The 282341-nt window shown below is 51.5% G+C and overlaps 5 protein-coding genes and 2 long non-coding RNA genes across 25 annotated transcripts in view; 4 read left to right on the forward strand and 3 right to left on the reverse strand.

Moving 5' to 3' along the window:
• Positions 1 to 25414: 25414 nt before the first annotated feature.
• GNA12 (G protein subunit alpha 12) lies at positions 25415 to 133013 on the forward strand. Of its 3 annotated transcripts, XM_049111189.1 has the most exons (5): positions 25704 to 25837; positions 32007 to 32171; positions 71043 to 71258; positions 128840 to 128890; positions 130192 to 133013. In XM_049111189.1, exons 2-5 carry the CDS (start codon positions 32157 to 32159, stop codon positions 130759 to 130761), a joined length of 852 nt encoding a protein of 283 aa, XP_048967146.1. In that variant the 5' UTR covers positions 25704 to 25837; positions 32007 to 32156; the 3' UTR covers positions 130762 to 133013. The 3 variants fall into 3 exon arrangements, with proteins under 3 accessions (XP_025271908.3, XP_025271910.1, XP_048967146.1); XM_025416123.3 differs by lacking the exon at positions 32007 to 32171 and having other exon boundaries at positions 25415 to 25909; XM_025416125.3 differs by lacking the exon at positions 32007 to 32171 and having other exon boundaries at positions 25417 to 25837.
• On the reverse strand, positions 119022 to 131995 carry LOC112640212 (uncharacterized). Its single transcript, XR_003123902.3, has 3 exons — positions 131856 to 131995; positions 121450 to 121669; positions 119022 to 119243 (listed from the first exon to the last, which is right to left on the reverse strand). It is a non-coding gene; the product is annotated as an uncharacterized LOC112640212 (long non-coding RNA).
• A 9505-nt stretch (positions 133014 to 142518) lies between the features above and the next one.
• AMZ1 (archaelysin family metallopeptidase 1) lies at positions 142519 to 166298 on the reverse strand. The gene is made up of 7 exons (XM_025416122.3): positions 165905 to 166298; positions 149830 to 150350; positions 148388 to 148555; positions 146060 to 146188; positions 145573 to 145742; positions 144966 to 145142; positions 142519 to 143098 (listed from the first exon to the last, which is right to left on the reverse strand). The coding sequence occupies exons 2-7, from the start codon at positions 150131 to 150133 to the stop codon at positions 142538 to 142540; spliced, it is 1509 nt and encodes a 502-aa protein (XP_025271907.1). The 5' UTR covers positions 150134 to 150350; positions 165905 to 166298; the 3' UTR covers positions 142519 to 142537.
• A 1694-nt stretch (positions 166299 to 167992) lies between these two features.
• Positions 167993 to 171611, forward strand: LOC112640208 (uncharacterized). The gene is made up of 3 exons (XR_003123901.3): positions 167993 to 168370; positions 169491 to 169590; positions 171507 to 171611. It is a non-coding gene; the product is annotated as an uncharacterized LOC112640208 (long non-coding RNA).
• A 625-nt stretch (positions 171612 to 172236) lies between these two features.
• On the reverse strand, positions 172237 to 186427 carry BRAT1 (BRCA1 associated ATM activator 1). 6 transcript variants are annotated; one of them, XM_049111190.1, is made up of 14 exons: positions 186280 to 186427; positions 185513 to 185656; positions 181215 to 181369; positions 178699 to 178846; positions 177845 to 178217; positions 177439 to 177558; positions 176365 to 176456; positions 175534 to 175652; positions 175273 to 175459; positions 174993 to 175066; positions 174016 to 174118; positions 173811 to 173909; positions 173477 to 173652; positions 172237 to 173150 (listed from the first exon to the last, which is right to left on the reverse strand). In XM_049111190.1, exons 2-14 carry the CDS (start codon positions 185637 to 185639, stop codon positions 172452 to 172454), a joined length of 2472 nt encoding a protein of 823 aa, XP_048967147.1. In that variant the 5' UTR covers positions 185640 to 185656; positions 186280 to 186427; the 3' UTR covers positions 172237 to 172451. The 6 variants fall into 6 exon arrangements, with proteins under 6 accessions (XP_048967147.1, XP_025271903.1, XP_025271902.1 ...); XM_025416118.3 differs by having other exon boundaries at positions 172237 to 173153; positions 186280 to 186426; XM_025416117.3 differs by lacking the exon at positions 186280 to 186427 and adding an exon at positions 185965 to 186223 and having other exon boundaries at positions 172237 to 173153.
• Positions 186428 to 190858: 4431 nt separating this feature from the next.
• Positions 190859 to 237126, forward strand: IQCE (IQ motif containing E). Of its 11 annotated transcripts, none has more exons than XM_025416104.3 (24): positions 190860 to 191002; positions 196723 to 196770; positions 198134 to 198179; positions 201435 to 201563; positions 202089 to 202223; positions 203716 to 203786; positions 208184 to 208297; positions 208428 to 208478; positions 211393 to 211463; positions 212466 to 212538; positions 212770 to 212819; positions 214123 to 214286; positions 215755 to 215810; positions 216975 to 217174; positions 219598 to 219702; positions 220439 to 220495; positions 220903 to 220993; positions 225100 to 225270; positions 229464 to 229487; positions 231570 to 231680; positions 232190 to 232314; positions 233233 to 233333; positions 234308 to 234421; positions 235234 to 237126. In XM_025416104.3, exons 1-24 carry the CDS (start codon positions 190967 to 190969, stop codon positions 235371 to 235373), a joined length of 2283 nt encoding a protein of 760 aa, XP_025271889.1. In that variant the 5' UTR covers positions 190860 to 190966; the 3' UTR covers positions 235374 to 237126. The 11 variants fall into 11 exon arrangements, with proteins under 11 accessions (XP_025271894.1, XP_025271889.1, XP_025271891.1 ...); XM_025416106.3 differs by having other exon boundaries at positions 232193 to 232314; XM_025416112.3 differs by lacking the exon at positions 190860 to 191002 and adding an exon at positions 191296 to 191339.
• Positions 237127 to 253302: 16176 nt separating this feature from the next.
• TTYH3 (tweety family member 3) overlaps positions 253303 to 282341 on the forward strand; it is a 30225-nt gene continuing 1186 nt past the window's right edge. Inside the window, exons 1-15 of one of the 2 annotated variants that reach the window (XM_049111193.1) lie at positions 253303 to 253633; positions 267136 to 267305; positions 267426 to 267537; positions 267663 to 267883; positions 268082 to 268177; positions 269079 to 269151; positions 269432 to 269507; positions 271734 to 271789; positions 272423 to 272515; positions 274749 to 274841; positions 275266 to 275402; positions 277314 to 277487; positions 278058 to 278133; positions 278843 to 278943; positions 280452 to 282341. The exon at positions 280452 to 282341 is cut by the window's right edge and continues 1186 nt beyond it. In XM_049111193.1, the coding sequence (XP_048967150.1) occupies positions 253511 to 253633; positions 267136 to 267305; positions 267426 to 267537; positions 267663 to 267883; positions 268082 to 268177; positions 269079 to 269151; positions 269432 to 269507; positions 271734 to 271789; positions 272423 to 272515; positions 274749 to 274841; positions 275266 to 275402; positions 277314 to 277487; positions 278058 to 278133; positions 278843 to 278911 (1569 nt within the window). In that variant the 5' untranslated portion in view covers positions 253303 to 253510 and the 3' untranslated portion in view covers positions 278912 to 278943; positions 280452 to 282341. The remainder of the gene's footprint in view (positions 253634 to 267135; positions 267306 to 267425; positions 267538 to 267662; positions 267884 to 268081; positions 268178 to 269078; positions 269152 to 269431; positions 269508 to 271733; positions 271790 to 272422; positions 272516 to 274748; positions 274842 to 275265; positions 275403 to 277313; positions 277488 to 278057; positions 278134 to 278842; positions 278944 to 280451) is intronic. The other variant, XM_025416103.3, reaches the window with a different exon arrangement.

The following is a 282341-nucleotide window of genomic DNA, read 5'->3' on the forward strand; positions in this document are numbered from 1 at the left end:
CCAGTATGCAATATGCAAGTGACATTGGGAACTATACAGACTTTTAAAAAATAATATATAATGATGTGTATGTGATATACATAAATAATATATATGTAATATATTAAAATACATATATCATATAATATACAGTATAATGTGAGCATACAGGACACATTGGAGACATTTATTTTTGTGCTGTGGTTTCAGAGAGCAATGCTGGCTTCTCATAAACATTCTTTATAGAAGAAAGTTCAGTTTATGCTGAAGAACAAGTGACTTCGTCTACAGACGCTGAGGTGGGCATGTCTGCACTGAGGTGGGGGTCTGAGTGGGGCACAAGTCCTGCCTCCTCCTGCTTACCATAGGATGGGCAGCTTTTTTTTTTTACTATACAAAGGGACCATCCACTCACCAAAAAATTATAAGGATTAACTTGTTAGTCTGAAAGACAATGGGATGGTACCACACTTGGCTTCCTTTCTATCTGAGGACCCAGGAACAACCCACACCTTTTGCACCCGCTCATTCGAGGGGGCGGGGGTGTGGGCCTAATGACATCTCGCCTGGGCCCATGCCAGGGTGACCCAAGGTGGTCCCAACTCTCCTGCTCACCTGCTAACCTGCTTGGCTGCCTCAGGCAAGTGTCTGTCCCTCTCTGGGCCTGAGTGTCTCCATCTGTATAATCAAGGCGCCCTCAGCACAGACAGTCTGGGGTTCCCTCTCCACCCGACTCCTCTGTCACACACACAGCCTGTATCCAAACTGGTGGCTTCACTCATCAGCTGCTGCCTCATTGGCAGGTCCTAGCTTACTGATGGAGGCAGCACTGCCTGCTGGGTCCCTCACCAGCCTGCTGGTGTTTGTAGACTGGAACCAGGACTGGCCCAGAGGCCTTACAGGTACCTTAGTGGGAGACGGGCAGGGTCTGAGCTGGGGAGGGGTCCAGACACCCAGGAGCTAGGCCATCCCCCTGCCTCACTAGCGGGAAGGTTGCACCTGAGGCATCCTGCCCAGCGTCACACAGGAAGCCCCGAGCAGGGCCCACATGGGTGTCCAGGTGCCCTGATGGGGACCACTGCATGGGAAAGGCAGGGAAGTCTGGTGCTGCTCCCAGCCTTTCAGGCAGGTCAGGCTTAGCCTCTCCTGCCCCTGCTTCCAGCCCTTTGGGCTCCCCCCAGGCAGGTTTGACTCTCACGGCGGGACCCCTGCTCCCGGGACACCTGCACATCTCCGGCCCTCTGTGAAGCCCCCTACACCCTGGGCCTCATTCTCCCTTGGCCACAGGGCTGAGTCCTGGTGATGTTTGCCCCTGCAGTCCCCACCCACACTGCCCATGACATCTGGGCCACACCTGGGGAAGCTCATTGGGAATTGTGGCTCCTGCCAATCTCCCCTCCGCCATGGGCCAGACACACCACCTCTTGAGGCCTAAAAACACCCCAGGAGGTAGGTGCTCCCACCATCTCCAGCTTAGGAGGGGAAACAGGCCCAGAGAGGGCAAGTGGTGTATTGAGGCCAGGAAACATGTAGCTGGAATTCAAGCCAGTGTCACCCTGAAATGTTGACTCTGTGATGAGCCCTCCTCACCCACCCAGAGCATGTGGTGACGTGGACAAACGTGCCCACAGGGATAGCGCCCCACAACTAGCAGGCCCTCGAAATTACTTTAACTTGGCACTGAGCAGCAGCAGGCTTTAATGTGTCATTTTTGGACAGCTGGGAGGGGTGAGTGGGGGACTCCCACAGAGCCCCAAGAATCATTAACCTCCCTGGGACATCTCCACTCCTGGTCCTAGCACCTGGCAGGGCTCCCAGCCCCCATGCAGGGAGGGGACAGGGACCCTCCCTTCATCCAGCTTGTTGTGGGTTTATACCTGAGCCAGGCAGGTTTGCTCAGATGAGGGATGAGGCTCCAGCAGATGACATGACTTTCCCAAAGCCCCCCTGACCGGCAGAAGCTTGGAGCTTTGGGGAGCATGTGCCACCCCGGGGAGCCCGTTGCTCTCTCCTGTAGGATTTGGCTGCAGCGCTGTGGCCCCCGCCCCCGCAGAAGAAGCCCCCTGAGGCTGAGCCCACCTCTGCGGAGACATGCACCCCCCAACCCCATTGTGGGCTGAGATATAAATTAAAATTCAATTTCATTAAGCCAGTGAGCAATCAATCCCTGGCTCGGGCTAACAATGCCGGGCAGGGGGCCGCTTCCTCCGTGGCTGTAATTCACCGGCCTCCCCCGCTCTTGTTCACAAACTGCTAGAGCAGCACTTCCCGCCCAAATTTATGGCGCTGGCAGCGTCTGGGGCCTGAGTTACAGCTGCAGGTTTGATCGGGGACTGCATTATTCTGTATGTAATCCTCACGCCCTGACAGGCGGGGAAGGGCCTGTTGTTCTCCCAGAGCTGGGCATTGTTCTACTGTCAGCCAGGCTCCCCTGGAGCCTGGGATCCTGGGCCCTGGGCCCCAAGCCATCCAATCCCAGGCGGAGACCCACAATCAGAGAGCTCGACCCCCCGTGGCGCTAATGCCGGGCTGAACATCCACCCAGGAGGAGGGCGTGCTGGAATCCCATTTCACAGATCGGCAAACTGAGGCACAGAGTTTGCTCGGGCGAGCCAGGCCTCAGCCCCAGGCCAACTAAGAGCAGAGTTCACTGCTGAAACATTCCTCCAAGCGCCCACCGATTGTGTCCATGGGTGCCCACTGCAGCATTGCTTGTAATAGACCCAAATCAGAGCAAAAGAAAGTATTTGGTAGTTCACAGAGCACCTAAATCACGGACCCATGGAATTCTAGGAAGAGCGAGGCTGTTCTGGGTGTCCTGACATCCAAAGAAGTCCAAGATGTACCGGCCCGTGGAAGAAGAAAACTAAACCTTATATGCAATACGTGCACAAAGCACATGTAGACATAACAATGTGTATCCATATGCAGGCTTGTGAATGTGAACTGTCAGCACAGCTCACCTCTGGGCGGCAGAATTGGAGGGAGGAGGGGAGGGTCTGCTTCCCACCTTGTAAAGATCTGAATGTTGCAATGAGCACATAATACTTCTGTAATGATACAAACCATAAAGCTTTTTTCAAGACCCATATGCTCCCCCGCAGAGCATCTGGCTTCATCTAGAAGTTTCCATATCCCCATCTGGACGTCAGATGTTCACACCGGTGCCCAGAGTTCAGCCATCTGTGCGCCCCCCGCCCCCCACCCCCGCTGTTTCCTGCACCCACCTTGCTGGAACTCTGGGCACCTCCTGCAAGGACTGGGGCATCTCTGACCTTTTGGGGTGGCCCTGGAAAGGGGGATGATGACTCAGGGGCTGCAGAGCTGCAGGACATGGGGGTTGGCCAGAGCTGGAAGCAGAAGGTAGGGAAGAAAGAGGATGAGGCCCAGAAAAGCAGAGGCCTTGCCCAGAGTGTAGCCCTAAGGTGATGTCTCCTGACCTCTTTCAAAGATGCTGTGGGTCTGAGTCAGTTTTCTGCTCTGATAGCTCCTGCTGTGTTAGGGAATTCCCAGGATCCTGGAGCAATGTTGCCCCAATGTGGGGGACCAGAAAGGTGGGCCCCTCCCCATTTCACATTTTTCTTTTTTGAGAACCAATATTTATTAAATCCTCTTTTACATCCCCAAGGGCTACAATTTCCAGACACGATCTGTGCCCTCCATGGACTCACAGGCTTCGAAGCAACGTGCATGAAGTCAGCCTGGACAGTCGTCCAGCACGAGAGCCTACAGGACAGGCATGCTCAGGGGGAGGTGCCATGCCCAGTCCCTCACTCCATCATCAGCCCTAACCCAAGTGCAAGCTACCCTCACCTCCCACTGGACACAGCAAGGGTCTCCCACAACCACTCACGCTCCCTCTGCCTGTTTGACCCTCTGCTTCCAGAGGAATCTTTCTAGATGCAAAGACAGCCTGGTCCCTACAGCTCAAGGCCCTCCAGGGCTCCCCATTGCCCTCGGGACAGAATCTGCCCTCCTGTCTAGTTTCCAAAGCCTGCACGATCTGGTCTCTGCTTCCTGTCCCGACTCTATCACCTTACCCCTTACACACACACATACGTGCATACACACTCACACCCACACATGCACACAAGGACACACACAACATACACTCATGCACATAGGTACATATAGTCATGTATACAGGTACACATATATACACACCCCCACTAACAACATGTGCACACATGCACACACTTGCACATACGTGTACACACAGAGAAGCCATTTCTGTGCGTGTGTACATATACACCCACACATGTGCACCCTCAACCACGCATGCACAAAGTCACACATGCATACACACATATACTTACAGGTGAACATGTGTGTATGTATTCACAGACAGACGCTCGTGCATATACCCTCACACCCACCCATGCACACAACTCACACTCCAGCTGTGGAGAACCCTGTGCTCTCCCCCTTCTCTCCCGTTGCTGTCCCTCCCCATTCTGGCTACTTCCTACTCTTAGGAGTCAGCAGGGGGTGGAGAGGCTCCGGTGCACCTACACTATCACTGTGTTCCCCCACCTTCAGGATCCATGGCTAATTTCCTACTTCCCACCCCCTCAGATCGGGCCACACCACATGACCAGTCATGGCCAGTGAGTTGTGTTGTTCCTTAGAGCACTGAATTAACCATGGGAAACTCTCCTGATCCTTTCCCTTCACAGACCCGCACATGTTGGGGGCTCAGGGAAGAGGGATCCCAAAGGTCAAAGCTGCCTGGTCACTACCAGAAGGACAGCTGCCTGTGCGCGAGATGCATGGACTCACAGCCAACAGCATATGACCAATACAGGAAGCCTTATCATTCTAAGTGACAAGGTTGGGGATATTTGTTACAGCGCTGTATCTACAGCCCAAACTGACTGTCACGTACATCAAGCGAAGCTTCCCTCTAGAATTCCCTGATCACCAATTCCTCCTCTCCCACCACAAGGTGAGGCTAGCTGCCCTTCTTCTGGTGCCCACAGCCCCTGAGCTGCCCCCAGTACACCTCCAAACACTGTATCGGCACTGCCTGCCCAAGGCTCTGTATGCTGCAGTGACACGGCTCCAAGGATCCTAGATCCTACTTCAGGACGCCCAGCACAGAGGAGGGGTCCAGTACATGATTGATGAGCTAATGCCCAATTGGAAATCAGCTGGGCTTTGAATGGGGCACATCCCAGGTAGGGGAGTACTGCATAAGCCATGGCATAGAAGCAGAAACAGCCCAATGGAGGGGATGCTGGAAGAAGGGGGGCGGGGGGCAGGCACTGGCTGGTGGGACAGCAGCAACGGCAGTGCGGGGGATTCAGGGCAAACTGCCTCCATAAGCATTACTGAGCATCCTTCACCAGGAAGATGGGGACCCAGCCCAGAAACCTGGTCCTCAGCCTAGAAGTCAAGACCCCACGAATCCCACAGGCGGGGCACCAGCCATACCAGCTGCACAGGGTGGGCGCAGCAACTAGGGCTGCCAGCAGTCTCACCCTCTCCCACCTGGGTGCTAGCACTTCCCGGAGCCCCATGTGTCCTTCAGTGGGAAGGGTGGACAGCAACGTCTCCCCAAGAGCAACAACCCCTTGTGGGGCCAAGCTGGTCTTTGCTGCTCACTCGGCTTCTTTGTGAGTTGAAATGTATTTTTTTTTTCCTGTTCCTAATTAACTCCCTGCCACCCTGCTTGCAGTAAAGCCTGATTTATCTCTGCCTTTCTGCATGCAGGGGACGGGCTATTTAATCTTTGCTGCGTGGACTCCAGCACACCGTCTCAATGAAATGCACATCCCTCATCCTGTTAGTATCCTGCCAGCCCTCTTCCATCTCCCTGCTGTCCGCGAGCCCGGCTGTCCCGGACCGCTGCTGCTGTAAATCACAGTCTCTCCTCTATAATAACACCCTCTGCCCTTTGGCCTCACCTGTCAGCATGGCTCGGACTGTGCCAAGTGGCAGTTAGTTGCTCACTCCCGTTGGCAAACCTGGCAAGCCAGAAGCCGGACCCAGGTGTCCCCCAGCCCGGCCTCCTGTGGCCAGTGCTCTGCGCACTCCGTCAAGCCAGAAGTCCCCTTTGGGCAGTTCCCACGCATGCCTCCTCCCGGGGGGAACTTGGGCCAGGGGAGCATGCTCTGCCCACTTGCAAGGCAGACCAGGCTGTCAGGACTTAACATGCCAGGAGCCACCCCAACCACAGAGGGGCAGGAGCAGTATATGGTGAGCTGGTGACTGGAAGGGAAAGCAAGTCCCGATGGGTAACGTTCACCGGTTCTATGTCATCCACGGCTCACATCAACCAGCCACATGCTGCTGCTGCCACCGCCGCTGGAAGCAAAGTTAGGGAAAGACGGGTACCCTGGGTCTTCCCCACTGGTCCCAGCTGCCTCTGCACACCCTGGCTGGGAAGGGGTGGACTCAAACCCCAGCCCCTCACCCTCAGGGGCGCAGGGCCAAGGAATGTTCCACACAAGCATAAGCAGGAAGGAGGGGACTCCAGGGCAGGTGCCCAAGGACAAGTGGGCGGAGCAAGGAACACAGCCTGAAGCCTGGGCAACTTTCCTGGCACCTTGTTTGTTTGGCTGTTTCAGAAACTGTCTGCAGAGCAGGTGGGTCTTGGCCAGAGTCGTCCCATGGCTCCCAAAACTGTGCCCGGCATGGCACCAACCCCATCCTCTGAATGCTGATGAACGGATTTCTTTTCCAGAAGAATGAGCCTGTGAATTCTATTTCATGCCAACCACCCAGGCATTTCTCCCCAAATCACAAGTTGGGTCCCTGAGGCATTTTTTACTGACGGCATCAACTATGTTCTTCACAGCCTACGGGGCTGGTGTGCTGTCTGGCCCCACGTGGCCTCGGCCTAGCTGCAGCACCTAGAGCAAGGCTCGGGCGTAGTCCACCCACGTGTATAGCGTGGAGCTGGCCCTAGCCCTGGGCATCCCCCAGCCGGAATGCGCACAAGATCGTCGGCTAAGCTTATGGAAGGCCGATTCCCGGATGCCATCTCCGGGCTGGGGGTCTGAGAATCAGCTCTGGGTGGGGCCTGAGAATCAGCATTCCTCATGAGCTCTCAGGCGATGCTGCTGCTGCTGGACCACGTGGCCCACTTTGAGCCTCTCTGGAGCCCAACTCTACCACCCATCCCCACCCCCAGGCCAAAAAGCTGGTTCTCAAATTTGCCTGAGAGCATCAGGCCACATATCAGGCCGGAGTGCCCAGAATGCCAGAGGGACTTGGCAGCAATCTGACACCGGTTGGTGGGCCCCAGGCCAGGCCAGCAGGGAGATTTGGTCTGAGCTGGACTGGCCATTAGAATCAAAGGGAGTTGGTAGCCAGGATTGAAATCCTACATGTTGCCCACAGGCCCTGCAAGACTGGCCCTTGCCACCTTCACAGCCTCATGTGGGATACAATTCCTACCCCTATGTGCTCCCACAATGCTGTTTGTAGTCCATCCCTTGGCGATGTTCTGGTCCCTTGTTCTCTGACACCACTGGCCCCTGGTTGACATACCGCCTGGGTCAGGACCCTGACACATCAGCCTGGCTGGCAGCCTCATGGCAGTAATGCTACAGCCCCGGGGCAGCCAAGGGAGCCCAATGAGCTGCCCGGCCCAGGTGGAGGCAGCCCGTTCCTGCCCTACCGACTACTTCCAGTGAGCCCCCGCTGGCCTGGCTGAGATTGTTGGGAGCTGCCCTGCTATTCAAGGCTCTCCCTACACACCCTCCTTCCTTCTGCGCATCAGACCTGCATCATAGTCTCAAGCTGAGTCTTCTCACGTGCTGGTCTGCCAACCAAATACTACTTTGGTGAAGTGTCCATTCAAACCTTTTGTGCATTTTTTGTTAGGTTGTTTCTTTGCTCTTCTTTTTTTTTTTTTTTTTTAAGATTTTCTTTCTTTACTCATGAGAGACAGAGAGAGGCAGAGACACAGGCAGAGGGAGAAGCAGGCTCCCTGTGGGGAGCTTGATACAAGACTTGATTCCAGGACTCCAGGATCATGACCTCAGGCAAAGGCAGATGCTCAATCACTGAGCCCCCCAGGTGCCCCTTTTTGCTCTTGAGTCTTGTGAGCTCTTTATATATTCTGGATATGGGTCCTTTGTCAGATATGGGCTTTATTGCAGCCTCATTTTAACACCAAGGCCCAACCCCAAGGGTGGATCTCTGTGCATCTCAAGGTCAGCCATTTATTTGTAAGACAAATCTGTAGCAGGACCCACTCAGGGACCAGGTGCCAGGCCATCCTGGAAGGCTGGGGGAGAGCAGGAGCTGACGGGCCAAGAGGGGCTAGCCAGATAAAGGCAGAGAATGTGAGTTGAGAGGAAGAGGAGAGAACATTCTAGACTGCTCTGTTCAGTTGAGTAGCCACTGGCCACATGCGGCTATGGAACATCTTAAATGTGGCTCGTGAGACTGAGGAATCAAATTTTTTATTTTAATTTGAAAACTGACACTGAATTCAGTCATTGGGAAACTTTTAAGTACGTTTGGTACACCTGGGGTAGGCGAATCTCTTTTCCAGTTGTAGGTTTTGTGAAATCTAAATGCAGGTCAAGTATTTCTCATTAAAATGAGAGCTGTTGAGATGTGTTCCATGTGTAAAACACATACCGGACTTTGGACACTGAATCTACATCATCAATAACTTTTATATTGATTACCGTTGTTATTTTGCACATATTAAGTAAAGTGTGGGTTTTTTAAAAAAAGATTTATCTAGTTGAGAAAGAGACAGAAATAATGAGAGCACGAGCAGGGAGGAGGGGGAGAAGCAGGCTGCCCACGGAGCAGGACCCTGGGATCATGACCTGAGCCAAAGGCAGACGCTTCCCCCACTGAGCTACCAAGGCACCTGGTAAAACATGTTCTTCAAATGTATTCTAGTTGTTTCTTCTTCCTTTTGTAATGAGACTACTAGATAATTCCGGGTACCTACGCGGCTCGTGTTTGCAGCCTGCATGCTATTTGCAAGGTCAGCGGCTCTGCTCTGACTGTGGGAGGAGAAGCCCAGGTCGCTGTTAGCACCTGCTCACCGCCCGGCACACACCTGCACACACCTGCCCCAGCTCACGGCAGGCAGCCTCCTGAGGCCAGAGCATTCTCCGTGGATCCTAGGAACAATGGCACGCCCCTGCCACGTGGAACAGGTGTGTTTGTTTTAGAGAGACCAGTGGTAGTCCTGGGGGCATTACCTTCCCTGAAACATGCAGGGGGTGCACATATACACACTCCTTTCAACCCCACGTCCCTCCCTGGTGGGCGGGCAGCCGTCCCCTCGGGGGAGAGCGCTTAGAATGCCAAATCTTGACCATTAGAACACAAAATGTGGCTTATTTTCTCTGGGAAGAAAATAAGATCTGGAGAATAGATTGTCCCCATTCCTAAACTAGATGGAGCCCCTTCCAGCCGGGGGAGGAAAGAGGAGAGATAGAGGGGGAGCACGGGGGTCAGACGTTACAGGGGATCCGAGAGGGGGTCCTGCAGCCTCCCGCTCTGGGGAGAGGCATGGGAAGCCCCCAGAGCTTGGACATCTGGGGACACACAGAACCCAGGGAAATCTGGTAAGTGGAGGGCACTCGGGGCAGGGGCAGGGAGCACAAGCAGCATGGAAGTCAGTAGGGGCAGCGAGCAGGCTACCAAGGAGGAAACTCTCTGAGGCCTGAGTTTAAATGACCAAGTTTACTCAGAACTGGCCAAGATGGCTTTTTCTGCCATGGGTCAAAATAGGAGCTCAAGACAGGAAAACACAGTCCTGGTTTTTGCTTCACCTGAGTGCCTGGAGTGAGAAATGCATCCTCAGCACCACTCCCTTCCCAGGGTGGTCCCAGAAGCTTCCAGAACTCAGCTGTGTGGCTGAAGGCAGGTGTGGCCAGACCCCCAGGGCTGGAAGCACCCACCTCGAGCTAAGACCCTGGCCAAGGGACCAGGGCATATTCCCTTGGAGCCGTGTCAGGAGGCTGACCTTGCTGCCCTGGGTCTGCTGAGCATCCGGATAGGGGCCAGCAGCCTGGGAAGGGGAGATGTGGGCTGAGAATGGCCTCACTCATTCCAGCGGCCAAGCCCAAGGCTGGTGGGCAGGCATAGCAGGCAGTGGTAGGGCTACTGGCTGGACGAGAGTGACAGTCACAGGCATCCCAGGTCTAGACACCAGCGACCCTCTCCCCATGCCATCCTGCTTTCTCACCTACAGCGGCCTGTAGCTGGGAAGGGGGACACAGGCCCTGGGCCCACGACGCTGGTCACCCCAGTCTGGTCCCGGGGAAGGAAATCCAGGCACTAATGAAAACAAATGGCAGCCTGGAAAACTCATTTGTGGCTCCCAGATGAGCTTCCCCCCACGCACCTGCCCTCCCCCTGCTCGCGCAACCCAGCAGAACCCACTCTGCGTTTCCTTGTGTGGCATGAGCACCACCTGGTGGTGGCAGGTGGGAATTTCAAGTCAGGTTCTTCAGGATGCTAGGGACACCCCCAGCCGGACGGTCTCTGGGGCCAGGGTGGAACTACCACAGAGCCTAGCTGCGGCTCAGCAGGAACCTGAGGACCTCAAGACAGTGGCAGGAAGGTATAGCTGTGGGGACCACACTTCCCAGCCCACCTGGACTTCATGCATTCATTCCCCCAAACATGTATTGAGAGCCCACTTCACGCCCGCTGTTGGGGATCTACAGATCACGGAGTGTCCACCCTAATGGGGGAGGTGGAGAATGAGCGTGTAAGTAATGAGGTAATCTTAAATCTTTTTTTTTTTTTTAAGATTTTATTTACTTATTCATGATAGACATAGAGGCGGGGGCAGAGACACAGACAGAGGGAGAAGCAGGCTCCACGCAGGGAGCCCGATGCAGGACTCGATCCTGGGACTCCAGGATCATGCCCTGGACCAAAGGCAAGCACTAAACCGCTGAGCCACCCAGGGATCCCCGGTAATTTTATAATGGGTTCAGTGTTGTGAGAATTCTCAAAGTCCAGGAATAGAGTCCAGAATGCTTCTCAGGGTTTCCGTGGGGCTCACCTCAGCCTCATCCCCCAGCACTTACCTTGACACAGGACCTGGGCCCCATCCTCCCAGAGCTCCCTGCAAGTCCTTATCTGCTGTACGGTCCAGGCCTCAGAGCCCTTGCACATGTCATTCCCTCCAGCTGCTGTGCCCTTCCCGCCCCACCCCTGGCAAATGTCACTTGCCCTTTACAACTAAACCCAAAGGTCACCTCTTCCATGAAGTCTTCCCTGATTCTCCACAGGCAGAATCAGCCCCCACCACCATCACCACCATAGTATTCATGCACCTTATATGGTGCCTTCCACAAGGTCAGAGAGTAGAGTCACTCTGAGCACAGGGTATGGAGCTAGGGAGAGCTTGCATCCAGCCCTGACTTGGCCACTGCAGGGTTCTGAGGCCATGGGCACGGTTCCTAACCTTTCCTAGCCTGAATTTTCTCAACAACGGAAAATGGGATTTAAAATAGCACATACCACCTAGTTGAGAAAATTTAATGCTTTAATGTCGGGAAAGTGCTCAGCACATCTCCTGGCGCATAGAAAACATGTTAGGTAAATACAAGCTGCAATCGTATGATATTATTATTGTGCCAAGGCCAGACAAGCAGCTGTTTGTTGTCTGGCTTTCCCTGAAGAGCTCTGAGTGTCTCTGTGTCTTGCCTTATGAAGAGGGCCCTTTCCCGTTGTCCCAGAGCTGTGATCTGGCCTCCAAGCTGGAGGGAGAGAACGATCAGGTGCCCCCAGGCAGCAGTGACACAGGTAAGATGTCTTCTCAGGGCTGAAGTGGCCCAAATGCTAGCTCCCCGTCTCCCCATCCCTTCATGCCAGCCACACAAGCAGACAGCAGCTGAGGAGGCTGGGGGAGAAATCGGGGGTCCTGCGGGGGGCGTGTCACTGTCAAGTTAAGAAAGAGACCCTAGATTTGTTTTCCCTCCTCTCCCTCCCCGCCACAGCTCAGGCTAAGCAGAGAGGGAGGAAGAGGAAGGAGAGGCAGTCGGTTCCCCCTCCCTGCCTCCCTCCTGGGGCTCTCAGGTCAAGGCCTGGCTGCTCTGCAGGAGGGGACAAGATGAGCGTGAAATTGGATTTGAGATGGAAGTTTTAGATTCAACCAAACAGGCCTTTTTATTACCCAAAAGTGCCCGGGAAATGACAGCATCTGTCCAAGCCCTCGCAAAGGGACAGGAAGCAGAGAACGAGAGAGCAAGGCTGAGGGAGTGAATCACTAGTGGGGAAAACCAAACCATTTCCTGTGCATTCCCGACATAGGCCATAAACAGCTCCGCTCCGCCCCAGAGCCCGGTGCGAGCTGCTGTCCAACCCAACATCGCAGGAGGACGGGTTATGCTCCCCACCCAGGAGTTCCGTGCCACAGATGTGCTCCCTGTGAGGATCTTCACCCTAGATGCCTCCCCCTCCTACACCCCTGCCCCCACTCCCCCACCCCCGGGCCCATGCTCTCAGCGGACTCAGAGCCGCACACCTGGTTCGATGCTCTTCTGCCATGAAATGGCCAACACCTTTTGAACAGGGAACCCCACATGTTCATTTTGTATCAGGCCCTGTAAAGTATATAGTCCGTCGTAGGACAGCTCCTTGCTTCCCAAGGAAGCTCCTCAGGCTCCAGGGCTCTTGTGCATACTGCTCCCCATAGGCACCTTCTGAGGGGTCTCTGAGCCTGGGCAGCCCCCCTGTTCTTCTCCTTCCCCGGGAAGCAGGCTCTGAGCCCACCACCCATTACACCTCTGTGCTCTGGGAGCCTTGGTCTGTGCAGACTACCAGAAGGGGGGCCCAGGGAGCCAGTGAAGGCCACCATGGGACTCTGCTCTTGCCTAGTATTTGCAGGGCAGGATGGCGGATGGAGAGGACAATGCTCCCAGGCCTATAGGGTGCAGAGCCTTCAGGAATTTAGGCAGCATTTCCAGACAGCTGCAATGGGATGAGAAGGCCAAGTGCAAGGAAGGAGGCGGGGCAATAACAGGAATAAAGTAACTTCCCACGTGCCAGACTAAATTCCTCCTGGCTGTTGATCCACTTCATCTTTCCAACCATTCAGGTTCAACTAGTTCCTGTCTATTTTACAGAATAGTAAACTGAGACACAGGGAGGTGAGTAACTGGTCCAAGAGTCAGCACAGCTAGCAAATGCCATAGCCTAGTATACGCAGGATATATTTTGCGCCCTAAGAGTTTTTCCATATATTATCTCTAACCTTTGCAATAATTCCATAGGAGCTATTACTACTACTATCCGAAGATTTTGGTATGTGGTTAAGATGGTACTTCCTGGTCCCTCCGTTGAGGAAGACACAAGTAGCTGTGGATAAGTTTGGGGTTTCCCCAGAGAACTAGAACCAACAGGGTACTATATACACATAATGTTATGTATATAATATATATAATATATGCACACTCACAATGATATATATAATATGTTACATATATTAGATATAATAGATGTGTGTATAGTGTAGCATATACATATATCAAGAGGCTTGTATTTATATACATCAAGAGATTTGCTTTTAAAAAATGGCTCACAGGATATAAGGTTGACAGATCTGAACTCTGTAGGGTAGGTCGGCAGACTGGAGACCCAGGATTTGTTACTTCAGTCTTGAAGCAGAATTCCTCAGCTTTGGGAAACCTGTTTTTATTCTTAATGCTTTCAACTGATTGAATGAGGCCCACTCACATTATTGGGGGTAATCTCCTTACTTAAAGCCAATTGATTGTAGATGTCAACCACGCCTACAGAACACTGTCACAGCAATGTCCGGGAGTAGTGTTTGATTAAATCACTGGGCACAATGACCTCCCCAAACTGATACCTAAAACTCACCATCCCAAGTTCTGGCCAATCTGCTGTGTGCAGAAGCAACATTGTCACTTTTGGGTTGTGCATTTCATTGTTGGTGCAAAACCCTCCAGAGTTCTTTCTTTCCCTCTGCTGGGTGACAAGCGGTCTTCGAGATGGTAGCTGCCGGGCCAGCCTGGGTCCTGGAATGAATTGACATAAAGGAGATCTCAGGGGCACCTGGGATGCTCAGTTGGTTGAGCATCCAACTCTTGATTTCAGCTCTGGTCATGATCTCAGGGTACTGAAATCGAGCCCTGCTTTGGGCTCCACCCTCAGTGCAGAGTCTGCTTGGGATTCTCTCTCCCCCTCTGCCCCATCTCTCTCTCGCGCTTTCAAATAAAATAAACAAATAAAATCTCAAAGGGAGCCCCCCACCCAACCTTTAATGGACTTGAAGTGGCAGCCAGAAATGATAAGTCTTAGATTTAGGGTAATTTCATGAGGCTACCCTAAGTCTAAAGAACATGTGTCCTTCTGCTTGACCTTGCATTTGTGCAGCCCTTGTGAGCTGGCTCGCTGTTTCTTGAGCATTTCCCCAAAACATCCCAAATCCTAGCCAGATCCTAGCCTGCTCCTCAAAGGTGATGAGAAAGTCTCCATGTGTGTTGCTACCAAGGATGAAATGATAACCCATACCAACCTGTAATGTTTGAACCTTGACAAGCACCTGAGACAAAAAGTCACCCTACTGTTCAGACTGTTGACTTGGCTCTTAAAATTGCTGACTCTTAGCTCCCATAAATGTTCTCCTGGCACTTGGGGTCAAATTAAGTAGAACCTAGGTTCAAATAGGGAAGTGCCTCAGCCTTGAGTCCTGGGTCCCACGACTAATTCTTCCTTAAAAACATGCTGACTCTGGGTGAAATAATCAGCTAGCAAGACAACTCTCTTACAAACCATGGCAGGCAGCCTCCTGAAGAATTCCCTTGTCCACTTCCAAGAGAAATGACAAGGCCTGTCCTAAAAAGAGGGTCCTCCGTGATGCCCTCAAGGCTCTTGGAGACTATGCCTGCCATTCAACCATCCAAATACCCATCCACTCATCCCTCTACCCATCCATCCATCCCTCTACCCATCCATCCATCCATCCATCCATCCATCCATCCATCCATCCATCCTTTGTTCCCTCCTTCTTTCCTTCCACCTATCTACTCATCAAGCAGTGACTGAGTTCCTACTATGTGCAGCTGCAGGGCTCCAGCCATACATAAATAGACTGCCTCATTGATGCAGTTGGGGAGATATTCAACATATAACGACACAAATAGTTTTAAGTGTGATAAATGTTGGAAATGGAAAGCGTGGGGTACTAGGAGAATAGATAATGAGAACTGGGCCTACTTTGGTAGGGTGTAGGGGGAAGTTTGGGATCAGAAAAGGCTTCCCAAAAAAGTATGGTTTGAGCTTAGCCCAAAAGGGCTGGGAGACAATTGAGAGCAGGACAGTTATGGGAGCTGAGGGAGTACCTATGTCCTGAGGCAGGAACAATCTTTCTCCAGAATATGAGCGAAAGATGCAAAATTCTCCAGAATTTAGCTTGTGGGGGGCAAGGGGAGGAAGGAATAGTGACTCTATTCCTGGACCCACAGAGGGGGAGACACATAATGCCATAAAGGGAGAATAGGGTGCCAATGGAGGCAGAAACACAGGGGTGAAATTTTGGCTTTGTCGCTTCCTTGGTATGCGATTTTGGGCAAGAGACTTTACATTGCCAAGTGTTAGTGTCATTGTATAGAATATGAAGGTAGTAATAGTAATAATTAACGTTTACAGAGATCCTACTTTTTGCACATCTTTCTTCTTAGGACTTTACAGATCTCATTTAACCTTCAATAATTTCAGTTCTGGGGGATCCCTGGGTGGCGCAGCGGTTTAGCGCCTGCCTTTGGCCGAGGGCGCGATCCTGGAGACCCGGGATCGAACCCACGTCGGGCTCCCGGTGCATGGAGCCTGCTTCTCCCTCTGCCTGTGTCTCTGCCTCTCTCTCTCTCTCTGTGCGACTATCATAAATAAAATAAATAAATAAATAAATAAATAAATAAATAAATAAATAAATAAATTTAAAAAAAATAATTTCAGTTCTGCTGTGGTACTATCATAGCATTATTGTTTGCACTTTGCAGATGAGAAGCGGGGCACAGTGAGATTAAGCAATTTGCTCAAAGCCATACAACGAGTAGAGGATGGAACCAGGATCAGAATGGACTATTTATTAGACCACATCCCACATGGCGGTTGCAGCAGTAAGGATACGCCAGGTTAGCAGGCAATAACAATCCCAATGATTTTTTTTCCTTTGATACCATAACAAACAAGTTTAACAAGCTGGACTCGGGGATCCCTGGGTGGTTCAGTGGTTTAGCGCCTGCCTTCGGCCCAGGGCGTGATCCTGGAGACCTGGGATCCTGGAGACCTGGGATCGGTTCCCGTGTCGGGCTCCCTGCATGGAGCCTGCTTCTGTCTCTGCCTCTCTCTGTGTGTCTCTCATGGATAAATGAATAAAAATCTTAAAAAAAAAAAAAAAAAGAAAAAAAAAACCAAAAACAAGCTGGGCTGTTTGCTTGGATGGTCTATTTCTAATTTCTAAAACTTTAGAGTTTTCAGAAGACATATTAATGTTAATAGCATCAAATTTAACTTGATGCATTTTTTAAATAATTATGATAACAATATCAAATTCAATTGCAACATGTTGCAACATGGTCAGAGAATGAGATCTGGATGATACCAATCCTTGATAATGTGTTGAAACTTGTCTTCTAACATCCTTTGTGGTCAATTTTGGAAATGTTCCTTGTATTTGTTTTTGGTTTTGTTTTTTTTAAGATTTTATTTATTTATTTATTCATAGAGACACAGAGAGAGATACAGAGAGAGAAACAGAGACACAGGCAGAGGGAGAAGCAGGCCCATGCAGGGAGCCCGACATGGGACTCGATCCCAGGTCTCCAGGATCACGCCCCGGGCCAAAGGCGGTGCTAAACCACTGAGCCACCCGGGCGGCCTTTTCCTTGTATTTGAACAGAATCTGTGTTCTGTAATCATTGGCCTCACTGTTAAACCTATCTGTAGTAGGTCAAACTTGTTCATTGTTGCTTGAGTTATCTACTGGTGCATAGCAAGTCAGTCCATAGCAAATCTTAGTGACTTAGCACATGTCATGTGGTCGTGATTCTGCAACCTGGACTCAGCCAGGCAGCTGTTGCTGGTCCTTCCCTTGGTGCGGTTTGGCTATGGGTTGCTTGAGGGCGTTGCTCAGCTGGGACACTGCGGGGCAGCTGGAGCAATCTCCCTTTGCAGGTAGTTCCAGGGTCATCACCTTTTCCCACAGTCTCTCCAGCGCAGCAGCTGAACCTGTCAAGGCATCACAGGGCTCTGAGAGCATGGAAAACAGAAGTTATCAGGCTTCCTTAAGGCTCAAAACTTAAACTGGCAGGGTATCACCTTGGCCACACTCTATTTGTCAATCCAGATTGACACAACCAATCCAGATTCATGCCAGGAGAAGTGGTTCTTTGGGGGGCCACCGAGGTAAAAGAGTCCCACATTCATATTTTTTTATTTCTTGAACTATTAATTATTAGCAGAGGTGTGTTTAAAAATAATAAAAATAAATAAAAAATAAAAAACAAACAAAAAAAGAGGTGTGTTTAATCCACACCCACACCCCAGCAGTGATGGTGGATTCCTCTGATTCTCCTTGAGATTGTGTCCATTCTTTCCTTTCAATGTTTGAGGCTGTTTTTAAGTGCGTACAAGTTTAGAATTGTTATATATTACCAGTGCCATAAACTTTTTTATTGTATAAAATGACTCTTCACCACTAGCAATGCTTTCAGACTTAACATCTACTTTGTCTCCTATTAATATAGATATGTCGACTTCTTTCGTTGAGTATTTGCCTTGCAAATCTTCCTTCATTCTTTTACTTTGATCTTTTCTGGGTCATAGGTATGAGCAGGTAGCTGGCTGGACCTTGTTTTTATTTTATCCAGTCTGACTCTTGCTGTCTTTGAGCTATTTTAGTGTGTTCACACTTATTTTAATGAGCCGTATATTTGGATGTATTTACACCTCATTCTGCCCCATTCATCCTGCTTTTTATTCCTGTGTTTCTAGCTCCTTCGTTCCTCACATTCTTCTGTCTTGGTTGACTTTTGCTTCCTCATTCCATTTTTCCCATCTGCCGATGTGGAATTTGCACACTCTATTTCTCTTCATTTTATGTTTACCCTAAACATTTCAGCATGAATATTTAACTCGACAAAGTTTAACATTAATCAACATGTTTATTCTCCTCTCAAATAATTCAAAGATCTTAGGGTACTTTATGATCATCCCCTCCTCATATATATACATATAGCTTTGGTGTCCAGTGTTCAAGTTCTATTTTTCCTTAACTCCACAAGTTAAATTTATTATTTAATATATAGTCAATGATAAGAATTACCTATATATTCACAAACTGTCCTCTCTTTCTTTCTGTAGGACAGAGCTTCCTTCTGAGATTATTTTTCATCTTCTTAACACACATCATAGTAGATTGCCAAAACTGCCATAGCAAAAATACTATAGACTAGGTGGATTTGCAACAGAAATTGAATTTCTCACATTTGTGGAGGCTAGAAGTCCAAAATCAAGGTGTTGGCAGGTTTGGTTTCTTCTATGGCTCCTCTCCTTGGCTTATAACTGGCCATCTTGGGCAGCCCAGGTGGCTCAGTGGTTTAGCGCTGCCTTCAGCCCAGGGTGTGATTCTGGAGACGCAGGATCAAGTCCCACGTCAGGCTCCCTGCATGGAGCCTGCTTCTCCCTCTGCCTGTGTCTCTGTCTCTCTCTGTCTCTCTGTCTCTGCCTTTCATGAATAAATTAAATATATATATATATATATATGTCAAAAAATACAAATGAAAATTATAATTGAAATAGAAACATAATGGTATGTTAAATTGCAGACTAAGACACAGATGAAGAGAGTAGGCAGGAATACAGACCTGAAAATATTACCTTGAATCCAACACAAAAATATGGAGAATAAGAGACAGGAAAGATCTACTGAACATATTAGCTAACCAGAGTTCCAGAGGGGCTAGAGAGAAGAAGAGGCAATATCTGAAGAAATCATAGCTTAGACTTTTAAGCTGATGAATGCTCAGCTTGATAAATGAAATCTAGATGGAGATATACTATTGTGACTTTGAAGGACATTAAAGACAAAGAGAAGACCTTAAAAGCAGCCAGAGAGAAAGCAACTATAGCTAGTGTTTATATGATAGTCACTAGGGGCCAGGAACTGTTCTAAGCCTTTGCATGGATTAGCTTTTGTAACACCAGAAGAAACAACAGAAAGCGAGAGCCAATCGGGCTGCCCAGTTTTCATTTTTAGATGTATTATTTGGTTCTTGTTCACATATTCCCAGACTTTTTAAAAATATTCTCTTATCCCTTATTCATACTTTAAATACCCTCATTTATTTCTCTTTTTTAAGATTTATTTATTTATTTTAGAGAGAGCATGCATACACACATGTGCATGCAGGAGTGACGGAGAGGGGCAGAGAAAGAGGGAGAGACAAACGAATCCTAAGCAGACTCTTGGTTGAGCATGGAATCCGACATGGGGCTTGATCCCAAGACACTGAGCTCATGACCTGAGCTGAAACCAAGAATCCAAAGCTCAGCCACCCAGGCACCTCTCCTTCTCTTATTTCGTTAGAGATATTAAGCATATTGATTCTATCATCTGTATTTGACAAGTCTAGTATCCCACATTTTTGAGTGTGATTTTGCTGTCTGTAGTTTGGACTGGCTTTCATTCATGATGCCTTATTTTATTCTGTGTTCACTGGTTGTTAGAGAAATGTACGCTCACTTCCCTTGGAACTTAATCTGTTGATAAATGATTGACATCCATATGTTGATTTTACCAGCTCTTTCACTGAGCTTGTAGTCCTTTTTGGGCCTGGATTTACACAGGTATCTTCTATCAGACTCTCTACCTTTAATGATTTTTAGGCTTTATCTCCCGCAGCCAGGAAAATAGAAAGTCTGATCTTCAGGGGTTCAGCAGATGTTGTTAGGGCAGCTGGTGGCTTTACCACTAATCCACTTAACTCTGAATTTTTGTTTCCGCTTTGACTTTGGCCCTTGAGCCTTCCTTACTCAGCTCAGTGACTCTTTAAAAAAGTTTTGAATAGTTTACAAGGCATTTTTAATTGTTGCAGAAGGGTTGGTCTGAGTATTTGGTCTACAATCCTGTCAGAAAAAGAAGTCTCTTTATTACTTCTCTTTTCCATCTCTTTCCCCCCATCCTTCTAGAACTCTTAGCATTCCCATGTAACTCTCCCACCCTTCCTCTCATGATTTCCATCTCTTTATAGTTGTCCTTTAGGTTTTGAGATACTTCTTCCATTTTATCTTTCCATTCTCTCATCTTGTTTCGATATTTCTCAATAGTTACCATCATCATTTATTGTTGTTGCACAATGCCATTTTATTTATTTTATTTTTTAAAAAAAGATTTATTTATTTGGAAGGGGGAGAGGGGTAAAGAGAGAGAGAGAGAGACTCTGCATTGAGCACAGAGCCTGATGCAAGGCTTGATCTCATGACACTAGGATCATGACCTGAGCTAAAACCAAGAGTCAGATGCTCAACCAACTAACTGTGCCACCCACTTGCCTGTACAATGCCATTTTATACCATGAGCAACTCTTCAAAGATGGAATGACAATAATGGTGATGGGATGATGATAATAATGATGGTGATGATGGTGGTGGTGGTGATGATGGTGATGAAGATAATGATGTGAAGCATTCATCTATTTACCTTTAGTTGAGATGTTCTGTTTCTTCTCTCTGGCACCTGGGTCCCCTTAAGCCTATTCAGACTTTCTTTTTCCTACTCAGAGCTCTTTGGCTTTCAGGGAAAACTCTTAGGGTCCTTTTTAGTGAGAAAATATGATGCAACAGGCAAGATGTTGCTACTCTGATGAGCACATAAAGGAAGCTCCATGTTTTAGCAGTTGTAGCTGTTGCCAAGCTCTCATTCTCAGAGACGAAAAATCTTTCAGTACCTTTGCCCATGCAGCTCTCCCACATTCTACCCAGGCCAAAGAAGACCTCACATGGACCTACATTCATAGGATGCAAGGGGATTTATTCTTTTTGGGAACTCCAGAGTCCTGGGCCTTATCCCAGGCCTTGGAGCTGCTGACCCCCTCACTCCCACCCAGCTGGAGAGTGAGAGTCCTGTGGCTGTTCTCTTTTCTAGAGATTCCAGAGAAGCTCACTATTCTACCACATATGCATTCCAGGCCCTGCCATTGGACCCTCCCTCCTGGCTGCCCCTTAGCTCAGGAGGTGGAATTGAACACAAGTTGGGAGGAGCATTCAGGCCACCCCTCCCACCCCTCTACCAATCTTTAAACACATGGTGGCCATCTGTTTACAAATTTTGATCTTGCTTATTTTTAGGAACTATATGTTATTTCGTCTATATGGCTGTACCTTAATTTATTTAACCTGACCTTTTCCCGGGTTTTAGATTGTTATACAGTGTATTGTCTTTATGAATTCTTCATCATCATGCCAGTGTTATTATTCTAAACTTCTAGCAATGGGTCCCCAAAGCTCCATGATAATGATAATAATGTTAGAAATTATTGAATGTCTATGATATGTTAGGGCCTCCCTTATATGTGTTAGCTTATTCAACATTTATCACAGCCCTATTTTTTTCATGATTTTATTTTATTTTATTTTTTAAGATTTACTTATTTGAGAGAGAGAAACCAAGAGACAGAGCACAGGTGGGGGCAGGAGAGGGGCAGATGGAGAAGCAGACTCCCGGCTGAGCAGGGAGCCTGACCCGGGGCTTGATCCCAGGACCCTGGGATCATGACCTGAGCTGAAGGCAGATGCTTAACTGACTGAGCCACCCAGGCACCCCCCTGATTTTACATATAAAGAAACTAAGTCTCAGAGGGGTTAAGTGAGTTGTTCTAGGTCACATAGCTAGTAGGAGATAGAGCCAAGTTTCAAAGTTCTCATGCTTTCATCCGTTTCATACTGCACATGTGGAATACACTGGGTCAGGTTTCCAATCCAGCTTCTGCAATTTACTCGCTGTACTTCCCCTGACATGTGACATTAACTTCCTGGGACCCAGAATCTTCTATTACAATAATCTCTGCCGTGCCTCCCTCCCAGGAGGTTTCAGAGGATAAATGAGTTCATGTATGTGGAAGCACTTCAAAAACTATAAGGTGTCATACAAATGTAAGGGATAATTAAGAGATTATTAAGTACACAGATAAACTTGTTTACTTCAAGCACCTGAGCCCTTTGACAAATATAAAGTATGTCCAGAGACCTTATCAAATCCCCAAATTGGACTCGGCATAATAATTGCATAAACACAGACACAAAGTTATTTATAAAGATACAGAGCTATTTGTAAATGTCGTCCAGAGCACTTACTTGTTCAGAGGATTTTGTGAATCACCTTTTCATAATTTCTTTTGACTGAATGAAGAGCTAATTCTGGTCCACTGCTGAATTCTACATTTTCCTCTTTATTTGTTCCTTAAACAGAAAAATTCCTATTTCCTGTTTAAGAAACACGGCTTTCTGAAGCCTCTGCAAATCCTTTTCACTTCTGTCATAAAATTTGTGTTTTGTCTTCTTGCAGAAAAAGACATTTTCATAAAGAAGACGTTCTTTTTCATCAACTATTGCAGGATGACGGAGTACTAAGTAATATGTTGACTCACAGGTGCTAAGATTCATGCCTCTGTAAATGACATGCTGCATATCATTAGCACTCAGGAACCTCAGGGAGTTGAGGTCGTTGCATACCCTGGTTCCTGGGCAGAAACTAGGGATTCTGAAAGTCTCCACTGTGCTTGGTGACTTGAGCATCCTGGCTCCCTAACTTCCCTAATGTGGAAGTTTCTTGACACAAAGAATGCATCTTTTCCACCTTTGGCTTCCTCTTCCAAAGTCCCGGGTATCTGGCATTTTCATGAGTATGCAGAGGTTATTTGCAGAACGGGAGGACATAACATCGCAGATCACTATTTCTTTTTTTTTTTGTATACTTTTTTACTTGGAGTTCGATTTGCCAACATATAGCATAACACCCAGTGCTCATCCTGTCAAGTGCCCCACTCAGTGCCCGTCACCCAGTCCCCCCGTCCCCCCGCCCACCTCCCCTTCCACTACCCCTTGTTCATTTCCCAGAGTTAGGAGTCCCTCATGTCCTGTCACCCTCTCTGATATTTCCCACTCATTTTCTCTCCTCTTCCCTTTAATCCCCTTCACTATTTTTTATATTCCTCATATGAATGAAACCATATAATGTTTGTCCTTCTCCGATTGACTTACTTCACTCAGAATAATACCCTCCAGTTCCATCCACGTTGAGGCACATGGTGGGTATTCATCGTTTCTAATGGCTGAGGAATATTCCATTGTATATATACACCACATCTTCTTTATCCACTCATCTTTCGATGGACACCGGGGCTCTTCCACAGTTTGGCTATTGTGGACATTGCTGCTATAAACATTCAGATAAAGGGCTAGTATCCACGATCTATAAAGAACTTATTAAACTCAACAGCAAAGAAACAAACAATCCAATCATGAAATGGGCAAAAGACATGAACAGAAACTTCACCAAAGAAGACCTACACATGGCCAACAAGCACATGAGAAAATGCTCTGCATCGCTTGCCATCAGGGAAATACAAATCAAAACCACAATTAGATACCACTGCACACCAGTGAAAATGGTGAAAATTAACAAGACAGGAAACAACAAATGTTAGAGAGGATGTGGAGAAGGGGGAACCCTCTTGCGCAGTTGGTGGGAATGTGAACTGGTGCAGCCACTCTGGAAAACTGTGTGGAGGTTCCTCAAAGAGTTAAAAATGGAGCTACCCTACAACCCAGCATTTGCACTGGTGGGGATTTACCCCAAAGATGCAGATGCAGGGAAAAGCTGAGACACCTACACCCCAATGTTTATAGCAGCAATGTCCACAAGAGCCAAACAAATCACTGTTTCTATCACTCACCCCTCTCTAATCAGAGACAGACATCCAGCGAAAGAGAGAGCAGGGCTCCAGTCGGCCCTGTGTGGAACCTCGCTACTTGAGTCAGTCGTTTGCAAGCTGATTTTTACTTTTTCCACCTGGTGAGGACAGTTTGGGGACAGGATCATCTTTAAGACTTGCTAAAATAATCCAACAAGGAGGCCATTAGACTTAAGTGACTTAGGAAAGCAAACCAAAATAGAAGCCTGTAAATGCTTCAAGGTTACAAAATCAAAATGCTAAAAAGACAGCCAATCACAAACAGCCAGCTAGCCTGTATAAGCTATAGCCAATCAATTTCTTTTCTTTGCTTGGGGCACTTTCTCTATATAGGTCTTTTCCTTGGCCCACTCCGAGGAGCATTCTTAACCACTTCTTGTTTGACACTTCCCAATTTGAATCCATTTTTGCGCAAATACTGCAAACTCTTACAATTTTTAATATGCCTCAGTTTATCTTTTCATGAAGATAAACCTGAGCTCCTTCCAGGAAGTTCTGACTCACACTTCATCTGGGACAGGTATGAATCTGTAATAAGGTCAGCTAACTCCTAGCAAGAACTTTCTTGGGTCTCAGCAGTGTGCCAAGTGTTTTATGAGTTCATGTTTTCGGTTTACGCCTTCATAACCATAGGAGGCAGATGCTATCAACGCCCTCATTTAGCAGAGATTAAAGCTAAAAACAGGGGATGTTAGGAGGATGGGTGGGAGTTGCTTATAAACTTCTGCAACCAGTAAGGGATTGAAGGGAGATTTCAGCTCAGACCCAGCAACTGCAGACCCCTATCACTGTGCTACATAAGATTTTTTTTTTTGGCGGGAGGGGGGTGGGGGGGCGGGGGGGGGTAGTTAGTTTCTGGTGATTTGGATGCTTAGCCAGCTTTTAGAGAAGACAGAAGCCCAAAGGCCATGCCACTCTCAAAGGGTGTATGTGTCTGAAAATGTGTGTCCCCTTCCCCCGCGTTTCTGGAAGGAAAATGGTTTAGGAACAGCATTCTCTGTAAACCTAAGGCGAGCAGCTGCACCTCCTATTGGCATTTTCGGGCTACACAAAGTTCACTGGGCTGGTCTCCGGCTCTCGCAGGTTGACCCAATCTGGGAGCCCAGGGAGCATCTTTCTGTACACCTGGCACTTCTGGTCCCTCCCCGTTTCGCCAAGCCCCCAATCCCAAACCCGTTCGCCGTGATTGACGTGAGCCCGGAGCAATTATAACCGGTCATGGCGGACGGCCGCCCCGCCTCCCCAGCGGCCCCGCCTCCCTTTCATTCTGAAAGAAAGAACCTCATCCCCGGCGCCCAATGAGAAGCGCCCCCACCCCACAGGTCCCGCCTCTTTCGGCGCCGATCCCGCCCCGAGGGCGGGGGGACGCCCGCCTCCCGGCGCGGCGCGGCCCAATCGGAGGGCGCGTTCCCCCGGATGGACGGCGGCCGGCCCAATCGGCGGGCTCCGGCGGCGCGCGCCCCGCCCCTCCGCCGGGGCCGAGCGGCGGGCGAGAGCGGGCCTCGGGGCGGCGGCGGCGGCGGACGGGCGGACGGACGCGGCCTGAGGGAGCGGCCGGCTGCCGCGCGGGGCTCGCCTCGCCCGCGGCGGGGTCCATGGCCTGAGCGGCCATGTCCGGCGTGGTGCGGACCCTCAGCCGCTGCCTGCTGCCGGCCGAGGCCGGCGGGGCCCGCGAGCGCAGGGCGGGCGGCGGCGGGGCCCGCGACGCGGAGCGCGAGGCGCGGCGGCGCAGCCGGGACATCGACGCGGGGCTGGCCCGGGAGCGGCGTGCCGTGCGGCGCCTGGTCAAGATCCTGCTGCTGGGCGCGGGCGAGAGCGGCAAGTCCACCTTCCTCAAGCAGATGCGCATCATCCACGGCCGCGAGTTCGACCAGAAGGCGCTGCTCGAGTTCCGCGACACCATCTTCGACAACATCCTCAAGGTGCGCGCGCCTCCGCGGCCCCGCCCGCGCACCTGCGGCCCGGTGTGCCCAGGTGTGCCCAGGTGCGCGCAGGTGCGGGCCCGGGTCTGGCCGCAGCTCCCGGCGGCCGAGTGCCCCCGGCTTTGGGGTGGGGGTGAGGGGAGTCTGGGGGGGACCTGGCTTGGCTTGGTGGGGGTTGGCCTGGGGAAGCTCTGACCTGGGGGAGCACTGCCGTGGGGGGGCGCTGACCTGGGGGAGCACTGCCGGGGGGGGCGCTGACCTGGCGGAGCATTGCCGGGCGGGGCGCTGACCTGGGGGAGCACTGCCGGGGGGGGGGGCGCTGACCTGGGGGAGCACTGCCGGGGGGGCGCTGACCTGGGGGAGCACTGCCTGGGGGGGGCGCTGACCTGGGGGAGCACTGCCGGGGGGGGCGCTGACCTGGGGGAGCACTGCCGGGGGGTGCTGACCTGGGGGAGCACTGCTGGGGGGGGCGCTGACCTGGGAGAGCACTGCCGGGGGGGGGCGCTGACCTGGGGGAGCACTGCCGGGGGGGGGCGCTGACCTGGGAGAGCACTGCCGGGGGGGGGCGCTGACCTGGGGGAGCACTGCCGGGGGGGGCTGACCTGGGGGAGCACTGCCGGGGGGGGGGCGCTGACCTGGGGGAGCACTGCTGGGGGGGGCGCTGACCTGGGGGAGCACTGCCTGGGGGGGCGCTGACCTGGGGGAGCACTGCGGGGGGGGCGCTGACCTGGGGGAGCACTGGCCTGGGGAGGCACTGCCCTGGGGTGGGGGTGCTGACCTGGGGGGGTGCTGGCCTGGGGGCGGCGCTGACCTGGGTGGGGGGCCTGACCTGGGGGGGCGCTTGCCTGGGGAGGCATTGCCCTGGGGGCTTGGTGCTGGCCTGGGGAGGCCCTGACCTGGAGGGAGCGCGCTGGCCTGGGGGCGGCGCTGACCTGGGGGCGCTGTCTTGGGGGGGACCTGTCTTGGGGGGGACCTGGCTTGGCTTGTGGGGGTTGGCCTGGGGAAGCACTGCCCTGGGGGGGTGCTGGCCTGGGGAGGCCCTGACCTGGGGGCGGGGGGTGGGGGTGGGTGCTCACCCCGTCTCCGCGGCAGGCGGACCCTGGCATCCGCCTGTCCCTTCTCGAGGGCTGGGGGCACGCAGAGGCGGAAAAGCCGGCCGGCTTGGGCGGATTGGGAGGGCCGGGTCCTGGACACCGTCGCGGACGCGCCCTTGCAGGATGGCTTCTGCGCGCTTCCCACACTGCCCGCCCCCTGGGGTCCGGGAGCCTTTCTTTTCCTTGCCCTCCCACGAGCGGTGTAGACCCGAGGGCAGACCCGCCGCAAGTCTCTCCTGTGTGGAACTGCCTGTTAGGAGAATTTCAGACCGACACAAAGTAGCGACTAGAACAAGCCGTGCGTACCCACGCCCCCTCCCCCAACTCCGGCGCTGGTCTGCTCCTGGACGCTGCTTTCACCTAGACCCCTGCCCCGTGGCTTGAAGCAAATCGCAGACCTCGTATAACTTCGTTAGAAAGTATTTTAAGCGTATGCCGCCAGCAGATAAGGCCTCATTTTAAAAACAACCACGGTACCCTTATCAGACCTAAGAATTAGTTCCCCCTTACTTAAATATCCTCAGATACGCAGCCAGTGTTCACATTTCCTCCGCGGCCCTGTAATTGTTTTGTTGGTCTGCATCAGGATACAAATTAACTCCTTGCTTTGCAACTTTCAGTGTATCTCGTAAGTGGTGTGTAATCGATCGCCTGGCTCTCTTATTCCTTGTTCCTCTTATTCTTGGAGGGGGAAAAGGGGGAGGGGCACAAAACCTGTAGAGTTGACAAAGTTTGGGTTCTAGTCTCTTTCTACTGTGAGTCTGTGCCAAGGGGCCCCAAAGAAAGGAAATCTGGAGAAAATTGATCACGAGCAGCAGAAAGTAAATTCTCTCCTGCACCTAAGGTCATTTCGGGGGTTTTCTGGTTGTGTTTTTTAGTTTCTCCCTACTCCTTGCCCTGCCCTCTCACCTACTCTTTTCCCAGGCCCATTTTGGGGAAAGCAAATTACAGGTATGTCTCAAAGCAGAGGTAGAGGAGAGTTTGTCATACCAGACAGCTGTCTGGAGAGTACATTTTATGGTGCCCCAAGGGACTTTAAATTTAGCAGAGGGCTGTAGAAACCCATCTAGTACATTTCTTTCACTTCACCCATGAGAAAGACGCTCCAGGCCTCGCAGGAAAGTGGCTCCTCGTTGGGATCTGAGCACTGGAACCCTGGGTCTGAACTCCCAGGCCTTCCTCCTTCCAGGCTTGCACTGGCATTCCCACTTTCTGTATTTGTTATTAAAATAATTTATTTTAATAGAAATAGCTCTTTTAGAATCTTGCCGGGAATGAAAGGAAGAGAATCATTTGAATGATAAAACCCTCCTTTCCTTTTCACCTCTTTCAAAAGCCTCTCTGTGAGTCAGCTCTGGCCAGTACTTCATCAACTTTAAGGCTAGGAGCCCAGTGTGATTCAAGGGATCCACTGTGTGCTTAAAATTCCCCTCATCTTCTGGGGTAAAGTGCATGTCATTGTCTTTATCACAGAGCCAGATTGTATTTTTGCTGCTTTTCTGAACCTCCAAACCAAGCAGGTATAAAAATATGAGGATTTGGCTGACTCCTTCCCACTTTCTTTTAACTCTGGAGGTGGAGAAAATGTTTAGAAACATAGACTCTCAAATCTAAGTCGTTGTGTTGAGTGCATTTTAGAAAACTCAGTCTTAACCTTTTCCCGTTGCGCAGAAACATTAACTTGTACTGCCTTCCCAATCAAAAGAAATAAAATTTGTTAGCATCCTATTTTCCTTCCCAACCTTTTACTAACTGTAGTTCTATTTTAAGTTCACTTTACCTGTTGTGACTATTTCAATAACTAGTTGGAAATTCATCTTCCAATTTTTAAAACCAAAAATTCTTCTTTTTGCCACACCATTTTTAGACCAATCGATTTGGGAATAGACCTTTTAAATTAATTGCTTTGTAATGGCTTTAGTAATGGACATTTGAATGATACCGTTTAGCGTGATATCTATGTCTTCACATAGATTTGGTGTTAAGAGGCTGTTTTTGAAGTACTATGTGTCATGCACGTTGCCCTGTCCTTCGTGAGTGACATTTAGTTTTTATCATGCTTTAGATGGTATTGTCCCATTTAGCCAATGAGAGAATTGAAGATAGTTTAAAATCTACTCAAGGTCAGCTACCTAATTTAGTAGATGGCAGAGTGGGGAGCAAAACCTAGTCTTAAAAAAAAATTTTTTTTTTACTTTAATTGTGGGATAATTGTGGAGTTCCATCCAGTTGTAAGAAATAACACAGAGAGCCCATGTACCCTTTACCCAGTTACCTTCCATGGTAATACCTTGCAAAACGGTGATACAGTTTCACAACCACAATATTGACAATGCAGAATCAAGATACAGAATATTCCCATCACCATTAAGGATCCCTTATGTTGCCTTTTATAGCCACTCCTTTCTGCCCTTCCCTGACTCTGGTGATAACTGATTAGTTCTCCAATTCTATAATTTTTATTCATTCCAGGTAATTATGTAAATGAAGCCATGCAGAATGTCACCTCTTTTATCATTCTGCAAAATTCCCTGGAGAATCACACATTATTGTATGTGTATTGAAAATCAGTAATTTGTGCCTTGTGTTTGCTGAGTGGCATCCATGGTAAGGATTTACCACAGCCCACCATGTAACCATTCACCCATTAAAAGGCTTCTGGGTTGTCCCAGTTCTCTGCCTGTTATGAATAAATTTGCTATGAACATTCACGTACATGTATTTGCACATACACACATTTTCCTCTATCTGGAATAAGTGCCCAGGAGTGCAGTTGCTCAGTTGTATGACACTTACATGGTTAATGTTACAAGAAACTGCCAAACTTTTTAGAGTGCCTGTGCAGTTTTACATTCCCACCAGCAACGTCTGAGTGATCCAGTTCCCCCACATCCTCGCCAGCATTTTGATGTCCCTTTTTTATTTCAGCCATTCTAATAGGTGTGCAAGAGTTAGCTCATCACTGTTTTAATTTTCATTTCCCTAACAGCTAATGATGGAAAGTATCTTTTCTTGTGCTGATTTGCCATCCATATATCCTCTTTGGTGCAATGACTCTTCATGTTTTTTATCTATTTTCTACCTAGGTTCCTTGTTTTTTATTGCTTGTTGTTCATTGTGTTTTATTGTTGGTGAATGTTTTGAGAGGGTTTTATTTATACATTTTAGATTCTGGTCTTTTGTCACATATTATGTTTTACAAGTATTTTCTCCCAGTTTGTAGCTTTCCTTTTCATCCAGAGCAAAACTTTTTTTGATGAAGACAGTTTATCAGCTTTTTTCCTTTATAAACAATGCTTTCGATATCAAGACTAGGAACTCTTTGCCTATCCCTAGGTCCCAATATTTATTTTTTTCTCCTAAAAGTTTGGTAGTTTGGGGCACCTGGGTGGCTCAGGGTTGAGTGTCTGCCTTTGGCTCAGGTTGTGATCCTGGGGTCCCTCAAGGAGCCCGCTTCCCCCTCTGCCTGTGTCTCTGCCTTTCTCTGTGTTTCTCATGAATAAATAAATAAAATATTTTTAAAAAATAAAAATAAAAGCTTAGTTTTACATTATACATTTAAGTTCCTAATCCATTTTGAATTAATTATCCCATGAAAATGTGTGATGTTTACTTGGAAGTTTATAGTTTTTGCTTTTGTTTTTGCCTTGAATTTTCAGTTGTTCCAACACCATGTGGTGAAAAGCCTGTGCTGCTTCCATTGAATTGCTTTTGCACCTTTGTCAAAAATCACTTGGCATATTTGTATGTGCCTATTTCTAGGTTCCACTGATCTGTATATCTCTCCTGCCATTATCACATTCCATTGATTGTAGCTATTCAGTAGGCCTTAATATTAGATAGAGTGCTTTCTCCCACTTCATTTTCCTTTTTCAAGATGGGCTTGGCTATTCTAGGACCCGTGTCTTTCCCTGTATATCTTAGAATAAGCTTGTCTGTGTCTATAAAAAAATCTGGGTCGCCTGGGTGACTTAGTTGTTGAGCATCTGCCTTCAGCTCAGGGCGTGATCCCAGGGTCCAGGATAGAGTCCTGCATCGGGCTCCTTGCGGGCAGCCTGCTTCTTCCTCTGCCTATGTCTCTGCCTCTCTCTGTGTGTCTCTCATGAATAAATAAAATCTTTAAAAAATCTTCCTGGAATTTTGATAGCAATTGCATTAAACCTATAGATCATTTTGGGGGAGAAATGACCTCTCTACTTTGTCGAGTCTTCCAGTCCATGAACATGGTATGTCTTTATTTCTGTCTTCTTTGATTTCTTTATCAGCATTTTGCAATTCTCAGACTCTATGTGTTTCAAGTGTATACTAAGTATCTTACTTTCCTTAGAGCAGTTGTAAATGATACTATGCTCTTATTCTCAGTTTCCGCATGCACCTTGTTCATATACAGTGATGCAATTGATATTTTGGTCTTGATTTTGTGTCCTGTAAACTTGCCGAATAAACTTAATGGTTCTAAGGGCTTTCCTATAGACTCCTTGGGATTTTCTACACAGATTATCATGTTCTCTGCAAATAGGGACAGTTTTATTTCTTCTTTCCCAATACGCATTGTTTTTATTTCTTTTTCTTTCCTTAATGCAATGGCTAGAACTTCTGGTAATATGTTGTATGAGAATGGTGAGAGGCATATTTTCTGTTTCTTTCCTGGAGTTGATGATTTGTATCTTTTATTTTTACAGTCTTCTTAGAGGTTTATCACTTTTATTTATTTATTTTTTGCCCATGAAGAACCAGCTTTTGTTTCAATAACTTTATGGCTTTCTTCTTTTCAATATCACATATTTCTGTTCTTATTTCCTTCTACTTCCTTTGGGTTTATTTTGCCCTTTCCCCCTAGTTTCTTGAGGTAAAGATTTGGATTATTTATTTGAGACCTTTCCTCTTTTCTAATTTAAGCATTTTAAGTGCTATAAATTTCCCACATGGCACTGTTTTAGCTGTGTCCAACATATTCTGATATGTTGTACTTTAGCTTTTATTCAGTGTCATGTGTATTCTTATTTCTTTTCAGATATTTCCTTTGACCCATGGATTATTTTTTTTAATATTTATTTATTTATTATTTATGATAGACATAGAGAGAGAGAGACGCAGAGACACAGGAGGGAGAAGCAGGCTCCATGCCAGGAGCCTGACGCAGGACTCGAACCCGGGACTCCAGGATCGCGCCCTGGGCCAAAGGCAGGCGCTAAACCACTGAGCCACCCAGGGATCCCCGACCCATGGATTATTTTGAGGTGTGTTATAGTTTCCAAGAATTTAGAGACTTTCCTCTTATCCTTCTGTTATTGATGTCTATGACTTAATTAAGGTCAGAGAACATACCTTGGATGATTTCAGTTCTTTTAAATACTTTAGATTTGTCTTTTGGCCCAGAATATGGCCCATCATAGTATATATTCTGTGGGCCTTTGTTGGTGAATATTCATGGGCACTTGAACAAAACATGTATTTGTTGTTTGATGGAGTTTTCTACACATGTCAGGTATTACTGTTGATGGTGGTATTGAGTTTTGTATCCTTGCTGATTTTTTTTGTTTAGTCATTAGCTAAGAATAAGATGTAGAAGTCTCCCAGCTATAATTGTGGATTTGTCTCTTTCTCTTTTTGCTTTGTGCATTTTGAGACTCTGTTGTGTGGTATATAAACATTTAGGATTATTAGGACTTTCAGATGGATTGATCCTTTTGTCATTGTATAATATCCTTTTTTGCCTCTAGTAATTTCTTTGCTCTGAAGCCTACTTTATCAGATATTTTATTTTATTTAAGATTTTATTTATTTATTCATAGAGACAGAGAGAGAGAGGCAGAGACACAGGAAGAGGGAAAAGCAGGCACCATACAGAGAGCCTGACATGGGACTCGATCCAGGGTCTCCAGGATTACACCCTGGGCTGCAGGCGGTGCTAAACCACTGCGCCACCGGGGCTGCCCCAGATATTTTAATATAGCCACTTTTAAAAAATGATGTTTTCATGTTGTGTATTTCCCCATCCCTTAAACCTATCCACATTGTTGCTTTGAGATGAGCTTCTTACAGATAGCACATTGTTATGTCGTATTTTATTTTTTATTTTTATTTTTTATTTATGACAGTCACACACACACACACAGAGAGAGAGAGAGAGAGAGAGAGGCAGAGACACAGGCAGAGGGAGAAGCAGGCTCCATGCACCGGGAGCCCGACGTGGGATTCGATCCCGGGTCTCCAGGATCACGCCCTGGGCCAAAGGCAGGCGCCAAACCAGGGATCCCTATGTCGTATTTTTTTAAGTTCTGTCAGTCTTTGTTAATTAATGTGTGTATTTAGGCCATTTACATTTAAGGTAAGGTAATTAATATGCTGGGCATAAGTTTCCCATTTTGTTATTTTTCTGTTTGTTTTTTTGTTTTGTTTTGTTTTTACTTTCCTGTGAGTTAAACATATTTTAGGATTCCATCTTCATCAATTGGTGATTGATTTTTTTAGTATGTCAATTAAAGCTTTGTTTACTTTTCTTGATTGCTCTAGGTTTACAGTATACATGCATAGCTTATCCCAGTGCACTGGCATTAGTGTTTTACAACTATGAGTGAAACGTGGGAACTTCCATTTAGATCCCTTTACCCTCCCCACTTCTTCTTTTTTTTTTTTTTTAATTTTTATTTATTTATGATAGTCACAGAGAGAGAGAGAGAGGCAGAGACATAGGCAGAGGGAGAAGCAGGCTCCATGCACCGGGAGCCCGACATGGGATTCGATCCCGGGTCTCCAGGATCACGCCCTGAGCCAAAGGCAGGTGCCAAACCGCTGCACCACCCAGGGATCCCCCCACTTCTTAAATATATGTATATGTTTTTAAGTATTTGTTATTATACATTGAGTACCACATCAGATGGTTTTATGTCAGTCATCAAATATGATTTAAGAAATCTGTGAGAGGGGATCCCTGGGTGGCTCAGCGGTTCTGCGCCAGCCTTTGGCCCAGGGCACGATGTTGGAGTCCCGGGATTGAGTTCCGCGTCGGGCTCCTGGCATGGAGCTTGCTTCTCCCTCCTCCTGTGTCTCTGCCTCTCTCTCTCTCTATCATAAATGAATAAATTAAAAAAATCTTAAAAAAAAAAAGAAATCTGTGAGAAGTAAGATAGTTATATCTGCCTGTGTTTTTACCTGCTCTGATGGTCTTTCCTCCTGAGGCGCTGAGCCTTCCGTTACCTTTTCTTTTCTGTTTGGAGAACTTCATTTAACCATTCTTAAGGGTGGCCTTGCCACAACAAATTCAGCTTTTCTATATCCAAGGATGTAGCCCCCTTCATCCTTGAGATCTCTTTGCCAGTTATAGAATTCACAGTTGACACATCCTTTTAGTACTTGTAAAATGTGCTTTATTCTTGCCTTCATTTCAGATGAGAAATTCACTGTCATTTGAATTGCTCTTTCTATGTAAGTAAATGTGTCCTGTCTCTCTAGTTGCTTTTAAGATTGCACATTGGTCCTTTAATTCCCAGAGTTTAACTATGATTTGTCTGGACATAGGTTTCTTTCAGTTTATTGTGTTTAGGGTTTGTTCAGCTTCTCGAAAATGTACATTTGTGCCTTTTGTCAAACCTGGGAAGTTTCAGGCCATTATTTCTTCAAATATTTTTTTCAGCCCCACTCTTTGTCCCCTCCCTCTGAGACTCTGGTGATAGGAGGGTCAGTGGCTCTTCTTACTGACCTCCCAGTCCTTGAGTCCTTGAGTCCTTGAGTCCTTGAGTCCTGTTGAGTGGGATGTGACATCAACTCTTCCCGGCCTGGTTGATCCCAGGGAGTATCAGGAACAGCAGAATGGCAACCAGCCCAGCCTCCCACCCCCTTCTCCTGCCTCTGGGACTGGATCGGGGTGAAGGCCCTGCTTCCCACTAACACCAACCTGGTTGGGGAATTGGAGCACCTCCTGCACTTCCAGACTTAAGAGAGGAGATCCTGGCTTGGCCCTGCCAACATTACCTGGGCCACTTAGAGGATGCTTCCTGGTTCTTCAGGGCAGGAAGGGGAAGCGGAAGATCAGCTTTTCTTTCTACCCTGCCAAAACCTCGGTGGCTGATGTATGCAACTTTTCTGTTAATATTTGGCTAGAATAGGATAGGTGTTGCCAAAGTGGTTTTCTGTTGTAAGACCACCTTTTCCCCAGTCCTTCTGCTAGGGAGAACAAGCTTTTCTCTAGCTCTTTCCCTCTGTGCCTTTGGGCTGTTCTAGCTCGGAGACTGTGCAGCGCCTTGTCCTGGACAGGTAAGCAGTAAGGCTACCTGGGAACTCCCCACCACATGGTTCCTCAGGTCCTGAAGTCCCAGCAGCCTGCCTTCTTGTCTCTACCATCTTTCCTATGAGCATCTCTAGTGGTAAGGGAGAGGACTCAGGAGGCATGGGGCTACTCCATCTTGGCAGAACCAGAAGTTTCCATCATCCTGGTCTTCTTATTCCAGGTCCAGGACTCCTTCAGGCTATCATTTTTAACTTTATCACCTCACACTACCCTCTGCAGGGATTATTTGACTCTACTCATTGCTTTGACCACCCACAAATATTCCCAGTAAGACTTCTTATTCATTCTTTTCCTTTTTATAATCTTGAAGATGCTGGTCTTTCCCTCCCTGTGTGGGCTATCCCTAAAGTTTGTGTGTATGAACTTGCTTGGTAATACTCTGGTGATGGCAGGTACCTCGGCATTTGTGGGCAGGCTTCAGACCGGCTTGGCTTTATTTCCCAGGGCCTCCACCTTCCTCACCTGTACTTTCAGGAGCCATTTGTGAGGAACAAATCCCACATCCAGCTGGAATTAAATACAAGATAAGCCATTTGAAAGGTTAGCATTTGTTTCATGGACAGAAAATCTCACTACCTTACACAGAGTTGTGTGAGTGTATCATTTAACCACCCAGAGATGGGACCTCCTAGTGTATGCTTATGTGGGTGATATAGAAACCTTGTGAAGAATGAGATTATTAGAGTTAGTGGTCTCTTGTTGACACTGAAACAAAAACCAACAAATACTTTCTGATCATATACCCAAGGTGATGTGCTCGCCACTGTGGGGTAGGGGTTAGTTAATGGGGCATCCTGCCCAGCATCGACCCTTCAAGTGCTGTAACTAGCTGGGGAGATGGTTGTACTCTTTAACATAGAGTCTGAATGTATGGCATGTTAATGTCCTTGTAAAAGGAGACTGGTGGTTCAGTGAGAATGGGGAAGATTAATTCTGGCTGAGCTACCTGGAAAAGCCTGTGAAGGAAGTATGATTTAAGCTGGCCTCTGAAGTCTCCATGGAGTTTTAGCAGGTGGAGAGAAACATCCAAATGAAACCATCTGGGATCCCTGGGTGGCTCAGCGGTTTGGCGCCTGCCTTCAGCTCAGGGCGTGGTCCTGGAGTCATGGGATCGAGTCCCATGTTGGGCTCCCTGCATGGAGCCTGCTTCTCCGCCTCTCTCTCTCTCTCTCTCTATCTCTCTATCTCTCCATCTTTCATGAATAAGTAAGTGGAATCTTTAAAAAAAAAAAATCTAAATCTAAAAAAAAAAAAAAAGAGAGAGAGAGAGAGAGAGAGACCATCTCCATGCCATGCGTTTCTACCAGTTAGGACAGAGAATTCTAATAGTATGGATCATTAAGGAGTGCAGGAGCTAGAGAGAACTTTCTAGTGCAGAGGACTAGTCATAATGCAGTGGTTGGCTAGAGACCTTGGTCAGGATGCTCTCTATCTGAAAGTTGTGGCACTAGAAAGTGTCCTGCATGTGTCCTGTTCAACACATGCACATAGTTTAAAGGGGTCCCTTGCCATCCTAAGCCTCAAAGTGGGCCTACTTATGCTGTGTGGACTGCAGGTTAAGCAATTTTGTGGTAAAATATCTGAGATTATGTTAAATTTCTGTAAATTGAGATCTTTTGTAGGATTATTTCCTGTGTCATTAGTTTTTGCGAAGGTGAATAGGACTTCGAAGAAGCTTCCACCGCTGTTCTGTATTTTTAAGCGCTTTGAAACTTCTGGCCTGCAGAGTCTTTGTTTCTTGGGTTCAGAATCACTTTGCACCTGCTGCTACGGTGGGTTTGTGTGAGAGCAGAAGCGTAAATGCACTTCCAGGGTCTGGAAAAACAGCTGGGGTTTTACTACCTTGTTGGCTAATTGCCTTTAAGTAAGCAAATTTACTTTTACACCTGGACACACATGGTTGGTCCTTTGATAATGCCAAGAAACAAAAATGTCTTTTTCTATCGGTCAAAAAAATCCAGAGGCCTGTCTGGTCCTTATTGGGGATTCTTAGCACATGGACAACTGGTCTTCCCCTCCAGCTTTCAGGCTGACATGTTGGTTATTTTAACCAAACCAATTTTAAGGGAGCAGTTTTGACCTTCCAGTCATCTGTCACATGAGATTTGGAACATAGCTGTGCTTGATGTTAGATAGTGTTCTGTTGATAGCTCATGATTATTTTCTGTTATTACAGAGTTAAGAGTGAGGCCATGGATCCTATCGGTTGTAAATGGAACTGAAAATCTATACTTAAGGCTTATCTAGAGATGTAATTACAGGGTGATCTTCAAACCAAAGAAGCTAATGTGTGCTGGACCTGGCGCTTCACTTGCGTCACAACGAACAGTGTCCTCCCTCCAGACACACGGCTTTACTTCCTGTTCTAACTGCTGTAGTTTGTATTTCAGCAAAAGCCATGGTCCTCTTTGCCTCTTCTGTCCAGTGGGCTGGACACAGCAGCTGCTCGGTTTCACCTGATTGCCCTTTGAGTGAGCAGAATATGAAGAATAGCTGCTGGCCACATGGTTAGATATTTTGAATGATTCTTTTGTGCAATAAGAAGTTTGTCTGGGTCCTGTTAGGGTGCATGTTCAGGTAGGCCCAGGCACATTGGTGTATGGAAAGGAAAACTGCATTCTGCAGTAGTGGGTCAGGAAGCTGACACTTCATTGGTTCGGTGGTCTGCGTCCATCTGGAACATGAGCTCTGGAAGTGCCACATCTGTAGAACAGAAAAGGAACAGTTGTAAAGCTCAGGAGTATTTGCAAGTGGATAGAAAAGAGCTGGAGAGCAGCCCTGCCATTGTCCTGGATGACAAGAAAATGTTCCCCGTCCCTGCTTTCTTAAGCAGAAGCCAAGTAGACTCTCTCAACTTGGGCAGGCACCTGTTTTACTGCCTAAAACCATGGCACCAACTTTGATGGCTCTGTTACATACATCAAGACTCAGGAGTGAAGACTGATCTTAATGAAAATTGACTGGTGTTAGCCAGTGAACCCAGGCCTGAGGGAGTCAGATTCTGAAACTGAGTTGAGCAGAAACTAAGCCACCGGAACACTCAGATTCAGAACCCATGTCCTGTGCAGGGTTAAAATTGTCATTGCCTTGAATGTTCTGATGATTGTGCATGGTGTTGGTTCCATCCAGCCCTTGAGTGCCTGTCTGGGACAGTCAAAGGGAGGTTCCCTGCTGGCCCCAGAAAAGGCCAGGATCGATGTTGGGGCCACAGATAGACCTGCTCCCGACCTTCAGAGCCAGGCCTTTTGCTGTGCTGTGTGTACGGCAGCGAGTCCTTTGGCACTGCATACCTACCTAGCTGGCTTGTGTGGGGATAGGAAACACATAGCAGGGCGTGCAGGAGAGGGGACATCACTGGTCAAGTCACTGGCTGGGTGGGAGCCCCAGCCTTGCTGAAGGAGGCTATCACAATTGTCTGTCTGCAGGCTGTATGATGAGATTCATGTCTGGGACAAGTCAGTGACCCAACTGCTGAGATAAGCTGTAGCAGGGGGTTCAGTGCACCACAGCTGCTGACTGAGCACCATGGGTGGCAGGGTGCTGGCTTTTTCAGGGTAAAATGGTGCTCCTCTTTGAGGACAAGTTATACAGCATGCTGGGTGAAAGACTTGACATTTAGCAAGTTGGGAAAGGGATTGATTATTTAAATTCTCCCTTTGCTGCTGGTTTCCAATATAGGTGAAAGGGAGTAGCTGCTTCAGAAGTTTGTTTTTGTAATTTTTACAACCTGGGATGTTTAATCTGTGTCTTCCCCTGATACCAGTTCTATATCTGACATTGTTGGCACACCTAGGATGACCCCAAACTGTGTATTTGTGGCCATGTACATGTTTTCTCAAGAAAATGAAGCTCTGTAAGTCTTGTTTTAGGATGGGAAGGGAAAGATTTTCCCCTGGACTCTGATGACTTGATCAGAAACCTGTAGGTTGAAAAGTCCAAGTGTGGAGCAATGTGGGAAAGGAGACCCTCCCTGAGAGGTTAGCTGGTCAGGATTGAGAGATGGAAGACTGGCCTTCACCTCCTTATCAGTACATATTGATACGATTGGGGGTTTTTTTGTGTGTGTTTTTTGTTTTGTTTTGTTTTTTTGCGATTGGGTTTTTAAACAAACATGCCAGCACTCCTAGAACATCCTGCTTAAAGCAGATGTCTCATTAAAAGTAATCATCTTGGGAAGCCACGCCAACATATACTGATGAAGTGTGTGTTTGTGTGCAAGATGCTGCAGAAGCCAGGAGGACGTGCCTGCCCAGAAGGAAGAATACCTTTTCTTGTATCAGGAGCTTTGGTTTTTGTGTTTGAGGCCCCTTCTCTGTTACCTCCTTTGGTCCTCAGTAACCCCGTAAAATCAGATTGGGGGCTTTACTCTGATGAAGGGGAGATTACAGCCCCAGTACTTTCTTGCCTTCCTCCCCTTCCCCCTGTGCTAATGGGAGGAGGAGTGAGCTGCTGGACCAGTGAGTTTTGGAGAAGGATGTACACTCTGGTCTGTCACCTTCGAGGCTCCCTCCTCTGGAGCCACCCCGCCCTGCCCACCAGGAGCCACTGTTCCTGTTTTGGAGGCTTCACTGTAGGGCGGTCCCACCTGTGTCTGTCCAGCCATGCCAGAGAATGCTAACTGCTCGCTGGTTTGCAGAAACATTAGGGGCTTGACCGAACCTCAGAGTCCCTGAGTTTCTGCCCTCCCCACAGCGTTCCTCACCGGGGCCATCACTCACCTGTCTGGACCTGCTTCTTGACACTGAGTTGTTTCGGGTGGCCCTGAAACACTCGAATCCATTTGACATCGTGTTCTGTGGAGCGGCACAAGATACAAACCCTCCTTCTGTGTGATAGCTTTCGACTTCTTTTATTTATTCAACAGATTCCCTACATACTGCAGCTATAACAAGGAACAAAACCAAGTTTTCCTTCCCTCTATGGGTAGAGCTTCCATTAGCCCCACACTGTGTCCTCATAATCCACGGACTTTGAGTTGGGTATTCTGTGACTTGAGGCTGAAAGCACAGGAATCCTGGGGAGGCACCAGGTCTGGGGTGAGCTGGAAGAAAAGAATTCAGGCAGAGGAATTAAGAAAGAGCACAGGAGCAGATGCCCTGAAGCAGTAGGCAGGAAAGAAGCAGGCTTTTAAGGAATTGAAAGAACGTTCTGTGGAAATGCTGGATGGCAAGGTGGTAGAGAGAACCTGGTCAGGACCTGGCAGGGCCCCCTTGGCCAAGGTAACTGGTGACAGTGGGCAGCGAATGCAGAATTTTGAGTGGAGGATTGCCTTGATTCACTTTTTAAATGCTCCATCCAGAGCAGTGTGTTAGCATGGGGCAGGTTCACAGAACCTGTGATGGCAGTTTCATATGGTCCAACATAACATTTCGAAAGCACTGCAACCCAAAGCAGAAAGGCGATTCTGGGGCCGTGAGTCTCTGCCCCACCCCCAACAGTAACGTTGAAGAACGAAGGCAGGTCCGTGCACCCTGAATGCTCTCACTAGTCTTCTGCTTCTCCAGAAGCAGACCCGCGTCTGGAATGGAGCCCTGGGAAAGGTTAGGGAAAGCGCTCAAAAGCAAAGGGACCTTGGCAAAAGCAGAATCTGCACTAAGCCAAAGCTCATGAGACGGGAGTGAGTTTGAAGTGCTGGACATTTTGTAGGATTTCAGAAGAAAGCCCACTGTGCCCCAGACAGGGTCCACTTTCCTTCCCCTGCCCCACCCTCAGACGCCGATCGAAAGCAACATCCATCTGTCAGACTTCAGCTCTGGCCTGGAAAGACTGCTAGAGATGCCATCAGGGAAGCTGCCCCAGAGCCCTGCTGCCAACAACAGGTTGGTGGAGAGAGGCAGCCTGCCCACCCTCTGCCCTGGATCCAGAGGAGCGTGGGGGTGGCACGTGAGAGGGAGATGAAAACCCGAGTCTGGAAAAGATGGTTGGCTGTGAAAGCATGTGTTATATAAGACCAGAGTCCGGGGGTCCGATACAGCAGTAACAAGAAGAAAGGACACATGTAAAGGTTAGCGAGACACCGAAAGGCCACACACACGGTTATGTGTCTTGAAAGTCAGACACAGTGGTGGCGGGGCGGGGGGGGAGGGGGGGGGCCGGTGCATGGAAACTTTGTCAGGGTGTGGGGATGGGTCTGGTTCTGCCTGCCACCCATCTCCCCCAGTTGGGGAAGTGGGGCGCTGGGCCCAGCACTGCAGGCTGCAGGCGTCTGCGCCGAGATGCGAGATGCGCACCTAGACCAACCCCCCTTCCCTGGGCCAGGGAAGCCTTCCTTTTCTCTTCCCTGCGTGAGGCCTGCAAGCCAACTCTTGTGGTCTTACCCATCTCTGTGTCCCGCTGTGGCACTGGTCACTAAAGAAGGATCCGTCTGAGCATAGAGAAACTTAATTCTTTGGGCACCTGCTGAGCTGAGGGCCTCAAAAGAGCAGGAACAGCCACGTGGGTTTTGCTTTCCTGGCATTTAACCCACTGTGCACGCTTAATGAAAGCAAGTGGGCTCCGAGGCAGGAGGGTCTGGGAGTGGGGGCAGGAGGACCCAGGGGCAGGCACCTACAACATGTGGTAACAGCTCTGGCCTTCCTGCTGCCTTCCCTGGTGCCATGTAACAGTGCTGACTACTTCTGCATGTTTGTGGCTCTACGGTTTTCAGATCTCTCATGTAATTATCCTGTTTGTTAACTGTGGCAGCTTCCTAATCAGGTGAAGAGCAGGTTGGGAGCTCCATTTCAGGTGAGAGACTGACGATCAGTGCTCTGTAACACACAGAGGCATTAGCAAGAGGGATGATGTTGACTTACTTAGGCTCCTCTTTTTAAAAAATGGATGTATTGCTTGAGTAGTGCTAAGCTTCCCAGCAGTGGTGTATGGTTTCCTGTGCTACAACAGCAGCAATAGGTCTGGAAACTCTAGCACAGTGTGACAGCTGTCTCAGGTGAGCCCAAGCACCACCCAGTCTCACCTAGGGCACTGCACAAAACTCTGAAACACACACCTGCCACAGCAGTTCATGCTCTATGATCTGTTGTAAAAATATATGTAACCATGCTAGGAAAAAATACCAGAAGAGTAACAAAATACCACATGTTTATTTCTGTGAAGCAATTATGAATTTATTTTTTAAAATGTGTTTTCTACAGTAAGCATTATTTTAAAGAGTGTCTTGATAGTAATAATTTTATAGTGTGAATATTCAGGAATATGTTCTATATTATTCACATAATTAATATAACTATAATAAATATACCTGATATAGTAAAACAGTCCAGTAGTGATTACCTAAAGCCTTTCCCCCCCTATGTTAACTCTCTACAGCTACAAGGATATTTTCATTTTTAATCGTAGGTGTTTAACTTAATTTGTGGTTTGAATCTTCCTTTAGAATTTTTGTAATCTTGAATATTTTCAGAATGTGTAAATATTTACCAAGGAGACCACAGCATCTTTAGCATTTTTTTCAACATTTTTTTTCTAATTGGGAACTTGTCTTGTTTCCTAATTCTCAGTAACTTCAGGAAAAGAGCCACCACGTTGCCTGAGCTCTCTTTCCTATATCTGGTATAAAATAAAACTCTTCTGACAATGTAAATGCCTTTTTCTAGTCTCTTGTTAATTTTTAAAATCACTAACATTCTTAAAGGATTGAGTATGAGTTTTAAATGTAGGTGTTTTTGAAGTAGATTAAAAGACAAGTCTTAAGCCTTCTTATGTCCACCAGTTTTATAGGTAATTGGTGATATCTGTGAATAGTTTCTTTTGTATTGTTTTTATAATTAATTAATATTCAAATGATTGTTTCGTCAATTATGACTTTTTCCCCAAATAGTTTTGACATTGATCTCCTCATCTAACCTATTTTATGTAAACAACATGATCCAAGAGACCATGAAGTACGCAGTAGATAGAATCACAGATATGTTACAATTAGGCTGTAGGGGTGTTGTCTGGAGGAAAGGTTCTCCCTGCATAAAACATTCTTATTTCAGGCTGGAACAAGTCAGGGATGCCAGGTGCTCATCTAATTCAGTGATGTTGTTGAGTTTCTGGTCAGTTAAATAAAAGAAAAAAAGAAATTACGCCTATCTACTAGAAAGGAAGAAACAAAATTAGCATTGTAAGTGGTAAGTATCACCCCGAATGTTGTTTGGATTAAACAGGGTTCCAGAAGTTTCTGGATACAAAATAAATGTTTGTGTTTGAACATGTGAGTGCATGTACTATCCTATAATAGAAAAGTATCCTGGGGTAGGGAGGGAAAAATAAAATAAGATGAAATCAGAGAGGGAGACAAACCATAAGAATCTTAACTATAGGAAACAAACTGAGGGTCACGGGAGGGAAAAAGGGTGGGGGATGAGGTAACTGGGTGATGGGCATGAAAGAGGGCATGTTATGTAATGAGCACTGGGTATTGTATGCAACTGATGAATCACTGAACTCTACCTCTGAAACTAATAATACATATATATTAATTGAATTTAAATAAAAATTTAAAAATATATTCTGTTCATAACAGCAACCTAGGATAAACTTATAGGGATAAGCAAGAAGTGAGTAAAACCTATAAGATTAGAGCCGTAAAACTTCACTGAAGAACATAAAAGGTCTAGGAAAAATTATTTTTTGTGAATGGAAATTCTTGATACTGTAATAACGCCAGTTTATGAATGGAACCCAATACCAGTCAAATCCCAGTTTATTTTACTTAGAATTTGACAGAATGATTCTGAGGTTTGCATGATGGATAAATGTGTGGTCTTAACTAATAAAATTCTGGGGGGAAATGCAGTGTGTTTGGGGCAGTCATCATGAGAAATGTTGAAGTGTGGTAAAGCCACCATGATTAAAGCAGAGTTGTACTCAGGAATAAGCATGGACTGTGAAGTAGATGCGAATCCCAGACTGACCCACCTGTACCAGGGCCTTTAGAATATCATGAATATCATATTTCAGAACAGTGGGGAGCAAGTGATGGTTGAATAAAATGATGCTGTGAAAATGGCTAATCATTTAGGAAAACAAAGATCCCCTTCTAAGACTCTAATTCTATAGGATTAAGGGCAAAAATATTAAAATTAAAATACTAGAATAAAATGTGGATGGATACTTCTGAGATCTCAGGCCTTTTCAGATTGTGACACCAAAGACAGGATAAAAGGGATATGGGATGGATCTTTTTGACTCCATAACAGTTTCTGAAATTCTGCTTGGCGAAAGAGAGCGTAGAGTTGAGCAAACTGGGAAGTAGTATTTACAAGATATGATAAAAACTTATGTCCTCAGTCCTCTGATATTCTTCCATCTACTGGTAATTTCCAAATTTACCCATTTATTTTTTTTAAAGATTTATTCATGAGAGACACACAGAGAGAGGCAGAGACACAGGCAGAGGGAGAAGTAGGCTCCATGCAGGAGGCCCGATGTGGGACTCGATCCTGAATCCTGGGATCATGCCCTGAGCCCAAGGCAGATGCTCAATCACTGAGCCACCCGGGTGTCCCACCAAATTTACACATCTAGCCCTGTCCCTTTGGGACTCTTATACCACTGTCTCCTTGCCACCTCCACCTGAGGGTCCCATGGGCATCTCAAACGTGATATGCAGAACCTAACTGCTGACCTTGCGTCCTGCTGTCCTCTGTCTGGTCCTGCAGTCTCTCCCCAGGTGGCCTCTGATGGAGTCTGTCTGCTGGCTCTTCTCTCAGTTTAGGTGTTTAAAATCAGGACAACAGTGTTTGAATTTTGATCAGACATCAAAAACTTGACCAGCAAAGTTGCTTTGATATGACCTTCTTATTTTTGCTCTTTGTTCATAATCGAGGTCACATAACAAAATTAGCCATTTTAAAGTGAACAGTGACATTTAGTACATTCACTGTGCTGTGCAACCATCCCCTCTGTCTAGTTCCAGACACTTTCACCACCCCAAAGGGAAGCCTGGACTCCTTAAGCAGTGGCTCCCAGTTACCCCTTACCCCAGCATCTGCTGATCTGTGCTGATCTATACATTTACCTGTTCTGGGTATTTCATATAAATATGTAGCCTTTTATGTCTAGCTTTTTTTTAAGTTAATGAGCCTTGTTTTTTAAGAATAGTTTCAGGTTTACAAAAAAATGAGTGGAAGGTACAGACTTCCCACCCACCCCACCCCTCCCCTCCTCAGAGTATCCCTACTGTTAACATCTTACATCAATATGGTACATTGTTGTTATTGATGAACCACCACTGATACATTATTATTAACTAAAGTCCATAGTTATATTCGGCTCACTCCTGGTGGCTATAGTTTTGTATTTTGACAAGTGTATCCATTATTGCAGCATCACACAGGATAGTTTGGCTACCCTAAAACCCCCCTGCCTTCTACCTATTCATGCTGCCCTCCTTTCCCCCTAACCCCTGGTGACCACTGATCTTTCACCATAGTTTTGCCTTTTCTAGAATGTCATATAGTATGAAGCCTTTTCATTTTTTAAATATTTATTTATTTATTCATTCATTCATTCATTCATTCATTCATGAGAGACAGAGAGAGAGGCAGAGACACAGGCAGAGGGAGGAGCAGGCTCCATGCAGGGAGCCTGATGCGGGACTCTGTCCTAGAGCTCCGGAATCATGCCCTGAGCCAAAGGCAGATGCTCAACCACGAGCCATCAAGGAGTCCCATATGAAGTCTTTTCAGGTTGGCTTCTACCATTTAGCAATATACATTTAACCTTCCTCCGTGTCTTTTCATGGCTTAATAGTTCATTTCTTCTTAGTGCTGAATAATACTCCACTGTCTGGGTAGACCACAATTTATTTACCCATTTACCTGTTTGAAGGATATCTTAACTGCTCCCAAGTTTGGAAATCCTGAAGAAAGCTGCTATAAAAACACTTGTGTTTAGGTAAAAACTTTCAGTTCATTTGCATAAATGCCAAGGTATGTAATTGCTGGTCTAAGTTTAATTTTGTAAAAACCCACCCAACTGTCTTCTACAGGGATTGCACCATTATATATTCCCAGCAGCTTTGATTGAAAGTTCCTCTTGCTCCATGCCCTTACCAGCACTTGGTGTTGTCAGTGTTCTGGATTTTAGGCATTCTAGTAGGTGCCAAGTGGCATCTTGTTGTTTTAATTTACAATTCCCTAATGACATAGGATGGGGAATATTTGTCATGTGCTTATTTACAATCTATTTGGTGAAGCTCAGACCCTTTGCCCATTTTTTTGGGTTGTCCTTATTCTGGAATTTTAAGAGTTTGTTGTATATTTTGAATACCAGTCCATTATCAGATGTGCGTTGTGATGATTTTCTCCCAGTCTGTGACTCATTTTCTCATTCCTGTCAGCATAATGTTGCAGGGCCCATCTACACTGTAGCATGCCCTGGCACTGCCTTCCTTTTTATGGCTGGGTAGCATTCTACTGTGTGAATGGACTATAATCTGCTTATCCAGTCCTCTGTGGGTGGACATTTGGATCATTTCCTCCTTTTGACTCTTGTGAATAATGCTGTGTGAACATTCATGTGTGGGCCTATGCCTTGTGTGGACAAATTTTTATTTCTCTTGAGTTGTATACCTAGGAGTGGAATTGCTGGAACACCTACGTTTAGTTGTTTGAGGAACTGCCAGAGTGTTTTCCAATTGGCTACACCATTTTACATTCCCTCCAGCAGTGCACAGGGGGTTCGTTTCTCCACCTCCTCGCTAACACTTGCTGTTGGCTGCCTTTTTTATGATAGCATGTGTTATATTGATTTGCATTTCTCAGTGGCACTGAGGATCTTTTCACGAGTCTATTTGTTTTGCTCTGCTTTTAAGACTCTTTAACTTCTTGACTTTCACTTCCTATTTAACCAAACCTGTGTAAGGACTCATCATATTTTTATAATGATCATCATATATATATTTGAGAACTACTGACCATTTTTACCAACCAGATGCCAAAGAATTAGAAATACGAAGAGATTTTAAAGAGTTTTTTTAAAAATTATTTTAAAGAGAATGTTGAGAATGTAAAACTGGGATGAAAATACATCAAAGGAAAGTGTGTCAAAGGCATGTTCTTCTCCACTGTCTTGATTGCTGTGTGCCTGCATTTCTCCAACAGCCGTTTTGCTGGTTTGTCTGCTTTGTATCCTTCACTCGACTGTTAGCATGAGCCTTCTCATGCAGTTTGCAGAAGGCTGTGTTTCTGCTTCAGAAATTATGGTAGTCCTTAATCTCTACATGATCCCATAACTTCTGAACCAGAACTGACTGTGGTAGCTGTATGTGGGCACAGGTGTGCTCCCTGTCCTTGCTAGGATGGCTCCCTCCCTTCCAGGGCCTTCTTTTTTACTTGACACTTTCCTTACTATGTGGCTTCTGTGTATTACCATCTAGAATGAGGACACAGCCATTCTGGGAGGAGGGAAAGTCTTCCTCCTGAACTGCAGGTCGGGGAGTCTACCCTTTCAGCTCAGCTCTCACCTTGTAATTCATCCCTAGTATGAGTGTGCTGTTTGTTTCCCATGGATAGCTCGGATTGATTTAGGGCGTTACACTGGTATCACCTCTCTTTTGAGGGCAAGCCCATGATTAAGATGGTCACCAGGGCTTGTGTGCCACCCAGGGCCAGGCTGTCACTCTCTGTGACCTGAGAGGAGGCTCCCTCAGGGGTATACTCTGGGTCTTTCCATGTATATACAACCACCTGGCAGTCTTGTGAGGATGCAGAGTCCCATTCAGCAGGCCTGGGAGAGAGTGGACCTGGGACTTGGCATTTCTGGTAAGCTCCCAGGTGAGGTCTGGGCTGCTGCTGGTCCTCACCACTTTGAATAGCAAGGGTCTGCACTGCCGTGTAATTCATAATGCTAACAACCCACAACACCTGACTGCCAGCAGTATGGGGTACTTGGTTAGATTATAGTGTATAATGGGTACCACACAGCCATTGAGAAGTCATGTAACTAAGATTTATTGAATGCCCCTATGTGTTAGGTGCTTAGGATGAATCAGTGGGAGGAAAAAGTCCCTGTCCTCTAGAGCTTATACTCTAGTGCAGGGAAATAAGTGGCCAGCATAATCAATGTTAACTTTTCTAGAGTGATGGAAGGCATGAGGTGCCATGGGAAAAAGAAGAGCAGAGGGAGGGAGGAGGAGGGGAGTGGATGAGAGCCTGCTGTCAGAGGTGACCTTTGAACAGGGGGAGGAGGCTGGAAGCTAGCAGGGGGGACATGGGGAAAGTGCTTCTCACAGAGAAGATGCCAAGAGGCTGGAGGCTGGAGCCTGGAGACTGGGTAGTGGCTTGGAACCAGGAGGAATCCCCTCCCCCCTGCGAAAGGGGAAGGGAGCCAAGAACGGGTGCAGGTCCAGTGGGGCCATGCACTCTGGCTTTATGTCTCAGGGACACAGGCTCCATGTGATGGTTTTCCCCAGAGGAGTGACCCCACTGATGGTAGTTGGACGTTCATGGGTTAGTGGTTGCTGTCATTCCAGAGGGAGAGGCCTGGGTGCGAGGAGTAGAGATGGTGAGAGATGACCAGGTTCTGGGAATGTTTTGAAGGCACTGATATTGAAAGTAATATATTTGAGATGTGGAAATGTGGTTGTGATATGTTTAACTAGAAAGGGAGTGAGCTATTATTCTTTAAGGTCCAAAGTTTGAGTGTAAATAAATAAATTCTCGGGGGGGGGGGCATGATTATATTCACCAAAATGTTATGAGTAGTTATCTTTAATTAAAGGGGATTTATTCTTATTTTGCTTACTTATGTAAGCACAGGTATTACTTTTATCAAAAACAAAAACTCTAAATAACTGTCTTTCTGTATAGTTTTACTGCAAGTTCTTTATTCTATCAAGATCGTTCATTTACATTGCACTTTCTAGATATTAACTGTATTTTGCACTTTATTGTGCCAACATGATTTTTAACTTTTTGTCGTTGTTGTTAACTTTGTATGTCTGTCCAACTAGAATTCAAGATCATTTGAGGTTCAGGATGTCGTTTTGGTTTTCTCTGTACTCCACCTTGTAGCAGATTCTTCAAAGTGCTTATTGGATGAACTGTTCCAGTTCTTTTGAGGAAGGACTGGGCCCTTTCCAAAATGATTTTCTTTTTCTAAATCTGCAGAAGTTTGTTATCCGTGTGATTGAAAGACCAAGAATGGCTAATTCTTTCTGGCTCTCATCTCCTCATCACATTCTCCATTCCTGTTACCTTCCTGGGGATACAGTTTGCCCTTCCTGCTATCAATTCTTCAGTTACATCAGTAGCCTGTTCTATAAATAGCCTTGTCCCTGCACGGAAATACAGGCCCCTTGGGTTTCACAGTGGGCGTGGTGTATGTGGTGGGGAGGAGGACCCATCATCCGTGCTCGGGGACTGGCTCTGGACTGTATATAGTCCAGCAAGTGTGGAAGAGACCATCCAGCAAAGCCCGCCACAGATGCCTGAGACCTGACTTTTTATTGTTCCAAATAATGTAAGAGTAGTCACGAAGAATTAAAATTACTTATTTGGAGGCGTAGTAGTGGTTAGTAACTGTAGTGTTCCTGAAAGGCTTATTGTTGCTAATCTCTTAAACCATATTGAATTCTGGTAAGTGTGAGGTCAGGGAACGGGCATGAGGAACTCTGATGATAAATCCAGTGCTTTTAGGAGTGGTTTTAGCAGAGCATCTTGGGGGGGTTAGAGGGGTGTTGAGGATGTTAATTTCGTTCAGCTTCTTTGCAAGTCACTGTCTTTAGAGCTCAACAAAGGGACTCCCTTAAGATAGATCTTAGGTTTGGGAAGTTAAGAATCCCCAGATCTGAGGTCTCTATTATTCACAATTAACCATTCCTAGTTATTGGACATATCACAGATGTTGGTTCAGATGGGAAGATTGTCTTTGAATTATGAGGATATTGTCCCAGTGGCATGTGGGAGGTGAAGAAAGAAATAAACCTGCAAAGTAGAACATCTCAAAGAAAAAAGTAAGTCCAGCAGCAGCTTCAGGATTTGCAAATTTAGGTAAAAAGTTATAAAAACAGAACATAGGAAAGCCGAGTAGTAACATTCTAACGTTTTAAAGCTAGATTTAAGAAATTGTCATGTCAATCTGAATCTTGGCAGTTTGTGTGCCTATATAACATTTTTGCATGGTTCTCAGTCAGTGCATCCTAGAATGCCAGTCCTGGGGGGCCGTGCAGGGACCTGACCTAACACACCTCGTATCCCTAAGGCCTGGCACGGTATGGGTGTGTAGGCATTTATGTATTTGTTGGATGTGCAAATAAATATTTTTAGAGGAAAGAAGTCTGAAAGAACTTGAAAATCAAATTTTAATTTTGATGATCTCATAAAATATTTTTCATGTTGTAATGAAGGTCAGGACCATCCATGTATTTCCTGGCAACCAGCCCTGTGCTGGTAGATTTGCCAAGGGAAGAAAAATCGCCTCCTGGTCTTGTGTAGGGAGGTTTCTTTCTAAGGCAAGGTGGAAGTGGAACACAGGGTGCAGAGGGTAGGATGGCCAGAGGAGCCACCGTTACCCACTGGGGAATGTTCAGCCTGAGTTGCTTTGTCCACCCAGTGAGTTAGCAGGGAGTTACAGCCTTGTTTCCTTATATAGAGTCATGCATACTGATTGGGAGTTTCATGAGTAGCCAGTAAAGGTGATTATTCATTTTTCTATAAAACTGGAAACACTTGGGTCTGGTGTCTCTCTGCCCTCAGTTGGGGTCTGACATCCATTTTCTCACAGTTGTATTTACTATTGAAAGGAATGCTGGTGGGTTAGTTCATTCACGTGATCTTTCTGCAGGAGGGCGGTGTAGGGGGAGGGGAAAGCCTTTGGGCACCTGACCCCTGGAAGCAGCAGGTTTCTCACTGTTGAAGAGAGTCTCCCGAAATAAAACGAGAGTGACCCAACTGCTTTTATTTCTCAGCCTGTCTTTGTAGAACGTCAATAATCTAAAAATCTTCAGAATAACTTTTAAGCCTGCAATAAGCAGAACATTAATCAGAAAATCATTGATTTGTATCTTTCACTTAAATCTTTGTAGAATGTGTGATTTCCGTGGGGTTTTGTCTTTGTTAATTAAGATGTGGCTGCAGTTGCATCTTTATAAAGTTGTAAGGTTAAAACTTTACATGGTAGTCAGGTAGCCAGGTGAGCATAACTGATTTGTGGGAGCAGGTCTGGGAGTCACACAGCTGGCAAAGACTCACAGAGGAAGCCAGCCCCACTGACAGCGGCAGAGAGAGTGCTGCAGGGAGGGGGAACAGTGCTTGCAGAAGCCCGGAGGCTGGGTGTGCCCGAGGATTGGAGAGACAGAGAAAGGTCAGTGTGGGTGCAGTGTGGTCAGCAATGGCAGGGATGGGGAAGATCACACACGGGCTTGTAGGCCGCGCATTTAAAACCAAGTGTGGTGGGAAGCCACTGGAAAGTTTTCAGTGGAGAACTGAAATGATCCGACTTGGTGTTTATATATAAAAGGATCACTCTGTGTACCAAGTGGGAAATGGGAGTGCGGGCCAGAGTACAGGCAGGGACATCACTTGGAGAACCTGAGGAGTCCCTGCGCGTTACACTGGTAGTAGTTCAGTTAGGTGGGGAGCAGGGGATGTGGATTTTTTGTTATCTTGCAAGCTTTGACTCCCCACCTATGAAATGGGGATGATAATTGTAGCTGTCTCCTGGTTGCCCTAAGAGTCAAGTGAGTAAATGCCTGCCAGCCTGGCTCCCTGGACATAGGGTTCAGCGAATGCTGGCTTCATTCTTAGCATTGCGATTGTCTGCTCTTACCACCTTCTACTCAGGGCAGCCACAAGCATGAATTTGATTGTATTCAGTCTGTGTTTTGATACTTTTAGTACCTGTGTGTATATCCATAATCAGTATACATATTTCATGTGTTTTTAAGAATTTAAGGGACACCTAGGTGGCTCATTCAATTAAGGGATTCTTGATTTTGGCTCAGGTTACAATCTCAGGGTCCTGGGATCAAGCCCAATGTTGGGTTCTGTGTTCAGCAGAGAGTCCACTTGAATCCTCTCTCTCGGCCTCTGCCCTTCCCCTACCACGTTCACACGTGGGTGTATTTGCACACCATACTTAAAATAAATATTAAAAGAATTTACATAAATTGTATTTTGAATATATTATTTTAAAAACTGGTTTGCTCAACAATATGTCTGCAGTGTGTCCGCATTGGTACATACAGATCAATATGTATGTATGTATTATGTAACTAGCATAATTACATAATTTGTAATCTGTTCCCTACTAACACATAGCAAGGTGGTTTTCTGTTTTCCCTGCAACCAACAAGGCGGCACTGTATCCTCTTCACGTGTGCAGTGCACTATGGCTGGTCTCTTCAGAGCAGGTACTTAGACGTGGACTTGCAAGGTAAGTTCTGTGTCCTCCAGCTTTGCACGGAGTGTTGTCAAATACTGCTTCTTGTGGAAAGTCTTAGTGAAGCTGTTAAATGAACTGGAAAATCGTATTCCTTATATCAGATAAGTGAAAAATTTCCTGTGTATGTGTTTGAGTACACAGAGTGTTGGGACGTGTCAAGTACATGAGCTAGAGGAGCCACAGAAAATACACCCAGGATTTGTTCTTTTTTTAAGATTTTATATATTTATTCATGAGAGACAGAGAGAGAGAGGCAGAAGCCTAGGCAGAGGAAGAAGCAGGCTCCATGCAGGGAGCCTGATGTGGGACTTGATCCCAGAACCGGGATCATGCCCTGAGCCAAAGGCAGATGCTCAACCACTGAGTCACCCAGGTGTCCCCACCCAGGATTTGTTCTAATCAGGAGTAGTTAGGCATACAGACACGGAGATGTCGGTCATGAAGAAGTTTATACCGACAGATTTTCAGCAAAGGGGTGTGGCCCACTACCCAGGGCCACTCGGGAAGCACCAGGGCCAGTCAGGAGACAGAGGGAAAAGTAAAAGCATGGCCAGGGGCCTTTGTGGTACTTTCATGGGAAAGAGTGGGCTGAGCGGAGTGAGCAGTTGACAGGTGGTGGTGGCGTGGATAGTTGGGTGGGCTCCTGTCTATGGGGATGTCCCAGCTGGCCCTGGGTAATTAGGCCAGAGGGGTCCTGCTTCCTGGGCTCTGCATTGGGTGGTTTCATTGGCCAGTGAAAGGGAGTTAGCTAGCCGGGGAAGGGGCAGTCCCTCCAGGATTACAAGGCTGCAGAGACGTTAGAGCATCATAAACACAGAAAATAGAGAACATGAATACGAGGAGAAATAATTCAAAGATAGTTGCAACCTAGATTAGGAATGCCCAGAGACATGAAGTCACTCTTTTTTTTTTTTAAACTCCCCCCCCCCCCACAAGCCTGTTTCCCTCCAGTCTGCAGTGGTCACAGTGGTAGGGTCACTTGAGGCCCTTCTGGAAGTGCCCAGCTCAGGCTCCACCCTCAGGGAACTCTGATTCCATGGGTCTGGAGTGCAGCCTCGGCATCAGGATGTTTAAAACTCCCCAGTGACTCTCGCAGCAGCCAGGGCTTGAGAAGTAGTGGTCTGCAGAGAGAGGACCCTGATAACCCTTTCGTGGGGTTCGTAATGTCAGATACACTTGACTTGCAGGCAAGAAGGAAAAATCATAGGAGTCAGCAAATGTTCTTAGTAGAGAGAATAAATATTTTAGGCTTCACAGGCCAGGAGTCCATATCAAGTCTATTATGTAGATATCCACATAATAAGAAAGAAAATTAATTTCCACACACTTTATGATGAAATTCAAAATGTAACAATGAGAATTGTTATGTAGAATACAATTTTATGTAATACAGTATACTCTTGAGAATAGAATTCTTTTCTGGGGGGAATGACATTGCATTTAATTGGGGTTCAAAGTTAGTGTTACTACCACCAAATCAAATGCAAATATTTATTCCAATGAACCATTGGTAGCTCACAGGCCAGACAAAATCAGAAGACAGACTGGATTTGGCCTGCAACCCTCGGTCTGCAGACCCGCCCCACCCGACATGAGTGGGCTGAGAGTGTCATTCTGAATTAGGACTGGGAGTCCCTGCCACTCCCTATTTCTGCTTTGCAGGCAGGACAGCATTCCCTCTGCTCTGGGTGGTGCTCAGACCAGGGTGGCATAGGGAAGAACATTCTTTGGTATCATGATAGTACAATATAGACCATTCGTGGTATCTACATCTATAAAATCTAGAGGTTTGTATTTTTCTCCCTCAGATTCAGACTGAACTACAGGCTGCTTATCAAAGCTCAGCTCTAGACAATACGGGTCCTCAGAGTAAACGTGGTGCTGGTGCTTTCTGTTTGCCAACAAATAAGTGAAAAGTCTCTGCTCTACCCTGATCCACTGCCATGTGATGAAAGCATTTATAAGTAGAACCCTCTGTTCTGTTGTCTTGACAGATTGTGGGGAAATATTAAAGTACCTCTGTGCATGTAGATAAACTGATAACCCAAAGAGCCAGGCTCCCAAATGGGTTATTTCCAAATCCATATTGGCAAACTTTTAAGATTGTTTGGTGAAATGACACTAACATTACGTTTCTCCTAGCCTTAAGTTAGTTTGTAATATATTTTTTTAAGATTTTATTTATTTATTCATGAGAGACACACAGAGAGAGGCAGACACAGGCATTGGGAGAAGCAGGCTCCCTACAGGGAGCCCCATGTGGTACTCGATCCCGGACCCCGGAATCATGCCCTGAGCCAAAGGCAGATGCTCAACCACTGAGCCACCCAGGCATCCCATGTAATATTTTCAAACCATAGTCCAGGAAAGCTCCTGAGGCCCTGTACCTCGGCTGCCTGCAGAGCCTGCACCTAGCAGGCTCCACTATCATCTCCCACCCACTCCTCACCGGCCACACTCCAGCCCTTCAGGTGTTTGGTTTCAGTTTTTCAAAACTGCTAAGCTCAGTGCCTTGCTTCCCTTCCACTGGGAAAGCTCAGCCTGCTGCTTACCGCATGGCAGGCTCCTTCTCCTCCTCAAGGTCAGCTTATCACCTTAGCGACCTTCCCTGACAACCCTGCTGACAGTGACCTGCAGATCCATTACTGCCTCTAGAGCACAGGTCCTGTCCAGGGGCTGGGCTGTGGTGATTTCTTCTGTCTGTGACTCGTGATATCCCTCTTCCCTTCAGTCTGCATAAGCTTCAGGAGAGCAGTGGCCCATCTGTCTTGTCTCTGCTGTGCAATGTTGGCACCTGCTGGCTTTGACGATGACCTGGACTGGACAGAAGGGGCTGCCCACCATGGGTTAGAAACATAATCCTTATCCCCTGCACGGTCTATCGGGTGCCTACTGTGTGTTCGGCAGTAGAGAGAATGGTGGCTGCATCACAGGCACTGAGCTGCACAAGCATGTGGCCTCATGGGGACACACAAATCATTTCAGGGCACTGTGGTAAGGGAAGGGTGAGCTGAGGGCTCCGTGGAGGGGCAGGGGACAAGGGCACAGTACAGGAAGGTGCTTATGGGGTTGGCAGTATAACTCGGGAACCTTTTTTCTGTCAAACATAGGCTTGACGACCATTAATGGATAGAAAGATGATACAAGGAATTCCTGAATTCCTATCTAGAGGGTGATTTGATTTGAGATTCTTCTAACTTTAAAATTCTGTAAAATTCTGTGCCATGAAAAAAAGCAGGAAAAGGAAATCAGGAGTTTGTGGTGGGGGTTATAGTCTTAAATGGGACAGCAAGGTAGGGCCTCTATGAGGTGACTCTCAACTAAAGATTCTGTTGGCAGAAGAACTTCCCGAGAGTCTCAGTTTGGGACTCTGACTTGCTTTGTGAGCCAGAGTTGAGAGGGTCTTTATTCTGGCACCTTTCCTTGTCCTTCGTTCAGGTTATGGGATTCGCAGAGCCAGACGCTGACCTGCATGGAGCAGGTCAGCAGAGGGAAAGCCGCCATCCGCCCTGGGCCCAGCCTGCCCGCTGAGTGCCACTGCAGCCCGGGGCTGCAATCTGGGGCACCACACTGCCTCCTGAGCAGCCCCCGTCTTGCCCATGAGCCTGCAGGCCGGCAGACAACAGCCGCAGCCTCAGATCCCAGCCTTGTGACTAATCCCAGCCTCCCGATTTTCCAGTTCTGCTCTTACACTTCGCGCTGGTCAATTACTTGCGTTTCCGTCTGTTTTTTCCCTCACACACTCCTCTGCCCCACCTTTTAGGCCTGGTTAATTTTTCCCATCTGAGTGTTCTCCCTGGATGACTGTCATTTTGTCCCTGGCATCTTCCTCTCTTGGCACGAGGTGAGCTTTCCCTGCAGGGATAGCAAGTGTCCTTAGTGTCTGTAACCCCTGCAGCTAGTGTCACCCACCGGCCACTCTGTCCCCTCTGGGGGGCAGAGAGGGTAGGGGCTACCTGATGGACTTTGTACTGTGTCTGTCCTCATCTACTTGTTAAATAATTTAAAGTCAAAAACATCTTCCTGCTGAGAAGGAGCCTTCAGTTTCATCAAAGCTGATAAATATTTACAGTTTTGAAACTGTTTCATCTTCGAGCTAAAAAAACATAAGCTGTAACCTCTTCTGATTGGAGATGTAGTAATTACATTTTAAATGTCAGTTCGTCTGATTTTGTGTATGTGCAGTTGGCCCTTGAAAAACACAAGTTTAGACTACACTGGTCCACTTACACATGGTTTTGTGGGTTTTTTCTTTATAAATACAGCACCGTACATGATTTTCCCTTCTTTATGATTTTCTTTATATTTTCTCTTTTACAGCTCGCAGTGTTGTAAGAAACAGTATGGAGTATGTAGACCATGCCGAGTATGTGTTAACTATTGGTGTTCTCCCGAAGGCTTCTGGTCAGACAATAGGTTGTTAGTAGTCAAGTTTTGGGGGAGTCAAAAGTTGATACATGAATTTTCAACTGTGCAGAGGGACGGAGGCGGCACCCCTAACCCTTGCTTTGTATGGGAGCCAACTGTGTGCATCCTGCAATCTACCTACAAATGCTGAGTAACTGTCACTGTTCACCAGCTTTATCTTTAGTTTAAGGTACAGGTTTTGTGGTGGGTGCGTGTCTTTTCCTGTACTTACCCACCCCACCCAATTCTCCGCATGGTACCCACATGGACTTGGAAGTTCACCAGGAGTGTCTGTGCGTTCAGCAGCTTTGGCAGCGCAGTCAAGGAAATTCAGTGAGTCTGAGCAGGAGCCTGAACTCACCCGGTTTTAGTAAATTACAGAGGTCTAAAGACTGTGCTGGTGTCTTAGCAGCTTTAAAAGAAAAAGAAAGCTAAGGAAAACACTGCCCAAATGATTTATCATAATTTTGAGGAAAAGCAGATGTGTGTCCTTAAGGAGATATTCTTACTTACTTGAAAACTAAAAATAGGTTTTTTTCATGGAATTAGAAACATGAGGATTAACTTAGTCTGCAGGTTTCTGGTGAAGAACAGTCTGAAATGCTGGTTGTGTTTAACACTTGAAAGCCTTTGGACTACCTCTTCTGTGGTGGTAGTGTGGCATTACTAGGGAGACTTTTTGGGGGGTTCCCTACAACCTCTAGGTAACTAACACTTTCTGGGCTAAATGTCAGATTTCCTTTGGTTTTATATGCAAGAAATATGTGACTTTTTACCTGATTCTTTCTGGAGTGTTTTGTTTTGTTTTTAAGATTTATTTATTTATTTATTTATTTATTTATTTATTTATTTGAGAGAAAGAGAATGAGTGCAACCAGGGAGTGGGAGCAGAGGGAGAGGGAAACAGACCCTCTGAGTACAGAACCTGATGCAGGGATGGGGCTCAATCCCATGACCCTGAGATCACGACTGAGTCAGACACTCAACCAACTGAGCCCCCCCAGGCACCCCTGGAAGGTGCTTCTTAAGGAGTAGACATGGATGCTTGCTGTGTTGACATCATCTGCAGAACCTGTTTGGAGGGAGCTGCTGCTTCCCGTGTGTCCTGCAGGGACATCTGAAACCAGCACAACGTCGGTGCTGGCCCAGCAGGCCCTCCATTAGGGCTTCCTGATGGAATCGCATCAAGTGTTGCTCATGGGGACTCACTGTTCAGTAGAAATAATTCTCGTTTTACAGCCCTTCTTTACTGCTTTCCATCTTGTGAGCATAGGCAGTGTACATGTACATTGATTTCACTTTGAGGTTTCTTCTCTGAATTACTCTACTGGTCATTAATAAAATCGATCTGAGTAATAAGCAGCATGTGTATTCTCCAGTCCCTTTCAAAGATTCTGATGTTCTCTTCTGTCTTGGGGCTCCCTGGGCCACTGTAGATTGACCAGAGTTCTGGTGGCTTTGTTGATGTTTGTCTAACACGTGAGCAGGCCTGACACCTGCAGCTGCGCCTCCGAGCATAGTCACGGTGCTATGAGGCTGCTGTGATGGAGAGCACTGCTCTGCTGGGTGCAGAGCCAGGTCAGCAGCTGTGACAAATAGGAATAGGAATGGAGACTTCCTTTCTATGTCTGATATCACTGCCTGGCCCCCAGCCTGCCACATGCCCTGCTTGGGAATGTCAGGCTGGGGCTTCCACTAGCTCTGTGTTCTTGCCCATATTCTGAACTCTTCTTGCTGTTGGAAGAGGAAGCCTCCTCACCTGATTATGGGAAAGTCTTCATTGCTTCTGGTCCTCTGTGTGTCTTGTCTGAAAGGGCCGAGCTCTGGCCTCAGTATCTTCCCTGCAGCCCTACTTCCCTGTTTGCTCTTATCACTTTCCCAGGGCCTGCTGGGCCGGGTCTGCAGGTTGGGAGTAGGTCTAACATTAGAAGACTGCTCCAAGCATATTATGCTTTTAAATAATTATTTGTATCTTATTAATCATAAAAGCATTTGTATATTTTGGAAAGAAGCAATACACAGATGTGGGGCATTTCTTTGATTTAAACTTTGTCATGCTACAGTTTTAATTTACTTGGTACAAAAAAAAATTTACTTGGTACAGTAAATTAAACTATCTCTTTGGTTGAACTTTTCCTGTAAACTGGCTTTTTATCTTGGACGTATAGGAAGGAGATAGTTTTTAGAGGAGTTTCCAGACCCATTATACAACTAAATTACTCTCAAATGATATATGAGCCAATATTAATGTATTAATCTCAATAATGATTCCTCATGTGGGATAAGGTTTCCAGTGAGAAGTAAATTGAAATGATTGATGACATTTGTTTGTATGCTGTTTGATCAGTTTGGGTATAAAATTTAGTAGTTAGTATATAAATATGTTACTTGCAGTGTTCCTCACTATAGCCTCAGCAGTAGAAAGGGTGGTTATCCTTGATTAGCAGATAAGGAACCTGAAATCCAGGCATTTATCCTCTCAGTGAGTAGACCACCTACTGTGTGCCAGGCCCCAGGAATATGGGAGTGAACAAAACAGACCAAGGACACCCCCCAAAAAAAAACTCCACCAGGGGCCAACCAGTCCGGTAGAAGGAGAAAGATAATACACAAGATGCATGAGTAAACCATAGATCCATTAGCCAGCTTGTGGTAAGTGCTAAAGAGAGATATAAAGTGGAGAAGAGGTAGGACAAGTGGGCTTGGAGTGGCAGAAGGTCTCAGTCATGGATAAGGTGGCCAAGGAAGGCCTTGCTGATCTTTGAATAAAGAATCAAAGGAGCTGAGGGAGTGTGTTATCTAAAGCAATCTAGGGATATCTGGAGCCAAAGGGTCTCAAGCCTCAGGAACTGGAAGTACAAAGGCCCTGAGGCAGTAGCAGGGAGGCCATGTGACTATAGTGGAGCAGCCTACAGGAGACATGAAGGGGAAATGAAGTCAGAGAAACAACAAGGTCAGGTCATGTGAGACCTTCTGGGCCTTTTCAAGGACCTGGGCTCTTACTCTGATGAGACAGGGACTCTTAAAGAGATTGAGCAAGGAGTGCCGTGAACTGAATTTTGAAGATGGACTGGAGGGGACGCATGCAGACATGACCTGGAGAGGAACATTCCTGTAGGCATAACAGTGGCAGAAAGCTGCCAAACCTGCAGCTAAGCTGTGCCACTCTCTGTGCGGTATTAGAAATCACTGCATATTAGGTCTGCTTCTGTATTTAAAGAAGGAAGTGATGGTGTATGAGTCACAAGGAAACACATGCACAGATTCATGAAACACATAGTGAAAATCCTGGAGGCTCTCTGCTCTTTTATAAGTGCTAATTAAGCATAGATGGAGATTTTCATTCTCAAACATTGAAACTGTTACTGGTCAGGTCTGCAAAGCCAGCTACCCCAAGAGCAGGGCCTCCTTGTAGCAGTTTGGAGCTCCAGAATGCAGAAGAGGGCCCAGCTAATACTGGGGCTGGTAGGTGCTTTGACCTATGCAGCTCCTCAATGGAGCCAGGAAGCCAGTCTGCAATGTTCCAGGAGCTCCCTTGGATGCATAAGTAGCTGCCTCTCCTGTTGCTCCTCTGCCCAGGTGTGAGTACCCCCAAGACTTAATCCAAAAGGGTCTTAGCAGTTGAGTGGAGTCTGCCTCACACTGATGGTGGATGTATTGACATGGCCACGTGCTCTTTGGTGCTATTTATGTTCTGCCATAGTAACTTTACTGCCTTTTCACTTTTCTCCAGTTAGTCCTATAGTCAGCCTCAGACTTCCTAAAGGATAGCTTTGGAGAGAGGAATGAGAACCGTCAGGCTGGTGTGTTGTCCGGGCAATTTTTCTGCCTCTTACACTTTATCTTAATGCCTCACTATTTCAAGGATTTCTGTCTGTATAGATAAGAATTGGCATTCACTCTCCCATCAAATTCAAGGCTCTCCTGATTGGGAAACTTCTAAGAACTCAGGCTAAAGGTTTTACATCTTCTCTCTGCCTTCAAGTGAGGTGCTTCACTGGAAGTACTGGTGGCTGAGCTTCATTCTCTAATTGGAAGCGAGAGATTTTAGATATTCAAGCATTTTTATTAACAGTTACTTCATGATTTTATCTATTTTTAATTAACTCACTTTTATTCATTTATTTGGTTTATTATTAATAGGACTTAGAGGGGGAAAATGCTTCTATAAAAGCTTATTTGAAGTAGAGAAGCCAAATGCCTATTAATTTTCTATTTTTTCCTGACTTTGGGTTGTCAATATATGTGTGTGTGTATGTGTACACACTCTAAATTTGCTTCATTTTTTTCCTTTTTCTTTAAGATTTATGTTAGAGGACATGAGTGGGGGAGAGGGAGAGGGAAAAGGAGAGAGAGAATCCCAAGCAGACTCTGTGCCCAGCACAGAGCCCAACATGGGGCTTGATCTCACTACCCTGAGATCACAACCTGAGCCAAAATCAAGAGCCAGATCCTTAACCAACTGAGCCACTCAGGCACCCCATCAATTTGCTTCATCTTCAGTTGGTAATGATTGGGATTTCTGTTGGAGCTATGGTTTGAGGATGTGACTGGTTAAATATTATTGTAGGACAATTTTAGCAAAGCCAAACCAAATAAAAAACAATTTTAGGAAAATGAAAAGTTACCAGCTATAAATGTGTACATGGGTACAGTGTGTCTGGAGAGCATTTCAGTAATACTTATCAAAAGCCTCAAAAATGTGCACATACTTTTTGACCCAACAATTCCATCATGCAACTTTAAGGAATCTCTCACAGGGACAGTAGTCAGATATGTGCAGATAAGCCCATCCAGGGAGCTCCTGGCCTTGTTGTCCATACTTTCCATGCTTTGGAAACAGCTCAGACATTCAGCAGCAGGGGATCAGTTTAATTATAGCCCGCCCCATATGTGGGATTACTATGCAGCAGTTACAAATCCTGAAGTTTTGAAATAGTTAACGACATGGGGAAATGTTTATGATCTATTGCTAGAAATGTTTTTGAAGATTTAGAAGATGTTTATGCATACACAAAGAATTCTATAAAGAACAAGACCAATAACATTCTGCATTAACAAGTCATTTCTAAATAGTAATATTCATGAGGACTTAATTTTCTTCTTAATTTATTTCTATGTTTCCTCTGTTTTCTACGCTCAAAATATTTTTGCAATCAGGAAACAAATTCCATCTTAAGAAATGTTCCCATAGAGTGATTCAGTCCAACAGAAAATGTAATGTAAGCCACACACATACTTTAAATTAGCCACACTAAGAAAGGTAACAAAGAAAATTAATATATTTTGATAACCCAAAATATCAAAGCATTATCATTTCAACCTGTGATCAGTATTAAAAACTAAAGGATACTTGTTTTTATTTTTCATACTAAGTTTTTGAGATCTAGTATGTATTTATAACACATCTCAATTCAGACTGGCCACTCTTCCATTGCCCAGTAGCCATGCGTGGCTAAGGACCTCTCAGTTGGACAGAGCAGCCATCGAATGTTCTAATTCTGTGCAGCTAAGGTAGTTTACATGAGTAAATAATAAAGAAGTTTGAGGATAAATACTGAATATCATTCCAAAGGGGAAAAAAAAATCCCATAAACGCTACAAACAGGTAACAAAGCTTAATGTGCTAATTCAGTGTTTTCAAAAGTCAGGATCCTTTTTACTCTTTCTGTTTGGAGATTAAAGTATGATCTGAACTCACTAAATTTTCTCTAATTTAGCCAGGCATAAGCATATCCCATACTTGTAGATTTTAATTGCTATTTTAAAAAAAAATCTTCTAAAAAAAAAAATCTTCTAGAGAATACCAGAAATGTGAGGTCCTCAAAGGTTAACTCAGATCTGGCTGTAGTCTCAGGCCTGCTGTCAGTGGTTGAAAGACAGATGGCGGACAGACCACTTCTCCCCTTTCTTTGTACCTTTGCTTGCCTGATAAATCCACAGAGGTGGAGAATATAAATAAAAACACCAGCTTTAGAATCACAGAATTGCACTTAACTGGCTATGTGATTAAGCTTCAGTTTTTCCCATCTGTAAAATGGGCACAGGGCTGTTCACCTTGCAGTATTATAAAGCAGAAATGAGCTAATGGATGTTAAGCACTTACCACAGTACTGTTCACGTGGCAAGTACTGTTGTGTGAGCAATGGTAATGTGTTACTGTAGCATCCCTGACACAGCCTTTGGATTGCTGAAAGAGCATGAATTTTGTACATGTCTGCATCTGCTCATTGGACACCCTGATCAGAATTTGAAGGGTTTGTGGAAAGATAGCATATTTGTGACCTCTGTGCTGTTGTTTCCGACAATAAGCCAAGGCCCCAAGCTGGATCAGGCTGGAAGCAGTGGCAGTTATTCAGGGACTGGCTTCTGATGTGCATGTCACATATCTGACCTTTGGACAAGTCAAAAAGTGGTCTTTCCAAAGTGCATGTAACTGCTTGTCCTGATTAGTGTCTACAGGGTAGAAAATATCATGAGATGCATTGCCAGACCTTACCTTGCTGTCCAAGATGTCCCTGACAGATTGGCCAGGATTGTGTTCCCTCAAATGCAGTCTGGTGGCACTATTCCCAAAGGACAGGGATGTCACGATTTTCTCACACCACCTCCCTCAACCTCTTTCCACTCTTATCCGTCCTTCCCCAAACCCAGCTCATTACTGTTGGGAGTTCTGAGATCAGCTCAGTTCCCTAGATTTGAAGTGCTAGAGGCACAAGAGAGGGCCCACCCCAGAGCAGACCCTGAGAGAGTCTGTCCAGCGGCTCAGTACAGTGGCTCAGTACAGTGCTCAGTAGAAAATGCACTTTACCCAGTGTGGGTGTGGGTGTGGATGCCTGGACATATACAGACACATCCGTCTGTGTATATATCTCTCCCTGTGTATACAGATCTTGCTTTAAAACAGATTTTTTTTAAGTAGGCTCCACACCCAACATGGAGCCCCATGCCTGAACTTATGACCATGAGATCGAGACTTGAGCTGAGAGTCGGGTGCTCAACCCACTGAGCCACCCAAGTGCCCCAAAACAGAATTTCTATGAAACACTTGTGGTAACTATTTACAAGTCATTCAAATATTTACCATTACGTTCTGTTTCATTTTTTAAAAACTCAAAACATTATTTCACTGTGTGGATCCTGACTTGAATCTTGAAAACACTGAATGAGTGTATTAAAGCTGTGTTACCTATTTGTAGTGTTTATGGGATTTTCCCCCTGGGAATGATAGTATTTATTCTCAAATTTCTTTATTATTTACTGTACTTTGGCAGGAAGGCTTCATTCCGCCTTGTACCAGTATTTGTCTTTATAACCTTTAATGGATGTTTAGTCCAAGGAGATTCCGGGCCTTAGAGCCTGCCACTTGAAAGGGAATAGGAAAAGTTGCTCTCTGCGAGGCTCCGGGAGGTGACTCTAGAAGTCTGCAGTCTGCTGGCTCTTGAGTTCTGACATTCAGCATGGATTTTCACATTCCATTTGGGGAGATCTGAGGAATTCTGAACTCATGTGGAATTCCTTGTTTATTTATTTATATTTTAGCTTTTAGGAGCACCAGTCTTTCCAGGGTCCCCAGAAAAAGCTCATGACAACAGTTTGCTTCTCCCGCACACTTCCTAAACCCAGAGTTTTCCTTACAGTTCTGTTTCCTGGAAGCGTGGCCTTAGATGTCCTGCTGTCCCATGAAATTTAATTTGTCTTAAACTTATCCAAATCTCACCCCTCCAGAGCCAGACCGTCCTCTGGATCCACCTCACTCATTTCGGGAGAGCTGGCTGATGGTCTGGTCGTGCACTCTCTCCGCTGCCCCCTCACCTCCCACCCCTGATGACTTCTTTTTCTTGCTGTCAGCTCTCATCTCCTGTGGGGAGGCCTGCTGCCTGTTCCCTGCCACACCTGCATGGCTCCCTCCCACTGCTGATTGTGCAGGCAGCTGTTCCTTCCCAGACCCTGTGATCAATCATTGATTATTCGCTGCTCCTGCAGAGTAAACTCCCCACTTCTCTGCCCCCTGGCTTTGGCCTGCTCCTCCCACCGATGGTGCTGTTCCCAACCATCCCACCACTTTTCTCCTGCCTCTAATTGTGGCGTTCCTCTCTGGCCTGCGCATCCAGTGCTCTGTGCTGCTGCTGTGTCCTGGAAGCTCTCAGGGCAGGCAACGTGTTTACCATCTTTTTGCCCCCGACCCCCATCTTCCCTGGCACTTGTCCTTGCATGAGGGACGTCTCCATGTACAATTCCAGAACAGAGCAGTAGCCTGTCCTGTCAGTGTCTTTGTTCCCAGAAGCTGGGGGCAGGGGGAGGGGGGACAGGAGAGGGCAGGGGACCCGGCCAGAGGGCTGCTGCCTCTGTCCTGTAGTGGCACTCTGAGGATCAGACGGTCTGCTTGCTGTTTCCTTTTCTCACTTTTTCTCTGCCCTCTCAATTAGAAGCTCTCATCCACTTGAGCTTCAGAGACAAACGAACAGGAGCCATCTGCCTTTGCTTGCTGGACTCATTAACTTAAAGAAATGTATCCTGTTTACATTTCTGGCAGCATTTCTTTTATTTGGACGGTGGCCAGAGGCAAACAACTTGGCCCTAGTGGGTTTAAAAAAATAATAATAATATATTTTTGAAAAGAACTTTCCAAGTAGATATGCTATTATCTGATTGGGTGAACATTCTAGACCTTCACATGTTCTTCATGTCACTGTTTCATTCTGTAGAAAAAGCTAATTTGATCCACTAGCATTTTAGATCTATCTTGGCATTAGTATTTACTGTGGGAAGATTTTAGTAAGGAATGACTGAAAAGATTTGGTTTGATTAGGCGCTAAACTAACAACATTTATTTTGAAATGAGATAACAGGATTTGCAAGTTTTGGTCTCCGTCCAGTGAAACTGAAAACCCCCCAAATCTACATCCCCAGCAGACAGGGAATCTATTCTTTGACAAAAAGTTTAAAATGCTGGATTTATAAGTTGTCTTAAAAATGTACTCTTTGAACAGTTTCAAGTGTTACATAGTATCAAGATGAGGTCACCAAACTGCTTAAGACTTATCTGTTCACCTTTGGATAACTGAATAAAATGTATGGTTCTCAAAAAATTAATACTTCCATAACATTGTTACTGAAAGAACAGCTCTCCTTAAAGCTATCAATGAGACAAGCAAGTTGTCTTCTGCCTTAATTCTTTTCTTCTTTTTCTTCTGAGTGTATATGGATTTTCTGGGCTTTACATTTCAGGAAATAGGTCTTTTCTTACAAAAGAATGAGGCAAGGTGTTTTATTATTGTAGTGCATCCGCTGTACAGTAGTATCTTTCTTTCAAGACATTAGCAGCTCTATATAATGATGGTGACATAAGCAGCTCTATATAATGATAATGAGAGCCATCAGTTCTGCTAAAGTACAATAAATAGAAATTCTCCAAAGATTTTATGCTCTCTCGAAAAAGGAAGAAAAAGAAGGCTCCAATTTTAGGCAAATGTCCCAAAGTAGAAACCTCTCCTTTATCTCAGTTTTGGGTATTCAGAACAAAGTTGGCAGACAGTAGTTTTTCACTAGGATAAATTTTAAAAGGCAAGAGGGACCTCTTTTTTCTTGTTGCTTTTTCCCCTCTAAATGAAGAGACTAAGATATAGAAAACAGACCGTAGCTAACTGGCATAAAGTTCATCAGCAGTTTTGTCATTTCCCTGGGTTTTTAAAAAGAGAAATAAGGAGCCTTTTCTTGGTGTTTGTGTGAAGTTAATTTGGACCAGTTCCAGGCTTGCCTGGGTGGCAGTGTACAGTGGGAACACAGGCTGCTTTTGGATGGACCAGGGTTTTCTAAGCCAAACCTGTGTTCACCCCAATAATTAGGGAAGGCCTGGTTTGTGCCGTTTTGAAAGCAGTCTTGGAAACGATCACTCAGGCTTCTAAGTCCATTTTGATTCCCGGCCTTCATCTCAGGCATATAAAAATGAAACTCCCCAGGGAGCAGAGGTTCCGTTTCCCTTCTGAGTGAAGATGTGCTACTTGTGAAGCTGGACTGTTTTAATGTGTAAAAAGAGCACTGAAGTGATACCTGGTGTGTCAGACCGAATTTGCTGAGTGTGATTTGTGCGTGTTGGACCATCAGGAATGTAGGTGGGTTGGTTACCAGACTTGGGGCTGGGGCTGGGGTGGGGGTGGGCCGAGGTTCCGACCCAGCACTTTTGCCAGTTGAGGGGCCTCATGTGCCAGGATGGTGGGGAGCTATGTCTGATTTATATGAAGGTGCTGTGACCTGTAAGACAAGAATCTTACTGGAGAGATCTCTTCTACCTTCTCTGTATGCAGACATCTTTCTGTTGTGCAGAATGTGGAGAATATGAAACATCTTTGTTTTCTTGGGTTCTTGAAGCTTTTCAGTATTGTCCTTTTGGGCAGATGGGAGTTTGGTGTGACGTTGTCAGAAAAAGTAAGGAGATGGGAAGGACCCAGAGACAGGAATGGGGTGGTTGGGACCCAGAGGGAGGAGAGCTGAGGATTTATTCAAGTCCTCTTTCCCCACTGGGTGGGTTCTAATCCATTGTTGCCACTTGTTGATGTGAACCTGCTCTTCAAAAGCTCACTTTGAGACCCATGAAATCGGAACATTTATTGTCATGGCTGCTGGTTAACTTTTTTTTTTTTTTTTTTTTTTTACTTTTTATTTTGAAATGATTATAGGTTCTCAGGAACTTGCAGAGATAACAGGGAGGGCTATCACACAGTTTCCCCCAGTGGTTACATCTTATAGAACTGCAGTGCAAGTGTACCACCAGAAAATTGACACTGCTGGTGTCTGTGTGTGTGTGTGTGTGTGTGTGTGTGTGTGTGTGAGTGAGAGAGAGAGAGAGATTCTGTGACATGCTTTCTCCTGTGAGGGTCTGTGTAACCAGCCCATCTCAGCTCCCTCACCTCCAGGATCCTCCAGCTACCCTGGCACAAGTCACCCGCCCTCCTGCTTCCTCTACCATCCCCAGTCCCTAGCAGCTGCTCATTTGTGTTCTGTCTTTATAACTTTGTCACTTCAAGAATACTCTATAAACGGAATCACGTAATAAGTGACCTTTTGAGATTGCCTTTTCTTACTCTGCATAATTTTCTTTTTTTTTTTTTTTTATGGTGAAAAAATTTATATTTAGATTTATAGCCGGCTGGACTCAGTTTAGATGATCCCAATTTTGTTGGCAACATCCAAAGCATCATAGTCAGGAGCCAGTCGAACGTATGCTTTCTTCTCTCCGTCAGGCCTGATCAAGGTGTTGACCTTGGCCACATCAAGGTCATAGAGCTGCTTCACAGTCTGTTTGATCTGGTGCTTATTGGCCTTGACATCCACAATGAACACAAGTGTGTTGTTGTCTTCTATTTTCTTCATGGCTGACTCAGTAGTTAAGGGGAACTTGATGATGACATCGTCATCAAGCTTGTTTCTCCTGGGGGCGATCTTTCGAGGATATTTGGGCTGCCTTCGGAGACACAGGGTCTTGGGTCGTCGGAATGTAGGTGACATGTGGATCTTCTTTTTTTTGTGACTGTGCATGCCTTTCCGCACCGCTTTCTTAGCTTTCAAAGCCTTTGCTTTGGCTTCGGCTTTGGGAGGGGCAGGGGCTTCCTTCTTTGCCTTCGGCTCCATCTTCGTGAAAGGGCTCTGCATAATTTTCTTGTGATCCATCCAGGTTGTTGCATGAATCAAGTGTTCGTTTCCTCTTACTGCCAAGTCCCATTCCGTGGTGCAGGGGCTCTCACAGTGTGTGACCATTTCTCTTTTTAAGGACTTTATGTTCTCCAATAAAAAAATAAAAAATAAATTTAAAAAAAAGGACTTTAGGGTTGTTTCTAGTTCTGGGCTGTTAGGAATAAAGCTACTCTGGACATTCTTGCACAGGTTTTTGTGAGGGCATACATTTCCATTTCTCTGGGTTCATTTCCCAGGAGTGAGATGGCTGGAGTATGATAAGTATATGTTTAATTTTTTAAGAAACTGGAAAATGGGGATGCCTGGGTGGCTCAGCAGTTGAGCGCCTGCCTTCAGCTTAGAGTGTGATCCTGGGGTCCAGGATCAAGTCCCACATCAAGCTCCTTGCAGCGAGCTTGCTTCTCCCTCTGCCTGTGCCTCTGCCTCTCTCTCTCTGTGTCTCTCGTGAATAAATAAATAAAATCTTTAAAAAAAAAAAAAAGGAAATACTGGAAAATGCTTTTCCAGAGTGGCAGTGCCATCTCACACCCCCACCAGCAATCTCTGTGTCCTCACCACCATCTGGTGTCATCATTCATTTTGTTTGTGTTAGCTGTTATATAGTGTGTAACAGGGGTGTGGGGGTTGCATGAGTGGTTCGGTTGGTGAAGCATCTGCCTTGGGCTCAGGTCATGATCCCAGGGTCCTGGGATCCAGCCCCATGTCCAAGCCTACTTCTCCCTCTCCCCCTGCTCCTGCTCTGTCTTCTCTCTCTGAAATAAAATCTTTAAAAAAAAAAAAATGAAAATAGGCTCAGTTTTTTTTTTCTCTCTTTCTCTCTCATCTTTATACCTTATATTTCTTTTCCTTACCATACTGGCTAGCACTACCAGTACATATTGATTGGCACTGCTAAACGTGGGCATCCTTGTCTTGTTCCAGTTATAGAGGAAGGGAATCACACCTTCACCATCAGTTACAGCAGTAGCTGTAGGTTTTGTCAGTGTTCGTGAAGTTACGGAAGTTTCTCCTGCATTCTTAGTTCTTGAGCCTTCTTATCATGAATGGGTGTTAATTTTCTTAATTCATAGGTCTTTCTCTCCAGCTAGATTCCAGGTTTCTGGAGATCAGACTCTGCTTCATAAACGTGTTGTTATCCACCATGCCTAGCTAGGTGCTTTACCCCGAGTAAGCCTCGAACATGTATTTGTGGGTCAGTAGAAATGGGTCTGGATCCTGATGGCACACGAGTGTGGGCTATAAGGAGGGAACTCACAGGAACGCCTCTCACCAGCAGTCCTGGTCTGCTGGGAAAGATGGAAAAGGAAAGATGGCAGCTACTCTCCCTGGTCCCCATTACCATTCAGCACAGTGGTTCAAGGCAGAAATGGGAGGTGTAGGCACCAAACCACCGCTATAGCAGAGATACAAGGAAGGCAGAACTGATGAATCTGCCCTGACTCGAGTGTTGGAAGTGAAACTTTTTAGGGTAACTGCCAACTACAAACCACTGAGGTGTACACTTTAAATGGGGGAATTGTGTGTTATGTGACTTATATCCAATAAAGCAGTTATTTTTATTTTTTCAAAGCAAGTGCCAGGTGGGCAGTTAGGTCCTGTGTTCTCTGCACCAGGGTCTGAGTTACTGCTCCAATTGTGCTGGGCCTGCCACACCACCCTGAGTCCAAGAAGGCTTTAATGCACAGGCCAGGCCCCCTGCCGTTCTTTGCTGGGTGCAGTGTTCACTGGGTCCTCTCAGAAACTTGCTTAGATACAGTATTGCTAATTGGGAAACACTAACCTAAGAATGATGAACTGGACCTGCTTCCCGATGGGGCTGTTGTCCCCAAGACCATATCTCCTGCAGCCTAAACACCTCGGCTCCTATATTTGAGGCAGTTTCTCCATCCCTTTGGCCCATCTGTGAGATAAGAGAGGGGCCAGAAATACATTAACAGTGAGCAAGTAAGCAAAATAATGAAAACGGTTTCGCATCATCACCAGCAGTGGTGGTATTAAATCTAGGATGTACCCACCCCCAACCCCAAAGCCCTGTTTTGTGAGGGGAGGCTGCTTAGCTGGTGGTTCATTTTGGTTTTGTCCCATCTCCATATTGCTGGTCACCTGTCTGTGTCTCTCCACTTGCTTTTAGCTGGAACAGGCAGTTGTGTCCTCCTGATGTCAAGGAGCTGCCAGGTGTCAGCGAGTGAAGACCTGGGCACCTTGATGAAACGAACCAAAAGACAGGTTCTGGTTCCCAAGCTGGGAGTTTCCTGCTTGATGACAGTCGATGCCCGTGCTGAGATTCTCTGTTGTGAGGTCGTCTTGGAAGCACAATTAAGCCCTTTCTGTCTCTTTTATCTCATAGGGTTCAAGGGTTCTTGTCGATGCCCGAGACAAGCTTGGCATTCCATGGCAGTATTCAGAAAATGAGAAGCACGGCATGTTCCTCCTGGCCTTTGAGAACAAAGCGGGGCTGCCGGTGGAACCCGCCACCTTCCAGCTCTACGTCCCCGCTCTGAGCGCTCTCTGGAGGGACTCCGGCATCAGGGAGGCTTTCAGCCGGAGGAGTGAGTTCCAGCTGGTGAGTGAGCCATGCCTGGGCGGCACGAGTGTGTTCTATGTGGCTGATGCTAACCTTTAGCAGAAGTTCCTTGAAGACTGTCCGAGCACAGGCAAGCTGCAGATTGCTGTAAATCCTAATGTTCAACAAAAAACATGTAAGGGAGGCAAATCAAGCTATCTTTAAATGGTTCAAGAGGGGCAGCATGAATTCAGGCTGGCTGAGTCAATGTTTTGTTCAAGGAGTACAAAAGACTCTTAAAATACTAAAATGTGGTGTAGCTTACGAAGCTCAAAGTGTTTAAGGCTTGTTCATAGCAGGAAATTACTGTCTCCTTAGAACCACTTTCCAGCTTGTACTGTGTGGCTCCTTGGGAGCTAATCTCAACCTTCCCAGTTCTTTTCGGATTCTTTCCTTCCATTTTAAAGTTTGACAATATTGAAATGCCTGGTTGTCTCTGTCATTTAGATTCATAGAAGATATGCCTGTTTGCATTTTGTTTTTTTCCTAGCTATCCTTCATTCTCTGTAGACCAAGTATCTGTTTGCCCTATCACTGGCACAGCTGTGCCTGTCCCTGCCCATCCACACCCCCCACGCCCATCCCCGCCCACACCCCAGGGCTCCAAGCACCTGGGACTCTCACACCCTCTGCCCCTGGGAGCTGGGACCCCGAGTTTGGAGCCATCAGCCCCCTCCTTTCTTGAGAGTTTTGCCATAGTATGTACTTTAAAAGTTTTCTCTATTCTCAAACGTTATATAAATGGTTTCATACTGTATATATGCTTCTGCAACCCACAGTTCTGTGTTGCTGGCATGGCTGTGGTTGATTCATTTCCACTGCAGCCCTCCTTTCTACCATGGGAATAAATCAGGATCCATCCATTCTCTCCTAGGTGTGCGGTGGCCTTTGTTGTGTGTATGTCCTGAGACGCGTGTGCTGGGGTTTCTTTGGGACACGTCCCATATGAGCAGGATTGCCCGGTCATTGGGCACGTTGACCTCCAAATAGACAAGTTATGTCCGATCATTTTCCAGAGCGGCCATAGCAGTCTTGCCTCTCCCAGCAGCAGAAGAGATTCTCTGTTGCTCTCTCATCCTTGCTGATATTGAGTATTAGTTATCCAACTTTAGAAATTGTAATAGTATCTCCTTCGGTTTAATTGAAATTTTCCTGATAATGTTTTTTGGCTACATGTGTTTTCTGGGCCATGCCTATTCATGCTTTTGCCAGTTTTTTCTAACGAGTGATTTGTATTTGTCTCACTTTCTGGAGAGGTCATGCAGGCAGTCTGCGTGGTCATTTTTTCCATACAGTTCCCATATGCTCTTGACCCTGTCTCCCCTGAGGCTGTCAGTGCTGGGAGATAGGTGCTGTGCTGTACTGTGAATGGAGCTACAGACCTTACTCTAATTCCACCATCCTCCCACAGGGGACTTAGCTATGTGCCAGGCTCTGGCTCCGGTCCCCATGTTGCCTTAGTGGTCATGCTCCTTATTCTCTGGTCACTGACAGTCCCACGTCTTTTCCTGGTTTTTGTGACCTCAACACTTAAAGAGCACTGGTCACATATTTTGTGGAGTGTCACTATTTGGGTTTGTCTGGTATTTCCTCATCATTAGAATAAGATGATGCATTTTTTTGGCAAGAAAAACACAGAAGTGATGGTGTGCTTCATTTCAGAGGTTCAGTTCCTGGTGACATGAGCCTGCAGCACTCAGGGAAGGCTGTGCTTGCCAGGTTTCTCTGCTGTAAAGTTACTCTCCTTCTTGTTACTATTAAATGTTTGGGGGGATACTTTGAGACAATGCAGTTACCCTGTTTCCCCTCAAGCTTTGGCCCACTCCTATTAATGTCCATTGGTGGATCTTACAGGTGACATTTCATAACCCTTTCTCATTTTCACTTTCTTTTTCAAGTTAACTTTAAAAATGCAGGTAGAAGAGTCAAAAGAACTGGAGGGTGTTGTTGTCATGGGAAGGAAATCTTAATCTTCTAAGGGGCAGGAATATCAGAAATAACCAGGGAAGACAACCTCTAAGTGTGAATTAGGGATTCAGGTCTTTCTCCCTATAAACTGATATGTTTTGGGAAAGAAGGCAGAAATCGCTACAACCATTTAAGAGTTTACCAAAGGAGCAAGTATAAACATCCAGAGCGGATTATTTACAACTCCTGTTGAATAAGCGCTCCGTCTGGGGGGGTGTGGTAGGGCGGTTTTGCCAAACTTCTGTTTGCCGTGTTATGTTGCGTGCAGCATCCTCAAGCAGAAGGGGCCTCCCTGCTGAGTAAGTCAAGGCTATGTCTTCTGAGTGATCACCATGAGGTACTTGGGCCTCAGAAGTCATTCTGCTTGTTTCTCCATTCATTCACTCACACAGCATTTAATGGAGCACCTCCTGTATGCTGGATACTGTGTAATATGCTGAGGATACAGCAGTGATGAGACCAGCCATGTGCCTGTCCTCAAGAGCCTTTAATCTAGACCTCACTTCACATGGGGTTCAGCTAAGAGGCTGCCATAATATGAGTATTAGCCTGTTTCCGTCTTGTGCCCTCCACCAGCTGGGATCTCTGAAGACACGGTGCCTGGGGGGGTATACCGTTCCAGGAAGCTGTGTTTTTCAGGACTATCCTAACGGGCAGCGTTGACAGTGGGTTTGGTTCATCGAGTAGTAGGTATATGGGTGCTTATTGCCATACTTTGTACTTTTCTACGTTTTTGCTTTTATTTTAAAAAATTAGAGCATTTTCGTAAAATAGGCAGACAATAGGCCTTCACAGTCTTCACTGCCAAGGTGTATGGTCCAGCCCATGAGGAGTGTGAACATCGTCATGCAGCGTGATCAGCCCTCCCCTCCCCCGTCTGCAGCTCAACCCTGGTCTCTCTTCTCTGGATCTTTTTCTTCGTGTCAAAACCTTTCCAGGGTGATGCTTCACCAACTTGTTTTTAGTTTTTTCTCTCCTCCCTGGGTGACAAGCTGAGAGATCCAGCAGCTCTGAGAATTGCTGTCGGCCAGGTGTTGGATTTTTTCCTGTTCCCTCTGCCCTCTGGGTTTTACTTGCCATTCCAGGCAGAGGCAGAAACAAAAAGAAGAAGAAAGGCCGAGTCTGGTGACTGCCTTGTGAGGGCCCTTTCTCCTTGGTGGAGAGTTGAATGGGTATGTGGGGAGGGGATTCTCCTGCTCCAGAGGGGAGACAGTCTTGCCCTTATGTGCACGCCGATGTCGACTGCCATTTCATACACAGAGTTTGATACAACCTCTGCAGCTCAGGAAAAAGAAAGATAACCGTAGTATTTTAGACCTTATCTTTCAAAATGCATTTACGTAAGACCTAGCAAGACACTAAGCCTAGAGGTTTTTCTCATAGGTGTAACAAACACAATATTATCTACTTTTATAGCCTTTTTCTAATAAAAGAGAATTTTGGAGTTTTAAATGTTCCTGGCAAATTATGAACTAGTTAATGTGCTTGTAATACAGAATATGGATAATATTTCCACAATTTGCTTTCTGTTATACTTTTGAATTTACGGTCTTGTTCATCAGAAGGGTACTCCTACCCCGAAAGGGACTGTGGGTTTGCACATCAGAGCCCTCCTCGCTGGGCGTGGGCAGGTGGACTTTCACTGCCAGGCTCTGTGCAGAAGTCAAGTCCCATTTATTCTGAAAACTGGTAAGACAGACACTTTTGCAAACAAGTAGTAGCAGGAAAATGTGCCAAGAAATATAATTGGGGAATAGACAGACAGGCTACATAAGGCATAAAGGGAGAAAGTAGGCCATTCTGCCTAGGCAGGTAGGGGCCGGAGGAGACGTTTTGGAGGATATTTGTAAAGATTAGGTAAAATGAACTGTTGGGGACAGTCGGGAGTGAGGCAGCAGAGGGAACATAGCAGAAGTGGTGCGGGGCCTCGGGGACTCCAGGGACTGCCCTGTCCCTTCCCTGGCTCTGCCCCCATCTCTGTGCTCAGCCTGTGCAGCTCTGGCTTCTCCTGGGCTTGCGAGGTGGTGGCAGCAGAATGAGGTCTCACCAGCGTGGCCACTACAGGAGCCAGGAGGAGACTGGGCATGGTGGCCAGGGAAGAACCACACAAGGACTGGTTCAGCCTGTGTTCACTCAACCCTGTTCCTCATTGTGGACAAGGGGCAGGCCTCACAGCAGTGAGGATCACAGCTACAGCACGTTCACTGTGGCCACACAGGCCACGTGGAGCAGCGCAGAGTCACCTGTAGGCAGCAGAGCTATTGAGGTGTTCAAAGCAGATGACCGATCTGTTTGCATGGTGAGAGAGTGAGAACTTGAACCAGCACAGAGTGGGTGATACACAGCCTCACCACTTCCAATTTAGCGCTACGTGGGGGAGGGGGAGGGTGTCCTTTTGCACAACTCTTTGCTTTTTATATCATTAATTTTCATCTTCATCGTTGGACTCCCCCAACCCCCCAGACACGCAGGGTGAGCCGTGAGGAAAATCACTGGATGCTGAACTCTCTGGATAAATTAGACTGTTTTTGCTTTTCACCAAATGCTTTTGAGATTGTGGCTGGTCAGCTACATTGATGACTTGGTGCTACTCTAGGCCAGGTGAACCTTTTTCCTGCTGGGAGGACTGGACAGCAATCCTGGGGGTTTGGTGCCTCCTGTTGGTCTCCTCACATGACTTCCCACTGTCTGACTGTGGCCCAGCATTTGTGCAGATGCGCTGCACACACAGGACAGTTATCCTGGATTGTGAATCACTTTTTACATCCTTTCTGTTCTTATTTCCAAGTGGCAGGGCATTGTGCTTTCTTGAGGATGTCTTCTCTTGCTGTGGAAGATGGGACCAAAGGCTCAGTTCAGAGGAGCACATTTATGTTGACTGCACAGGATTTCTTGATTTCTGGAAATCAAACGGTTCTGCTTATTACACAGAATGATTTTTGTTTTCTGTCCCATTTGAAGGAATCAAGTCCCTGTAACATTACCAGAGGTTGCTGGGAAAGAGGCTGGGTGTTCAGGCTGAATTCTAGATGCAGAGGAAGGTCGTTCATCACAATTATGTATGTGGATGCTTCCTCCTTAGAATTCACGGAGTGTGACATTTTCAGAGGGAAATTACCCTGTGGCTTAGGGAGTAGCGTGCTGACTATAAAAAGAGTCACTGGAATTGCCAGCCTAGCCCCTGACATAAAATCCACATGTGTCAGACTCAGATTTTGTGGCGCCTGGGGCTTCAGAGTTACTCTGGGTTGATTGCATAGCTCTGCTAGGCAGGGTCTGTGTTGGCTTTGCTTGGTCGCCTACTCCTCCTGCCCCCCCATGCCAGTGGATGTGTGCTTTTTAAGGACTGTAGGATCATGGTTTACGGACTGTAGGATCATGGTTTACAAGTTCTCAGGCTTGGAATGCCTCTCTCTCTCTCTCTTTTTTAAGATTTTATTCATTTATTCATGAGAGAGAGAGGGGCAGGGACACAGGCAGAGGGTGAAGCAGGCTCCAAGCAAGGAGCCCGACGTGGGACTTGATCCTGGGTCTCCAGGATCATGCTCTGGGCTGAAGGCAGGCGCCAAACCGCTGAGCCACCCAGGGATCCCCTTGGAATGCCTCTTTATAAAGCTCCAGGATAAAGTAGTGCCCCAAATTCCCCTTAGCATTCCTGAAACAGACATCAGTTGGGCCGGTTGATAGTTCCATCATTTTAGTATAGAATGAACCAATCCCTTTTCTAAAAAGCTGGATGCTACAGGTTGGTGGACCTGGGCTCACTTAGTAAACCTTTGAGATGTTAGAGAGAGATGCTAAGCTGAAGATGAGGCAATTTGTAGCTACAGTAACTTTTTGTAGCTTTCTCTGAGGGTATGTGAAACAAAGGGACTGACACACCCAGCCCCATCCTTCTAGGAACAAGTGTATTCCATGATGGCTTGGCTGTTGCTTTCAGCCACATAGGAACAGTCCCCTGGTAGCTGGTGGATTAGAAATGAGACGGGAGGTAGCAGCATGCCTGGCAGGTTATGTCCACGTGCTGTGTGGGGAGAACATAGGCATTTCCACTGTGTCTTGAAGGCCCTGTGGCTGGTCTCAACAAGTTTCTGCCTGCCTGAGTTCTACCCAGGCCCCTTCCATTCACTGGATTTCTTAACTCTCTCCCCTTCTGTCTGCTATCAAGATACCCTACGGTCATGACTTATTTAAATGCTGTAATCAGAGGTTTTAAGCTAGAGGAAGACAGGAAACCCCAGCAGGTACAGTGAGTGCAGTTTCTTGTAGTGCAGTTTGGGGCATTTCAGAGAATCTTTCTGCTTTCCAACGGTACTGGTCTCCTGCTGTTTGTAGCAGCTGGTAAGTGTTCTACGTGTCTGCTACTGCTGCAATATTTGGTTGCACGTGGCAGAAAAAACAAAATGGGAGGGACCATATTTTTCTGGGACAGCCAGTCCGGTGATGGGAGGGTGGGCCTCCGTCCAGGTCCTTCCCAGTGTCCTTCTGTGGACCCCTTTCCTATACTCGTGCCCTCACCAGACAGCAGGAGGAGGGTGCAGAGGAGTGTCCCACCCTCTTCCTTTCAGGGCCACTTCCTGCAAGTCCCACATCCTTGGAGTCTGAGTCTCGTCACCACGCCTGTGGAGGAGGCTGCTGCCTGTGGGCCCTGCCGACTGGTGTTGCTGAGGCAGAGGCTCAGTGTGGCCCAGGGTGGCAGCCAGCAGCCTCTGCCAGAGTTCTTTTTGCCTCTAAGGTGATTGGGGGCAGGGTTAGTGCTTAGTGTGAGGTCTCCGAGTGATATTAACTCTCCTGTGTTGAGGACCAAGACAGTCATAATAGCACGTAATGTAATACCCTGAAGTACCATCTCTGGGCCAGTAGGGATGCCTCAAGACTGTGCTTTCTGTCTTCTGTGTCCTTTACATTCTATGGAGTTCATTCCTTCAGCAGATATTTGTGGCACAGCCTCCCTGCTTCCTGGGGAAATAGCAGCAAACAGCATATGGAGCTGACTGTCTGATAAGAGGAGACAGTCAATAAATTTGTAGGCACGTGTGTGTGTGCCCAAGTGCACGTATGGTGTCTATTAGAGGAAAACCCGAGGGAACTGAGGTCGTGTGTGGAGAGAGGGGCCTACTTGGGTAAATAGGGCATCACAGGGTGGGGGTTCTTTAGCATAGCTTCAGTTCTCCTGACATTTGTGTCTTCTTCTGCTATGGTAATCTAGAGTGTAGCCTTGGGACTCTGTTCTGAGTCTTGCTCTTAAAATTACTGGACACATCTGCCCCAGCCCATCCTGCTCCACATAGGCTAATCCTGACCTGTGTTGAGAACCTGGGCGGTCAGCACAAACCCACAAGTGGAAGTGACATACAGAGCATGGCACAGGCACCTGGGCCATATTGTTGCAGCCTCTGTATCTGTCCTGGGGCTCTCTGGGAGCCCAAACTCCTGTAGCTTCCCTGAGTGACATTCGAGAAAGCCCTGAGGGTGGGAGAGCAGGCCTCATAGGTGTCAAGGGGAAGAGGGAAGTGTCCTCGCTGGTAGAGTGACCAGTGCAAAGGCTATGGGTTGGGGTCAAGCTTGGTGTTCAGAGCCCAGTGAGCAGGTAGGGTAAGAGGGGATGAGTTCCCAGAGCAGAGGGACTTCTGGGGGGCTTTGAGGGGTTACTGGAAGGGCATGGGCTTTGGGCAGAGATGTGGTGTCGTTTGATTTACATTTTAACAGGGTTGTTTTGGCAGCTGTTTTGATAATAGAAGCAGGGAGGCCTGTTTGAAGACTTTTGCAATAATCTAGGTGACAGGATGGTGGCTCAGATCAGCACGATCATGGTGGAGGTGATGAGAAGTGGTTAGGTCTGTGTGTCTTAGAACTGGAGAGGAATTTGGAGGTCCTCTGGTCTCACTGCCCACCCAGCTTAGGGACCCCTCCACGTCAGCCCTGTGGCTGATACTGAGCCCAGTATTTTATTTTATATTCTAAATTGAGAACACTGTTGCAGAATCCATTTCTCTTTGCAAATGACTCCCGGGCCTCCTACCCCTGGAGCAGCCCCTGGAACCAATGGAAGTAAACCCCATGGTCATGGTATTGGTGTCCAAACGCGTCCCACCATCCGTGCTCTGCCAGGGTCACCATGTCAGACCTCATGTCCCCTCTCTGTGAAGGACAGTCACCCTTCATTTGCTTCAGGTTTCAAGACAAACCGTGCCAGGAAGGTGTTGAGCAGCTCAGACACCCACACACACCCAGGTAAAGTGTCAGCCCCCCCTCCCTCTGCTGCCAGGGAGCAGAGGGGGTTCCCAGATGTTGGGTTAGTGACCTGGGCTTTAATCAGTGAGCCCTGAGGTCAACAGGCAGTTCCTCCTCATACTCAACCATGTGCACCTTCTCAGGCCTCCCATCCCCTCGGCTGTCCTGTTTTTATTCTCCAGCCACACTGACTTTATTCTTCCTTATGTTTTACCAGCTGATAAGTGGAAAAGTTCCATGATTATTAGTTCTTTCCTTAAGTTTATTAGCCATTTATAGTTCTTCTTTTGGGAGTTGCCAGTGATACCCTTTACTTCCTTTTTTTTTTTTTTTTTTTTTCCAGGAACAAGTTTCTGTTGACATGCTAACCTATTACCAGGTGCTCATTGTTCCTAACACTTTTTTTTTTAACTTTGTATTTTGAAATAATCATAAATTCACAGGAAATTGCAAAGATAGCCCAGAGAGGTCCCTGCATCCTTTAGCCATTTCCCTCTATAGGTCAATCTCACATGACTCCAATATAATAAGAAAACCGAGAAATTGGGATCAGTGTTTGCATGTGTGTGTATGGTTCCAGGTCACGTGTGACCATCCCTGGAGTCAGGACTCCATCACTCCAGACCTACCGGTGCTGCTCCTTCATAGTTCACACCACCGTTCCTCCCAACCTTTGCTCCTGGCAACCACTGATTTGTTCTCCATCCCTAAAATTTATCAGATTGCATGAATGGAATCATATAATGTGTGACCTTCTGAGGCTGACATTTGTCTCCATGTATCAATAGCATGCCTGTTTCTGTCTAAGTAGTACTCCCTGGTATGGAGGTGCCATGGTTTGTCTGTCTCACTACATAGGTAGCTAAATATGCAGATACGATACAGATGTATATACATATATACAAAAAAAAGCATCAAGTTTTTTACCTTAAAAGAATAGCTCAGAAATGTTAGGAATTAGTGAATAATTTCTAGAGAAAATAGAGTTCTATTTCAGGACTACAAGACTAGAGATTACTTTTTTTAGTTTCAGTTTGATACCGTGTGTGTGTGTGTGTGTGTGTGTGTGTGTGTTTAACCTTTCAAGCGAAGTTAACTTTCACAATGTGATTTGTAGGGGAAAACTCAGCCTTCTTAAAACTAACTGTTCATATCAGAGGGACTTGAAATTCTCTAACTAAATCTTCCTGTTTGATACCAAGATGGTTTGAGGCCTGGCCTAGAAGTTGAAGAAATTTGCCTGCCACGACACAGCTAATGAACGGTCTGGCCAGGATTACGATTCAGGGAACCCCGAGTGGGCCAAGCCTTTGAAGGCTCGCCTGGGTGGGGGTGGGGAGCATGCTGAGCTGTCCTCTGGCTGGGGAGGCATGCTGAGCTCTCCGCTGGGTGGCTCTTGCTTCAGGACACAGAAGCAGGAAGCAGAGCTGTGCTATTCTTGGATCAGGGGCCGGTGAGAAACTTATGTGTTCCTGCTCATGATGTTGCCCTTTCCCCTGCATTTCATTAATCATGAATAGGATTATATACTTACAGACTTCTAAAATCTACTCCTGTAGGGGGAAAAATATGAAGTGTTAAGCATTTAAACATAGATCCCTGTGAATAACGTTATTTCAGGCTCTGCCTTCGGAGGTCTTGTAAGCTGGTGACATGATGATTCAGGTAGAAATGTTATATATGCAGGCATACCTCATTTCTCTGTGCTTCACAGATATCATTCTTCTTCCCACATTAAAGGATTGTGGAAATATTGAGAGCCCCAGAAATGGAGCCTGAATGTGGGACTGAATTGCAGCAAACTTGAATGGATGAGGAGTTGCTCCTTATGGATGTGCAAAGATGGTAGTTTCTCGAGATGGGATCCATACTTGGTGAAGATGCTGTGAGGATTGTTGAAGTGACAACAAAGGATTTAGAATATTGCATAAACTTAGTTGATAAAGCAGCAGCTGGGTTGGAGAGTTGAATTTTGAAAGTTCTCTGGTAAAATGCTATCAAGCAGCATCAAATGCTATAGAGAAACCTTTTGTGAAAGGAAGAGTCCATCAGTATAGCAAACTTCATGTTCTTATTTTAATAACTTGGCATGGCCACCCTAGCCTTCAACCACTACCCTGATCGATCAGCACCCATCAACTTCAAGGCGCAAGACCCTCCACCAGCAAATAGAGTACGACTCCTCGAAAGCTCAGATTAGCATTTCTTTGCCAAAAGCATTTTTTATACTTAAGGCACGTACCTTGTTTTCCTAGACATAATGCTACTGCACACTCAATAGACTACAGTATAGTTTAAACATAATTTCTGTGTGTAGTGGGAAACCAGAAAATTCATTTGATTGGCTTTATCTAATGTTCACTTTTTCACAGTGGTCCGGAACCCAACCTGCAATGTCTCTGACGCGTGACTATGGTGGAATTAATAATGGAATACGTTACATGATAACAAGACCAGAAACCTCAAGAGAAAGAATAACAGATTTGACTGAGTAAACATTTTTAATTTTTGTATGGCAAACATCAGCATAAAGAATGTTAAAAGAGAAATGACAAATTAGGAACAAAATTGCAACATATAACAAAGCTTTATATATATATATATATAGAGAGAGAGAGAGAGAGAATGTATAAAACAGCTGCAACATGAAGAGCTCTTATGAACAAGACCCTGTGAAAGAAGTAAAATTACCATCCTCACTATTATCCGTGGAAGTGCAAATTAAAGAAATGAGTGACTTTTTTTCAGATTATTTATTTTAGAGAGAGAGAGTGCGTGCAGGGGGAGGGGTAGAGGAAGAGGGAGAGAAAACCTCAAGCAGACTCCCTGCTGAGCATAGAGCCCAGAGCGGGGCTGGATCCCATGACCCTGAGATCATGACCTGAGCCAAAGCCAACATTGGACACTCAACTGATGGAGCCACTCAGGCAGTAATTTTTTATTGGTTAGATTGGTCATGATTATAAAGAACAGCTTGGGTTGATTGAGGTCCTAGGAATCTGGTACTGTCATCCATAGGTGGCAGGAGAGTAAAGTGATGTAGTTTCTCGGTGTGTGTCAAAACACAAAGTGTTACATCCTCTGGCAGTAATTCATCTTCCAAGGAATTTACTCTGAAGGAGTAACTGTAAGATTTCTGGCTTCTAATTACAGCAGCCTAGTAATCCAGAGACTTTTGCTGAAGATAACTAAAATGCTAGATAGAATGTTGAAAACATTTTATGAAAGTATCTAAGTGCCGAGAAAAGATGGTAAAGACTCACCAGGGCAACCCCTGAGAGCGTGAGACCTGCAGAGGTACACAGAGCCCTGGCAACTGTTCCCCAGAGATGTGCAGTCATGTAAACCACAATCCTGAACTACAGAGTTTCATAGACCTTTCAGGATCTATAAGATGCCAATGTTGAGGACTCTGATAGGAAAGTCCTGTGAAGAGCAGGGACCTCATGGGGGTGCGGGGATGAACCAAAAGTAAACCCATAAAGTGGGGAGAGTGGAGAGCATTGCCTGACTGCAGAGCCAGGGCAGGGAGGGGGAAGAGGCAAAAGGAAACCCACGTGGAGGTAGGCTCCCTGGAGGACTCAGTGCTGGGCCTCATAAGAGCAGTCAAAGAAAACGCAGTGCTATGCATTTAGTTTAAAGTGACACCAAACAGGTAGTGTGCCCAAGTACCTGGTAGAAGCAAATGGAAACCTCTCTGGGAAAGACATTTCAATTTAAACCTTGGAGATTCCCCAGAAATGTTTTTAAAGATGGGTTTCAGGGAAGCATTGTAAAGATAGCCAGAATCACAGGGAAACAGGGCACAATGTCTAGAACCAGAAGAAAGGACAGCAAAATCTGACCCATGATGTTTAGATACTGGACTTACCAGACTCAGACTTGAAAATAACTATGTTTGGGTCACCTGACTGGTTCAGTCCATGAAGCATCTGGCTTTTGATCTCAGCTCAGGTCTTGATCTCAGGGTCAGTGGTTCAAGGCCCATGTTGGTCTCCATGCAGGGTGTGGAGACTACTTAAAAAAAAAAAATTAGGTAAAACAACTATACTTAAGATGTTTAAGAAAATGAAAGTTAGAAAATATCTTCAGGGGAAAAAATGTGGAAACTATTTAAAATGACTTAACATATCTTCAAAGAATAAACTAGAACTTCTAGAATTAAAAAATACAAAAACCAAAACTAAAGCTCAGTGGATGTGTTAGTTTGAGCCCAATAAAAGAGAATATTAGTAAAGTTGAAGAAATGCAAGACTCAATTTCAAGAATGTGGAACAGAAAGAAACAGTGAAAATAAGAAAACTGAGAGGCGCAGAGCTTGATGGGAGAAGGTGTAATGTACACTTAAGCAAGAGTTACAGAACGAAGCCTGGAGCAGAGGTACTGTCAGAAGAGATAGTGGTAAATGGTAAAACATTAGGTCATGGTCAAGAATCCCAAAGAGTTCCAAACAAGATTAATTAAAAAAAAAAAAAAAGACATCTATAACTAGACCTATCACAATAAAACTGCAGAAGCCAAAGACAGAAAATTCTTAAAAGCAGCTTCAGAATATGATAGAGATGAACTTTCAAGGAGGGACAGTTTGGCAGTTTTCTTCCCAAAAGCTACAACAGAAACCATGAAGAGTGAATGATGCTTTGAGGTGGTGGTGTCTATGAAAGAGTATAACCACTAATCTAGAATTCTATAAAATCAAGGGCAGAACAGAGACCTTTGAGACACAGAAAGAGCTTATTATCTACAATACCAAAGACTCCACTTCAAGCAAAAATGCAAGTGATTCCAGATGGAGGGTTTGAAACAAGAAAGATTAAAGATTAATTTATCTATTATTTTTTTTCTTTTGTTGGACATGCTTTTAGTGTCAAATCTAAGAAGTCATTACCAAATCCAAGATTAGGAAGATTTACCTTACCCCTATGTTTTCTTTTTATATTTAGATGGTTCTCTTACATTTTGATTGTTGATCCATTTTTGAGTTAATTTTTATATATGGAGTGAGATAGGGGTCCAACTTCATTCTTTTGCCTGGACATCTAGTTGTTCTGACATCATTTGTTGAACATCTGTCCTTTCCCCATTTAGTGGTCTTGGCTCCCTGGATGAAAGTCAGTTGGTCATACGTGTTGGGTTTATTTACTATTCTGTTGGTCTATATGTTTATCCTATGCCTGTAACACACTATTTTGATTACCATAGCTTTGTAGTAAGTTTTGAAATTAGGAAGTGTACTTCTTCCAGCTTTCTTTTATTTTTCTCATTGTGGTTTTGATTTGGCATTCCCCTGAGGACTAATTATGTCAAGCTACTTTTGAAGAAAAACAAAAGTAGGAGGGACTTGGCCTTCATAAAGGTCAGCAAACTATGGCCTGCAGGCTAACTTTCATGTGGCTTGTGTTTGTTTGGACCCCCAGCTAAGAATGTTTTTTACATTTTTAAAAGCACAGAAAAGAAGAATATGCAAAAAAGATGACTATATGTGGTTCACAAAGCCTCAAATATTTACCATCTGGACCTTTACAGGAAAGAAGTTTGCTAACCCCTTCTCTAATAAATCTGACACTAAGATTTGTTTAAAAAAACAAAACCAAAAAACTTTAATAACCAATACACTGGGGAATGGGTGCAGCAGAAGAAGGTAAGTAATTGGTGGAACCATGTGGAGAACAATGAAATTGACCCTATAATATACACTCAATTTCAAATGCATAAGCAGCCTAAATATGAAAAGCAAAACTACATCATTTTTAGGAGGTAGTATAGAACAATCTGTATGATCTTGATATAGGGAAGAATTTAAGTGACTAAAAGTGCAAATGCAGGGGCGCCTGGGTGGTTCAGTTGGTTAAGTGTCTGACTCTCTTTTTTTTTTTTTTTTTTAAGATTTTATTTATTTATTCATAGACACAGAGAGAGAGAGAGGCAGAGACACAGGCAGAGGGAGAAGCAGGCTCCATGCAGGGAGCCTGATGTGGGACTCGATCCTGGGTCTCCAGGATCACACCCTAGGCTGCAGGCGGCGCCAAACCGCTGCGCAACCGGGGCTGCCCAAGTGTCTGACTTGATTTCGGCTCAGGTTATGATATCAGGGTCATGAGATTGAGCCCCACGTCAGGCTCTCTGCTGAACATGGAGCCTGCTTAAGATTCTCTCTCTCCCTCTCCCTCTGTCCCTTCACCCCCACTGCTCACACGCATGCTCTTTCAAAGGAAGGGAGGAAGGGAGGGAGGGAGGGAGGGAGGAGGAAGGAAGGAAGGAAGGAAGGAAGGAAGGAAGGAAGGAAGGAAGGAAGGAAGGAAGGAAAGGAAGGAAGGAAGGAAGGAAGGAAGGAAGGAAAAGAAATACAAATAAATGCAAAAGAAAAGATTAATTTGACTGCCATCAAATTAAGAACTCCTGTTTATCCAGAGACCCCACCAGCTGTGGGAATGGAGAACATGTTCATCATCTATAACTGACAAAGGAGAGGTGTCCAGAATGTTTTAAGAACTTCCAGAAATCCACAAGAAATAGGCAATTCAATAGAAAAATGGGTTAAAGTCTTAGCAGACATTTTTAAAACAATGAAATGATAGTATATGCTCACCAGATTTGCAAAATTAAAACATTTGACAATTCTGAGAATTGGCAAGGATAATAAGAGTAATAGGAATTCTCAGAAGCCCTGGTGCTGGTGAATGTATAAATTGTACACCCCGTGTAGAAAACAAATTGGTATTATTTGCTCAAGTTTAAGATCTGCATTCCCTGTGGCTCAGTGGTTCCAGTCCTGGGTATATAGAAAAGTGTGTGTGTAAATGTGCAGGGCAGCAGTACTTATAATTGGAAAAACTAACATGTTTCTCAGCAAATGGATAAGTAAAGTGTTTTTTATTCCTAAGTCCTTCATGGAAAATGGACAAAGGACAGCTCCTGTCAACAAGTATCCTGATGTTGAACCAAAGGCAGACATGAAAGCAGATGTACACACAATTACAGTAAAATGCAACAATGTTGCTGAGTACTTGCAAAGGTGATTAAACTACAGGGAAGAGTTAGGAAATGGGGGATCCCTGGGAGGCTCAGTGGTTTGGCACCGGCCTTCAGCCCAAGGCGTGGTCCTGGAGTCCTGGGATCGAGTCCCACATAGGGCTTCCTGCATGGAGCCTGCTTCTCCCTCTGCCTGTGTCTCTGCACGCCTCTCTCTCTCTCTCTCTGTGTGTCTCTCATAAATAAATAAATAAAATCTGTTTAAAAAAAGAGGAAATGTTACCACGAGCATCAGGGACAGTGGTTAATTTTACAAGTCAGGGTGGGCAGTATATGAGGGCACTTCTCAAGTGATCTGTGTGGTCCACTTGTTGACCTTGGTGGTTGCCGTTTCTACAGTTCAGCTGTACATTTATCTCTTGTGTGCTTGCCTTATGTCAAGCTATAACTTACAGTAATAATGATAGATATTTGAAAGGGAAAATACACTTAGATGAATATGCAAAGGTTATTTGTAAAGAATATCGATTGTATTGCTCATAAAAGCTAAAACAAAGAGGAGATACCCCAAATACTCTCCAGTAGGGATTGGCAGACCACAAATTAGGTTACTGACCATGGATCAGATGCTGTATAGCTATTAGAGAAGCTAAAAGGGAGCCATGTACACTGACGTAGAAAGAAGTCCCTGACCTATCAAGTGAAAACTGATCAAGCAGCAGTACGTATATATGAAAAATACACACACATATATATACATACTTATTACTATATATGCATATATACTAACATAGAGAATTAAAACCTGGAGTGAATATGTCCACTGAACTACTCCAATTACTTTTTATTTTATATATGTCTAAATTGCAAAAATGAGTATTTTAAAGATTATTTTGGGGGCACCTGGGTGAGTCAGTCAGTGAAGTGTCTGCCTTCAGCTCAGGTCATGATCCCACAGTCCTGGGATCGAACCCCAGGTCAGGCTCCCTGTTCAGCAGGGAGTCTTCTTCTCCCTCATCCTCTGCTCCCCGCCCTGCTTGTGTGCGCTCTCTCTCTCTCTCAAATCTTTTTTAAAAATTATTTTTAATAATGGTAGAATAAATTATTTTTATAATCAGAAAAAGCCATGAAAACATTTTAGTATGGTGTGTAAAAACATCTGCAGGAAACAATTTCATAAATCTTTTGCAATAAATAAATAAATAAATAAATAAATCTTTTGCATTGTTCCTGAAAGAAGACTGAAAGTCTGAGTAATTCTAATTAAGTTAAATGTGCTGTTAATCTGAAAGTTTCGAAGGATGGCTGTATCACCTCCCCTCCTTTGACCATATTTCAAGAATGCAGTCCACTCCAGCGAGTGCTGAGAGAGCCTTGACTCTCAGAGCCCCTTTTGCTGCTTGTCATGGGAGCCTCTATCCTCAGCTGTCCAAGGGTAGCACACCTCCTTTCAGATCGACTCAGAGCAGTGAAAACACCCAGCATCATGCTGGCATGTCTGCCCAGGAAACCAGTCTGCTGATTTAGAATTTCTCCTGTACTCAGCATTGGGCCATGGGCTGCAGACCCAGGCTTCTCTTCTTCCTTCCTCTGTGCACCAGGGTTCAGGTGCCGGCAGCAGGCACCTGCACCTGCCAGTGTGCAGAGAAGTCCACATAAACCTGACTCGGTCACGAAGACAGCCCTTCACCAAGATGGGCTTCTCATGAAAGTCATCATTCAAGGACATGGGACACAGGGGAATGGAGGCCACAGCTAGGTTGATAAGATTGATAAGTGGTCATCAGACTGAAAAACTGGGTCATATCTAGTGAAAGAGGCATCTAGAAAAGCAAGGGTTGCCCTATTCAGGCTGTCCTTAAGGGAACTTTTCTGAGAATTTTGCATTAGAACCAGATGAAATGGTGGATTTATGAACTTGTTATGCCTTTTTTCTTAATTGTGGTAAAACATGCCTTTTCTTTGTTAAGTCGCTAAGCATTTCTAGCAGGTCAGTATTAACAACTGAGCAAGTGTATCCCAGCGAGTCTTGGGAAAGTTTGTGTGCAAGCATTTCCTCAGGGATTCCTTGTGGGTATGGACAGCTGACCACCTAATAAATAGGTCAGGAGACTGGTTGGGACCCTCATCTTCTCATACTGGAAAACACCTTTGCTGGGATCACAGGAGCACCTCGTAAGTTCAAAGCTTAGAAATAAACGCAAGGCTTTATCTGTGTGCCTTCCAGAACTGTGCAGGCAGGTTCCACAGCCCTCTGAGCTCGATCGAGCTGCTGTAACAGAACATAGATGGGGCAGCACAAGTAGCAGGCATCTCTTCTCACAGGTCTGCAGTCTGGTGGTCCAAAATTAGGGTGCCTGCAGATTTGGCTCTTGGAGGCAGCCCCCTTCCTGGCTTGCCAGCAGCTGCCTTCTCTCTGGGCTCTCATGGCCTCATCTTGGCATGTGGGAGAGAGCAAGCTCTGGACTCTTTTCTCTTAGGAGGGAGAGTACTAATTCCACCATGGGGCTTTCTCCCTCAAGGCCTCCTGTAAATCCATTTACCTCCCCAAAGCCCCACCTCCCAGCCCCTCACATTGGGGCTGGGGCCTCAACGTAAGAAATGGGGCAGGCTGGGGGACACACAGACATTCAGCCCACGGCAGTGACCCTGCCCTCACTCTCTCTTCCCTCCTGCCTTTCCCAAAGGCAATTAATCAACCTCGTACTCGGCTCACTTCAGTTCTTTGTGTTTCTCCATTTCTTGAAGAAGACACGTTTTATGTGTTTGGCTACATAGCCAGATCTGTGTTGTTATTTTTACGCACTGGAAAAAGGATGCCTTTCTAATTAAAATAGGATTGTCCTCCTCCCTTTCCAAGAATTTTGAACCCAGAGTGTTAAATTGCATTAAAATATTTATTTTAAAGGAGACCCCAGCCCCCTGAATTTTGAGAAAAGCAGAATTCGGGGAGAGAAAGGAAAATACCTACTGCATAGCTGTTTTGCATCATTCTGGAGCATTTTAGCACATTCTCCAGAGCCCATTTCTGCGTTTGTATCTCCCAGGCAGTATGAAGGGACAAGTCATGTCTCACACCAGATGTGACCATCCTTGGAGTTCTGGTGGGAGTCATGGTTTTGCCTGAGTGCAGGAGGTCGGTGATTCCACAGTAGCCTATGTTCCTGAAGGGCCAACAACCCCATGGTCTCCCTTCTCCCACCTGGTTGTGCTCCTGATGTGAGTGTTGGGTACTGGTGTCTGACCCAGGCTCTGTTGTCAACTTGCTCATCGCCAGCAGCCTTTCTCTCCTCTCTCCTTTCATGCTGATTCTCAGATTTCAAGTATTTCCTTCTGCATTTCCCCTTGCACCTAGTCCATAGGTGACCTATCCCTTCCCTTTGCTGGTGTCATGGTCACTACAGAATTGCAGAATGATTCTGTAGCCAGAGAAAGGCTGACAGGTCACCAGCACTGCCACACGTGTTGTCTTGGGTAGGGGGAAGGTGGGCAGGGGGCAGCAAAGCCAGAGGCCTGGGCTTCTCTGCCACTAACTTTAGCCACTTGCAGACTGCCCTGCAGAGCCCTTGTTCCTCATCCATCTAGGAGGGTTTATACTACCTGTCTTGTAGGTGTGCTGTGTCAGGAGACCATGTCTGTGGACACGCCCTGAAAGCAGAAGGCCCACATAAAGGAAAGGCATATGGAGCTGTTGCCAAGATGCTGCTGCATTTAAACAGCGCTGCCAGCGATTGGCATGATTCTTCTTAAGTGAATTTTCTGCATTTTAGCACCAAAATCACTTATTCATGCCCCTCTTGATGGAACTTTTTCAAAATTTATCCCATACTTCCCTGTCCTTTAAATGTAGAATGTTCTTTTTTTTTTTTTAATTTTTATTTATTTATGATAGTCACACAGAGAGAGAGAGAGAGAGAGAGAGAGAGAGGCAGAGACACAGGCAGAGGGAGAAGCAGGCTCCATGCACGGAGAGCCCGACGTGGGAGTCGATCCAGGGTCTCCAGGATCACGCCCCGGGCCAAAGGCAGGCGCCAAACCGCTGCGCCACCCGGGGATCCCTAGAATGTTCATTTTTAAAAAGAATTTTAACAGCTTTGTTGAGGTGTAATTGACATAATAAACTACACATATGGAAATTGTGTGATTTGGTAAGTAAGTATGTATACACCACAAGACCCTGCCCACAATCAAGATAATGTAAGCATAGAGCAGGAATGTGTGGGTTTTATAATCTGTGTGTGTTTGTGCATGCGCCTGCTTTTTCTATGCTGTTTTGGAGTTTTGAAGCCACGTAAGCGATTTGGGGGTGTTACGATATTTACTCAGTTTCTTTAGGAGAGCTATCACTAATAAGAATCGCAGGGAAGGTGTGTGAATCAGTGACCTACAGGTGTTGTATTGTCCCAGAAAAGTGAGCAGCCATCAGGCTTCACTAACAGGACAGCTGGGGCCAGGCCTTCTTTGTGTGGGAAGCTTCTTACGTATTTTGACACACAGTCAGTGCCGCCTCACCTGAGGCCCCTTCCCCTCTGTTGTGATTTGAAAGCCTGGTACATTCTGTGTGATTCACAGGCAGGATTTGATGGTTGGAGTCCTTTGCTAAGATCCCTACTACTTGAGAGCAGGCTGTTTGATTAGAGACAGGTGTTCATTACTCAAGGTTGTTTTGCTTTTCTGCTGCATTTATTAATGGCACTGGTGGAGAGCTGTAGCTTGCAGCTCTTTCTGAGACATGGGGCATGGCAGTCCTCCTGAGTTCTGCTGACTACGATGAGGGGAGTGGGAATCAGGCTCCCTTTCCTGGTTATTTTTTCTTCTTTCACTATTCTTGACCTGCTCTTTTTCATCCAGAACTTCTTACTTAAATCCTAGTCTCCCAAGACCATTCTGGCTGGCTGATAGCTCATTCCAGCCAACTTATATCATGGTATTTAACCCAAAACAGGTTGTAAAATCAAGAAAAAGCAGTGTACCAACTCCAGAAGAGGGATAACTTGGTTAAGCCTAAGACCTTAGAAGCTGGGAGACTTATTTCTCTAGGGCTCCCCCCCACCACCGTCTTTTTCAAACTTTGTGAATTTTGTATTATATGTGTGTATTATCTATTCAGAAGCTTTAATTTTAAAATGTTAAGTAATTCATAATGTAGTGAAAAGCTCAAGTTCTATGAGGAAAGTTTGTTACCAGTAAACTTGAAAGAAAGATGTCAGTAAACTGAATTATACAATTCACACTTCTTAGAATATTATTGATTGTGATATTAATAGTGATTTGCATATATTGGGTGCTTAACTGTGCCGGCCACTATGCATGAACCATAAACCAAACCCCAAGTAAGAAAGTGGCTCTTCAAACACAGATTTTGCTTCATAAATATGTGCAACATTGTCTTTTTATTGTTGTTAAGGAACCAACTAATAGATAAGGCTTTATTCATATTTTTATTCTTATAGTTGTTTGGTTTTATTCATCTTTGAAAGTGGTTTGTATAAAAAGGGAGATAAATCCTAAGTCTGAAAGGAGTATTCAGTAACAGGTGTAGATTTATGTTCTTAAACTTTGTGCTTTAGCTGCACCTTATATAATTAAGATGTTTGATAAATTAATGATGTGTCCTGTTTCCTGACACTCCCACTATCTGCTCTTCCTCTCATTCATTCTGCTCCAAGCATATAGGCCTTCTTGCGATCCCTTCAACATTCTGACCACAGTCTCTGGCCTCAGGGCCTCTGCACTTGCTGTTCTCTCTGCCTGGCATACTCTTCCTTCCACATCTTAGAAAAGTTGATTCAAATATTACCTTCTTAGTGAAGTTTGCCCTGGCCTTCTTGATTGACATCACGACCCCACCCACTGCTACCTGTTACTTTTCCCTGTTTCATTCTTTTTTTTTTTTTTTTTTTTAAGATTTTATTTATTTATTCATGATAGTCACAGAGAGAGAGAGAGAGGCAGAGACACAGGCAGAGGGAGAAGCAGGCTCCATGCACCGGGAGCCCGACGTGGGATTCGATCCCGGGTCTCCAGGATCGCGCCCTGGGCCAAAGGCAGGCGCCAAACCGCTGCGCCACCCAGGGATCCCTCCCTGTTTCATTCTTAAAATACTTTTGTTGGAGAATTTGTTATACATGTATATATATGCATGTGCATATACACACATCTATGTATATACATTACATATAAAAAGAAGTATGTCTATATTAACTCTCTTTTCACAAACTGAACACATCCATTTAACCAGCACCCAACTCAGGATATGAAATCACCAGCACCTCCAGACCCCTTTTCTTGAATGACTCTCCCACTCTCCAGAAATAATCCTGACCTTTAACAGCATAGAGGAGTTTTGCCTGTTTTTGTACTTAATATACATGGCACCATACATATTTTACTCTTTTGTTATTAGTTTCTTTCCATTGGCATCATGTTTCCTGAGATTCATCCACATTGTGGCATGGGTTGTAAATCCTCCATTCTCATTGGTTTGCAGGATACTATTATATGAACATAACACTATTTAATATGCACTCTCCTGTTGGTTCTGGAAACTGGAAAATTCACAAATTCACAAATCTGTGGAAATGAAACAGCATCCTCTTAACCCAAAGAAGAAATCACATGGGAGACTAGAAAATACTTAGAAATGGATTAATAACAAAATCACAGCATACCAAGACTTACAGGGTGGAGTAAAAGCAGGGCTAAAGGGGAATTTATGACCATAAATGCTGACATTATAAAAACAAGAAAGATCTCAAATCAAGCTAATTCTACAACGAAAGGCACTAGAAAAAGAACAAATAAACCTGAAACTAGCAGAAGGGGAGAAATAAAAGATGAGAGCGAGAAAAATGAAATAGAGAACAGAAAACAATAAAGAAAATCAGTAAAAGCAAAAGTTGGTTCTTCAAAAAGAGCAATACAATCAACAAATGTTTAGCTACATAAACTAAGAGAAAAAGATTCAGGTTCTAAAATCAGAAATGAAAATGAGAACTAACTACTGATTATATAGAAATAGAAAGGATTGTAAGACAGAACTGTGAACAGCTGTATGTCTAATTCATCTAGGTTATCAAATTTGTTGGCAAATTCCTAGAAACACAGAACCTAAGACTAAATTAGGTAGAAATAGAAAAGCTGAATGGACCTGTGAGTGGTAAGGATATTGAATCAGTAATCAGAAATCTCCCAACAGAGAAAAGCCCTGGAACCAATGCCTTCACTGGGGAATTTTAACAAACATTTTAAAAAGAACTAATACCAATCTTTCTCAGACTTTTCCAAAAAAAAAAAAAAAAAAAAGAGAGAGAGAGAGAGAGAGAGAGAGAGAAGGGAACAGTTCCTAATTCATTCTGTGAAGCAATCATTATCCTGATAATAAAGCCAAAGAGTGTGAGAAAACTACAGACCATATCCCTTATATCCATAAATGCAGAAATCCTCAACAAAACACTAGCAAACTAAATTCTGTGGCATATTAAGAGGATCGTATACAGTGACCAAGTGCAATTTATTCTGGGAATGCAAGGGTGGTTCAACATATGAAAATCAGTCATTTTAATACCCCATGTTAACAGAATGAAGGATGAAAGAACACATGGTATTCTCAGTGCAGAAAAAAACTTTTGACAAAATTCAATACCCTTTGATAAACACAATCAACAAATTATTAATGAATGAAAATTACTTCCACACAATAAAAGCCATATGAAAAACCCAGTGCTAACATCACACTAAGTGATGAGAGACTTGAAAACCTCTCCTCTAAGATCAGGAACAAGACAAGCCTGCCTACTTTCACCACTTCTGTTCAACAAAGTACCAGAAGTTCTAGCCACAGCAGTAGGTAAGAAAAAGAAAAGGCATCCAAATTGGAAAAGAAGTAGTAAAATTACCTCTGTTCTGTTCATAGATGACATAATTACAATGTAAAAAGCCCAAAGATTCCACAAAAATCCTGTTGGAGCTAATTAATGAATTCAGCAAGGTAGCAAGATAAAAAGTGAACATGCAAATATCATTTGCATTTTTATACATTAACAGTGAACAATCTGAAAAGGAAATTATGAAAACAATTCTATTTACAGTAGCATTAAAAACAATACTTAGAATTAACCAAGAAAGTAAAAGACTTGTGAATGAAAATTACACATAATGCTGAAAGAAATTAAAGGAGACATAAATAAATGAAAACATGTTCATGGATTGGAAAATTTAATATTTTAAAATATCAATTCAGGGTTCCTGGGTGGCTCAGTCGGTTAAGCATCTGCCTTTGGCTCAGGTCATGATCCGGAGGTCCTGGAATGGAGTCCCACGGTGAGCTCCCTGCTCAGGAAGGAGTCTGCTTCTCTTTCTTCCTTTGCCCTTCCCCCCCATGCTTTTTTTTCTCTTTCTCTTTCTCTTTCTCTCTCTCTCTCTCAAACCAATACAATCTTTAAAAAATGAAGATGTTAATATTATCCACAGTGATCTACAATTTTAGTACAATCCCTTTCAAAACCTTAATGATTTTTTCCATTAATAATAAAAGACAGGGAACACCTAGCTGGCTCAGTTAGTAGAGCATGGGACTCAGTCTTGGGGTTATGAGTTCAAGCCCACCTCATGTTAGGCAGGGACTTAAATAATAATAATAATAAATACTCCTTGTGAAATTCACATGAGATCTCAAGGGACCCAAAATAGCTAAAATAATCTTAAAAAAAGAACAAAGTACAATACTCAGACGTCCTGATTTCAAAACTTGCAATAGGGATGCCTAGGTGGCTCAGTGGTTGAGCGTCTGCCTTTAGCTCAGGGCCTGATCCCAGGGTCCTGAGATCAAGTCCCATATCGGGCTCCCCACAGGGAGCCTGCTTCTCCATCTGCCTATGTCTCTGCCTCTCTCTCTGTGTATCTCATAAATAAATAATTAAAAATCTTATAAAAAGAAAAAAACTTGCTACAAAGTTCTAGTAATCAAAATTGTGTAGTACTTGCATAAAGACAGACTTATCAATCACTGGAATACAGTAGAAAACTCAGAGGTGAGTCCTTGTGCTATGTTCAAATGATTTTTGACAAGGGTACCAGTAACACTTATTGGGGAAAGAACAGTCTTTTCAATGAATGGTGCTGGAAAAACTGGAAACCCACATGTAAAAGAATGAGGTTGGAGCCTGTTCCCTCTGCCTGTGTCTCTGCCTCTCTCTCTCTCTCTCTCTCTCATGAATAAATAAATAAAAATCTTTTTTAAAAAAAACTGATAAAACTGCAAGGAGAATAGATGAGTCCATTATCATAGTTGGAAACTTCAATACTCCCTCTCAAAAATGGACAGATCCAGCTGGCATAAAATCAGTAAGGACACAGTTGAACTTAACACTGTCAGCTGGATATTATTGACATCAAAGACTACCTTATCCAACACCAGCAGAATTCACATTCTTCTCAAGCTCTCCTGGAACATTAACCAAGATAGACTGCATTCTGGACCATAAAGCCACCATTGCAAACTTAATAGAAATCATACAGTGTCTGCTCTCAGAGCACAATGAAATTAAACTAGAAGTCAATAACAGAAAAATTGTTAAGAAATCCCAAAATAGGGATGCCTGGGTGGCTCAGTGGTTGAGTGCCTTTAGCTCAGGTCATGATCCCAGGGTCCTGGGATTGAGTTCCACAGCAGGAGCCTACTTCTCCCTCTGCCTGTCTGTGTGTGTGTGTGTGTGTGTGTGTGTCTCTGAATAAATAAAATCTTAAAGAAATTCCAAAATATTTGGAGATTAAACAACACATTTCTAAACAACACATGAGTCAAAGAAGAAATTTCAAGAGAAATGTTTTTTAAATTTTGAACTAAATGAAAACACAACTTACCAAAATTTGTGAGATGCAGCAGCAAAAGCAGTGCTTATAGGGAAATTCATAGCATTGAATGCATATATTAGAAAAGAAAAAAGATCTAAAATCAGTAGTCTAAGTTTCTACCTTAAGAAACTAGAAAAAGGGCAGCCCTGGTGGATCAGCGGTTTAATGCCACCTACAGCTCAGGGCGTGATCCTGGAGACCCGGATGGAGTCTGCATGGAGCCTTTCTCCCTCTGCCTGTGTCTCTGCCTCTCTCTCTCTCTCTCTCTCTCTTCTCTCTGTGTATTCTCATGAATAAATAAATAAATAAATAAATAAATAAATAAATAAATCTTTTTTTTTTTTTTTTTTTTTTTTTTTTTTTTTTAAATAAATAAATCTTTTTAAAAAACAAACAAAAAAAGAAACTAGAAAAACTAAGTCCAGAGTAATCAGAAGAGAAGAATTACAGCAGACATTAATGAAATCAAAATAGGAAATCGATAGATAAAATCAACAAAACTAAAAACTGTCTCTTTGAAAAAGATCAGTAAAATTGATAATCCTTTAATCAGGCCATCTAAGAAAAAGAGAGTGGACACCAGTTACTAATGCCAGAAATGGAAGCAAGGATCAACAGATCCCATGGAAATTGAATGGATAATAAAGGAATTCTACAATCTGTTTCCACAGGTTTGATAACCTAGATGAGATGAACCAATTCCTTGAAAGACACAATCTGCCAAAACTCACACGTAAAGAAATGGGTGATCTGCATCAGCTTACATCTATTAAAGAAATTGAATCAGTAATTAATAACTTTTCCAAATAAAAAGCACCAGGCCCAGATGGCTCACTGGTGAATTCTACCAAACATTCAAGGAAAAAATTTACCAGTTCTCCACAATTCCTTTCAGAGAATAGAAGCAGAGGGAATAGGGCAGCCCTGATGGCTCAGCGGTTTGGCGCCACCTTCGGTCCAGGGCGTGATCCTGGAGACTCGGGATCTAGTCTCATGTCGGGCTTCCCCCCAAGGAGCCTGCTTCTCCCTCTGCCTCTCTCTCAATCTGTCTCAAGAATAAATAAATAAAATCCTTAAAAAAAAAAAAAAAAAAAAAGAATGTGGAGCAGCAGAAATTCTTAAACATTGCTATTGGGAATGCAAAATGGTACAGCTACTTTGGAAGACACCTTGGTGGTTTCTTATAAAATTAAACATACTCTTACCTGTGATTCAGCAGTCATGCTCTGAGGCGTTTACCCAAAGGAATTTAAAATGCACATCAACACAAAAACCTGCATGTGACTATTTGTGGCAGCTTTGTTTGGTAAGTGCCACAACTTGCAAACAACCAACATGTCCTTCAGTAGGTGAACTTATTCATAAACTCTAGTCCAGGGGATCCCTGGGTGGCTCAGCGGTTTGGCGCCTGCCTTTGGCCTAGGGCGCAATCCTGGAGTCCCGGGATCTAGTCCCGCATGGGGCTCCCAGCATGGAGCCTGCTTCTCCCTCTGCCTGTGTCTCTGCCTCTCTCTCTCTCTCTCTCTCATAAATAAATTAAAAAATCTTTAAAAATAAATAAATAAACAAACAAACAAACTCTAGTCCATCCAGATGGTGGAATGTTATGCAGCTCTAAAAAGAAATGAGCAGGGACACATGGGTGGCTCAGCGGTTGGGCGCCTACCTTCGGCTCGGGTCATGATCCCGGTGTCCGGGATCGAGTCCCACATCAGGCTCCCTACGAGGGGCCTGCTTCTCCCTCTGCCTGTGTCTCTGCCTCTCTCTCTCTCTCTCAGTCTGTGTCTCTCATGAATAAGTGGATAAATCTTTTAAAAAAGAAAAAGAAATGAGCTACCCAGCCTTCCAGGAGAGAGGGAGGAAGGAAAGGGGGAGAAAATACTCAGTGTCCAAGGAGAGCATGGCATTCCCCATGCCCACAGCTGGTGCAAAATATTTAAAAATAATAATAAAAGAAATAAAAAGAAATGAGCAATGAAGCCATGAAAAGACATGGAGGAACCTTAAATGCATACTACTAAGTGAAAAAAGCCAATCTGAAAAGGTTCCCAACTGTAGGATTCCATGTATATGACATTCTGGAGAAGGCAAAACTAGGAGACAGAGATCAGTGGTTGTAGCTGGCACAGGGCAGGAGATGATGAATACACAGGCCTGAGGGTTTTTTAAAACACTAGGAACATCTTATTATACCTGTGTCCAAACCCATATGATGTACACACTAGCAGTGAACCCCAAGGTAAACTATGGACTTCAGGTGATGATGATGTATCAGTGCAGGTTCATTTTTGGTTTAAAAAAAAAGGTCTGGTCAATGAGTGCTGTTTATCAGGGAGGTTGTGGGGGCGGGCAGGAGGTTTATGAGAAATCTCTGTACTTTATTCTCAATTTCAGTCTATTAAAAATAATTATATTTTTATGTATTAGCAATGAATAAAAGTAGCTTAAAGTAGCATTAAAAATACAACGTACTTTGCATTAAATTTAATAAAAGATGTACAAAATCTTGGAATATTCTGAAAAATTACAAAAACATATATCTGAGACCTAAATAAATGGATGTATAGGTAAATAATAATTAGAAGATCTAAACATGTAGGCTGATATACCATGTATAGGAGTCTGAAGACTCAATATATCAATATATCTACCTATAGGTTCAACAAAATTCCGTGGGCTTTTTGTAGAAATTAACAATTTGATTCTGACATTTATATGGAAATGCAAGGAACCTAGAGTAGCCACGACAACTCTGAAAAAGAATAACAAAGAATATCACACTACTTGATTCCAAGACTTACTGTAAATCTACAGCGTAGGATTAGCATCATGATAGGCAAATAGATCCATGGAATGAGATAGAGAATCCAAAATTTTAATTTTGTTTAATTTTTACCATAACATGTATAAAATCAAATCAAGGTCCAAAAATTAAAATCTGCATTTGAAAGACACTTTTAAGAGAATGAAAATTAATTATTTGCAGTTAGATATCTGATAAAGGATTCGTATCTAGAATATATAAAGAACTCCTTAAAACTCCGTAATAAGAAAACAAATTACCCAGAATTCTTTTAATGGACCAAAGATTTGAATGGTGATTAAAATGGTAAATTTAAACACGTGAGAAGATTGAGTCAGTATCTCGTCCGTGCACAAATGCAAGTGGAAACCACATGAGGTTCCCCTGCACCCTCTTAGAAGAGCTGACCACACAAGTGGTGATGTGGAGGGATTGGCGCTCTCAGAGGCTGCTAGCAGGAGTGTAAAATGGAGCTATTGCCTTGGAAAAGTGTGTAAAAAAAAAAAGTGTGTATATCAAAAGTTAAACATAGGGGACCATGGGTGGCTTGGTCTGTTAAACATCTGCCTTCGGCTCAGGTTATGATCTCAGGGTCCTGGGATCTAGTCCCGCGTCTGGCTCCCTGCTTAGCAAGGTATGCTGCTTCTCCCTCTGCTGTGCGCACGCTCCCTCTCTCTCTCTCACTCTCACTGTATCAAATAAATAAATAAAATCTTTTTAAAAAAAGTTAAGGAGCACCTAGGTGGCTCAATGGTTGAGCATTTGCCTTTGGGGTCCAGGGATCAAGTCCCACATCGGGCTCCCCACATGGAGCCTGCTTCTCCCTCTGCCTGTGTCTCTGCCTCTCTGTGTGTCTCTCATGAATAAATACATAAAATCTTTTTTAAAAAAATAAAGATAATGCTCTTTGTTCATCGGGTCAGGTTTTAAGTGGATTCTTTTCCTGTGCCTTCGAAAGTAACTCATTGAGCAGAGCCTTCTTTGAACATCACTGTCTTTGTTTACATAGTCAGCTCAGCAAGGCCTGGGATCTCTCTGCTTTGATGGGAGGGGAAGGAAAGGACCGCCTTTCTTACAGAGCTCCCAAGACGAGGCAGTCTTCCTTTGGTCTCTGCTGTCAGGCCAGAAGTTGCTACCTTCCCTTCACTGCAGGGTCAGAGTCATCTGAGGGCTCTCCTCTGTGGGTCCCCGAAGGTGGCTACATTGTACTGTGACTCACATAAAATATTTAAGTGTAATTGTTTGAAGACCGGGATTTACTTAGTACTTTCCGAGTTTGCATCTGTCATATGAAACATGCCAATGAGCGGAGTTTGCCAGATGTGTCTACCAAGCAAGCTGCCTTAACGCTTCTTCTCCTGGACCGATGTAACATCGTGATAACTGCCACAGGACTTGTGTCCTTCCAGTGGGAAGTGTGGTGCGGAAGTTGAAACTATTGGCACCCATTAGAAAAATTTAATTATCTGGACTTTTTTTTTTTCTCCTTTTATGGAAAAGAAAGACAAACTATGTCTTCCAAACATGGAAGGCAGAAATATTTTATTAGGAGAGATGACAGGATAAGGGAGGGACAGAAACAGTAGATTTAAAGCAGTATCCCTACCTTGTGCAGTTGAGTTTATCCATTGTCCATACATAATAAGTTTGGTTATTGTTTTGCAACTCTAGACACATGGGATGTTGTTTTTTCTTTGGAAAGCTGAATGAAACACTGTGCATGTTGAGGTTCCTGAACTCTGTATGCATTAGGCTCTTTTCTTTGATTGTAATAATTTCATTCGCTAATTGTATTCTTCCTGTGATTGCTGTACCAGGAAGTCATCAGAGCCTAATGCTCACAAGATCCATGTTCATACGATCTTAAAACACTGCCAGAATGCAACAGAACAGCTTGGCATTTAAGCAGGGAACAACCAAGGAACAAATGGGTGCTGTAATTCTGATCTGTAATGATCCTGCACGGGGAAACAAAGTCAGAGGCACACTTCCTATTAGCTTTCAGAAACCGTGAGGTCTTAAACTAACAAGAGATGCCAATTCCAGGGGAGCCACATTGCCCTATCACTAGCCTTGCTGCTGATGTCACCCCTGAACTCTCTGACCTGCTAGAGTTCTAGTGGCTACTGAGCCACCATGTATCTACATGTAAAATCGGTGTGAGCATGTAATTTGATAACACGAATCAGGGCATGTTGTTAGTGGGGGGAAAAAAACTCTGCTGATAATTTCACCAGGACCATAAGCTTGAAATAGGGTGCCCGAAGCAAACTGAGGCATATGGTTATCCTCTTTATAAATGGCAGTGAACTTGAGTAAAGTCATGCATTTTAGATGTATGCATGGCTATCTGTGCATCCTAACAATGTTGAGCACAGAGTCTATTTTCCTCATAATGCTAAGCCCATCTATAGTTGGAACTGAATCTTACCTTTACATGTTACTGTCATCTATTTTTATCATTATTATAAAGTTTTTGCTTTTTATAAGTACAAAAAAGTGCCTAATCCTCCCTCCTCCAGTGGTCAGGAAAGAGCCTAGACTTTTTTTTTTTTTTTTAAGATTTTATTTATTTATTCATCAGAGATCCAGAGAGAGAGAGAGGCAGAGACACAGGCAGAGGGAGAAGCAGCCTCCATGCAGGGAGCCCGACAGAGGACTCGATCCCAGGACTCCAGGGCCACACCCTGGGCTGAGGGTGGCACTAAACTGCTGAACCACCCGGGCTGCCCCGAAAGAGGCTAGACTTAAAAAGTAATGAAAGACCACTTTTCACCTATCAAATGGCAGGGGGAAGAGGATTAGATTGCTAATATCCGGCCCTGTGGTGAGGCCATGGTAAAATAGATCCTTCAGCCTTTGTTCTTTGGGATATAATTGGTAGAACCTTTTGGCGAGGCAATTTGCCAGAGTGATTACAAATGTAAATGTGGACAATCTTTGGGCCAGCAGTTCTGTTTGTAGGAACATAGCTTACGGACGTGCATGTCCCAGGAGTGGCATGTATGTATGAGGACAGTTACTATGGCATCGATGATGGTAGCAGAAATTGTAACTGTAGAAATGCCCACCAGTAATCCTACATAAGTACATCGCATGCGTCACCCTTCAGGATCCTGGATGGTGGTTAGAAGGAATGAAGATTCACATAACTCTAAGACATGGTAAAATCTAAGTTGAAAAATGATATGCAGCATGTGATCCCATTTATATAAGGCCAAACAAATACTAAAACTAGTAATTTCGGGATCCCTGGGTGGTGCAGCGGTTTAGCGCCTGCCTTTGGCCCAGGGCGCAATCCTGGAGACCCGGGATCGAATCCCACATCGGGCTCCCTGCATGGAGCCTGCTTCTCCCTCTGCCTGTGTCTCTGCCTCTCTCTCTCTCTCTTTCTCTCTCTCTCTCTGTGACTATCATGAATAAATAAAAATTTAAAAAAAATAAAATAAAATAAAACTAGTAATTTCTACAGCTACGTCTGTGCATGGAATTTAGAGACAGGTCTGGAAGAATGAGTACCAAATTGATAGTAGTGGCTAACTGTTGTGGGGGGAGTACGAATGCTTTTATCTCGGTTTTAAAATTTTTTTACCTGTATGTATTCATTGGTTACCTAGCTTTATAAATGAATGATTTTTTTTTTATGTCTATAGTTGCATTAAAACAATTTTGGAAGAGAAATGGTCACTATTAGCATTTGGCTTCATTCTAATCTTTTTTTCCCTGTGCCTTCTGTCCTTGATTTTTTAAGGGCAGATCTCAGAGGACTCTTGGATATTTCCATTCTGAGCAGTCCTCAACATAGCTAGTGTTTAACTGAGTTTCCTACACCAGAGAAAGAGTGGGGAAGCGTTGGTGTGGTAGGGCAGGACCTAGATCGGAAGGTTCCTCACCTTCATTAGGTTAAACTCGGTGATGGTGAAGCTGAAAGATACAGATTCAAATCAGCAGTTCCTCAACCCTTACACTTCTGTGAATTTTGTGTATGGATTTTGGTGATGGAAACTTGCTTATTTGGCAGCAAAACTCAATCTGACCTGACCAGCACTTGCTTGTTAGCAAAGCCTAACCTCACTTACCTTTGGGCATTTATAGTCTACCTCCCCACTGATTGTAAATACTCCTGTGTGTGTGTGTGTGTGACATATACATGTATATTACTACACAAGTATTAGCATAGGTTATAAGGTACTACCCTAGGTCCCAACTAGGGACATTTTGTAATGTATAGCATATGAACCATATTACTTCCCCAAATCTTAAAATTTCTGAATTCCAAAATATACCTACCTAGTCTAGAAGGTTTCAAGGTAAGGGATTGCAATACACATGAATCAGTAAAACGTGAAATTTGAAACAACCCGGCCAAAAGTTAATTTTAATTCCTAAAAAACGAGGAGATATTTGCTCTCATATGAGGGGCTTATGTAAAAGATATTTGTGTCATCACTGTTCACAATAGCAAAACACTGGAAATATGCCAAATGGCTATTGATAAGGTCAAACAAATTTTTATTACATCTATTCAGTTGAATGCTATATTTTAAAAAATATGGGCCCTTAAACCACATACAAAAATTAGCTCCAAATGGATTACAGACCTAACCCTAAGATTAGGACTATAAAACTCTTAGAAGAAAATTAGGGGGAAACCTTATGACACTGGCAGTGATTTCTTGAATAGTATACCTGCACTTGCAGCCAAAACAAGAATAGACCAAGAGAGCGACCTCAAACTTTAAAAACTTTGTGCATTGGAGGACACAATCAACAGAACGAAAAGGCAGCCTATGGAGTGGGAGAGTCACATATACATATCTCATGAGGAGTTAATATCCAGAATATATTTTTTAAAAACTCAACAACAAAAAATAGGGACACCTGGGTGGCTCAGCAGTTGCATGTCTGCCTTCAGCTCAGGGCGTGATTCCAGATCCAGGGATCGAGTCCTACATCAGACTCCCTGTGAGAAGCCTGCTTCTCCCCTCTGTCTCTGTGTTTCTCATGAATAAATAAAATCTTTTTTAAAAAAATGGACAAAAAAAAAAAAGGACAAAGGATTTGAATAGATCTTTCTCCAAAGATGATATACAAAAATGGCCAACACTGTACAAAAGGTGCTCAACATCAGCAATCAACAAAGAAATAATAAATCAAAACTATACTGAGATATCACCTCACACCCATCAAAATGGCTACTGTCAAAAAACTGGGAAATACCGACAACACCAGTGTTGGGGAGGATGTGGAGAAATTAGAACCCTTGTATGCAGTTGGTGAGATTGTAAAACAGTATGACTGCTATTTAAAAAGAGCATCAAAAAAAAGGCATCAAGGTTCATCAAAAAATTTAAAGTAGAACTACCACATGATCCAGCAATCCCACTTAACATACAAAAGAACAGGTGCGGGACGCTTGGGTGGCCCACCTTTGGCCCAGGGCGTGATCCCGGGATCCGGGGATTGAGTCCCTGCATGGAACCTGATTCTCCCTCTGCCTGTGTCTCTGCCTCTCTCTCTCTTTCTCTCTCTCTCTCTCTCTCTCTGTCTCTCATGAATAAATAAATAAAATCTAAAAAACAAAAAAAAAAGAACAGATGCTTGCACCCTCATGTTGGTAGCAACATGATTCATAGCAGCCAAGAAGGGGAAGGAACCCAAGTGTCCATCACAAATGGATGGATAAATAAAATGTGCTCTATCCATACAGTAGAATATGATTCAGCCTTAAAAAAGAAGGAAGTCCTGCCACATGCTACAGCATGGATGAACCTTAACAATATCTTGTTAAGTGAAATAAATCAGCTAGACACACAAAAAATAAATACTGTATGATTACACTAACATGAGGTATCTAAGGTAGATTCATAAAACCAGAAAGTGCAGAGTGGTCCCTAGAGGCCTGGGGAGTTGCAAGGGATGGAGATGTTGTTTAATAGTTAAAAGAATTTCAGGTTTTTCAAGATGAAGGAATTCTAGAGATCTGTTTTATGCCTATGTGAATATACTTAACACTCCTGAACTGTACATTTAAAAATGATTTAGATGGTATATTTTATGTGTCTTCACCACAATTCTAAGAAAAGTAGATGTCTGTGTGATAATGGGCAACATACTACAAGATATGCTGCTAGTGATAAACACCAGATGCAGATCTCCCTGCTTGTTAGTGGTGAATATATGAGTCACAAAATCCAGAAGTGAGTTCTGGAGTTTAAAGAGTCCCCACTATTCCCTGCCCATTCATTCATTGGACAAAATCTGCTTGCTTTGACTTTTGCCATCAGCCTGGCAAGATTAATGTTACTTTCCCCTTAATTTCAACAAAAATGATTATAAATCTCAAGGGCGAAAATTTTAGGAAAACTTAATAGGGATTCCAGGGGTTGTGCTTCTTTTCCCTTTATAAAGGATCCCCATTTTCTTCAGTACAGATTGTTACTTTGTCACCATACAAAATGCAGTAAGTAGACCTACCTCAACAGTCCTGCACTCAGCCTCAACAGAAGCATTTTAAATAATTAAGGCTTCCTTAAATCTCTGGGGCCTCCATTCACTAAACGGATTGGGCAGAGCAAGTCCAGCTGTAATTAATCTCTGCATTCCGGTCAGGATTCATTGGCACGTGCTGTGAGAAATGAGAGGTACTTCAGATGCTGCCTAGTACCCAGCTGGGGTGAAAACTGCTGGGGAGGGGTGGTATTCAGCTCCCCTCAGGCTTGCAGACAAGCCAAGAAATGCAGACACATTCATTTGTAGCTACAGCTCAGAGGACAGACCTTGGCTTTGATTAAATTAGCTGATAGGTTCTGGGTTAGAAATGTTTTTTGTTTCTTTCCCTCAACTAAGAGTATTAGAACCAAAGTCCTACAGAATTTGTGAATCTTTTTTTAAAGTTATGATTTTAGCAAAATATTTGAATGAAAGAAAATTCTTTAGCATTAAGTCAAGTAAAAGCATGATTCTGGATCCCTAAACTGTGGTAGAGAAAATAACTAATTGATATGTAGAAACAAAGTAAAACCTGATACCCAGATGCAGCAGAGAGAAGCCTGAAGTCTAAAAGTCCAGCTCCACCATGGTTTGGAGAATTCAGATAATTGAACAAATTAACTTGATACAGAATCTCAACTGTAATCTGGTCAGCAAAACCCCAGGAACATAAGATGCACATCTCAGTGAATAATAAACTGGTGAAGAGTCCAGGGCAACAGCCTTGGGAGACTTCCAGAAAAGGCACAGCAACCTTTGCAAGGGAGCTTTGGACTCCTTTTCCTGCAGTGTCTTTATATCAGACGATCTGTTTCACTTGTGAGTCCCTGAGGCAGCCCTTCTGCAGACAGGGCACCATCCCATCCTTTATCTCTATGAAAGAATTTCTTAAAACAAACTTTGAGTAGGCATTTACTTGGCTGGCTTTTTCAAGTATTGTTAACCATCTTCCTCCAATAGCATTGTTGCTTTTGTTCTCACAAAGACAAAAAGTCTCTGGTTATAATTTTTTAGCCTTTTTTTTTCCTTTTTTTTTTTTTTTTTTGAGATCATGTCGAACTTCTAGAAGTCGCAAGAGGCATTCTGAGAACCGCTGTGTGCCTCACTGGGTTGCGGACAGCTCCCTTCCTCCCTCCTCGCCCCCTCTCTCCCCCCCACCTTCTGTTTCAGTCTTTATCTTAGAATTTTTTTCTGAATGCTTTTTTTTTAATCCTTGCTATGTCTCTACCTGACATAGTTCCAATCAGGTACCAAAATTTTTTTAGTTAAATTATTAAGGTAATGATTTTGCCTTCCTTTTTTCATAAAGACACATTGTTGGTTTTTTTTTTTTAATATTATATTTATTTATTCATGAGAGACACAGAGAGGCAGAGACACAGGCAGAGAGAGAAGCAGGCTTCATGCGGGACTCAATCCCAGGACTCCAGGGTCACGCCCTGGGCCGAAGGCAGGCACTAAACTGCTGAGCCACCCAGGGATCCCCCATAAACATACATTGTAAAGAAGGTTCCCCCTCCCCCCTGATATTTAAAAGAGAGTAGACTTTTTAGCCTCACATGGAAAAGGAGTTTGGCAGTCGATAAATGTGAGGAGAATATGTAAAATGCAGCCTGACAGGCTTCTTGGGCCACATGTGTCAGTGCCTGTCCTGTGAAAGGAGGTGGAGGACCTGTGGTTGCTTCTACCCAGACCCCCAATGTGAGGCTGTCAGAGAAGATACACCCTGGGAGTGACTCCACAGACTGGCAGCTAGACCAAGCGAAAGCACTGGCTCCTGCCTTTCTTTTTTAGGGGCTTCTAAGAGGCCAAAGCTCTGTATCAGTGTAGGGAGACTTGGCAAAGTGTAGCAGAGCCCCTGTCACCTGCTGTCTCTGCACCCCACATACGGGGCCAGGGGTGGCTCTTTGAGGGGACCATGCAGGAGGCTGGTGCTCCTTGCACAGTTATCAACTTGAGGTCCTTTTCATTGATATTCAGGGTCTGTGTAACTTCCTGCTGCTGTTCTGTTAAATACCAGTGACTTAATAAAGATGAAAACAGCCCCATAACCGACTTTATAATTGGAGCTTTACCTGCCACAAAAATCCTGAGCCTCTGAAATAGTTCTCCAGCCCGAACTACTTAGAAGTTATTAAATGGAGATGATTAATTCTCAGTGTGAGCAAAACAGGAGCATTCTTGAGTAAATAACTTGGTTTTATGGAAACTTTTTTTTCTCTTTCAGCAGCTTTTTCTAAGTGTACCATTTGTTGACTCTGAGCGAATTGAACCGTCCTCATAAACGGCTCAATAAACGTAGGCCCCTCATGCCCATGTACACATAACCCCAGGCAGCCCCTCATCCCTTCTCTGCTCTTGGTTTTCCAGATGGTTTATGTGAATGGAGTCATGCAGTATTTGGCCTTTAGTGTCTGCCTGCCTTCCTTCTGCATGATGTGTCTGAGGTTGGTGCCTGCTGCAGCATGGGTCAGTGCTTTATTCCTTTTCATCCCTGACTAGTATTCCATTGTGTGGATAAGCCACGTTTGATCTATTCAGCTGTGTGCGATAGACATGTGAACTGCTGTCCATTCTCTGGCTAGGGACACGGCTTGATTTAAAGGTGCCTCCCAAGAGAGCTGAAGCTTTGCTCTTTGGGAGGTGATTTTTACAGTACGAATTCCAGATCTCTGAAGAAGGGTGAGTTTGATCCTTTTTGTGAAAGAAAGGAGTGAATTAGACTTCCTAGGTAAACTCAGTGGAGCATGGGGGTCAGGACCAGACCTTACCCCGTCATTAGTGCTCATTTCAGCTTCAGCCGAGCTGGTCACCAGGAACCGTGTTTCTGGCTGGGCTGAGGGGCAGGGGGAGGCACCGTTAATAAATCTAGTGCTTTGTCTTCTCAATGAATGTTCTGTTCTTAAAAGGAATTTCGTCTACCAGTTTCAGTGCAGAATATGATAAAATATGTGTCTTCTCTGAGCATTAAGAAGCAAGATTTTGTGAAATAACCCTACAATTCACTCCTTTATTGACTGAGTTTAAAAACATTTTTCGGAAATATCAAGCAAAATTCTCCGTTTGAGGTGGAAAACATGTTGCTTTGAGAAGCAATTTATTGACACCTTTCAAATGTCCCCTTTGTCCAGAAGGTTGCCGCTGCTCAGGCTGTGGGTGGCTTACCTTTCCTTTGGCTCTGTTCCTGGACAAATCCCTGATGTTGTTCTAAGGAGGTACCCCAAAAGCAGCCTGAATTGGGGTTTATGCACATTCGTGGGCGTTCCATGAAGAGCACACTCCTGTAGGTGGCACTTTGCTCCTGAGGTCCAAGTTCTAAGTTGGCTCTGTCTGGCGCTGATTCTTGATGGCAGAAAGGGGACTGGGTGTTTATTTCACATCTCATTTTCTACTGCAGAGAAGGAAAAAAAGACAGGGAATTGATCAGGACTTTTAGCTACTCACTGAGGTCTGATCTCCAAACTACTTAGCAAATCGGTTTCACAAAAGTTATTACATAAACTTTCATCTTTTGCCTTAACCTGAATGTTGCTTTTACAGGTGGTTTTGGACAGGCTCACCTTGGTGACAAAGCAGAACCTAAATAAAGATCATTTGCTCATTTTGTTTTGTAAGGTAATCTTTTTTTAAGGTAGAAGTTCACTAATGTGAATTTTTTTTTTTTTAGGCTAATTGAGAGCAGTTAGTGAAGGTTCCATATGTTTAAGTATGGTGGCACAATCCAGTAGTAAACACAACACAGTAACCAGTAGGTGCCTACTTTGAGACTCTTCTTTGCGATGCTTATCTGGAAAGTGTAAATCTTTGCATGGTTCTCTCCAGCTATTTTAGACCTTGAGATAGTTCTTTTTTGTTTTCAGCTAGCTTTAGATCATAGGACCATGTAGTCAAAAAAGGAGTCCATGCACACGTATCAGAGCCTCATCCCACTCAACAGAACTACACTGTTGCCGGGGTGAGGGAGTTCAGGGAGCTTTTTCAGACCAAGTATTTACTCAGACAGCTGGCGAGGCCAAAGGAAGAAATCCTTTATAGGCTACCTGTGCTGGAGCTCTGAGCATTCTCTGCCAGATGAAGCACATAAACTGTGCCAAGTGCATGCTGACATCCATACTGCAATAAAGTCATTCTGTCTGGATCTCTCTGAACTCACCTCACATGCTGTGGGGCATCATTTTCTCCTGGGAGTTACCTTTGGCATTTGTACCATTCTGTGCTTCCTTAGGCTTTTGTGGTGGGGGGTGGGGTCTCATGAAATCCTGCAAACGTTGTTAGCAGAGAAGTTTTCAGTGATTCTGGAAGAAGAGAGGACTCCAGAGGCAGTGGTCAGTCTCTTCAGAGTATTTGTGGAGGGGTGGGTGCTGAGTCAGTGGTCCTGTGGTCCAAGAGCACCGGAACCCTTAGCCTACAAGCCCTGGTGGCGAGGGCATAAAGCACAAGGGCTCTTTATGAGGAGCAGAGCCCTGGCTCACCAGCCGCAGCGTCTGGGGCATCCCTGCCTTTGGCTTCCTGCCCCTGGCCCTCTCCTCCCAGCCAGCCACAGCTCTGGTTGCTTCCACGAGCAGAGCTGGCCTTTTGCTCCAGAAAGCCAAGCTGAAGCATTGTGGATGAGTCAGTTTTTGGCAGAGAGAAGGCTGCTTTGAGTACTTCTCTTTCCCTTTTGTTCAGCCCGAGGTGGGGGGAGGATAAGGCTGGGTAAACATCCCACTGAAGAGCACCCTGACCCCTTGGCTTTGGCTCTCCTCCACCGTCGAGGGGGAAGCAGTTGGCTTCAAAGCTCTGCCCAGTCCAGATGATTTATCCTCTCATTGTCTTGCCTCTCTGAGTTCTGTTTCCCTGACAGGTCATATGACAAATAAGATTACTGTCCTCATTCCGATTTTTTAATTTAATTTTTCGGAAGCACATTTGGACTTAACTCTTATATAGAGAGCTTAGCGTGTGGTTCTTGGTGGTCAGTTACACTGCTTGCACGTTACACCCAGCTCTGCAAGTGGGCTGCTTAAGAGCTTGGCCTTTGGGGCTGAGCAGCTGTTTCGACCTGGGGCCAGTGAACCTCTAAGCTTCGGTTTCTTCAAGTAGGAAAATGGGAATAACTAGACTGTGTCTGGATTAAATGGATAATGCACATCAAGTGCATGGCACCGTGCCTGACACCGCAGAGCTAAGTGAGTGATGTTGTGACCCAACCACATACCCCACCTGCAATCTTTCATACATCGAGTATGTGCAGCATCTCCCAGCTGGGCACCTGCTAGACCCTTATAACTCCTCCTAGCAATGAAACCTGTGTCACCCTCCTCAACCCTAGAGTCAGAGCTTTTGGTGTTTTGAGTCAAGGTTTTTGACATATTTTGTCTCACAGATTTCTCTGCTGTCAGATTTTGTGTTAGGGGACTGACAGGAGAGGTGGCAGTTGTGGAGGAATGAGGATGAAGCTGTGGTGTTCGTGATGTATATGAAAGGGTCACGGGCAGGTTCTGGTCATGGCTCATCTGCTGGGCAGCTGGACAGCCTGAGTTGTTGTTAGGCTCTGATGTTTGTTGGTCTGACCGATGAGACAGCGTGGCTGGGAGCCGAATTCGAAGTAGTGATCTAAAAAGCTGTGTGGCGCTAACCACAACCAAAAGTATCAACACAATCTTTGTAGTTGCCGATCTTTTTTAGTGCAACACGGCCGGCCGATGTCTTTTGTTTCTCAGTAGCCTTTTCTGGCAACTATCCATGAGGTTGTTTTGTTTGCAAATTCAAGCATATATGAAAGAAGGACCAGTAGTTGCCAAATTGTACATCAAGTGAAAATATGTTTGAGTTTAGGATTGAGAGGCTGGTTTTGGAAACATGTACACTGTGAAGTAGGGGTTTTTTTTCTGTCCTTAGAGATTAAACAGATTAGCTAGCAGTGGTTCTGGAGGATGATACAGTCCATTCCAGTGGCTACAGAAGAGCTCTTTCAATCTCCTCTTTCTTGGGGGCCGCCCAGCAGATTCAGGACATGGAGCATGCAGTCCTTGGTCTTGGGGTTGTGAGTTCAAGCCCAATGTTAGACTGTAGAGATTGCTTAAAAATAAAATCTTTAAAAAAATATGTTTCCTGGCTTTTCCTTACTTTTATTTTCCCTCTATAGTTTCTCAAAATCTGTCTGCAAATCAGCCATCCTTGGAACCATGTGTGTGTCAGAGGCCTGGTGTCTAAGAACTGGCAGCTCCCATTGGAGCCCCAGCCCATGTGCCTGTGTCCTGGTCTGGACACAGCTTTGGGTCAGGTTTCTGGTTCTGAGTGGAGGGGACAGGGTGCAGCAGGCTGGGATGTGAACCTCCCGTGAACTCCTGCACAGACCAGGTTTTCTTCCATGAGCCTGAGTAGGAAAGGACTCCCACAGCCAAGGTCCAGGTGGCAGAGGAAACGGGTTGGGGTTTGTGAGGTGCATGTCACATTGTGGCTCCATTTAGATTTTCTTGTTTCAGGCCCAAAACAAGCTGGCCCCAAATGAGTCACAGACTGTGAGGATTGACCAGGCCGCCCTTGTCCCCACTGTGGAGGACAGGAGGCCTTGGAGTGATGAAGAGTCCAGACAGAAGAATGCCACTCCAGCCCCCCAAAACTGTTGTGGGGCGGGGGGGGGGGTCCTCTGTCCTCCCAGGGACCCAAGGGCTGTTCTCCATCAGGCTCTCAGTGCTTTCAGTGAAGCAAGCGTCTGGGGCCTTCAGAAAGCTGTGCTGCTGGGGCCGCCCCACCAGCAGAGGATGTCCCTAGAGGGAAGACTGGAAGTGGTGGGAGCTAAACTTAGCTCCCTGGATGAGCTGCTGCAGAAGGAAGGGAAGGGGGATGTGGGGGCGGGGTGCAGAGGCTTAAAGGGACAGCCACAGGCTTTTAGAGGTGATTCTGGTGGGACTCACAGGGTGTGAAATGTACCTGGGTAGACCTGCACAGGTTCTGGGGAGGCATCCTGGGAGCTCAGTGGATCCTGTGTCCTAAGGGGTGGGGGCTGCATCCTGGGGGGGGGCCTGAGTCCTGGGGTTTGGGATGAAGCACACCCCATGACCAGAGATGAGGAGAACCTCAGTGTTGTCTGGACGGCTAGAAGGGCACTTCAGGCTCTGGTGTCTGCTTGCCCCCTATCTGGGACTTGGATTGGCCTGTGACCAGTGATGAGCCGACTCCATGTTCCAGGACTGGTACAATGTTTGTGAGTCCGTGCCTCAGTTTCTTTCAAAGGCAGGGCTGCCTAGAAGCAAGCCTGGGTAATGGGTTTGGTAAAAGTGATCTCTCCTCCACTTGGAAATCCTGAGTAAATCCTAATGACTACCTCTTTAGTCCTCTGTCAACATTTTACTTCGTCCCCAAGACACAGGACAGAGGGGATGGCTGGTCAGGAGCATGCACCCTGCCTCACCCAGCACTAGTTTCCTTGCTTGCCCAAGCACCTGTTTCACATATGGCCACCAGAGGCCTTTCTGCTCAACTTCAAGGTCCTCAGTCTGCGATGCCAGATATCTGCCTTTTTTGTGTAGTACTTTTTAAATTATGTTGTTCTCCTGTGTTCATGGTCCTGTGACAAAGCCACTGGTGGCCGCAGCCCAAGCAACCTGGTGGCAGGAGAGGGGGCGGATAGAAAGCAAGCAGCCTCCACCAGGGATCTAGGGAAAGTGCTGGCCAGGGGTCTCCAGTAAGACCAGTGCTTGCCTGAGAGAAGGCTAGAGGGGAGTTGCCAGCTGGGGCGGGGTGGCTGGGGGGTGATTTTGTGATGCCCTCACTGGATTTCTGTCCCTCCTCCTCCTCCTCCTCCTCCTTCCTCCTTCCTCCTTCCTCCTTCCTCCTTCCTCCTCCTTCTTCTTCTTTTTTTTTTTTTTAAGATTTTACGTATCTATTCATGAAAGACACAGAGAGAGAGGCAGAGACATAGGCAGAGGGAGAAGCAGGTTCTTTGCAAGGAGGCTGATGTGGGACTCGATCCTGGATCCCGGGATCACGCCCGGAGCTGAAGGTAGACGCTCAACCGCTGAGCCACCCAAGCATCCCTCTCTTCTTTTTTAAAATTGTAAAACATGTATTTCTCATATCCTGCATGAGTATAGAAGAGGATCTGAAAACATATATACAATTTAAATATAACAATTCCCATATCTGTACCTGCTGCTCAGAAGAAGAAACTTGTGGTAATTTACCACCCACCACCGTGCATGCTCTGACTGTTCAGTATGCCACTGCCCCATCATAACTGCTCTTCTGATCTGGGTTCATCATTCCTCTTATTTGTATTTTTACCACCAAAGTATCTCTAAGCAGTACAAGGAACCCTTATAACATGCTTGGTTCTAACCACTTTGTGCCTCAGTTTTATCGTCTGTAAAATGGAACAGAAATTCGTACCGCAAGCATAGTTTTGAGGGTTGAGTTAATAAGTGTAAAGCACTTAGATCAGCACCAGCACTTACAAAGTAAACATCATATGTGTATTTAGCTACTATAACTATTGTGTTTAGCTTTCCCAGTTTTTAAGCATCATGTGAATCAAGAATACTGCCAGTATTTCACTGTGACTTGTTTTTCTCATTCACCATAATATTTTGAGATTCATCGTGTTGATGCATATGCTAATAGTTCCCTCTTGCTCATTCTCATGGGCTCCTCTAGAGGATGCTGCCAGTTAGTTATCTACTGGACTTGGGGTACCCTTTGGGTTTTTCCAGCTTTGGCTTTGATGATCCTGCCACTGGGAGCGTTCTGAGTGCAGTGGTTCTGAGTGTGGTCTGGGGGTCCTGAGACTCTATCAGGGGCCCCTCAAGATCAACACGACTTTCAGAATAATACTGAGATATCATGTGTCTTTTTCACTGTCATTCATTTGAGAGTAGATGGTGGATTTTTCCAGAAGCCACATGACATCATGTGATGATGTCATCACTCTGATGGCTAACAGGATTCATGTTTATCTGTTCCTGTATTTTTAAACTCTGTCAGGTTCTAATTTCTAATACAGTAAATAGTGATAGTTTGGGAGAAGGGTTTCCTTTGTTTAACTTGAATAAGTCCGTAAAAGTACGGGGGCTTTCCATAAAGAACCTGAAGAAACAAGACTCTGACTAATCCCTTTTGTTCTGAGTTAACTAATGACTAATGCAAAGTAAGAGATCTTTCAGACACTCACTAGATCTGAGAGCTTCTGTTTTATGTAAATCAGGCAGCTCCATGAGGAGGAGGAGTCATTCCTTGTTGCCATTCCAGTGTGGGGGCAAGTTTCTCTAGAAAAGGCCTAGACTTCAAACACAAGTCAGGAATCCACCCGGTTATCTGAGAAAATAATGTCTAAGCTAGCACTAGGAGAGTCTGCTTTGAAAAAAAACTGTGTCGGGATCCCTGGGTGGCTCAGCGGTTGAGCGCCTGTGTTTGGCCCAGGATCAAGTCCCATGTCCGGCTCCCTGCATGGAGCCTGCTTCTCCCTCTGCCTGTGTCTCTGCCTCTCTCTCTCTCTCTCTCTCTCTCTCATGAATAAATAAAATCTTTAAAAAAAAAAAAAAAAGCGGTGTCTTCACTCACTGACAAGCATTCAGTACCTAAGTGCCAAGACACTGTTGAAGCTGAGGGCTGGCAGGTGAAGCTAACCCTTCCTTTCTGGGTCATGTGTCTCTCCTGGTCGTGTTGCAGTGTAGCCAGGTGAAGCCACCACACAGTGAGCTGTCCCCCGGTGTGTGCAGGTCAGGAGTCCTGGTGCCTGGGGTTCACTGGGTCCACTCTCAGGGTCTCTCCAGGCTGAGATCAAGGGGTCCGTTTGGCTGTGGCCTCACCTTAATGGCCTTTGCAGATAGCTCCCCTGTCATCGGCAGAGCTCATCTCCTTGCAGTTGTGTGGCAGAGATTTCATCTTCCTACTGGCTGTCAACCAGCCACCACTCTGAGTCCCAGGGGCTACCCTGGGTTCCCTGTCACGGGGCCCCTCCTATCACAGCTTGATGCTTCTTGGGAAAGGTTCATCTGATTAGATCAGGCCCACCTCAGATCTCCTCCCTGGATCTACTCAAAGTAGCCAAGGAGCTACTCAAAGAGTCAAGGAGCTCTGGCCTGGCTCGAGGGAAGGAGACTACACGGACACAGTCCTTGAGGCTCATCTTAAAAGTCTGCCAGCATAGACATCTTTTCCTAACCCAGGAACACAAAGATCGTCATGTGTTTTTTTCAAGTCTGCAGTTTTAGTTTTGGTTTTTACGTTTAGGTCTGTGACACATTTTGAGCTAATTCTCCTCAATGATATGGATAAAGGTCTGTGTTCCTTTTTCCCCCCCATACAGATCACCAGTTTTCCAGCACCATATTTTTGAAAAATGTCCCTTTCCCCCACTTGAGTTCCTGGGACGTCCTATTACCAGTCTCTCATTTTGCTCAGTTGTCTGTAAGCCTTTTCTTTCACCAGTCCCACTCTTACTCCCATTTCATAGGATGTCTCGAAATCAGACATTGTAAAGACGTTTTTCTTTGGTAAAATTAAGTTATTGTAGATCACTTTTTAAAAATGTGTTTTTAAAATGAGCTTGTCATTTTCTGCCCAAAAAAAAAAAAAAAAAAAGCCTGCTGGGATTTTGCCTGGCATTATACCAAATCTTAGATCAATTTGGGGAGAATTGGCATCTCAACAATATTCAGGCTTCTGGAATCCAGGAACACAGCACATCTCTCCAGTTACTTAGGTCTTAAATTTTTTGTGCCTGTGTTCTACACTTTCTAAAGAAGAGGTTTTTACCCTTTTTTAAAAAATCTGTTTTTAGCTACCACAATAAGGCAGGAAATGTAAGAAAGGAGACCTGGAAGCCTGAAGCACACAAATCCAAAAAGTTCCTATTGGCAAGTGACAGAAAGTGCCAAGGAATTCCCCCCCCAAAATGTCAACTAGCTAAGTCAGTTCAGCAAGGTTACAGGAGACAAGCTCCACATATTTAAAAAATGAACTTTATTTCTGTGTACCAGCAATGAGCACATGGAAACAGAAGTTTAAAATAACCAATACCATCAACAAATGCTCAAAAAGGGGAAAATACTTTTATGTAAATTTAGCTAAACACATACATGACTTGTAGGAATAAAAGAGACAGGACATTCCTTAAAGAAGTCAGAAGATCTGAACGGATGGAGAGGACCAATCACACTCCTGGATTAGGGGATTAGAGGAACAGTGTCCATTCTCCCCACATTTATATACAGATTTCTGTTCCTACTAAAACCTCACCCAGACCTTCTATAAATATAAATATTATTATTCCAAAATTTATACGGAGAGGCTTGAGCATAACCAAAACCATTCTGAAAGTGAAGAATAGAGTATGAGGGGCTCCTGGGTGGCTCAGTGGGTGAAATGTCTTGTCTGCCTTCAGCTCAGGTCATGATCCTGGGGTCCTGGGATCGAGCCCCATGTTGGGCTCCTGTTTATCCCTCTCCTCCCCACTCCTACTCTCTCACTATCTCTGTCTTAAATAATTTTTTTTAATTTTTTTTTTAAAAAAAGGACTAACGACAAACAATCAGTGTCTCATGTCGAGACCTTGTGTGCAGCTGCAGCAGTCACCACAGTGGTTTTGGCGGAGAGAGGGGCACATGGGTCAGGGGAACCAACCAAAGGTAGCACCACACAAGTATGCCCAACCAATTTTGGCAGAGTTGCAAAAGCAGTCCAATAAAGGAGGGCTAGCCTCTCAAGTGTGGTGCTGGAGCAGTTGGATATCCATAGACCAAAAGAGAAAGGAAAAGAACCATGACTAAATCTCATGACCTTAGGCACAACATAAACTGGAGCAGAGAAGTTTTCAGAACATCGTAGCAACTCTGGGACCTAAGGCTGGATGAAGTATTCTTAGATATGACCCCAAATACAAAACCCATAAAAGAAAAAAAATCATTTTTGAAAAAAAAAAAAGTCAATTTTGATTTCCTCAAAATTAAAACTTTTGCTCTGCAAAAAGACCCCATTACAAGGCTACAGACAGAAGTATTTGCTAACCCCAGATCTAACCAAGGACTCCTCTCTATAATACGTAAAGAATTCCTGAGACTCAAAAGTAATAAACAGTCCAGCTAGAAAATAAGCAAAAGATATGAAGAGATCTCACCCAAGAGGGATGTGCATGTGGCATGTAAGTACGTGGAATGATGCTCAACATCACTAGCCATTGGGGCAGTGCAAATTAGGGGAAATGCAAAACCATGCTGAGATACATATTAGAAGTTAGAAAAGCAAAACTGGGAGCCATACCAAAGGTGGGAAGGATGCAGAGAAATCCGGTCTCTCCCACATTGCTAGCAGGAATGTAAAATGGCACAACCGTCCTGGATTATATAGCCTCTGAGTTTCTTCAAAACCCTAAATATGTACTGAACCATGTGATCAGCCAGCCCACTCCCGTGCACTTACCCAGAGAAATGGAAACTGTGTCCACCCAGAACCCATACACAAATGTTGATGGGAGCTTTATCTGTACTAGCCAAAATACGGCCACAGCCAGGATGTCTCCAGATGGGTGAATGTTGCCAAAGAAGCCACGGTGCATCTCTTTCATTGGAGACTACTCAGCAATAAAAAGGAACAAACTATTGATAACACACAACTGGTTGGACCTCAAGACATTCTGCTGACTGAAAAAAACAACTTTAAAAGGTCACTTGGTGTATGATTCCATTCAGGGTACATTCTGAAATGAAACTATGTGATGGAAAACGCGTCTGTGACTATAGAGTGGCAGGGAGGTTAGCAGCTGCCAGGAATTAGCGATGTCAGGAAAGAGGGTAGGTGACTATAGGGATGTCTGGGGGCAGATCTTTGTGTTCACAAATCACTTCTCCCCCTGTTGTGGAGGGGACACTAATGACACAAATTTAGGGATGTGATAAAGTGCATAGAACTGAACACACACACTGTACCAATGTCAGTTCCCTGGTTTTGATACTGTACTATAACATGTAATCATTGAGGGAGATGGGGTGACAGGTACACAGATCTCTACTATTTTTGCAATTTTCTGTGTATCCAAAATTATGTCAAAATACAAAATATGTAGCAAAACAAATTATTCCTAAATATATCATGTTTCTTAGTGTTAAGTAGAATTGCTTCCTTCAGATTTTATATTCCAGTTGTTTATTGCAAATATTTAAAAATACACTTGATTTTGGTATATTGACCTTGTATCTTGTAAATTTGCTAGACTCACTTATTGGTTCTATTGTTACTTTTTTTATAGATTCCTTAGGATTTTATATGCAACCAGTTATGCAATCTGCACAGTTTTATTTCTTGCTTTCTGATCTTACGCCTTCATTTGTTTACTAGATTTTTTGCTTTTCTTGTACTGGCTAGGCCTCCTAACATGAACTATAAATCAGAGGTTTCTACAACTCCCTCCTCGGGTTTGATTAATTTGTTCGAGTGGTTCACAGAACTCAAGAAGACAGTTTACTTACTAGATTACTGGTTTATTACAAAGGCTATTAAAGAATACAAATGGGGGTGCCTGGGTGGATCAGTTGGTTAAGCTTCTGCCTTCAGCTCAGATTGTGGTCTCAGGGTCCTGGGATTGAGCCCCACATTGGGTTTCCTGCTCACCAGGGAGCCTGCTTCTTCTCCCTCTGTTTTTGTGCATTCACTCACACGCACGCGCTCTCTCTTTCTCTCTCTCTCTGTCAAATAAATAAATAAGATATTAAAAAAAAAAAAAAAGATCCAAAGGAATAGCCAAAGAGGTACATAGGGTGGGACACCTGGGTGGTGGTTCAGCAGTTGAGCATCCTGCCTTTGGCTCAGGGTGTGATCCTGGGATCCAGGATCAAATCTCACATCGGGCTCCTTGCAGGGAGCCTGTTTCTCCCTCTGCCTATATCTCTGCCTCTCTCTGTGTGTCTCTCATGAATAGATAAATAAAATCTTTTAAAAATAAATTTAAAAAATCAAAAAAATAATAAGAGATGCATAGGGTAGTGCCATTCCTGAAGGGTGCCAAGCACAGGGGCTTTTGTCCCTTGGAATTGGGGTACACTGCCCTCCCAAAAAGGGATACATTTTTGTTGAACAATCTAGAAGCTCTCTAAACCCTGTAGTTTGGGGATTTTTATAGGAGGCTTCATTACATAGGAATGATTGATTAATCATTGGCTATTTGGCAATTGATTCAACCTCCAGCCCCTGCCATTTCCCTGGTGGTCAGGGGTGAAGCTGAAAGTTCCAACCTTCTAATCATGGTTTGTTCCTCTGGGGACCAGCCCCTAACTGTAGGAGCTTTCCAAAAATCACCTCATTAATACAAACTCAGGTGAGGTTGAAAGAAGCTTGTTATGAATTACAAAAGATACTTTTATCTCTTTATCACTTAGGAAAATCCCATGGCTTTTAGGAGCCCTGCCTGCCAGGAGATGAAGACCAAATATACATTTCTTATCATAAATCACAATACCACAATTTGCTGATGTTTTGTGAAGAATACTGTGTCTATACAAGACTTTGGTCTGTAGTTTTGCTTTTTTGGTAATGCTTGTCAGTTCTGGTATCAAGGGTTGTGCCTGGTGGGGGGCACCTGGGTGGCTCAGTGGTTGAGTGTCTGCCTTTGGCTCAGGGTGTGATCCCGGGGTCCTGGGATCAAGTCCCTCATCGGGCTCCCTGTGAGAAGCCTGCTTCTGCCTCTGCCTATGTCTCTGCCTCTCTCTGTGTGTCTCATGAATAAATAAAGTCTTAAAAAAAAAAAAGTTTTTGCTGGCCTCATAAAAAGCATGAGTAAGTGTTCTTCCTCTTTGGTTTTCTTTAAAAGTTTATATAAGATTAGTGTTACTTCTTTTTTTGAGTGTTTGATAGAATTCACCAATGAAACCATTGGGCTTAGTTTTTTCTTTTGGGAAACATTTTTTATAACAAATTCAGCTTTGTTTTTTAACAAATTCAGGGTTTTTTTAAAGTAAATATAGTTCTATTCAGATTTTCACTGTTAGTAAATAAAAATTTTTAAGGCATTTTGTCTATTTCATCTAAGAAGTCCAGTTTGTTAGCATGAAGTTGTTCATAATGTTCTCCTAGTATCTCTGTAATGTCTTTAGGGTCTATAGTGTAACTCCTGTTTCATTGCTGATGCTCGTGATTCCCCTTGTTCTTACTGGTTTACGGGGCTAAGACATTATACATTTCGTTGGCCTTTTTGAAGAACTAACGTTTGGCCTCATTAATTTTTTTCATTATGTGTCCATTTCCTATTTCAGTGATATGTGGTCTTTATTATTTCCTTCCTTCTACTCACCTTGGGTTTTCTTTGCTCTTTCTTTTTAAGCTCTTTGAGAAAGAAACTTAAGTCAATGATTTTGGATTATTTTTCTTTTCTAATATAAACATTTATTTTTAAATTTTAATTGCAGTATAGTTAACATACAGTGTTATTTTAGTTTCAGATGTACAATGTTGTGATTCAGCACTTCCATACATCACTAATATAAACATTTAGAAGTATAGATTTCTCCCTAATTAACACATCTGAAAAAAATTTTTTTAAGATTTTATTTATTTATTTGAGAGAGAGAGCGGACAGGGGCTGGGGGAGAGGCTGAGGTAGAAGGAGAGAGAATCAAGCAGACTCCCCACTGAGCACAGAGCTGGATTCGGGGCTCAATCCCAGGATTCTGAGATCATGACCTGAATCCAAGTAGACACTTAACTGACTGAGCCACCCAGGAGCCTCCCAAATATTTTCTAACGTACTTTGTGATTTTTTTTTCTTGGTTTCTAGTATTATTTCCATGTGACACATGGAGTTTCCCTCTCCTTGCTTACATTTCCCATCTGTTCTTGCATGTTGTGCACTTTCTGCACTAGAACCCTTAGCATATGAATCATATTATTTTAAATTACCAATCTGTTAATTCCAAAACCTCTGCCATATCTGAGTCTGGCTCTGATGCTTGCTTCATCTCTTCAGGCTATGATTTTTGCCTTTTAGTGGGCATTGTCATTTTCTGGTGAAAGTCCGGCATAATGCATCCATTGCTGGCTCCAGCCACGTCTTCTGTCCCCAGTAAACTGTAAGTCTTTGTATTCACCTGCTTCTCCCAGGTGGGGGCAGTGGTTGGCCCTGTAACAACAAATCAAAGATGGATCTAAGAAGGGTTGTTGGTTTTCAACTTCTTCAGCTTTTGTCTTGTGAGGACTGGAGTGACAACTTTTAAGTTCTTTACGTGTGGGACCAAGAAGGGGGGATCCTGTGGTGGATACCTTTAGGAACTGGCTGAGCCCTCTCCCTCCCCACCCCACCCATGCTCCCCTCCCCCTATGATGTAGGTGCTTGATTATCTGGAGGAGAAAAATGTCTAAAATCATGTTCTGGAATTTCTTTCTAGCTCATTTTTCTGTGGTAGTCTCTGTGATACAATTGAAGAATCTTAATCTGTGATTATTAAGGGCTGAAATTGGAATTTGTACCACTAAACTTGCAGAAGTGTCTCAGGAATGAGCCTAATGGCTATTCCTATACCCACAAGTTCATGATGTACAGACAGCAGCACCTTAAAACCCAGATAAGATGCCAGTGAGATGCTACTTCACACCCACTAGTGTGGCTACAGTTAAACACATAGGGGTTTACAAGTGCCAGTGGGGACGGGAAACCTTCTCATCTCTGCTGATGTAGATGCACATGGGTGTAGTTACCGTGGAGCACAGTGTGGTGGTTTCTCAGAAAATTAAATATAGAATTGCCATATGACCCAGAAATTCCACTACTAGGTGTATTATATGCCCAAAAGGATTGAAAACAGGTGTTCAAATGAAAACTTTTGCATGAATATTCCTAACAGTAGCCCAATGCTGGAGGCAGTCCAGATGCCCATCCACTGACAAATGAATAAACACTGTATGGTGCGTCCATGCATTGGGATATTACTCAGCTATAGAAAGAAATAGAGCCCTCACATCTGCCACGACATGGGTGAACCTTGACAGCATGATGCCAAGTGGACTAAGCCAGACCATTTATATGAAACATGCAAGATACAGGCAAACCCAGGGAAACGGAAAGCTGGTGGGCGCATAATTGCCTTTGGGGGTGACAGCAGGGTGAACAGTTTTCAAACAAGGTAAAGCTGGTGATTGCACATCCATGTAATACACTACATGCCACTGTGTTATACACTTTAAGATTTTATTTTTTTAGATTTTATTGATTTAAGTAATCTCTACACCCATTGGGGGCTTGAACCACAACCCCAAGATCAAGAGTCTCATACTCTGCTGACTGAGCTAGCCAGACACCCCTATATATACTTTAAAATGGTTAATTTTTTTGTTATGTGAATTTTACCTCCGTTGAAGAAAAAGAAAAATCCTAGATGAGAGGGGACTTGGCACTCTAGAGTGCCCACTCTGGACCTTCCCCTGAGGTCTTTTTTCTTTTTTTTTATAAGATTTTATTTATTTATTCATGAGAGACACAGAGAGAGAGGCAGAGACACAGGCAGAGGGAGAAGCAGACTCCATGCAGGGAGCCCAATGCGGGACTCGATCCCAGGTCTCCAGGATCATGACCCGGGCTGAAGGTGGCGCTGAACCACTGAGCCACCAGGGCTGCCCTCCCTGAGGTCTTAGTCATAGATGGGAAGAGGCAGCTGTCCCTGGGAACTGGGGTGAGGGACTCAGAGCTGGGATATGGGGATTTCACAAGTATGGGCACACCTATATAGCAAGGCGGTCCTTGTGAGCATGCCTTGGGCCAGCTTCCTCCACACTTGCATATTCTGGGGCAGAAGTCCCAAGGCTCTACCCACCCTTGACACACTGGTAGGTTCATTGGTTGTAGTTTGGTTTCCATTTTGAGGGGTTGATATTTTAAATAAATTTTGTTTTTAATTATGCAAGATACCTACATGGTTCCAAAGTCAAAATCCATTCAGAGACATCTAGCTTCTGCCCTTGTGCCTCCTGCCCTGTTCTCCCTTCCCCTATCCTGCATCATTTCTATCTGTTGCTGATTTATCTTTCTGTCTCCTTTCTTAAATATAAGCAAATAGTAACTGTCTTCATTTCCCCACCATTCCAATTACACACAAGGAGCCTTCCTATTTTGCACCTGCCTTTTCTCACATGGCCGTGTGTCAGCCATCCACTCTCCACAGCTGCATGTGACTCCCAGCGTGAAGATAATGGGCTTGGTCCATCCAGCCTTCCTTCTGTCTGTGGACAGCTGGGTTCATCTGGGGCTTTTTTTTTTTTTTTAAGATTTTTATTTACTTATCCATGAAAGACACAGGGAGAGAAAGGCAGACGCAGGCAGAGGGAGAAGTGGGCTCCCTGCAGAAGTTCAATGTGGGACTTGATCCCGGGACCCCAGGATCATACTCTGGGCCAAAGGCAGATGCTAAACCACTGAGCCACCCAGGTGTCCCCATCTGGGGCTTTTGATATGGTAGAGGTGCTACACTGAACCTTGTCCCTAATATTTTAGGGTTATAAATTAGCAACAGATGATTTATAGGCACCAGATTAAAATTTGAGGATCTCTGTTTCTATGATGTGTATTAATATGGTGCTTTATCTTTTTCCAGAACACTCTCAGAGCTTTGATATCATTTATTCTCCCAAGACCCCAGTGAAATGTCCTAGGTATTGGCAAAGCCTGAATTCACAATGAGGGTTTCTCCTCTTGGGGATTAGATCTTTTTTTTAAGTATTTGTAGTTCTCTATTCAAACATGTTGTTTGGTTAGCATCTCTATTAAGCCGAAGTTAAGTCCTAAATTTGATAGTAAATAATGAAAATGAAAATTTGACCTTTGGAATACTTTGTTGTCGTTTTTTATATACAACAGTTTTAAAATTTGTATTTGTAATTTGTTACGTTTAAATGAGTAAACTTCCAAGTCCTCTAGCTCACCATTGACCAGCCCTGTGTCTCTATCCCAGCACAACTGACGGCATTTTAAAATATAAAAATCAGGGGGATCCCTAGGTGGCGCAGCGGTTTAGTGCCTGCCTTTGGCCCAGGGCGCGATCCTGGAGACCTGGGATCGAATCCCATGTCGGGCTCCCGGTGCATGGAGCCTGCTTCTCCCTCTGCCTGTGTCTCTGCCTCTCTCTCTCTCTCTCTCTCTCTCTGTGTGTGTGTGTATGTGTGTGTCTCTCATGAATAAATAAATTTAAAATCTTTAAAAAATATTTTTAAAAACAGGGCAGCCCCGGTGGCACAGCGGTTTGGCGCCGCCTGCAGCCTGGGGTGTGATCCTGGAGACCCGGGATCGAGTCCCACATCTGGCTTCCTGCAGAGAGCCTGCTTCTCCCTCTGCCTGTGTCTCTGCCCCACTCTCTGTGTCTATGAATAAAAAAATAAAATCTTAAAAAAAAAAAAACATTTTTTTTTAAATAAAATATAAAAATCAGTGTCCCTAGGACCAGGAACTATAAGAATGCTCCTGTGCACACAGATAGGATTTCAAACTGAAAAGCACGGCCCCAGGTGGAGATCCTTGGAGCCACCGTCCCTTGATGGCTTCGGACCCCACCTGCATGCCAGCTTTGTCAGTGTTTCTTACCCAGCAGGCGCTTCTCATGCACTCACCTCACTAATACCCGTCCACCTGAGCCACTGGCAGGACATACCAGCAACTGAACAAGGATGCAGGAGAATGGGGGCACACCACTGGCAGGGAGGCAGGTGTGACCAGTCCACCTGCAGCATTGATCTTGACTGCTTGGTCTTGTGCACTGTTGAAAGAACCCAGTCTGTTCTGTGGCGGTCTTGAATTAGCTGAATGAGGAGCACATGGTCAGCCCATGTCCACCGACGGGGCTGGTTCATGATGCAGGGACGGGGTGGGGTATGTCTGGTGATTTGGTGATGGAAATTTCAAAGCAGCAGCAAGCCCACTACATGTGATTCATCCGAGGCAGGGGTGGGTAATGGTTGCTCCCAGGGAAGATGTCGTGAGGAATAGAGTTCACTTGCCATGAGCCTCATTCTCTGTGGGTGTGATGTCTTCCAGCCACATTTGCCACTCTGTGACACAGCTGCAAGTGCTCCAAAAAGACCCGCTGCTGCTTGAAACTGCCCACCCCCCCTTCTCCATCACCAACACCCCCCCATACACGTCCAGCTGCTGGTAATAAAAATGCATATCTTGCTAGGAGTTGGGTCAGAGAGGCAGTGTGATGTCAAGCATGTGCCTGGTAGCCTCTGAGCACAACTTTGCAGATCTGTGCCTTGTCTACTCCGTGAATCCATTGGTGTTATTAAAGTGATTTAGGGACACCTGGGTGGCTCAGTGGTTGAGCATCTGCCTCTGGCCCAGGGCCTGATCCTAGAGACCCAGGATCGAGTCCCCCATCGGGCTCCCTGCGTGGAGCCTGCTTCTCCCTCTGCCTATGTCTCTGCCTCTCTCTCTGTGTGTCTCATGAATAGATCAATAAAATCTTAAAAAAAAAATAAAAATAAAAGTGACTTAGATTTTCAGATCAAGGAGTGTTATAAAATGCCCATTTCTCGTGTACTCTTTCTCATCAGACCACATGACTGCAGTGGCATCAAGAGGACCCTGGGACTGTTCTGTCACACATGAGACTCTTTTTGTAAAGGTGCCGTCTTGATCCATTTAGGCTGCTGACAGACATAGCTAGCCTGCGGTTGTGAGAAATGTTCTGGAAGTTGGAAAGCCAGAGGTCAGGGTGACCACAGATTCAGTCCGGCTCCTGGTTCACGAACAGTGTCTTCTCACTGTGTCCTCATGAGACAAGCGGCAGGAGCCAGTGCTCCGGGTCTCTTTTACAAGGGCACTGACCCCATTCACGGGGCCCCTCTGCCCAATGCCATGGCACTGGGGGCTGGGTTTCAGCACGTGATGGGGAGGTGGAAGCACAGTCTGTCTGTAGCAGGTGCCAAGTGGTTAATTCCACGGTGGCACATCAGCTCCTGCCCCTTGCCATCTCTCCGAAGATATGACTCCATCCCCGTAGTGTTGGAAATCTATCAGAATGGATGTTTTAATGAGTGGGTGCTCTGGGAACCTTGAAGCCCATGCAAATGATTGTTCCCTAGGCTGTGTGGAATCCGATGGTGCACAATTCAGTCCCTGGCAGTTAAACCAGTGTCCAGACCGTGGTTCCCACTCAGCCCGGTGGGGCCACAGAGCATGGAGCTCAGCGACTCCTTGCTTGTTTGAACACGCTGATTCTCTTCCCTCCTCCCCTTTCTCCCCATGATGGAGAGCTCTGTGGATGGACAGCTCCAGAGCAGCCCTCACATGGACCTGAGAGTTAGCGCCCAGAAGAAGAGGCAGGCCTGGCATGAAACTGGGTACCATACCCTCCTCGTCCACCGCCCCCTGCTCAGAGAGCACGCAGGCCACCGGTCGTGTGGAGTGGCAGAGAGTCTTAGATAAACCTTGTAGCCTTGAAGGAGTGAAAGGATGGTGGTGTTCAGAGAGCAGCTGGGGTGACCCTGACTTCAGGCTCACCGGGGGTATTTCCATTCAGACTTGCTTTTTCATACCTTACACTTAGTTCGTGCTTATTATATTCTCTAGGGGCACTTTCCCTTTCACACCTGTGCCATTGGGGTGAGCACTCATGTCTCAGTGTCTCCCCAGGACAGTTGTCATGCCTTGGGGACAGAACATTGGCTGGGGCATCTGCCTTGCTGTGACTTGATGCCCAGCCAAACCGAGACCCCTGGTAGGGGAGCATTTTCCAGTTTCTTTTTACCTGGTACCGCCACCGTGTGCCTCAGAGTGGCCCAGGGTGGCCCAGGCTGCCACCTGGCCACCACCAACTGGCCTCCGGTGCATGGACACGGTGGCAGGCAGGCAGATCCTGCTGGAGTCTTCATAGGCTCTCCTTCACCTGCAGAGCCCCCCAGTGGGAGGCAGTGGGGGGGTGGCGAGAGACAGGGTTATGGGGGAGGAGCAGTCCCAAATCAGGTGGGTCAGGTGGGTTCACTGTCTGCAGAGACGGCTGTCCCCACACCCAGGCTGGTGTCAGAGGGGGTGGAGTGGCAGAGACTGGGGTGCCACCTCTCCCACCCGGATGTCCCCAGGGCAGAAGGCAGGCTGCGCACCCAGCTCACCCTGATGTTCCAGAGGAAAACTCACCCTCCTCTGTGCTAGAATGTGTGGAATGCCTCTGTCGCCCTTAAAAATGCTCTCTTCTAAGTCCTCCAGAAGCTATCATCGTAACACGGAAGGCTGATTCCGCTGAAGGAAGTTGACTCCTTAGTTTCTTCCTTTGGGCCTGGAGTAGGAGACCCCTTGGGGGAGGGCTCACATTGGGCACCTGCCCCGGATGTGGGCTTGTCCAAGGGGACTGTCCCCAGGGCTGTGTAACGAGCGCATGCGGTCCAGCACGTCCTGGTAAATTGCATTCCGCTTCTGGAGGGAAGACCGCCACACCCGTGTGCTTACCCTCTATTCAGCCCACTCCCATGAGCGTTTCAACGCCCTCCAGACGCTTCTCAAAGGGCTGGAGAACCGCCTTGAATCAACATTCAGTGCAGAGAATGTCCGGGGGGTGAAGAATTGGCTTTCCTGCCTCAAGAATCCCGACTGAATCCGGATCCTCAGGTGGCTCAGCAGTTGAGCGAGCGTCTGCCTTTGGCCCAGGGTGTGATCCCGAGTCCCACATCAGGCTCCCTGCATGGAGCCTGCTTCTCCCTCTGCCTGTGTCTCTGCCTCTCTCTGTGTGTCTCTCATGAATAAATAAATAAAATCTTTAAAAAAAAAAAAAAAGAATCCCGACTGAAGCTTCTCCTGATTCTAGGCTACCTACCAATCAGGTCTTAGGAATGTGGGCAGTAACGGTGGAATGTTAGGCCCACATCCAGAAACTGGAAGGTGTTTGTCACATGCCTATTCTTGAAGATTCGCCCTCCTTAGAGACCACGTCTGCAGAGCCCAGGGCCACGTCTGTCCAAGCAGGACTGCTCAGAGGCTCCCAATGTAACATTCCAGCTCTGGAGCCAGCCAGCCCAGTCAGCGGGGCCAGCTCCCTGCCCGTCACCTGAGTCATGCAGGGGTGCTTTGAAAACAGTCTGAGTTTGAATCTTGGGGCCACAGCTAGAGAAACTGCATTTAAAAATTCTCTCAAAAAAAAAAAAATTCTCTCAACTGTGTTTTTAAGTTTTAACAATTCCTGATGCTCGTGGTCCCTTTGCCTTCCCGTTTATACAGATGTGAAATACCACTCATACGATTCTATTATGATCTGCTGGTGGCCAGATCAGGGTTCTCCACTAAGACTGAGTCGTGCATATTTTTCCTCTGTGACAGGGTGAATCGGTGAAGTACTTTCTGGATAACTTGGACCGGATCGGCCAGCTGGTGAGTACAGACGCCACCCCGAGAACCGTGAGCCAGGGTTAAGGAGCGCATGCATGGAGGTCAGAGCAGCCCCTGTGACGTGAACGTGCACACCGTCCCTGTCCACTCCAGACTGTGTCAGGGTGCAGCATGGGCATGTCCTCCTCCTCACATTCCCGCCCTGACTACCACAGAGGACACAGGGACTCTTTAGTGAACAGAGGATTTCCTGGAACTTCTTATTCCAGGAAACCCAGACAAGCACAAGAACAAACTCAGGTGAGGGATTTCACCAATGATGGGGCTCCAGAGTCCTGACCATGATGCTGTCGTAGCTCCTAAGATATTGGCAACATTGGGACACCTGGGTGGCTCAGCGGTTGAGCATCTGCCTTTGACTCAGGGCGTGATCCCAGGTCTCCACATCGAGTCCCACATCGGGGACTTCTCCCTCTGCCTGTGTCTCTGCCTCTCTCTCTCTCTCTTTCATGAATAAATAAATAAAAATCTTAAAAAAAAAAAATCGGCAACATTCCCTGATATCAACCCACATCCAGCTCAGTTGGGGGTCTGCCTGGGGGTCTCACTCATGTTTTCCTGAGTGTGTGGTTGGAATTCATCCTTCACCACTGGGCCACACTATTCAAATGTGGGATAGTCCGTAGGTCTCTCTCTCGTCTGTCTTGCCTTCTTTTCCATTTATTTGTTGAAGTAGCTGGGTCATTCCTCTTGCATGGGGGCCTCTCACACAGATTGCTATTGCTTCTCTGTCCCCTGCACCCCTCTGAAGGGGCCTTGTCGTCCCTATTTGGTTCCTGGCGGGGCCACTGCCTGAGTGCTTGTGCCCAGCAGTCGTGGAGGTTTTAACCGGGCAGCACCACGGTTGCTGAAGACTCCCAAGGATGGCATATTAAGTATACTGCAGACTTAATCTAACCAGCATCACAAAACCTCGATTAAATTAGTTCACAGTAGGGTTCAGGAGCGCATACGCCCTGGAAGTCAGAAAAGTGAAAGGGGGCTGTGGGCAGAAACAGAACCAGTGGTCAGCCTCCTGTGGATACGAACATGAGTGAGGTTTCTGGCTGGGGCTGATGGTGGGGATTCCAACAACCGGCCTCTGCCCGGCAAGCCTCTGCTCATTTGAAACAAGCTGCTTCGTACCTTCACTTCCCATCCCGCAGCCAGCATCTGATTTTACAAATGAAATTTGCTTTTGGTGTTTGGTTTAACTTCTCACGCAAGTCCATCAGACTCTTGATCCTTATTTTCCCATGTTCTTCTTCACCTGCTAAATTCTTCCCTTTTTCCATATTTTACAGAATTACTTTCCCAGTAAGCAGGACATCCTGCTGGCACGGAAAGCCACCAAGGGCATTGTGGAACATGACTTCGTTATTAAAAAAATCCCCTTTAAGATGGTGGACGTGGGTGGCCAGAGGTCTCAGCGCCAGAAGTGGTTCCAGTGCTTCGACGGAATCACATCGATCCTGTTCATGGTGTCCTCCAGTGAGTACGACCAGGTGCTCATGGAGGACAGGCGCACCAACCGGCTGGTGGAGTCCATGAACATCTTTGAGACGATCGTCAACAACAAGCTGTTCTTCAACGTGTCCATCATCCTGTTCCTCAACAAGATGGACCTCCTGGTGGAGAAGGTCAAGACCGTCAGCATCAAGAAGCACTTCCCAGACTTCAAAGGTGACCCCCACAGGCTGGAGGACGTCCAGCGCTACTTGGTCCAGTGTTTCGACCGCAAGAGACGGAATCGCAGCAAGCCACTGTTCCACCATTTCACCACCGCCATCGACACGGAGAACATCCGCTTCGTGTTTCATGCTGTGAAGGACACCATCCTGCAGGAGAATCTGAAGGACATCATGCTGCAGTGAGAGAGGGCGCCCCTCACTGTTGCCCATAGCAGCCTCAGTGGCTGCTGCTTAGACCTCTTGGGCCTGGAGTGGGCTTCTCGGATCCGTGCCCCCAGCGCCCAGCTCAGGGGTACCGCCGCGCCGGCCACACCGCCACGCCCCAGGCCCGGGGACATGGACACCTGGATGTGAGCTACTGAACCCGGGGCGTAGTCAAACTACTGAGAATCCAAGGGGTCACTTTGGTATTAATTCGTAATACCTAGTAGCACAGCCTTCTCTCTCTTTACAGAACTGTATTCCTTCTCTGACACAGTTTAATCGAGGATCCTGTGCGTGTGGCAGGTGTGTGCACACACACACGCACTCTGTAATGACAACACAAACCAGCGGGCCTTGCAGATGGCTTTTTCCTCTAACTTGCGAGTCTTCCGTTGAGACAGATGAACCTGAGAGCTTAGCCTAACGGTGGTTTGCGGGAGGTCAGGTGTCTCCGCGCCACCTCCAAAGCAAGCACGTTGCCTTGTAAAACCCTAGTGCCAATTTCTTGAGAGACCCTGGTCCAGGCACACTGGCTGAGGCCAGGGGCCCCTAGCTTTAGAGGGTGGGAACGGGAGTGGGTTTGCCTTAATGCCCTACAGCCAGCACACTGGCAGTGGGTGCACTCGGTGCCTGTTACACGCACCTGCCCTCCCTCCCCACCAGCCTTCGGGTGGCTGCTGTGTCCTGTACATCCTCTTCCGACACCTACACTTGGCTGCATCCGCACTCCCTTCTTTTGGAAGGTAGCAGAGTGCTTCCTCTTCCTCTCGGGGCTTCTGAAAACTGGCAGGATTCCTAGTAGAGCCTTGGTGAATGCCACAACTGACTTTTCAGAAAGCCCAGACTCTCAGAGCTTCTGTACACTGCCACCACCCCGATGCCTTTGGACAGCCGGTCCCTGCTCTCGGCTCTGCTCCAAGTCTTGATTCTTCCCAGGGTCTCTTGCTTCCATTAATGCACACGCATCACAGGCAAACACTACCCGACACATCTGTTGTCCGGGAGAAGCTGCCCAAGCCTGTGGGTGTGGACGTGGGCAGACGAGTCTCCCTTCCGTGCACTTGCCCACTTACCTTCATGCGGGGTCTCCCCGGCTGTCAGATACACTGCATCCTAAGCTGGCCCCGCTGTGCATTCGTCTCCTAGGAAGGTCTATCCCGTGTGGTGGAATTTCCCCCAGCATTTAAAAGAGAACCAAAAAAAAAGCTTCCTCCAGCCGGCCTCAGAGCGTGACTGTGGCCGAGTAACGCGTGTCCCAAGGCCACCCTGTCCCGATCTTGTGTCCCTTCCACGTCTTCCTCCTGGCTCCTTTCCGGCGAGCAAGATAAACATTCATCTTGTGGCAGATGCTGACCCACAAGGGAAGGGAGCACAGCCTGCCCCTGAGTCATCTTGTTATCAGTGTTCCTAATGAGGAGACAACATGAAATTCTCTTTTGCTCTTGGTGCTCAAGGCTTTGTGTCCATGTTTGTTGGGGTTTTGGTTTTCTTGGCTGGGAAAAAAACGTTGCTGTTTTTGTACTGCTTCCTGGGGCTCCTCATAAACCAGAGGATGTGACCCAGGGTCAGTGCCAATGACCATGGCTTAAAGAAAAAGGAGCACCCCTGGTGGGCTCCCTGGGGGCAGTCTGGGGTCCTTTCTCGCGGCTGCAGGGGCCCACAGCCTGCTGCATGGGGTGGTGGCCCTTCTTGCGAGTCATGGCCGGGGCCTCAAGCTGCTGCTTACCAGCGGGAGCGCTACCACCCAAGCCCAGGCCGCTGGCCATGCTGCTCGGGGCATCTTGGGCCAGGCTTAGCTGGCTGCTCAGCTGGCTGCGTCCACACTGCTCCAGCCTCTCTAACCCACGGAGTGGGAGCACACAAGGGGAAGGGCTGGGGCTGCACACTGAGCTGCCCAGAGAGCGGGGCAGGCACCACCTGGGTCCACAACTGGCTTCCCGGACCGGGCAGAGGGGAAGGTCTGTAAAGGCCCCAGCTCAGAGCCCTTCTGGGCTTCTTTGGGATGGGGAAAGAAAACTATTTGCAAGGCTCAACTAAAACCATTCACAGCTTTCCCACACATAGACTGTAGTTGTTTTTGTCTCCAAAACTTTTGGCTTTTTGTATTTTTTAATTTTAATTTCACTGTTATCCTTGATTATTTGTCTTTTTTATTGAGTTGTTGGAGAAGCAGGAGCTAGTCGTGCCTCATCTATTATTGCAAAATGTAACAATAAACTTCCTCAAAATAAGATCTTTCTTCATGGTTATACTGTTTATGTAGAAGGATGCGTGAACCCTTTTCCCCAAAATACTTTCCCATTTGTAGAGATGTGGTCTCAAAAGACTTTGTGTTTAGTGTCGTGATGTGCCGAGATTCCAGTATTCATATTCTTGTAACTTTTTTTACTTCTTGGATAAAAGAAAAATAAGTCCAGTTATTTTAACTCCAAGATCCAAAAGTACTCTCAACGCTAGATGATCAGTGAGGACTCTCTCACTGGGGCTTTCTGGGGATGTCCCAGGCAGACACGGACTCGGTAGGGCTTCTGGGATGAAGGCACCCACCGGGACGCGCAGCCTGCACGGACGGCTCACGGCTCACATTTTACTCCCTGCTCGCCCTGGCTGGAGGGTCCGCTGTGGTGACGACCACCCCGCTCTCCTGGTGCTCCCTAGCATCTGCCCTCTGCTCTCAAACCCAACCCCAAAATTCAAAGCCCAACAACGCCAATCCCCACTGTCCCTGAAGGTTCACTGTCTCTCTCTCTGATAACCAGCTTTTATTTCTCAAAGTGCGCTGAACAGAGCCCAACACACCGAACTGTCACAAGTACTGCTTTCTGTGAAAGCATAGGAAACACAGCTTAGAAGCCAATAAAAGTGTCTTGTACACAGAGACGTGTGTGTGCGGGTGCGCACGTGTGTGTGTGTGCGTGCGTGTGTGCTGCCCTCACGTAGTGCGAGTTAGCGAGGCCCCGAGCGCTGCTCTGAGGTTCGGGAGCCCGAGGAGAGGGAGCTGGTGATTGACACTTGACGCAGATGAGCCCCACTACTGGAGGTGGCCAGAGGGAGGGGCAGGTGGGGACTCTGCTGCCCTGGCCCCTGAGGCTCTTCTCCCAGCCACAGGATGGAGAAACCTGCCACTCCGTAGCATGAAGGCCTCCTAGCCAGGGGCATGGTTCATCATTTCAGGGGTCTTTTCCAGAAAGAGGCGTGCAGGTGATGTCCAGCGGCCGTGGCCTGGTGGGGTGCTGCGATGGGTGTTTACGTGAGAGGAGGCACAAACTCCTAGAGAAACGCCAGCGAGGAGCGTGCTGCATGCTCTCCGTTATCTCCAGGCTGTGGGCTGAGCTCCTTGGGTTCCGATTTCAACACTCATAAACGTGGGACAAGACAGTGATTCTCCGCTCTGACGCCATGGTCAGATCCCCCAAGGAACTTCGCAGAGGCCGCGGGCTAAGCTACCCAGGCAGGGCCTATGCAGTAGGAGCACGATCTACGCGGATTCCCAAGCCCCCAGTAATCTTGTGCAGCCAGGCAGAGAGCCTCTGAAGCAGATCAAAGATCCTGGAGGATTTTTCCCAAGCTGGATCCTCCGCTTCGCTGGGTGAGAATTCTGCTTCATGATCTCACTCGGGCACCAACTCTGGCCCTCGCTGTGGCCAGCAGCCTGCCTCAAGGAAATGCACTGGTGAGCTCTGGCCGAGCCTTTCCCAGCATGGGGCGATCTCTAGTCTCTTGGTCCCATCTTCTCCATAAGGCATGTCGGATGGGCCTTGGTAGCCTCGTTCTGAAACGGTCCCTAGAAATGGAGGGAGCAGGTATGTGTGGTTCTTTGTGTCACTGATGAGGCACCAGGGCCGCCAGCCCTGGTTGGGAGGTGGTGTGGGGACACTGGGCTTGAGTGCCATTCACAAGGCACTCCTGGGCCCTGACAAGAAAGGTGTTGGTCCCCCGAGGAAAGGAGGCTCCCTTGGTTCACAAAGAGGATTCAACAGCTGGCCCCTGGGCCGTGTCAGCACTTAGGGGCACACGGTGTGCTGGTGGGCGCCCAAGCTCAGGGAAAGGTGTCGGCTGAACCTCAGGCGGTGGCTGCGGGTAGAGAGAGGCCTGGGCTGCAAAGAAGCCCCTGCTGCCTCCCCACTCCCGCTGCGAGGTCTGACTCCCACCCTTTGCTGGGGAAGGACGTCAGGGCTCTTGGACTTGGAAGCGGCTTCTCCCGTGGTGTTCAGATGGTGTGTTAAAGTGGGTGGATTTAATCTGCCCACGGCTGCTGTTCTCTTCAGGTGAAAACCTAACAGGTGGCTCCCCGGGCCCCTCCTCTTGCCTGGCTTCCCTCCTCGGAGGAGGGTGTGTGCCTGCAGCGGATCTGACAACCCTGATGGTAGTGACGCCTCTGAGCTGGGCCTGGAGCTGCCAGGTTGTTAGAGCTGCCTTGTGTGAGTTCTGGGCTTTGCCTAATTGGAAACGGAGAAGCAGGGCGCCGCTGGGTACACGCGGGTTCCTAGGGACCTAGGGACTGGTTTCCCTGTGTGGCAGCGGCTGGGTGTGTGCTTCTCCCACGGGACAGGGCGGCAGGTTCTCCCAGCTGGCTGGTGGACGGGGTGGGCCTGTGCTCTGGGGTCTGACCCTGCCCTGTGGCGGCTCACCCCCCTCTGATCTTACCAGCCAGCAGCAGAGCATCAAAATGTCATTGTGGGCATCTTAGCAAGAGGGACCTGGAGACTCTGCACCTGGCTGACAGTGCATGTGGCTCAACTGGAAAATTAGGTTCTTGATTTTCCAGCTGCTTCTAGGCACTTTTTCCTTTCAGCGGGTTCTCTGTTTTATGTCTTCGTAACAAGAACCAGAGTGAAACACAAGAGCAGCTACTGGGGAGTTCCTGAACAAGCCCGAATTTCCTATCAGGCCAGGAGACGGGCTACCTGGCGCACTGATGGGCAGGACCGGCCACGCAGCGGGTCCTGTTCTGTGATGACAACGGGGCTGTTATTCCAGGCCTGTCGCTTCAGAGCCTTTTTATTAACCGTGCATTCACTTTGTTTTGTGTTTTTAAAAGCTGATGTATTTCTCCCCAGTGAGCATGCTCCCAAGCTATCCACAGCCAAGGTGGAGTTCCCTGTGGGAACAGCACTTCCCCAAGGGCTGACCGGCATGGACCACACATCATCCGGTAAGGCTGCCCTGATGTTGGGGAAGAGCAGAACCCCACCTCCCCTGGTTCTGGCCACCTCTCCCAGGGGACATCACAGTGACAACCAGGAAGGAAGATTGAGAGCAAGGTTTGCAGGAGGCCCCGCTTTGTGACCCACAGCCAAGGCCAGAGACTGTCCTGCCGCCAAGGGTCCAGGAGCATTTAGGGGCGACGCGTGCTCCCAACATGCCCACGTGCCCGCACCCCACATAGGAACTGGCCTCATACACGGAGGCCCTCCTGCCTCCTGTTAGATTGTTTAACAAGCCTGCTTATGAAGGAATCTCAAACAGATCTCTGTGGAGGCTGTCCACCTCTAGTATCTTAAAGATTCATCTTTGGACATCTTCAGATTGATATAAAACATTCCAAATGTCATTTTTCTTAACTCCATTCAAACCACTAAAATTGGCAGGTTATCCTCTGACCCAGGTGCGGTGTCCCATGCCCAGCCACATCTTGGCTGGCCCTGTGCTCACCTTACCTGCCCCGCTGCACGGCCTTGGTGCTGAGTGTGCACAGAGGACCCCGCCAAAGGGCCAGGCTGCTGACATTGAGGCTTCAGTGTTCCCTAGGGAAACAGAGCCCGGAGCCCTTCCGGGGTCTCCACTGAAGGGAAGTCCAGGAGGAGCAGCCCCCTGCTCAGCTGCAGACACCACCCTGGAAGTTCGTGTAGAGCCAAGCCCTCCCCCGGTGCTGCTGGGTAGGCCTCTGTTTATGAATACCACATACCTGGTGAGAATACATACTGCGAAGGGTAAAAACTCTACAGCCACGGTGCTTGGTGTACCATGTTTTGTGAATGTGATTTTTATAAACGTACTAAAATTCGCCTTAAATGCATTTGTTTTCCCATTGTGTTGGATTCTACCAGACCCCAGGTCCTGCTGCCCTGCAGCTGCAGCGTATGACATCTTTTTCTTTCTTTTTTTTTTTTTTTTTTTTTTTTTTTTTAGCATATGACATCTTTAGGAGGGAAGAGCACATGTGAGCATGGATCCTGGAGTGTGTGTTTCGCGGGGCAGGTGCCTTTCCAGAAGCCAAGGTCTCCAAGTGGGTTTCGTTGTGCATGTGGCACTCCTGACATGTGTCAAGGCCACCAGTGAAAAGTGAGGTGAGTGGGTGCTCGCACCCTTGGATCTAAGCCCTCACTGTCCTCTGCCTCCATGACCCCATGCCTGCTTGCCGGTCATCCTCTCGTGCGGGTCCCCCTGGCAGGAGCACCCTGTGTGGCCAGCGTGGCTCCACAGCACGCTATCCACATCCTGACAAGTGCAGATGTGCAGCGTTCACAGGAAGATGAGCAAGCGGCCAGGTGAGAATGTGGAGCTCCAGCCTCGAGGTAGAAAGATGCCGTAGGTAGCATATATAAAACTGGAAATAACAGTCACCCCCACCAAAAAACAAACAAAAATGAGGCAGTGTGATAAGTAGGATTCCTAACCCCTCCCAGCAGTGAATCAGCGTAGCAGTCCTGGAGACATGGCTGTGTGCACGGACCAGAGCCCCCCACACTGCATGGCCCCGTGTGCACCTGCCAGCCCAGCGGGTCCAGCAGGCACCCTGCCTCCCAGTGGGAATGGATGCCGACTCAGTTCAGAGGGTGGATTCTCTTGTTTGCAGCTGGACTTCCAGCAGCTCACCCTCTTCCCTCCAGGCTTTTCTTCATGCGAGTTGATAGCATGTATCAATTTTAAGAATAAAAATAGGGGATCCCTGGGTGGCGCAGCGGTTTGGCGCCTGCCTTTGGCCCAGGGCGCGATCCTGAAGACCCAGGATTGAATCCCACGTCGGGCTCCCGGTGCATGGAGCCTGCTTCTCCCTCTGCCTGTGTCTCTGCCTCTCTGTCTCTCTCTGTATGACTATCATAAATTAAAAAAAAAAAAGAATAAAAAAAGAATAAAAATATAATACATAAGCGTCCAGGAAATTTGAACCACACAGCATTTACTCCGCACATCAACGTCCTCAGAAATCTCAGTACTAAGATGCCTGTGGTTTGGGTGAATTTCCCCTCAGCTTCAGGACTTTTAAAAATACGGACAATGCCACTCAAGTAGTTTGATCCGGTTGTGCCTGAAGCTCATGTGCTCGGGATAAAGCAGGGGCCACCGAGCAAGGCCGGGGGGTGGCAGGGGCATGGGCTGCAGGGCTCGAGCCAGGGAGGGCTGGTTATACTGCTGACCAGAGCTACACCCCCCACGGAGCAGTAGGGAGAAGCCAGAACTGGGGAGGGCAGGCTCCAGGCAGGGGGTGGAGGGCGAGGTAGCGCCGTTAGGGCGCCAGTGTCCCCACCTCCCCTGAAGCGTCTCTCTGGGGAATGTTGGGGGAAGCACCCAGGTCATTTTTAAGGGATGTGGTGGGACGTGGCTGAGGCCTAATGCCATTTGGATGAAAGATCTGCCGTTTGGATGTTTATCCTTCCATGTATTTCTCCTGCTTGCACACTTAGGGCAACAGACGGAGCTCCTGCCCGTCCTGTGATGCTAGGCGGCCTCTCTCAGAAAAGCCCCCTTCTGCCCAGTGGGGCCCCGGTGCCCGATTCTGCATGGTGCTCTCGCTCAGCTCCCGGGACCCTCCTTGCACCCAGCTCTGTCTCTGGCTTCTGTGACTCTCCTGCCTGTCGCATGTGGCCCCCAGGAGCGCTCCCACAGGTGGACAGAGGGAGGAAGGCCCCACGCCAGCCTGAGGACTTGCAGGGGAAGGCCCATCCATGCAGAACAGTCAGGAACACTCCCATCTGACACTGCTCTTCCGCTAGCCAGTGTGGCAGGAAACAGTGAATCACCTTTTGTTGCTAAAAGTCCAAATGAGGGCAAGTAAAGTGATGTCAGCTTCAGCCGGGCTCCTGCAGCTGGGAAGCCCTCTGTTGCAGGGGCAGGTGAGTGTGTGCCTACCTGTGCCACGCAGGCCAGGGGCTGCTGGTGAGTGGACCCCAGGCCAGTGAGATCCGCTACACAGACTTACAGGCACAGGGAAGCCGAGGCCATGACAAACACAACAGGGTGCTGGGCACATCAATGGGACCTAGAAGGAAGCCGTGCTGGCCGCGGAGAGAGCTGACATTGAGCTGCGGGAAGGAGGGACAGCGCCGGAGCAGCCGTGCAGCAGGCCTATGTGCAGGAGCCCCGAAGGAGAGGGGACAGGGGACACCAAGCCTCACCCAGTTTCAATACAATGTTGAGTGAGATGCTCGGGTAGCGACCGCTTGGGGTGGCCTCGCGGGGAACCCGGTGGATGGCGTTCCTGGTTAACTTGTTGAGCTCCTGGGGTCATCTCTGAGGCAGGAGACGGAGGCCTGTCGCAGGGCCCCACTGCGGCACTTCCCTGGCAGCGCTGGGGTGCAGGCTGCGGCCTTCAGGCGTCTCCAGTGAGGGCGCTTGTTGGTCGTCGGGTCATCACGGGGCGGGGTGGACTGAGCGCATCGGCGCCCCAGGACATTTCTTGGAAATTGCCTTTTTAAAGAAATCCCGGACTAGCTTGTTTTCATTTGTGCCTGTGCCCAAGAAGCGAGTTCAAAAATAAACGGTTACTCTGGGTTCTCATGACTCCAGGTGCTGCGGGCGGTGCTGGGAGGGGCTGCGCCGTGAGGCCGTGGCTCTCCAAGCCTGCTTCTGGACGGCCGCTCTGCCCTGGCTCCCAGGCCGCCCTGCGGCGTTCCCGTCTCTCCAAGGGCCACAAGTTGGCTATTTACCTGGGCGTCCTTGAAACCAGGTTCCTGTCTGCGCATAACTGCCCCACCGCGACCCGGAGTCCTCCCGGCCTGGCGGCGGCCCCACCTCTGCTCCGGCAGCTGCCCGGTGAAGCCCTGACCCGATCCCCGGCCTTCCCAGGGGGTGCTCGTGCTCAGCTGGGGACTCGCCCTCTCTGGACAAACAATCCACGAAGCCCCAGCGCCTCGGGCTGTGTGTAAGCTGGCACCTTCACCCCAGAATGTGCCAGCCCCCCACCCACGCCACACCCTGGACCTGAGGGCACACAACGTCCTGCAGCTGCCAGAGCCTCGGGGAACCTCGGGACCCTTCCTCCTCACTTACCTATGTAAGTCACTTCCTCCTCACTTTCCTAGGAAAGAGCTTGAAGGCAGAGGGGCCGGTCTGCAGGTCTGCACGTAGGCCCTGCGGCCCCGGGCAGCTCCCCAGACCGGGGGATGAGGAGAAGTGGAGGATTGAGGACGCCGACGTGGGAAGTCCCCGGTGCCTACAAGGACTTGTAGGAAGGGGCAGGTTGTTTGCAGGGAGACTGGCCTGTTCCCTCCCGGGTGGACTTGGGTCTCGCTGCTGCCCCTGCCAGTCGGGTCCGAAGCCTCACGCTCGGACCTGTGTGCGCATGCGCACCCTTGGAATGGTGCAGCCGCTCTTTTGAACTGGATGGGATCTAAATTTGGATTCTTAGCTTTAACATTAGCTTCTTGGCTAAGACATGGCATGTTTGGGGGTTATTTTTAAGCCCTTCTGGAGATTTCATTCCTCCCAGAAAGGTCCGAATCCTCTGTCCCATGGGACTGTATTAACAGGCACATGTCCTGGCACTGCAGGGATGGAGAGGGGGCTGCCTCGGCGTAGGGCGGCCAGTGTTTCTCCTCCACCTTAATCAGAACAGTTGGGATGTGTGTTGAAGCTACCTTGGATGGTGCGTAGGTTCCTGGCCCCACCTCACCCAGGAGCCGCCGTACAGATGATGTCATGACCCCCAAGTATCTTTAGCTCCATTCACACCTTCGGCCTTGGGGATGTGTGGAACTCACAGGGGCCCATGACAGATTTGGAGCTTGAAGCCAATACAGTCCACTTTGTATGTTTATTTAAAAAAAAAAAAAAAAAAAAAAAGCCAGGGCCCCTGGGTTCTCAGAAACCACGAGGTGTAGATACTCCAGTTCAGCTTGGGTGAGGTGCTCCACTACCAGGCCTGTGACCGTGACTGTGCGGGAGCAGATGGCCTGCATTACATCCGCCACCAGAGCCGCCTCCCCTGCGGACTGTCCCAAACTGCTCTCTACCCCGCCCCCGCCCCCCACCCATTTGATGCAAGAGGAACCTCAGTGCCTAAAAGTTTATTCTCAAAATGCTCCCCCAGCAGCTGTCCTTAAAACTGCCCTCTGTCTGCAGCTGGTGACAGGGGAATCGTCAGCTTTGGGGCCCTTCCTCCCAGGCAGGTGCCCCCAGGGCGCAGGCTCGGCCCTGAGCGCCCCCTCCCAACCTCTGAGTCGGGGTTCACCACCACTTCCGGCTGGAGACTCACTCACCTTTTGCAGAAGATGGAAGCAAACGGGGACTTAGCTAACATGATAGAGGAAACATGACGGCCAATCCAGGCAGCGGCCCTGCTCCACCAGAACTTGCTGCCATCACCACCCTTGAAGGGGGGACCCGGAGCACCACCCCGTGAACCTGGCTGAGGACTGTGCTGGGGCGCTGGGGTGCCAGCGATTCTCTGCGGTCCTGCTCCCATCAGGCCGGGGGCCTCCCTTCCTGCAGGCTCTGCCCACAGGGCAAACTCCTGAGCTCTAAGCAGAAGGTTGGGACTCTAAGGCACTAAGGTTGGGTGACGTGTTTGCAGTGACAGGACCTCCCCCGCCCCCCACGTGGGCCCCCGTCTTCCAAGCAGTGACCTCCTGGTCACTGTGATGCTCTCAGCAGCCCAGACCCAGACCTGCAGACCACATCTGCACCCAGCCCTCTGCAGGCCTGGGACCCTGTACTCCCTCCCGCCTGACGTCAGATTATAAGGAAGCTTCTGGCCTGCTTGCTGGGGGCTTGGGGGGGCGGGGCTCCTAAATCTGGATCATACTGTGCACTGTTGTCCTTAAAAAGCCCCCAAACTGTAAGCTACCCACAAAGTGTATGAGCCACCCCTATTCTTGCCTCTTTCCAGGAGGGAGAAGGAGCTGTGCCCACCCTCCTCATGTTGCAGGAGCTCTGCCCTAGGAACTGGAAGCTTCTCTCCCTGCAGCTGCCAGGGGTACTTGAGAACGAGGACAGGACAAGCAAGTGTGCGTGCACCGCAGAGCTTCTAGTACAAGCAGCACGGCTTTACAGACTCAAAGGGACACAGATGCCCCCAGGCAGGCTGGCCGCCTCAGCCTCGGCCCTCGTCGGAAAAAGTCCAAAAATTCCGTGAAGAAGCCAGAGGCTCTGAAGCACCGGACACTGGAGGCCGCCTTTGTCAGCAGACCGCAGTTTTCACCACTGCAGGTGGCAGCACGTGGCAGCAGGTGGCGGTCTCGGACACCTCCGTAAGCTAGACCCTTCCTGGCAGCGGCTGTGGGGAGAGGCCAGGCCTCCCGGGACACGGCCTCCAGGGCTCCAGGGCAGTCCTGGGGATGCCGTGTGAAGCCGAGGCTCCGAGGGCCCTGAGTGCCCTACCCCACGGCCCCTCGTTCCCCTGGGGAGCACAGACGGGCTCCAGCTCTGGAGGACGAGAGGGATGCGCAGGCCAGGCTGGGCCTGAGGACCCTCTGCTGGGACCCAGACAAAGGGCTACAGCTCATCTCCCTCCGCTTCCCTAGAGAGCTCCCCTCCTGGGCCCCGGGGGCGCATGGCGCAGGACACCCAGTCCGGGGACAGACGGACCCTCGCACTAATTCTCCTCCGCCCTCCAGCGACAGGGGGATGATGCCGTCTTGGAGAGTTTGCGCGCGCTCAGCTTCCTCCTCAGGGAGGAGAACGTGCCCCCCAGGACCCGGCGCAGGCCTGTGCCGTCTCGGCCACAGGGTAGGTCCGGCCTGGGGGCTGGGAGGTGCCCCGTGAACATCTCCCACCCCGCCAGGGCGTCCACGGCTGCGTCCACCTGCGCCAGTTCCTCCTCCGTCACCTCCCTCTCCAGGGCCTGGATGCACAGCGCCAGCCAGCGCCCGTGCTCCTCGATGGCCTCGCGCGGGGGTCCGGGCTGCGGCGGGCTCTCCGGGATGGCCAGGGAGCCCAGCCCGTCCTCAGATTCCAGCTCCGGCCCCACCGAGAAGCTGTGGCTCCACGCGTCGGGGGTCAGAGGCTCCGACAGGCTGCTGCCCGGCTCTGACTCACTTCCGCAGCTCAGGCCCGAGTCAGCGCTGCAGGGCGGGGTGTCCTCCGCCACCGACGGCGCCCCTGCGTCCAGGCCCGGCCGCGGCCGAGTTCCTGCTTGAGTCCAGGCGTACAGTCTCTGGGAGGGAGAGATGCAGGCTGGGGTTTCTGTGTTCGGTCACCCGCCAAGCCAGAGCGCTGCCAGGAGGTCCAACCCCTTCCCGGGGGACCCCAGGGCCCCCCGCTGGCCCGGGTGCCCCCAGGCCTCTGCTGCCAGGGCCCATGCACAAACTCTCAGGAGCGGCGCACACTGGTTCTTCAACTTGACCCTTAATATTTAATCGTAAGCTCTACATAATTTAACTCAAACTGTATTAAGAGCAATAAATACTCAAAATTCCTCCCTTTCTACATGGTTTGACTTCGCTCCGACCTCTGCTCATCTCCCTGCCTGGGGTCTGCATGGTGGACGCCCCTTCCCAACACTGCCTCCAGCATCACCTACACTACAAACCGCAGCTGGGTCTCTAGCAGGTGTTGACCAGCACCCTGCTGACTGGTCCAGAGGGACAGCAGGGACCGCTCGTGGCCAGGCCCTCTGTCACCATGAGGTCACCTCCACGATCACGTGAGTGAGGCTCTTCCTGGGCAGGGGTGTGTGTGGAAAGATAGAGGGACAAAGCCACGAAAGCCATGTCAGGTGAACACAGTCCCGAGGAAAGATACAAGTGGGGTCCCAGTGCTTTGTACAGATGGGAGCCGGCCCCTTGTCACCTCACACGCACAGCAGCCGTGCCAGCTGCACCCTCGGGCCCGCCCTCAGCCGCCCCACCTGAGCCCGCTGCCACCTGGGCGTCTGCCCTCCACAGGGCTGAGGGTGGGATCCCCTCTCCAGTCGGGCTGGCCGTTCCCCAGAGTCACTCAGAAAAGATCCACACGGGGAGGCAGCTCTGGGACCTGGAACCACCCAGCCCCCTAGCTCGGCTGTCTTCACAGTGGGGTCCCCGCCCAGCAGCACCCCAGAAGCCCGTGAGAAATGCAGGCCCTCCCCGTCCAGCGGTGCCCAAGAACCTGTCCCCTATGGAGCCTGGTGCCGTGACCTGACCCCAGAGAGTGACCTCATGCTACCCAGGCTGCCAGCCTCCAAGAGGGGGTGTCCCAGAACTTCAAACACAGCTTCAGGTCAAAAACTTTTGGTTTTAAAATTAAGCCAAAGCAATTTGGTTGATGGGCCTTAATAACAACCACCTGCCTTTGGGTTCTGAACTCAGAATTAAGGTTGCCTTTGCAAAGCCATCTTCCCCTAGGATGGGGTTCCTCCCCGGGGGCAGACCCTGGTCCATCGCCCTGGGCCCTGGGCCTGCCTGGGGACCCTGCTCCGGGCAGCACCTGGAGGCGACAGCAGAGGGCAGCATCGCCCCGCCGGTTTGGCCTGGCTGCTGGGCCGGGACCTCCCAGAGAGCTTGGGTCTCCTCCTCCTCCTCCTCCTCCTCCTCCTCCTCCTCCTCCTCCTCCTCCTCCTGAGAGGCCAGCCCTGGGGGTGGAGGAGGGAGAAGCAACGGGGCAGGTGCAGGGCAGCAGACGGGCCCTTTGTGATGCAGGAGGGGGCCTGAGCAGTCGCAGGAAGCGCTAGGACGCCCCCCACCGCCCCCCTGCACCTGACCAGCACCCAGAGCTCGCTGGTATTCACTCTTGTGGCCTGAGAGATAAAAGCCATCTGCCCCTTGTCCGTCCTGGTACAACCTGATGGCAACGGCCACCATTGCTGGGAGTGGCAGGCGCTCGGCTAGGGCCATGATGTGCCACCCAACTTGAGCAGGATGCCAAGAAGTTGGCCCAGGGGTCTGTTCATTCTACGCGGATTCTCGCACAGGACCCCACACGCCACTTGCTGCCCTCCGACGCCCATGTGCCAGGCCCAATGGGAGGGGAGCAGCAGGTGGGAGGGGTGGAGCTGGGACTTGCCCTTGCCCTGTTCAGGGGCTGGCTGCCCCGATGCCACTCACCTTGTACCTCTCGACGAGCTTGAAGCCCAAGACATGCTGCAGCTTCCGCAGGCAGATGGGACAGAGGTCCAGGGGCCGCCGCAGGGCCTCGTCCAGGCTGAGTGCCCCCTGCATGAGGCAGCGCAGCCAGCGGCAGTTCCCCAGGCCCAGGAGGTGGCAAAGCTCATGGCATGTGACCTGAGGGAGACGGCACAGCACCTCTGCCCTCACAGTCTTGAGCCCGACCCCCGGCCGAGTCCCCGGGCGGCCCCGCCGGGGCACCCGATGGCCGGGGAGCACTGGGTCCCCGCTCCTGATTACACAGGGCACAGACTGGCATCTCTGTGCAGAGGCACCCAGAGGCCACCCTGCCGGGAGCTTGGGCAGCAGACCCAGGTTCAAATCCCAATCCTGCCACTTCACAGCCAAGGGAGCTCAGCAAAGGCCTTGGCAGCTCTGAGCCTGGCCCTGGTTTCTATGCTCAAAAGCCTGGCCCTCGTCGTGAGGACTGGACACGGCTGTCGGTGCGTCCTTAGCATAGACCCAGGATCAGCAGAGCCCCAGGCCTTCCATCCTCTTGCTGTCCCATCTCCTAGCACCCGAGCCCACCCCCTGGCCCCCGGCCCACCTTGCAGCACTGGATCATCCCCAGGGCGCTGAAGCACAGGGTCTGGCCTCCATCCTGCATGGGTGTCTCAGGGCCATCTGCAGCCCCCTCCGCCAGGGCTGGGTCAGAGGCGCTGGGCCCCGACTGCAGGAGCTCCCCCGAGAACCGGGCAAAGCTGCAGACGCCCACTTCTGGAGAGAAGCGAGAGACACAGGGCAGCCTCACCCGAGGAGCCTGGGAGCAAAGCCACCCCGTCCTCAGGATGCACACAGATCCCGAAGGCCTGGCCCTGCTGGCGCACCCACATGAAGGCGCACTGAGGCAGAAGCCAGAGCCTGAGGAATTGCCCTGGCCCAAGAGGAGGCTGTGGGGATGCATGTTTCTAGATAGTGTGCCCTCTTCCCCGGGGTTGGGGGATGCTCACACATGCATACTGCCCCATACCTGCGCCCCAGGGCGGTCCCCCCACGTGCACAAGCTGAGGCAGGGGCTGGCGGGGCTGGCTCACCATGTCCTGGAAGGAACTTGCCAAAGGTGAAACTCCAGGCCTCGCAGGGGTACAGGTCGGACAGCGTGAGGCCCAGCACACACAGCGCATCACCCGGCTTGCTGTTCTTCAGGAAAGACAGGATGCCGTCTGGGAGGGCAGAGGAAAGGTAAGGAGGCGGCTGGGGCCCCCTCTCCTGGCCCCAGGCTCAGGGCAGGCAAATCCCATCATCCCCTCTTCCTCTGCCTGCAGCCAGGCCTTCCCAAAGTCAGGGGCAGGCTAGCCACCTTCCACTAGAAGCAGGCAGGCTGAGGCAGAGAAGCCGAAGCAGCCACACCGCACGACGTGGAGCAGGGGCTGCAGGCCTGAGCCTCAGGGTCAGGAGGCCTGGGTCATGTGTGTAAGAGCTCGGAGTTTCCATCTCCAAAACTCAGGAGAGCTGGTTTGGTCATGGTGGTTGAGAGGCCCAGAGTCATCCGAGTGGGGACGACAGAAAGGCCTCTTGACCAATGGGACCAGTGTTCACGGGAAAGTGCAGTGGTCCCAGAGACGCCTGCATCCTAGTTCCCAGGGCCTGTGAATGTCCTGCCTCACATGGTGGGAGAGACTTTGTGGACATGATTAAATTGAAGGCGTTAAAATGAGAAGTTATTCTGGATTATCCAGGTGGGCCCAGTGCAATCATTAGAGTCCTTAGAAAAGAAGACAGAGGGTCAGACAGAACTAGAGGTGTGTGGACAGAGATGCAGCAGTCAGGAGCCAACCCTGGAGCAGCGCTGTGTCCTCCAGACAGAGGGGTCTAGGACCGGGAGAGGGTCTTAGTGGCCGAACCCCAAAGCCTGGGATGCAGGAAAGAACCTGCCACCATTAGGATGGCACCTGCCCCCACCAAGAGTCCCCTGAAAACTCCATGCCAGCCACTCCCCTAACGTGCGCTAGGGATTGCGACCTGCACTCCTGCCGAAGATAACCAGACAAGCTGAGTGAAATACAAGATAAGAACTGAAAGCATCCTAGGTGGGGGCAGAGTGGGCCACAGGGGTCACTCTGCACATTATGGGGTAGGGGGACACGAAGCAAGCTTTTCTATATCTGATTACCGTGGCGACTGGGTCATAGGTCACAGAGCTGTTACAAGAGGCAGAGTTTCATTATACATGGATTGTATCTCAGCAAATACGACTTTTTAAAAAAAATCTGAGACCTGATGGGAAATTAGATCCAGGAGAGGATTGCAGCAGGCAGCTAAGGCTGAGCTGCTCCTGGGAGGAGGGAAGGATGCGGGCTGGACTCCCAGGGCTCCGGGCGTCCAGAAAAGCTGCACACCTTCATCTCAGGCAGCACCCACGCATGCTGGGCAGAGGAAAACCAGAATCCTCCCTAGGGCAAATCACATCATCCCAGGCCACGAGTTCTTCTAAAAGTTAACTTTCTAGTTAAGATGTCCAGCTAACAATGAAAAATAACATGACACGCAGGCAGCAAGACGACCAGCGCGCTCCCGACGGTGGAATCAGATAAACCACAAACCACAGCAACTACGTGCGTGGGTATGAATACGGAGCTTAAATTTTAGCAGGCAAGTGGTATTTTTAAAAAAGTGACACTACTCATTTGAGAAAGAATCCCCTAGGAAATACAGAAATGCAAAAGTAGGATAACTGAGGTCAGGAACCTGGTGTGCGGGCATCACAGATACTTGGTGCAGTTGCGGAATTGATTAGCTGCAAGGGAATGAAGCGTGGCTGGGGTACAAGGAGAGGGGAGATACAGGAGAGAGGCGGAAGGATTAACACACCTCCGCTTGGAGCCGGCTGGGGGCTTCCTACAGCCCATAAACCACCAGATGCCTCCAGACTGAGTCCCAGCCCCGTCCTGAGACCCCTGAGACTTGAGTCTGGGTGTCCCACACATCCCAAAGCTCCCCAGTCCATCTGTGCCCCTCCCCCCAGCTGCCCTCCAGCTGCCGGTAACCCCGGGGACTGGCGGGGCAGGGAGGGGTCTTCTGAGCACACACAAGGCCAAAGGCTAGAGTGACATCTTGTAAAGTGGCAGGTGGCCCCCAAAGGGCTTGCTTCACCTGCTCTTCCCGCCCTGGGGCTTCCCATGGACACTAGGCTGGTGGTCAGGTCTCCGGACGCTCAGCCGGATGGGGAGGTGAGCTTTGTTTTAGCCCTCCCCGTCACAAGGCTGGGAAATAGAGGTTTCCACATAAAAAAAGGGGAAAGGGATTCCTTCTTTCTCCTGGGCATCTTCCTCCCACCTTCTGTGTTCCAGAAAGGGCCCTGTGCCAAGTGGCAGAGCTTTGCGCCGATGCTGGCCAGAGCCGCCCCCACTGCGCTCACCCACCTGTGTGCAGCTGGAGCCTGTCCGAGTCCCCGCTGGGACGTGAGGAGCAGTGGATGGACGCGGCGGCCACCGAGGGCAGGCATCTGACCTGCAAGCCCAAGAAGAAGGCCTCCGTGCAGTTCCTCAGGTACTCCAGCAGAGCACCGCCCGCCGGCCCCTCGCTCAGATCTGGGGGCAGGGCAGCCCATCAGCCGCTTGGGCCCCCTGCCGGCGCCCAGCACCCCAGCACGCACCCCAGAACCCCCACCAGCACGGACCACTGGACCTGCCTTCGCAGAGTTGGGCACACAGACATTTGTAAAGGGACACATAAAAGGAGGGAGATGGAAGGAAAGGCCAATGCCCAGAAGAAAGATGCAGGTGACCCAAGTCTGGAGGACGGAGAGCTCAGGGGGCGGGTGGGGGCTCATCTGGGGCCACAGTCCCCGGGGCTGGCCAGGGGCAGCCGAGACAGGTCACAGAGGCCCCTTGGGGTTAATGGGGCAAAGAGCCAGCCTGGCAGGATCAGAGTGGAATTCCGGGAAGGTGAGATGAGGCTCAGCGGGCGGGCGAGGCACCCCTGGGGGAGCTACAACCAGGCTGCATTTTAGGAGGACAGAGGGGAGCAGACCGAGAGCAGAGGCCAGGACGGCCTGGGACTGGCTGGGAGTCCCTGGGTGGCAGCTGGTTGGAAATGCAGAGCCACAGGCCACCTGAGATGCCCGTGCGTCTGCTCATGAGAGCGTGGGAAGCGCTGGTACGAAGTGGATGGTTTGGGAGCTGTGTGAAGGCAGCACGTCCAGCACAGACGGCAGACGGGCCACGGGGCCATGGAGCATGAGGGGTGCCTGCAGACCGCTGGTCCCCAGCTCGGGCCTGCTCCTCCTCTGCAAAGCCAGGCACCACACCTGCCCCAGGTACCCTCCCTGCCAGGCCGGGGCCCCGCCCTCAGCACACAGACACACGGGGGCTGGCCCACCCCGCCTCCTCCCCAGCACCCGGCCAGCAGGCCTCCCCAGCAGGGCCCCGGGGTCACACAGGCCAGCACTCACATCCACCCCTACCCATCGCCAGCTCTGCGTCCTGGGCAGGTCAAGTGACCTCTCCCGGCCTGTTTCCTGCCTGTGACCGAGCTGCTCCTAACACAAGCCCCCAGCACCGCGCCTGGATGAGGCCACCCCTGTGTGCGGCGGCTGGTGATACAGCCACGAGAGGCCCCACGGCCCTGGGCTGTCTGACCAGTGTCTGAGTCAGGGTGGGTGGAGAGCCCGCACCCAGGGGGGCCTCCCTGCATGCCACCCCCAAAACCAAGCCCACTGGCGGGGTCCCACCCCGCCTCACGTCAGGGCCCGCCTGGGGCCTGGGCACAGACACCCGAGCTGGGGCTCAGATCTAGAGCCCGGCTCCCCCACAGGCCCTGACGGCCCAGGCTGCCCCCCGCCCCCCGGGCCCGCGGCCGGTACCTATGGGCTGCAGGTAGATGTGCTTGCGGGCAGGGCTCTGCCTGCGGGGCGGCAGGGAGGCGTGGAAGGCCTGGAAGTCCTCAGGGGCCTCGGGGCGGCTGAGAAGCCAGTCGAAGGCCGTGCGGATGAGCAGCGTGCAGAAGAGGGTCCTCTGGGGGTTGTAGGCCTCGGCCAGGAAGAGCCTCTCCGCCGGGGTGAAGGCCGACGTGTAGAGCTGCCGCAGGGCCGGGTCGGCCGAGACCAGGGCCTCCCTCAGGGCCCGCGGGCCGAAGCTGAACTCCTGGGCCGGCCTGCACTGCAGCATGGCGCGCCTGGCCGCTCCGGGGAGCCCCGCTGTTGCCCATGAACCCCCCAGGGGACGGCCACGAGCTCTTCCCGAATCTTCCTGCAGGCCGATGGGAGTGGCTGAAGGCTCCCTCCGACAGAGGCTGGGCAGACGGCCCGTGACTCCCGGCGCTGCCCGGCGTCGGGTCTCCGCAGCACCGCAGCAGGGCACGGACGCGTCCAGGCCTAGCAGCACCCTGGGGACGGGGGACAGGGGACGGGGGACGGGGGACGGGCCGTGATGAGCACGCGGGGTCGTGGCCCTCGCAGCCAGCCAGGGCGGGAAGACGGCCTGTCCTCCTCCTGGAGCAGCCCGGCCCCGTGCTTGGGCTCCGGCTCCAGCCTGGGGAAGGGGCACCCCCCACCCCACAACAGGGAGCCTGTCCACAGAGCCCTGGCGCCCACTCCCCCTCAGATGGAGGATGGGCGCCTGGGAAGGATGACCAGCCCCTGCAAAGCCCAAGGACGCCCCCCAAGAAGGAAACCAGCTGTTCCTGCCCCTTTGTGATGGCCAAGTGCACCCCACCGCCCGGGGCCCCACACCACCTCTTTGTCCCAATTACAGACAGGCCTTCCCGGCGGGGTCCCGCATGCCTGGGGACAGAAGCCTGCTCCCCGAGTCGCCAGGCCAGCCAGAAGCCACCAGGAGGACGTGGGGGAGACCCAGCTGTGCAGCGCCCAGACCCAGGGGTCTCCCGGCACACGCAGGGCACAGGCACGCGTGCCAGCCACGGAGAGCCGTCAACAGGGAGACGTGGCCAAGCGACAAAGAGCGCTTTAAGGGCTGGAACAGGCCAGGCGGGGAGAGGAGATGCTGGGACAGATGGGCCGGGAGAGCAGGACAAAGTGCGTTCACAGCCTGGAGTCTTCCTTCCGAGTCAGGGCGCCGACTGGCTTGTCTGTGTTCCTCAGAGGCGACACCCCCTCCCCTCCACATACACCCCGAAAAGCTACCGTGCTACCAGTGGACGCCAGGCTCCTGTCTCAGTCCGGAGGCGCACGCCACGGGCAGGGGGAGCCCCGCAGGGCAGGGGGAGGTGACGAGGAAGGAAGCCAGAGAAAGACACACAAGTAATAGGCGGAGCACGAGCGGGCTTGGCCAACCCTTCAGTTAGAAAGTCAAGCCGGTGCTGCAAAACCCGAAGACAGGAACAGGCCTTGTTTTTGTGGGAAGAATGAAGAAATGAGCCCAGACTCCCTTTGGCTAACACCCCAACTTAAAAATCTTTTCACCTGGAAAAGATTTCTAGCTACGCACTCACACATGTACACACGTGTATGTGTACCTACATCACACAAACACACGCGTGTACACACGTGTATCATTCGTAAGTTTTCGTTATTACCTGTTGCGTAGTGGATGGCTGTATGTACACCGACCCACCTTCCAGGGTCCCCACGAGGTGGGATCCCACCGGACGGAGCACCCACGGAGGCCCCAGCACAGACAGCGGCACGGTTTTCTTTCCGTGTGTATGTTTTACAGTCATCAGGTCCCAAGGCACGTGCAGCTTCACATCCTTTTGACTTCATATAGGATGAGTGTTTTCCCAAGTTCTCAGACATTCTATTAGAAAATGCCATTTTGGGCAGCCCCGGTGGCGCAGCGGTTTAGCACCGCCTGCAGCCCAGGGTGTGATCCTGGAGACCCTGGATTGAGTCCCACGTCAGGCTCCCTGCATGGAGCCTGCTTCTCCCTCTGCCTGTGTCTCTGCCTCTCTCGCGCTCTCTCTGAATAAATAAATCTTTAAAAAAAAAAGAAAGAAAGAAAGAAAGAAAGAAAGAAAGAAAGAAAGAAAGAAAGAAAGAAAGAAAGAAAGAAAGAAAATGCCATTTTAGGGCAGCCCGGGTGGCTCAGCGGTTTAACGCCGCCTTCAGCCTAGGGCGTGATCCTGGAGATCCGGGATCGAGTTCCATGTCGGGCTCCCTGCATGGAGCCTGCTTCTCCCTCTGCCTGTGTCTCTGCCCCATTCTCTCTCTCTCTTTCTCATGAATGAATAAAATTTTTAAAAGAAATTTTTTTTAATACCATTTTAGGAGGCACCTGACTGGCTCAGGTTGTGAAGCGTCTGACTCTTCATCTCAGGGTCGTGAGTTTGAGCTCCGTGGTGGGCACCACACTGGGCTGGAGCCTACTTAAAAATAATAATAATAATAAGTGCTATTTTTAACTAGCTGCCCCCAAAACACAGTGATGAGCATGTTGGTACCCAGGTCTGAGTTTCTATGTCCTCAGGAGAAATTCCCAGACAAGAAGACGCCATGTGTTTAAGGGATCTTGATCTGTGTGGCCAAACTGCTTTCAAACGGTCTCACCAACACATAAGCCCTCCAGCCCTGAAGGGCTAAGGGGTCAGCAGCAAATACACCCCTAAGCTCCAGGCGGGGCTCCTCCACCTGAGCCCTCAGGGCAGTGGATACAGTTGCTACCCGCATTTCCAAGAGGGTGCAGCTGACTCACAGCAGGTTTAAAATTAACTGTCCCCAAAGGCCCACAGGTGGCAAGAATCAGAGGGGCAGGAATGCACCTGCACCGGTCCCCTGGCCGGAGCGGCAGGGCCCCACCTTCCCAGGAGCACCCCGTCCGCACCGCCAGACTCCAGCTCAGCACAGCCATTTGCCCCCGGGTGAACACCTGGCTCGAGGAAGAAACATCAGATGCACAAACACACGGACCCCATCGCACGGGCTGGGGAAGGGCCCCAGCGGGCAGGCTGTCCACGCGGCCGGAAGGACCCGGAGGCGGCAGGGAGGGCCCGGCACTGGGCACACCTGGGCTCCTTCCTTCCTTCCTTGGTTCACTGGACGGACAATCCGTGAGCCCCTGCCCACAGTAGGGCTTGGCCAGCTCCCCTGGAGAAAACAGGCACGGGGGGCCCCTGGCCCTCGGGGGCCAGACAGTACCAGGCAAGAGGGAACAGTGCGTAGGGGGTGTTAGGGGCGGAGAGCTGGCAGGGCGGCCAGAAGGGCAGGGGGCCCGGTGAGAAGGTGAGGTCCGAGCGGCAGCCTAGAAGGGGCGCTAGGCGGTCTGGGGCAAGTGTCCCAAGGGAAGGAGGTGCAAAGGCCCTGTGGGTGGCTTCAGGGACAGTGGGGAGACCGGTGTTGGGGGCGGGGGGGCGAGGAGATGGGCTCGAATAAGGCTATGCCTAGAGCTCTGGCCGGCCCTGGGGGATGCGGGGGGCAGGCTGTATGTGCGTGTTCCCGGTCTCCTCCGAGAGGGGGAGCATGCACCGTGCTGTGTGGACGCGGACCCTCTGGGCAGCTTTCCAGGTGGGCTGTGAGCTGCTGGCCATCCAGGACCCCGGGGGCCAGGCACAGGGGGGCACTCAGTGATGAGGGAGTGCCCTGAATGTCAGCTGGCGCTCCGGAATGAACCTGGTCCTCTGACCTTTAACCCCATTGTGCCTCAGTGCGCCCCCGTGGACAGCAGGCTTGGCAACACCCATCCACCTTGCCCGGTGCAAGGCTGGACCCATGGGGGGGAGGAGGTGGCGCCCCAAGCTGGGCGCTGCCTTGAGCACCTGACCCCACGCGCACCTCGCAGGCTTATTTCTGGATGTGGGTCCTATGACCCTGCTCCAGCGCCCTTGCCTCTCCCCAGACCTTCCATCCACAAGCGCCCTCAGGGCACCCAGCTAGACCTGAGGCTTCCCTCCAGCACGTACCCCTGAATCATTCTCTTGCTGTCCCAGCCGCTTGGGATCGTCCCGTCCTTGAGAGCAGCCTATAAACTAGTTTTTTTGGGGAAGAGCCTGCAGCCCGGGGCTCTTCTAGGCACTCGGGAGGGGCTGGGTCATGGCTTTCATGGTACCCCGACCCAGCCCCCGGGATTCCCTCCCCCCAACCATGGCCTCCGTCCTGTAAACCTCGAGCTCACCTTTTCACCCAACATCTCATCTGAACCCACCACTACCTGAAACATAGCTCCCAGTATTCACCAGTATCCACCCACCGAGGAGCCAAGGAGACTGAGGCTCGGAGAGGGGAAGCCACTAGCCCAGGGACGCACAGCTACAAGGGTTCAGATGAGGTTCTCCTGCCCCCCACTACACTGCCCCTGACTCTGGGCCTCACTCCCGGGACCTCCTCCCACCCTGAAGGGGCCTTTCTGGCAACACGCTCTCCCATCTCCCCCACACACTCCACTCGGGGCACCTCTGCCCCCACACGCCCGAGCCCAGGCACAGCCCCGGGAAATGAAGGATGCCTTCTTTGTACTAAAAGTTCAAGGGCTTTGCCACCATGTCTGTCCCAGGTGTGACTCTGACCCAAACTGTGAATCTCAGGCTCATCTCAGCTGCCCCCCACCCCCCACCCCCCGTACAGAACTGAGTCACGTGGCACGGGAGGGGCCCAGAGGGCGTGCAAACGGGAGCCGTGGGCACAGGCCCATGCGCCAGAGTTCCGGGAGATGCGGTGGGCGGCTCGGAAGGAGGCTGGCCCTCCTGGCGTGCAGCCGTGTCCCCCTCCTGGGGCCTCTACCCACGGACTGACCACGGGGACCCCCGGGAGCTTTGGCTCACGTGGGCTGTAGCTGTCAACATTTACTGCATCTGAGCTTAAAACTGAGGAATGTGTGAAACAGGACAACGTGCCACCGCCACCAGCACACCCCCATGCGTCGCTTCACGTGACCTCTGGGAAAGCCCACCTACACTCATGAGGACACAGCCAATTACTGCTCAGCATTGTTGTGAAAACAGTTTTGACCTCATAGGTCCAGCGTACAGTCCCCAGGATGTACTTTGAGAACAACTGGGTGGTTCTCCCCAAATCCTCTTCCCTGAGACACCTGCACACCCACGAGTGTCTCCACGGGGAGATGGGCCTGGAGCCAGTTGGTGGAGCCCCACGCGCCCTGCCCTGCACAGGCCCCTGGCCCACCAGGCACGGGGGCCCGAAGGGCCTGGGAGGGGTGGCCACGTGGACCAACACAGGCTGGCAGTTCATCGGGACCCGAGCCTCCAGCTCAGGCACAAGCATCTTTAAGTCCCTCATTCATCTTCCTGGGTCATTGAGAGAAGCCCCCCGACACTTCTGTCCTGCCAGCTCATTGCTGCACTGACCCCAGCCCACCTGGGTCCTAGGCAGCAGGGGTGTCGTGAGGCGGGGCGCTGCAGCCGGGGGGAGGCGCTTCCCAGCCCTCCGCTACTGCCAACCCGTGCTCCTGGCAGTGATGAATGATCCAGAAGGGAAACCTCCCGAGCTGGGCTCCCTGCTGTGAATCTGGCTCTGCCACCCTCTGCCACCAGCTCCTGCTTACCGGGCAGGGTCTCGGCTAAGCACGAGGGGCGCCCGACGCACCTGCACTCCGTCTGCATCCTCCCATCCGAGCCTCACTAAGGCGGGATGTCACAGGTGCTGTGATGGTCCCCGGGCCTCACATGGGGCCACGCAGCTGGACGGCAGCCAGCCCGGGTTTCAAAGCCACGCCTCACGACGGAGCCTGGACCCTTAGGTGCTGAAGGAGTTTCAGAAGCAGGGGAGGCAACCATAGGCAGGGGGTAGGACTTGCCCTCTCCCAAAGACAGTGATGACTCTGCGCAGCAGCTGTTAACACTGGGGCCTTGGCCACCCTTTCCAGCCTCTTCCCCCGCTCCTGGCGCACCCTGTTCCCCTCTCCCAGCCTCTGCTGGGGCAGCACCCTGGTCCGAGCCACTTCCTCCCCAGGGACGTCTGCCAGCAGCAACAGCAGGCTCCTTGGCCAGGTGATGGAGGGCAGGCCGCCAACCCCAAAGCCCTGGGCTCTTGCCCCCACCTCCCCCCGTCTGACTGGACAGATGCCCCAGCCTCCGGGTGACAAAGCAGGCTCTGATTCTTGTTATTCTGAATTCGCTCTGCAGAATATCCCAGCAGCTGCATCGCGCCATTCATGAGCTGGGGGCGAGCCTTCGAGGTGTCTAGAGCCGCCCCTCGCGGAACGAGATGTGATGGCTTCTCAGAAGGCTTCCACTTGCTAGGAGGGGAACCGGGGGCTTAGACCAGGGGCCCCGTGCCAGACCCGGGCCTCCCGCCGCTACCTGCACCTGCGAGCCCACACCTGGACTCCAGACACCCTTCCCTGCGACAAGGGCAGGGAAGGACTCGCATCCGGATTCCAGCAGGCGGTTAACTCCAGCATCTCTAAGTAACCCTACACCCTCTTCTTGCCCCCAGCGTGCTGCCCTGTTTTCCTGGGGGATGGCGGGGGGGTGGGGGGGGGTGGACAGCCAACTGAGCCTCCTCGTGGTAAGGGGTGGTCCCCGAGGTTCCTCTGGCTGGGGAGAGGTTCTCGGGGTACCTCCCACCCCAGGGCAGGCTATGTGCCCTGCTTCCGCCTCCCGCCCTGGGCTCCAGCTCCGTTACTGCCTGTGTGCTTCCAACACTGATGGGCAGCAGGGGCAGGGTCACTCTGTTCTGGGACACAGGTGGCCTGCTGGGGTCTCTGAGCCCCGTCCCTTCCCAGATCCCCTGCGCGGCAGGGTGTCCTCTCTGCGGGGGCCTGAGGGGCCGGCCGGGAAGTCCAGTCCTGCCGTCCTGGCGGTAGCCACAGAGCGCAGCCCTGCACCAAACCCTCCCGGCGCGCAGTCCCCACACTCCCCACCTCCCGCCCCAGGGGGACCCAGGTTTTCCTCCCCCGGACCAAGCAGGGTAGACCGCTGCCAGGGCGTCCTCGGGGCTTGCGTGCTTGTACCCGCGCTGCAGCGCAGCCAGGACATTCCAGCCCCAACACTGTGCCTTGTGCTCTGGTGCTGATGCGGTGCAGGGCACCCGGCATGGCGGTCCCCACGCCCCTGGCCTCCCCACCGCGGGGGACCCCCCTCCCGGTTCCCCCTGGGTCCTCATGCCCCCACTACCCCCCTCCCTGTGCTGCCCATGGCCTTCACGCCCCATCCCTACCTCGCAGCCCTGCGCCCTTGGGAATCAGCACAAGCAGCGCAGCCTAGGGCAGCGTGGGCACTAGTCCTGGGCCACGAAAATCGAGGAGGTCCCAGGCAGCATGACGTCAGCACAGGGGCAGGAACCGAGGTGGGGCCAGGGGGGAAAGTGTGATGGGGCTGCCAGGCGGGATTGGAGGCTGCTCCCGCCGAGGGCGCCACACCCCCTCTTGCAGCTGTCTTACCCGCCACTGGGGTCATCAGTGGGCAGAAGGCTGGCCGGGGCTCCCTGGCCCCAGACATGGCTACTGACCTCTGCTGAGTGCTTGCAGAGCACACCTGGGACACCCCAACGCTCCCAGAAATAGCTAGGGGAGGGGGGAGGATGGAGCCTGAGCTCTTGAAACTAAACAGGTGAGAGAGGTAAGCCCCACATGGCCCAGGGAAGGCCCCAGGTGGGGTGGTGGGGCAGGTAAGGAGCACCGCCCCCGGGAAGGCTCCAGGTGGGACAGGTAAGCCAGCACTCAGGCATCAGGGTCACCCCAGCAATGCGGGGGTACAACCAGCATATGACACACAGTCCAGTTCTGTTATCACGCCCCCTGGAACTTCCCCATCGTTTGGCAGTCCGCCTATACGAATGTAATGATTTTTCAGGACTTTTCTGTGCCGGGCACAGCACACGGAGTGCTCTGCCCATATCCCCTCATTTCAACCTCTTAACGAGCCTGAGTTCTTGCACCCCCACTTTATAGATGAAAAACTGAGAGGAGGCTGGGACGGCGACAGCCCCCGAGGGCAGAGCCCAGCTCAGTGCAGCCCGAGCGGTGCCTGGGGAGCAGCACGCACTGTGCACTCATGTCTGGAGCGTGAGCACCGTGACCCCGGGATACCAGCCTGCTGCCTGCAGCCCAGGTGGTCTTCACGCTGGAGGGCGACCTGGCCTCAGTGCTGGCTGGTCCCCAGGGGCAGGGCATCCTCAGTACTGGGATCCCGTCAGTCCCGCCACCACGCCGCAGGGTCTGCTAGCCCTGTCGCTCGCCACAGCTCCCCTTTGGTTACTGGGCTTCAGCATGCCCGTCCTGGAGGCCATGGCCCCGGCCGTTCCCATGGGGCAGGGCAGGCCCTGATGCAGGTGGGGGAGAGGTCCCTTCAGCTGTCGCTGAATCATCACTTGCCCTAAGCTTCACTGTCTCTAGAGCAGCATCCACCCCGCCGGGCTGCCAGGGGAGGGGGGTTGCCTATGAGATGCAGCAGGGAAGCTCCCGGGGCCACAGAGGCTTCTCAGACCACTGCTAACAGTTCCCTCTTCCTTCTCATCTGTAGCTCAGCACGGGGACCCACAGTGGCGCAGGACCCCAACCTGGGTCACCCCCCCTCCTGAGAGAGAACGCAGCTCACGCCACAGGCCCATCACCTTTCCTGCACCCCCTGCACGCTCCCCTTATGCGGCCCAGACCCAGGTCTCCCGTACAGAGCGGAGAATGGTTTAGATTCGACGGAGCCACCCTGGTAGCTGCCGGAGGCACCGCGGCCCTGAGTGCACTCTAGGGCACTTCTGCCATTTGCCCCCCCTAAGAGCTATGACCGAGGACAGGTCCCATCTGGAGGATTTTGTAAAGACTTCCCAGCAAGCCCAGGGAGGCATACGAACGTCCTGAGCACGGCGCCAGTGGTCAAATGTCTGGACTTGCTACTCGGGCTGCCAGGCCAGGGAAAGTCCTTCCCCGCCTCAGCTCTTTCCTTACCTGCAAGACGGAGCCGCCAATGGTCCTGGCTCCGCAGAACAGGGCGTGGGGGCCTCACTCCACTAATGTTGCCTGCAGAGCGCTGGCCACACAGGGCCTCTGTGACAGTCACATGGCGCTCTGTGTGGGCACCCCTGCCACAGCACAAGACACGCTGAGTGTCCGCTCAGGGGCGCAGGTCCTCCAGGCGCTGGATGCTGCGGTCACCTCGGGTAATGCTTGTGCCACCCCAGCAGGGAAGGAGGCACTGGCATCCCATTTTACAGATGGGGAAGCGGAGGTTCAGGGGGCTGCAGTCGCACAGCCTATAAATGGTCACTGAGACCGAAACCCAGGTCTGTGCGGCTCCAAAGACACATCGCATCGTCTAGTCCCAAACTCCAATTCTCGTCCTGACCTCACGCAGCTCCAGACGCCACCCGGCTTGGTCACTGTAGTCTTCCTCCTGGGTGTATTATCTCATCTGGAACGTTCCTCCCTGCATGGCCCTGGCACCGGGTCCGTGGCTCAGGCTGCCCTGCAGAGGCCTCCTTGGCCCCCGTGCACGGACCCCTCCCGATCTCCCCCGCTCAGCCTGCTCCAGCGTCACAGTTCATACGGCTATGTGAGGCTGAACCCGGTCTCCCTGCATTTGCGGGCTCATCACGAGTCCCTCCCTCTGTGGCATAAATCCACGCGGGGACTAGACCGGCCTGTTCCTGGCACCCGCATCAGGGCCTGGGACATAGCAGGTGTTCAGTAAGTGTTTGCCGGATGGGGAAACACTTCATGCTGTCAAATGAGAGTGTAACCTACTGTAGCTCTCTCATTAGTGTCCAAACTACGGTCATGTATTCCCTCAAACATCTGTTGGCACCACTGAGCCAGGACTGGGAGGGAGTGAAGACCCAGTCCAGGCCTCCAGGCCTCCAGACCCGTCGGGACCCTGGAACCTAGGACACTGATGACACAGATGCAGCCCATGTTTTGGGGCCATGTTACCTGGCTGACCCTCAGCGGCTCTTAGGCCACCTGCCCTGGAAGTGTCGGGCTGGGGAGCCCTAGGATATCTGGGACCCAGAATAGCTGGGTGTATGCAGCAGAAGCTTCCAAGGCAAGGGAACTGGGCCCTGCATCACCCTGTCCCCTCCCGGGCTCCGGCCTGGCCCCTGGCGCCCCACCCATCGGGGCTCCTGCAAGCAGGAAGCAGCACCCCTGCCCGGTCTGGAATCCGGGAGCTTCCCCGTGCTTGCACACGGGGCCACACTCCGCACGCAGATTAGTGAGATGGGGCCCATTATTCCTCAGCAAATGTGCCACATCTCACAGCCCGAACTGCTAATGGGAGAAAGTAAATTGGAGGTCTAGGGGTACAAAGTCTGACACTTGTTCAGGATGCCTTTGCCTCAGTGAGGGGCGGCGGGAGGGACGCTGAGTCTGGGCCACAGGCCAGCATGCTGTGGACACGCACCTCTCCCGAAACCTCACCCTGCACCCTTCCTGGCCTCTGTCTACGCAGCCACGTGTCCAGGAAGGACCAGGGACAAGCACTGTGGAGGATGTTGGGGGAGGGCCCACAGCTGGAGTCTGGGCTGTGGGGTCTGGAGGTGATCTCATCCCCTGGTGAAGGTCCCCCAACTGTACAGAGAACCCACAGCAACGCTGGCATCCCATTAAAGATGAGGGAAAACAGCTTTCTGGGCCCCAAGGGAAGCAGCTCTGCGCTTGCCCTCAGAGCCCATCCCAGCCTGGACACGGAAGGTGTGTGGCAGGGTCCTCTGCACAGCTGCGGAGGGACCCGGAGGGATCGCCCTGGCACGACATTCCCACAGGGTGAGCCAGAGGCCCGCAGGAGTTTCCCTTCTGGCTCCAGGGGACCCCTGAGCCCCCAGAGGGCCAGTGCACCCGGACCCTGCTCCTCTTTGGGCTGTGAATGTGGCTGGTGTACCCTGAGCTTTCCAAACCAGGAGACCAGGAAGCCCGGTGCTCCCTCCTCGGTGCTCCTCCCAGGCGGCCCTCCGCCAGCCCACAGCGCCAGGTTATCAGGCCTCCTTCCTGACAGCACTGACCTCCCAGGCCTGAGTCTGGGCGAGAGCCCATCTGTGTGCCGCCACCCAGGAGAGCACGGAGAGCAGGCCAGGCAGGGCAAACTGACCAGTGCAATCCGTCCTCCCATCCGTGGGGCCCCGACAGACCCATTAATTCCAGCAGCCCCTATTCTGTGTCCTGACTGCGCTGGGCTCTGGGCCTCCCCCAGGTTCCCAAAGGTCCCTTGGGTGGCCAGGAAGAGCCTCCTCCTCTTGGCCCCTGTAGTTGGGGAAGGAGCTCCCTCCCGCACTTCTGGGCGGCGGTGCTCCTCCCTGGTGGGCAGCCTGGCTGGCCCCTGCCGTCTCCACGAGGCTCCTGCCTGGGGCTGGTGGCAGGGGAGCTGGCCAGAGGGAGGGAGGGGCTCCGTCCTTAAGACGCACACTCTGGGCACAAGGCCACCCTTCCTCCCACGTCCAGGGCATCCCGGCTCCCCCGGGGCCCCCAAGCCAGCGGCCGGTGTGGCTCCCCGGTCCGTGCGCAGCCCCCAGCTGGGAGCAGGCGCCAAGTGCAGGAAGGAGCCCTCAGCTGCAGGCCGGCCTTACGGCTCCGGGCTCCAATTCTCCCCAAGCTGCCCTTTCTCTGTCCAGAAACCTTTAGGAGGGGGGCTCCCGAGCCCAGCTCCCCCAGGCCCGCCCGGGCCACCCGCCCACCCGTCTGCCCAGCCTCGCTCTGGAGAAACAAGTGCCCCCACGGATGGGATGGCTGAGGGATTTGTCATCGCGGTCCCCAACAATGCAAGGGAGTTTCTCACTTAAACCCTAGGAAATGATGTGACAACAAATGTCCATTGTAGTAGGTTTAGAAATTTCTGAAAAATAAAGGAAAACAAAGGAAACCCTGTGAGGCGACCATTGAGAGGTCATCTCTCAACTTTTTGCCAGACATCCTCCAGATGATGTTTTTGCTCCATGTCTAAATATACCTTGGAGGGGTTTGCACCCCACATCCTGTCCTGCGGGCGACTGCCCTGCGTAGCGCCATCCTCGTCAACGACCGGGAATGGGCGTCCCCACCTTGTGTATGTTGTCTCATGGCTGGTGCACCTGGTTTGGGATGTTGTTTGTTCCCAGTTTCCTCGATATTTGATGTACTCATCTTATTTCCACACATCTCTGTGGCACACGTATCTGATTATGTCCCCCTTGGGATAAATCTCTACAAGCAGAGTCTGGCTCCCGGTGTTAATACACATTTGATGTGCAGGGCGCTGAGGATTTCCAGGTTAAAGAACCGGGAGCCCGAGAAGGGCCCTGTGGGTGCCTGCCCGCCACTCACCCCCTCCGAGCCGCTACCGCCGGGGCAGGACACCCCTTCTAGCTGCCCACTGAGTGCCTCAAATTGGAAATCAGATGAGGGCCTGTTCATTCAGTTGCTCATTCCCTTGCTCTGAGTCAGGGGTTACCCAGTGTCGGGTCCCCCAGAATCGGCAGCCTGCTGACATCTGGCCCCGGGCCACCCTCCTGCCCCTGGGACACACTCGTCTCAGACCCCAGACTTCTCTTGTGAAGTCACCTCGTTAGAGCCAGTCCCAGAAATGGGCAGTAATGCGGGCTCCTCTACATTTTCAGCCAGATGGTCAAAGGGTAGTGTCCCCACCTCTGTGCTCGCTGCCATTCTCTAGCCTGGGCAGACCTGGCGGAAGAGAGCCCTGTGGTCTGGGGACGCTCCCACCTCACTGCACCTGCCTCTTGCCGTTTTCCTTCCCAAATGGGGTCTTGCTGCGAATGAGCATCTTTGTAGAAGTAAGGTAAGAATTTCAAGATGAGATCACCCCAAGATTAGAGTGGCCCTAAATCCAGAAGCAGGTGTCCTCATCAGTGACAGAGGGTAGAGGACACAGGGAGAAGGCCAGGGGACCCTGGAGGCTGAGGCGGAGCCTCCCCGGAGCCTCTGGACAGAGCTTGGCCCTGCCAACACCTCGACTTGGGCCTCCGGCCTCGGGAGCCGAGAGCATCCATCTCTGCTGTTTTGAACGAGGCCCTGCGCCTCGGATTCCTCACGGCGGCCTCAGGAAACTGATACCAACAAGAGAGTAAGAGACGTGTTTCATGCGGTGGTCGCAGCGCGTTCATTCCACAGGTGCTCGGACAGGGGCTGTGCCAGGCGCCGGGCGGGGGGCCGGGGGGCCGGGCCCCTCTGCGCTGTCGTCCTGTCCCCTGGCGCAGACAGGGGCGAATGTGGACAGAGCACCGCAGGGACGGGAGGAGGGAGGGCGGAGGACCGCGCTGCCGAGCCTGTGCCATGGGGAGGGACGAGGGGAGCTGGGGTCTGGGGCAGAGAAGGGGGTCCTGCCAGCCAGAGGGCAGCCTGAGTGTGGACAGGACGTCGGAGTGGACGGGGCCTTTGGGGAATTGAAAGTCCTGGCAGGGGTGCTCGAGAACGGAAGTAGGGCTACATGGGGCCGGGGGCCGGGGTGTGGGGAGGTGGTCAAGGGCCTTGGAACAAAGGCCAAAAGGACAAATGGCCCCCGCGGGCACGGTCACATGTTTTACTAGGTCACCTGGGAGCAGCGCGGGGAGGCAGGTGATGTTCAGGTGGGAGGTACCGGGGGGCCAAGCCCAGGCCCAGGCAGCAGGAGGACCCCCCATGGCCTGTGGGACTTGGGGTCAGCTCAAATGGGGCAGGGACGTGGATTCAGGGCTCCCTCCCCCGGGGGGGCGCTCCCTGCACATGCCTCAGTGTCCCCAGGCCTCCGGTCCCAGCAATGCCTCCGGAGCTGAGCTGTGTTCACTAGAGGAATGCAAGGTAAAGCCGAGGACCCTCCTGCCTGGCTACCCGGAATGCCCAGCAGAATGCCCACCCTGCACCAGGCCCCATGGGGCACCCAGGGGCCCCCATCTCCTGTTCGGGGCTGGCTGAGGGCCCTCTGGGGCACAGGGGGAACAGAAGACCTTGGCGGTAGAGGTGGGACAGGTGGGCGTGAGGGGTCCAGCCTAAGGGGCCACCCTCAGCTCCAGATCAGGATTCCCTGCAACACAGGCTCAGAAAGCCTTGTGCCCTCCAGAGAGCAGCCAGGCCAGCTGGGGCCAGGGGACCACCCCCCCCCCAACACACCACGCGGGCCCGGCCCCTCCTGGTGGCAGCACACGGCCCATCCCCACAGGCTCAGCCATGCCCACAGTGAGAGTGGGGGTCCTGGGTACCCAGGACTGCTCTGGCCAACGTCCCCTCCACCTCTCTGTGTCTGCCTCTCTCCAGCACATCCTCTGGCCTCTCCTGGTTTGGGGAGGTCAGGGGACCAGAGGGAGTCCCCACATGCTGCTTCTCAGAGAAACAGAAACAGTGGGGCACATGCAGACCCTTGTTGGAACATTTGCCCTCTCCTGGGGAAGCAGCCCCCACACTTTGGCGACATCTGTCCCCATCAAGGTCGTCGGGACTCGAGCTGGCCCACCTGGGCTCCAGGTAGCCACAGGCCCTGCGCCTGGGCCCCAGCAGCAGCAGCAACAGCTCCACCCGCAGGGCGCAGAGAGCAGGGCTTTCCAGGACTAAGCCTGACCCGTGCTCAGCCGTGACAGTGGGGCCCCTGGACAGCCCCATTTCCTCAACCAGAGTAAGGAATCCTACTTATCAGCCATCTGTCACCCGGCTCGGGTGGCTGTAGGGCTGACGGGGCAGGAACGGCAGCAATGCCCAGCCCTCCAGGAGGTGTCTGACCCCAAGACAGCTGGCACACACACATCACTCAGCTCATCTCTGTGGGACACAGTGTCCAAGGTTTAGGGTTTAGCGATTTGCCAGGGGGACCGCCTGAGGTCACGCTGTCAGGATTTGGGGTACCCTTCACCCTCCTGTCAGGCGCACCTGGCCCCCTGCTTGCTCTGAAGGGGAGACCCGAGGAGACCTGAAGGCCAGTGGGGAGCAGACCCCCAGTGGGTGGGTACATGGGTGGGCAGCTCTGGGCAGGCCTGTGAGGGGGCCTGCCTCTGAGGCCAGTGAGAGTCCTCGGAACCCGTGGTCCAGAAGCTTCTCCAAGCAAGCACAAAAGGATGGCTTCCATCAGGGTAGGTGGCAGGGGAGGGGTCCCAGGGGGGCCAGGATCGGCCTGACACGACGAGGCTGCAGAGCCACAGTGAGCAGGTTGCCTGCATCTCCCACCAACCAGAGCAGGGAGGCTGCGGAACGAGGTGGCCCCACTGCAGGGCCCCCTTCCTAGGCGAGGCCATGAACCCCTACTGCATTCACACGCACAACCCGGCCCCAGAGCCTACAGCAGCCAGGAGTGGGTGCCAAGGCCCCGGGCGGGCTTCCTGAGGTGCCAGGGAAGTCCCACCTGGGGTTGGGTTCTTCTAGACAGGCCTGCTGGCTGTGCTGCACCCCCCACATCCACCCAGCCTGGAGGGGCCGGGGTCTACAGGAGCTGGAGCCCCCGGCAGCTGTGGGGTCCGGCCTGTTCCAGCTCAGAGCTCATTATGGGGGTTCCTCGTGGGACATTCCTGGGGCCACAATCACGGCACCTGTAGGCGACCCCCGCCCCCACAGCCCTCTCCCTTCAGCGTTTCCCATCCCAGTAGATGCTCCCTCACCCCCACTGTCCCCAGGGAGCCTCTGGTCAACTTCCAGAATCTCTTCGGACCGTCCCCAGCCCCGGGCCGGGCTGCCCAGCCTCACCTGCATGACGGCTCAGGCTTCCCGTGGCCCCTTCCGAGCCACACACACCCACCCCTGGAGGAAGCCAAGCGCCCCCCCAGAAGCCTCTCAAGGTTTCCCCCTGGTAAAGCCCAGCCGTCCCCGCTGGAGCGCCTGGGGTGGCCACCTCGCCCACCACGTCCCACGCCTAGCGTCTGTCAGCCCACCCCTGGCTGCTCCAGACACTGCCCTCTTTCTACCCCTGGGGTCCCTCTCCCTAGAAGGCATCCAGCAACCCTCACCTGGGTTTCCCAGCCTGGGATGGAGTCGCCACCCCACGCAGCGCCGGGGGGCTCTGGCCCCACCCCCTGCCGCCCGCCTCCCCGTCCCCAGCCCCCTCCAGGCCCTGGGTCCCACCCGGAACCCCGTGCCCCCTCGGCTAGGATGACGCCCACCCCACATTTCCCCGACAACTACTTCCTCCCAGAAGCCCTCCTCACGCGCGCTTACCCGCTCAGTGGCTGTCCTCGGCCCGGAATGGCGTGCTACAGGCTGGGCGGCTGCGGCCACATGGGTCTTGTTCCCGTCGGCGTCCAGCGCGACGCCCAGCTCCTACCGAGCACTCAGCCCAGGTGGACGTGCTGCCTGGCATCACAGCACATGAACCCCCACCCCTGCACACGCCCTGTCTGCGCGTGGCACTCCCAGCACACCCGCACGGACACACCTGCCCCCATTGGCGCACGTGCACAGTGCACACCCGGGCCGTCCGCCCTCCCTGCACACTACCCCGAGCCCTCACACACTCAGGTCACACACACAGCCAGGCGTGCTCGCTCGCTCGCTCGCTCATGCCATCCCCGCCACCCTCGCTGCAACAGGCGCCCGAGCTGCTGTTTGCCGCCTCTGCCTGCTGGTGTGTTTGCCAAGCAGTTTCCATGGCGACACATCTTGGCTCTGACAGGAACAGACAAGTGCAGGGAAGACAGTCTCCACGGAGGGGATGAGGCTCGAGGTCTCTGCCCTCAGGCTCCCAGGCAGGCACAGGGGGTGTGCTCCCAGGAGTAGAGACGTCCCCTCAACCCTGAACTAGGCTTGCACCCTGAGAAGGAAGTTCAGGACCTCCTCTTGCTATGTACGACATGAGCTGACCTCGATCATTCAGTCATTCAACAAAGCTTCCGTGCCTGCTGCAGTGCTGCCTGAGGCACGGGCCTGGCTCACAAAGAGCTCATGGTTGTGTCCTAAGATAGGGCTGTTGTCCCCACTGGCCCACTGGAGGCCTATCCTAGGCAGGTCAGTAGCTCTGTGAACACCAAGGCCCAGCCTCCCATCTTGTTGGAGGCTGACTCCATGGGGCAAGGTCTCAGGGCTCCCCCTCTGTGGAAGAACAACCTCAAAAGCAACCCCAAGTCTCCACCCTTCCCTGAACCATCTGTGCCCTTTGCAGAAACTCCCATCAAGAGGTGGAGCGTCTATCCCACCTTGAGTCTGAGCCTGTCTGTGACTTGCTTCGGCCAATAAAAGATGACAGAAGTGACCCAGGCCAGTTCTGAGTTCAGGCCCCCAGGGAGCTGTGTGCCTCTGCCTGTTCTCTCCTAGGCTGTAGTGACAGAATGAGAACAAGCCCGGGCCGGCCTGCTGTGAGCTGAGAGAACAAAGGGGGCCTAGGCCATGCCAGCTGAGACCACCGCAAAACAACTTACTAGCTGACCCCAGATGCATGAGATCAAGCGCAGGGAAGCAGCACTGCCTGGCTGGCCCCCCAGACCCTGCAGAAACAATCAAACACTGTTGTTTTAAGTCACTGGCTTGAAATGATTTGTTACACAGCAGTAGCCAACCAATATACCCTTACCCAAGGGCCCTGGCCACCAGCCACCCAATCTCATGTAGTCAGCACATGCTGAGTGCCCTAAAAGCTCCCCACCCAGGATGCTAAGGACCAGGCCAGAGTGTGCGGGCCATACACAGACCTACTATGTGCCAGCCCTGTGCTGGAACCTAGGGATGGAGACTCATGTGTGAGGCCCACCTCAGCCTCCCAGGAGCCCACAGCTCCCAGGTGCGAGAGGGTGGTTGGCCCGCCCGAGGCTGTGGCCACAGGACCTGGGGACCAGAAGGGGAAAACTTTCATACTCTAAGTTTTCCACTCCATGGACACCTGTTTGGAAACCTTTCACTTCCTGGGCAGCTGCATGTTAGTGGGTCAGAGACGGTGTGAATTTTCAGCCTGTGTTCAGTGGGAACCGTGGCTCAGAGCTCCCACCCTGAGGGGCATCTGTCCTCCATCCCTGGACTGAGGGCCCCCCTTGGAGGGCTTGTGTCTGAGCAATTTCCTCACTTTCTTATGGGCACCTCAGGGCTCCTACAGGTGGCATTAAGTCCCGTGTCTTTCCCTGTTTGCAGTGATATGGGTGGCCCAGGTAATCTAAACTGCTCTCACTGGGAAGAGAAATCTACATAGCAACAGTGCTGGTGGTCAGCTGCTGCACCTTGATTGGACACATCAGTGTCCAACATCAATTCTGATTGGCTGGCACCCTTCTGCCCAGAGAGCATCTGTCAACACCTGCCAATACCTGTTGGGTGGCCTCGTGGGGTCGGAGGGCAGAAGTCAGGGCCAGTTCTGCCCACAGTGGGGTTGTATTACAAACCCACCCCCTCACCCTAAACTGAAAACCTAAAGGGCTATGCTGTTGGTGTGGGAATGGGTCAGAATTTAACCTGCCCCCCATCCTGCTACGAACCCCAGGGAACTGGCCAAGAGTGACCCAAAGTTGAATGACCACAGTTCCTCAGACGTTAGAGCACCCACTCTACACCCAAGGTGGAGCTCCCTGGCTCAAGCTGTGAATTTGGGTTGAGGGAGGTCCCCACTGAGCTCCTCCCTAGGAAAGCTCCCCTTCACGCGAGCCCTCCAAGTGTTTGAAAGCCAGTGATCAGAACAGTCAACGGCCAACAGGCAGAAACAAGGTACCATGTGACATGTCATGGCAGATCCCGACTGGCTGGCCCCAGTCGCTCCCCTCTGTCTGCCCTGCCACGCTCGTCATGACCACATGACTGAAGCCCCAACCTGGGAATGTGCAGAGTAACCTGTGCCTTCTGCACCCCACCCACAAAGCCTGGCCTGTTTGACCCTTCATGTTCTCCTCTCATTTCTGCACACCTGGTGAGGTCCCAAACAGGAGCCTTAGGAGCCACAGGCAGACAATGACACCAGGACAGCAGGGCCCGGGTCCCCTTCACCCCTGGGAGGAAAGCTGCCCAGGAGAGAAAGCCTGCAGTGCACCCACCACTCTGTGAGCAGTGAGTTTCAGCCATGGCATCTTCAGGGGTGTGATAAGCAGCTAGTGTTACAACTAGTGTAGACAGGCCATAGAGCACCTTGAGCTTGCTGTGTTTAAAGAATTAAAAGGCAAGCTTGAAAGTGTCAGCACACAGCAGAGGTTATATGAAGTGATGGCAAATTTTCAAACAGTACAGAACGGGACATAAATCAAAGGACAGGATATTTAAGGGGAAAAGTGAGATCTCAGGGACTGACTGGTGTTCTAGAAGAAGTGAGAAACAATATGGATCACGGACGTCTGAAAGGACAGGGGCTGAGATTTCGCCAGGGTGGAAAAAAATCCAGATTCAAGAATCCCAGTGAATCCCAAGAATTAAAAAAACAAAACAAAACAAAAATGCAACCCTCACCTACACAATAGTAAATTGTCCAAGCAGCCGCAGAGAAGACAGGTTACCTTCAGGAACAGAAGTGAGGCCGGCAGTGACCTCTCGGGGTCCCCCTGCTGTCCCCCTGTCGGGGACAGTGGTGTGCTCCGTGGACCCCCATGCGCTGGAAGAAACAGCTGCCAGCTCAGAGTCTATACCTGCTATCAGTGTACCCCGAGAAGGACGGTTGACAGAATGACATGTTCAGACTAACCCAAACGGGCATTTTCACCACCAGGCTCTCCCGAGGTGCTTGCTATAAATGCAGGCTCCCTAGGCACCTGCTTTCCACCACCTGCTGAAGCTGGAATGGCTGAGGGCTCAGAGATCGGGCCACAGCCAGTGACTCAGTCTCCTGTGGATGATTTTCCAGGAGAATCGGGGAGGGCTTTGCAAGACACCATGCAGGAGAGGCTGCTGGGCACCTGGCCCTAAGAATCTTCCGTGCAGCCTGCTGGCAGTGGGGAGCCATGGTAGGTTGTAGGCAGGGAAGTGACAATGACCGGGCTTAGACAGATTACTCTGCAGCCAGGGAGAATGGGCCAGAGAAAGGGAAGGTCAGTGGAAGGAAACACATTAAGAAGTGGCCCCAGGAACCCACAAGAGAGGCAGAGGGTGCAGGGAAGTGTTATGATGTCCCACATGCAGCGTCCTTGCCCCACCCCAGTACGGCTGACCCGTGTGCAGTGGGTGTGCAGGTCCAGGGCTCAGGGAGAAGTCTGGGCAGGAGTGTGTGTGGGGGTGTGGGTTATGTAACCAGGGGAAGGAGGTGGGCAGGTCAATTCACAGGACCTCAGGGACACACCGTTGGAGACAAAGGAGGAAAGTGAGAAGCTAACATGTACCAACCACTTTGTGAACGACGCCCCATGTCTCCCCGTCAGCTCTCAACAGCCCGGTGAGGCCCACACAGCTCGGGGGGCGGGGGCACCTACAGGACCCAACAGCCTGTCAGAGGTGGAGCCGGGCCCTGACTGTGAGTGCATCTGGCAGGCCAGTCTCCCTTAGTGGGCAGGTGGAGGCAAGCGGGCCCACGCTGGGAATGCAGATCTGCCCAGGACAGCCCCAGCTCTTTCCACAGCGCACAAACCTTTCTGCGCAGGTCCCCCCGCTGTCCACACATTCCTCTCCCTCCAGAAGGTTCTGTGTGATGTCGGAAAAGCGCACAGGCTTTCCAGAGGTGGCAGGGCCTTCACCTCTGAGGTGAGAACAGGGCAGGGCAGGGATTAGCAGGTGCCTTTTCCGCATTGACTGGTACCAGTGTGCAGTTTCTCTCCTGAGCCTGTGGACGTGATCGCTTACGTTAATTTTCAAAGGCTGAACCAGCCTTGCACAACTGGGACGAATCCCACTTGGTGGCAGTCTAGAATTTCTCCATTCTTGGATTCCACCCACCGGAGCTATGACAATGCCTACCACCACCATTCACGGCACACTGGTCTCTGGTGCTTCCCTAGAACATCTCTGTCTGATTTGGGGGTCAGGGTGAGTGAGCACTCTGGAGGAGAGCAGAGAGCGCTCATTGCTTCCTCATGTGGTTGGTACAGCTCACCAGCACACCCGTCTGGGCCTGGTGCTGTTTGGGAAAGTTATGAGTTACGGACTCAACTTCCTTAACAGAAACAGGCTAATTTAAATCCTCTATTTCTTCCGTGTGAGTTTGGTGGACTGTCGTTCAAAGAATTGGCCATCTCATTTAGGTCAAGCTGTGAGCCCGAAACTTCTCGCAGCGTTCCGTTATTATCACCTGCACTGAGGTCCCCACCTCTGTTTCAGGGGTTAGTGATTTGTACCTCCTCTCTTTTCCATACCCAGCTTATCGATTTTACTGATCTCTTCAAAGAATCAGCTTTTGGCTAAGATGATTTTCTTTACTGAATTCCTATTTCTTTTTTTTTTTTTAATATTTATTTATTTATGATAGTCACAGAGAGAGAGAGAGGCAGAGACATAGGCAGAGGGAGAAGCAGGCTCCATGCACCAGGAACCCAACGTGGGATTCGATCCTGGGTCCCCAGGATTGCGCCCTGGGCCAAAGGCAGGCACCAAACCGCTGCGCCACCCAGGGATCCCCCTATTTCAATTTCACTGATTTCGGTTCTAATTTTTTCTATTCTTCCTGCTATATATATATATATACATATATATATATTTATTTATTTTAAGATTTTATTTATTCATCAGAGACAGAGGAGAGAGAGAGAGAGAGAGAGAGAGAGAGAGAGGCAGAGACACAGGCAGAGGGAGAAGCAGGCTCCATGCAGGGCGCCTGACGTGGGACTCGATCCTGGGTCTCCAGGATCACGCCCTGGGCTCAAAGCGCTAAACTGCTGAACCACCCGGGCTGCCCTATTCTTCCTGCTGAAGATGTAATCTGCTCTTTTTCTAGTTATCGAAGGCAGAGCCTACTGATCTGTGATGTTCACCATCTCCTAATCCCTGCATTCAATGCCTAAACTTCTCTCTGAGCACGGCTTCACCCCACAAACTTCGGTAAGTTGTACTTTTACTTTAATTTAGTTAAAAATGTTTCTTTCTCTGGAGATTTCTTCGTTGACGGTGCCAGCTGCAGAGAACTCCAGGACATTTGCCTGTGGGAGCCAAAGGGGAGAATGTCCATCTCACAGATGAGAAAACAGGCTCCAAGAGGGAGTGATGTGCCCAGTATCCCACTGTTGGGAGACAGCAGAGCTGGTCCCAGTGCAGCTGTGTGGCCCCCTGGGCACCGGCCCAGGTTCTGACCATCCTCCCTCCCCCCCGCCCCCACGTTACCACCAGCACCTCTCCCTTCCTGGTGAGTTGAGACGGCAGGTTCTGAATCACTACAAGCATATGGTGATCCTGCAGGTTCAGAGGCTGGAGACCTGGCCTTGGTCCAACCTGGGGTCATTATCACCAGGGATTAGAATCCAGGGCTGGACACTCTCCAGCCCGAGCTATTATCTCTCTGATGCCTGGGCATTCCTGGGGCACAGTGGGGTGGAGACCCCCCTGACCCACAGCCATGAAGCACATGGCTGTCCGGCAGAGAAATCCTCCCCCAGATGCTGCTTTTCCAAAGCCCCACTGGGCCTGGGACCTACCCCTGGGCAGTCTTAGAACACAGGCTAACTCAGGGACACCATCAAATGCCATTTATTTTGAGTAAAAAATAAGCCACTTCTTTAATAATACATCAAGATGGACTCTTCAACCTTGCTGGGCTCACCTGGTCCCGGTCTCCCTGAATAGTCCCTCGTGCAGCCAGGTCAGCCAGAGATCTCAGGACAACAGTCCCAAGGAAGGGACGTGGCACAGGGGAGAGGGACGCTGGGGACACTGCCACTGGGCTGGCTCAGTAGCAGTCGGCCTCGTTCTCTCCCAGGACGCCCACCGTGGCCAGCATGTCCTGCAGGAGTGACTGAGGGCTCTTCTCCATGTGGTCACTGCCCTCGGCTAATGCACCCCGAAGGCCTTCCAGGTCCACAGACCTCAGCACAGCCAGCACGACCTCGGGCTCCAGGTCCCCCAGGGGCTGGCCCTGATCACCTGCCTGCCACCTCTGCAAGGCAGCCTCCACAGAGGCCACATCTGGGCCGCTCCTGGACTCCTCCAGGCTACCAGAGGAAGAAGCAGTCTTGGCCCTCAGGAAGAGGAGGAGATCACAGGACTTCTGAGCCACAGGTCGGTCACAGTCAAACAAGGCACGGAAGGCAAACTCAAAGAGCCGCACTCGGCATAGTGGCTGCAGGGCCTGGGCCAGCGAGCCAGCTGGGGCCGCCACGGGTGGGGTCACAGCATAGGGACAGTGGGAGTGGAACTGGCCCAGCGTCTGCTCCAGGAATACCAGCGCCAGCTCCAGGCCCTGGGCCCGGACCTCCCAGTCCAGATCCTGGCTGGCGACCTGGAGCACCCTGGCCATAAACTGTTCCGTGTCCCCCGCCACGTCGGCATGGTGGTCCCTCAGCCACTGGGTGAAGACCTGCATGACGGCTCTCCGCGGGAATCCCTCTGAATCTGTGGAGAGGATATGCAGAAGCTCCACGAGCAGACTCTTCTGGAAGACAGAGCAAGAGGCGGTGGGAGGGGAGAGGGGAGACAGAGCCGCCGCTGACAGGCGCGGGTTACAGCAGGGAAGATCCGCCCCCCCAAGAATCTTCTGTCACGCAGGTCTGGGGCTAAACCTGCTTCTCCCCTCATCCCTCCATTTGCTCATGTATCAAAAAGGAGTGCTTGGAAGTAGAGCCAGATTCAGGTAATATGTCCAATAGAACCATAGCCCCAGACTGCCTGAGACCGAGTGGCCAACCCACTGGACCCTGTGCATCAAGACAGCTACCAGGTGTGGGCTACCTGGCCTGGGGACCCATAGCCTCCTACCTGCTGGCCCCCTGGATGCTCAGGGCTCACAGGGGTGACATGCAGCCCCTGGCTGGAGAGCTGCCCCATGACGGTCACTGCACTGGCACGGACGTAACTCTCAGGGTCTCGTAGGAGCTGCTCGGTAAGCTTGGGCACCTCCGAAGCGAGGAGTGCATGTCTGAAGCCAGCCTGCCCTGGGAGGGTCCAAGCGGCCACACTGGCTGTGACCAAGGCCTAAGTCCAAAGCCTCCTCCCTTGCTTCCCCAAGGGCAGCCTAGGTGGTCTGCTTCCCAAAGCTGACAAGAGACAACCAGTGTGGCAAGGTCGGGTCCCCCTTATGCCCTGTACTCACCTCCCCAGTGTCTGGTCATCTGAGTCAGGAACTCGAGGCCGGAGTCCCTCACCTCCCAGCAGGGGCTGCACAGACGCTTCTGCAGCACAGGAAGCAGCTCTGGGGCAGGAGGGGCAGCTCAGAGTGGCCCAGGCCATGCCCATCCTGCCCCCAACTGCCTCTACCCAGCGACTCCCTTGGTTTACCTGGGAAGGGTCAAGATTACCTCTCAGGACCAGCAGGGCATGGGGTTCTAGATCACAGCAGCCGGGGGTCTTGGGTGAGCTCAGGAGCCACCTGAATGTGGCCTGGAAGGCTTTCTTCAGAACCTGGAGCAGGCAAAGCAAGGCTGCAGGGCCAGGAGTGGTGAGGGGCCGAGCTGGCCTGCCTGCCCCCATCTGCCCACGCTGCACTCCTGTGCCTGCCCTAGGACACAAGAGGGGACCCCGGGGTATGGTGAGAAGGAAGCACTGGCTTTCATTTCCACAAGGCAGAAGCACCAGGCAGGGGCAGAACTGACATCACGGATCCCGATAGAAGGAGGCAGCTCCCATAAGGTCGCTGACTGCCGAAGAGATTCTCCAGACCCCCTTTCCAAGGCCCAGGAATCCACCATGCCTTCTGTCCCATCCTCTAACCGTCTGCTCAATGGCAGGGGGCAAACACGCTGCACCCACCAGAGCACAGCCACCACGGGGCCACGGGGAGGCCACGTTTGCAGAAAACGCTGATGAAGAGTTTGGATCCCAAGCGCAGGGGCCCTCTGGCTCCAGTTCCCCACTGCACCAGAGCATGCCCTGTTCCCATGGCTCAGCTCCCCTGGCGCCCAATCCTCACCACTGCTAGGCCCTGGGTCAAACCCCGTGCCGCTGCCTGCCCCTCCAAACTCACTTTAAGTAGTGACTCTGGGGGCGCCTGGGTGGCTCAGTCGGCTAAGCGTCCAACTCTTGGTTTCAGCTCAGGTCATGATCTCAGGGTTGTGAGAACCGAGCCCCAGTCGGGCTCTGCGCTCAGTGCACAGTCTGCCTGAAACTCTCTCCCCACTCCTCTCCCCCACACTTTCTCTAAATGAATCTTAAAAAAAAAAAAACAAAAAACAAAAGGAGCAACTGTGGCCCACAGAGACCTGGTTCCGAGAGGCCTGCAGGGGTCCTCCCCAGACATCTCCCCATTCCCCCCGCCCCGTGTACCCCATGCCTGTACCGTGGGGCTGGAGTCTGGGCTCCTGAGATATTCCAGAAGGACAGCAAACACCTCCGTCACCAGCTCTTGGGGGCCTGAGACAAACATGGAGAAAGAACCCACCCTTCCCTTCCAGGGGCCTCCCCAGCACAAAAGCGCGTCAATCCAAGGAAAGCAGGGGCAGAATAAGTCAGACAGCCGAACCCCACCCCTACCCCAGAGAGAACATGCAGAGGACATTGATCCCCGGTGCAGCTGAGCAGCAGGTGAGCAGGGCGCCTGCGGGGGCACTGTGGCTTACCTGTCCCCTGAGACAGCGTCCCCAGGAAATCCAGGGCCGCTCGCTGCACCCGCACGCAGCCCAGCAGGAGCGCGCAGAGGTGGCGCCCCACGTCAGAGGCAGGGCTTGCTGAGCCCCTGCATAACTGCAGCAGGGTCACCGCGGCCCCAAGCAGGGGCTCCTGAGGCCAGGGGCAGGGGCGCTGGGGCTGGGAGAGAGGGCATGTCAGTGCAGGCCCCGATTCCGGCTGCCACTGTGGACATGGGCCAGGACTGCACTTACTAGCGGCTGCAGCAGCTCCAGGTGGGCCAGAGTCCGGCACAGGAGACCCACACAGGCCGCCTTGGAGGAGAGGAGCACGTCCACTGTCAGAGAGTCACCTGTGGCACTGTCCAGCACACCTGCAGGCCAAGCCAGAGGCAGCTCCCAATCAGCGGGGTGCCTCCCACTTGGCCACTGCAGGCCTCGCTAAGGGCCACCGACCCCGCGGCTGCCACCACACACTGGAGACCAGGACCGGGGGTTCCCAGCAGGTGACATGCCCAGGGTGACACAGGCTGGCCAGAGCTGGAACCTGTATGAAGGGCTGAACCCTACATACAGCTGAACCTATATGTAGGGCTCCTGAGCCATCGAGCCTAGCTCTGGCCACAGCCTGTTCCTGGGCCAGTCCCATTACTTGGGATACTCGTCCCTGTGCTCAACATGGGGGTACAAGGCACACCTGGGTCCCCTTTGCTAATCCTCGACACACCGACACACTTCATAGCTGAAGCAATGTGAGTCACAGCAGGGGAAGCCACCCCCCTACCACCACCCTGGTCACAGAAACCACCATGTGGTTCAGGTCCACATGAACACCCAGCTGCTCTGGGGCCACCCCGGACAGCACACGGGGGCGGCGGGGGGGGGTGATGCTGCCTCGTGAATCCCAGCAGGGACACGAGACAAGCAGCAGTAATGCTGGTGACAACAACCTACACCCATCCACCTGCACTCGGCAGAGGCAACGAGCTAGGTACCATGCTGGTCACTGCCCCAATATAAAAGGACATGTCTGGGACCCCAGGGGCCTCCCATCCTATACCTGTCTACTCTCAGGAAGCAGCATACCTGAGGGTCCGGGGTCCTGACCCGTGGCTTTAAGGACGCAGGCCAGAGGCTGGAGAAGAATGACAAAGGCCTGGGCCCTTAGCACCTGTGGACTAAGTACAGAGGACACGGTGAGTGCCGCTTCCTGACCCTGACCTCTCCACCAAATCTGGAGCAAAGAGGCCAGTGCTGGGGATCTGGACACCCCCTTGAGAAACAGCTTCCTTGCAAGCACTGTGACCAGCACTCAGGCCACCAGTACACAGACCAGCAATGTGGGACTCCATGGGAGCTGTTGGAAAGTACTGCCCCAGGCCCCAGGAAGAGCCCCTTGAAGGACAGGCCTGCTCCAATGGACAGTGTCTACTCAGAGCCAGGGACAGGAGGCCCACCTCCAGGGAGTGTTCTTGGGCTCACGGTGGGGTGAGAGGCTAAGCCAGCACATCATTCTCCCTGTAGGCCAGCTGCCCGGTCCTCCCCCTGTGGACCACTACCTCACCCTGAACATCTGGAGAGCCTGAAGCCCAGAACCAGGCTTGCACCATACCCTAGTACCTCTGGGGAGTGGGTCCTGTGGTGACCTTCACCCCTAACCTGGGCCAACATGACCACCTCTCATCTGCCCAGAACCCTGGAAAGACTTACTCATTCCTCCCATCTCTCTAGGCTCACGCACCCTTTCCTCTCCCTGCAGGAAGCTGTCCAGCCACTCCTGCCCACTGGGTCCCCCTCTACCTTCCCAGGGCCCCTAGTCCCTACCCCATTGACATGCATGCCATGCTGAGGCCGCTAAAGTGGGGAGCAGATCCTGGGTAAGAACCTAACCCTGCTCAGAATGGAACAGCTCCAAGCCTCTGTTTTACCTCTGGGGAGCCTATATAGTTTTTCATTGAAAACATTCTGCCACTATAGCACGTAGAAGCCATAGCCTCCAGCAAGACCTTGGTAATAACCAAGTTATGGCCCAGCCATATCCCCAATGGCCGCCTCCGACCCTTCTCTGGTGTCAGGAGTTCCCCAAAAGGTCCCTGACCACGAGGGCTATGCTTCAGACCCCTCTGCCTGTCCTCGCATAAAACAAACCCCAATCCTTACCAGTCCTGCAGTTTCAGGATCCCTAACGCCAGCGGCCCTGCTTGGGTAGGGCTCAGATGGTTCAGAGTCTGAGCCAGAGTCTCCCACAGGCCGCAGCTAGAAGAGCTCAGCCCAGGAGAACTGCAGAGAAGCCCAGAAAGATAGTTAGTTCTCTGTCCTGCCCACCAAAGCCCACGAAGCACCCAGTGGGACTGCCACAGCCCTGGCTTGGGGCATGCCCAGCTGAGACAGAGTCCTTCCTAGGTGGGTGGGCTTTCAGATCCCCTCTGCCATTCCCCTGCTCCAGGCGGTGCCCTGGTTGGGCCCATGAGATGTGCCTCAGGTGTAACAGCTACCCTAAGACTCCCCAAGGGAAATAGTGCCCCCAACTCCTGCCCACCCCCGGATGCACCCCAGAGGAACTGACCGGGCCACACTGAGGAGGAGGTCCACGAGCGAGTGTGCAGCTGGGACAGGGTCTTTCTCAAGTAGACTGCCTACTAGGGGACTCAGCCGTACCCACAGAACTTGTGTCCAAGGGTCATGGCAGTGCCCGAACGTGGTAGTCAGGACGTTTAGAGCCTGTGTGATCTGCGGGACGGCTGTGGAGTGCAGGGACTCTTCTATGTGACCCACGATCTTCTGGGCACACACTGGCCAATCACCAGCCTGCAGGCTGGGGTGTCCCTCGGCTAGGCCTTGCATGGACAAGCCCAGGATGTGCACCAGGAGCTGCCCAGCTGCCGAGGCCACAAACAGGCTGGAATCTCCCTGCAGGGAGAAGATGGTGTCAACGGCACCTGGGGAAGGGATAGGGGCAAGGAGAGAAGAAAACGGGCTTCAGCTGGAACAGAATCCGAGGTAGAGGGCAGAGATGCTAAAACCACCAGGCGGCTTTAACTGCCAGACTTGGGAGCCTCAGGGAAAGGGCCCGAATGCAGCAAGCCACAAGAGGCACCGCTAAGGCCCCAGCCTCCCCTCTGCTTAGAGGCAGGGGAACCAGCACGGAGGGCACCAAGGGGGGCAGCTTTAGACCCTTGGAAGGAAGCTTTTGATTCTAATTAGTTTCAAAGTCAACCCTAACTGCTTGGTCTGACCTGTAAACCAAAGGACACTGCAGGGACCTCGAGGAGCCTCAGGCCCCCCAGTCACCCCGGGTGCCCCTCACAACAGCCCCATGACATTATAGCTGCTTTCCCAGATGAGCCCAGCAAGGTGCAATGAGGTCGCATAGGTATGGCAAGGCCACGGGCTAAAGGCGGGGCAGGCAAGGGCACTCACCACAGTCAGCCAGGAAATGCAGGGCACTAGGATGCTGTGCCAGGGAGCGCAGGCCCTGGATCCAGCCACTGCGCACTGAGGGGGCAGTCCAGGCAGCTCCTCCCAGGGGCCCTGGCTCCCCAAAGAGCCTGGGCAGCAACTCCCCCTGCTGGGAAGTACAGAAGGAAGTGGTGACGTGGGCCCGTTCCCATAGGCGGGCAGATCATAGACAATTTTTCTGTTGTTCAGGGCTGGTCAAGGCACTTTTCTAGGCACTTTCTCACTTGCTGCCAACACAGAGAGCCCACAGGCAGCTGTGCTTCCGGGAAGTGGCAGGTGGCCACCAGTGCCAGCCATGGCAGCCCAGGCACGGCCAAGTCTGCCTTCCAGGGTACAGCTTTGGGAGAACTGGGTTTTAAACAAAGGTTCATCAATCCTGTTGTTGGTTTACTTTAGAAATCCTCTCCCCAAAACAGTACCATGAGTTTCACCTCCAAAAGTCCACCTCTGACCAGGACGTCGGGCTCACAGACCCCTGATAGACTCCAAAGCCTACTGAACTCCTGAGCTGGGCATGTGGGGTCCACCAAGGCACTCACCCTCCTCTGGGTATCCCCCACTCCAGATGCCCCAGCACACCTGTTGTGCCCAGCCCGCCTCACTCCCTGTACCTGTTCAAACCCTTTACAAACCAGCTGCGAGCCCACTGCCCCCACACAAAGCTAACCCCCCGCCCCCCGCCCATCTGGCAGTGGCTAACTCCCCACTCAAGTTCCACCAGCTTAGGGATGCCCACAGTACAATCATGCATTGTGCTACATTTTCTGCCATGGGTACAAGATTCTCCACCACTACTGGTTTCAACACAGTATGCTGCCTCTTACCAGGGCAGTCAGTGCTCGCTGGTGCAGCTATTCCCTCTGAGCCTATCTGCACAACAGGCACGGCAGTCAGAGCCCAGGCCATGACCAAGCCAGGCCACGGAGCATCCTGATCGGCTCTGGCCCAACCATCAAGGCACAGGGGCCTTCCAATCATCTGACTCCAGGATCAGGGACCGAGCCTGGATCAGGGACCGAGAGACCTTGGAGACAGGCTCCAAACACTCAGGGATTAAGTCTAACTCTATAGCAGTCACGGCCCCTGAGGGGGGTGCCACTGCTAGCAGCTCACAGGGAAGGCCCCCTGTGGGGTCTGTTGTCATCAAAGAGGGGCCCCCCCCGAAGTTACAGTTCCTCACCAGTAGGTGAGTAGAGGTTTCTGTCACCAAAAGAAGGTACAGCCCTTCACCAGTAGGTGGGTACAGAGCTCACCCCCTGCCTGGAACTGTCCACTGCAGAGCAGCTGGCTGGTGAGGAGCCCGTGGGGCTGTAAGACCACCCGGGAGTGTGTGCAGGGGCAGCTGAGGAGGGAACAGGAGGCCAGCCTGGCACTGCGGCCCTCGTCCCTCGTGTAGCCAGCAGCAGACTCTTTATGGTCTAGTGTGAACAATGCCACTTCCATGAGGCTCCTAGAGTAAGCCTCCCCTGTTTCCTCATCTGGGAAATAAAGGCCATTGGTCTGCTGACTGGCCAGGGCTGCCAGGATAAAACAAAAGTGATTCTGCAAACCCTGAAGAGCTCCATAAGCCGCAAGGTACCTCGGGTACGTGTGCGTTATCCTATGTACCATGAGGACAGCAAGCACAAAGTTATGCCCCAAAACACTTTGGCACAGTAAGGTGCAGAGAACATCCTGGAAAGTCAGTCCACAGCAAGGTGCGCTGAGCCATGCCTCTGGAGGATCTGCTTTGCCAGACTGAGGAGCATCCATGAACAGCATCCCAAAGCTACTGAAAGAACACATCCCTCCCCACTACTGTCCTCTCTTCAGGTGACTGTATCATAGCATGGCCTTCCTGGGGCCCTGTGCACACCAGGTCAGAGAAAGTTAATGTGCTTTCCCCAAGAGCTGGTGAGGCTGAGAGGTGCCAAGAGAAGCCAATGAAGGGCTAGACAGGCTCCTTCAGGCATTGCCTAACCAACCCAGCTGTGCCCACATAGGAGCATGCAAAGCTGTGAGGTGCAGTGCTCTGGGGAGCTCCCCAAACTCCATGTCTATCACTAAGTAGAAATTCTTATGAGTCATTCATTCATTCATCCAACAGGACCAAGTGGGAGACCGACAGTCTTGGTTAGCCCTCGTGACAGTTCCACATGACGTGTACAACTCTCCTGTCTGTCACAGGAAGAAACTAAGGCTCAGAGGGCTCGTGAACTTGGGCAAGTCCATACAGCAGGCCAAGTGTCAGAACTGAGCCAACCCCAGCTCTGTCTGATTCCAAAAATCTGACCCTTTCACCCCAACATCATTCTTGGCCGGTTTTTCAAAGAAGGTTCACATTCAGGAATAAAAACCTCATGATATAAGACAAAACACGGGTCAGCACATTTCAGAGGCCTAGGGATCATTACGGCCACCACTGCTTGGTGTACCTGCAGCAAAAGCAAGCTGTGCACTTCCCTGTGGGTCCCTCAGCTGGGAAGACCCCGGCTCACCTGAAGATACTGGAAGCAATCTTCCTGGGCTGCAAATACCCCTGCGAGGCGGAGAGAGAAGGAGAGGACTCTGGAACTCAGGTCCTGGGGTTTCAGCACGTGACACAGCAGCTCCACCAGACAGGGGTTCTCCTGTAATAACAGGAGACTGGACCCTGGGGGCAGGCCCAGCCAGGGAGAGTGTCATTGGGGCACAGTGATGCAGCTTTCTCTAAAGGACTTTTCTTTCTTTTCTTTTCTTTTCTTTTCTTTTCTTTTTCTTTCTTTCTTTTGATTTATTAATTTATTAATTAATTTATTTATTTAGAGAAAGACAGTGCAAGCACACATGTGCACAAGTAGGGGGAGGAATAGAGGGAGAGGGAGACAGAGAATGTCAAGCAGACTCCCCTTTGGCACGGAGTCTGACTGCTCCATCCCACGACCCTGAGATCATGACCTGAACCAAAATCAAGAGTTGGACACTTAACTGACTGAGCCAGCCAGGCGCCCCGTAAAGGACCATTCTTCTGGCAACTCCCAGACCTTCTTCTCCCCCGATATTAGGTTTAGCAATCCCACCAAGAGAAAACATTTGCACCAACTGCAACAAGGGAGTCATGACTTGAACTTGATGGGAGGGCAGGAAGTAGAAAGCCATCACCTCCACATCAGGTAAGGGACCAGGACAAGTGTCTAGCAAACCAAAACAGGCATTCCTGTTGCTGCTGATTACAAAAAAAGGAAATGCAAATTAAAGCAGAAGACCACTTTTACCTCCCAAGTGGGTGCTTTTCTTTTACACTCAGAGTGCTGCCCGCAAGGAAGTACAATGGAACAGCCATCCTCACCCAGATGCGGCACCAGAGTTGTCTATACTCCACGATGCTCCTATTCAAAGGCACTCAGGTTGGTGAAGGGGAGTGTGTGGCACAGGCTGAGACAGTTTCCTGTTAAGAGGCCCTTGCTGACACAACCACCAACAAATGTGGTTCAGGGAGAATGACAGAGAACAGCATAAGGAAGAGAGAATCATGAATCCAAGAAGCCAATAAACACATGGGCGAATTTAAAAAGGCACCAATTTTAAATACTAAGTAACTTTTTGATGGGTCTTAAGATAGAATCAAAATGCCAGACAATAACAGTTAGACTGTGCTGGAGTTAAAGGGCCCTGAGATCCCTGTGTCAGTGGAATGGAGGATAGAGATTCTAGTTAACTTCTGACTTTTTTTTAACTTTTGACTTTTTAAATCCAGTTTGTGTGTGAGAGTCACCACTAAAGAACCTAAGTGGAATGCATAATTTCAAAACCAGAAAATGAAAAACTTTAAAAACAAAGCTTTATCCATCCAATGCAAGGCAGAAAGGAGGGGAAAGAAACAAAGACAAGGCATGGGAAGTTCTAAAAAATCCAAAAGAGGGCAGCCTGGGTGGCTTAGCAGTTTAGCGCTGCCTTTGACCCAGGGTGTGATCCTGAAGACCTGGGATTGAGTTCCACATCAGGCTCCCTGCATGGAGCCTGCTTCTCCCTCTGCCTGTGTCTCTGCCTCTGTCTCTCTGTGTCTCTCATGAATAAATAAATAAAATCTTAAAAAAAAAAATCCCAAAGAACATAGGTTCAAATAGAATAAACAGTAGGCTCAACAAATGAAGAAGATCATCTGTTAGGGCGCTGCTCATATTAAATTGAGACTAAGCCAGCCGCATAGTGTTATAGACCAGAGGAAGCAGGACAGCACAGAATGGCTGGGAGCACAGCAGCGAGGGTGCAGCATGCAGGTTCCTGCCTTAGAAGGGCAGTTGCATCAAGAAGAACATCTGACAATGTGACTTGAAAGCAAAAAGCACCATCAGTGCTTCAAGAAGAAAGTCATCATTCAAAGGTAGAACAGTCTAAGCCTGCAGGTACCTAAGCTAGCTTCAAGATCTGTAAAGGAAAAAACCAAGCAGAGTTTCAGAGAAAAACTGTTGAATCCACAATCTCAGGGTAGGGTCTTCCCATCTCAGAAACAATCAAGCAAACCAATTAGCAAGAACACAGCGAGCTTGAACCAGGGAGATCTGAACTAAGGAGCGCGCATGAAGACCGTTCTCATTGTGCAGAATGCTGAAGGCCATGGGGCACAGGCCCGCTTCCTTTAAGGGACGGACAGTGCTGCAAAATTACACTGTGGCAATGGCTGTACCAAGCCCCCTGTGTGTGAATTTACTGAAAACCAATCAACTGTATACTTTGAGTCAATTCCATGGTATGTAAATTATATCTCAAAGAAACCCGTCTAAAAGTAATTTTTAGGGCAGCCCTGGTGGCGCAGCAGTTTGGTGCTGCCTGCAGCCTGGGGTGTGATCCTGGAGACCTGGGATCGAGTTCCATGTCGGGCTCCCTGCATGGAGCCTGCTTCTCCATCTGCCTGTGTCTCTGTGTCTCTCATGAGTAAATAAATAAAATCTTAAAAAAAATAATAATAAAAAAATAAAAGTAATTTTTAAAATCTGACTACAAACTAGGCCACCACTGAAGACTCTACAAATACCAGAAATGCAGCAGGTAGCGAAATCTATAGAATGTCTGAGAAAATAGGGTACTCTACCATGGTAAGAGCCTCGACGGATACAAAGAAATAAAAATGCAGGTATTTTAAAGTCTAATAAGTTAGAAATCAATAATAAGACTGAAGAAAACCCCACGTTGTAAATATAAAAGAAACCCTTTTAAATCGTTTGTGTGTAAAGAAAAAAATCACAATGAAGAGTATGAAATACTTGGAAACAAACTAAGCAAAAGTACAGAGCAGTAAAACCTGTGGGGTGCAGCTTCCAGGGAAGTGTGCAGCCTTACATGCATGTATTAGAAAAGACCTAGATGTTCAATTCAAAGGAGGGTAAAAAAGCATGTAGACCAAATAAACAAATAGCAGGAATTAATGACGGGTGCTATCCTAAGATCACTGGTAGTCAAGAGATCAAACGCCAGTAGGGCATTATTTACACTAGGGAACATCAGAAACACAAACACCTAGTAACAGTGGTGTGATTGTGTAAGTTATGGTCCATTCATATAGTGGACACCAGATAGTCAATAAAATCAACATGTTCTACAGAGAAAACACTCACTGTAGTGCTAACAGAGAAAAAGCAAGGGGCGCTAGGTGGCTCAGCTGGTAAAGTGTCTGCCTTTGGCTCAGGTCATGAGTCCCCCCATCAGGCTCCCGGCTCAGCGAGGGGAGCTGGTTTCTCCCTCTGCCCCCACCCCACTTGCGCATGCGCTCATGGTCTCTCAAAAAAAAAAAGGAATAAAATCTTTAAAAAAGAGAGAGAAAAAAAGCAAGACACCATATCGTATTTATGGCGTGACTTTGCTTTTATAAGAAAATGCAGCTTTGGGGCACCTGGGTGGCTCAGCTGATTAAGTGACACTTGATTTCAGCTCAGGTCCCAATGTCAGGGTTGTAGAATCCAGACACTTGTGGGGCTCCATGCTCTGTACAGAGTCTGCTTGAGATTCTCTCTCTCCCTCTGCTCCCTCTCTCAATAAATAAACAAAATCTTCTTAAAAAAAAAAAAAAAAAAAGGCAGGGCAGCCTGGGTGGCTCAGTGATTTAGTGCTGCCTTCAGCCCAGGGCCTGATCCTGGAGACCCGGGATCGAGTCCCATGTCGGGCTCCCTGCATGGAGCCTGCTTCTCCCTCTGCCTGTGTCTCTGCCTCTCTCTCTCTCTGTGTCTCTCATGAATAAATAAATAAAATCTTAAAAAAGAAAGAAAGAAAGAAAGAAAGAAAGAAAGAAAGAAAGAAAGAAAGAAAAGAAAGAAAGAAAGAAAGAAAGAAAGAAAGAAAGAAAGAAAGAAAGAAAGAAAGAAAGAAAAGAAAAGAAAAAAAGACAAATGCAGCTTTATGACACATTAAGAAAACGGGCTGGAAGGAAATTTAAAAGATGGTAGTTTAATTTTCCTTACTCTTTTGTGTTGTTCAAGGTTTATCTAAAGGATACACATTAGTTTCATAACAAAAAATGATTTCCTAAAGCAGACAAACAAATGCAACAGTAACAACAAAGTAAGCTCCTCGTTGCCCTCACAGCCATCTAGAGTGAACTGAAGGAGGAGGCCTGGACAGGGCAGGAAGCAGCTGAGAGTACCAAGGTCAAGCTCTCCTGCTCATTCCCTCAGACTTCAACTGATGCTGTCCCCAACTCGCCAGGCGGCCTCCCTAGGATGGAAGGAAGGGAACCAGAGGGTCCCTCCTTCCCCTGTACAGGAGAGTCCCACGCACCCTCTGGCCTTCCGGACAGCAGTCGACAGCAGCATCCTCCCCTTACCAGCTTTGGTTATCGTTTTAAACCAATCCAGCAGCTTCTCCAAACAGGTGTCATCTGCCACGGGCTGCCTGGGGTCTGCCAGAACTGCACAGAGGGCCGGGAGGAGCTGGGAGCACTCTGGGTCCATGGTGATGCTGGGGATCCCTGCAAAGAAAACGTCCGGGCCAGGTCCCACCCGCCCTGGCCCCAGGCAGCCACTCCCCCAGCCTGGGTCCCCCCGGGGCTGGACGCTAGACCTCGGCCTGGGTGGTCCTGGCAGGTGGTGAGGAGCAAGCGGGGCCCTGAGCTCGGGGCCTGAGGAGCTCCGGGCCTGCCAGCCTTGGACCCTGGTGGGAGGGGAGCGTGGGCCGGCGCCAGCCGCGCTCCGGGGCAGAGCTTCTCCGCCAGGGTCAGCGCGTCTGCACCGAAGGCGCTCGGTCCACCGTCGGTCCCCCCCGGGCCGGGGCGTGCACCTGCCAGTCCTGCCGCGGCGGGGACCGGGAGCCCGGTGGCCAGGCGCTCAGGCCGCGCGGTCGGGAGGCTGGGGTGCGCAAGGACTCCGTCGCAGGGGGAGCGTCCGTCGGGCTGTCCGACTGCGGGGAAGCTGGGTCCCTAGGAGGGAGCCCTCCTTGCGGGAGCCGCCGCCCCGGCCGGCCGAGGCCCACAGAAGGCACGAGGCGGAGATGTCCGTCGGGCCGGCCCCCGGCTGCCCGCGGAGCCCGGCCCCCCCGCCGGCCTGCACCGAGCCCCCTCCGCGGCCGCGACCCCTCCCCGCGCTCGCCGCTCACCTGCTCCGCGGGCCTCGGGCGCCGCAGGCCCCGCCCCGGACCGCACCACCGGCCGGGCCTGGCGGGGGCGCGCAGACGGACGGCGGCCGCCGGGAACCCCGAAAGGCCCCGGAGGCCACTCTGGGAGCCCCGGAGGCCTACACGTGAGGAACCAGCTCTAGCTGGGAGGAGCTGAGGCAGACGGGGGCCAACCGGTGGGTCCGACCCGTCACCCTCACGGTGGCGCCGAGTGGTACTGCCCGACATCCGGCGGGGCCTGCGCCCAGAAGGCGGGCCTTCCGGTGGAAGGGGCGGGTGCAAAGCCGGAAGGGGCGTGGCCTCCCACGCCGCGGACCGAGGGTCTGGGCCGGCCTGTGGGTGGGATGCACTTTCGGGTTTCCTAATTTTTGGGGCTAAGTCCCTAGGTCTTTAGGCTCAAAACTGGGTCCTCAGGGCCCATCAGGGGTGTGCCAGGGGGTCTCTAAGCCTGGGTCCTCGGGGCCCATCACTTGTGTGCCAGGGGGTCTCTAAGCCTGGGTCCTCGGGGCCCATCACTTGTGTGCCAGGGGGTCTCTAAGCCTGGGTCCTCAGGGCCCATCAGGGGTGTGCCAGGGGGTCTCTAAGCCTGGGTCCTCAGGGCCCATCAGTGGTGTGCCAGGGGGTCTCTAAGCCTGGGTCCTCAGGGCCCATCACTTGTGTGCCAGAGGGTCTCTAAGCCTGGGTCCTCGGGGCCCATCACTTGTGTGCCAGAGGGTCTCTAAGCCTGGGTCCTCGGGGCCCATCACTTGTGTGCCAGGGGGTCTCTAAGCCTGGGTCCTCAGGGCCCATCACTTGTGTGCCAGAGGGTCTCTAAGCCTGGGTCCTCGGGGCCCATCACTTGTGTGCCAGGGGGTCTCTAAGCCTGGGTCCTCAGGGCCCATCAGAGGTGTGCCAGGGGGTCTCTAAGCCTGGGTCCTCAGGGCCCATCAGTGGTGTGCCAGGGGGTCTCTAAGCCTGGGTCCTCAGGGCCCATCACTTGTGTGCCAGAGGGTCTCTAAGCCTGGGTCCTCGGGGCCCATCACTTGTGTGCCAGAGGGTCTCTAAGCCTGGGTCCTCGGGGCCCATCACTTGTGTGCCAGGGGGTCTCTAAGCCTGGGTCCTCAGGGCCCATCACTTGTGTGCCAGAGGGTCTCTAAGCCTGGGTCCTCGGGGCCCATCACTTGTGTGCCAGAGGGTCTCTAAGCCTGGGTCCTCGGGGCCCATCACTTGTGTGCCAGGGGGTCTCTAAGCCTGGGTCCTCAGGGCCCATCACTTGTGTGCCAGAGGGTCTCTAAGCCTGGGTCCTCGGGGCCCATCACTTGTGTGCCAGGGGGTCTCTAAGCCTGGGTCCTCAGGGCCCATCAGGGGTGTGCCAGGGGGTCTCTAAGCCTGGGTCCTCAGGGCCCATCAGTGGTGTGCCAGGGGGTCTCTAAGCCTGGGTCCTCAGGGCCCATCACTTGTGTGCCAGAGGGTCTCTAAGCCTGGGTCCTCGGGGCCCATCACTTGTGTGCCAGAGGGTCTCTAAGCCTGGGTCCTCGGGGCCCATCACTTGTGTGCCAGGGGGTCTCTAAGCCTGGGTCCTCAGGGCCCATCACTTGTGTGCCAGAGGGTCTCTAAGCCTGGGTCCTCGGGGCCCATCACTTGTGTGCCAGGGGGTCTCTAAGCCTGGGTCCTCAGGGCCCATCAGGGGTGTGCCAGGGGGTCTCTAAGCCTGGGTCCTCAGGGCCCATCAGTGGTGTGCCAGGGGGTCTCTAAGCCTGGGTCCTCAGGGCCCATCAGGGGTGTGCCAGAGGGTCTCTAAGCCTGGGTCCTCAGGGCCCATCAGGGGTGTGCCAGGGGGTCTCTAAGCCAGTGGATAAAAACATCTCATCTTGGGGCACTGGGGTGGCTCAGTGGTTAAACCTCTGCCTCTTGATCTCAGCTCAGGTCGTGATCTCAGGGTCCTGAATTCAGGCCTCATGTTGGGCTCCGCGCTGGGCAGGAAGCTTACTTAAAATAAAAAAATAAAATATTTTTTAAAAGCCTCATCTTCCTGGAGCATCAGTGTTACAGCAGGATATTGGGGGATACACCAGGTACATATTAGGATATAGAAAGCAGAATTCCTACCAGTACGAACATAAAAAGGAACTCTAAAAACTTTGACTTTGATGGGTGATCACTTTGGACACCCCGCCCCTTAGAGCTGCTTGGGTGAAAAGGCTTGACCTGCGCAGCTCTCTTCCCTGAATTGTGATCCCTCATTGTAAACACGGGGACAGGAATATTTGCGCGGCCCGGCAGTTGTGGGGATAGCATCTTAGGGCAGCACTGTGTTAAGTGCTTCATGTAATAGAGGTTTGCGTGATTCTGCACTAACTCTGGTGGGGAGGGGTACTATGACCATCCCCTCACCAGGGAACTCAAGTGCACAGAGGTTAGCTCCTAAGCTTACAGGGCTAGTGGGTTGTCCTGGCTGGGGTCCAAACCCAGGCAGAATGGCTCCAGAGTTGTATACTAGATTATGCAGGTCCACCATTTCTCACCTGAAACTTTTTTTAAAAAAGATTCTATTTATTTATTCATTAGAGACACAGAGAGATGCAGAGACACAGGCAGAGGGAGGAGCAGGCTCCCTGCAAGGAGCCCGACGCGGGACTCCATCCCAGATCCTGGGATCACAGGCTGAGCCAAAGGCAGACGCTCAACCTCTGAGCCATCCAGGCGTTCCTCACCTGAAACTTTTGAGGACACGTGGTTCAGGAACATGTGAGCGGTTACCTGGTACACATACACTGTAATGTGAGGTTACATTCCTGCCAGGCTGTGATGGGCACACCATAATCAAATGCATTAAAAGTTCTGTGGTGAAACACATTAATATACAAGCAGAACGTGTGGACGCTGTAAATAGCTTCAGCTCAGACTTCTGTTGGCAAATGAGGTCAGGACAGCTTTTGCCAATACGTTTTGAAAGGCTTTTAGATGTTTTTAGAATTCAGAACAGCAGAGGGGATTCCTGGGTGGCTCAGCGGTTTGGCGCCTGCCTTTGGCCCAGGGCATGATCTTGGAGTCCTGGGATCGAGTCCCACGTCAGGTTCCCTGCATGGAGCCTGCTTCTGTCTCTGCCTCTCTCTCTCTCTGTGTGTGTCTCTCATGAGTGAATAAATAAAATCTAAAAAAAAAAAAAAGGAAGAAAAAGTCATTAAAAAAAAAAAAAAGAACAGCAGAGGAAAAAGTTGTGGACACGGAGTGCCTGGGTGGCTCAGACAGTGAAGCGTCTGCCTTCATGTTGTGATCTCTGGGTTGTGATGGAGCCCCACATCTCAGCTCCCTGCTCAGTGGGGAGTCTGCTTTCCCTCTCCCTCTGCCCCTGCCCTGCTTGTGCTTGCTCTCTCAATAATAATTTTTTTTAAATCTAAAAAAAAAAAAAAATGGCCCTGGACTGTCCTGACAACTAAATGAGCGAAAGTAAGAGAAACAACACAAGCAGAAGAGCAAGGGGACTGCAGGAGCAAAAGGCACACGGGCATAGGTCGTTTAGGTGGTACAAGCTCTTGTCCACCTCGTGGGCAGTATCCCCAGGAAATAAATGGCAGTTGTTAAAATAAGCAGCTCAGTTTCTCCTACCGGTGGGGAGACAGCCTGTGTGCCAGAACTAGGGCAGTAATAACCCGCCAGGCATTTCTGCTGCGCCGCACTGCAGCGGTGTGAGGAGTCAGTCATCCACCCCATCAAAGGACACGTGTCGCATCACACTCATTCTGGGGCGGACCACCAACTGTACTAAGCACCTTACAGCTATTGCCTCACTTGATCCTCACGGCAACACTTTCCCCCACTAGATATTTGAGGAAACAGCGCCACAGGGAAGTCGCATGACTCCCCGGACTCCAAATATATATTAGTGGAGCACCTGCCTGGGCCAGACCCCGTTCCCAGGGATGAGGGGACGGCTGTGAATTAAACAAAGCCCCTGCCCCTAAGAGCTTGCATTCCAGACACGCAACGCGTTAGCAGATAATGTCAGTGGCTGGAAAAAGAAAGCAGGGTGAGGGGACAGAGCAAGTGCCCTTGCACACCTGTGCCAAGGTGCAAGGGCAAATCATATTTGCTATTCATGATTTAAACAAACTCTGCAGCCCGATGCTCCTAACGATCTTCATGATGCACACCGAGTGCGTGCAAACTCGTCACTTTTTATTGCCCTGGGGCTGCATCAGAACCCCAGCGCCTGGGATAGAAGAGGAGGAGAGCTCTCGGAATGCCAGGTGCCGGGAGCGAGCAGCCTGGGACCCTGCACACGCCCCTTATGCCTCTCAGCGTCAACCGAGCACGCACTTGCATCCCGTTGGGGTGACTGCCGCGCAGGCGTGCCGCAGAGCCTCCGCGAGAGAAGGCGGGGGGCGCCCTCTGGGAACCGTTGCGCTCCACCCCCGGCTCCGGCACCGCTGCGCTCGCCGCCCCGCACCTCCCCGCGCGCGGCGCGTCGGCCCGCGGCTTTCTCTGCGCACGCGCACGGTCGGCCGGGCTCGCCGGCGCCGGCCACATCCGGGGCCCCGCCGGCGGCGCGGTTACCATGGCAGCGGGGGCGCGGCCGGCGCGCGGGCTGGCAGGCCCGGAGGCTGCGGGCGGCCGGGGGGCCCGCGGAGCCGCGCAGCGGGACAGCCGCGCCCGCAGCGCCCCGGGCCGGCCGGGCAGCGCCGCCGCCATGTCGCAGGGCACCGCGGAGCCGGCCTCAGAGACGGTAAGCGCGGGCGGGCCTCCCCGTTCCCTCCGGCTCCCGGGCTCGCGGGGCCGGGCGCGGGCCGGAGGAAGGGGCGCACGGCTGGCGGCCGCCGGCTCACAGCCGCCCTTATTGTTACCGCACAAGAGCGGCCCTCGGGTCCCCGCCCGCGGGCGGCCGGCCGGGCGTCCCGCCCCGCACCCAGCCTCCAGCCGCCCCTCGACCCCGCCCGCCCTTGCACAGGCCGCCGCTTCCAGGAAGCCCTCCCGGACGCCGCGTCCTCGCCGCTCGGCGCCTGCGAGGCCCCGGCCTGTGCCGAGCCTGCGACCGCGGCCCGCGGGGCTACGGAGCTCACTGCGTAAGTGCCCGCCCCTCCCCGTGCCTCGGGGCGGCGGGGTGGGGGGCGCAGCGGCCGGGTGCCCAGCCCGAGCCCTCCAGATGTGCGAGGCGTGGAGGTGGGGGGAAGGAAGCCCCGCGCCGCCCCCCCCCCCCCGGACCTGCGTCCGGCCCAGCGCCGAGAGGAGGCTTCCCCGAGAAGGTGCCCCCAAGTTCCCCCCTAGGGTGAGGGCAGGCGTGCTGACAGCTCGCGCCTTTGCCAAGTGTTTGGGGGCGCCTGCCCCCCGCTGGAGGTGTCACGATGGGTGAATGAGTGGCACTGCGGTGCAGGTGCGGGGAGAACGAGGCCTGCAACCGCACTCAGGTGGCCCGAGCAGAACAGGGAACAGGCCCCTGGGGCCGCGGTGGGTTGCAGAGGGCTGCTTCAGGCCGGGTGCTGGAGCAGGTGCCCAGGACTCCCTGGATGCCCCTGCGCAAGGAGACCTGAGAGCGTGGGAGGTGGGACGGTGGGGACTGTTCCAGGGCCTGAGAGAGCTTGCTGCCCCCTGCCCCTCCAGAAGGAGAGCAGGGCCTGACCACAGGGAGCCTCGCAGGCCATGCAGGGAGTTTGCACCTTATTGTGGGCACCGTGAGAAGCCTCTGGAGGGCTCCAGACAGGGACATTTTGGCCACGTTGCTTCCTTCTCAGAGGGCCGAGCCCCGCAGGGCTGCACAGAGCTTACCCAGTACCGGAGCATCCCTCAAGGCACCAAGGCCTGGCCCATCTCCAGCTCACCTACCTGGGCGCACTCCTTGCTCCTTCATCTTTAGAAAGTGACTTCCCAGGTCGTGATTACGAAAGCCATGGCTGCTAGAGAAAACGTAGACAGCTTACCCATGATCTAACCACCTGCGCCAGACCACCTCAATATCGGGTGGACTTCCTCCCAGTCTTTCCTCAGTGCATCTCTTCCCACGTAGATTTTCTAAAAATCGAGATCATTGTGTTTAAACACGTTTAAATTGTGTTGTGGGATCCCTGGGTGGCGCAGCGGTTTAGCGCCTGCCTTTGGCCCAGGGCGCGATCCTGGAGACCCGGGATCGAATCCCACGTCGGGCTCCCGGTGCATGGAGCTTGCTTCTCCCTCTGCCTATGTCTCTGCCTCTCTCTCTCTCTCTCTCTCTCTGTGACTATCATAAGAATAAAAAAAAATTAATAAAAAAAAGATTCTTTAAAAAAAATAAAATAAATTGTGTTGTGACCTTTACCATTTAATTTGTTGACGTTTTCCCACAGCCACGTGTTTTCAAGAGCGTGATTTAAAGTCTAACCTGTGGCTACTCCTACTTTACCTGTTCCCCAGCTTTCCCTCTCTTGTTTTCACTTTTATGTGACTATACACATTCTTACACGCACAAGCATTTGTTAAGCCCCCTATACATGGGAGTCCGAGGCACAAAACCAGTTATGCTCTGGTGCCTTAGTCTCAAGGAGTCCAGTCGTGGAGGAACTGGCACAAAGGTCTCTTGGCGCTTAGGAGACTCTCAGCCCTCGGTCCAGGCTGACCTGTGGCTTTCTGCTGATCTCGGATCAGTCTGAGATTAGACAAAAACCTCTTGAGAGCAGGAACTGCTCTGTCTGTCCGTTCCCTAAGTGGAATGGAGCTGCCTCCAGGCTGGCCGGTGAAGTTCACAGAGCATGTGCTGTGTGCCAGGGGCTCACTGTGCGGGCTGTAAGCAGCCCCGCTGACCACGGTACAGAGCCACAGGGGTGACATGGAGCCTGAGTGGGACCACCTGTGATGTAAGAGCCAGTGCTGGTAAAAGGGCTTGAACATATTTATTATGGCTGCTAGTCTATTACCTGAGCCTCTTCAAAAGACTCTATTTCTGCTTTTCTCCCTTATTCCACTCATGCTTTCCTGCTTCTGTGTATCATAGTTTCTCATCGAAAGCTAGACATTTAGATAGAATGTTATAGCAACTTGGTATTGATCCCTCCTCCCCATGGGAGCGATGGGGTTTGCTTGGTGGTTCGTCTGTTTGCTGAGCGATTTGGCTGGACTCACTCTGCAGTTGGTCTTCCCACACCTGTGCGGCCTCTGATTCCCTGCTCACATTCTTTCTTGTTTGCATCTTTTAGCCTAACTACCTAGGGGTCACCCCTGGGTCAGCAGAAGCCACTTTCTGGTCAAAGGTTATGGGTAAGCTCCTTGGCCAGTCAAAACTTTGCTCTTTATCACTGTGTGTACATGTGTGCATGCATTTGCATGTGTATGCATGCATGTGTGCACATGTGTACCTGTGCTGTGTTACATGCATGTGCATGTATGGTGTGTGCGTGTGCATGTGTGTTTGTGCACATGTGCATCTGGAGCATGTGTATGTGCGTGTGTGCATCTGAGGTATGTGGCCTGGGGGCTGCTGCCACAGGATGGGGATTTACGGTTTTGCCCCTGCAACCAGGGCCTAGCAGCTTGGACTGCTCCCCTCCCATGTCGCCTAAGAGGGCAGCCTTAGATGAGCACGTGGCCCCCCAGACTTCCAAGGATGTGTGATTTTACCTCTAAGCCTGGCTTCCTGGGAGCTGCTCTTGGGTCAGAGCTTCTTATTCAACTAGTGTTTAGTTTAGAGTCATGCTGAGGCCCCAAGTGCTGGTGGGCTTGTGCCCCTTGGTTGATCTAGGTGCGTGTGGGGGGTGTTTCCATGTCCACCTTGAGCCTGCTGCTGATGCGTGCAGTCTAGTGCTTGTAGGCAGCCTCCCTGAGCCTCAGGGTTGACCATGACCCTGGGAAGGCTCTCCTGGGCCTGTTGTAGTTCTGCTTGCTCTGCTGGTTAGTTTTCTGTTGGTATGATTGCACCGTGAGGGGGCTTTGCAATTGCTCTCCATTGTGTCACTGTGGTCTTCGACTTGGCAGTGGAATCAGGGAAGCATGAAGATGCTCCACTACCTGCCACAAATAAAGCCAGTCCCCTTGGGCACAAGTGTTGACCTGCCTCTCCCCCGGGAAAGGACCTTTGTGCTACTGCACAGAACTGGCAGTGGGGATGGCCACATGCTTCTCCTGGAGTGACACCTCTGCTCCAGGAGGGGTGCTGTCCTTCTGGGCCTGACCTTCCCTGTGTGGAACCTCTGCCCTACAAGCAAACTGGCTTAGGGGTTTTGGGGACCCAGAATCCCTAGCCTGCCACACCTGGGGCAGAGCTTACACTCTACTTCTGGAACACTCCCCCACCATTCCCCACCATCCTGCCTGCACCCACCTAGAGCAGGTCTCTCTGAAGTAGAGAGTTTCTATGGGATGGAGCTTGGGAGGCGAGGAGTGCCCCAGACTCTCACTCAGATTCTTCCTCAGATTTAGTAAATTTTCTTGAATGAATCTTTCTCTATTGCTGTATGCCTTTAGGTCAATTTCCAGAAACCTCAACCAATTGTTTGTTTTATAACTTTCTTGTTTGTTGAGACAATCACCCAAGCTCCTCACCTCACCATTCTGGAAGACGTCTTCCTCTCTGTCATGTACTGAGTCCCTAGAGGCCCCTGCATCTCCTGGACATGCCATATCTTCTGCTCCAGGGTTGAATTACTAGTGTATGTATACTTCCAGTGCTTTTAAACATCTGGTAGAGGAACATGTCCTCCGTTGTCAAGGCAGCTGAGCTGCGGAGGGTTGGTGGCGTGGCCAACATCACAGCTGGCCCAGAGGCCTGCTGCTACTCCCGGTCTTGCAGGACCCCCCTGCCTGCCTGCCCAGTGCCCAGAGGCCCCTGTGTTCCTGACGGGCCATGAATGGGTGCTGTCTAGTTCGCCAGCCTGCAGCAGCGTGGATCATGCTCAGGGAATCAACCATTAATGCTTTGGTTGTTTTTAACACTGTGTGTGGTCTCTCTCCTGGGGACTGAAGGGGCGGGTCTGAGGAGGCTCTGTGGTTCCAGATCTGACTGGTGGGGCACAGGTGGTGACCCGTGGTGGGGGACAGGCTGGGGAGAAGGCATGGTGGGTGAACAGACCTGTTGCAGAGAAAGGTAACACACATAACCTCAATCCCTCGTTGAGCCTTCAGGTTATTACACAGTTTTCAAGGTTTTATTCAGAACAAGTCATAATGATGAGTCTCCACAAGAGAAACTTTTTTTGGCTTCTGTATGTAGTTTTCCTGGGGGTTCACACGTGCGGTTGGCAGGTGTGTCCTTTGTGATGCCAGGGCACCAGGACATGGTTGCTGCTGTGGCTCCTCTGGTCTTGAACAGGATCTGCACATCAAATCCTCTGCCTTCCCTTCCTTAATGCCGCACATCATATTAATCCACTTTGCTCAAAGAAAACTCCTCTCTATAATGGGCATGTGCTCTTTACGCCTGAAAACGTCACCCGTTTAGTGACATCGAAAATCTAAGTGGCTGATAAAAGGTTCTGTTTATTTGAGCACACTACCTTCCCCCTGGTCCCACGTCAAGTCCCGCTGCACCATTAGTCCAGACTGTGTCTCAGAGAGGCTGTATAGCAACACCTGATCCATGTTCCGCCGCGGTCCTGTTTCCAGGGGACCTTCAATCTGCTAGCAGAATTATTGCTCAAAGTGCTGATGCTCAGCCTTGGATCATCTCTGTGCTTTTCAGAAGGCATCAGAGCCCCCCCTAGGATAGTAAGTGGGTTCCACCACAGATGGATGGATGGCTCGCTGAGACGTACTCACCCCAGCAGCCAGACGCAGTGTCATTGGTTCACAAGAGGGGCGTGCAGTCCTCTCAGCAGCAACTTCAATCAGCAACACAACAGTCTGAAGGATTTAAATTTTGTTCCTCCTTTCTCTCTCTCTCTCTCTCTCTTTAGGATTTAAACTTGGGTGAGTTAACATGGAAACACTCTTCTTTTGGGAAATGACATCCTAGTACTGAAATTAGGTGGTACAGATTTTATTTCCTAACTTACTGAAATTAGGTGGTACAGAAATATACCCCCAACCCCCAGTCCAGGGCAGGAAGCTTTATTAGTCCAAATAATAATGCATGTATTAATGAATGAATGTGTTTTTTAAAATGACTTTGATTTGCTCTTATAGGATCCAGTTACAGATTCCTCATGTTTTGATGTGAAGGTGATGCGAGCACATTTAAACAGTGCAGAAAACGAAATCCTTTTATCCTGAACTGTTTCTTTATCAACAGTACCCAGCAGTTCCCTGAAAATGGTGTCTCTGGACCAACAGACACAGAGCAGCCCCTCAGGCAGGGTTTCTGTGCTGTGTCCCCCACCCATTCCTTCTGCTGGATGGAGCCATCTGGCCACCACCTGTTTCGTGTGTCCTGAATTTCTTGAGTCTCTGCCTCCATAGCTGTGGATGAGCTCTTTCTACCTTGTGTATATGACTGTAGGGAGCCAAGCAGGTGCCCTAAAATTTCAATGTTTGCATCTCTTCTTCTAGGGAGATGACAGTCTATCTGCAATTACCTTTGACTCTGACTTTGAGACGGTGAGTGTGATTGAGGGGCAGCCACATATCCTAGCACCAGCTAGGCTATTTTGCCCCTTTTCTTGTAACTCAAACATGTGCACCAGGTCAAACCCCACAAATGTTGTGTTTGGAGCTGGAATACAAACTCCAAATGCTACTCAGCCCTTAGTTGGATGTAAACAACTGTGGTTATCATTTTAAAACTTGTATCCAGATGTTAGTCCTGAGCAGAGTATATTTGAGGCAGATTGTAAACTCCTATTCTGCATCTAGTTTTGGCCTACAACCTGCACCACCCCCCTCCGGATCCCCAGTCAGGAGAGGGCTCCGGGTGAGAAAGAGACCCTTTGGCAGCCACAGCCCTGGCACTGCATGATGTCCTGGCCAGATGGCCCCTGGAGTCCCCAGGGTGCAGGGAGCTAGGCTGAAGCATCTCCAGGCAAACTAGCCCCCATCCTGGTCTCTCTGGGTTCATCTGGGAAGCTGTGCTGGATAGAAAAGCCCACCAGCCACGCAGTTGGGAAAGAAGAGCACAAGGAGCGTGTGTCTAAAAGGCAGGGTCACAGACAAACGTCTGCACAGAGTTCTGAGGGCATGTGGCCCCAGCAGATCCCCATTCCACAAGAGCCTCATAGGTTCCTTGTCTGTCGTGAGGAACCTCTGCAGAGTTAGGGATGTTCCCTCCACACCACTGAGAACAGGAGCCCAACATGTCCCCTGGAGAAGTAGGGATCCAGCCCGTCCACTGGGTAAAATTCAGAATGTAGAGTTCATTGTTTCTACCAGAAGGGAAGCAAAGGGGATCCTCTGTCTAGTGGGAAGCAGTTGAGGAAAACAAGGCGCCAAAGGTGTGTCATTTCCCAAGCCTGCAAGTAGTGGGTAGGAGAACCAAGTTGGTGCCCAGTTCTGCACTTGGCATCAGGGTTGGCCCGGGAGATGGTGAACCAACACATCTGTCCTCTGCTGGACCTTCCCTCCCCAGGAGGATTCGCAGGTGCCTTATTCATAAGGCTTTCTTCTTGTTGAATCTGCCCTCATGGACAGTCACACCCTGGTGCTCCAGGCGCTGACATGAGGACAGTGGCGTGGTCACAGATACACCATTTGTGTGGTATCTCCTGTCTGCACTTAGGTGGTGTCACCAGAGCTCCCAGGGACCTGGCCCAGCTAGAGTGCTGTACTCATTACGTTTCCTGGGGTCGCCCTGCTTTGCAATGGGTTTCTTTCTTGGCCCAGACTATGCTAACATCTCTGCTGGGTGAATCTCGCTGCCCTTGCACCTGCCCTGACCCATCCTGATCACACCTGTGCTTCACACCTGAGGCTGCTGGGCTGCTCCAGAAGGCTGGGCATGCTTTACCTCATTTTTTCTTTCTTTCAGAAAGCAAAAAGGAAAAGTTTCCACAAACCTCCACCCACATCACCAAGTAAGTATGACCAGGCCCCTCATCCCTCAAATTTCTTTAGTTTAACCCAGAAAATGATTTTCAGAAACTGTCCTTCCCTGGCATCTTGGGAGAAAGATCACGAATATCTTCTTCAAACACTTAGGGTCATTGAGCTAGGACACTCCACTGCTTGGCTCTGTTTTGTGTTAGGGTGTTTGGAGCTGGCGCTCTTGGGGTCCCTGCCTTCCCCCGTGGCCCCAGTGGTCCCCATGGGAGGAGGCCTGATGAGGGGCTGAGGCTCCTGAGTGGTTGCTGTCCCTGGGGCCTCTGGTAGACGCAGTGCTTCTGGCCTCTTGTGCTCTTTCCTTTCTCTTGTGCTCTGCTGTGGCCAGAGGGCCTTGTGCTCTAGAGTCAGAGGGGTTTGGCTCTAGAGTCAGAGCTGTTGTCAGCACACTGTGTTGAGCAGATGTAGTGGCTTTCTTGTGGGCTCTCCCTGGCTGCATTTGCTGGCAGGTTCTGTTCCCCATCCTCAGCAGGGGTGGCAGATCTGTCCGGGAGACACTGTCCTTGGCCGTGGGCAAGCATGTGGCTGCCTGTCGGGGAACCAGGTTGTGGGGATGGGTCCTCCACCCAGGCGGCTGAGTGCCTTCTGAATAACAGGCATTTACTTCTTATGGTCCTGGAGGCCAGAGGCCCAAGACTAGGATCCCAGCATGGTTGAGTTCTGGTGAGGCCTCTTTTGGGCTGTAGACAGCCACTACCATTGTATCTCACACAGAGGAAGGGGTGAGGGAGCTCTGTGGGGTCCCTTCTATAGGGGCACCAATCCCATCACAAGGGTCTCATCTCATGACCCAACCATCTCCTGGAGGCCTCACCCCCTAATGTGATCACATTAGGGCTTTAGGTTTCATAGTAAGGCTTATGGGAGGCACAGGCATTTAGTCCGTGGTGCATGGAGTTAGTCCAGATGGCCAGCCCGGCCTCTCTCATTTTCAACTGTCTGACATTGCTCTAGAGCACAGTGAACCAATCACATGTGAATCTTATGCTTAGGAATGTTTTTATGACAAAGTTTGAATCCTGGATTGGCTTCCTTTTGCGACTCAAAAACCTGAGGCTGTCCCTGACTTTATTTTATATATATGTTTTTTACATACACGTACATTTCTTTTTTTTTTACATGTACATTTCAAACAGACTGTGTCATGTATGTGACACACTCAGAGAATACTAATGGACTTTTCTATTAGCCCAAGAAAAACATAATTGGAACGATAAATTCCAGCAAAGGAGAGAAGCATGTTTTATGTTACAAAGTAATATAAGCATTAGAAAGAAACTATCAGCTTGAATTTTTGATGTCTCCTCTCCTTCCATGGAGGAAATTGACAGTCCATATGAAGTAGAAATGTGGTATTTGTGTTTTAATCCTTCTTGTTTTATTTTACTTTTTTTTTTAAGATTTTTTTTTAATTTATTCATGAGAGACAGAGAGAGAGAAAGAGACAGAGACAGAGACAGAGAGAGACAGAGATACAGGCAGAGGGAGAAGCAGGCTCCATGCAGGGAGCCTGATGTAAGACTTGATCCTGGGACTCCAGGATTACACCCTGGGCTGAAGGCAGTGCTAAACTGCTGAGCCACCCAGGCTGCCCCCTTCTTGTTTTAGAACCATTTTGTTTGAAGTCCTTTTTGGCTACAAGGTACCTAAGGTAAATGTCACAGCATCTTTCATGATTCTTACTGAAAGTCAGTGTTTCGAGTGTTTAAAATCATAAAAATCAAATTGTTTTTAACTTGATTTCTGCAAATGTCAGAATTGCATTTCATGTAATATACAATGGTGAGAACCCCCAAATCACAACTCGAGAGGGTTGCTGAACCTCAGCGGCCCCACTTCTTCTCGTGCTTTCTCCTGGCGGCCTAGCAGGGCCTCTCGTCCAGCACCAGTGCCGATTATCAGTGTCCTGTCCCCCTGCTCTGACGCCTCTTTCCCTGGGCTGGCGTGGCCTCACACTGGTTGGCCTGATCTCCCTTCACGGCCTTCGGAACGCCCCTTCAGCAGGTGCACTTCTGTCTGGATTCCCCGGGCTACGACAGCAGCAATTGTGTTTCCTGTTCCCTTAGCTTGTTACTTCTCTGTAATGCCTAAGCCAGTTTCGCATGTTTGTAGCTTCCAAGGTGTGGGGGTTTGGTGCTTGCAGCCCTTCTCGCCAGCGTACTTCCCGCTTTGGTCTACGCGTATACATGTTCCTGAGGAATTCTTACTATTTGTTGATGAATCGCATACATTTAGGAGGGAAATGTTACTTGGGGAGCTGTTTTACTAACCACTAATTTACTTTATAAATGAGCACTTAAATGAACAAAATTTGGAAGGCTTTCATCTTCCGGTGAGGGAAAATGCATCCAGGTCTAATGTATCTTTATTCTCCTGTTCTAAATCATAATGGGAAATTTCTCATAAATTTTGAAGCCATGAAAAAAACATAGAAGTTTTTTAAAAATTTAAAAAATGTTAGCTTTTTGGGACCTGCTATAGACAGACATTTCTTTGCTAATTATAAACATGTTTTATGACGAACTAAGTTTTTCCATAAATTTGTCATATCTTCCAGAATTAAAGAGATGAAATCCCAGATTAAAAAAAGAATTTTAAAACATTTCCCTTGTTTTGATAAAACTAAAAATGCCATAGAAAGGTCATTTTTTCTCATTTCTTCTAGATTTTTTATTTTTATTTTTTTAAGATTTTATTTTATTTATTCATGAGACACACAGAGAGAGGCAGAGACATAGGCAGAGGGGGAAGTAGGCTCCCTGCAAGGAATCTGATGTGGGACTCAATCCCAGGACCTTGGGATCATGACCTGGACCAAAGGCAGACACTCTATCACTGAGCCACCCAGGCACCCCTCTTCTAGATTTTTTAATATATTAAGTTCTTGATATTATTGCTTATGTCACAAAATGGACCATTTTTTACAACGTTAAGTACAATAGACACAAAATTGTATGTTCATTATATCACAACTATGTAAAACTACACATGCATCTGAAAACGTCAAATATTGGTAGAATTAAGGATTTGTGTTTTTAGACAAATTTCCCATTATGTTGTCTTTATAATGGAATTTAAAAAGAAATATAAGTATATGTACATATATCATAGCTGTGTTTTTGACTTTTGTCAGAATGTTCTGGTGAGTATGCTGTTTTGCCTCTCTGAAGCACATATGTTGAGGGGGCATTGATATCTTGCACTTCTGAAACCATATATTGGCTTTCCAGAGTCACCTTATCACTCTAAACCGCGAAAAGTGGCATCCTGGAGATCTCTGAGGACAGCAGCAAGCATGCCTCTTGGTAACAGAATGTCCTTAACCCCACAGAAGCTGTGGCTGGGAAGCACAAAGCAAGGTATGTGGTTGCTCCGACAGAAACTTTTCCTGCTCCAGAGGAGAGTTTTAGGACTTGCAGGTGGTAATTTAGGATAGAGTTTCTGATATGACTTATTTGAATGACATTGTTTTTAATCCTCTCAAAGACGTTGCATTAAGTGTGCTTTCTGATGGTTTGCGTGTGTGACACTGTATCCCTTTGAGTCTTAGGATGTCTCAGCGGTGCTGGCCGTGGCCAGCTCCTACTGGCTTGCAGGAGCCAATTGTTCAGTTTCTAGGAATTTTGTGAGCTGGTCGATGTCACACTGCCAGCTTGAAATTGGATGTGGTGGGAATATTTATACCATGGAAATAGGTAGATGCTACAAAACTGGGCTTTGTTTTTTGAGAGCTGCTGATTAAACATCTATCAGCCTACCAAGATTGTCAGTATCTGCTGGTTGACTTAAACTTTCCTCAATCCACGAAGATTGATTATTAGGGGCAAAACCTCCTGTTTCATTTATCTGTCCTGTCCTATTAAATCCGTGCACATTCAAACCAGGAAGTCTGACCCAACCCCTGAAGTCAGACCTGACCTTGGAGCATGCATGGACCAACCCCCCGAGCAGCACTCCCGACTATCTGACAGAAGCTTTAAGAATGAAGAGGTCAAATCTCAGGCGTTCCGCCAGCAACGGTGAGCACGCTAATGGTGACGAGGCCACAAGGAGGGAAAGCCCGAGATTTGTGCTTTGACATAATGAGATTTGGGGCTTCCTGTACTGGCTCCATCCCTATGAGATCATGGAGAGAGGACAGGGACCCTACAAGTCCACTCTGCCTCCTAGAAAGCAGTTTCCCTAATGTGGACAGTGGTATCTTCCTGGGCTCCAATTGGGCCTGCCTCCCTAAGCTTAGAGTCTTATTGAAATCTATTGTGGGGGGCAGCCCCGGTGGCTCAGCGGTTTGGTGCTGCCTGCAGCCCAGGGCGTGATCCTGGAGACCGGAGATCGAGTCCCATCAGGCTCCCTGCATGGAGCCTGCTTCTCCCTCTGCCTGTGTCTCTGCTTCTCTCTCTCCTCTCTGTGTATTCTCATGAATAAATAAATAAAATCTTAAAAAAAAAATCTGTTGGGGGCAGCCCAGGTGGCTCAGCGGTTTAGTGTCACCTTCAGCCCAGGGCCTGATCCTGGAGACCTGGGATCGAGTCCCACATCAGGTTCCCTGCGTGGAGCCTGCTTCTCCTTCTGCCTGTGTCTCTGCCTCTCTCTGTGTGTGTCTCTCATGAATAAATAAATAAAATCTTAAAGAAATCTATTGGATAGGGATGCCTGGGTGGCTCAGCAGTTGGGCAGCTACCTTTGGCTCAGATCATGATCCTGAGATCCGGGATTGAGTCCTGCATTGGGCTCCTGCTAAGAGCCTGCTTCTTCCTCTGCCTATGTCTGTCTGTCTGTCTCTCTCTCTCTCTCTCTCTCATGAATAAATAAATACATTTAAAAAAAAAAGAAATCTATTGGATAAACAATATTAGAAATAACAATTGCAAACAATAAAAAGCCCAAATCTCACCAGAAAGGCTGGGTCTGTTGTCCTGTCTCTGCCTTTCTGTCTCGCCTTTATCCACGTTTCCTACCTGGCTCTCACTGCTCTCCTTGGAGACTTGTGCAGGGAGCGTGGTGAGCCCATGTCACCTTGCCCCCTGAGCTGACCCCCTCCCTGTGTTTGCTGGCTCTGTGTTCTACTTTAGGCTTGAATGTTCTAGAGTCTTAATATATTAAGTATCCTCCTGAAACCAGAGTATGCTTCATTCACTACACTTCATTCACTGGACATTGGAAGGGGTGTTGTTCATTGCCTTTTTACTTGGTTTGCTATTTAAAAACTTGAACTTACCACTTCTTTTGACCCCTTCTTTCCTTTTCCTGCATGTGAGCCCTGTGTTCACACCTTTCCATTTCCTCCTGCTTTATCTTTCTGGATCACTCTCAGTTTTAGTCTCCTTACTTTTGCGGGGAGTATGGCGGTCAGGCTAAAAGTGTTGAAGTATTTTTACTCTTTTTTTTTTTTTAAGCCTCCTTTTTTAAAAAAGGTAATTTTGTCAACTTCCAGGTTTTCCTTCAGGTACAGCCAAGAATTCTATCTACTGTTCAGATGATCTTATCCAACATTTGCTTGTCCCCCTCCAGGTCACGTTCCTGGAACCCTCATCTACAGAGAGAAGGAAGACATGTATGACGAGATCATTGAACTGAAGAAGGTAGTGTTTCTGTCTATCCCTTGCTGGTTTTCGACAGCAAGAGCCTTCTGCAAGGACAGCGGGGAAGGTCGGGGTCAGTGCTGACATGTCTGCCCGGGAAGAACATGAGCTTTGAAGGGACACCCGAGTTCAAACCCCGGCCCCGTGTCATGGAAGCTGGGTGTCCCACCTAGCACCACTGTAGAAGAGGCCTCCCCAAGTATGTAGATTCCATCTGTGCTCTGCTCTCGCAGCCTGGCAGGGAGGCAGGGGAAACACAGACTTGACCTCACAGTCCCTCTGCACAGAGATTTGGCATCGGGTAAGGTCACTGGTGTCATTATTATCAGTAGCCCCCCATGTGTGTGACTGTTTCACATTTACCGGATGTTCCACATGCCCTCACTCAGTGTGTCTCTACAGGAGTCTGGGAGGGAGTGCATGGCTCTTAGCCAGTGCTGACCTTGAGACTCAGACAAGGTAGTCTGTCCAAGGTTGACCAGTAGCAGAATGAAGACTTCTACCAAGGCCATCTGCCTCCCAGGGCCAGGGCTGCTTTTACTTTCCCATGCTATCTCCCATCCTTAAAGTATGAATTGCACTGATAAATGACCACCATCCTCGTCACCATCACCATAACCACGAATGCCACACTGTTCTTTAGTGCTCATCTGCATTCCTGTGCCCCTGGAGAAGAGGCCAGGGTTCACTCCCTTACATAGCATTAATCTCTTTCAAGCCCTACCATCTCCGCCAGCTGAGCTTCATCCAGGGGCAGGATCCTCTGGGCACCCGAGGTTAAGCGGGGTGTGGGCAGCTAGCACGCCCAGGGCACAGCTGTGGAGAGGAGTCTGTGAGCCATCCTACCTGAGAAGCATGTGGTCTAGGCCGCTGTGGACAAGATGCAGCCCTTCTGTCTCGGTCCAAACAAGATGCTCAGATCTCAGATAGAACCAAGATACTCCTCACCCATGGGAGCCGCCTGGCGGTTAAAGTGCTATTCCATGCACCCGAACTCCCTTGTCCTTCGAAACTGTAAGCACATGTTGGACAACTGCTTCTCAGGCATACCGTGGGGAGAACCCTCATTTTGAACTCTGAATAATCACTGCAGCAACACTCGTGAATCTCCTTTTGGCTAGAATTGGGTCCCTGGGTAAAATTATACTGACTTTATTCAAACTTAACATTATGGGCTTCTGGAAAAAAAATCAGCCTAAGCTCCTAAATGCAGAGAGAAGAGAACGTCACTTCCATGACTCTGTTGCTCTGGGATCAGTTTTCTGTGGCAAGTGATGCCTCCCGATTCCTGTTGAAAAATGGCAATCATAAAGGGGCAGTCTCACAGGGTCACTGTGAGAGTTTAGCAAGGTACCCATGCGCGTGCCACCACTCCACGCCTGGTACTCAGCTGGAGGCCAGGAATGTAGACCGCCCAGGCAGTGGCAGAGATGTCATGGAGAGTCCTTTGCACCCAGCACCAGTCTCCCCTACCCGCCAGCTTAGTATCGAAACCAGGACACAGACACGGGCACAGTGTGAGTGTTGGATTCCATGCCATGTTGCCACGTGTGTATATTCACATACCCGCCACCACAGTCAACACACATGCTGCTCCAGACTGTCCCTTAAACTGTCCCTTTGTGGTCACACCCACCTCCCCTCCCCACTCATCACTCCTCACTCCTGGTGACCACTGACTTTTCTCCCCATCTCTATAATTTTTGCATCCTGATAATGTCCTATACATGGAATTAAAGAGCATATGACCTCTTAAGATTGGTATTTTCTATCAGTGTCTTGCCCTGAGAGCCTTCCACAGCAGCCCATACAAGTGACTCCTTCCACTCGGCCCTGGTCCAGCTGTGTCTTTGTCTGAGTGTCTTGTCTTCACACTCTCTTGCTGTGTGTGTATGCATTTAGGGTCCCTGTTGTATTTTTTTGATGTGTTAATTCCCCGAAGACCCTTTGGCCTGTGGATTATTTGGAATTGTGTTGTTAAATTTCTGAGAATTTAAAGATTTTCACGTTATTTTTGTTGCTGAATTGAGTTTGACTCATTATGGCCACAGAACACATCCCGTGTAGTTTCATTTCTTTTGTGTGGCTCAGGGAGTGCCCCTTTGCAGCTTTGCCACGGGCCAGAGTAGAGAGCATGTACATTGCTGCCAGGCAGGGTGTCGTGTGCAGGCAGTCAAACCCTTTGGGGTGTCAGGGTGAGCTCCCCTGCACCCCTGCCGGGTTTCTGTCCAGCTGCTTGCTCATCACTGAGAGAAGAGTGTTGAAGGCCCCACTGTGCTCATAGGTTTCATTTCCCCTCCAGTTTTGTCACGTGTCTTCACACTCTCTTGCTGGGTGTGTATGCATTTAGGGTCCCTGTCTCTTCAGTGGACTGACCCTTAAAGTCACTATGTGACGTATCATCAGCTTTGCCTGATGATAATGTACCCACTCTTTCCATCCTATTACTGCCACCTTCTGTCTCGTTACGCTAAAGTCAGTTTCTTGTAGACAGCATATGCTTGGTCATGTTCTTTAATCTACTTTGCCAGTTTCTGTCTTCCAGGTGGTTTGTTTAGATCATTTATATTTAATACAATTTTTGGTATTCCGTGATATAATTCTTCCATTTTATTTTGTGCGTGTGGCCTCATTACCCTGGACAGTAAAGTCCTGACCCTCCCACGGGCCTCCTCTGACCACCATTCTCCCTCAGCAAGAAAGGGGCTGGGAGCCTTGCTACAACCCAGAGGGTGGGGGTAAGGGGTGGGGGCTGGGCTCTGCACTCAGCCCTTGCTGACAGGGGTGGGGCTACGCTCTGTTCTGCAGGGTCTGTCCGAGGTGGAGCATTTGTTGTCTGTGAGTTTTCTGCCTAGGGAGGCTGCCCCTTTCCTGCTGGGGAGCAGAGGCTTTCCTGTCTGTGTCTGTGGACTCGTGTAGGCTGTTGGCATCCTCTGCACTCCACTGAGAGTGTGTAAGGCACAAGAGGGGATTCTGTGGTCCTCTCTTGGGTCCTGAGCCCCAGGCTAGTCTGCTTCTTCTCTCCCCCCCTTCTGATGCTCCTTTTGTTTGTGCTACGTACTATGTCCAAGGTTTTTCACTGTACAGAGCAGGAGGAAAGAGAACAGTGAGTGTATCCCCATTTCCAAAGCAGAATTCCCACTATTCGATTTCTTCTTCCCAATGACTGTGCATGAACTGACTTATTCATTAAGCCCTCACTGAGTGCCAGGAACTCTCATGCCCCAGAGCAATACTGGCCAATGGTGGGCATGTGGCCGACCTGCCAGGCCACCCTACGTGGGTGCACTTTACGAGTCAGCTGGCCGGTTGTAGTTTTGTTCAGATGCTGTCTCTCTGCTACGCGCCACAAGACTCCAGAAAGGAGAAGGATGTTTCCAGGATGACTGGCTTGTTGACATGCAGGCTGATGCTGGAAGCTGATTAAATGTACACTGGCTACTCGTATGGGCGCTGGCCGCAGCGGCTAATCACTGCTGTTGGAACCTCATGCTCTCTGTACTGTGGGGTTTCACCACTTGGGAGAGAGCTTTTTCAAGTGAGGACATGGAAAACAAAAATGAAAAATTCCTTGCCATCACTGTTTCATAAAAGGGTGAAGTCCAGAATAGAAGGAGGGAGAAATTTCTAAGTACAGGGCAGCTGTGGGATTGAACCAGCTTAGGTTAGGGGAAAATTGACAGCATGGTCTTTTCTCCTCAGTTCACCACAGACTGGTAAAAACTTAGGAGCCATTGCTCTTGACCCCCTGAGCCTTAGCTGAGGACAAGGATTTTAAGTGGACATTAGTTAGCCTTTGATAAGTTTTAGTGACACCGGGATCCCTGGGTGGCGCAGCGGTTTGGCGCCTGCCTTTGCCCCGGGGCGTGATCCTGGAGACCCGGGATCGAATCCCACATCGGGCTCCTGGTGCATGGAGCCTGCTTCTCCCTCTGCCTGTGTCTCTGCCTCTCTCTCTCTCTCTGTATCTGTCATAAATAAATATTTAAAAAAAAAAAAAGTTTTAGTGACACCTGCTGTGACATACATGGGCTGTCAGATGGGCGTGGAAGGGAGTGTGATGGTAGAAGTTTCCAGAAGTGCTGTTGATGGTGTCGATGTGTAGGGCAGTGTTTCTCAGAGACGGAGGGTGTGCCTTTTAGGGCAGGGGGCTCCTAGTCGCTTGGGATGGTCCTGCACCTAACGGCATCTCCCCAGTCCCCGTCCACCAAGTGCCGGGGGTGCCCACAGGACTCCTTCCTGTGACATCCAGCTCTCCGTCCCCTTGCGCCACACACAGTACCCTGACTGGGCACCAGGCCACTTTGCCAGACCTGCTCCGGCTGCTATTTCCCCTGGCATTTGTGTGCGCACATGTGTGCATGGGTGTGCGTGTGTGTGGTTATGTTTCCCTTCAGTCCCTGCACATGCAGAAAAGTGACGTGGATCTCATGAGAACAAAGCTTCGGCGCCTAGAAGAGGAAAATAGCAGGAAGGACCGGCAGATAGAGCAGCTTTTGGATTCATCCCGAGTAAGTCGTGGTCCTGCAGTGGTGGCACCCGGCCATGGGCTGGGAAGGCACAGGCTCCACTCCTCAGGCTGCTGGGGGGAGAGGCCGTTCCCTCTGCCTGTGTCTTCATCTCTCCATCTGCTTACTGCAGGGCCCGGATTTTGTTCGGACTCTGGCAGAGAAAAGGCCTGATACTGGCTGGGTGAGTACCATCTCCAGCAGGACGCATAACCTTCCCACTGAAATCTGAAAACAGCCCACGGTTGAGGGATGCCTTTCCTCTAACACAGTCGTGCAACAATGACAGAGATGAGGGCCCAGAGCTCCCTAAAGCCAGTCTCCATGCAGCCAGAGGGCTTGCAAGAGGACACCGTGGGCACTGTTAGGGGACGTGAGGGGGCTGAGCAGGCTCCGTGCAGAGCAGGAGGTACACTGTAGGGAACGGGGTCACAGTGGAGATGTCTCCCGCCACACCCTATACACACATCGCGCTGAACTAATGACGCTAAGTGGAAACAGAAACAGCAGACACACACACGACACCTCTGCTGTGAGACTGCACAACATGTGGTGATGGTTAAGGGAGCCATTCTGCAGTGGGTGCAGTGGCAGGAACCATGATACACTTTTGTCCAAAAGTGTATCATGATAAACCTCCTGAGTCAAGGGAGCACAGTTTTATAGAAATGCAAAATTCAAAAAGAAAGTGGGAAGGGACACGGTTTTGAGATTATTGAACACAAGGAATTAAGAAACATTAGTGAGATGATTGTTGGGTTTGGTGACACAAAATTTATAACCAAACCCTCTGAGACCACAGTGGGAACTGGCTCGACATAACGGGGAACGGGGGGATGTGAATCAGTTCAACAGAGTCCTCTATCCCGAGCGCACGGAGAGTCTGTGCTGGCCTGTACAGAAGGCAAGACTCAGCCCTGCATAAATGGTTAAAGCCTGGCTCTGCTCCGAGGACAGCACAAAGGAAATGCTTTCAGGGCCTGAGAACAAATCCAAGTGTTTCCACAAGAAAATCGTTTTTAGATGAATAGCAACTCCTGGATCTTACATGGTCGTACATAATCTCGTTGGATTTTTTGTGGTAGGGAGTCAATCTCCTTTTTTTAAAATCCAGAAACAGGTTAAGAGATTCTCCCCACTTGGGTTCGTAGTGAATCCACAGGCCCCATGCAGGCTGGGTGGCATCAGCCTTGGTCCCCGCCACTACCTCAGCCGTCAATACTTGAGTGAAGATGTTCACTTGAACCACCATGAGTAAAGCCCTCATGCCCTAAAACAGCAGAATAAACAGATGGTCAAAACCAGTGTCCGCAGGGCTGAGAAGGCACAGGCATACTCGGAGCTGGATGCTGCATTTTAAGTTGGCACGACTGAGCCGAGGAATGGTCCGTGAAGTCATGCCTTCCATTTGTCCAGTACTGCTCTCTTTCGGGCTGTATCTCTGGGGAAAAAATCCAATATAAAAGGGCTTTCACATAAGGATATTTATAGCTGCCCAATCGCGAGGGGAATATTGCGGAGAAACCATTAAAATTAAAATAACACTACATTAAAATACATCTTAAGAAAAATGGTTTTTAAAGACTATTAAAAATGATTTATTTTTAAATTTTTTAATTTTTAAAAAATGATTTATAAAGAATATACAACTATGTTCAGAATCATGTGATTAATTTAGGTGAGGATTTAGAATTATGTAAATAATGCATACTTGTAGAGGAAGGGCTTTTTTTTTTTTTTTTTTTAGGAAGGGCTTTTTGCATTTTTGTTCTGATGCTGTGGGGTTTTTGGGTTTTTTTTCTTAGACTTTATTTTATTTAGAGAGAGACTGCATGTGAGCAGGGGGCAGGGCAGAGGGAGTGAGAGAATCTCAAGGAGACTCTGCTGAGTGTGGAGTCTGATGTGGGGCTTGATCTCCCGACCCTGAGATCACAACCTGAGCCAAAACCAAGAGTCAGAGGCTCAACCGACTGAACCACCAGGTGCCCTGCTATGAATTTTTTTTTCAATTAAAGTTGATTACAAGTAGAAATTCTAGATCCTCAGATATGTACCATTCCCACTTTCATATCCGTTGCCAAATCACCCTTCAGAGTCACTGCGTCTTGTGACTAGACACTTGTGCTGGTCACCATCTCCCCTCAAGAGACATTTGCACACATGCACAAGGAAGGCTGGATATCTCCTGCAGGCTTGTTTGTATTCATAGCTTAGACATCTGTCAGTGGAGAAATGCTTGTCTACACCAAATGATCGTACTGTGCAAGAATAACCTAGATCTGTAGGCAGCACAGGGTTAGACCACCAAGACCGTTTGTGCTGTGAAAGGAACGACTTGCAGACTGCGTGGTGGGATGGCATTTCTGCAAACACAACAGTGCCATAATGCCAGTGGGGACACATCCGTATAACAAGGTCTAAAGAATACAGATTCAATTGGTAATGATATTTAGTTGAGAGATATAAGGTCAAGGAACATAGTTTATAATGTTTTAATCCTTTTTGCAAGGAGATGTATTCATGTGTTACTAATATAATTTAAAATTAGCTTTTAAAAAAAGTCATTTGGCTATTCAAGAAGAAAGGAAGAGCTATTCTTCCAGGAACATAAGGGTGCCAGCTCCCAGAATGGTACGTTAGCAGAGAGAAGGAAGAAATGAGGTGGATGAGTGGTCTTTCCCCAGAAGGAAACATGGGGCCATGGGGGGCTTCTCCAGGCCTCTACCGCTCTGCTCACTCCCAGGGGAATACTGTGGATGCAGTCGCCCTGGGCAGGGTCACAGTTGTCAATCTTTGTATCTAGCACTGTGGTGGCTCCTGTCAGCCCTCAAGTGTGGAATGAGGCCAAGGGGAGGGCCCTGCACCTGCTGGCACATCTCTGGGGCCCGCCCCACTGTTGCCACCACGTACTGAGCCAGGGGGACAGTTGGCCCTCTCTTTGCTGCGCCTAGAGACTACAAAAGAAGCCAGCAACAAAGGGGGCAGTGTGTTAGATGCTGCTGGGTCCACTGGCCAGGGACAGTCTTGAGTGTCCAGAGGGAGGAGGAGGTTGCGGACATGGAGGCAGTCAACTTGATGTGCTGGTGTTTGATTGGCAGGTCATTAACGGGCTAAAGCAGAGGATTCTCAAGCTAGAGCAGCAGTGCAAGGAGAAGGACAACACCATCAAGTATGGAGGCGCTGGCCATGGGCGGGATGGGGGGAGGTGAGGGAGGACAGCAGGGGGGACTCTCGAGGGTCACCACCTGACCTGGTCTCCAGTAGCAATGTCTGCTCTGTCTGCAGCTTCAGTCCCCCTACAACCCCATCCCATGTCCCTTATCCCAGTTTCCTCTTTGTACTAAAGAAATGAAAACGAGTATTAGCCATCTCTCCCAAACATCACTGGGGGACAGTATCTTCCTTAATCTCTTTTCCTGTCCCCACTGCATTTAAGAAATGCTTCCTTTCCTTGGTCTTCTGTGGATTGCTTGAGTATGTGCCCATGGGTCTGTGGTCTTGATGCCAGCTGTCAGTGCTGGGACACCAGCTGCCTGCCTGGCCCCTGCCTCATCCTGCTGCTGCTCAGGGCAGCGGGCAGCCTCACACACTCTCCCCTGGTGATGCGGTATAGAGGAGTGTCCATCCTGGCCCTGGTTCCCCTCCCTATGTTTCTTGCTGAAATTGTCACCTATAAAAATTTGGATTTTTTGCTGGTTTCTCCTATGTTACAGATTCCTGAAGTCTGTAACTGTACTTTCATTTGTCTGCAAAAGCTTTTTGTCTAAGTCTGCTGGATGCTGAGGGTGGGGGAATGGTACTGGTACTGCAGGAGGGAAGTGATGCTCCTTTCTTTTGAACTGCTCCTCCCACCACCCCCAGAGGCAGCTGTTCTCACCTATCGTGTACTTAGTAGTTACTCTGCTTCTTCTCAAACAGCCTTCTATTTAGTAAGAAATTGCTTTAGGGAATCTCTTATGGCACCTGGAGGTGGCTGGTCCAACAGGGAGGGGTTCCTGAGGGTGTGAGGATCCTCCCATGGGCCTCAAGGGGAGTCCATGAGGCTCCCTGCCCAGTTCGCTTCTCTTGCAAAGCCCTTCTATCACTGTTGTTATGGGAGACACACTTCCCCTTGTTGGTCTGCCCTGGGGATACCAGCACTGCTGTGCTAACTCTGAACTTGGGTTTCTAGCAAACTGCAGACTGACATGAAGACCACCAACTTGGAAGAGATGAGGATTGCCATGGAGACTTACTACGAGGAGGTGTGTGGCCTTCTCTGGGTGGGGTGGGTCAACTGCTGAGCTGGGCAGTCACCCCACAACGCCCTGGGGACCCTGTTCTCCCATTTCATCTTTGCTTGACTATGAATCCCAGAAACTCAGTGCTTACCTCCAGCCACTAGGCAGAAATCAAGAATCTGATTATGACTTTTTTCAGAGGAGGGCCTTCATGCTCATTTTGTATTGTAATGGACTTTAATTTGGTGTTTACAGATTCATCGTCTCCAGACTCTGCTGGCAAGCTCCGAGACTGTCGGAAAGAAGTATGGTCATCTCCTTGGGAGCTGTGTTTTGTGTTTGGTCCTAAGAATAGCATAGGCATTACATGGGAAGTGCTGGCAGTACCCACACCTGCATGGTTTGTTCATTGTTAGAGTGGACCTGTTTCCATTTGGGATGGTTACACAGGTGCCCTCGTGGTTGCCACACACTGGCTACTAACAGCGTGCTCAACTCTCCACACGTTACTTCCCTAATTCCTACTATGGAACACTTCCCTCATACAGTTAGAAAGCACTGTTGTTGAAAGCAGGCCTTCCTTGTCAAGAAGACATTTCATACCCAACAGTAAACACAAGTTCATTTTCCTGAAGGAGTTTATTAGGAGAGACATCAGGGTTTCCTTATCGCCAAGATTCCCTCACTGCAGATTTGGCCATGCCACTGGCCTCTGCACTGAGCTGCATATGTGTATCACGCATTCACCTTGTGCCACGCACAGCCTTCTCTTTGCCCCCTTTGGCTTGGCAAGCTTTTTCCATAAAGGACAACTGATTCTTGCTGTTTGAGGTAGGTATGTTCTGTGCAGCATCCACAAACAAATACAAAGCCATTCCCCTGGGGGACGTACAGAGTAGGTTCCTGCGAGCCTCAGGTCACGACATCACCACCCACCCTGTTTCTGTGTGTATTTCTGCTGAAAAACCACTTATTTAGTACATACTGCTGATTCCCAATATCAAGTGGCATCACACACATGTGCTTTCTGGTGATTAGGTCCATGGGGCAGACCCGAGCATTGTGCTGAAGAGCCCGTTTTAAACCGTGAGACCACCAACGAAAGACACAGGGAAATACACACTCAATATAGTGGAGGTGCTGCTTGAGGAGCACATGGGGACTCCACCCACCCTCCCACCAGGAACTCGCCCTGAAGCTTCCCGCCACCCTACCCATGTCCCTGAGTGACTGTGAAGCCACCCCAAGTATCAATTCAGGGGTTACAAATAAATTTTAGCAAGTAGGCAAATTTGCAGGTACAGAAACTGAACAGGCTGTATGTTAGACTTTCTGGGATAAGGGGCAAAATCAGAACTGTTAGACAAGTGTTTATGTAACAAGACAAAGTAAGTTCACACAAACTTTTTAGTGATGCAATTTAGGATATGTTACTGTATGTTCCTTGGAGTTCAAAGTCTGTGTTTCCTGTTCAATTGCAAATATGCAGAAATCTCTCTGAGCCAGGGCCAGACACCCACAGGCTGTTGTGCGCCCACCCCTCTTTTAAGGCATTTTATAAAGTCAGTTTAGGAGCTCAAACCTAGCTGTTGGTCTTGTTGTTCCCAGGCCTCCAGGGGAGAAGAAAATGGGCCTCAGAAGACAGAAAAAAGTGAGCAGCGCCCTCCTGAGCTTGTCCCGGAGTGTCCAGGAGCTCACAGAAGAAAACCAGAGCCTGAAGGAAGATCTGGACCGTGTGCTGAGCAACTCTCCCACTGTCTCCACCATGAAGGGTACCATCCCTGGAGCCGCCCACAGAGGGACGCTCAAGGAGAGGCCACCTCTCATGTTCTTTGAGGGAAGATGCAGGCAGAGGCTGTGGGAGAGTCTTGGCCCTCCCGCCCAGCCCCTGAGGCCTGATTTCAGTTGCCACAAATGCAGACAATCCTGCTAGGCTACACTAAAATGTATCCCAAAATCTAATGGGTACCTGCCGTGTGCCAAGCACCCATCTAGGGAGTGGAATAGAGTGGTGAACAAAGCAGACATCCCTTGTAGGGGGTGACTGTGTCATGACTGTGTCATGCTGGGAGGGGAACAAGAAGTCAACCCATCAGCTGTGGGTCAGGTGGTAGTGTCGTGGAGCAAAATAAAGTGGAAAGTCAGCAGGGGTCGGGGCAGGGTGTGCACCTGTGAATAGGGTCTTCAGGGACAGTGACAGCTGACAGACCTGGGACAGCTGAGGGACAGCCAGGCCCATAGCCAATGCGTACAGCATGTGTCGGCAATGGCAGGGTGGAGCAATGAGACAGGAGCCGGGTCAGGTGGAGGGCAGGGTTGTGCCAGCCATGCCCAGGCCCTGGGGGTTTGGGCCTGGGGAGAAGACCAGCTACTATGCTGAGCAGACTGTAGAAAAGCAGATGGGGAGACAGGGCTGCTACGATGTCCTCATACAGGCTGCTGACCACTTGGAGCAGGGCGGCACCATAGGGCTGAAAGGTAGCCAGGTTCCAGATACCTTTGGGAGATCAGGTGCAGCCTCTGATGCAGGAGGAGCTAGGTTCCAGGGCTTTTATCTGAGCAACTGAAAGGACGAGTGTCCTTTACTGGGGTGGAGGTGACAGGAGCAGGTCTGGAGGAAGGGAACAGGTCTAGTCTGTGGTGTGTACTAAGTATCCAAGTGGAAACAATGTATCCATGAGTTCAGGGCAGAGGCTCAGCAGGTGATCACCAGCAAACAGAGGACTTGGGTGAGATTCAGAGCACCCACGAGTCAGTGGTGCAGAGGAGGGCCCAAGTGCAGACCCTGACATGACATGGCAGTGTGCAGAGGGTGACCGGCGAGGTGAGCCAGCAGCACTGCTGCCACTAGCTGGCGAGACAGCTGGAAGAGCTAGGAGGGCCAGCGAAGGAAGTGCCCGCAGGAGGGAAGGGGCAAAGGATACAGCAAAGTGGACTCGTGTGACCTTGAGAAGGACCATCTTTGACCGGGGGCGCCAAAGCCCAACGGGTAGAATCAGGAGTAGGTGTCACACTACAGACAGCTCCACAGTGGGGGGAACAGAATCCTTTGCGGGGAGGCGCCATTGGGTTATAAGAACCTGCCGGGTGGGGGTTTCCCGGCTTTGCTTCTGGCTATGCGAGCTGTGCCAGCTTGTGGAGGGGGAAACTCACAGGCTGTGCTTGAGACAGTTGGGCTGGGCTGAAGGGGCCATCGGATGGTTGTATGAAGTACATCTTTAAAACCGTTGCTTCCGTCAGGTTACATGGAGTGGAGTAAGCCCCGGCTGCTGAGACGGATCACAGAGCTGGAAAAAGTGAGTGGTGTGCCTCTTAGCCCACCTCCTGTCCTTTAGGATCAGCCTGTGCTCAAAGAGAAGCCAGACAGCTTATAAAGTGGGAAAATAGACAAGTCCTCTGCTCATAGGATACTCAGAGAGGACATGTTAATGAATAGTCGCTGTCTACTGGATGGCACTCAGGGCAGACTCCTTGCAGGTCTGGATGAGACCAAGGGTCATGTCCTTCCTGTCTCTGATATTACAGGTGGTCACACGGCACATGGTTTTGGACTCTGTGTGTGACTAGGGATGGATGCAGGTGATCCTAGAGCCTTTTAGAAACTCAGCCTGACGTGTGCATGTGAGCTTTCTACAGGCCGGTCCCTCACCATCCTATATATCTGAGTCATCAGAAAACTCTATGTATCCCCCGGAAAATTGGGGAGATGAATATTTCCTCATATCTGCCATGTGAATTTGTAAATTTGGTATCATTCCTCTGGTCAGTAATCAATCAGATTCTACTGGAGTTAGTCAGAAGTGTCAGCATATTCTGAGTAGCCTGGTAAAGTGGGAGCTGCCCCCTTATTTGGCTGAGCAGAGTAAACCTAGAGGGGAGCATTAAAAAAAGAACTTTACATATTTACACAGCAGAAAAACCTAATAAGTTTTATATATTGTGGGTATTTTGAAAATAAAGTTTGTTAGGAAAGGAAGTCAGCCAGAGGTGGCTCTGAAGTGCACGAGGGCAATACTTTGCTGATGCAGGCTGGCATCAAGCAAGCCACAAGGCATCAGGAGTTCTTCGTGGGCACAACTGGGTTATCACTTAAGATTAAAATCACAGAGTTTGAAAATTCTAGAAATCCTAAGGAAATACTAGAGTAAATGAGCACAAAGAAGAGAAGCTTATGAATTTCCCTTTCATAGGCCCTGTGTTCTGTTTTGTTAATGGTGCCTTGCCCCCACTTGTCCCAGGCTGGGCTGTGCTGGCAGGGGTGCTCTTCACTTCCCCAATGGGCTCCTGTCCCAAAAGGCTCCCGTGAGGTGGAGCTGTCCCACGATTTAAGGTCACACCCAGAGCTTGTCCCATACCTGGGCTTGGGACGAGTTTTGCTTGGTCACTATCTCTTCCTTGGGTTTCATAACCACAACATAAAATGAGAAAGAACATCTAAAAAATGCATGTGTTGCCTCTAGAAAATAAGTTCGATGGAAAGCCCCAAATTACATGCTTCAGAAGTGGTCAAGGCAAACGCTGTGGTGCACTCTGCGTCCAGCTCCACTGTGTCCAGGCAGCCACGAGGTGACCAACACGAGGACAACGAGCATCTGCGGGGGACTGTGCGGAGCCTGAAAGGCGAGCGGAATGCCCTACAGATGCAGCTGCAGGAGAAAGAGTAGGTCTCGGGGCACAACTGGCACTCTGGCCCCCCGGGAGGGCTTGTGGCTAGAGACTGGCATTCTGGTGAATACAGGGGAGATGCTCAACTCCTGGTAGTAATTCCTGGGGTAGTTTTGTAGGATTCAGAGACTTACTGTATTTTTTTTAAAGATTTTATTTATTTATTCATGAGAGACACAGAAGGTAGGGGATCCCTGGGTGGCGCAGCGGTTTGGCGCCTGCCTTTGGCCCAGGGCGCGATCCTGGAGACCCGGGATCGAATCCCACATCGGGCTCCCGGTGCATGGAGCCTGCTTCTCCCTCTGCCTGTGTCTCTGCCTCTCTCTCTCTCTGTAACTATCATAAATAAATAAAAATTTAAAAAAATATATTAAAAAAAAAAAAAAAAGGCAGAGACATAGGCAGAGGGAGAAGCAGGCTTCTCGCAGGGACTCGATCCCTGGATCCTAGGATCATGCCTTGAACCGAAGGCAGACGCTCAACCACTGAGCTACCCAAGAGTCCCAAACTCCTACCTTTTTGAATGTTTACTTAGTGGCAACATTCAGAGGGAACAAAGACTAAATAATAAACATAACGAATAAATTATGTTCTTAAAGATTTTATTTGTTCATGAGAGACAGAGAGAGAGGCAGAGACGTAAGCAGAGGGAGAAGCAGGCTCCCTGCAGGGAGCCCGATGTAGGACTCCCTCCCAGAACTCTGGGATCACAACCTCAGCCGAAGGCAGAAGGCAGATGCTCAACCGCTGAACCACCCAGGCGTCCCAACTTCCTGTATCTTATTTGTGAAGTAAAAGTCACTTAGTGGTGAAAAGAAGACCTTAACTGACCATATTACATCATTGAAAGAAGGGGAGGTATTTAAATCTCTTTATGCAGAATTCTAGAGTGATTTCCAAATTCTTTTTTTGGGAAGAATTGACTTTCGTTGACTTTTGTAAAGTAGATAAGCCAGTTAAATCTTCTGCAGAGTGGTTCAGAGAGCAGTTATATGTTTATGACATCCAGTCTAAATGCCAAATAAGACACAAATTCTGTGAAGTGTTCAGTGTGACCCTCAGAGTTTGAAAGGCAAAATCTCCAGATTTTGCTTGTTCACTGTTTTTTTCTCTAGTGTCTTGATCTATAGTTTACTGAAGATGTTTCCTCTGCTGTTTACTTGTGGCTTCTCTGGTCGCAGTTCTGTCATAAGTAAGCGAAACCCATGCATCTTCTGAGATGGGGTTTATCTCTCAGAGTGGCCTAGGGAAGCCACCAGCCTCAGCATCACGTGGGTGCTGATGAGAGATGCAAAACCTAGGTCCCGCCCACCCAGGAGCTGGTTAGATATGTAGAACCTAGGCCCTGTCCACCCAAAAGCTGGTTAGAGATGCAGAACCTAGGCGTGGCACACCTGGAAGCTGGTTGGAGATCTAGAACCTTGTCAGACCCAGATCTCCTGAATCTGACTCTGTCTGATGAGGCCCCCTGATGATTCATGTGCACATTTAAGTCTGAGAAGGACTCCCTAGCTGACTCCTCACCTACTAAGTTCTCTGCTGCCTTCTGTTTACAGCAGAGGAAAATCCCTTCACACTCCACCTGTTCTTAGTCCTCCAATCCAAGTACATCTATGTGAATTGGTAGGTTCTTTGTAAAAATTAGTATTTATCAAAAAAACTGGGCTAGTCGTTTTGAAAGGTAAATAATGCTAGTCATTTTGAGAGGTAAGTAACGTCTCTGATAATCTCTTCAGCTGTCACCTGGCATGATAAGAGCTTCCACCTATTCAGCCCTTACTCTGTGATAGACCCTCTTTGAAATAGTCAAGGTTTTTCCTCTGATTCATAGAAGATTAAGGGACCTAACTTTTCTAGGTCCCTTTCAGTGAGCAGTGGAGCTGAGTTCAGACTTGGAGCGGTGCTCTTAGCCACATGCCACCTGTAGGACCAGGAAAGCCTATCAGGGAGCAGTTTAGTTGGAGGTCCCAGGTCACCCCCTTGTCCTCAATGGCTCGGCTCAAGTAGCAGCCCCGTGTGGTGCAGGCAGGACCCTCCTAGCACTCATCTGAGATACGGTTACATACCAATTGTGTGACTGTTGGGATAAAGCCTCTCTCCACGAGAGCAGGGCCACAGCTCATCTGAGCCTCCTCGCCACTGTATCCTGGGTACCTAATAGCTGCAGGCACATAGCAGGTACTCAGTGAATATCTGGAGGAACAGCCCCCCAGGGTGGCAGGCCTGTCGGGTCTTCTGGCTGCGTGGTTATAAACAAGTGCCTCTATCCATTTGCCCCCACGTCCATCCACTGTCATGAGGAAGGAAGTTGGGTGACCTGATGTTTTTGGAAAGCTCTTCCTGCTTTGGTGATAATTCATGTAACCGTGGTCCTTCATTTTCACGAACTCTGAAATGTTTCTGGTTCTGCATGTTCAGTTTGGAGATGAAGCAGCTGCTCCAGACAAATGCTGACCTGCAGAAGGAGCTGGAGGACATGAAGGGAGGTGAGGAGGAGAGAAGAGGAAGAGAGGAGGCTCTGAGGTGAGCATGCCAGGAGTCAGAGGCTGTCAAGAGATCCCACAATTCCAGGCATTTCCAGTCTTCCCTCCGTACAGCTTCTGGAGCATTTTCTTACAGCCCCAGCCTGAATCTGTCACTCACTTCCTGACATCCTGCAGGAGCTCTTTGTGTACCTTAGAGTAAAAATCCTAATTCTGGGAAAGAGCTCTTCACAATCAGGCAGTTTTTGCCTCTGTGTTGTGATGCCAGGTCCTCCACACACACCCTCCACTGCAGCCACAGCCACCACGGGCGGCCATCCAGGGCCAGAATCCTGCTCCTTCACGATTGTTCATAGACCCCAAAGGAGAGACAGCCCCAAGCCCATCAGCTGAGGCACAGATAAGAAATTCAAGTATGTCCACCTGAAGGAAGAAAAAGAAATAGGTTCTGGCACACATGATGGCGTGGATGAGCCTCCGGCACAGGGTGCCACATGAAGGAAGTAGACAGGAAGGGTCACAGACTGGATGCGCACGGGCAGATTCTCAGGGAGGGGTGGGGGCAGGGAAATAAGCAGGGGCTGCTCCACGCGAGGCTCCCTTGGGTGGGAGGAGTGTTCTGAATTGGTGGTGATGGTCGCACCATGTTCTATGAATTTTACCTCAATGAGAAGTGCCCCCCCAAAGTAGGCTAGAACCCTGGATGGAAATATATACCACTCAGAATAATGAGGAAGACACAGATTGCTAAAATGAATAAAAGTACTTGTTTTCAGGAGAACTGTGATGAGGTTTTGTCGGAAGGCAGGGCCGGAAGAGACCAGAAAGGGCAGGTATGCAGGGAAGAGCTATTTTTCTATTGCCATTAAAACCTATAGCAAGGACACAAGTCCTAGTTGCTTCCACTCACATTGTGCACTGAAAACCCCAAATGCTGCTGGCCCATGCATCACTCCAGCCACCAGGATTTTTCCCACACATCAGAGGCAGTGCTGGCCCTGGGGATCCTCCGACACTGCCCTCCTGGGGCTGCCAGCCTGGCCGCAGACACAGGCCACAGGGCATGGTCCTGCAGTAGGGACCCCATGCTGGCCAACGTGCAGGGAGGTGGTACTGGGGGCCTCAAATGGCTGCAGGAGAGGTACCCCCGCAGGCGGTCCTTGCAGTCACATACAGACATGGAGACATGGGCCACTGCATGATGACCAGTTAAGATGTCATCCTCTCCCTCCTACTTTAGAGAGGAAATTCAAACGCTTGTGAAGAAGTGTCAAGAACTGGAAGAGATTAGGAGAGCAGAGAGAGACAACCCCGTGGAAATGAGTCCTGAGGTATGGCTCAGCTGGGCTTCAGACTTCCTGTGCAAGTGCCGTGGGGCTCTCGGCCTGAGCGGGACATTCTGCTGGGTTGGTCCCCTGGTTCTCCTGACTCTGGCACTGATAGGCCGTTCCCCTTACCGTCCCCCTTGATCTCCACAAATTGCGTATGTTGAATCCAGGATCTGAACTGATTAATTGTCAGTTAAGTGACTTTTTTGAACAGTGTTTGAGTCTTAGATAGTGAAGTTGAGTGAAGATCTTCCCCGGATTTCACCTATTCAGAAAGTCTAATTGTCCAACAAGGGGTGTCTGTTAGTGGGTGAGGAGTTTGAGAAGGCCTTCTGGGGAAGGGGCAACGCTTGGGGAGGACCTCCTGTCCCCAGTCCTGCGTGTCTAATGTAAGCTTCAGACGATGACATGGACACAGCCTGGCCAGGAGAGTGCTCACTGTGGCAGAGCATCTTCCGAGACCCCCGTGCCTGCCACTGAACTTTGCACATGTCCAGGTGTTGAATGAGTGTGTGGCAAATGGCAGGTTCAAGGTGAGAGGTAAGTTGCAGGCACCTGCCCTCCTGTCCCTGTCCCCTCATGGAGGCAGCTACAGCTGAGCTGGTCTTTGTGGCCACAGGGGCTGGCTCCCCTGGCACCACCTTTGAGCCAGAGCAGCCCTCTGGTACCCACTGGCCCTATGCCACCTGCACTTGGACTTCTGGTGGCTGCACTGTGCCTCCTTGCTAATCCTTTTTTCCAATTGATGGATTTTTTTCAGGTGGCATGTATAATCTATTAACACAAATAACATTGGTATTAAAATTCTGTGGTAGCAGTGTGCTCCAAGAGGACTCCACCATGTAAACGTGTGGTAGATAAAACCAGGCTGGTGGGGAAGCGTCTACAACGAGCACACGTCAGAAATGGTAGATAACACCTGGCGGCCCCTTTACGATCCCTTTTCCATGAGCCCCCATCTACTTGCTACAGACACGGTAACACCCAGGGGATCCACCAGGACAGTGGGCCTTTACGGGGTACACATCATAGCCAAGAAGTTCTGTTGCTTCAGAAGGCGACTTACTGTTTTATAACAAGTGACCTGACAGAGATGGTCACTGGCCGCCGGGAAAAGAGAGTGTCCCCGGGCTCTAGGGCTGCGTTACCTGCTGAGGGTGAAACAGACACGTTCTGATGTTTGAATCTGGGCTGGCTTGTGTCTTCTGAGGCTGGCTTCCTGAGCTGGAGTCTCCGTGGGGAGGGCTCTTACACTACATGACATGGTGTGTACTTCAAAAACAGAGAAGTGCTGACAGTCGGGAATCCGCAGAAGCTGATGGGTGCAGCTCTGGTGGCAAATGGAGATGAGCCGCAGCTTACCAGGGAGGCAAGGAAAGGCAGTCTCGTGGTGCACACGCGCTGGAGTTCCTGAAGGTTGCGTGACAGCCTTGGTGCCGGCATATCCTGCTGGCCAAGTGTGAGGGTTGGACTATATGAGTCCTTCCTGAGCCTTTCTGGAAACTATTTTTGTGGTTCAGTAAAGTATATTTTTTGTGTTATCTGTGGGATGCATTTCTGTGCTGGTTTCTCCAAAGTGCTTTGGTTAATGTCCTGAGTCCTGTAGAGTCACGGTCCCAGTGTCCAGGAAGCCAGCCGTTCTGCATGACCGTCACCTTCCAGGGGACCCCTTGCCCCCCTGCATACCGTGCCCGCTGTCTGCTCTGGGTGGATAGATGTGAGGCCATGGCTGCTGGGGTGGGGGCATGTGGGCGGTGGAGCTATGTTTGTGTGTCTCCGGGGACCACCTCACTGGCAGGGGCCCCTTTTCTTCCCGAGCGGGTGCTCACAGGGCTCTGAGCCGACAGGGCTCCCCCATCTGTGACTTGTCCACTCTGGGTGATCCTGACCCCTCGGAGGCACCCAACAGAAGCAAACGTCAACTCTTCTGCTTGTTTTAATTCATCTGGTTCTTGGAGACCCCTCCCTCTACAGAGAGACCCGCTCAGGGTTCCTGTAGACACTCATGTGGGAAGCAAAGCAAGTTTCTCCTATTGTCTCCTCAGAGTGTTGACGCGGAGACAGAGGAGAGTCACTGTAGCGCCAGGCTCCGCCCGTGCGCTGATGTTCCCCCACGGTCAGGAAGGTGGCTCTGGTGCGGGCTCCTCGTCCCCCAGGCCTCGCGCTGACCTCCAGGATCCGGCACCAAGGTATTGGTGCCGGCACAGGCCCACTTCTCTGCACACCTTACCACAAGAATGCCGCTTTTCCTGTGAGTCCCAGCAATTCGGGATTTCGATCCTCCACTAACCCAGTGTGAGACACAGTGGCTGCACTGGTAGGGAGCCCTGATGAACGTTCTTTTTCTCAAGGTTTGACATCCTCAATCACCATCTCTACGTCCCCTGAGAGGGGCTTCTCGAGGTTTGCCCAGTGTCAAAGTTATACTCAGGACTTACTGAGGCATCTTATTCAACCTGGAGGTTTTATGTCCCTACTATCGGCAGGAGCCTACCTTGGGCCCCAGGTTTCACGCTGTTCATGCCAAGAGTGGGCCAAGGGAATAGCCATACCCTCTGCAAAGCCACAGGGACAAGGATGTTAGGTAGCCTGGCAGTAGTGGTGCAGACGCCATGGACGGGAGACACACGGGTGAGCGGTGCATTTGCCAGCGGGAGAGCAGGACCCTGTCCAGCCACTGCTGGTGGGGAACAGGTCTCCACTGGCTGACTCAGAAAGCCACCTGTGACCTACTGTTTGGTGGAAACAAATCTATCTCTTCCAGAGAAGGTCACAGCAGCGATCCCCTGAGATTAGAAAAAAAAACTCACACTGGAAAAAAATCCGAACAAATTACCAAAGTATGGCTTGTTTCTGTGTGGTGGGACCACGAGCAGTTTTATTTACCCCAGCGTAGTCTGAATTTTTTATAACAGGCATGTATATTCTTATAACAGGCTTTGGGGTTTTCCTGCTGGAAATGCATTTCCAAATGGACTTGGCTCTCCACGTTTGGACATGGGTGATGAGTTGTAGGTTTAATCAGGGGGGCAGGGGGGCAGTTTCTAACAGTTGCCTCAAGGAATTTCTCTATCGAAATTTAAAATCCTTTCAGCTATTTGCCAAGAGTTTTGGAGTGAGTATCCCTTTATCTCTAGGTGACTGATGGGACTCTCTTGCTCCCATTGGGACAGGCCACATAGTGACAGAGGTCATGTTGCCACAGAGGAACATCGATGTGGGGGCATATTGGTACCGAGGGAGAAGATAAGCCCCTCTCCGGCTGGATGTTGGGGGTCTCGGTGGGTAGTAACTGGGCACGCCAGGAGGGCCTGGTGACAGTGACTGATCCACTAGGGGCCCCGGGGTGTGGGTGGTGGGCCTGGCTCCTTGGACCTGGTACAGTTCAGTTTTTACCAGTTTCCATCTTCACGAGGGGGTCCTCCAGCAACATAGGCCCCCAGCGGTGAGGACGATAGTCCAGGGTGTGGATTTTTATTGAGAGATGTCATTGCAGATAATACATTTGGACTCTTTTTTTTTTTTTAGTTTTTTTTTTTTAAAGATTTTATTTATTTATTCATGAGAAACACAGAGAGGAGAGAGAGAGAGAGAGGCAGAGACACAGGCAGAGGGAGAAGCAGGCTCCATGCAGGGAGCTTCTTTTCATCATGAAAACTGAACTAGAAATCTATTGCCTTCAATCGCAAAGGTCTTTAGAGTAAAAGAAAGACCAAAAACAAGGTGCCTGAGAAGCAGGTAAACCTTGCAATAACACACACGTGTCACTGAGCTCAGGAAGTACATTGTAGCTTCGGAAGGGCCACGTGTCAGACTTACAGGGGTGTCACCCCGTCATCCTCTCATGGGAGTGCCATCACGCCGGGTTTAGAGAGGTGGATGAAAACCACCTTAAAGCCATTTATTAGCTGTACCTTGTTTCTGCAGAGATTTATTTATTTATTTATTTATTTTGTAGTACGGCATACTGAACGTGTAGGTACAGATTTTTCCTCCACATTAAAAAATCTAGTCTGATGAGCTCAGCCTGTATCATGCCAGCATCCTGCCACCTCACCCGGTACCCATCTTCCCTGCCCGGCTTAATCGTCCTTTGCACCTTTCTGCAGACCCCAGAAGAACCCCGACCTTCCCTTCCCACCAGCAGGCTCTCTCAGCAGGACCATGAGCCAGATCCAAGTGAGGAGGGCTTCTCTTGGCCCCCCTCCACCTGCTCCGAGGGGCAAAGAGACACGGCAGCCAGGATCCTGCAGGCCCGCTGGAAGAGATACTGCCAGCAGGTGAGAGCCCGGGGGGCCTCACTGTGGTCCGCTCCCTCTGCCGCACAGGCTCTGTGCTCGGTGCCGCTGGCATGCATGGAAATGTGGGACAGAATGTCGTGGGGGGTGAGGGGCAGACCAGCACCTGGACCCAAAGTAGCTCCTACAGGGACCCTTACAGGGTCATCTGGAGGTGGAGAGGGGCAGTGGCTTGTCCGGAAGCCTTTGTTAGCTCACTGACTACACAGCGGCAGGTGGCTGGTTCCAAGGGAGACCCGCTCTGGGTGCAGCCCCTGACCGCACTATGAAATCTCTGCCCTATCCCCCTAAACATGGCTGAGCATGGGCTCCACAGTGAGGTGGATCCAGTCTAGAAACAACTGGAAATTCAAACCCCCAGAGAAGCCCCTCTTCTGGGGTTGCCTGGGGGAAAGCAGCTCAGGCTGTGGTCTATTTTCCTGGGACTCTGAAAAACCTGCCTTGAGTGGCTGCTCCTCAGGGGACACCACCTATAAGTTAGGGTACAGGAAGGCCACCCATGAAAGCTGAGAATGTATGTCTCAGACCCCAGGAGACAAGGAGCTATGAGTCTGTGCTGAATGCCTTCATGCTTGGGGAGAGGTGGAGCGAGGAGCCCAGGGCAGGGGAAATAGGGTGACGGGAGGAGCCCAGGGCAAGGGAAGTGGGGTGATGGGGGAGGAGCCTGGGGCAGAGGAAGCAGGGGAGATGACGGGGTGGGGGGGAGAAGGGGAGCCTGAGGTGGGGGAAGTGGGGTGACTGGCAAGGAGTCCAGGGCAGGGGAAGCAGGGTGACAGGGGAGGAGCCCGGGAGACGTCATGCTATCTCGTGGAGGGAGGACTGTGGCTCCATTCCTGAGCTTCTGGGGTAAGAGTGGCTGTCTCCTTGGACGAGCTCTGCGCTCTGAAAGAGCTCCTGGCTGTAGAACATGGCAGGGCCCTTTCTCCCCGGCTGAATCAACAGAGACTGTGCAGCTCTCTGGCTGTCTGAATATCATAAGATCTTAGTTCCAGAAGGCTGTCCATAGAGTTTCTTAAGCTACTGTTTCTTCGCAATTTCTGTTATGAGAATGTATAGAACATTTAGAATATTTGGAAGAACTCCATGTATTCAGGAAGGTACCACGCAAATTCTTGCCCCTACCTCAACAGTAGTTAACACTCAGCATTATTTCTTTTCTATGTGGATCGTTTCTTGGTACAACCTTATGAGAGTAAGTTTTAAACGTGAATTCTCGGCATCTTCTGAGCACGAGGGCACCCAGCTGACCACAGCAGGCACCCTCAGACACCCCAAAGTGAGGCAGAGGGTGTCTCATGGCCTCTGGCCTACCTTCATAGCCACATCTCCCCACGTGCCCCAGGATCCCTTCTCAAGGATCAACGTTGTCAGCCCCAATCCAGTCAAGGTTGAGCGTTGACCCACATCCAGTGAGAACTCTGCAGTGTTCCTGCACGTCCTTATGAAGAGTGAGGGCCAGTCCCCTGCAGGGTGCCCACGTCCAGGATCTGTCCCATTGTGTTCCTGTGGTGGCCCTTGTCTCCTCCCTGTAAGTAGAAAGTCAGGGGTGCAGGCTTGATGCCGCTCAGGTTAGGCCTTTTGGGCCAGAGCATCATCTCCCTTCAGGCACAGGTGAGACCAGGGAGTCCTGTTCCTGTGTCTGACCGCAGGCACAGGGTAATGTCACGGCTGCCAGCTTCTGCCATTGTCAGGCAACACCTTTCTCATGACAGTGACCCCGTAAATCTGTGGGAAGAATGACCTCTTTGCACTCTGGTCCCCACCTTCCACCAATGGCTCTGCACCCTTCACACATCTTTACTCAGCCCATCATGTCACACAGTTATGGGGGGACTTCGGGGCTGGCACTCTTCTGTAAAGCAGCTTTGCTTATCGGCTGGTCAGCAGGGCATCACTCCATGGTCTCCCAAAAAGGCAGGCTCAAAACTTCCCTGTTTCCCATCAAGCACTAAGTAAACCCTGACTTCAGAGCAGGGGATTGTTCCGGTGGTCATTCTACAGGAAGCCAGCAAGCTTCTTCCCCCACTCTATATGAGGGCTGGGACATTTCTGGCTTTTAGATTAATTAGTCATTTTTTTCTTTTCTCGTTCAGCTTGTCCCACATCTGGTCAGTGGGAGCGCTCAGGTCTGGCTCCTGGGCCTTTGTTCTTGTCAGCGCACTCTCATCTTCTGGCTCAGGAAGGCATTGCAAGCTCCCCGTCCTCCTCACCCCAGACCTGGAGGGAGCTCACCATTACTGAGCCGCTTGTCTGTCTGGGTGCTGCTTTTCCCCTCACCTTTGTCCTCATCAGACCTTTCCTTAATTAAAAAGACCAAATGCGGGTGCCTGGGCTGCTCAGTTGGTTGAGCATCTGACTCATGATTTCGGCTCAGGTAATGATCTTGGGTTCTGGGATCAAGCTCCACATCAGGCTCCACGCTCAGTGGGGTACCTGTTTGACTTCTCTCTCTGCCTCTCTCTTTGCCCCTCCCTCTCCTTTTGCCCCCTTCCCTCTCAAATTAATTAAAAAACTCAAATTTAATTAATGAATTAATTTAAAAAGACAAAATGTAAGGTGCTCTCAGAGCAGTGCCCTAGCTCACTGCTCCCCACCAACTTGGCAGGACCTGTCACCCACATTGTCTTCCACTGCCTGCCCCTCCGGGAGCTGGGGCACAGCTGACTTCTTGACACGTGAGCGGAGTCATTTCTTCAGGATTCTGTGTTAAAAGAACTCAGAAACATCAGATGTACATGCCTACATCTGAGAATATAGCATTCAAAAGGCTACTTTTTTTTTTTTTAAATATTTTATTTATTCATGAGAGACAGAGAGAGGCAGAGACACAGGCAGAGGGAGAAGCAGGCTGCATGCAGGGAGCCTGATGTGGGACTCGATCCTGGGACTCCAGGATCACGCCCTGGGCCAAAGGCAGACGCTCAACCACTGAGCCACCCAGGCATCCCTCAAAAGGCTACTTGATTGGAAATTGGGGTCCTGGGACCTCAGCCCCAGGTCCTCTTGGTCTGCACGTCTCGGACTCATGTCAGGGTGTGATGGTGTCTGAAGCCATGAGGAAGAAGGCCCTGGGCCTTCCTGGAGCCCCCTGGCAGTGCAACTGCACCCCACACCCGGCTACACTTTCTGCCATCAACAGGCCTACAGCTGGCCACACTCCACCATGCCTCCTTGACTCAGAGTCCATTTCCGCAAGCAATGTGGTTCCATCTTTTCTGCCTGTCTCGAGTCATGGCACATTTCCACTCCTCCACTTTTGCACTTTTCAGGCTCACCATTAGACTTCCTCACTCTGCAGCTCGCCCCACGTCCTTGCTGGTGCTATCCTCATCTGCTGCTTGGTGGTTTCTTGGCCAGTCCTGATTGTTACTATTATTCATTCATTCATTCATCTTACATCCTGCTGGTCCTCATACTCCATTTTTCCTTAACCCGTCAAGGGTCAAATCCTCTTCTATAATGGCCGTGGGCCATGCACTCTGATTAATATCAAAAAGGATCTGGCAAGTATGTTTTGTTGGCTGTGGTCATTGACCACTATAGCTCGTGTATCATCCCGGGCTTTCCACATCAGAAGTACTCGGGCTTCCCTGACATCTATAAAAATACACATTCCTGGGGCCTCTGTGCTGGTTCTGGCTCAGCCTTGGGTGTAGCTCAATCTTTGTTCCTCCATTCCCTGGGTGCTTCTGACAATGGATTGGGAGTCAGTATGGGGACCCTCTTTGTAGCTTCTTCAGCAGACATGACCATCCAGAGAGGACACCTGTGTCAGGACCGCTCTGGCTGTGGGAAGGGTCTTCCTCACTTGGGGCTGAAGACAAGTGTGCACGGTGGTGCCTGTGAGTCATGTCTCACAGAGAGCTGCCATGGGCTCGCCCAGAGCCACAGGCGACACCGACCTGGCTCGTCTGCAGCTGACTCATCCTAAGAAAGTTGGCCATCTGGATATGGCCGCTGGCTCCCTCAGCACTGCCAGCTGAGGACAGGGATGCACCCAGCTTCCTGGGCTGCAGGTGGTGAGGAGGGCGCTCTCGATGAGGGGAGTGCCCTGGTACCCCAGTTCTGCTTTTCTCCATCTGTGATGACTGTGGCAGATACAGGATCAGGAAATGAACACTGTATTGTGAAAAATTCATCCTCGTGTTAATTCATAATGTATCTCTTTATTTCAGAAAAAAGAGGCTGTTCTGGCTGAGGTAAGCAAGGTTTTTTTCATCTGTTTCAAAATATATAGTCTTGCACTAGAGCAAAGTCACAGTGGGATGTCTCACACACTGGTTTCCATGAAATCAGACCAGACCCGGGTGATACCAACGTCAGAGGAATATTGGGATAACTTCACATGTTCAGATATATTCAATCAATCATTCTTTCAACATACTTTTCTTGATCATCACTTCAGGTCTGGTAACCCGGTGGGCCCTCAGGACTCAGAAAGCTGTTGAGACAAGTCATTGCAGGTCAGGGTGTCAGGTGTGCCTTAGGGCTCTTGTGAAGGCCAGGCACAGGGCCTGGGGAGTGTGGGGGCTCCCAGGCGTAGGGAGAAGACAGGCGTGCACAGGAGCATGGCTTGCTGGGGAGAGAGCAGGTCTGTGTGATCAGTTGGAAGCAGAGGTTGGAGGCAGCAGCAGAACTGATGGGAGCCTCCAGCTACCCAGACCACCCTGGAGACCCACACGGCCCCGTGCTGCTGCTGTTGCCCGCCCTCAGCCTATTCCCTATGCAGCCTCCAGGGTGACATGTTTTAAATGATAAATAACACCATCACTGTACATGACTTGCTCTCAAACTTAAAAGCAAATGTAAAGCTATTGCCTAAAGACTCTCCATGTCACACTCTCTGGCTACTCCTCCAGCCCTGCTCATTCTTCTCTGGCCAATCTGGAGGCTTCTTCAGCACTCCTCGGAAATGCGAACCTTATTCCTGACACCAGGCCTTTGCACTTGCTGCTCCCTCTGCCTAGAAGGCTCTTCCTCTAGACACTTGCATGCCTTGCCCCCTTGCTTTACACAGGAAATGTTACCTCTTCAGAGACCCGGTCTCTGAATACCCCACATCGGCCATCACTCCAGCCCCATGTCCTGCTTTATTTCTCTTCATAGCTTTTATCCCCACTTGATATTTTGATATTTTACTTTTTTTTTAAATTGCTTGTCTTCCATTGCAATGTAAGTTCCTTGGAGGCAGGGACCACCTCTGTCCTCACACCACTGTATCCACAGTTCCTAGGATGTTGCCCACCACGTGATAGGCATTCAGCAGATTGTGTGGAATGAATGGGTGAGTGAATGGGTGAATCTGGGATTCCTCAAAGGACTGTATAGAGTGTTTCCCAGCCAGCTAGCTGGCTAGCATGTGCTGTCGTGTTCTCCTGCTTGTCTTCAGGGGTCTCCCCAGGCCTGGTTGTCCTCACCTCCCCAGCCAAGGGATGATGACAAGACCCCTGCAGGATGCTGCTGAGCTGGGCTTCTGTAGTGCTTTGGTGGCTGTCATGTCACCCCAGCCTGTGTCGCTCATTACGAGCCCTCGCTATGGGTCATCTGCATGCAGCAAGCCCCCCACCCCACCCCAGGTCGGTCTATACATGCACTTGCTTATGCTCACCGCGCTTTGTTGGGCCTTGTCTCTGAACCCTGAGTTCAGGACATCTCCTTCACTGCCTCCAATAACAACAAAGCAAAGCTGTTTCTTTTAGTTACCGTGATGCTGGAAGCATCTTAACCTCGAAACACGCGACATATCAGGCCCCAGTGTGCTCGCGTGGCGCTCGCCTAATATGCGATGAGAGCTCAACCCTTTTGTCATGCTGTGACGTTTCCAGCCAGGGCTGCCCCTGGAATCCAGAACAGTGTTCTCAGACTTAACAGAGCATCCATGTGTGTGTCTGAGGAGATCATTTAAGATTAAGGTCAGAGGATAAATAATCCCTTTGCTACCGTTTGAGATCATGCTCTGGCCCACTTGGTTTTGAAAGAGGTATATAGAAAGCAGGTTGCATGGGCTTAACTACCCAATATGGAAACATAACTGTGTTTAGAATATGGACGAATATGAGCAGCTAAATGTGATAGCATTGAACAGATGCCTGGGTTCAGATGCTGGGTATGCCTCTTCCTGCACGAGGCAGTAGGCAGGAGACACAGAGGCTGTGGCTATGCAGCAGTGAGAGAGAAAGTTTTCTCTGCTGATAGAGCTTTCCCCTCCAGCACCCCATTCTCTGCACCTGCCACCTTCCAGGGAGATTAATACCCATTTCCCTCTCCTCGTTCCCCACCAGACGGCTACGGTGCTTCAGTCAGCTTTCAGGGGACACCTAGCACGGGTGAAGCTGCTATCAAGCCAGGCGTGTACTTCAGAATCCCCTGGGCCTCCCAGCCCGCCAGGCCAGGTAACCCTGGGAGCGGGACACAGCAGGGTGCTAACTGCCCTCTCTCCAGATTGCCATCTCATGCCCCATCATCCAGGGCAGCGTGGCATCTCTATGTCCGTGTCCTACCTGGCACCTTACTCTGTGTGTAGGGGGCCACACTGGGCCAGGCACCAGGACCTGTAGTGCAGGCTCAGCTGGATTTAATTCAGGGGCCACATGGCTTTGAGGTGCTCACATATTAGGTAGTGTGCCTGTCTCGCAATTAAGGCAGAAGTTTAAAAACACAATAAAGATAAGCATTTTCTGTATCTGTCCGTCCTCTGCAAAAATGACAAGACATTCATTTTAAGAATCTCTAGGATCTGAGGGTCAGGAGCCTGCTGAGCACATGGTTAGTGACGAGATAAGCCACCTGGAATGGGGCTGCACACCCACACGACTCTCTGGGGGCCTGGTAGGGGCCCTGCCACACCTGGAAGATGGGCAGAGGCTTCTAAATGGCTCTCTTCTCCACTGTGGTATCATAGCAGGACCCCCTACCACCACGTGTTCCAAGCCGTGCCATCCAGGCCCAGGATGACCCCGGGGAGGAAGAGGCCATCACCACCATCCAGTCCGTCCTCCGGGCACACTTGGCACGGGTCAGACACAGGTAAATCCAACTGGCAGGCCCCCCTCTGTTGCATGTCACTGGGAGACACCAGCCACAGCCATGGCGCAGGAAGCTGCCTATCCACCAGGCCACCCATGCACAGGCACAGGGCACGGGAGCCAGGAGATGTCACGTGATCACAAACGCGCCGTGCAGAGCTCCTCCTGCACATGCAGGTGGGGTAGCCCACCAGGTCTGCCTCTCAGGAGGGTGCCTTCCTGGAATGGCTCCCTTGTGCTGGGGAAAACCAGCAGAAGGGCATAGGCACCGTGTGATTCTGGTTCCCACCAATTTGTAGCCAGCTCTCTTGTCCTAACGCATTACCCTTTTAAAAAAATTTTTGAAAAAAAAAAATTCGACATGACCTGAGTGTTCAGGAGGGTGTGAGTGTTGTCAGGCCCTTCCCACAGCAGCTCACACTCATTCTCAATAGCCACGATCCTGCCAGACCTGCTGGAGCCCTGGATGCGGAAACTCAGACCCCATCTAGGTCGACTCGGGCAGAGCAGGATCTGCAGCAGGCAAGGGAGTGTCTGTTGAGGTGCAAGGACAAGAGGCTTGGGTTCCCGTTTCCCAGTCTACACAACAGGAAAGGCAGCCGCCCATCACTTTTCAGGCTATGCTTCCTCTCTGCCGAAGGAGAGCCAGGTGGAGCCAGGATCTCACAGTCTGGTTCCCAATGAGCTGGGGCGGCTGGGGATGCCACGCAGGTTGGGGTCTCACCAGTGCCACCAGGCACGGCAGCAAGCACTAGGGACCATGGGAGAGAAGGCGTCGACGCCTGACCTTGGCATGTGCCCGGGAGGCCGATGGCGGACGCGCTGTGCTCCGTGCCACCCACCCGTGCTGGTTCTGCCAAGGCCTTGGTGGTAGGGGCGTCTGTAAAGTCCAAGCGGCCAGCCTCTCTCTCTTCCCCAGTGCCGCCAGTCAGAGAGCCACCCCTGCAGCTTCCAGGAGGAGGAGACCCGCTCTGGCACCCGCCCGCCAGCCGCCCGCGCCACCCTGCCCTGCTTTTCCTGGTAATTTCATTTCGTCTTGGATTTCCATGCAAGGGGCAGCTGGCCCTCTGGGCTCCAAGAACAGTGTGGCCGCTGCCCCGGAAGTTCAGGGTGTGCAGGCACGTGCGGGGGCTTGTCCCAGGGCGACCACTCAGGCACAGAGTATGGCTGTCAGCAGGGAGGTGCCCCCAGCTTCGGCCCTCATCCCCCAGGCTGCTGGGAAAGGCGAGCCCACAGGAGGCAGCCCTGGTGCCAGTTGTAGCAGCTTCCAGGAACCAACGGGCCACACAGTTGGAGCTTCGTGGCTCATGTGTCTTTGGTTTTTATTCTTGGCTCTAACTGGAACTGTGTGGTTTCCCTCCCTTAGGCCAGCGCCTTTCCTATTTGTTAGTTTTGAGCAAAGCTTTGCTTGTATTTGCTTCTCTGCCTCATTACGGTCCAAAAGCTGCAGAAATCCCTGGACCTGGCAGGACTGCTATACCCCAGCTACGAGGCCCAGTCCCTGCTCTGCCCAGTGGCTGACGTGGGGTCCTGGGCTAGGGCCTGCGGCCTCATGTGTGAGATAGAGCCCAATGTGAGCGGCCTGAGCATTTTCTTCAGGTCTTGGGATTCTGATGGCCCCTCACACTGGTTGGGGAGCCTCTCTTGCTGCCAGCTCCTGCTCCCAGTGATGCTGGAGATGAGCGGGAGGGGAGTGCGTGAGATCTGATGCTGTCTTTAGACCAAGAAACACAGTCTTGAGGTCTCATTTGTGAGGGCAGCATGCTGTCACCACGCGGCGCTATTGTGGAGCATGTGCACTGGAGGATTTTTCCGTGCTGCGCCCTTGGGTCGCACAGATGGAATCCGAGAAGGACAGGGCAAATTGCAAAAGGAAGCAGTTTTTCCAAACCAAAGCCCTCGGGGTAGAAAGACAGGTGGAGGTGACGAGCCCTGCCTGTGTTGGCTGTTGGCTTTGCGCACCGCAGGTGCTTTGAGTGTGCGTGTTGTTTCAGGCCAGGAGGACAGTGACATGAGCAGCGGGGAGACTGTGGAGGGGCCGGCAGCAGAGGATGAAGTGCTGGGGCCGTGGGGGCCAAGGAAGCCAGCCTCCCTGCAGCCCTGCTCTGGTGAGTGTGGGAGGCTGGGTCTGGGCCCTGGAGGATCTCCTGCATGAGCTGAGGGTTTCACGCCATGTCTGACCCGAAGATCCCCACTCAACTTTCACCCTGTCAGAGCTTGTGAACTGTGAATTGTGAACTGTGGTATTCGGCCGCCATATGACTGCGCATCCTCCACCGGTTGGAGCATAGCCCTGTGTGGGGCCAGTTGCCCACCCACCCCCTGCCCTCGCCTCCCCCGCCCTCCACCAAGCTGGCTCTCCGGGTGCAGGCAGTCATCAGGGGTGCCCCTTCCGGCGTGGACTGAGGATTTGGGAAATTGGCTGTGTGTGTAGAAAGCAGGGGAGGGTAGGCTGGAAGGCTCGCAGGACTCACTGGGCACCTCCTGGTCCTGCCTGCCTCCCCTGCCCAAGGGCCCATGTCATGAGGAAGGTGGCTGTTACCCATGCAGGTGGTCCCCAGCCCCACCTGCACTCGGGTCGCAGCCCCACCCAGGCCCCAGACTCAGGGTGCCACCATGAAGTGGTCCTCAGAAACCCCCGCCCACGCTCAAGCTTGCTCACTGCTGGCCAGCCATCACCTTTTACAGGAGTTGGCCTTTTGGAAATGGCCAGAATGTTCCGAGCTGAGCTTGGAGGCTGAGGTGGCTTTGTGGCTGCTGTGACACTGATTCTGAAGGCCTGTCCCACCTTCACTGCTTTGGGTGTGACCTTGGGCGTCCTGGCAGGAGCAGGTCCGATGCAAGGTGTTGGAGAGCAGCAGCCCAAGGCACACTCCAGCCCTAAGCAGCTTGGGTGACGACCCCCTCTGGTTCCTTGCAGGGCCGTTCTCTCCCTTAGGACTGCAACAGCAACCACAGCCCATGGGGCCTCCACAAGTGGATGACAGCAGCTCGGAGGATTCAGACGAGATTGTCGTTGCTCCAGCTCTGCCCACAAGGAAGATGGCCTCCCTGCCCTAGGCCCTGGCCCTGGGCCCTCACACGGTGCTGGCTCTGCCGGGGAGCTCAGGGTTCGTAGGACGAGGCGTGTTCCGGGGGACATAGTGACCAGAATTGGAAAGCAATTTATCTCGTTAAGAGAGAACTACCTACTCCACAGCTCAGCGCTCTCTTCTTTGGCTTTTCTCTTTGGTTTGGTTTTGTCACTTGTCTGGTTGTCTGTGTAGGAATCCTGAAGCCTCTCCTTAATCTCTGGGAAGGGCCAGCTGGGCTGGTTTTCAGGGTCAGATGGACAATGCCTGTGCCTGGAATGGGGTCCACCAGGAGCCCTGCAAACACATGCTCTGGGGAGCAGCTTCCTGGCCACCTTTGGCCTTGAGCTGGGAAGAGCTGCTCTGTCTGGAGCTGCTCTGTCTGGAGCTGGGCCGCCAGCACCTCCTTCTCCCCACCATGTGCTCCCACCTCTGCCCAGTAAGTAGGCCAAGCTGGACACGCCAGGGCCGCACCTTCTGGAAGAGAGAGATGTGACAGGCTTGTTTGGGGCAGGCTCTCCCCAACCCATGACAGGACACGAAGACGTCAAGGCCCCAAGATGGGCTCGGGCTCTTCAGGCTGCTCCTTTCTGCGCCTCTCCAAGCAGAACTCTCCTCTTCATTGTCCCCCACCCCCGGATGTGCCCAGGAAGGAGTCTGGATGGATCTTTGTCACTGTGTAGATTGAGCCTTAAAAGATACCAAACTGTAATCAAGAAGTAGCATCGACCTGCAGGGTCAAGCTGCCCCTGGCCCCAAAGAAAGAGTAGTGGGGAGCCCGCAGCCCAGCCTCTACTGCACAGAGCTCCACTCAGAAGCCCAGTCTCGCCCTTCATGAGATTAGCCCTTGCTGATGGTAACAGGGAGACCTTCAGGCCTGGGTGGGATTCCGAGGGCCTCTAGAGCCCCACGTCTCCGGGTCCCAGAGCTGATGCTAGAAAGCTCACCCTGGCTGGGACAGAGTGCCTACTGGAGCCCTTCTGAGGTCACTCTTGAGGAGCACGAGGTTCTGCTTGGGGAAAGTCGTGGGCCCTCCTCCCTGTGGTCAGGAAGCTTCTGCTCCAGCACCAGCAGGACACGTGGCAGGAGGCGCTCTGCATCCCCCGCCCCTGGGCAGTGAGGTCCCCCAGCCCAGCACATCCATCCCAAGTCACCTGGGCCCACCCTGTTAGGTTCTGCTCATACAGTGGGTTGAGAAGAATTCAGCCAGGAGGCTTGGCTAGTTTAGTCTCTTCTCTTTGCCTGGTCTGTGGGCTGTCAGGTCAATTCTCTTTTCTCTTTATTTTCCCACTGGACTGATTGGTAACTTGACTGAATTCCTTGCTGGCCCTGACTTGGGTCATTCATGGGGTCTGTTCCACGGTGACCGGACCACCGTTCTCTGGGCGCCGGGTTCAGAGCTCAGGGTCTGTAGGGGCCGGGTGCGCACCCGAGGGCGAGGAAGGCTGGGCCCATAGGCCTGTGAGCTCGGATGCGGTTCCTCCCGCCCCTCCCACAAAACACGGGCATTTCTGCCAACTCTTCACTCTGAGGAGCGGGCTCAGGTCGTAGGGATGTCCCTGCCTCGGGCCTGGACAAGGCCTGCCCGGGAGAAAGGGGCAATTCCGCACAGCATCCGGGTTGGCTTGTGCGCCGCGACCAGAGGGCAGGATCAGCCCCCGGGAACTGTAAATATGTACACTGGTCTGTCCGTGCACCTCTGGTGTAGCATTGTTGATCTATTAAAAGCAAACAGTCTGGAAGCTGCCTCGGTCACTGACGCACCTCCAGGCCATGATTTCAGCCAACATCCATCACGCACACCCTCTGAGGGACAGCCCACCCCACAGCTCTGTGACCTTGCGGGCCCTGTGGAGAACCCCAGGTCCCCACGTGCTTACAGCGCCCGAGCATGGCAGCTGGGGTGGGGGTGGGGTTCCCAGGGCTGCAGAGCAGCCCAAGACAGGGTGGGAGAGGGGCCTCACCTAGGGGCCAGTCCCAGCATGGGGCCTTAGGGCAGCTAGGCTGATGCCTGGGAGACAGAGAAGGGAAAAGGACCCAGCAGGAAGGCATAGAGCACCCCAAAGGCCCAGGTCCCTGCCCTCCAGAGGGGAAGTCCAGGAGCATGTACAACTCACTTTGCCCTAGCTATCACCACAGCTCCTGTGCACCTGCTGGAGCCCACCCTCTCGAAGCACTGCTGTCCAGGGGCCCCAGGGATGCCCCCCAGGATGCATGCAGGCTGACCTGGGCTGGCCATCCAGATGCTGTTCCTTTCTCTCGGGAAAGACTATTCTGTCGCTTTTCTGAAGGAGCCAAGTGATGACAAACGAGTCCAGGCCATGCCATGGCCTCTGCAGCCCTTGGTTCTCTCCCAGCAGGCAAGAGCTCAGGAGAAAGGGCAGCGGGGGCAGGAGCTGGTGGGAAGACCATGGGGCAGGACCAGAAGCTACTCAGACACCCACCGGGCCAAGTGGTGGGTCACTTTCCTGGGCCTCCAGCCCTTTGCCTGGGTGGCTGCACTGGCTCAGGCACTGAGGACCAGCAGGAAGGAGGGGGCCCCCGCCGCCAACCCACCCCCTTCTCTCTCCTGGCCCACTGCATTCCCCCAAATTCTTCTTTAGGAGCAGGGAAGGAATGATTGTCAGGAATCCCACTATCCAGTGACATAAGGGAGCCCATCTCTGGGGAATACACTTCCCAGGAGTTTGCTGCACAGAGCAAGGTATCCCATGACTTGGTTCACATGTGGCTGTTTGCCGGGCCCTCGGGTCCCTTGGGATCTGCCTGAAGTCCTCTGGGGACTTGTTGGCTGGCTCTAGCGCTTGCCCAAGCCCACCTCGTGCCCCATCACTATGCGTCTCTTTAACCAATAGCTCATTGGGAAGGCTTCTTGCTTTGTCGGGGAGCTGCTTGGGCCTGATGGAGTCCATGACAGCGGAGGGCAGGGCCCCTCAGACACCCTCCCCAGCCTTGAGCCCACCTCCATGGGTCCTTCCAAGAGCCTGAGGTCCACCAGCACAGGCGCAGCCTCCAGGGTTGGGGGGATAGCTCCAGCCTCGGCCCCGGCCAGCAGGTGTAGACAAACACATGGTACGCAAGTATGCATACAGATACACACCTCACCAACACACATAACCTCCCCGTTCCTGCCACTGGCTCTGGGCTCCCAGGAGTCACTGGTCTGGTGCCCAGTCTGGCCCGCAAGGACCGTGTGGCCTCTTTACCACTCGTGACTGCAAGTTACCCCCAGGCCCTTGGCCAAGATGACTTTAAAAGTGAGATTCTTCAAAAGTCACCAGGGAATATGGAAAAAAAAAATGTCAGACTCCGAATCCCTGGCTCCCAGCGCTGCTACTGGGCTGGGAACATGAATGAGGAGGAGGAACCGGCCCAGGTTGCTGGCGTGGGTGCCAGCGGATGGCCTTTGGCCAGCACCTTCCATTAACATGCTGGGAACCCAGCCGGGGCCGTTACAGCCCCGAGGGGCGGCCCCATTAACCAGAGCCTGCCTAAGGAGCCTGTGGGACGTTTCCATGGAGTCCTTTCTGAAGAGAGAGAGGGGTGCCCCGAGCTGTTCGTTAATTAAGCCCCAGAACTGCCAGGGATTCAAAGGAGAGGGTCCAATGTGTGCCAAGGCCCCAGGGCTTTCATTCAGGAGCCCAGCCTGGCCGCTTCTTCCTCAGCCCTCCCCTTCCTGGTTGCAGGGGGTGGGGAGGGAGGGGGTTGCTGGGGTCGGGGGCCCCAGAGTGGCTGTCCCTGCTGACGGCCTCACCCCGCCATCCGCCATCCGCCTGGACTGCCTTTCCCCAGCTCAGCGCCAGGGCCGGCCCCCTCAGCAGCACTGACGGGGTGGCTGCTGCCCCATGTCTCATCTCAGTTTCCACCCTGCCCAGCCCCCGGGCTCTACCAGCCCCGTCCCCTGCCTGCCTGCCGGGCACGGGCAACCCCAGGGCCCTGTCCCTAACACGGGACTCCCCGGAGATTGAGATGAATGTCTGCACCTACGTGTCTCAGATGCCTCAAACTCAGCTTGGCCCAGCTTTGACTGACCTTCGCCCCGTAACCCGCGCCCTGCCCCTCGATGCCGTCTCCATGACAACATCACAGGCCTCTGGGTTTCCTGAGCCAGAAACCTGGCCATCACCCCTGTCTCCCAACATGCTCCTCACCCTACACTCGGTCACCAGGCCCCGGGCTCCTGCCCGGAGCCCCACTCTGCTGCCACATCTGAGCAAGGCCACCAGCCATCCCCACGGAACGGGCCACACCGCCCCTCACACAAACACCCGTGGACAGACACATGCCGATGGACATGGGCATGCGCACACACGTATGCACACGCAAACACGCATACAAACACGCACCACAAACACACACATGAATATGCAAAAACTCACAAACACATACACACGCTATAAACTCAGGCAGTGCTGAACTATATGGGGCACCTCTGTTGTTCCAAGGAGAAGACCACACAAAAGGGGAATGTGTGACCAATGTGCAAACAGTCACTTTTGAAAGATGTGGATGAAGTTGTCCAACGCCAGCTTGTCTGTAAGTAGTGCGTTCTTGGGTCCTACGGACGTATTTACAACCACTTATGAAATAAGCCACTCGTGGGTTTGGCCAGCTCACACCGGCATCTACACCACGCCATGTGAGTCACCTGACACAGTTTCCAATGCACGTCGTCCTCACTTTGCCCATGCTGTCCGATCATCAGCCATGTAAAGATCCGTAAGGAAACCTTGGCCTCTGGAAACACTTCTACCCAAGCATTGAGGACAGGCGTGAGGACGTGAGGACGTCTGTGTCCCGGTGTGCTGGCTCCTGCCAGGCCGCGGGTGCTCGTCTCTCACAGTGTAATCACAGCTGTGTGCGCCAAGAGATTTTCCAAAGGCCAGGGCCACAGGGGACACCCAGCATTTGAGACATGAGGCTCTCCTGCTACGATGGTGACAGTTTTAGCTGGCTCTGTCGGAAGGCCCCCCGGCTCTGGCTCTCAGGAGCCAGGCTGCCGTGTTGAGAGCCCCGCAGGACTAGATGCTGGGTAAGCACTTAAGCCCAAGGCGGGGTCCTCATTCCCCAAAGATGTGTTTCAGGGGGAAATCCTCCTCTTACATTTGGACCATCCTGGAACGAACCCGCCCACTGTCCCCGTGCCCTGACACCCCCAACCTCCGCCTTGTGCACCTCTGCCTCCTGCCCGCTGGCTCTCAGACCACTTCCCTCACATCTAACACATTATTGCAAAAGCTAGAAAAGCCTCGAGCTGCCACACAGGGTCCACGGTCCTTCTGCGCAGAGATAACCGCCGTTGGCATTGGGTAAATATCACCGCGTCCATGCCTCCCTGCATTTGTATACGGAGGGCAGGGTAGATGGACCGGACGGAAGGAAGGAAGGCAGGTAGGTAAATGCCACGTAGACATAAGTTTACAATAGGCTAGAAAGAGACGGATATGTGCTGGTTTGGTTTTTAAATACCACCTTTAATGTTACTTGAATTCAACAGAGGAAAGGAGCCTGAGGGACCGTCTGATCGCCGGGCTCACGCTGGGCATTGGGTCCCGTGCTCCAGGCACCGGAGCCAGGGTCTCCCGGTCTCTCCTGACGCTTGCTGACGACCTGGGTCGCCGTCCTCCACGGGCTGTGCGGGCTGTATCCTCCGTCCCTTCTGCCGCGCTGCGGGGTGGCTTCTGCTTCCAGGGATGCTCCTTGTCCTACTCGCTGGGACGAAGGGCGTGGTGCAGCCGTGGTTGCTCTGGGCGGCCCCCCTGAGCGGCAGCGCAGGGCCGAGGCTGCCCTCAGGCTCACCCCACATCCCAGGCAGCTTCTCTGCCCAGAGGCACTTGGTCGGCTTCCGACTGGCCCCCAGCAGGACACGTGGCGCTCTGAAAAAGCGCATCCTGCAGCTGGGGGGTGGGGAGGTGTCTCAGGGCATTCTGGAACATTCTGAACCATGTCTCTTGCCCACCCATCCACCCCTGCAGTGAGTTCTTTGGAAATCAGGAGAGGTCCTGACAAAGTCTCTCAGAATTCTGTGGACTCTGCTGCCTTCCTTCTTTGCTTCTGGAGGCCTGAGGTAGAGGTATGATCTGCATGTATGCTTCTGGAATCTTCTACATTTCTGTTTGCTACTTGATTGCATTCCCGTCCTTATGTGGTTACTGCTGATGGAATCTTGACTTCTCTCTCCTGTGTCGACTCTTTCCTATTCCTGCTGGGGACTGAGAGGAGGCTCTCTGCTCCAGCCTCAGATGCCCACCTTCACCCCGAAGCCCATGGAAGTTTAGACCTCCCAGCGACAGGTGACACCGCTGACCACCCTTTCCCTCAGTTGCCACAAAACCCACACCCCTGTGCCGCAGACCACTGCCACCCACCGGTGTCCTCCGCTCCTGCGAGCTCACAGGTGCCATGGCCTCCGTCGTCTGTGCTGCGTGGATGATGGCACATGTGCCTCTGCAGCCGGGGATGGTCTGCTCACCCCAGTCCTGGCTGCCCAGCCATCCCCTCCTCATTGCCTTGGGGATGTTCCAAGACCTCCACCTCAACTTGTCCAAAATTACACTCACCAACCTCATGCCCACCAGGATGGCTATGGCAGTAAAATCACACACAAAGTCATGAGATAGACTCACATAATGTAACATAAAATCACACAATGTCACAGGTGCTGGGGAGGATGCGGAGGAGTCAGCACCCTTGCCCAATCACTGTCGGTGGGAATGGAAGACGGGTCAGCCGCTCTGGGAAACAGTCTGGCAGCTCCTCAGAAAAGGAAACAGAATCAGCACGGGCCCCAGCCAGGAATATGCCCCCAAAGAACTCCAATCGGGGACTCAAAGAGGGATTCGCACACCCACGTCCACAGCAGCAGTGCTCCCTGGAGTCAGACGGTAACTGTCCACTGTCAGAGGAACAAACAAGATGCCGTCCACACACACAGGGGATCATTCCACAGCCTTGAAGAGGAAGGAAGCATGGACCCTTGCTACCCAGTGCTGAACTGGAGGACAGGACCTGGGGCTCATTGAAATGAGGTGGTCATGGGGCACCTGGGTGGCTCAGTGTTTGAGCATCTGCCTTCGACCCAGGGCATGATCCCAGGGTCCTGGGATGAAGTCCCACATCGGGATCCCCATGGGGAGCCTGCTTCTCCCTCTGCCTATGTCTCTGCCTCTCTCTCTGTATGTATCTCTCATGAATAAATAAGTAAAATCTTAGAAAAGAAAGAAAGAAAGAGAGAGAGAGAGAGAGAGAGGGAGGGAGGGAGGGAGGAAGGAAGGAAGGAAGGAAGGAAGGAAGGAAGGAAGGAAGGAAGGAAGGAAGGAAGGGAGAAAGGGAGAAAGGAAGAAAGGAAGAAAGGAAGAAAGAAAGAAAGAAAGAAAGAAAGAAAGAAAGAAAGAAAGAAAGAAAGAAAGAAAGAAAGAAAGAAAGAAACGAGGCTGTCACAAAAAGACTAACACTGCTTGAGTCCACTTGTACAAGGTCCCTGGAGTTGTGAAACCCTCAGAGACAGCAGATGGTGGTGCCCAGGCTGAGGTGGGCATGGGGGTCCATGCATGATGGGGTCGGCGTCTCAGTGTGGGTGGTTGGAACATTCTGGATCCAGATGGGGTGGGTGTGCAATAGTGTGAGTGTGCCCCTGAACTGGATGCTGGAAATTGGTGAAAATGGTAAATACTATGTTATATATACTTTACCCTAATTAAAAAATCCCTCTAAGTGACTTGATTCTCTCCTCCCATCAGGCACAGCCTCAGAGGACCCCTCCTCCACCCGTCACCAAGCACACAGGCCAGAAGCCTGGAGGGGGTGCTACACGGGCCTCTCCCTCTCCTTCATTACCGTCCCCAATGTGTCGACACAATCTCCCATCGCCTTCACCTCCTAAAGCTGGCCCCCATGTGTCCACTCCTCTTCGTGTCCATCCCTGCCCATGACAGCCCAAACCAGCACCCCAGCCTTGCCTGCATGGCCCTGCCCCTTCATCCTGTGGGCCTGGACTCGCTTTGGCCAGGCCCCATCTGCTGTCAACCACAGCCAAGTCGGGGCCGCCAGGAGCAAGTGGGAGGGAGAAGCACTGGGCAAGTGGCTTTGGTCTAGGAGAGCCCTGGAGACACCCACCCCACAGGGCAGTGTCACAAAGCCCCTGGGAGCCTCCCGTGCCCTGACACCACCACCACCTCCTCGGCCCCTCCTCCCCGGTCTCGGGCAGTCACTCATGCTGAGGGCCTGGGATTCCCCCTGTAGCACTTGGCGAGTTCTACTCTGTCATTTAATGACAAGATCATTTGATGCTTGTCTGACATTCCCATCAGACTCCCTACCTTCCATACTGGGTTTGTGATGCCTGTTGCTGGTCCCAAGACCTAGCACAGCACCTGGTACATAGTAGGTGCTCAATAACTGCAGAACAAACGCACAAAGGGCTTCACGGCTGCTTCTTCCAGCAGAGCTCTTCAAGTGTCTGTCTGTCCCATTGAGGACTACAAGCTCCCTGAAGAAAGCAGGCATTCACCTGTATACTGAGCAGACACAGAAGGTGCCTAATGCATGCTGAACAAACCATTCTACCTCCCAATAGGACCTCAAAGGCAGCCTTGGCTCTCTCTTCTTGCTCCCCACACCCCACCAAGTTTCCATAGAGCCCTCAGAATCTGAGCCCTCCCCTCCATGCTTGCATTTGTTAGGTTTAGATCTGGCTGGAGAATCACAGTAAACCTAAAATCACAGTAACCCCAAACACATTAGAAGTTTCCAAAGGCCCCAGAGAAACAGTGCAGGTAAGATAGGGTGGCTGCACAATTTTCAAAGACCCATACTCTTGTTGCTTCACTCTCCGGAACACAAGGCTTCATGGCCCAAAGTGGCTGCTTGGACGCCAGCCTTGACACACACACTTGCCAACAGAAAGGAAGGAGAAAGGAGGTGTCCCCTCACACTTCTATTGATGTCCCCTTGGTCAGAAGATAGTTACTTGCATATCCGGCTGCCCAGGAGCTTGGAAAATGTTGTCTTTATTCTAACTGGCCATAGACACAAAAAAACAGGAGGTTCTGTTACTAAGGAAGAAGGGGAGGTAAGATCCAGTGAGGTGGCTGGCACTCTCCTCCCTGTTCCTCATCTCCCTCCTGGCACCGTGATTCTAGAGTCAGGCCCTTGGGTCCACCCTCCCCACACTGCCCTGTGTTCCTTTGTTGAAAACCAGTGTAAGCGCACACCTTCTCTCCCCAACAGACTCATTGAGGTTCCACGTGGCAGCTTGGACTCCCTCCATGTCCCAGCTTGGCACAGCTCCCGGCTCCTGGCCCTGACCCCTGCCCTCCCTTTCAGGCACACACAGCAACACCCCCTCCAGCTGACCCTCTTGCACAAGCTGTTTCCTGCCAGCAGCCTCCTGTCCCCCAGGCCAGCCCAAGTGGCCTGCCGGGAAGGTCTCTGGATCAGCCCCTCCTCTCACACTTCCTTTGCCCACTCTACTATTTGCTACATGTTTTGCCGTGTGCCCGGCACAGAGGGAGTAAGCTCTGTGCCCCTTCGAGTACCAGGGTGTATTTCATCTGTTTGCAAGCCTGTCAACTGGGCGGAGCGCCACGCAGACTGCAGTGAATTCCTGCATCCAGCAAATATGTACCTGCCAGGGCGCCAGGCGCCCAGTGGGCAGAACTCTGGTAGCGCCTTCCCTACCAGGGTGGCGAGAGTCCAGGCGCCAGAGGCCTAGGGGCACAGAGTACAGAGCAAGCAGTGGCCAGGGGGCCCAGGGGAGGGAATGAGGGGTGGGGCTGTGTGGGTGGGGGTCCTCACCCTGGAACTGGAATTGGCTCCAAGGTGCCTGGGGCTGGTGGGCCAGGGTGGAAGCAGAGGCTGCAGGGGGGCTTCAGCCCTGGGAACCTTGGGAGCAGGGAAGGGCTGCTGGCAGCAGAATGACAAGCTCTGATTTGTATTTCAGGAGGTGAAGGACCCGCTGGCAGCTGGGAGGGCACACAATGGCTCAGGGGCTGGTGAGGAAGCCTGTCAATGCTGCTTGCCACCCCCCTCCAGTGCCCACTGGAGCCCAGTGAAGCCAGCCCCTCCCAGCCACCCCTGCAAAGAGAGAGAGGAGAGCACTCAGAGCATCCCGGGGTGGGGGATATGGGGACACCCCACCAGACAGGCAGCACATTTCCAGCACACTCCATCCTCAGTGATCTCGATGCATTCCCGGGGCCCTGATGGAGATAGTAGAGGCAGGCAGGAAGGTGAGCACTGTGGGGCCTCCCACTTGCCCACCTCTCCCCACCCATGCTGCAAAGCCAGCTGGGGTATCTGAGGAGGAAAGGGGTCCTGTGCCTGCAGACAAAAGAATCCAGGCCAAGAGTTCCAGCCAGACCACCCTGACCAGTGACCTGGGGTGACCCGAACGGACCTCAGCTTCCCCATCTGTAAACGAGGGAGTGACAGGGGCCACGTTGTCTGTGGGTGGCTGTGAGCAGGTGGCTGGAGCGGGCCTATGCCAGCCAGGGCACCTCCCAGAGATCATGAGGGTGTCCATTCCAGGACAAGCACGGAGCACCCATCAAGGGCCATGGTGACATCATCATCATAGCCTTGGTTCCGGAAGCCTCCACCTTGCCCCTCTCCTGACCCTTGCCGCCCTGCACCTCCGAGAGAGATAGGGAGGATGAGGGCGGCAGGGGAGTGGCACAGTCAGCGTCCCTCATGCAGACAGGGGTGGTAAGGACAAGCTCAGGCAGGGAGCACGGCCCTGTCTGCCCCATGTGCCCAGTGACCTGGGGGAGGTGCTTCCTCTAACAGCCCTGGGTGGGCTGATATTTCCTTCTGGACCAAGGGGAGCAGGAGGTCTCCACAGCGTCCCAGAAGACGCAGCCCACCCTGGGGAGGGAAACCTGGCTCACCCCGACTCCCTGGGCCCCACCCTGACCAGCAAAGCCATGTGTGAGGGAACGAGGCCAATATGAGCCCCTGTGGACTCTGGGTCCCCAGGGTGCTGACGTGGGCAGGGCCATAGCAGTGGTGGGGTGAATGACAGGCCCCCAAGGGCACTTGGGTGCATCATGTGGGACAACAACTTACAGTGATGGAAGGAAGCTGGGTTTCGGCTGTGAACATCCCCTTTCTAGTGTAATCCTGGCACCCACCCAGGGAGGGAGGCAAGATTGTCCTCCTTTTACAGACGGGGGGACTGCTATTGGAAGGCTGCCCGACCCAGGGGGCTCAGCTCTTGGAAGGGGAACAGTGTCAGCAGACAGCCCAAGCCTGGGAGCAGCTGGCAGGGCTCCGGAGGAGGAGGGGAGAGCCTATCTCTCCCACGGCCCCAGGCCAGGGGCCCCGATCCCTCCCCATGCTGCTGGCCTGCTTCCGAGGTCCCAGGAAGACATCTTCTCTCCCCCCAGCAAGGGGACCCTGTGATTGGCAGCCCATCCTTCCAATGGCTGCCTGGCCAGCCTTTGTTACCAGCTAGAAGCCAGAGTCCCCTTCCCACTGCTCCTGGAGACGGTCATGAGCCGCCAGGAGGAGACAACAAGTCCTTCAGCTTCAAAGACCCTCTTGTGCCTCCTCTGTGCCTGCCAGGGAGGAAGAGGATGTACTCTCATGGCCATTGAGAGCACCAGAACTTTAAGCAATCCATTCCCCTTTTGGAAGTCCACACAGTCAAGATTGCTGTAGTCACAACCCTGAGTCTACACTTCCCTGTGTCCATGTCTTGTTCTGTCCTGCCTGTTGTCTCTGGGCTTGGCTATGACCGGCTTTGGCCAATGGAGCATTATTAACCAGGACATGAGCAGACAAGCGCTCATGCTTCAGGGCTTGTGCTCTCCAGCCTCCCAAGACACCAAGGAAGAAGCCCGACATGGCTGGCAGGAACCACATGGCCCACAGGGTCAGCACCAATGACCAGCCACCAGTGAGAGCATCTGAGACCATCCAGCACCGGTGGAGCTGCCCCATGACCACAGGGTGACAGCAGCCCAAGAGTCACCCAGCTGCACCCAAGCAGCTGAACCCCGGAGTCATGAACGAATAGGGCAGTCGTTGTTTTAAACCAGCAAGTTCTGAGGTGGTTCATTATGCAGCAATAAATAAGTCCTACACTGGCCTTTTCAAAATACATGACTTGGTGGTCTACACTGCAGAGAGGTTTAGATGAAAAAATTTGAGAGACAGGGGTTTACATCTTGTATGTGTAACTAATTCTCTGAGCCCTTTTTTCTCCTCCTAACACGAGTGGTCACCCATCTCGTGCACGGTTGAGCAAGATCGGAGTGTGACAGGGAAGTTGCCTGAGAGTCTGAGGGCATTGTCCCTGAGATTGTCTCATTGCTCACTCCACCTGCCATAAGTCTGGAGAGCTCTCCAAACCACACTGAGATTTGAGAATTCACTAGGACTCATTCATGGATGTCGTGAAAGCAAGATAAACCCCCCAAAACAGTTCATTACCACGAAGGCTTAAAACCAGCCAAAGTTAGTGCTGCAAGACGGCTTCCCAGGAGGTGTTCACAGGAGACATTTCTGTTGCCCTCAGGGTGGGTGACCCTCCGGCAGTGACATATGAGCAAATGCATGGAGTGTAGCCAGCCAGGGGGCCCCACCCCAGCCCCGCCCTGCTGTCCAGGGTTTGTGTTTGGGTTCTGTGACATAGGCACGACTAATTGATTCATTCATTCATTCATTGCCCACGTGGTTACCAAGTCGGCTGATGCTGTGGGACCCCGAAGCCCCCATCCTAAATCATCTGGCTGGTCTTGTCTTCTCTTTTTTTTTAGATTTTATTTATTTATTCATTCATGAGAGACACACAGAGAGAGAGGCAGAAACACAGGCAGAGAGAGAAGCAGGCTCCATGCAGGGAGCCCAATGTGAGACTCAATCCCATAACCCTGGGATCACACCCTGAGCTGAAGGCAGATGCTGAACCACTGAGCCAGCCACCCAAGCATCCTGCATCCCATGCAGCTGGTCTTCTAATGGGGCCAGTCCCCACCCTAAATGAAGACACAGTTACAGTCTTGACGTAGATCTCCCCAAAGCTGAAGGCAAAGGCTGGACCTCAGTTTGGACCAGGACAAGGTGTGCACTACCCAGGGGCCCCAAGGCGTCTCCAGCTTCCTGGCTTGGGACTCGGGGTGAGCAGCTTCAAGTCCTGGGCCTTAGTATCCTTGTCTGTAAAATGAGGGAGCAATGGTTCTCTTGCAGGCTGTGAAGATGAGCCATCCGGCTTGGGGCTGGTGTCCGTGCTATGTGCAGTGCACAGATTCTCATCTTCTAGCGTGAGATGAGCCACTGGACACAGCTTCCTGCTTTGTTGACGAGCCAGGCTTGTGGTTTGGAAGCTCAGTTTTCTCAGCTGTAAAATGGGGAGGCTGTGCTTTGTGAGCATAAAGCCCTGGAAGGTGACACGTGGTTTCCAATGGACTCAGAGTTGGTGGACAAAGCCTGAGATGAGCCCGAGTCCCTCCGGTGACTCTTGACGCGGTGCTCCTCACGGTGAGACCTGGCGGCCCTGCTGGGCCAGGCAGATAGGCAGGCGGAAGGGCCATGGGGAAATCGCCCCACCCCGGAGGTGGGGGTCTCTGTGAAAGCTCTTCTCCTGTCATATCACCCCGGGGGCCCAGAGACCAGCCCTGTCTGTGCTGCGTGTTGGGCCAGCAGGAAGGAGGCTCTGAGCAAGACGAAGCTTGCAGGCTGGGACTTGGGGCGGGGTCCCTGGCTGCCAGCGGCCGTCCCTGTTGATTTACTGTTCCAGGGGCTCTCCGGATAGGCAAGGCTGCTGGGGAGGTGGTTCCAGACAAGTGAGGGGTGCTCACATCCTCACTCTGGCTGGGACTGTGTTCGCCTTGCCCTGTGGACCTCTCGGGGACCAGGCAGGCTGGCATCTCTCCACCAGGTCACCTGGTGGAGTGAAAGCAGTGCTCCCACGGCTTCCCCGTGACCAGGACCCAAGAGCCAGGTATCCACAGGGAGCATGCAGCAGAGCATCACCCAGCCACACTGGGCGCAGCAGGCGCCAGGGAAACCCGGCCCCTGGCTTTCTCTTCTCCCTGCCAGTTCTCATGAGTGCTATCTCCATGGAAAATGTGAACCTCTCTGGAAGGGGTCCAAATGCAGGGGATGCTATTGTTCTGGCTTCCGCCCCAGCATCTGGGGACCTGGCCCTGCCAGGCCTTTCTCCTGGCGCCCACAGGTCTTGGGACAACCATTCAGGAGCCTCAACTCAGCCACCTTCCTGGCCTGGGACTCGGACCCTGGGGAGTTCCTGGGCTGGCCTGTCCCTCCCACTGCATTCCAGATGCTTCTACCAGATGCGCCTAAGCAGCTTTCTCATCTCTGTCCTTTGCTCACAAACTCTACTTCACCGGAAGGAAGGAAGGGAGGGGGGTATGTAATCATATTTTGTGTGTGCAGTAAGATATAACTATTCTGACTGTTTTTAAGTGAACAGTTCAGTGGCATTCAGTGCATTCACAATATTGTGCAAGCACTACCTCTGTTCCCAAAGTTTTCCCCAGAACACAGTACAAACAGAAACCCCAATACCCATTCATCAGTGACTCCCTGTTCTTCCTCCTACCCCTAAAACCCCAGTCTCTTGCATCCACTCAGCCACTTTCTGTTTCTCTGGGTTCACTTACGTCAAACACTTCTTAGAAATGGAATCACACAAGATGTGGCACCTTGTGTCTCGCTTCTGTCATGTTTTTTGAGGTTCGTCCACGTGACAGCGTGAGTCAGCGCTTCATTCCTGAGTGAAGGATGACTCTACCCATTTTAGCCATGAGAAGGCAAAGGCTCACAGAGGATCTGAGGTCGTCATGTGGAAAAGTTAATTCAGAGATAGAGGTTTGGAGGCGGAGAAGTCAAGGGAGCACCAGAATGGTGCCCACACACGGAATGTGCATGGGAACCTGGTCCCTGCTGCCGTTTCCAGGCACGGCCTCCACCACACAACCTTCCCAGGACATGGGACTGTTTTTTGTTTTGTTTTGTTTTTTTGTTTTTTATTTTTGAGATTTCATTTATTTAATTGATTGAGAGCCTGAGCTGGTAGAGAGGCAGAGGGAAAGGGAGAAGTAGACTCCCTGCCGAATGTGGAACCCAACCTGGGCCTCCATCCCAGAACCCTGGGATCATGACCTGAGCTGAAGACCAGTGCTTCACCAGACGCCCCAATATGGGACTGGTTCTAATCCCATTTTAAACAAGGACACTGAGGCCCATCTGTCTGCCACCTGACTGTGTGGATAAAGAACAAGTTTCTTCATTCCTGAGGCTTGAAACCCCCCTCACTACCCCTCTGTGATGTGGGCACCTGGTGGGGAGCTGGAGGACACATGCATGGGCACTCCAGGGGTGCCTGGCTCAGGGATGCTCAGCTGGAGACTGCCAGCTGTCCTTCCTGCCTTTGGGCTCCTGGCTCCAGGTCCCCATGGTAGAGGTGATGGGATGTCCTCGCTGCTGATCACCCCCTGGGATGCTCCAGCTGCTTCCCTAGCTGGAGGAGGACCAGCTGTTTCCCCTGCCTTCTCCTGAGTCACTGCTGAGTCACTGAGAGTGTGTCCTTTGCTACCCTGTTCAGGGGCCAGCAAAGCAGACGGAGTCCTCTCTGACTTCTTGGGTCAGCAGTGCCCTACTTCAGGTCATTCGGTCTACGGCCAACAGCACAAGGCTGAGTCTTGGTTTCCTGCTTGGGTGGTGATTCTAATGCTTTCAGAGATATGGTGGGGCTTGGGACTCAGTTTGTCCATCTGTAGAGTGGGGCCAGAGTCTGGCCACAGCTGTCCAGGGTAGGCAGGAAAAACCACCAGTGTCACTTGAGCCAGTACCACCAGGCAAAAGGATGGTGTGTGTGAGTGGCAGACAGGACTTCCTTGTAGCCTCTCCCCTCCACCCAGGATTCTCCCTTTACCTGTCACCCTTCTGGGTGTGGGGCTACAGGAACCCCTTTTGCCCATCAGGGACAGGAGTAAAGATGTTTCCCCAAGATCACACAGCTACAAGTGTCAGACTCCAGAACCCCTGGATCCTACTTGCCCACCAAGGAACTGTGGTTTCCTGGGGGCCTTTCAGTCTCAGGGAGGGGGGTTTATCTCTAGTACCTGGGGGCCCTAAGCCACAGTAGATTTGAGGCTCTTGAAGTGCTTTTCTAGAACTATGTGTTGTAGGTTCTTCCTTTTCTCCACCCTGGGCCCCTTTATTACTTTCCCTCCAGGGCCCATTCCCCTCCCTCAGTCTTAGGAAAAGTTTCCACAGACCAGACACATTGTGAGTATTGATCAGCAATGACCTCCTTTGCTGTTCCGGCCACGCAGAGGTGCAGAACACCTGCCATGTGGAAGCTCTGAACAGCCCAACGTATGAGTTTCCTGCAGATGCTATAACAAAGCACCACATACATACTGGACAGCTTGAACAATAGGCATTTAGGGTCTCCCAGTTCTGGATACCCACATTTGAGGTTGAAATGTCAGCAGGGCTGTTTTTTTGTGATGCTGTGAGGGAAACTCTACTGCAGGCCTCTCTGTCCTGGCTGCTGGTGGCTCTGGTGACCCTCAGGGTCACTTGGCTACAGAGACATTACCCCCAACCCTGCTTCTGTCTTCATATGGTGTTTCCCTCTGTGTCTCTGCATCTCCGAGTCAATGTGTCCAAATTCCTTCTTATGAAGACATCGTCATTTGATTAGGGCCTGCCATAGTCTAGTATGACCTCATCGTAACTTGTTCACATTTGCAATGATCCTATTTCCAGATAAAACCACAGTTACAGGTACCAGGAGTTAGGACAAGGACTTATCTGTGTGTGTGTGTGTGTGTGTGTGTGTGTGTGTTGCGGGGGTGGGGGGGACACAAGTCCACTCAGGACAGCTGAGTTATCATCTCACATGTTTAGGTCAGGATTTCTGGCCTTATCAGATGGAAATGCACAATGTTTTGGGGCTTCTGGAAACATGGAAAAGAGCTCATAGACCCCATGCCTCCACATGGGGACCCTGGTCGGCCTGATACACTGGTGCCTGGGGGCATGGGAGTCAGGGTGATGCAGGGGGTCTGTGGCTGTGTGACCTGCTGCTAATAACAGGACCCAGACACCATGCCCTTTAGGGATGGAGAATGTGACCTCTCTCTTCCTGCAAGGCTGTTATTCCTCAACTGGGTGGTATCTACATTATCCCATGGGTGGACACCATAGTTTTGCAAAGGCTCTCCTATGCCCATGGGCCTTTGCAGGAGGCCAAGTGAGGCCACCCAGCCTTATTACAAGAAAACAGACAAGTCAGGTCAAGCAGGTGAGCAGATGGACAGGCCTCTTGGGAAGCCACCGCCCGGAGTCTACAAGAGCCCAGCCCAGCCTGCCAGAAGGGGCCTGTCTGCCCACAGAGCTGGCTGAGCCAGAACATAGCAGGTGACAAAGTCCCAGATGTAAGGAGGGCCCTGTTTCTCAGGATGCAAGAGGTCCAGAAATAATAGTAAGAGGCCAGCGCAGCCCCTCCAGGCTGAACCCCCGCAGAAGCTCAAGGAACGTGCAGTGGTCGAGCCGACGAGCGAGCACCCTGGGAACCCTGGGAAGCGCAGCCAGGCGTGCGGATGTGCCGCGGGGTTCCGGCCCCCACCCCCACCTGCGGGTGGAGAATCAGCGGCTGGGCGCCGGGGTCCGCTCGGTCCTCCCCGCTCGGCGCCCCTTGGCCGAGGGGCGGGGCTCCGGGTGGGCGGAGCCTCCTCTAGCGAGCCAATGGCGGACTGGGGGCGGAGGCCTGCGGGCGGGCGCGCGGGGGCGGGGCCGGCGGGCGGCGGACCAATGGCGGCGGGGGGCGGGGCCGGCGGCAGAGGCGGGGCCGGCGGGCGGCGGGCCAATGGCAGCGCGGGGGCGGGGCGGCGGGCGGCGGGCGGGGGCGGGGGCGGGGGCGCGCGCGGAGGCGGCGGCGGCGGCGGCGGCGGCGGCGAACAAAGAGGCGGCGGGCGCGGGCGGCCGAGCGGAGCCGAGCGTAGCCGAGCCGGGCCGAGCCGGGCCGGGCCGGGCCCAGGAGCGCGCGGGCGATGCGGGCGGCCAGGCGGGGGGTGGCGGACCCCTGAAGCCCGCGCCCCCGGGCCAGCGAGGGAGCCCCGCGGCGGCGCGCGCCCGAGGCAGCGGCCCGCCATGGCCGGGGTCAGCTACGCGGCGCCCTGGTGGGTGAACCTCCTGCACCGGCTGCCCCACTTCGACCTGCGCTGGGAGACCACCAGCAGCCAGTTCCGGCCCGAGGACACCGACTACCAGCAGGTGACGCGGCCCCCCGGGGTCGGGGGTCAGGACCCGGGGTCCGGGCCTCGCCATGCCGGAGTCTGGGGGCCCTCGACCCCCCCCACCGCCATCGAGGGTCTGGGGGGTTCCCCTCCCCGAGGGTCGCCGCCCCCGTCCCCCTGGAGGGTCAAGGCCTCCGCCTTCCCCAGGGTCCTCCTGCGTCCTGGGGCCCCCCTCCGTGAGCGTCTAGAGACCCCCGTCCTGCATCGAGGGTCCATGGCCCTCCTGCAGATGCTAGTCTTCTCCCCTGGTGTCACTTGGGCCCTCCCTTCTGGGGTCTGGGGGAGCCCCCTGTGCCAGCTGTCAGCCCCAGCCCAGGCCCCTGCCCCACTCCTGGGGCAGCCCTCACCTGTGGCCCTGCAGAGCCCCCAACCCACAGGGGCCCAGGGCTCTGAGACCCAGCTGATACCTGAGAGTACTGGGTGCAGCCAGGAGGGGATTCCTTGCTCCCTTCCCCCCGGCTGGGGAATCCCACTCCCTGCCAAGATTTTGGTGGGTGAGTGAGCTGGGCAGGTGCCAGCCCTCTGTGGCTGGCCGTGACCCCCGGCTGGGTGGCCAGGCTGTGGGGATGCACAGTGCTGTGTGTGCGGTGGTGACACCTGGCCTGCCTAGAGACCCGGCTGCCAGTAGCCCCTGAGGAAGGAAGGCCTGACCACAGGGACACTCAAGGTGGGCCTCAGTCTGGGAGTCTGGGCAGAGTAGGGGGCAGTGGGAGCCTCTGCAGCCTTCTCCCCAAGGGACCAGGCTCTCCCAGTAGAACCCGAGGCCTGGGGTCATGCCAAGCCCAAGCACCAACCCCCCCCCCCCCCCCCCCTTTGCTTGAGCCACTGTCATTTGAGTGCAGGGCAGGGGACCAGGCTGTGGGCATTTCCTTCCTGCCTGGGGATCCGGATTCCAGAAGCCCCATGGCAGGGATGCCTGGTCACCCAGAACTCCCCCAGAGTGCTTTCTCTCCAGTGGTCATTGCAGAGCCCCGGGTGGAGTAGATCAGCCTTGCTTGTCAAGATGGCCTGGGAATCCAGGATTCCATGATATGATCACACCTCGCCTTTGTAGAATTCTGTCTTCTGTGGCCACCCTCATCTAGAAGATGAGAATCGGAAGCAGAGAGCAAGGGCACCATGGGCACCCCAACTCTGCAGAGGAGCCCACCACTCCCAGCTTCAGTGCTCACCTGAGGCCTGCCCCCCACCGCCCCACCCCCAGCTCTGCTGATTTGTTTCTAAGCAGATTAGAAAGGGGGCCAAGGATTGGCCCAGGCATGCCCAGAGACAGCATGATTTTTATAAAACTCAACGCCCACATTCTAAAAGCCCAGCCCTGGGGTGCCGACCAGTGTGGGAACAACACCCTTCTGTGCTCCCAGGGGCTTCCATATGTCATGGCTCTGTCACGTCCATGTCCATCTCCTGGCTCCCGCGGGCCAGGGGCTCTGCTGTACTTAGGAAGTTCTCTGCCACTTCTCAGTTGGGAAGCTCTCGGGTTGCCCCTGGGGCCACCTGGGGTGTCTGGGACCTGCACAGAGCTGGCCTGCTGGCCTGTAGGCGGCACCTGCTGTGGGCCAACCTCCTGCCCTCTGGGGCTCCTGGGACACGTTGTGGGGAAGGGAATGAGGGGCCAACGCTTGCAGCCTGTGGAAGCCTCCAGAATGGTAGCCAGCCCCCCAGCTCAGCCTGACCCCCTGCAGGGCCCTGTGCCCCTAAGAGGTCCCTGGTGTCTTCCCCCAGCCTCTGTGATCACTGTTCCCTCCTCCGCTGTGGGAGGGCTCTGACTCACTCTCCTGCCTCCTCTCTGTGGAGCAGAATTAGCCACTGAATAATTCACGGCGTGGAAACCAGCCTGTCTCCATCCCCCGCCGCCTCCGCTCCTGGCTGGGGGCTGTAGAATGAGCCAGGCCTGGACATACATCCTGCCCCCTGCCCTCCCATGCTGGTGCTTTTGGGCAAGCATTTGACCTCTCTGATCCTTAATTGCCACATCCTGAAATCTGGGCTGGCACACTTTTGTGGGGTCACAGTGGGGAATGCAAGGGCCCTGTGTTCCTGCTCCATTTTTGGTTGCAACAGACAGAGCTCCCTTCCTGGGTGGCTGGGCCATGGGTCGGTGTGGGCGGTGGCCTGGAGCCCCTTCCTGCCTCCCCTGATGCAGTATTCCTAGCTGTGAAGGGGCAGCTGTTCCTATCCCATTTCCCACTGCTGGGTGGTGGACCCCTCATCGTCCTGACCTAGGCACCCCCTCTTGGCCTGGGAGCCTGTTATGCCAACCCCCACCTGGGCTGCAGCTGGACCCCTTGTGAGCTGGGTCCAGCTGGGGAGGAGGGCTTCTGCCTCCTGGACTGCCCAGGGGCAAAGCGCAGCCCAAGTCCAGGGGAGAGACCAGCTGTTGCCTTTCTTTGCTATTTCCTGCCCCCACCAGCCACTGCTGGGAGCCCTGGTAAAATCCACTGGAAAACCCCATAAGCTAGGTCCTGATTTGAGGCACCATGTGGAGCTATCACTAGCCCTTTCTCTCGCAAGCCTGGGGTATGAGGATGGTTGTCACCATTGTACAGATTAGCAAACTGAGGCTCAGAATCACATGATGAGTAGGTGGTAGGAGCCAGAGTTGTCCTGGGAGGGTGGGGGCCTCCTGGGTCCCCCTCTGCCACCCCCTGCAGAGGTTAGGAACAGTTCCAGGGCTATTCTGAGGACTCCCAGAGCCCTGGCTGGCTGTACACTGGGGGCTTTGGAGCCTCTGCAGGAGCAAGGATGGCATCTTTCTAGGGGATGAAGGTGTCAGGCTCCCCTGTTCCCAAGACTTCCATTCTGCAGGGGAGGGGCTCCCTGGCCTCTGCATCCATCTCTTAGGGGCCCGTGACGTTTGCTGAATGGACAGATTACAGGAAGGGTGCTGCTGTGGTTTCTGTGGGGGCTGATGGGATCTGTGAGTGGACAGGTAGTGGAAGGAGGCAGAGAAGCTTCTGGGTTTGGTCTGTGCTACCCCACCCCCCACATGTCTGCCAGGAAGGTCCACTGGCCTTGTTTCCTTGGGGTTGGGCCCAGAGCCCCCCGTACAAGGGGCAGCTGAGTGGATGGGGACTCTCATTTTATGGGGGGCAGTGGGAGGGATTGCAGACCCAGAGGAAAGAGGAGACTGGTGGCCGCTCAGCTAAGCTGAGCTGGCTGGGCCCCATGTCTGGGGGCCTGATGTGGCTTGAGGCCAGTCTGTGCCTTGATGAGGTGATGGTAGGGCCTGTCCTGGCTTTGGGGCGGTGTCCCAGAGCCTTCTTTTCAGGCTGGAGACTGGGGGCCTGGGTGCCAGCTCTGTTGCTTCCTATTTGTGTGACCTTGGGTGGGACCAGCCATCTCTCTGGGCTTCCCTTGGACTCTCCACACCCCCGTGTCCTCAGGCAAAAGTCGACTTCACTCTCTTGGCCCTTAGCTTCTTTTATCTCTTATTCTTGCTTGTTATCTCTGCCAATTCAGGGGCGGGGGTGTGGGGGAGCGGCTGGAAGCTATGAGGTGATGGAGGGGTCCGGACAGGGCCTGCAGGAGCTCAGTGGTCAGGGAAGGCTTCTTGGAGGACATGCTACCTGGCCTGCCAGGCTGTGAATGCCCAGAGGACTGGGACTTGCCTGGAGCCCGGCATTAAGTGGACACCGGCCTGGCTCACTTTCCAGGTCAGATGGTAGCATTTACTTCAGGTTTGCCCAGAATGTGGGACCTATTTCCTGTTAGAACCCTGAGCTCTGGGATGTTTCAGTTGAGACCCTAAAGATAAGACTGAGGTAGCCATGCAAAGACCTTGGGGAAGCTGGTCCTGGCACCAGGACCAGCACATGCAAAGGCCCTGAGGCAGAGAGAAGCTTCAGCCTCAGCCCCAAAAAAGGGAGTCTGAATATCCTGCCTCAGGGGGTAGTGAGCACTCAATGCCCGGAGGTGTGTGAACCCAGGCTGGGTGGCTGCTCAGAGGGCCTTTTGGAACTCTGGGTTGTATGACCATCAGGCACCAGTGGTCTCCTAGCTAACACCACAGCATCTTGGTTAAAGCCGTGACTCAGGCAAGGTCAGCCACGTACCTGACTGTAGGCTGCCTGTGTCCCGTGGGTGGGCTAGCCCTGTTGTCACCCTTCTCGTTAACCCAGAGGTTAGAAAAGTGTTTGTCGCCTGCCTTCTCATTTACAAAAATTGTAAACATTCATGGGACATTTGGAAAACACGAACAAGCATGAAGAAAACAACAGAGAGCCCCTGTGGCTGGATTTTGTCCATGCAGGTATCCCGTGGGCCAGGTGTCCCCTAAAACTGGAGTCACACCATATGCCCTTATCATCACCATCTTTTGGGCCATTTTGTTGCCCCTTGGTTCTTGGTGCCAGCGTCCCATGGTTATGGCCAGGATGCTGAGTGGTGGCAAGACCAAGTGTGACAGAGCTCCCCGAGGAGTGAGTGGAACATTCTAGAGTGCCCTGTGCATAGACAGAGCCGAGGAGCTGGACTTGGGGGATGTGATAGTGGGGGACAGTGTAGCCCTGCTGGGACAAATGGACTGGCTGTTTCCTATTTGGTAGGGGGGAGGGGGAACTTGGCCTTTGGTTACCTCTACGACCGAGTCCACACCCTGGCAGTGGTTGGGGGAGGTGGGTAATGGGAAGCCTGGCACATCCGCCGCTTGGCATTGGCATAGGATCCATTGTTAGGCCTTTTGGGGACTCCTGGTTTTGGAGGGCCTGGGGATGTGGTGAGAAGCTGTGTCCCCAGCACTGTACTGTGACCCAGGGGACATGCAGGGAGGGACACCAGCCGTTTCAGCGCTGGCTGGGGGCTCTTGGGCAGGCTTTAGGCAGGCTGTACTGTGGCTCTTAGCCCAGGCTGCAGCCGATCTGCCAGAAGGGGCTCCTGCTGTTCCTTTTCCTAAGCATTTCTCTGGGCAGCCACATAGCAGCCCTCGGGGCGGGCATCGTGGCCTCTTTAGAAGCAGAATCGAGGCCACTGGCCAGCCAGCATCGGTGGGCTAGAAGATGTGGGCAGGCTTGCGCTCCAGCCTGGTACCCCCATTTCCGTGGACTCAGCCCCCATGCAGAGACTCCCTGGGTCCCCAAGCAGGGGCCAGTTCTGGGGAGCTCAGCGGGTGTTGGGACCGGGCCCCCTCAACCACAGGCAGCTCTGCTGAGTCTTCGACTGGGGAAGAGGAACTGAATCTGCAGCCCAGGGACTGGGTCACAGATACAGGAAATGTCCCCATGTGGCCCCCCCCAGGAATTGGGACATGTGACCAGGCTGATGGTGGGTGGAGCAGAATCCCAGGAGTGCATGGCTGGACCCGTGCCTGGCTCCCGGAGTCTGCGGGGAGTCTGCCCTTAGCCCTGTGCTGGGCCAGCACACACACATGGCCCTCACATGGCTCTGGGGGGCCTCTCGTGGTCTTGGGAAGGACTCAGACCCATAGACAGGCCATTGCAGCTAGCATGGTGAGGCTCTGATAGGCACACACTGGGCCCTGTCGCCCAGAGCAGGGAGTCACTCGTGCTATCGTTGGTGGGGGCTGCTTTCCAGAGGGTGCCCCTGAGCTAAGGTCCTAAGGCGGGGCCTGTAAGTGCCAGGGCCTGCCTAGGGTCCCTGCGAGGGAGGGAAGGGATGACGCATGTCTGCAGAGTTGTGCTGCTGCCTGCCCAGCAGGACTCCTGGGGGGTCCACGCACAGCAGACATCTGCCGAGGCAGCGAGTGTGCTTCACACTGTGGAGGGGGCTGTGAGGGCTTTGGTGGGCCTTGGTCAAAGGCAGGCCTCAGGCCAGTATCAGGAGCAGGATGAGGGCTGCAGAGAAGGCGTCTGGATGTGGGGTGTGCCCCCAGGAGCAGGACCAGGTAGAGAGCCCAGGCTGTGCCAGGGTCTGCAGGTGGCCTGGTGGTTATGTGCCCAGATGGACTCGTGCACACACACGAGCCTGCACATGTGGGCCACCGTCAGGCCTCAGCTGGCGTGCCCCTTCCACTCCCCAGAGGAATCTGGCTCCTGGCTGCATCTGAGGCCCGTGGCCTAGGTCTTAGGGGTGGCCATTGGAGAGGCGCTTGCAGAGAAGCCTGGGGAAGAGCAGAGGACTTTTCTGGGTGTCATGTTGGGAAACATGTTAGAGCACCAGGACCAAAATAGATGCCCTCACCCCGGGGAGGGCAAGCTCTGTGCCGTGTTCTTCTGTGTCTGTTCACTCCGTGAGCTCATGTGGCCTGGGCAGTAGGAGAGCAGGCTGGAGGGTGGCAGGCAGGCAGGGTCGGGGTTGGGGGATGACCCACCCCCTCCCCTGTGGGGACATGAGGGCTCAGCTGCTGCGTGTCCATGTGCGGCCTGGTGCTCCGGGTCTCAGCCCTCAGCCCTCAGCCCTCAGCCTGGGGGGACAGCCTTGGACAGACAGCTGGGCCCCTTCTGGGCTCCTGCTTGGCCGGCCGCTGGCTGTGCTTTCTCCAGGATGGCCACGAGCTCACCGTCATGGAATTCGTGAAACCCAAGCCCAGCACAGTGGAAAATCTGTTTTTAATTTCTGGTCGGCATTTGGGAGCCACAGCCAAGTGTGTTAGAGGGGTGGGGGGCTGCGGGCCGAACAGCCAGCCCGGCGCCCAGCTCTGCTGCATGGCCAGAGCCTTCGGCACCCACTTAGCCTGGCCCAAGAACTGAGAGGGGCCTTTTCCGGAGCTTTCCTCAGGAGGCTTATGTGGGCTTGGACCCTGCTTCCTGTGTCACTGAAGTGCACGGGCCTCCAGCATCCCTTCTGGCCTCAGGCCCCTGGCCTGCAAGGTGGGTGCTACCCCTCCCCAGGTGGTCTAGGGAGCAGGGAGTCCATGCGTGAGCCAGAGGGCCAGCCCAGGGGAGTGGGCAACATTGTGTGGTGTGAACCCTTTCCAGTGAGGGACCCCGGACGTAGAGGAGCCATGGCAGCAGCCCAGCTCAGTGCCCATCCCTTGGCTCAGCCCAGACCCAGGCTCCAGCCGAGGCACGTTTGGGTTCCTGGGTGGTACCTTGCTGGCCCCTCTCGTGCCACGGGCAGTGGTGGGACGTCAGGTTTGGTTCCACCAGCCTGGGCTGGGGTCCTGGCTCCGTACCTCCTGCTGTGTGATCATGAGGGTTCCTGACTCCCTGAGAATACCAGTCACCCCTGGACTGCCGGCCCCCACGTCTCCCTAGCCCGCGAGCGCTGGTGCCTGGGTGCACGTGACTTCCCACAAGGAGGCTGGCTAAGGGGGTGTGTCACTGTGGGTCTGGGATTAGGGGGACCTGGAGGCCCACACATCCCATCAGAGCCCCAGGGAGGGACTTCCAGGGGGGCAGGGGTTCCCTAGCCTGGCTGTTGGCAGTGGTGGTCCACAGGGGGATTGACTGTTTGGGTCCCTGTCAGGAGCAGTTGCCGAGGGCATGAGGCTCCTCCCTGGGGAGGTGTGTAGGGAGACGGTTCATCGGGGGTTCCAGTGTAGGTTCCACAGGTGGCGTGCTCCCATGCAGGCTTGTGTGCGACTACTGCTGGGCTGTCTGTGTGCAGATGGCACATGGGTGTGCTGCCAAGGGCCCTGTGTGGCTACCCTGGCCTGGTGGCCTCTGGCACATTGGGGTGGCCCATGCTGACATGAGCCTGGTGTTGCACACGGGTGGGGTGCACTGACAGGCCATGTTCAGGCCAGTGGTGAGGCTGAGCCTCCAGTTGCAAAGCTCTTAGTAAGGTTTGGTGGCATGCCACGGGCCCTCCCCTCACGGGGCTAGCGTGGGGCCCCCAGTACCCTGACTGCCAGCAAGCCTGGGGCTGAGCCAGGAAACATCCCCCCACCCCACCCCCACCCCCGCCCCAGGCAGGGAACCAGTTCAGGCTCACACAGAGAACAGCTGCTGCCCTGGGCCCCCTCCTACCCCTGCTCCCCCACTGGGGCTGGGGGCTTGGGTCCCTCAGTGGGCCTCAGACCTGGGCCAGGGTAAGGCTGTAGACCCCCAAGCTCTGGCTCACTGGGTGTGTCCAGAGTGGACGGGGGCCTTGGCAGACCTCAGGGCATGCAGGAGAGTGTGTGGGCACAGGCTGGGGTGGAGGCTGTGCTCTGGAAGGGGCTGCGGGAGCCTTGAGAGGATGGGATGGTCCAGGGCCCAGAAATGAGCTGTGGGGCCAGGAGGGGTGGGAGGGCCACGCCGAGTCCTCGCTGCCGGCGCCCGCCCAGAGCCCAGTGCGTTCTTAGCGCTTCAGGCGGCTGGCGGCCAGCACTGTGGCCAGCGGTGGGGATCCGGGCCCGAGCATCTCACCTCGCCTGACCGAGTGCTGACATCACTTCCATCACAGATGGAAGATTCCATGTGGTTAGAGCCCAGATGCTGATCAGACATTTCCCATTCTCTCTTTGAATGGGCCCAGGGGAAGGGGAGGGGGGCCAGGGGGAGGCGGGGCTGCCCCTGGGAAGGCCGGCGGAAGGCTGTCCTCTGGGAACGTGGCCTTAGGAGTCAGGGGCAGAGGTCGTGCTGGGCGCCCCCGTGCCTGGCTCGTGCCCCCAGCCAGCGACAGGCTCTGCACGTTCACCATGATGGGCCGGACCCCAGTGCCCTCCTGTGTGATCCAGGGCGGGGGCAGGGGTGGGTTCTGGTGCATTCCTTGGGGGCTGAGGGAAGCTGTTGTGGTACCAGCCCCGGAGCCTGACTTCCTGCCAGAGAGAGAGCCCCCAGCCTCTCAGACTTTCGGGGTGGCGCGAGGGGCACGGGTGAGCGACCCCTGTGTGCCAGGTCTCTGTGCTGGGGTTGGGGGCACTGCCTCTGCTAGACCGGTGAGCTTCATGAGGCCTTTCCAGCACTGTACTGGGGCAGGCCTGGGCAGACACACCCAGTGCAGAGATGATAGAAACAGGCTCCTCATAGTCAGGGGGCTTCTTGGAGCTGGGATCCTGGCTGTGTGGATGCCTGGCTCCCAAGGTGCAGTGTTACAGGGGGGACGTGGGGGCAGAGGGGCACCGGAGCTTCTGACTGTCCTTGCCTCCAGGGAAGCCTCTGGAGAGTACCCGGCTCTGAGCCCCAGAACATAGGATCACCGTCCAGCCTGGCTCTGGGGTTCCTTGGGCAGTGGCCCCAGCTCCTGGACCCACTCCGTGAGACAGGCACGGGATAAGAGTGTCCTCTGCCACCGTGGCTGTGGCAGTGATGCCCCCAAGGCGAGCAGCCTTCCCCACTTGCCAGTTGCTGCAGGTATCCCAGCACCCAGATGCTTGGGAGCCCCTCTCCCTACCCACGACCACAGGGCCACTGTTCCTGCCACTGCTGGGGAGATACAGGATGACACCATCACATGCATATTGTAAGTCTGAACGTGGGCGTGCACATCTGGGAATGCATGGGTGTAGATGTTTGAGTGTGGATACATATGTGTGAGTGTGCATGTGGGCACAGGTGTGTACATGCTCAGCTTGTCCTTGAGCAGCCCTAGACACCCCCCCGCCCAGCAGCCTAGGTGCCCACTCTCTGCCCCCAGCCCCCTAGGACCCTAACCTTTCCTGGGTGACCCCTGTGGCGGGGCTGAGTGTGTGCAGAGACTAGCTGCTCTAGTCCTCACAGTCCCCCAGCCAGGAGAATCATGTTCCTGTCTGCAGTTGATAGGTGGGGACACTGAGGCACAGAGGTCAGAGTCACTGACTCAATGTCATGTCTTGAGCCAGGCTTGGTGCTTTGGTTCCCAGGGAGCTGGAGTGCCCCCTGTGGGCATGAGTTTTAGGGTGGCTGGGGAGGACCCCTCCCTCGTACCTTTGTCTGGCAGTGGGCGGTCCTGGGCCTTCTGGTGGCCAGCCAGGGGTGTCTTCCCCTCGGTCTTGGCTCCCTCAGTCTTGGCTTTCCCTCCGTCTTGGTCTGGGTACCAGCAGGTCTTGGGTGACCATGCCATAGACTAAGAGGGGCCCAGCTGGGCTGCCAGGGGCCTTCTCCCACAGGAGAGCCCAGGGGGTCTGGTGAATGCTTGTACCACCTCACAAAGGCAAAAGTGGGGTCCAGAGAGTGGCAGGGCCTGGCCGGGGACCGCACAGGAACTCTCATGTGGCAGAACTGGGCGCCGACCAGGGGCCTCCCACGCTTAGCTGGAAAGAACGAACAGGTTTCTGGTTCTGCATTTTAATTATAAAGTTAGTACAAGTGTGTGGTTAAAAAAAAACAAAACCAAAAGACCCACAACAACAAAACAAACCACGATCAAAGCAGTAGGAGAGGACCCAAGGAAGGTACCAGTGTGATTCTCACCCAGAGAGACACAGCACCCTTCCCTGACCTCCTGGAGGAGGACGCACCCACTCAGGGAGGTGCCCAGTCACTGTAAATCACAGACCTGCCCCTGTGCGCTTCCCTGTCCTGCTCTCTCTGGTTTCTTGGGCCCACCTCATGTCCAGCAGGCGCTGTCCCTGCTCCCTCTGCTGGGTGGCTCCAGGGGCTGTGAGTGAGATCCGTTGTGGACCTGCCAGGCCTGGTACCTGCCATAGCTCCCAAAGGAGCGGGGAGCCCAGCCTTATTCCAGGTGTGATGTCTCACCTGGCTGGTGGTGCTATCTTGCCTCAGTTTTCCCATCTGGCAAATGGGAATGGGTGGTCCTGACACGCCTGAGGCAGTGTTCTGGGCCTGCAAGGAGCTTGCTGGTGAGTCATGATGACAGTGAGGGCTGAGTGGGCTCTCAGGACTCCAGCGTGGGTGCCTCTGGTCCCAGCTTCCCCACCTCAGGAGGATGTGTGTCCATGTGTGTATTTAACCACCTGCTCCAAGCTTGCTGTGTTCTGGACATGGTGGGTGGGGGTGGTGGAGGTTCAAGCAAGACAGGAAGTGGTGGGGTGGCAGGGTCAGGGTCAGGCGACTCCACCCAGCTGGGCCAAGGGACGTCTGTTAGAGCAGAGGGTGGCCTCCAGGGGGACTACCAGCATGGGCCAGGCATGGGGCTGGTGGGCACAGCCACAGTCTGGGAGCCAGGGTTGGCAGGGCTTTGACGGGGGGTTCTTTCTGGGTGGGGGTGTGGTGTGGTCTTTGGGGGCTTGTGGGAGGAGAGGAGCCTGCAGGCAGGATGGAGAAGAGGTGGCAGCATCAGGACATGGTGGCAATGGAAGCGCAGATGTCCCCTGTGAGCCATGGCCCCAGGGACAGTGCTGCGATGTGCCCTTTGCCTCTGACCGGGGAGGAGGCAGTGGGTGGGACCCGTGCATGGGAGGGCCAACCCCTGGAGACATGCTCTTCCACTCTAATGTTAATGACATCCGGTGCTGGGTGGGGTGAGGGCGGGGCCTGATAGCAGGACTGTGAAGGTGACCCCCCTCCCTGACTGGCCCTTGGCCCTCTGACAAGCCTTTGATTCCTGCCTGGAGACTCCTGGCTGTGGCCTGGGTCTTACCAGTACCGAGTTACCATTGTGACATGAGCGCCCCTGACCTCCAGGAGCCTTAGGCTGATGAGGGGGCGCTGACTCCAGCTTGGATGCAGGGGTGGCCAGGGCCCATCAGGCCCTCCTGCCAGGGCAGAGGTAGTGGGCAGCTGCACCCCCAGTCTGAGGGAGGGACAGAGGGCGCCAGCCCCCAGTGACCATGGTCCCCATATGGAAGGCGGGGCGGCCAGCAAGGCCAGACTGTGACATGTGACTACAGCCTCATGGTGCCTGCAACCCTGGTCTTCCCCAAGATAGGGCCCCCATCTTGTGCCTCATGGTGGGGCGTGGGGGCAGAGGTGTGAGCCCTGGTTAGGTGGGAGGTGGGAGGCCCCCCTCAGGTGTCGGGGTGGGTAAGGGATGGCGGGCCTGGTGGGAGACCTGTGGGAGCAGCGGGCTCCTGGGAGTGCAGGGAGTGCCATCCTGCCTCTGCTGCTTGGCAACCATCTCTGGGGAGACGGCTGCTGGGTATCAGGGCCTCTGTGGCTGAGCCTCTCTTCCCAAGGGGGTGCTGCAGGAGGCAGGTGGGCCTCCCACCCCTCAGGAGCACTCCAGGGACAGCCACATTGCTGAGTATTCAGACATGGGGAGGGAGGGTGTGTTCAGGTCCCCCCAGGCCCAGGGAGGGCAGCTGTGGGGTGCCTATTGGTTGCACCCCAGATCTGATGGCCCCTGTGGGGTGGATGCTACTATGCGTTGGACCTCGTGCGTGGCACTTACTTGCCTCCTGCCGTGAGTTTCACATGGTCAGGCCCAGCCTGCATCCCTGTTAGATGGTCACTCCCATGCCAACAAAGCATGTATGTGAGTAGAGATCCCAGAGGGGCTGTGATGTAGGAACATGGCTTCTTCCTCCATATCTCTGAGGGCAGTTTCTTTCCCGGCGAAGTGGAGGTGACACACTGGGCCAGGCAAGAGGGAGAGCAGGGTGCCCAGGGGAGGCCAGGCTGGCATGTGTTCCAACAGAGGGAGGCCCAGCCCGGGGCGGGGCCCACAGTGGGAGTCCCTGCTGGATCAAGTCAGCCCCTTCTTTTTTTTTTTTTTGGTATATAATGCAATTTATTTCTGCCAGGAACAAACCGCCCCTTGGTAATGGAAGGAAGGTATGATGGTAGAGGCTAAGGGAAAGTCACATCTTTCTCCAAAATGTTGCAGCAGATGCAGCTTTCTTGTGGGCTACTTGAGAACTACAGAATTTCTGCTATTTCACTTCTGCACATAGTGAGCTCACCAGGCTCTACTAATAATAAGATGACTTGGCACCACTTGGCCTTGGCCAAGTTGACCTGTGGGCATACATTTCTGGAAAGTTAGTAACTTTTTGACAATATAATCAGGACTTTATTCTAAAATCTATTTTAATAATCATAGATGAGGTAGAAAATATCAGCCAAGATAATAAGTCTGTTAATAAACCCAAAGTGAGACAAAAGCTTTTAAATTTACTTAGCATGTTCATAATTCTTAGGAAAGTTCAAGTCAGCCACGTCCATGGTGGTGCCCACCTCCGTGACAGGGGGGTGCTGCAGGAGGCATTTCCTCCTCCCCTGGTGATGCCCGGGGTGTGGCCAGGGAGTTCAGGGCCCTTCGGGCCACCCAGGGCCCAGGGGCTTGTGAAGGTGGCCAGATCCAGAGCAGGGTCCAGGCTGACGGTGAGGGCTCTGCTGCGTGCCTGGCCCTACCAGGCGTGCCCTCGCTGACACTCTACCAGTCTCTTCTGAGGAGAGGTTGCCCCCTTTATACAAAAAAGAAAGCAGGCTCAGGAGGTTAGGGGCCTTCCTGGGCCGCGTGGCCATCTGCCCTCCTTCCTGGGTTTGGTCAGAGGCCCCGGAATAGACATATCCTGCTTTGGGCTCCAACGCGGAGGGCACAGGGCCTGGAAGGACCCCATGGCCATGACCTCCTGGACCTCCAAGTGTAGCTTGGTTCCAGTCCTGATGGCCAGTACAGGGTTAAGGACGGGGCGTCCGTGGGATCTCAGGCCTGCTCAGGCCAGCCACCCAAGCATTGGGGGGACGGCTGGGTGGGAGTGTGCTCGGGTGCCGCGTTAGGTGCAGCAGAGCCCGGCAGGGGGCCACACCTCCAGCGCCTCCCCACCTCCCACAGGCGCTGCTGCTGCTGGGGGCCACCGCGCTGGCCTGCCTCGCCCTGGACCTCCTCTTCCTGCTCTTCTACTCCTTCTGGCTGTGCTGCCGGCGGCGCAAGAGCGAAGAGCACCTGGACGCCGACTGCTGCTGCACCGCCTGGTGCGTGATCATCGCCACGCTGGTCTGCAGGTGAGCGCGGGCCCTGGCCCGCCAGGTGGGGGCGGGCCTGACAGGCCGGATCTCCCCAGTGCAGGGCGCCCCGCCCTCACGCGCCCCTCCCCCCTCCCCCCACCCTCCACCCTGTCCCAGCGCCGGCATCGCCGTGGGGTTCTATGGCAACGGGGAGACCAGTGACGGCATCCATCGGGCCACCTACTCGCTCCGCCACGCCAACCGCACAGTGGCAGGGGTCCAGGACCGCGTGAGTGGCCGCCCGGTGGGGAGGGGGCCCCGTGTCTGCGTGTGTGAGCGAGGGGTGGGTGTGTGCGGGGGGACAAGCGGGGAGCCCGTCTGTGCCCGGGCTCACTGGCCGCTGGTCCGGCGCAGGTGTGGGACACGGCAGCCGCCCTGAACCGCTCGGCGGAGCCTAGCCTGCAGAGCCTGGAGCGGCAGCTGGCTGCGCGGCCAGAGCCCCTGCGTGCGGTCCAGCGGCTGCAGGGCCTTCTTGAGACGCTGCTGGGCTACACAGCTGCCATCCCCTTCTGGAGGAACCCCGCCGTGTCGCTGGAGGTGCTGGCTGAGCAGGCCGATGTCTACGACTGGTACAGGTGCGGATGGCCCTCTTTTCTGCCCACGCAGGAGAGGTGGACCTCCCTGGGCTGGTTGGGGTCAGAGCTGTGGTTTGGGGCCTAGTTCCCCTGGACCCCTGGCTATTTCCCTCAGCTCTGCCCCTGCGCTAGCTCCGCCCCTGCAGTACCACCGCCCCCACCCTCTGTGCCCCACCCACACCCACCATGTGCCCACAGGTGGCTGGGCTATTTGGGCCTTCTGCTGCTTGACGTGGCCATCTGCCTGCTGGTGCTGGTGGGCCTCATCCGCAGCTCCAAAGGCATCCTGGTTGGGTAAGTCTGTGGGCGTGAGGGGCAGAGGGGCAGAGGGCAGGGGTGGGGTACCCACAGCACCATCTTCTAAGTCAGCCTCGCCCTCCCCCATCTGTGCAGCTAGCCTCAGGTCGGCCATGGGGAGCCTCTGACATTCCTCCTGTGTCCTGGACCTGTGCCCCTGTGGTGCGCACATCTGCCCTGCCTGTCCTCAGTTCCCACTGGGCTCCTTGCCCCTTAAGTCTGCACATTGTAACCCAGAGGCCACTTAGTCATGAGGACACCAGAAGGCCCAGCTGGGGGCTCTGTCTTTGGCCTGGAGGCAGTCTGGCAGCAGTCCCTGCTGCATCACTTATTCAGTTGGCCACCTTGGGGAGGTGGCTCACTGGGATGGGGAAACTGGAGCGCAGGCCCAAGGGACCCAGGGATGTCTGACCACCAGGGCACAGCCTGCATTGGAGGGGGGCGGGGGGTATGAGGAGCAGCGGGGAGGCCTGAGTGACTGGACCAAGGGAGGCAGGTGAGGTCAGGCCTCCAGTAAGGCAGGGGCCAGCAAGAACCCTGCCTGGTGGTTTGAGGAGGCGCCCCGCAGGGTTTGAGCCCCATAGGGTCTGGCCCAGGCTACCAGGTCCCTCTGGCCACGCCATGGAGAGCAGGGTGAAGGCCAGGACCCATCGTCTGCTAGAGGGAGGGGTAAGCAGGAAGATTGGCCCTCCCTGGCCCTACCCTGGGCCCTACTCGAGCCCAGCCCAGGTAGGAGGGAGATCATCTGTGCCCAGCCTTCGGGTCACTCTAGCTAAGGCCAGACTGCAGGAGGAGCAGCCCTTGTGTGGGCAGACCCCTAGATGTTCCCAGGATGCTGATCCTCTGGCCTGCAGCCACTCTAGCTGTAAGGGTGCTGACTGGCTTTCTTTGCCCCAAGGGTCTGCCTACTGGGGGTCCTGGCCCTGGTCATCAGCTGGGGCGCCCTAGGCTTGGAGCTGGCCGTGTCTGTGGTGAGTGGCAGGGGGAAGTGTGATCTGGTCTGCTTGGCCTAGGCATGGGGTTGGGGTGGGGAATGTCACACTTCTCTCCCTTCCCACCCTCCCCTGGGACACTGACGTTCCCCATGGAGTAGGGACCTTTCCATGGGCACGCAGCAAGTCGGTGTCTTCCCAGATCCATATTCTACCTTCCTGGGCTGAGAGCAAACCCAGGGCCCAGGCTCTATCTGTGAGAGCTGAAGGTTGGGGGGCCTAGCTTGGTCACCCCATCTTCCTTGCCTGCACCCATCAGGGCTCCAGTGACTTCTGTGTGGACCCCGACACCTATGTGACCAGGATGGTGGAGGAACACTCGGTGCTGAGTGGGGGTGAGTCTGCAGTTATGTCTGAGCTGGCACCCCCCCACCCCCGGTGGCCAGGCTGAGGAGACCCACCTGAGTGAGGCCAAGGCATCCTCTCCCTCATGGGCTTTCAGTCTGGGGGAGGCAGGACTACCGTAGATGAGGAGGCTAGTGAGTGAACAGGAACACCTTCTGTGGGGGGGGGGGTGTGCTCTGAGAATGATGACAGGTGCTGTGTGAGGCCAGAGACAGTGGAGCATGGGATGCGGGTGGAGGCAGGTGACCAGGGGGCAGGCAAGGCAAGTGATGACAGGCTGTTTCAGAGCAGTTGGTGTGGCTTGCCAAAGAGGTGGCATTAAAATTGAACCAGAGAAGGCTATGTGTCTTATGCAAAGGCCCTGAGGCAGAGACAGACTTAATGTGTTTGTAAGGCAGAAGATAGACTACCTGGGAAAGGAGAGGATGGGGAGGCTGGCAGGCAAGGTCGAGGACAGGAATCTGAGCTTAATCCTGGGGGTCCGTTGGAGGGTGGGAAGCCCAGAAGAGACCTGATCCAGGATTGGATTGCCTTTTAAAAGCTGCTTTGGGCTATTGGAGTGCCAAGGAGGTCAAGTAGGAAGGCAGGGAGGCTGTCGTACTCCTCCAGGCAGGAGATAGGATGCCTCCAGCCAGCGGGGTAAGAGGTGGATGGGGATGTGCTGTGAGGCAGCATGTTGGGGCACCTGGAGAAGCAGAGTGTAGGGAGGGAGCAACCCAGGGCTCTGCTCTCTGCCTGAGCCACTGTCGTCATGGGAGCCACGGGGGCCACGGACGGAGGAGGTTGCCGGGAGCGGGTCTGGGCCATCCCAGGAAGCAGGTACATGCAGGACTCGGGCTCAGGTGCAGCCAGAGCTGGAAGGTGCTCAGCTCATCAGTTTGCCCTGCTGTGTGTGTTCCTTGAGAGAAGGGTAGAGGGGCTGTCTCCGTGGGGACAGGGGTTCTGAGTAGCCTTCAAATGCTGGCCCTCTTGGGACCATCTTCCCCTCTTTGCCTGAGAAAGCCACAGGGAAGAGAATATGGGCTGGCTTTAGCTTATCTGGTTAAAGGAACTGGTTCCACCCAAGCCCGAGGAGGCCCCTGGAGGGCAGGTTGTCTGCCCCCCAGTGGGGGAGGGGTGGGCCTGCTGTGCTCACCAGTGTCCCTGGCCTCCCCAGGTCCTCACTGCTCAGGACTCTTAGGTCCTTAGCAAGCTCGAGCTGCCCCCACCTCAAGTGAGTGTGGGCTCCCACCTGCAAGCCACAGGCCACCCCTCCCAGAGCCAGGCAGAACCACGGCCAGCGTGCTGGCTCCATTTACAGGTGGCCAAAGTGAAGTGGGTTTCACACAGGCTGGGTGGGAGCCCAGGCCAGAGGGGCGGAGTGTGGGAGTGTGGGAGCTGTGCGAGAAGCTGCCCGGGCTGTGGGAAGCCCTGTGCCCAAGCTCCTACTCCTGGTCCCCATCTTGCACCGGGCACTAGAGGGCTCCTCCCAGAAGGGAGGTGCCTGGAACTCCAAAGCCAGCATCACTGCCTCAGGCAAGAGCCCTGACCCCACTGGGGGGAGGTGGGGCAGGCAGACAGGGCTTCTCCCCCAGCTCCAGCCAGGCTCGGGTCTCCCAGGGTTCTCAGAATCAGAATTGTAAGTGAATCCCCATTTTCAAATGTGAGATGCCAAATTGACATGTTTTAATGGGGAGACAGGCCACCTGAGTCCTAGGCCTCCTGGCTGCAACACACATGTCACATCCCCTCCTCCGTGGGGTAATGTTCTGGCCTAAGAACTGTTATTCTGCCCTGGTGACCCAGGAACAGATGCATGCCTAGGTGTCTTCTGACCCCATGTCCACCCCTGGTGCCCTGCCTGCTGCCCCAGAGGGAAGGGAGGAAGAGGGCTGCCCCCCGCAAGGCAATCATGCGTGCTGCAGGGACGCCGCTTGGAGCAGAAGGGTCTGGGCCCTGGGCCTGGGCTCTCTGCAAGCCACCTCCCCTCTCACACATCTTCGAACACACACAGGCACAACAGACAGATGCACGTACCCATGCACACGCGTGTCACACACATGTCTACGTGTGTGCAGACACACATGCAGACCTATATAGAGCTACAAAATTACATACCAGTGTGGACACCCACACACGTGTGCCTGTGTGAGCACACATGTGGGCACACACATAGACACAGGCATAGCACACATGGATGTCTGGCCTCACACAGCCACCTTGACCTCTGTCCACAGACATCCTGCAGTACTACCTGGCTTGCTCGCCCCGTGCCTCTAACCCCTTCCAGCAGGTGAGTGCCCAGGTTTCTCCTGCCCCCAGAAGACCAAACTGGCCCTGACCCCCACAGCCCAGATGTCCGCAGCCCCCCAGTCCCTCTCTCAGACCTCAGTAGACCCCAGGACCCAAGGCGCCATCAGGGACAGCTGGATGAATGCCATATTGACCTCATTAATTGCCCCTGCGGTTGGCGCCCTGATGCCCTTAGTGTAAGCCCCTTGGGGTAGACTGCTTAATGCCCCCCAAATACCTGGAGTTTCTTTCATTTCTTGGGTTGCCCTTGGCCACCCTGCAGGGCAAATCCAACTGTCTTTGGCGACTCAGGGATGCCTCATTGTGGGAGGGAAATAACTGGACAGGTGTCATGGTGAAATTTGGGGGGAAACGCTTTGGCCCACTGCCTGTCTCTCCACATGGTTGCGTGGCCTACTGGTCCTGAAAACCACCTGCTCTGAAGATCATTTCGGTGATCTGTGTTATCTCTGGACACTGGGGAGCTCTGTTCTCTAGGCCCACAGAGTGGAGTGCCTGGGGCTGGCCTGAGCCCCAAGCATCTCAACCTGGCTGACCTGTGTGTGGGTGGGGCCGTGGGACCGGGAGCCAGTGCCCCACCCCTCCTGAATCAGCCTGCCTCTCTGTGGAGCAGAAGCTGTCTGGCAGCCACAAGGCGCTGGTGGAAATGCAGGACGTTGTGGCTGAACTTCTGAAGACGGTCCCCCGGGAGTACCCGGCCACCAAGGTGAGTGGGCGGCAGGGTGAGCAGGGCTCAGTGCAACACCTGTCCCGGTGCCCCAGCTCAGGCTGCTCGTGCTGGGACCTTGCTGGGAGTCCTTCCATGGAGAGGCTTCTCCTCCTCCCCTTCATCTGTGGCCCTGGGGGCTTGGGAGAGGTTTTTAAAAATAATTCTGTTCTTTATTTGAAAAGTAATACAAACTCTTTGAATTTGAAAAAAAGAACATCAAGGGAACATGGGGACAGATGTAGGAACAAAGTGAAGTCCACCCCCGGCCCATGGGGGCTGTTCCGGGAACTGGAGAGGTGGCAGCTTTTCCCCTGAGGTGTTCTGGGGCCTGAGCACTTGGTCCCATACATCCGTCCATTACCGTGCTCCTGACAAAACTCAGCCTCCTAGGAGGTGCCAGTCTGCCTGTGGGGGTCATCCCGTGGGAATCATCCCGCGGTGGTCCGCCTGCAGGAGTCATCCTTGGGATCATCCATGGGGATCCACCCATAGGAGTCATCCTCAGGGGATCATCCATGGGGGTCCGCCTGCAGGGGTCATCCTCAGGGGATCATCCCTTGGGGGTCCACCTGCAGGGGTCATCCTCAGGGGATCATCCCATGGGGGTCCACCTGCAGGGGTCATCCTCAGGGGATCATCCATGGGGGTCCACCTGCAGGGGTCATCCTCAGGATCATCCCATGGGGGTCCACCTGCAGGGGTCATCCTCAAAGGATCATCCATGGGGGTCTGCCTGCAGGGGTCATCCTCAGGGGATCATCCATGGGGGTCCACCTGCAGGGGTCATCCTCAAAGGATCATCCATGGGGGTCTGCCTGCAGGGGTCATCCTCAGGGGATCATCCATGGGGGTCCACCTGCAGGGGTCATCCTCAAAGGATCATCCATGGGGGTCTGCCTGCAGGGGTCATCCCACAGAGGTCACCCTGTCGTAGTCATCCTGCAGGGGTCATCCCACAGGGGTCTGCCTGTGGGGGTCTGCCTGCGGGGGTCATCCTATAGGGCCTGCCTGGTGCGCACACTGCCAAGTGGGTTGGGCACCACCCATGCGCACTGCTGACCTCTCAGACTTCTCTTGTGACCGGCTGGACCTTCTGCAACAAACTTCACCGAATTTAAGTTAAAAAGATGCACATATACATACATACATTAAAACTCCTTCCTTTTCTTTCTTGTTTCTGTCAGGGCCAGGGCATCCTCTAGGTGTTTTGTGAGTGGGTGAGTGGGTATGTGGGTGTGCTGTGTGCTGTGTGGGAGTACCACGCACAGGGGGTGTAGACCACAGGGATTTACTTCCTTACATGCTAAGGCTGCAAGTCGGGGTGATCAAGACCAGGCTCAGGCTGGGCTGGCTTCTCTCGCAGCCTCTCTCCGTGGTATGTGGACGCCTTGTTTTCCCTGTGTCCCCGCGTGGCTGTCCCTCTGCACATGTCTGTGCCCTGACCCCTTCCTCTTACAAGACCTCTGTCCTGTGGGGTTAGGGTCCCCCTGATGACCCGCTCTTACCTTAATTACCTCCTGAAAGACCCCACCACCAAATAGTCCCATTGTGAGGTATTCAGGGTTAGGAATGCAATGTATGAATCTGGGGAGGGGGTGAGAGGACGCAATTCAGCCCCTAACAGTGAGTTAGGTCATTCTGAGGCCCATTTCAGAATCACAGGGCGCCCTTAGAATACACACCGTAACCTGCAGTGTTGGGTCCTGTGGCTGGTATTGGAGGAACCCTATCCGCCCTGGAGGGTTTCTGGGAGGTCATCATTCCATGGAGAGGGTGTGCACAGCGGTGCCCGTAGACACACAGATGCACAGATGCACACACGCACACTACAGCATCCAGCTATACAGAGCATTTGGATGATGTTTTGTCACCTGAAATATCATGAAAAATTTCCCTTTAACTGTCCCTTAAAGTAGAATTTTTAAAACACCAGGGCCCCCATCAGGAGATAAATGGGTATTTGCCGCTGCTCCCCTTCTGACAGGCATTGGTGGGTCTCACTTTGCCCACTACACTCATGTCCTCAGCAGTGCCCCTGAGCCCAGGACCCAGACTACTGCTGTCGTTTCTAGAAGACCAGGGTCCGTGTGCCAAGACTGCAGGGTCAAGGGTGGTCTTGACAGCAGGGTGTGGGTGGACAGGCACCGGAGGGCTCTCAGGGGACCTGTGCCTGGCTCGAGTGCCCCCTCTCGACCGTGGTACTGACCCTGTGTGCTATGTGTCCCTCCAGGATCCCCTGCTCCGAGTCCAGGAGGTGCTGAACGGCACAGAGGTGAACCTGCAGCATCTTACTGCCCTGGTGGACTGCCGTAGCCTGCATCTGGTGAGAGCCAGCCTCTTGAGAGGGTGCAGGGGGAACAGCTGGGGGGCGATGTGCGGCAGGAGGAGTAGCTAGGGGGGTGGGGGTAGAAGGGAGCAGCTGGGGACAGGGTTGCAGCTGAGGTGTTGGGGGAACAGAAGAAAGCAGCTGGGGGTGGAGGGCAGAGGGTGTAGCTGAGGGGGTGCAGAGGAAGAAGCTGGGGTGTTGGGGGAACAGCAGGGAGCAGAGAGGAACAATTGGGGGATGGGGACTTAGAATGGGAGCTCACCAAGGGCTGGTGGGTCCAAAGCCCAGACTGGAGCCAGCGGGGTCCAGGCTGCCAGGAGCGGGCTGGACTGAGGCTCTGGCATGTCTCATCTCACCCTCCCTTCCCCGTCTCTCTCTTGGTCTCTGTGGGCCGTGCTGTCCCCGTGCCGTCTGGCCTCAGGACTACGTGCAGGCCCTGACGGGCTTTTGTTATGACGGCGTGGAGGGCCTCATCTACCTGGCCCTCTTCTCCTTCGTCACAGCCCTCATGTTCAGCTCCATCGTCTGCAGTGTCCCCCACACTTGGCAGCAGAAAAGGTGAGGGACTCAGCGCTTGCCCCAGGCCATATGGCATGGAAGGTGTTTTAGGGACGTGCCTTCCGGACACCCATGTCTTAGTCCCCAGGGACAGGAACAAATGCTTCCTCACCTCCTGACACTCTGTAAGCCTCTGTAGCGCTCTGAGGCTGGCAAGTCCGAGGGGAGTAGCCCCGTTTCACAGATGGAAAACTAAGTCTAGAGGAGCTCCCAGCCCAGGTGACATACAAGACCAGAGCAGGCAAGTGGAGCCAGGTCTCCTGCCTGCTAGTGCTGGCTCCGTGCATCATGCCCCTCCACTCTTCTGCCCGGCTCTCCTCACAATGTCTTGTCCGTCTCCGTGCCCCTGGGTGCACATGTGCAGGGCTTGTGGGTGGAAAAAGCAGCTATCCAGCTACAGGGACCTGCAGCTTCTACAGGGAGGGTCCAGGTGGCTGTGGCCTTCGTGGCCCATTCAGCTGGGTGACCAGGATGGCAGCTACCTCCTATGGGGCTGTTATGTCCTGATCTTTGATGTGGGGGTCCTGGCAGCCCCTGCCTCAGTCCCCCTGATCAGCACTGAGTTGAATGGTATATGGAGGAGCCAGGCCCCTTCCCTTGCTTGGGCCCTTACACTTGATCTCCCAGACTTACCAACTCCTATTGGGCTGTGACTTCCTATTGGGCTGTGACTGCTTCTTGGTGGCCCAGCTCTGATAACAAGTAGCTCAGCTCAGATCTCTTCCTTCTGTCTGGATTTCTACTCTGTTGTATTCTGTAGTGATGCTGTCAGTGGTGGTGTTGGTGATCATGATGATGAAGGTGATGGTGATAATGATGGTGGTGGTAATAATGATGATGATGATGATGGCAATGATGATGATGATGATGGTAGTGATGATGATGGTGATGGTGGTAGTGATGGTGTTGATGGTCATGATGACGGTGATGGTGGTGGTAGTGATAATGATGATAGTGATGGTGATGATGATGATGATGGTGATGGTGGTGGTGGTGGTGGTAGCAGTGAGGAATCTGGTAGTGATGGTGGCAGAAATACTAAAGATGGCAGCTCTAGGGAAGTGGCTAAGAGAACAGACCTGGAACCACATGGCCTGGATTCAGATCCTGGTTCTGCCTTTGCTTATTGAGTGACCATGGGCAAGTCGCTTAGCCACTCTGGACCTCCATTTCCTTAACTGTAAAATGGGGGTTGTAAGAGTATACCCTTCTTGGAGTCAGGTAGACACTAGATGAACCATTGCGTGTAAGGGCCCACCCTTGGGCTTGGCTGGTAATTGACCCTCAACCAGTTGCTACCCCTATTCTGTTTATCTCACTGCAAGGGGCCCAGAGAGGAAGGCCCTCTGCTCAAGGTGACCCAGCTGGTGGTTGGGAGGTGGGACGTGAACCCAGGCCTGGCTAACCTGTGCCATCACCACCAGGCAGCCTGGCCATAAATCTGACCTGGGAACAGGCAGTTCATGAAGATCCTTGAGCATGCCCAAGGCCTAGCTCCAGCTTCTTGCCTCGCTCTGCAGTAGCCTGAGCAGAGAGGATAGAAAGCCAGAGCACAGCAGAGCAGGAGGATTGGGCTCAGGCCACCCAGAGGTGCAGGCTGGGACCTGCAGGGCCAGAAGAGGGCACCCCTACCTCCAGGCCCCCAACCGCTTCTGCCCCCAAGGAGGCACTGCACTCCCTTTCCCTCAAGGCAGACAGCATCCCTGTGCACAGGCTGAAGGTCAGGGCCCTTGGTACCCCCGACTCACAGAGGACGAAGCCAGGGTGACTTGCCCACAGTGCCATAGGCCATCTGTGACCAAGCCAGGATTGGAACAAGGTATATCTACATCCAAGCTGACCCCACTCAGGTGTCCTGGCTGGCTGCCCTGGGCCAGGGTGTGAACCTGTGCCGGGTGTCCCTCCTTGCAGAGGCCCTGACGAGGATGGGGAGGAGGAAGCGGCCCCAGGGCCAAGGCAGACACACGACAGCCTCTACCGTGTCCACATGCCGAGCCTGTACAGCTGTGGCAGCAGCTATGGCAGTGAGACCAGCATTCCAGCTGCGGCCCACACCGTCAGCAATGCCCCTGTTACCGAGTACATGTGAGTAGCATCCGGAGCTGGAGGTGAGGGAGCAGAGCCAGGCAGACCTGGGCCCTGGGGTAGGCGTGTGGAGCTCAGAGTGCCCAATACAGCCAAGAAGCTGTGGGGGTGCCGGGGCAGGGGCCTCAAGACAGCGGGGTCACATCAGAGCTGGGCCCCCCACTGGGGCTGCCAGGGCTTGGTGGGGGGTCATCCAAGCAAACCTGTGTTGTGGCCACAACAGTGAGGCCACTCGGTCAGATGGAGGCCCTGTGTCTAGGGTGTGAGGGTGCCGTGGTGGAGGGCCTGGGGCCAGCCATGTGGCGGGCAGGCTTCCAGGCTGGGGGTGGGCTCCAGTGGGGCTGAGGCAGGCAGGTGGGCCACTGAGCTCTGGTTACTCTGCCAAGATCACGGGCACCCCAGGCACTTGACTGTGGGCCACATGCAGGGAGGCAATGAGAACGCCCAGGGCCAGAGGCTGCCAGGCAGAGCAGGGTGGACATGGGGTCCACCTGGCTCCAGAGTGGCCTCTGACCAGCGCTGGGACTGCCGAGGCTGGAGCCACTCACGGCCCCTCTCCCCACACCGCAGGAGCCAGAACGCCAACTTCCAGAATCCACGCTGTGAGAACACCCCCCTCATCGGGCGCGAGTCCCCGCCGCCCTCAGTAAGTCCCAGGCCTGGTGGGTGGGGGGCAGGCCTGAGGGGGGCGCCCTGCTGCCTTGGGGTCTGGTGTCACTCTCCTGCTCAGTGTGGCCCCAGGGGCTGCTGCTGTGAGCCCCCAGCGCCGGAGTGAGGGGTCTCCTGAGCCGGGGCTCTCCAGTGGACATCTGGCCCCAGGACATGGTGGTGCTGGAGGTGCCCTGGGGTCAGAGTGGGCAGCTGGGGGCTGGCTACCTGGTGGGTCAGCTTGACCCTAAGGGGCCCTGGCTCTCCTTCCCCAGTCTGTTCCACTTCCTTTCATTTCCTCCACGGACTTCCTGAACTCAGCAAAGAATTTAGCCTCAGGCTCTTCTAGCCAGTGTCCCCTCTGGCCTCAGGGTTGAAACAGAAAAGAGGGGACAGGTTGGTTTGGTGCAAAAGAGAAGGAGTTTGCTGACTGACAGGGGCCCTGGTGGCCTTCCTGGAGGTGATGGGCTGCAAAGGACAGGGCCAGAGAAGCTGAAGCTCACCCACCTTCAGAAATAGGTCTGTGCAGTGGCCCCAGGTGCCAGGAGCTGTGTGGGCTTGCAAGCCATCGTCCTGCTCCAGCGGCCCTCCCCATCGCCACTCTGCTCCATCCCCTCCCCTGCCCCAGCCCCAACAGTCTGGCGTTCAGGCCGCCCTCTCTCTTCTCTCTCTCTCTCCTGCACCCCTCCCACCCCGGGCCCTCCTAGCGCTATCTGGCGGCCCTGGACTCTGGCAGCCACGCGGGCTGGCAGTTTAAGCCCATGGATAGTGCCTGAACGCTGTGGTGGCCGTGCCCTCAGAGTGACAGGTACTGACCCCCCAGGTGCCCCTCCCTGCACCGCCTGCCGCGTGCTCTCTGCTGATTGCTGCCCCACAGCAGGGCCGTCTCAGCCAGGCACCCGCTGGGCCAGCTCTGGGTCCTTACAGGCCTGCAGACTTGTCAGCCACCAGCCCCGCCAGAGACTTCATGCTGGCCTTGGGCCGTGAGCCCCTTCCCTACCCCTGGCCCAGCTGCAGCTGCTCCCAGCCCTCTTAATTGCTTCCCAGCAAGGAGACCATCTGCCCAGGCCCGAGGGCGTGCCTGCACCTGGGCCCTAGGCTCAGTGAGCTAACCCCTGGGGGTGCGGCCAGCAGGCCCGGCCCTTGAGGGGCCACCCTGCATGTTCAAAAGTACACACAGGTGCATGCAGGCAAGCGTGCAAGCTGTTCCCAGCCGACCCCACATGTCTGTGCCCGCCTGCTTGGGCTCCTTCAGGGGCCTGGGGTGCTGCGCCCACCCCCTGCTGCATGTCCGTGGAATGACATGGCTCCCTGGTGCCCACTGCTCCTCCTTCCGACAATGTCCTGGCCGGCCCACCGGCACTCATGACCTTCTTCCCTACCAGGAGTTCCAGGAGGGCTGTCAGGTCCGGGGAGCGTTGTCCCTCCTGAGCTAGGGGCCGTGGTGCGGAGACTGAGGCGCGGGGTCAGCCTGCCACGCTCTCTACCACCAGCAGCCCGGGGCATGGCCCTCATCCACACCCCGTTGGGCTTGTGGCTGTAACACCCGCCTCCTCTGTGTCTTTCCCTGTGGACCCCACACATACATCGAAACCCTCGTGCTTCAGGTTGGACGAGGGTAGCCAAGCAGCCCTTGCCCTCCCCCACCTGCCTCACCTCCCCCACCACCTCCATCCTTGCGTCCGTTCTTGCGTCCGTGAGCTGGGAGGATGCGCGCTTTGTTCCCTTCCTGAGCAGGCAGCAGCATCACCCCGGCCTGAGGGGCCCTCCTTTCCCCAGGTGACAGGGCAGAGTGTAGCCGTGGGTCCTCCCTGTTCCTGTGGCCCATGGCCCTGCCTGTCTGGGCCCTCGGGGACCGCCTGACCCTTTCTCGAACATAACCTGACTCCGCCTTTGCATGATGCTCTCCTCGATCAGGATCTTGCTCGGAGAGGAGGCCTCACCACGTCCCCTCAGCCCAGCCGTTGAGGGCAACCTGCCTGTGGCCGCAGGTCCTGGGCACCTGGGGGTGCGGCTGGGGAGCCTCCAAATGCTGCCTCTTTGTAGGGCTGAGCTCTGCCTGGCCGGGGGCCCAGATGCCTGAGTGTGCTCCTGTTGCCAGAAGAGGACGCTGGTCCCCATCCTGAGCCTGGGGCGCAGGGGCTGTCCCTCTGCTCACGGGCCAGCCGGCTCCTCTGAGCCCCTCTGCCAGGGCTCCGCCAGCCGTGCCACTCCCATCCTGTCCTGCCCGCAGGGGTGCTTCTGGCTCGGCTCAGCAAGGCCCACAGGCCACGTCCGACGCCCTGCTGACCCCCTCTTCCCCTTATCTCCCTCCAGTACACCTCCAGCATGAGAGCCAAATACCTCGCCACCAGCCAGCCTCGCCCCGACTCCAGCGGCAGCGGCCACTAGACAGCCCCGGCCGGCCACCCGCCCACGTGCCAATCGCCCTGCTCCTCCCTGTGCCAGCACTGCCGCTTACACCCGTGACCACCCGCCGGACCCTCCGCACCTTCACCAGGCCTGCTGCAGGCACCCTCGCGGCCGCTCGCCCTCCCCTCCCCTTCCCACAGGGGCCTGGAGATGCAGGAGCTCTCCTCGGGTCATGCACCCGGACCAGGGCAGCGATGCCACCAATGCTGGGCCCTCCAGCCCTCACTCCCCACACCCCTCCACCTCTGAGGATCTGGGTTCGCCGAGCCCTGCTCGGGGCTGAGCTCAGTGCTGTGTCCCCGACACTGTGCAGCACGCCAACCCTGCGGACCCCCATCTCGGCTCACGCCCCAGCCTGCTCTCTCCCTTCCGCAGCTCCGATGCTTCTCCTGCGCCCTCAAGGCTTCTGTGCGTCACTTGGTTCACAGGCTGTGCAGCACCCCCTCTGCGCCAGGGAGCTGGAGGGGCCTCGGCGTGCACCTGCCCGGTAGGCTCCTGTGCAGGAAGTTCCCGGGGAGCTCCTCTTTCTCTCACTCCACCTGACCACAGGCCCCCTCCTGCCGGTTGCCAGAAGCCTCCTGGGGAGGCCCCCATTTCTCTGCCTCCCACCCAGCACCGCTCTCTCCCCTAGCGCCCACCCTGCCCGTGGAGCCCAGCCGTCCACAGCGGCAGGAGGACGGCAGGTGCCACGCCGAGCCCAGGCTGCACCCCCCAGGGCTGGCCATGTTCTTGGTGCCAAACCCCTCCCTCACCCCAGGACTTGGCAGCTCGTCCGGTTCATTTTTGCACTAACCACATTTGTCATCCTAGGGCAGGCGGGGCTGCGGGCCGAGCAGCGCTCCCTTGTCAGCTCCCTCTCTGTCCAGGACAGGCGCAGTGTCCCGAGTCCGGCCTTGGGGCTGGACCCGAGCTGGCTGTGAATGTGCCCTCGGCCCCTGCCACCCCTCTTGGGACTAACCACTAACCTCACCTCTGCGAGCGCCCCTGGCCGACCCCAAGCCGAAACATGTAACCCCTAGTCCAGGCCAGAGGTGAGCCTAGGACAACCGGCTGGGAGTCGGGCTGGAGTAGCCGTTTTCTTCTTGGGGTGCTGCTGGGGAAGGGCTGTAGACTGACAGGCAGCCTGAAAGCCTGGAGACCTGTCCCTGGGCAGGTGCTGCCCCAGGACGACTGTGTCCTTGGGAACCAATGTCCCTTGGGCTGTAGGACCGAGGTCCCTGCGGCCTCATTCTTCCTACCTGTGAAGTGGGAGCAAGGCTTCCCTAAGGTGCTTTGGCTTTAGTGTACAATGTTTGCTGTGTTTCCTGCCGTGGAGGGTGTGCCACCGGCAAGTCAGGATGGGAAGTCCCCTGCCAGTCTCAGCCCTGGCCTGGCCAGCCTGAAACAGAGAGGCTCTGGCCTGTGTGTCAGGCCAGGGGCTGCGGAGCACCAGCCAGCAGCCATGAGGGAGGGCCCGGGCCAGGGTCCTCCAGTGGGAAGCAGGCAACTGGCCAGGCCGCCTACGGGCATGTGGGCTCTTCCTTCCAGAGCGGGACAGTGCCCTTCCCTGGGACAGGCCTGGGGAGATGCCACCTGCCCCTCCTCCACGATCCTTTCTCTGTGCTGGTATCTGGGACCAAAAGGGCAGGTGGGCTGGGGGCCAGGCCACATCTGCCCCACTCCTGGGGCCACCTCCGCCCCTGGGAAAGGAGGGGAGTGAGCAAGCAAACACGGGGTGCCCCAGGTGGGCCTGGGGCCCTGAGCCTTGCATCTGAGCCCGTGGGCGTGGCCAAACCTCACCGCAGGGCCCTGTGT

This window comes from Canis lupus, chromosome 6, assembly GCF_003254725.2.
Source record: "Canis lupus dingo isolate Sandy chromosome 6, ASM325472v2, whole genome shotgun sequence".
Taxonomy (NCBI): Eukaryota; Metazoa; Chordata; class Mammalia; order Carnivora; family Canidae; genus Canis; species Canis lupus.

Excerpts from the sequence above, each read along its gene's own strand:
- GNA12 (XM_025416123.3), top strand. The coding sequence starts at position 25,526 with ATGTCCGGCGTGGTGCGGACCCTCAGCCGCTGCCTGCTGCCGGCCGAG. Across the intron at positions 71,259-128,839 it reads GGAGGAGTGAGTTCCAGCTG|GGTGAATCGGTGAAGTACTT; the intron begins GTGAGTGAGCCA and ends CCTCTGTGACAG. Across the intron at positions 128,891-130,191 it reads TGGACCGGATCGGCCAGCTG|AATTACTTTCCCAGTAAGCA; the intron begins GTGAGTACAGAC and ends CATATTTTACAG.
- AMZ1 (XM_025416122.3), bottom strand. The coding sequence starts at position 150,133 with ATGCTGCAGTGCAGGCCGGCCCAGGAGTTCAGCTTCGGCCCGCGGGCC. Across the intron at positions 148,556-149,829 it reads CATCTACCTGCAGCCCATAG|ATCTGAGCGAGGGGCCGGCG; the intron begins GTACCGGCCGCG and ends CCCTGCCCCCAG. Across the intron at positions 145,743-146,059 it reads CAAGTTCCTTCCAGGACATG|AAGTGGGCGTCTGCAGCTTT; the intron begins GTGAGCCAGCCC and ends GCTTCTCTCCAG.
- BRAT1 (XM_025416118.3), bottom strand. The coding sequence starts at position 185,639 with ATGGACCCAGAGTGCTCCCAGCTCCTCCCGGCCCTCTGTGCAGTTCTG. Across the intron at positions 175,653-176,364 it reads TCAGGACCCCGGACCCTCAG|GTGTGCTGGACAGTGCCACA; the intron begins GTATGCTGCTTC and ends CTTGGCCTGCAG. Across the intron at positions 175,067-175,272 it reads GACGCTGTCTCAGGGGACAG|GCCCCCAAGAGCTGGTGACG; the intron begins GTAAGCCACAGT and ends TGTTTGTCTCAG.
- IQCE (XM_025416104.3), top strand. The coding sequence starts at position 190,967 with ATGTCGCAGGGCACCGCGGAGCCGGCCTCAGAGACG. Across the intron at positions 191,003-196,722 it reads CGGAGCCGGCCTCAGAGACG|GGAGATGACAGTCTATCTGC; the intron begins GTAAGCGCGGGC and ends CTCTTCTTCTAG. Across the intron at positions 208,298-208,427 it reads AGCTTTTGGATTCATCCCGA|GGCCCGGATTTTGTTCGGAC; the intron begins GTAAGTCGTGGT and ends TGCTTACTGCAG.